General features: G+C 53.8%; 12 protein-coding genes and 1 pseudogene across 18 annotated transcripts; 5 read left to right on the top strand and 8 right to left on the bottom strand.

Annotated features, from left to right (window-relative positions):
- Nucleotides 1-34,366: 34,366 nt before the first annotated feature.
- Nucleotides 34,367-36,955, top strand: LOC101437314 (glutathione S-transferase P). The gene is made up of 7 exons (XM_004481613.2): nt 34,367-34,447; nt 34,629-34,664; nt 34,888-34,994; nt 35,094-35,181; nt 35,577-35,680; nt 36,456-36,563; nt 36,705-36,955. Coding segments are annotated over exons 1-7 (633 nt in total). The 5' UTR covers nt 34,367-34,446; the 3' UTR covers nt 36,894-36,955.
- Nucleotides 36,956-48,233: 11,278 nt separating this feature from the next.
- LOC101447463 (tectonic-3-like) lies at nt 48,234-50,397 on the bottom strand (annotated as a pseudogene).
- A 7,860-nt stretch (nt 50,398-58,257) lies between these two features.
- On the top strand, nt 58,258-63,713 carry NDUFV1 (NADH:ubiquinone oxidoreductase core subunit V1). Its single transcript, XM_004481614.3, has 10 exons — nt 58,258-58,438; nt 59,505-59,587; nt 59,661-59,831; nt 60,536-60,719; nt 61,505-61,694; nt 62,142-62,354; nt 62,465-62,631; nt 63,005-63,086; nt 63,311-63,456; nt 63,548-63,713. The coding sequence occupies exons 1-10, from the start codon at nt 58,367-58,369 to the stop codon at nt 63,632-63,634; spliced, it is 1,395 nt and encodes a 464-aa protein (XP_004481671.1). The 5' UTR covers nt 58,258-58,366; the 3' UTR covers nt 63,635-63,713.
- Nucleotides 63,714-64,031: 318 nt separating this feature from the next.
- LOC101447892 (double C2-like domain-containing protein gamma) lies at nt 64,032-67,622 on the bottom strand. The gene is given in 12 exon segments (XM_058305094.2): nt 64,032-64,358; nt 64,435-64,528; nt 64,602-64,683; nt 64,791-64,945; nt 66,048-66,098; nt 66,253-66,388; nt 66,462-66,541; nt 66,543-66,572; nt 66,710-66,781; nt 66,854-66,933; nt 67,062-67,382; nt 67,483-67,622. Coding segments are annotated over 11 exon segments (1,161 nt in total). The 5' UTR covers nt 67,312-67,382; nt 67,483-67,622; the 3' UTR covers nt 64,032-64,227.
- Nucleotides 67,623-69,257: 1,635 nt separating this feature from the next.
- On the bottom strand, nt 69,258-71,142 carry NUDT8 (nudix hydrolase 8). 2 transcript variants are annotated; one of them, XM_058305096.2, is made up of 4 exons: nt 70,904-71,142; nt 70,320-70,452; nt 69,787-69,864; nt 69,258-69,526 (listed from the first exon to the last, which is right to left on the bottom strand). In XM_058305096.2, exons 1-4 carry the CDS (start codon nt 71,095-71,097, stop codon nt 69,341-69,343), a joined length of 591 nt encoding a protein of 196 aa, XP_058161079.1. In that variant the 5' UTR covers nt 71,098-71,142; the 3' UTR covers nt 69,258-69,340. The 2 variants fall into 2 exon arrangements, with proteins under 2 accessions (XP_058161079.1, XP_058161078.1); XM_058305095.2 differs by having other exon boundaries at nt 69,258-69,568; nt 70,904-71,139.
- Nucleotides 71,143-72,887: 1,745 nt separating this feature from the next.
- Nucleotides 72,888-80,940, bottom strand: TBX10 (T-box transcription factor 10). The gene is made up of 8 exons (XM_058306178.1): nt 80,619-80,940; nt 76,495-76,762; nt 76,326-76,427; nt 75,721-75,892; nt 74,270-74,425; nt 73,925-73,992; nt 73,608-73,696; nt 72,888-73,162 (listed from the first exon to the last, which is right to left on the bottom strand). Exons 1-8 carry the CDS (start codon nt 80,938-80,940, stop codon nt 72,888-72,890), a joined length of 1,452 nt encoding a protein of 483 aa, XP_058162161.1.
- A 347-nt stretch (nt 80,941-81,287) lies between these two features.
- Nucleotides 81,288-88,109, bottom strand: ACY3 (aminoacylase 3). The gene is given in 9 exon segments (XM_058305093.2): nt 81,288-81,652; nt 84,005-84,114; nt 84,203-84,310; nt 84,624-84,717; nt 84,996-85,191; nt 85,974-86,133; nt 86,136-86,283; nt 86,658-86,731; nt 87,819-88,109. Coding segments are annotated over 7 exon segments (957 nt in total). The 5' UTR covers nt 86,209-86,283; nt 86,658-86,731; nt 87,819-88,109; the 3' UTR covers nt 81,288-81,436.
- A 6,212-nt stretch (nt 88,110-94,321) lies between these two features.
- ALDH3B2 (aldehyde dehydrogenase 3 family member B2) lies at nt 94,322-97,646 on the bottom strand. Its single transcript, XM_058305091.1, is given in 10 exon segments — nt 94,322-94,359; nt 94,362-94,397; nt 94,400-94,453; nt 94,456-94,503; nt 94,740-94,839; nt 95,719-95,885; nt 96,442-96,828; nt 97,087-97,168; nt 97,248-97,360; nt 97,529-97,646. Coding segments are annotated over 10 exon segments (1,143 nt in total).
- Nucleotides 97,647-115,350: 17,704 nt separating this feature from the next.
- On the bottom strand, nt 115,351-125,137 carry UNC93B1 (unc-93 homolog B1, TLR signaling regulator). 2 transcript variants are annotated; one of them, XM_058305089.2, is made up of 11 exons: nt 124,974-125,137; nt 124,548-124,689; nt 123,847-124,000; nt 121,800-121,961; nt 121,468-121,600; nt 121,036-121,129; nt 120,426-120,550; nt 119,257-119,439; nt 118,564-118,837; nt 117,039-117,157; nt 115,351-116,232 (listed from the first exon to the last, which is right to left on the bottom strand). In XM_058305089.2, exons 1-11 carry the CDS (start codon nt 125,067-125,069, stop codon nt 115,903-115,905), a joined length of 1,812 nt encoding a protein of 603 aa, XP_058161072.1. In that variant the 5' UTR covers nt 125,070-125,137; the 3' UTR covers nt 115,351-115,902. The 2 variants fall into 2 exon arrangements, with proteins under 2 accessions (XP_058161072.1, XP_058161073.1); XM_058305090.2 differs by lacking the exon at nt 124,548-124,689 and having other exon boundaries at nt 115,757-116,232; nt 124,974-125,089.
- A 5,049-nt stretch (nt 125,138-130,186) lies between these two features.
- On the top strand, nt 130,187-144,494 carry ALDH3B1 (aldehyde dehydrogenase 3 family member B1). Of its 2 annotated transcripts, XM_058305086.2 has the most exons (10): nt 130,192-130,334; nt 132,469-132,631; nt 134,721-134,831; nt 134,961-135,081; nt 135,304-135,389; nt 135,858-135,939; nt 139,124-139,510; nt 140,068-140,234; nt 142,340-142,439; nt 143,807-144,494. In XM_058305086.2, exons 2-10 carry the CDS (start codon nt 132,470-132,472, stop codon nt 143,989-143,991), a joined length of 1,401 nt encoding a protein of 466 aa, XP_058161069.1. In that variant the 5' UTR covers nt 130,192-130,334; nt 132,469; the 3' UTR covers nt 143,992-144,494. The 2 variants fall into 2 exon arrangements, with proteins under 2 accessions (XP_058161071.1, XP_058161069.1); XM_058305088.2 differs by lacking the exon at nt 135,304-135,389 and having other exon boundaries at nt 130,187-130,334.
- Nucleotides 144,495-145,814: 1,320 nt separating this feature from the next.
- NDUFS8 (NADH:ubiquinone oxidoreductase core subunit S8) lies at nt 145,815-148,863 on the top strand. 2 transcript variants are annotated; one of them, XM_004481617.5, is made up of 7 exons: nt 145,815-145,923; nt 146,963-147,020; nt 147,110-147,160; nt 147,515-147,604; nt 147,679-147,851; nt 148,458-148,586; nt 148,668-148,863. In XM_004481617.5, the coding sequence occupies exons 1-7, from the start codon at nt 145,849-145,851 to the stop codon at nt 148,797-148,799; spliced, it is 708 nt and encodes a 235-aa protein (XP_004481674.1). In that variant the 5' UTR covers nt 145,815-145,848; the 3' UTR covers nt 148,800-148,863. The 2 variants fall into 2 exon arrangements, with proteins under 2 accessions (XP_004481674.1, XP_004481675.1); XM_004481618.5 differs by lacking the exon at nt 145,815-145,923 and adding an exon at nt 146,042-146,186.
- A 2,749-nt stretch (nt 148,864-151,612) lies between these two features.
- TCIRG1 (T cell immune regulator 1, ATPase H+ transporting V0 subunit a3) lies at nt 151,613-161,719 on the top strand. The gene is made up of 20 exons (XM_058305082.2): nt 151,613-151,694; nt 153,937-154,056; nt 154,345-154,423; nt 154,891-155,111; nt 155,191-155,276; nt 155,588-155,714; nt 155,874-155,956; nt 156,062-156,155; nt 156,262-156,474; nt 157,127-157,271; nt 159,029-159,168; nt 159,258-159,415; nt 159,493-159,583; nt 159,805-159,923; nt 160,000-160,213; nt 160,473-160,601; nt 160,717-160,824; nt 160,902-161,019; nt 161,307-161,484; nt 161,564-161,719. The coding sequence occupies exons 2-20, from the start codon at nt 153,940-153,942 to the stop codon at nt 161,637-161,639; spliced, it is 2,496 nt and encodes an 831-aa protein (XP_058161065.1). The 5' UTR covers nt 151,613-151,694; nt 153,937-153,939; the 3' UTR covers nt 161,640-161,719.
- A 1,183-nt stretch (nt 161,720-162,902) lies between these two features.
- CHKA (choline kinase alpha) lies at nt 162,903-229,952 on the bottom strand. Of its 3 annotated transcripts, XR_011649852.1 has the most exons (13): nt 229,452-229,901; nt 202,536-202,647; nt 191,588-191,641; nt 179,200-179,313; nt 175,949-176,082; nt 175,395-175,499; nt 174,316-174,374; nt 172,723-172,810; nt 172,078-172,186; nt 168,641-168,747; nt 167,370-167,451; nt 166,199-166,413; nt 162,903-164,134 (listed from the first exon to the last, which is right to left on the bottom strand). XR_011649852.1 is itself a non-coding variant. In XM_058305083.2 (12 exons), exons 1-12 carry the CDS (start codon nt 229,769-229,771, stop codon nt 164,075-164,077), a joined length of 1,344 nt encoding a protein of 447 aa, XP_058161066.1. In that variant the 5' UTR covers nt 229,772-229,952; the 3' UTR covers nt 162,903-164,074. The 3 variants fall into 3 exon arrangements, 2 of the variants coding, with proteins under 2 accessions (XP_058161066.1, XP_058161067.1); XM_058305083.2 differs by lacking the exon at nt 166,199-166,413 and having other exon boundaries at nt 229,452-229,952; XM_058305084.2 differs by lacking the exons at nt 166,199-166,413; nt 191,588-191,641 and having other exon boundaries at nt 229,452-229,899.
- Nucleotides 229,953-265,834: the final 35,882 nt, after the last annotated feature.

The raw sequence follows: 265,834 nt of genomic DNA, 5'->3' as shown, positions 1-265,834 counted from the left end.
TGGAATGGCCTGACTATACCTTGAACCCAAAACTGGGAACAAGTAGTCCTGGCTGCTTGTCAGAGTAGAAACTCTGCACAGAAGTTGGTTGATTTGTGCTTGATGCTCATTGACAGGGCCCCTCTCCCTGGGGAGTGTAAAAACCACTGATTGGGGAGCGCAGGGTCCCTCATCTCTGACACAAAGCAGGGCATGGAGAGCCATGATCCAGTGAACATGACCTGAGAAGTTGGCCTCTCCAGGGTACCAGTCATTATTGGACCTGTTCCCCTTCTCTTTTGGACCTTTGGTGCAGTGTAGGTAATAAAGTGGTCATTTGTTAAGAAAAAAAGAAAGTGATAGAGAAGATTTGAAAAAGAACGAAAGAGAAGATCTAGAGCTGGAAAAGTTTATTCCTAAATTTAAAAATTAATATAGGCTTCTTGGAAAATGGAGGATTATAGACAGAGGGTTCACTTCTCTCCCAGAAAAATACCTAGAGGAAAGGCAGAAACAGCCCAGAAAAAAAAAAAATGTTCTAAGGCAGGGAGTGGTTGTAGCTCAGTGGTTTGAGTGCCTGCTTCCCATATATGAAGCAGTTCAATCCCTGGGTTCAATCCCTGATGCCTCCTAAAAAAAAATTAGAACTTAGGGCAAGAGGGGAAGGCTAGACACCACCCAGAAGAGAGAAGGGCAAAGGAAAAGAATTTCAAAGGGAAAATTCTGAGTAAAAGCTGCAGCTGCAGTTGCCAGTGCCCAAACCCCCACCCTCAGAGCAGACAGCTTTGAATTCTCTGGTATCAGGCTGGTCTATGGACAGAGGAGGCCACAGGGGTCCACCTTCCCAGGAAAGGGGGAGAAAGGGATGCAGCCTAAGGCTGATTCAGCTTTTGGCCAACAAATTTGGTCTGCTGTGTCCCATGAGCCCTTCCAGGCTGGGTGGGGCTGTACCATTTTTGCCCTGGAGTGGGCAGGGAACTAAAGAGATTGGACCCTCTCAATCACCCTCCCTAATGATCAGAACTGGTTATTGAGGATGCAGAAGGGAGTGGGAAAAGGGAGGGAGATGCCAGCAAATGCTGGAGAACAGCCTCTGAGAAATTTTGATTTGGCAGAGAAAGTGCATGAGAAGAAATTGACAGTAAATAAGGCTTTTTCAGACCTTTACAGCCTCCTTCCCCAAGGTGCTTGGAAGTGGGTCTGCAACCCATTACTGGGTCCATGGCCTAGATTTGAGCATCTAAACAGGATAATTCTAAAGATCTAGAACAGTTTGAACCAAGAATCAAAGAATGACAGTAACAGCCTCCTGCCACTAAATACTTATATGAGAGAGACATTGAGCATCAGAGTAAATGCATCATCATAATCAGATGCCTAGACATCAGCAAAACATTACAAGTCATACTAAGAAAATGGTAGATCCTGCCATAACCCACTGAACGAACTGGAGGAGAGTGTAAACTACAATGTAAACTATAATCCATGTGGTGCAGCAGTGCTCCAAAATGTATTCACCAAATGCAATGAATGTGCCACGATGATGAAAGAGGTTGTTGATATGGGAGGAGTGGGGTGGGATTGGGGGGTATATGGGAACCTCTTATATTTTTTGTGATCCATGTATCTTCAAAAAAATACCATAAAAAATATTTTTAAAATAATTAAGGAAAAAAAAAAAAGAAAATGGTAGATGTGGCCCAACCAAAGGAATATATTAAAGCCCTAGGGAAGCGGACTTGGCCCAGTGGTTAGGGTGTCCATCTACCACATGGGAGGTCCATGGTTCAAACTCCGGGTCTCCTTGACCTGTGTGGAGCTGGCCCATGCACAGTGCTGATGCGCGTAAGGAGTGCCCTGCCACGCAGGGGTGCCTCTGCGTAGGGGAACCCCACGTGCAAGGAGTGTGCCCCCTAAGGAGAAACGCCCAGTGTGAAGGAAAGTTCAGCCTGCCCAGGAATGGTGCCGCACACACGGAGAGCTGACACAGCAAGACGACGCAACAAAAAGAGACACAGATTCCCATTACGCTGACAACAGAAGTGGACAAAGAACATGCAGCAAATGGACACAGAGAACAGACAACTGGGGGGAGGGGGGGAAGGGGAATAAATAAAAATAAATCTTTAAAAAAAAAGATATATTAAATCCTTAGACAAGACACAGGATTTGAGACAACTAATCAATGAGGTTCATATAAAACTCTCAAATCAAATCAACAAGTTGAAAGACAATATGGCTAAAGAGATAGGGTCATCATGAGATCACTGGGTGAGCACAAAGAAGAATTTGGAAATCTGAACAAAAAAGTAGCAGAGCTTATGGGAATGAAAGATACAGTAGGTGAGATTTAAAAAAACACATTAGAAGCATACAACAGCAGTCTAGAGATGATAGAAGAAAAAAATAAGTGATGCAGAAGACAAAACAGCTAAATTGAAGAGAGAACAGAGAGAAAAAAGTATGGAAAAAATTGAGCAGGGGTTCAGGGAGTTGAATGATAACATGAAGCACAATAACAAACGTGTCATGGGAGTTTCAGAAGAAGAGAAGGGCAAGAGGGACAGAAAGAGTATTTGAGGAAATAATGACTGAAAATTTCCCAACTCTCATGAAAGAAATGGATTTCAATGTCCAAGAAGCACAGCATACCCCAAACAGAATAAATCCAAATTGACCTATTTCAAGACACATACTACACGGAATGTCAAACACTAAAGATAAAGAGAAAAATCTGAGAGTGGCAAAATAGAAGCAAACCATCATATACACGGGATGCCCGGTGAGGCTTACTGTGGATTTCTCATCGGAAACCACGGAGACAAGAAGACAGTGGTATGATATAATTAGGATACTGAAAGAGAAAAATTGCCAGCCAAAAATTCTTTATCCAGCAAAATTGTCCTTTGAATATGAAGGTGAGTTTAAGATATTCACAAATAAACAGAAACTAAGAGAGTTCGTAAAAAAGAATCTGCCTCATTTTAATGGAATGTATGCTTTATTAATGTGTATCAATAAAAGTGATTTTATAAAAATTAATATATAAGTTTAACAGCATTTTAGAAACAGAAATGAATAGGTAACTGGAAGCTTGGACAGAAGAAATCATCCATAATGCAAGAAAGAGGGACAAAAGGATGGATGTACAGAAGAGAAGGTAAGAGGATGTAGTGGGAAAGTCCAAAAGGAAAGGAGCAAGAGAAGACAGCAGAGACAATATTTGAACAAATAATGGCTGAGTATTTTCCAAAACAGATGGAATGCCAGACCACAGATTCAAGAATTCCAACAAATCCCTAGCAGAATAAATAAAAACAAATACATAACTAGAACCTTCATATTGAATTTGCAGAGAACTAAAGTCAAAGAGAAAAATTTTAATGCAGCCAGAGAAAAAGAACAGATTACATTCAAAGGACTAACATAATGATAGATGATTTCTCAACAGTGGAAAATAGAAACAGATTCCTCCACCAGCTGAGTTGATTTGCACTAAGGGGTTTTCTAAAGGAAATGCTATCAGTTGTTTGTTTTCTCTTTTTAAATCAAAGATTAAAAAAAAATTGATCTTCACAAGGCATGGATTTTCTGGAAAACCCTTACTAATTCTCCCATTTCATCAATTGGCTTTTGCTACCTAACAAACCACTCCAAAATTTAGAGGCTTAAAGCAACAAACATTTCTTAGTCCTCACTCTTCAGTGGGTCAGCTGGGTGGCTCTCTGGCCTGGGCCAGCCCAACGGGGCTTTAGGTCTAAATTGCTCTCACTTTCCTAAGGCTGGGACCTCATGTGATGACTGGGATCTCTCTTCACGTGGTTCCTCACTCCAGTAGGCTAGTACAAACTTTTTCATATGGTAGCAGAAGGTTTTCTAGCTGCAGGAGAGGGTAAGCCTCAATGCACCAGAGCTTTCCAAGGCCCTACTTGTGTCACTTTTCTTGATGTCTCATTGGTCAGGGCAAGTCACATGTCTGAGCTCAGATTCAGGAAGTAGAGCAATATTCTACCACTCGATAGGAGGGTCAGCAAAGTCACATTGCAAAGGGGCTTGTGTACAGGAAGGTGAAGAATTTGCAGGCATTTTGGTATCTGTCACTGATGCTCTTCAGGCAGAAGGTGAATGATTACAGGTGGAAAAATAAAGATGATTCAGGGAAGAAAGAAATCAAAGAAGAGACTATGTGGGTAATTTTTAGGGTAACCCTTAAAAAAATAGAAACAGGGAAGCAGACGTGGCTCAACTGATTGAGCATCCGCTTACCATATAGGAAGGTCCAGGGTTCGATCCCCAGGGCCTCCTGACCCATGTGCAGCTGGCCCACATGCAGTGCTGCAGCGTGCAAGGAGTGCCCTGCCACGCAGGGGTGTCACCGTGTAGGGGAGCCCAATGCGCAAGGAGTGCACCCCGCAAGGAGAGCTGCCCCACGTGAAAAAAGCACACCCCACCCAGGAGTGGTGCCGCACAGATGGAGAGCTGACACAGTAAGATGACACAACAAAAAAGAGATGCAGTTTCCCAGTGCTGCAGGATAATGCAATAGGATGCAGAAGAACACATAGCGAATGGACAAAGAGAGCAGACAATGGGGGGAAGGGGAGAGAAATAAATAAAAAATAAATCTTAAAAAAATAAAAAATAAAAAAAATAAAAAAATAGAAACAATATATGTCCTATAAACTAGTAGAAGAGAAAGATGGAATGATATACTCCACCAACCCAAAAGAAGGCAAGAAAGAAAGGAAAAAAACAGAAAAGGCAAGACGATAGCACAAAACAAGATAGATTGAAACACAAATATATTAGCAACAAAATTAAAAGTAAGTAGACTACCCAAACAAATATGCCCAACTGATTTCTTACAAAGATGCAAAAATGTTCTTTGGACGTCAATAGGCAAAATGAATATCAACCTAAACCTCACATATTAGCCCAGAATGGATCATGGACTCAAATGTAGAATGTAAAACTATAAAATTTTTAGGAAAAAAGTAGGAGAAAATGTTCAAGAGCTAGGACTAAGCAAAGTATTCTTTGATTTGACACCAACAACACATAAAAGGAAATGTTGATAAATCAGACCTCATCAAAATTAAAAACATTTGCTCTGCAAAAGACCATTAAGAGGATGAAAAGACAAGCTACAGAATGGGAGGAAATATTTGCAAGCCAAATATCTGACAAAGGTCTAGTGTCTAGAATATATAAAGAACACTCAAAATTCATCAGTGAAAAGCAACATAAACAAACAATTCAATTAGAAAGTAGGCAAAAGACATGAGCAGACATTTCACTGAAGAGGTTATACAGATGGCAAAATAGAACATAATAAAATGTTCAACATCAGTAGCCATTAGAGGATGTAAATTAAAACCACAATAAGATATCAATATACATCTGTCAGAATGGCTGACAAAATAGTGACAACACCAAATGCTGGCAAGGATGCCAAAAAACTAGATTGATCATTGTGATTGTTAGGTTCATGTGTCTAACTGGCCAAGTAAGGGTGCCCAGTTGTGAAGCAAGCACTGTCTAATTGTTACTTGAGGATATTTTATGGACTTAAGTCATTAGTGAGTTGATTGCATCTGTGGCTGATGACCTCTACAATCAACTGAGGAGACTGCCTTCAACAATGAGAGCTGCCTCATTCAATCAGTTGAAGGCTTTAGAAGAAGTGATGACTTCAGCAGCCAGAAGAGATTTCCATCTCTACTTCAGACAGCTTCTCCTGGGAATTCATCAAAAACTTCCATCCAGAGTTCCCATCTTGTAGCCTGCCTTATGGAAATTGGACTTGTGCATCACCAGAGCTGCATGAAACAGTTTTACAAAATCTCATGATATTTACAGATATATCTTGTTGGTTGTGTTTCCCTAGAGAACTCTGTCCAACATAATCATACATTGCTAGTGGGAATATAAAAAGGTACAGCCACTCTGGAAAACAGTTTGGCAGTTTCTTTTCAAAATAAGCATGCAGTTACCATACAACCCAGCAATCACAATCCTAGACTTTTATCCCAGAGAAACAGGAATGTATGCTCATGACTGTTCATGCAGCTTTATTTTTAATGGCAGAAACTGAAAACAATGCAGATGTCCTTCAATGGGTTAGTGGTTAAACATCTAACCATCCATACCATGGAATCCTACTCTGTAATAAAAAGGAACAAACGACTGATACACACAAAAACTTGGGCCAATCTCCAGAGAGTTATGTTAAGTAAAAAAAGATGACATACTGTATGATTCCATTTGTTATATATAACAGTCTTTTTCTTTCTGCCTGGACAGAGCTTTATTTCTGAGTGATTTATTTTTTCATCACATATCACACTGTTCTGTATCTCTATTATTCCTTGCCCAAAGGCTAGACTGTGAGTGCCTTGCAGGCCAGGACTGTGATTTCTTCAAGCCTGGGGACCCTGTGCCTTGCCCCATGCCTGATGCACAGTGGACCTTCGTTAACTGTATATCCATAGACTGTCTAAATGAAGAATGTCTCAGAGGTGAACAAGCCAATTTAGCCAGAATCAGAAAATTTGGGTTTGAGTTCAGGTTCTGCCACCCACCACCTGGGCCTCCTTGGGCAGGTCATGTAGCTGTGCTGTGCGTCTACTTTTCTCCTCTTTGTTCTTCCATTTGGGGTCAGCCACAGAGCCCAGCTACCAGGGACATTTCCTACTGAATTTGGCCATCAGGTTCCAGATCAGCAGGATGGCCTAGTCCAACTTCCCAATGTCCCAGCTGCCACTCTCGTGGTTCTTCACACAGAGGGCACACCGGCTCTGCCAGCGGTCCTTCTCACCCTTAAACCCTTTGTTGTAGAGAGTATGACCATCTTGAAATGACAAAATGATAGCAATGGAGAGCAGATTAGTAGTCGCCAGGGATTCAGGATGGTAGAGGGGGCATGGGACGGGAGTGGGTTACGAAAGGGAACCGTGAGGGATTCTTGCGGTGATGACACCATTCTGCCTTGACTACAACGGTGGTTACATCAACCCACACATGTGATGAGACTGCACGGAACTACACACACACACAGATGGGAGTTCTAGTAAAACGGGGGAAATCTGACCAAGATCAGTGCATTGTAATCATGTCAAAATCCTGGTGTGATATGGTATTATAGTTCTGCAAGCTATCATTGGAAAAAAGCTCTGGAAAGGGTACACAGGCTCTCTTTTTTCCTATGATTACAGGTAAACCTACAATTATGTCAAAATGAAAAGTTTAGTTTAAAAAAGTAAATAGACTAAATGCTCTAGTTAAAAGACAAAGGCTATCAGAATGATAAAAAAGAAAATCAAATTATATTCTATTTAAAAGAGAAAAGTTGAAAATATAAGGATATAGAAAGGCTAAAAGTAATAGGATGGAAAAGATATGTCATGTAGACACTAACCAAAAGAAAGCTAGAACACCTATATTAATATCAGACCAAAAGCACTTTAAAGCAAAAAAAAAAAAAAAAGCCTCAAAAATATAGAGAGAAACCTGCTAACTGGGTCAATACTTATCAGGAAATTACAAAAATTCTACATTTGTAAGCATCTATACAAACTATATAAAGGAAAGGATGGTGGAATTAAAAGGTGAAATAGTCCAAACTGCCAGTCTAGAGTGGGATATTTTAACACATTTCTCTCAGTATCGAACAGAACAAGTAGAGAAAAAAATCAAAATAATATAGAAGATTTGAACTGCTGAAAATACCTTCTGTATTAGTCAGCCAAAGGGGTGCTAATGCAAAATACCAGAAATCTGTTGGCTTTAATACAGGGTATTTATTTGGGGTAGGAGCTTACAGATACTAGGCCATAAAGCATAAGTTACTTCCCTCACCAAAGTCTGTTTCCACGAGTTGGAGCAAGATGGCTGCCGACGTCTGGGAGGGTTCAGGCTTCCTGGGTTCCTCTCTTCCAGGGGCTTGCTTCTCTCTGGGCTCAGCTGCTCTGCTTTCTCTACAAGGCCAGCTGTAGGCTTTCAGGCGGATACTTTGTCTGTCTCCCTGGTGCCTCTGCCAAGTCTAATGGAGTCCTCTCTCCCTCTTCACTCTCTGCTTCTCTGTGTGTTTACTTCCCGGGCTCCAGGATCAAAACTCCAATCTCCCTTCTCTGCAGTGCAGTTTCTCTCTGAGTCCCTGCCCACCAAGGGGGTGGGGGGCTCATCATTCTACTGATGTGGCCCAATCAAAGCCTTAATCATTATTTAATCAAGTAAAAGTGAAACCTCTGAATCCACTATAATCTAATATGCCAGTTTACAAACATAATCCAATGTTTATTTTTGGAATTCTTAAACAATATCAAATCGCTGCACCTTCTTTTCAAGCACACACAGAACATAAGGAAAACTGATCATATACAGGGCCAAAAATGTCAACATATTTGATAGGAGTGAAATCATAGAGTGTGTTTTCTGTCCACTATGCAAGTAAGCTAGAAAACAATTACAAAAAGATAACTCAAGTCTTTGTGATTAAAGGGCCATTTCCTAGGCTTTGCAGACCCCTTATACCATGTTCTAACACCATGAAATCATACCTACTGCAGAGAATCACGACTTTGCAGCAAACAAAGCAAACAACAACAACAAAACAGCGCACAAAAACTTATTTCAACTGCTGTTGTTGTTTTTCAAGGTTGGATTAAAAGAAAACTGTTGCAGAATTATATGTGCACCATAAAATGCACTGGTCTTCAATGAACATCTCAATGAATTTTTATATATGTATACACCTGTGCAACCACCACCCAGATAAAGATCCAAAACAAAAAGAAAGATCTAGAACATTCTAGTACCTCAGTTTCCCTTGTGCTCTCTTCTAATTAATGCCTTTCAAAATACACACTATTCTGATTTCTGACATCATAGATTAGACTATTTTTAAATTTTTTATAAATGGAATTATAGAGTGTGTGTTCTTCCTTGTGGCTTTTGCTTAGCATCACGTCTGGGGGATTCACCCTCATTGCCTGTAGCAGTAGTTCGTCCTCTTTCACTGCCGTGGAGCATTCCATTGCGTGATCATATCTCGGTTTAACCGTTCTCCTATTGCTTGACTTTTGGCTTGTGCACTTTGTGTTTACTATGAATGAAGCTTCTTTGAGCCTTCTGGTAAAAGTCTTTTAGTAGACATACACACTCATTTCTCTTGGGTATATGACTAGGATGAGCTTTAGCTGATAATGCAAAAGATTTTCCAAAGTGGTGAACCATTTTACACTCTGACCAGCAATGTTTGAAAGTTTCAGCTGGCCCACATTCTTGTTAACATTTGAAATTATTAGTGTTTTAAAAATTTTTCTAATGGGTGTGACAGCATATCTCATTGCAGTTATAATTTTCATTTCTTTGGTGACTATTGATGTTGAGCAACTTTTCATAGGCTTACTGGTTCAATGTTGTGTTTTTTTTTTAAGATTTATTTTTTATTTTATTTCTCTCCCCTGCGTGCCAGCTGTCTGTTCTCTGTGTCCATTTGCTGTGTGTTCTTCTGTGTCCGCTTGTATTCTTGTCAGCAGCACTGGGAATCTGTGTCTTTTTGTTGCGTCATCTTGCTGTGTCAGCTCTCTGTGTGTGCGGCACCACTCCTGGGCAGATTGTGCTTTTTTTGCGCTGGCCGGCTCGCCTTACAGGGTGCACTCCTTGTGCGTGGGGCTCCGCTACGCGGGAGACACCCCTGTGTGGCACGGCACTCCTTGTGCACATTGGCACTGCACGTAGGCCAGCTACCCCATGGGTCAGAAGGCCCCGGGTTTGAACCCTGAACCTCCCATGTGGTAGGCAGACGCTCTATCAGTTGAGCCAAATCCACTTCCCTCAATTGGCCTTTGAATAAAGTTTATATAATATTGACAAACAAACCATCTTACGACAGCAAGCATTTTTGTACGCTGAGAGCTAGACTGCGAGATACAGCTGCGGGCAGGCTGTGCTTTGCTCCTCCTTCAAACTGAAGTCTTTAAATATTCGCTCAACATGTGTTTGGTTTGTCTGTGTAGCAGTTGCTTTTCTTAAATTAAAAAAAAAAAAGATTGTTTACAGAAACAGATTTCCTTCTAGGGCTGAAAAAATCTTCCTAAGCAATTCCTACTTCTCTATAGTTCTTTTTGCTTGAGTTTGCATAATAATTAGATACAAGTTCAACTGAGATTATGAAGTCCTCAAACAACAGCAGCTGAAACAAAATAGAAGTTTTCTTTCTCACCAGCTCAAAGTCCAGCATCTTCTGGACGGGGCCGGTGTTGGTGTGGACTCTGTGGTCTTAGGGACCCTGGCTTCTTTCGGCCGTCACTGCCGTCCCTAGGTGCTGTCCCTATCTCAGCCCACGGGAGGGGGATTCTCCAAGTCCCACCTTTGGGAGGTGCAGTCTCGAGGTTACAATGTGCGTGAGAAAATAGTCACTCTTGTTACGACCCCGTGAGCCCGTGAGGTATCTAGTTTGGAATTTCTGACTTTCCATGGACAGTGCCGTCTAGTGAATATGCACTGCAAAAATACTCAACCAGAGGAAAAATTGCAAAACTACTCAGAGAGACCAATGTCATCAAGAGGACTTTTTTCTCCTTTCTTGAGTACTTCGATGGCGGTGGAGCCAATCCATATTTAACCAGTTACTTAAGGAATCACAGGGGAAGGGGGAGGAAGCAAACTGACCCCAATTACTGATTGAGTCCAGTGATGTCTCCTGTCCTGGCCGCTGGGGAGGTGCCCGGTGGTCTCGGCCTGGCCCCAGCTCCAGCCGTGTGATGATGCACTGCTGAGCCACCAGCCTAGATTGCCCTGCGCTCTGGCAAACGTCTCACATGGCCAGCAAATGTGTCACATGCCACGGGATGCCAGGGCTCCTTCCTATTACCCTCTCTTCTCTTTGTACGTCAGGACGCTTTTGATCGCAAGCAACAGAAACTCAGCTCAAACGGAAGTGCCCTTATGGGCTCAGTTAACCGGAAGATGCGGCAGCTGCTGACTTGAGGCATGGTGGACCCCGGAGTCCAGGCACCGACTCTGCTCCTTCTCCCTCTCTCTGTTCCCAGTTCACAGTCCCTTCCCTGTTCCTACAGGACAGCAAATATGGTCACATTGCTTTCCGGCTTTTTCAGATCCAGTGACAACAGAGAGCGACTCTTAACTGATGGTCCCAGCACTTTCGCTGGGGGTTGCCTTGGACAGGGGTGGGGGTGGGCTTGGCTGGCATCTCGCTCACTCCCGAGCAATCCCTATGTCCAGGAAGATGCGGTTCTAAGTGGCTGGCCTGGGCCATCGCATTGGGCCGAAGTGGTCAGTTTCACGCCAATCAATGCACTTGGTTCCCCCAGTAGAAAGAGGGATTCAGTTATCAAAGGAAGGAGCATGGGGTGCTTAGGCGACAGGGACCTCAGGGGGCCCTTGCACAGTCTTCTCAACCCACCAGGATGGTGAATTTGGCCCGCTTTTCCTTTCTCTATTACAGATTATGAAAACAATCAATAATGAGTTGGAGAAAATTTATTCATCAGATATTCCCAAGGGGAGGCTGGAAAAAGCCAAGAAGCTGATGAGTGCTTTGCCCAGAAAGGAGGCTTCCATGAGCCCTCCCAGGAGTCTTTTGGGGGGCCATGGATCACTCTTGGGGCTTGGGTCAGGCCTGCAGGGGTGGAGGGAGGCAGGCCGGGCTGTACCCCGTGTGGACCCCCTCTCTGCATCGCACCCTAATCTTCGGTGGGGCTGCCTCACCACAAGGCCAAGGGCAACTGGATTTCTCATGGCAGCAGAAAGTGGGGTCCTCATGATGGGGACCGATGAGGTGAGGGGAGCAGCGGGCCTGGTGGGCTGCGGGGCAGAGGAGGGAAGAGGGGCTCCGGCTGCCCAGGCCTGGGAATTGGGGTTCAGACTGAGTTTTCCCTAAATCTGCAAGGGGCAGGAGGAAGTTTTTCCACTTTTCTAGATGTAAAATGACATCGTAACATTGGGTAAATGTTTTAGAAACCGGTTCCTTTCTAACAGTGGCCTGGCTGGCTGGGGGCCTGTCCACCCTCATACCACCCTCCGCCGTGCCCACTTCATCAATGGGAGAAATGGGGTGGGGCGGCAGTGCAGGGGTCTTCTCCTACCCGGGGGACCCATGCAAGCCCCTTCCCTTCCCCCATGGGGCCTCCACCCCCACCCACCGGAGCCCCGGAGCCCTCTGGCCCTGGGCACTGGGGAGCTGGGGTTCCTGGACTCCTTCCCTGTCTGCCCAGGTGAGAGGGCAAGGCCCGAGGCGAGGGTCCAGGCCCTGCAGCAGGGCCAGCAGCCTCTCCGGGGCTGGGTTCCTGCCTCCCCCCGGGCAGCCTGCTGTGCACAGGGGGCAGGGAAAGCCACCCTGGAGGACGACACAGGCTAGGGCAGTTTCTGCGCTGAAGCCTGCCTGGCCTGGGATACCTGCGGGAACCCACCTGGTGGCATCGCAGGTGAGTCCTGGTAGAGCCGGGAGTCAGGGGCGACCCTTGACCAACAGGGCTGGGAGCCCATCTCCAGCCTCCCTCTCCTGCCCCGTGGGTAGGAACTGTTCTAAGGTGCCCTTAGCACGTGCCCTTGGAGGCGCCCGGCAGGCGCAGCCCCAGGAGCCCACAGGGGGGCCGCCTCGACGGCTGGTGCCCCTGCCTCACCCTCCCTGCCCCCCTGCTCCTGTACCCGGCCCCACCCCCTACAAGGAAGCCTCCTGCCCACAAACCTGGTCTTGGCCTCTGCCTTCTGGGGCGCCTGGCCTAAGACAGAAGGAGGTAATTCCAGCAAAAACTTGTGGCTATTTTTCCATCATCGGAAGGAAGAGCGTAACTGACACTTACTCCTCGATAAAAGCAAGCGCCCGAGCACGGGGACTTCCGCCTCGCCACTTGAGCTGGGCCTGGCACTTAGTAGGTGCCCAAGAAATATCTGCTGAAAGAGGAGGAAGATGAGGAAGAGGGAGAAGCAGGGAAGGAGGAGGGGAAAAAAGGAGGAGCAGAAGGAGAAGGGAGGCAGGAGGGGAAGGGAGAAGGGGGGCCTCTGGCTCTCAGCAGCGTCTCCCACCTGGAGGAGCCCAGGCCTTCCCGGGGCAGCGCCCAGGGCGCCGCAGCCTCTGCAGTCCTCAGGATGCTGCCAGAACCTCGGAGTCCGGGGCAGAGGGGCCTGGGTGGGAGACAGAAGATGCTTGGGGCCCCGCCCTGAAGGTGTCCCTGCACGTGGAGAGGGGAGTGCTCCCTGTCACGCCCCGGGAGCCGGCTCCCCCTCCGCCCCGTTAGGGAGGGAGCGCAGCCGCCTGCGTCCTGGCTGGCTGCTTTCTGCCTTCCCCCCGTCAGCTTTCAGGGAACCCCTGGGGAGGCCCTCCCGTTTGGAGCTATGGGGGCTTCTTTCAAGCCCAGGAGTTTCAAACGGGACTTGGTGACCCCGCGGCCTTGGCAGGCTTTTTGGCTGTAAGGGTTCCCAAGCAGCTGCCTCCCCTCGGGGGGTCTCCAGGCGGGGGTCTCATGGTTCCCTTCAGACAGGGGGGTGGGGGATGGGGGGTGGGGAGAGGCATCCCAGCCGCCTTCCCTCGTTCCCAAAATTAATCTGTTGTAGCAGTTTGATCTAATTGATGAATTCCGAAAGAGAATACTGGCTTATGCTTGTAGTCTGCTCTGTACCTGGGCATGACTGAGTTATGATTAGGGTGTTGAGTCCCCGCCCCTTGGTGGGTGGGGACTCACAGATAAAAGGCATGGCAAAGAACAGAGTTGAGGGTTTCTGATGTTGGAGTTTTGATGTTGGAGTTTGATGCTGAAGACTTAAGCTGGAGCCCCGGCAAGTAAGCTCACAGTGGAAAGAGAAGTCAGCCCCAGGAAGAAAGGAACCTTGAACCCAGAGAAAAGCAAGCCCAGGAACGTAGGAACCCAGGAAGCCTGAGCCCTCGCAGACGTCGGCAGCCATCTTGCTCCAAACAGACTTTGGTGAGGGAAGTAACTTATGCTTTATGGGCGGCTATCTGTAAGCTCCCACCCCAAATAAACACCCTTTATAAAAACCAACCAATTCCTGGTATTTTGCATCCGTGCCTCTTTGGCTGACTAACACACCTGCCTCACTGGGATGGGCCTTTGTCTGCAACTGCAGCAGCCGGTGCCCAGGCCAGCCTCGTGTGGTGGCCCTGGCTTAGTGTCCTGGTCCTCTGCTAGGACAGTCTGCAGTGAGGCCATGGGGCCCCCTCCCCCTGCCCCATCACAGGCTGCTGGGACCACCCCTCAGCAACTTGGGGTTCCCAAGGGCTTGGATGTGTGCCCCTGATTTGGGGGCTGCCACCCCCCTGGCCCTCCCCTGGGGCTCTGCCCCTGATTTGGAGGCAGCTCCCTGGTCCTGGGCAGATTCGGGATGAAGAGCCGAGAGGAGCAGGGGCCAACCCGGGGCTGGGGGGTCGAGGTGCTGATTCCAGGGAGGGCCCAGGGCCCCCAGTCAGTGCCGTCTCCACGGGACCGGCCTCTGGCTGCAGAGCTGCAGGAATCAGATGGACCAATGGGTGCTGGGCCAGGCGCCGGGTGCCCTGTACCTTGATCGTGGTCACAACTGGTGTGGCTGCGAGGGCACAGCGCCCCGACCCGGAGAGCAGGGGGACAACTGGTGAGAGAGGACTTGTGACCTCAGAGGAAAGTGCCACGGGGCAGTGGTGCCACCACCACCCACTCCACAATCAGCCTCCCGGGTCTTGGGGAGCAGCAAGTCCTGGGGAGTTAAGGATCAGAACCCCGGAAGGAGCTGGCCCACCATGTCCAGCCAGCGTCTGCAAGAGGCAGCCCCGGTGGGTCTGAGCTAAGGGAGAAATAGCTAACAGTAAGACATTGTAGCCGAGTGGTATTAGCCCTCACTTTTGAAAAATCCAATCAGAGGAGCTGATAAACATAAGTAATCTCCTGCCTGCGCCTTCCTCTCCCCACCCCACGTGAATTCCAAAAAGAAATATTATGTTTATAAACTGGTTTGTTCCTCTGCATGTGATACCCTTTGTTTTCTGTTTTGTTTTGTTTTGATCCCCATCTCCCCTTGCGGCTTTTTAAGTGCTGTCTGCTCTCTGTGTCCATTCGCTTTGTGTTCTTCTGTGTCTGTATTTATTTATTTTATTTCCCCTCCCCCCTTGCAGCTTGCTTGCTGTCTGCTCTCTGTGTCCATTCGCTACGCGCTCTTCTGTGTTTTTGCTTGTCTTCCTTTTTTTGTTGTGTCACCTTGCTGAGTCAGCTCTCGTGGCGCTTGTGGGCTGGGCGACACTCCATGGCATCTGGGCCAGGTGGCGCTCCGCAGGCGAGCCTGCCTTCACAAGGAGGCCCTGGGATGCGAACCCAGGTAGATGGGAGCCCAACTGATGGAGCCACAGCCGTTTCCCAATACCTTTGATTTTATCTCCACCTGGTACTGGATTGCAATTGCAATTACCAAAATGCTAAAATGGTTTTCTAAATGGGTAAGGGGTATTTTTTGGAGAAAGTGTGAGATGCTTGATGGAAAAGGCCTAGATTGCTTTTAAGAGACTGTGGGCAGTAATATGGAGTCTAAAGTTATTTTTTACAAGGAGTTAGATGGAAATAATTGTGAGGTGCTTGATAGAAAAGGCCTAGAGCGCTTTGAAGAGACTAATGTGGAGCCTAAGTTGTTTTTTTTTTAAGATTTATTTATTTCTCCCACCCAGTCATTGTTTGCACTTACTCTGTCAATTAGTCTTCCTTGTCTCCTTGGGAGGCACCAGAAACAGAACACGGGACTCTGATATGGGAGGGAGGCACCTAATAACTTAGCCACCTCTGCTTCCTGCTTTGTTGTGTCTCTCATTATGTTTTTCTTTGTGTCTCTTGTCACATTGTCTGTGTCAGCTTGCCATGCCTGCCTGTGGTGCCAGCTTGCTGTCTTTTTTAAGAGGCACTAGGAACCAAACCAGGGACTTCCCATGTGGTAGGCAGGAGCCCAATTGCTTGAGCCAAATCTGCTTCCCCTAAAGTTATTTTTTATAAGAACTTAGAAGGAAATAATTGTGAGAATCTCAATAGAAAAGGCCTAGAGTGCTTTGAAGAGCCTGTTGATAGCAATATGGATGCTAAAGAGACTTTTTATGATTCCTTAGAAGTAAATGATGAAACTATTATTGGAAACTGACGGAAAGATGATCCATGTTTTAAAGTCGCAGAGAACTTAGCAAGATTAACTCCTGATGTCTTATGGAAGGCAGAATTTGAAAATGGTGAGCCTGGGCATTTAGCTGAAGAACTTTGAAAAGTAAACTTGGAGAATGTGACTTGGCTTCTCCTTGCAGCTTTTAGTAAAATGATGGACGAGAGAGATAAGCCGAGAACTGAATTGTTGGGCACAACGAAACCAGAAATTGATTCCAGAAATGCCAAGTCTCTGGAAATCAAGCCCCCAGATGATAGTGCCCATTGGAGAACTTAACTAAACTTGGAACTTGTAAATCAGGATTGAAAATGCTGCTATCTAGGAAAGACTTGTAGAAAGTCTTACTGTCTGATGGCTTGGACCCTGGCTTCCTGCCTGCTAAACCAACAAGCTTTTTGAGAGAGCTGTACGAACAAACCATTATCAGCCTGGATTAAAAGGGACATGGAGGGAAATGGATGTGGCTCAACTGACAGAGCGTCCGCCTACCACATGGGAGGTCCAGGGTTCAAACCCAGGGCCTCCTGACCCATGTGGTGAGCTGGCCCACGTGCAGTGCTGATGTGTACAAGAAGTGCAGTGCCACAGAGGAGTGTCCCCCGCCTAGGGGAGCCCCATGCACAAGGAGTGCGCCCTGCAAGGAGAGCTGCCCTGTGCGAAAAAAGCGCAGCCTGCCCAGGAGTGGCACTGCACACATGGAGAAATGAAGCAGCAAGATGACGCAATAAAAAGAGACACAGAAAAGGGACATGGAGGGGACAGATGAAAGGGAAAATGGCTTTAAGAGGAAAACCATGGAAGCTGAAGTCTGGAATTAGGACATCTCCTTGGGCCAAGAGAGGAGCCCCACCTATGTGTGCAGGGAGGGTGAGTTTGCCCCAGCAGCTGAAGAGGGTGGATGCTCCTGCCACTGTTCAGGCAAAATTTTGCCACCCCAGGTTACAGAGAGGGTGGAACTCATTCCCCAGGGATTAGGAGGGTAAGGTCACCACCCCATCCGTCTGAGAGGGGTGAGCCTGTCCCCCATGATTAGGGAACACCAGGTCGCCAACTCATAGTTCTGAGAGGGTTGGGCCTGTAGGCCAGCGATTAGGGAGAATGTTGCCTCCCCCTCACTGGACTAAAAGGGTTGAGACTACCCCAGAGATTGGGTGAAGTGTGGCCATCACCCCAACATTCTTGGAGGGGGGGTCTGGAGCTCAGCTGCCACCCAGATGCTTGATGAGGGTGGAACCAAGAAAACGGCTGTTGGGCAAGCCTGTGGAAAGAGGGGACCCCATGAGGCCCCAAGGATAAGAAACCATCATCTTGAGAATGACTCTCAGACTTTGAAATCTATTGGGGTATGCCCTGCAGGTTTACAGAACTGTAAAGGACCCGTGACTCATGTTGTCATGCCAAACTCTCCTTACAGTAATTCAAATGTTTATCTTTTATCTGTCCTTTTGCATAATGGAAGTAGATAAATTGTTTTGTACATTTCAGAGGTCTATGGGCTGAGGGGACTTTGCCCCAAGACAAACTATTTCTGTAAACTGATTGTGAGGTGATTTTGTACTTAGCATTGCTACTGAAATAAGGTTTTCTGAACATTGTAATGTCTTTTTGGAATTCAGAGGCAGTGTGGCAGTTTGATATTAATGATGAATTCCAAAAAGAAATATTGATTATGGACTGTAAACTGGTCTGTTCCTCTGGGCGTGATACCCTTTGATCGTATTAACTTCAGAGGTTTCACTTTTACTTGATTAAATTAAGATTAGGGCTTTGATTCAGCCATGTCAGTAGGACATTGAGTCCCCGCCCCCTTGGTGGATGGACATTCACACAGAAAAGGACAAGGTGGAGGAGAGAGCTTGGTTAGTTTTGATACTGAAGCCCTGGGGAGAGAGCTGAGCAGAGCAGCTAATCCCAGAAACCACGAGCCCCAGGAAGAGAGACGAGCCTTCTGCCAGCCCACAGCTGAGATCAGAAGAAGCTGGGCCCACGGAGCCTTACCAGGAAGAGGAAGGCTGAACCCTCGCGGAGACCTGCAGCCGTCTTGTTCTAACACGTGGCAAAGACTGGTGAGGGAAATAACTCACTCTTTTTTTTTAGTTTTTTCCTTCTTTTTCTTTTTTTTAGTCTTTTTCTGTTTTTTATTTTTTTGCTTAGTAATTTACTCTTTATGGCCTTATGACTGTAAGCTTCTACCCCAAATAAATACCCTTTATAAAAGCCAGCAGAGTTCTGGCACTTTGCATCAGCGCCCCTTTGGCCGACCAATACAATGGGCTTACCTGGTTATTTCTTTGGGCATTACCTGTTCACTTCCTGCTTGACTGGTGTAAACAGTTTGCCCACGGGCTGTCCCCTCCTCCCAGGCAGCTCACTGCCTTTAGCTCCTCTCTGAGTTCCTGGGACTGAGACCCTGCGTCCCCTCCCTTCGTATTTAGGGTCCTTTCCTTTGGGACTTTAAAAAAGCATCGCTTTATTTCTTAGACGCCAACTACAGCCTTAGCTCTGTGGTAGAGTGAAAACACTGGGCTGCCCTCGGTCCTCAGCTCCTGGGGCAGCAACCTCTGAGCCTGGAATTTCTCCTCATGGAGTCTTTTGTCCTTCCTGGGGCCCAGGGCTACACCTGGGAGCGGACCACACACCTGCAGTCTTAGGGTGGGGGCTGACTCCCCGAAAGATCTATCATGTCTTTGGGGGTTGGGGCTCTGAGCCTCCGCCTATCAGCCCCCCGCCCCCAGACACACCTCTGGGAGAGGAGGGGGCTGCAGATTGAACACGACCACGACCACGTGGGCATTCATTCCTTCAGTCACACCTACCTGATGAGACCCCATATAATCTTGGGACCCTCGAGGCCATGATGAGCTTCCGTGATTGGGAAAATACGGGGCTGCCGTGCCTGGGGGTGACACGTCCCGACTCTATGAGGAGAGGACATGGGAGCTTGCGTTTGAGATCCTCCCAGTCCACACCTCCTGCGTCTCTTCTTTTGGTTTCTTATTTGTATCTTTTTCCTATAATAAAAGTATAATTATCAGTAGAGCCCTTTCAGGGTGTTCAGCAAATTATCGAACCCTGAGGGGCGAGTTTGTAGCCAGGTGGTGGGAAGTGTGGGTGGCCCGGGCCTCTGGACTTGCCACTAGCCCCTGGAGGGTTATGCTTGGCCTGAGGGGTTGGCCAACCCTGGGGAGTTAGAGCCAGAGTTGAACGGAATGACACTGTAGCTGGTGACAGAAGTTATTGCAGTATTTGCAGTTAGGGTCCAAAGTGATTTTTGGTAAACTAATTAAGGAAAAAGAAGATTTAAATTATTTCTGTATTTCACAAATTATTCCAGATAATGGAATAAAAAAGCAAGGACTTCCCAGAAAACTTTTTTTTTTTTTTTAAAGATTTATTTTTGTTTATTTAATTCCCCTCCCCTCCCCGGGTTGTCTGTTTTCTGTGTCTTTTTGCTGCGTCTTGTTTCTTGTTTCTTTGTCCGCTTCTGTTGTCGTCAGCGGCACGGGAAGTGTGGGCGGCGCCATTCCTGGGCAGGCTGCACTTTGTTTGGCGCTGGGCGGCTCTCCTTACGGGGCGCACTCCTTGGGCGTGGGGCTCCCCTACGCGGGGGACACCCCTGCGTGGCAGGGCACTCCTTGCGTGCATCAGCACTGCGCACGGGCCAGCTGCACACGGGTCAAGGAGGCCCGGGGCTTGAACCGCGGGCCTCCCATGTGGTAGACGGACGCCCCAACCACTGGGCCAAAGTCCGTTTCCCCCAGAAAACTTTTTGAGGCTAGTGCAAGTTTGATTCTTAAAATAGATAAAGCCTGGGAAGCGGCTGTGGCTCAATCAGATGGGCTCCCGTCAACCACATGGGAGGCCCTGGGTTCGCGTCCCGGGCCTCCTTGTGAAGGCGGGCTCGCCCGCATTCTGCAGAACACCGCCTGGCCCACAGGCGCTGTGGGGAGCCGACCAGCAAGATGACGCAACAAAAAAAAGGGAGACAAGCGAGAACACAGAAGAGCCTGCAGGAAATGGACACAGAGAGCAGACAGCAAGCAAGCTGCAAGGGGGGAGGGAAAATGAAGACATAAATAAAATACAGACACAGAAGAATGTACATCAAATGGACACAGAGAGCAGACAGCACCCAAGAAGCTGTGGGCGGGGGGTAGGGGGGTAAAAAAAAAAACCTTTGCAGATTAAAAAAAAAAACATTAAAAAATAGAGAAACACTGTTCAAAGAAATAAAACAAAATAGAGTTACTACGGCCAAGAGATTTAAAACGGAGTTGGGGAAGCGGATTTGGCCCAGTGGATAGGGCGTCCGCCTACCACATGGGAGGTCCAGTGTTCAAACCCAGGGCCTCCGGACCTGTGTGATGAGCTGGACCATGCGCAGTGCTGCCACGTGCAAGGAGTGCCCTGCCATGCAGGGGTGTCACCCGCATAGGGGAGCCCCACATGCAAGGAGTGCACCCTGTAAGGAGAGCTGCCCAGCGTGAAAAAAAAAGTGCAGCCTGTCCAGGAATGGCGCCACACACATGGAGAGCTGACACAGCAAGATGATGCAACAAAACGAGACACAGATTCTGGGTGCCACTGACAAGAATCCAAGCGGACACAGAAGAACACACAGCAAATGGACACTGAGTGCAGACAACTGGGGGAGGGGCGGGGAAGGGTGGAGAAATACAATAAAAAATAAATCTTTTAAAAAATTTTAAAAATTAAAAATAAATACAATGGAGTTGGGAAGTCATTCTGGAAGGTTACTCTTTTGGGGGCCTCAGCCAGATGCCACAAGCTGTGGAAGTACTCGAGCAACAATGTCCCTCAAAACCCCAAGGACATCCAGATGCCGTAAACAAACTGCAAGACAAAGAACCAGTAAACTAGTCACTGGAGGAACACCCCAAATAGCCACCCCCCCCAAACAACTTATCTAATCTACTTCTTTTCCTTTCAAAACCCTTGCCTGGAAATGCCAAGATGGGACACAATTTGAGTTGCTACCTGAATCTGTACTCCCCAAATTGCAATTCTAAGACCCCAAATAAAGGCCTTTGTTGCTTTGCAGCTTAGTTTGTTACTTCTTGGTTGACAAGACAAAATAAGAAAAGCAAATTAGATGCTTATTTCACTTGTCAACATGGATGCAAAAGTCTTAGAATATACAACATTGTAGTAAAAATAGCTCATCATGATCAAATGGGGTTTATTCCAGGAATTCATTAGAAAATTTATCAATATGTCCCTACATTAATAAAAATAAATGAGAAACAGTATATGATCATATCGATCAATGTAGAAAAAGCATTTTCTAAGATTTTTCGCCCATTTATTTTTTAATTTAAAAAATTTAACTTTATTTTGTACATTTAATAATTGAAAATATAAACAATAATTTAAAATAAAAAGATAACACAGGGGGATAAAATATACATTTCTCAATTAAATGTACTGGATACATATACATTTTTTTTTGAGTCATACAATATGTTACACAATATATTTGGTTCATAGTAACGCAATCATACAGTATTTGTCCTTTTGTGTCTGGCTTGGTTTGCTCAGCATAATGTCCTTCAGGTTCATCCATGTTGTCATATGCTTTATGATTAAATTTCTTCTTACAGCTGCATCACATTTCAACGTGTGAATACACCTCAGTTTATTTATCCATTCATGGGTTGATGGACACCTGGGTTATTTCCATCTTTTGGCAATTGTGAATAATGCTGCTGTGAACACCAGTATACAGATGTCTGTTCATGTCCCTGCTCTCAGTTCTTCCATACCCAGTAGTGGTATTGCAGGGTCACATGGCAAGTCTATATTCAGCTTCTTTAGGAACTGCCAAACAGTCCTCCTCACCCATTTATGGTACAAATTCCTACTAAATTAGGAGTAGAAGGGAACACCTGTGTGTTATATGTCAAAAATATATGGCAAATAATATACAAAATGGCCCTCAACCTCCAGCTCAGACCTCCTGACCAAGCAAGAACCCAGCCAGAGCCAAGACAGGATGGCAGTGAGGGCACAGGAACCCCCTTTCTTCATTCATGCCCACAGTGCTCCTTTGAGATAAAAATAAGATGCTACTATTTAATACAATTCTGCAGGTCATGACCATGCAATAAAGAAAGAAAAAGAAATAAAAGGTGTTAGAAGTGGAAGGGAGTTGATAAATTTCCCCTTATTTGCAGATGATACAGTCATTCACTTAGAAGAACCACTGCAATCAACAAACTATTAGAACCAGTAAGAGACTCCAACAGTGTTGCTGGATACAAGATTATCCTAAAAAACCACTAGATTTCTGGTATTTCTACTTATCTCCAAAAACCAACTAAAAACAAGACTCTATTCACAACAGCAAGATACAAAGAGTCTGGATTACATAAGAAGATGTAAGACCTCTATGTAGAAAATGTTCGTAATAAGGACATAGAAAAGGATCGCATAAACAGACATACCATGACCTAAGGCAGGATGACCATGTTATAAAGATGTTAATTCTCTCCAAATCAATCCATAGATGGAATGTAGCCCTAAGCAAAATTCCAGTTGCTTTTTTTGAGAACTCTCATAAATTTACTGTAAAATTAGTACAGATGAATAAAGATCTACAAATAACTAGGGGAAAAAAATCTTCAAGAAAAAAAAAAAAAGATGCATGGGGAACCCTGCAAGGCAGGCTCCAAGGTTCACAGGAAGAAGGTAGATCAAGAAGGAGGTGCCCACTGGGCAAGGTGATTTGCTGAACAAAACACGCTGAGTATGGATAAGAATTCTAAGGAAGCTGAGTTATCAGAGGGCTGATGAAGAGAAGAGTAACATTTGTATTTGTAGTGACCTAGAAATGCAAAGTTCCCATGAGAACCGCCGAATGGGCTGTTTCCACTTATGATATAAAATAAAGTGCGTGATCCAGCTGGGCACCCAAGGTAGCTACAAGCGCCTCACCGGCCACCTGGCCCCCGCTATTTTGTGTCTTTCATTTCTTCAGTTGTGCACCCCTTCCTCCTCAGGAACCTGTTCCACTGTGTGGGTCGCAGCAAGTGGCGCCCGAACAGGGACCTGAGGCACAGGGGAAGGCGCGTGCTCATTCCATGACGACGGACACACAGGAGCAACACTGGAGCAACACTAGAGCAACACAAGAGCAACAAGGGAGCAACACAGGTGACAGGTCCTCTCCTTGGGAAGGCTGTGGCCGCGGTGAAACCGGTAAGGGGGACAGGACCGCCAGGTGCCAAGCCTGGGGGATCGCACTTCTTCTCAACGCATCTGTAGGTTCAGACGTTGAAGGTGCGGTTGTTTGACCAAGGGTCCAAGGTCACCACCCAGCAGCCAGGACAGTTTTTAGATTTTGTCCAGCTGACTTGTCCTTGGTTTCCGGAGGAAGGTACTGTAGATTAGGAGACTTGGCAAACAGGGGGTCAGAGATTGAGAGACCGCTGTACCGCTGAAGGCCCGGGGGATATTCCAGGCACTGCTTTCACTTTCTGGGCCTTAATTGGTGATTCACCAGATCAGGTTCGTGAAAGTGAAAGAGGCGCTGCTGTTCCTCTTTCGGCTTCTCTGGCCACCACAATGCGTGGTTAGGAAACTGTTAAAACAGCCTCCTGCTCCTCCGGCAGACCCAGAGAGTGATGAGGAAGGCGAGGAAGACAACTGCGAGTCTTCCTCTGCCGCCATGCAAGGGCGGCTGTCACAGTTGTCTTCGGAGGATCGACAACCCTGTCGGTCAATAGCACCTTCCCCCAATGTGGGTTCATCTTCCCCAGTGTCTCCTGTAGCCGTGGCCCCCTCGTTCCAGCTCCTTTGCAAGCTGGTCTCCAGCCCACCTGGGTAGAAGGCGAGGATATTTCTGAATTTCCTCTTTTTCCTGTCATAAAACGCCCTGATTGCACCAATCCTGGCCAACCTGTACGTCTGCATGAACCCATTCCTTTAAAGCTGTTAAAAGAATTGAAATCTGCTTGTAGCAATATGGGCCCACTGCCCCGTTCACTTTATTCTTGGTGGAATCGGTAGGTCGAGATCCTCTGTGTCCCCAAGGGGAACGCAATCGGCCGCGGAGTACCTATCCCCTTAGACATGCCTACTGGAACTGGAGCTTATGAGCCTCTACAGCAGCAGTTGTATGGATTACAGGCAGAAGTGCTAACGAGGGCCCTTGCTGGTGAAATCACGCTTGGGAGAAAACTCTCTGTTAAAGTGTTGACTAAGATAAGGGAAATATTCTGGCAGCAACTGTGCTAACCTCCTGCTGCCTACGTGACAACGTGGCTTCGGGCTAGTGGGGGCTGTTAGAACTAAGCCGCTGGAAGAGGAGGATCACATGACAACACTGGGGTTCTGTTTTGTTTCCACGCTGATTCTGATTGGGCCTATTTAGCTAAATTAATAAAAATTAGTACACAATTTTTATCAAGGTGTTAAAAGGAATTTTCAGTTTTGAATCAATAGCTTACTCCTGAATTTCAAGTCTCAGTGTAGTCTTAAAGAGTAATAATTTTAAAAATGCGTTAAGTGTCTAAACTGCTAAATAAGAGTTTAACTACATTTATGCTGCTCAAGTGATCTTAACTGGTGGCTGATTACTAATAAAAATGTTTCCAAGAACAAGCTTGCATGTTACAGGCAACACGGAATCCAGAAGAAATCTTAAAAGCAGTAAAATCAAAGATGTGAAATGATGGAGGGCTTGGAGAGAGCTACACCAAAAGAGTAAGAATTATGAGTCAAATTGTAAACTTCATGTTTCTGTTGGTGTGCTGCAATTGGTTTTGTGTTTGTCTGTTTGTTCAATGTCAGTGTATATTTTGATACCTCCGGATGGTAATATAAATAGATAAATAAAAATTTCTAAAAGAGCTCTATTCAAATGGCCAAAAATTAAATAACCACATATATTAATACATACGTTTAAATGCTAATAAGATCTCTACAATGATAGAAATTGTAAGTCTTAATGAAATTACTATAAGTCCCTTCATAAAAAATAGTTCTTGCCTAAATTGAAATGAATAGTTTATTTTTCTTCACAGGATAAAATGAAAGATGTAAAACTTAAATGAATATTTTAAAAGGTAAAAAGTTTGTGAGTGCTGACTGAAATTTAATAAGTTTATTCAAAAAAGTATGTTTTGTCCTAAAACAAGATGGCTAGTTTTCATAAAATCTAAGTGGAAATATGCAGGACAAGACTTAAATGCGTATGGCAAGTTGTAGAAGGTATTGCTGTAACTTTAAGTAAGGCAATGTTTTGTGAAGGTGAAATTTGTCTTAAAGTAATTATAGTCTATATGGTTATAAATAATTATAAGAAGTGTGTGAAAGCATTGTTTGATTTAAAGTGTTTAATGGCTAATTCCAAAAAGTCCTTCTTAACAAAAAACTGAATTGATAATAATAACAATAAGTAATTTTATAACAGAAAAGCTTTTGTTGGCAGTCAGCCTCCCCTGCCAATTTGTTTCTAAAAGACTGTTTCTAGTATTGAATGCTACTAAGTGTTTAAAGTGAAGAAATTGAATCATTGAATCATTATTCTGATAAGTTTGTTTAGTGTTGTTGGTAATTGTATGTTGTAAGAGGTTTGCTTGGAGATAGTTTCCAAAATCATTTTGTCAACTTAGGTATGTAGAGTGTATAGAATGTGTTTTTATTATTATGGAAACAGAAAATAATTTTGTCCTAAGATAAAATGATTGGTTATTAAGAAAGAGTAAAATTTGAGACAAAAACTGAATGAATACAGAAAATGCAAAAGGTTCAAGGAAAAGGAATTTTTATGGTTACAGTTGAATAAGATTTGATCGGTCTATCTACAAAGTTTCAAAAGCTTTAGTATCAAATAGTATACTGATGCAAAGTTAAAATTTTGTTCTTTCTCAAAATTTCTCAAGTCATTAGTCTGCTTTAATAAAGTTTAGCTTCTTGTACTTTATTTTTATATGCTTTATTTTTATTTTTTTCTTATTTCTCACCCCTCCCCCCACCCTCCATTGTCTACTCTCTGTCCATTCGCTGTGTGTTCTTCCCTGTCCGTTGTATTCTTATTAGGAGGCTCCGGGAACCCATCCTGGGACCTTCCGGAGTCACCTCAGCTCCTGCGCCACCTCAGCTCCCTAGTTTGCTGCGTCTCATATTGTCTCTTCTCTGTGTTTCCTTTTTTGTTGCGTCATCTTGCTGTGTCAGCTATCCTGGTGGCTGGCACCGCTCCTGGGTGGTCTGCTCTCCTGTGCAGGGCTGTACTTCTTGTGCGGAGGGCATCCCCATGCGAGGTGACCCTCCTTGTGCGTGGCAGCACTCCACGTGGGCCAGGAGGCCCTGGGTATCAAACCCTGGACCTCCTATATGGTAGGTGGAAGCTCTATTCATTGAGCCATATCCTCTTCCCAGCTTCTTGTACTTTAACCTTATCATTTCCTTGGTTTTCTAAAAAAGCAGCAAGTCTTATCACTTTTATTTATTTATTTTTAAAGATTTATTTTTTATTTCTCTACCTTTCCCTGCCTACCCCCCCACCCCCAGCTGTCTGCTCTCTGTGTCCATTAGCTGTGTGTTCTTTTTTGTCCACTTGCATTCTTGTTAGGCAGCGCTGGGAACTGTGTCTCTTTTTGTTGCATCATCTTACTGTGTCAGCTCTGTGTGTGTGCGGCGCCACTCCTGGGCAGGCTGCACTTTTTTCACACTGGGTGGTTCTCCTTATGGGGCGCACTCCTTGCAGGCACACCTACACGGGGACACCCCTGCGTGGCACGCCACTCCTTGCGTGCATAAGCACTGCACATGGGCCAGCTCATCACATGGGTCAATAGGTCCTGGGTTTGGACCGCGGACCTCCCATGTGGTAGGCAGATGCTCTATCTATTGAGCCAAATGCACTTCCCTCTATCACTTTTAAAGGAACATATGTTCAAACCTGCTTTCTCAAAGCCAAATCCTGAAAAGTATCTTTTTATTTCCAACTATTGCAAAAGATTTATTCTTTTACCTTGAAAAAAATTGAAGTAATAAAATAATTAAGTTCCTTTAATATGTTATAAGTTGAATGTAAAGTGTTTAAAGTGTTATAAAATGAGGATTCTTTAACTCTCTGTTAATTAAAGTTGTAGAAGTAAAAATTGCATATGAATACTTAGAGTGTATGAAATTCCTAAAAATTTACCAGCTTCAGTATAATTTTTTTTTATTTAGTATATTTTATTCAGTATAATTTTAAACAAAAGTACAATGTGGTTAATCATGGTTTTACTTATTATTGAAAATAGTATGTGTCACAGAAACAACCTCTTATCATAAATTAAAGTAACACCTGCTGCATGCAGCAGTCCCAAATATTGCTAGTTTGTTGCAAGAAATTAATATCCAACTGTGTCACTATCACTTTGTTTTAAAACTTGCTAAGACTTTCTTTAGTGTATTCTTAGACAAGTCAAGCCTGCCTGCATTCGCTTATCTGTGAAAAACCCAACCATGGACTTCTGCAGTGCTTCCTCAAGGCTGTGTGCACAGTCCAGCCATCTTTCCTGGCCTGGTGACAAAGAATCTGGCTGCGTGGAAGAAATACGTGGCTGGAACCCTACTGATGACATTTCCTTAACCAGTAATCCTTTTTTCAGAATTAAAAGAAGCATCAAAGACAATAGTATCTTATCTTAAGAGCCTAAAATAGGCAAACATTTGCGGCAGGCTGCAAGCCCTACTAATAGTGAAAGACTTAACCCAATAGTGTCTTGTCACTCTGAAGACTGCCATCCCTATCCAGGGGTGGATTGCAGATACTAAAAGCAAGACACAAACAATGGACTGCTGTGAATCACCCTCCATGGGGGACAGATCCGTGGAAGAACCTCTGGGACGCCTGCCAGCGGTGACAGGGAACTGTCTGTCATGTCCCTGCCCACTCCTCTAACAGCCCTTTCAGCACTGTTGAGGCAGATGCCTTTGTGAAGATCCAGAGCCCTACAAGTACGCCCTGAGAAGCAGCGAGTGACTCCACCAGGAAGGCGAACATCGCGAGGACCCAACCTCGTGGTGCCTAGACCAGCAGTTCCGGTGCCTGTTCCTCGCCAGCAGCTCGTGCACATCCCCATAAGTTCCTTCTTGCTCACTCCAATGACGATGACATCAGATCCCTCCTACTCGTGGGAGGGATGAGCCCTCAGACACGCTACAAACCCTCCAGGGGGTAATACAACAAGAAACCGCCCAAGATTCATGACTTGGCACAAACCGAAAGCGGGAAGTGTGGAGCTATGGCCCGCGGGTAAAATACTTCAACAAGACCTATTAACTTTACAAATCCTGGAACAGTGGACTTGCAGCTGGTGCTTACCTGTGGAGCAGGGGCCTGCCTGCCCTCTCCCTATGCAACTGTTGCAGAAACTGTTAACATTACTAAGGCGAAAGGATATTTTTTATGTACATTGTTTGTCTTGTAGTTTAACTGTGCTACTACTGCTAATTGGGATGATGATCTTTCAATAGTTCATCAGCCTACTTTTGTTATGCTTCCCCAATGTTCAGATACCCCCTGGTATAGTGACACCGGAAGAGAGTGTTGCAAATTATCCAATAGCAATTAGCCCCTCGGCACCCTCGAGCCCTAGGTTTAATTGTGGCTGGCATTATAACACTTGTAACAGTCATTGTATCCTCCATTACTGCCAGACTTGCATGTTCTCAAAGTATTCACACTGCACGTTTTGTTAATTCTTTAGGACCAAATACTTCCTTGGCCCTTCAGGACCAAGAACAAATTGATTACAAATTGAAACATAAAGTAATTGCTTTGGAGGAAACTGTAATCTCCTTGGCTAATCAATTAGATGCTTTATAATATCAGATGCATCTACAGTGCCATCTTCAATATGTTTTTGTGTTACCCCCATATTATTCTATGATACAAAATGGAACAGGACTGCTGTCCAGCACCATTTACAAGGGATTTGGAATCATGAGAATATTAGTATAAATTTATGTAGCCTGCATGAGATCTTGGCCCTCCAATCAGCTCATCTCATTACCTTAAATCCTGAAGCTATTGCTCAGACTGTTAAACAGTTTGCAAAATTTCACCCCTTGGAACCTCCTCTATCACAACTTTTGGTATCTGTTGGCCCTGACCTGTCTCTTGCTACTTCTCTGGTGCATATTGCCCATAATCGGTACACATCTGCAACAGCAGATACACTGCATACAAACAGAAAACACCCAGTTACTTCTGACTCAAAAGGCCTTACAGCACAATAAGATGTGAACAGTCCCCTAGAAAAAGAGCTGCCTGGGACAAATTTATTGTCCTCGCTGGTTGGTAGTCAATGACGGGTAAGCGCCCCAGAGGGGGCCAACCTAAGACAGGCACAGTCATAGCTGGCAGCCTTTTTCTTATTAAAGAGAAAAGGGGGAGGTGTGGGGAACCCTGCAAAGCAGGCTCTAAGGTTCACAGGAAGAAGGTAAAGAAGGAGGTACCCACTGGGCAAGGTGATGTGCTGAACAAAACACACTGAATAGCTGACAGGGAGGTGAAGAAGGTCAACCACCACACCAGGGAGCCAAGAGTGCCTACAGCTGCAAGTAGGAGAATTGTATCCATCACCCATGTGGAATCTAAGTCCTCTCTTGATGTAGAGGTGGAGTGGATATCACCATCCCAGAGTCCACAGGGTAGAGGAATAGAGCATGGATTAGAGTGGACTGCTGGGGAGCTATTGTGATTAGTAACAGAAGAAATTTTAGTATTGATGTGGAGAAAGTGGCCATGGCAGCTGCTGAGGGTAGGGAAAGGGAAGAAGAGATATGATGTGGGGGCATTTTTAGGATTTGGAGTTGTCCTGAGTGGTACTGCAGGGACAGATGCTGGACATTGTGTGTCCTGCTGTGGCCCACTGGGTGGACTGGGGGAGAGTGTGGACTACAGTGTGGACCACTGTCCATGTAGTGCAGCAGTGCTCCAGAATGTATTCACCAGGTGCAGTGAATGTGCCATGACGATGCAAGAGGTTGTTGATGTGGGAGGAGTGGGGTGGAGGGAGTGGGGGGTATACGGGGACCTCATATTTTTTGAATGTAGCATTTAAAAAAAATAAAGAAGAAAAAACAAATAAATAAAAATTTTTTAAAAAGAAAAAAAAATAACATGCTGAGTATGGATGAGAATTCTAAGGAAGCTGTGTTATCAGAGGCCGATGGAAGAGAAGAGTAACGTTCGTATTTGTAGTGACCTAGAAACGCAAACTTCCTGTGAGAACCGCTGAATGGGCTGTTTCCACTTACGATATAAAATAAAGTGTGTGATCCAGCTGGGCACCCAAGGTAGCTACAAGTGCCTCACGGGCCACCTAGCTCCTGCTATTTTGTGTCTTTCATGTCTTCAGCCTCACACCCTTCCCTCCTCAGGAACCGGTTCAGCTGCGTGGGTCACAGCAAAGATGGATTGTGTGCTTTTCCCTGTTAAAAGAGCACTATACTGGGAAGTGGATTTGGCCCAATGGCTAGGGCGTCTGCCTACCACATGGGAGGTCCAGGGTTCAAGCCCAGGGCCTCCGGACCCATGTAATGAGCTGGCCCACATGCAGTGCTGATGTGCACAAGGAGTGCTGTGTCACGCAGGAGTGTCCCCCGTGTAGGGGAGCCCCACGCGCAAGGAGTGCGCCATGTAAGGAGAGTTGCCCAGTGTGAAAAAAACGCAGCCTGCCCAGGAGTGGCACACATGGAGAGCTGATGCAGCAAGATAATGCAACAAAAAGAAACACAGATTCCTGGTGCCGTTGACAAGAATACAAGCGACACAGAAGAACTCACAGTGAATGGACACAGAGAGCAGACAACCGGGGTGGGGGATAGGGAAGGGGAGAGAAATAAAAAATAATAAATCTTTAAAAAAAAAGAGCACGGTACTGACACAAGACAAATAAACCAATGGAAGAGAACAGGGAACTGACAGGCAAATCCAGCTTCCTGTAAGAACTTAACATGATAAATCAGATTGTTCAGTAGGTGGTACTGGGAAAAGTGGAGAGGTAAAACTATTCCTACCAAAGACTCTCTCCAAGAGTGGCCTCTAGATGGATTCATGGTATAAATGTGAAAGGTAAAATGGTAAAGTTAATAGAAGATGATGTAGGAGAATATTGCTTTGATCCAGGGTGGCAATAAAAGACTTAAAAATACGTATTTATTTAGTTAGTCTGCCCCCGCCCCATTGTTTGTACCTGCTCTCTGGGTCTGTTGTGTGCTCTCTGTATCTGCTCATCTTTTTAGGAGGCACTGGTAAATGAACCCAGGACTTCCTGTATGGGAGGGAGGCACCCAGTCGCTTGAGCCACATTTGCTTCCTGCTTATTGTATCTCTCGTTGTATCTCCTCATTGCATCAGCTTGCTGTCTTGCTTGTTTTTTTAGGAGGCACCTGGGAACCAAACCTGGGACCTCCCATGTGGGAGGCAGTTGCCCAACTGCTTGAGCCACATTTGCTTCCAATAAAAGACTTTTTTAAAAAGTATCAAAGGCACACACCATAAGCTACCACCCCACCCCTTAAAAAAAAAGCAGTTCAATGAAGGACACCTTGGACAAAGTTGAGAGAGTTGTATGCTGAGACCAGCTCAGCAACAGGTCTGCACAAAGGGAAGGTGAAGCAGAAATGAAGAAATAAAAGAACAGAAAGAAAGACACAAGAGAGGAAACAAAGATGGGACTGGGGGCTTGACAGTTTTTGAAAGTGAGCGCCTCAGCCCTAGCTTCCCCATCGTATTTATTTGAAAGCAAACGAGCAGATGTGGGCTACAAGAAGCAACTTGCAACCTCTACAATAAGGTAATTTACAGTAACAGGAGGCAACTCAGAACATCCTGTACAACAACAAGAAACAACTAATAGGTAAGCCAGCTTCACACAACAGTTGTAGACTAGTAAGTAGAAGGTGTCTGCAATGTGGAAGGCCAAACAATGACCGGGAAGTTGGCAAAAACCCAATAGAAAGGGAAGCAGATGTGGCTCAAGTGCTTGGGCTTCCCTCTACCATGTGGGAGGACCCAGGTTTGATCCCTGCAGCCTCCCGACAAAGGTGTGCCTGCGCGGCGAGCCAGTGTCCGCGCGGCGAGCCAGTACCCATGCAGTGAGCCACACAGCACGATGATGACACAACACAAGAGACGCAAGGGAGAGTCAAGGCCAGACGCAACAGACACCAGGAACTTATGTGGCACAAGTGACAGGAAACCTCTCTCCACATCAGAGATCCCCAGGATTGAATCCTGGAGAATCCTAGAGGAAAAGACAAGAAAAGAAGACAAAAAGAGAACTAGACGCAGAAGATCACACAGCAAATGGACACAGAGAGCAAAAACATCAGGGTGTGGTGGAGAGGAAGGAAAAAAAACCAAGAGAAAATGGCAAAGTGTATAAATAGGCAATTTCTAGGAAAGGAAAACAAAATCTGAGAAGCACGTAAAGAGCTGATCAAAATCTTTAGTAAGGAGAACGATGCAACTTAAACCATCGCCACGCCCTGCTCTACACCTACTGTAATGAGCCCACATTGGGAAGCTGCTACCGCCCCGCGCTGGAGCAGATGCCGGGCAGGCTGACTTCCGGGCACAGCTGCGGAGGGTGGGCCGGCACGGCCATTCTGGAAGCAGCCTGGCTTTACTGGTGCCAGACCAGTGCCTACCTGGGAGGCAGCAGTTCTGCTTCTGGGCGTGTGTCCAGAACACTCTTGCCCCAGGCCCTTGAAGGGACACTCGGGTTGTTACCGAGAGCTGGGTTTCCAGGTTCTTGGCCATGTTGCAAGAAAGAATTCAGAGACGTGCCAGAAAAATAAGGCTATTAAAAAAGAGTTTATTGGAAAATGAGAAAGTGAGAGCGCACACCTGAGACACAGGTGTGGGCGTGCTACCGGCCCCGGGGAGGCCTTTTTAAGGTTTTCCTCCTCCCCTTCGCCCCGTTAGGGAGGGAGCGCAGCCACCTGCCTTCTGCCTTCCCCAATCAGCTTTCAGGGAACCCCTGGGGAGGCCCTCCCGTTTGGAGCTATGGGGGCTTCTTTTGCGCCCAGGAATTTCAAACAGGACCTGGTGACTGCGGCCTTGGCGGGCTGTGCTGCTGTCAGGGTCTGGCTTCGTTCCCAAGCACAGCCTCCCTCGGGGGGCTCCAGGGGGGTCTTGGGGCTGGTGGGCTTTCCCTGTTTCTCATTCTAACCCGCCTCGGGGTGGTGGGTGCTGGGAGTGCCGGAGGGGGTCTGAGGTGGGGAAGGGCATAGGGGAGGGGCCTGGGGAGACAGCGGACCCCCTGCAGCTCCCCCCCCACCTCCAGTTCAGGCAGGAAGAGCCCAGGGCCACCCGCCCCTGCAGGAGAGAGGGGCCAGGGCACGGCGGCTCCCCAGGGCCTGGGAGCAAAGGGCAGGCTGTGAGGGAAGCAGCCGTGGGCACCCCGATTCAGTCACCCAGGCCTGGGCGCCAAATCCCAGGGGAAAGACCCCAAACAGAGAGGCGGTGGGAGAGGGAGGCGTTTCCCCGCAGCCTGCGGGGCAGTCAGGTGGGTGGTGGGGGTGGGGGCTGCCGGAGAGACAGAAGCAGACGTGAGCTCGAGCTCGGCTTTGCCAGTGAAAAGGCCACTGTTCCTCTGCTCTCTTGTTCTTTGAGCCTTTGTAGCTCATTGAGTATCAGGCATCCCGGACCCCCCGCAGGCAAGTTTGAGTTGCTTTCAGCTCAAGTCAGGTGAGCAAATTAAGTTCTTGAAAAAAAAAAAAAAAAAGAGGAGGCCAGATTCAAGACCTGGAATCTGGAATGTTCTAGGCTCAGGCCTTGCGTGGAGGGCGACTCCGCTCAGTCCGCCCGTGGGCTGAACTCTTGCCTGCCCCCAGCAGCACCTGTCCCTGCCCGCATCACCTCTGGCTGGGTGGCCCTAGGGGAGGAGCCCCGTGATGGCCCTTTGGGGTGCTCTGAGCTGGTGCAGGCCCCTGAGGCTGGGTCAGCTGGGCCTAGGGTGGCCGGCCTCCTCCCAACCCGCCCCCCCCCAGGCCCGCCCTGCATCGAGGGCCCCTGCCACCCTCCCGAGGGGGCAGCAAGAGAATGACCGACTCGTGGTCCCCGTAGAAAATTAATTTCTCTACGGGTGGTGTTTTCTCCCAGCTTCTCCCTGCCCAGAAGAATGCCGGTGTCTGGGAGGGTGCCAAACGCAGGAAGGTGCCGCCCCTTCCTGGGACCGCGCGGCTCCGGCTGGCCGGGCCCGGTGACGCAGCCCCGGGGGCGGGCCCACCCTTACGAGGCACGAGCCCGCCTGCGCGCCGCTGAGTCCGCCGCCCCTGCCCCGCGCCAGTGAGTCCGCGCGCCGCGGGGCTCCCCGGGCCGGGTCCCTCAGCGTCAGGTCGCGGCCCCAGAGGCTCCCGGGCTCCCGGGGGCCGGGCGCGCTGGCCGCGGTGGGGCCCAGGGGCAGGGGCGGGCGCTCCCCGGGACGGCCCCTGGCGAGCTCTAACCGGCCTCTCGTTGTCCGTCCTAGTGCCGCCCTACGCCATCGTCTACTTCCCGGTTCGAGGTAGGGGCCTGCGACTGGAAGGGAGGGTGGCGGGGGCTGGGGAGCTGGGGCCCTCGCCCACCCGGGAGGCAGGAAGCCCCGCTTAGCCCTTCGCCCTCCCCAGCCTCCTTTGCGATATCGCCGCCTCCAGGCTAAGGCGGGAGCCCCCAAACTCTTACCGCGCCCGCCCCGCCCCTCGCTGCTTGGGGCAGACTTTCCCCACAGCCCTGCGCCCCCTCCCCAGGGCGCTGCGAGGCCATGCGCATGCTGCTGGCTGACCAGGGCCAGAGCTGGAAGGAGGAGGTGGTGACCAAGGACACCTGGCTGCAGGGCGACCTCAAGGCCGCCTGCGTGAGCGCCCGGCCTGGGGGGAGGGCGGGGCCTTGGGGGGTAGGGAGTGGGGGGCGGCTGAACTCAGCGTCCCTCACCGAGCTGTGTCCCCCCCCCCAGCTGTACGGGCAGCTCCCCAAGTTCCAGGACGGAGACCTCACCCTGTACCAGTCCAACGCCATCCTGCGGCACCTGGGCCGCTCGCTCGGTGAGTCCCGAGGCCGCGGGGACACCTGCTCCCGGCAGGGGCCAGGGGCACAGAGGCCAGAGTCCTCCCAGGCCCTGACTCGGGGCCAGTGGTCCCAGCTGCTTCCAGCTTAAATCAGGGTGCCCAGCAGCCCTGCAGAGTGGATGCCACTCCCTTTCTGCGGCTGAGGAAAGGCATCCCATGGAGGTGATTTGTCTGGCTGAGGGTCAAGGCCAGGTCTGCCTGCGGCCCTTGCTCCCTGCCAGGCTGCCTCCCGCTGGCACCCACTGGGTGTGAGTCTCAATCTCTTCCTCCTGTGCCCTGGCCCGCAGTCAGCCCCGGAGCCTGTCGATGGCTCAGAGGGCGGGTCCCCTGCTGGCCAGGTGCCCAGTCATGCTGTCTACCCCACCGCCCAGGGCTATATGGCAAGGACCAGCGGGAGGCGGCCTTGGTGGACGTGGTGAACGACGGCGTGGAGGACCTCCGCTGCAAATACGCCAGCCTCATTTACACCAACTATGTGAGTGCGGCCAGGGCTGGGTGCTGGGGGACCAACCGAGGGCTTCCTGCACCCTCGGCCCTCAGACGGGGTGCCTGGGCTGCGGGGCGCTGCTCAGTGCCTGGGGGTGGCCCGCAGACGAGGAGCGGGTCGTGACAGGACGCATCCAGCAGGGGGTGCTGCTGAGCCCCCGGGCTGGGGCTGAGGGGGTCAGAAGGGTCCTCTCCGGGGTGGGGGGTGGGGCCTGGCACTTTCAGGTGCACAGAAGTGTACAGATGTGCAGAACATTAGGAGGCCTGGCGCTGGCTTAGTAGAGGTGGAGCCTGTGTGTGTGTGTGCACGCGTGTGTACATTGTGAAGGTGTGTGGGCACGCGTGAATGTGTGTGTGCATGTGAGTGTGCGAGTGCATGTGTGTGAGCACGTGTGGGCGCACGTGCTGGCACGTGTGTCTGGGTGAGGGCGTTTCGGGTGTGGAGCTGGAGGGGCAGCAGGCCAAGGTTGCTTGCACCCCAGCTGGCTGGGCCTTGCCCTGAGGTCGGGGGAGGGGGTAAAACACCCAGCTCCGGGGCTTTTGCGATAATCTGGTGAGATTAATAGCAGGGCGGGGAGAAGAGAGGAGTTCACAGCCAAAATGGATTTGTAGTGGCCTGGTGTGGGAAACGGGCATCTGGGCATTGGACCCGGGCCCTGCTGTGCATTCACTGAGACTGGGCGGATGGGGGGCGTTGGGGGCTGGAGCCAGGACCTGGGCTGGGCAGCTGTGGAGGCGGCTACACGGTAGCATCTTCTTGGCAGGAGGCGGGCAAGGAGGACTACGTGCGGGCGCTGCCCGGGCACCTGAAGCCTTTCGAGACGCTGCTGGCCCAGAACAAGGGCGGCCAGGCCTTCATCGTGGGCGACCAGGTGCGCGCTCGGCCAGGCCCCGCCCCTTTGTGGCTCCCTCAGATGCAGAAGCCACGTGAGCCAGCCGGCAGGGCAGAATGGGGCGCCCAGCTGGACCCTCCGCCTGCCCCACCCCTGAGTTGCGGACCCTCTTTCCTACAGATCTCCTTCGCCGACTACAACCTGCTGGACCTGCTGCTGATCCACCAGGTGCTGGCCCCCGGCTGCCTGGACGCCTTCCCCCTGCTCTCGGCCTACGTGGCGCGCCTCAGCGCCCGGCCCCAGCTCAAGGCCTTCCTGGCCTCCCCCGAGCACCTGAACCGCCCCATCAACGGCAACGGGAAACAGTGAGGGCGGGGGCACCCGGCCTGTGCCTTCCTTTCCCCAGGATCAGTAAAATTTCTGAACAAGAAGCTGTGCTGTGAGCATTGAGTTTCCTGGGGGGGGGGGCACTGAGGAACAGGGCGAGAGGGCTTGGATCTGGGGTCCTAAAACCCAGGTGGCACACCCTCCTGGAGCCCTCGACCACCCAGTCTGTGTTTACTGCACTCTGGAATCAGCAAGAGAAAAAGGTAAAATGGATGGAGAAAATAGCCTGGCTTCTGCCTGGAGGACCCGCCGTCCAGAGGGCGAGGAAGGGCTCACTTGTGAAAACAGGCTTTCCAGTCCAGGGCGGTCACGTGTAAGGGGCTCGCGCCCAGGTGGTTGGCAGCTGAAGGGACCCCTGACCTGAGGAGCAGTGTGGACAGGAGCTTCCTGAGATGTGGGGTTGGCCTGAGCAGCCCAGGCTGGGTGAGTGACAGGGACCCTGCTCAGGTGGGGCTCACCTGGTGGCCAGTGAGTGGGGGTGGGGAGCTCCTACCACCTCCTCTCGTCATCCAGGTCCCTAAAGGATGAAGTGGGGCAGGAGGGAACAACCGGCCTGGGAGAACTCGTGGCACCCAGGTGGTGAGAGGGGCCAGGCCACGCGGAGACATTGGAGGTGCCAGTGGGGCAGCTGGAGAGACCAGCGGGCCAGCCTGGGGGGAGCAGGCACTTCTTTGGGGTAACAGTAAGGGGAACCATCCAGAACCTCAACCTCCCACACCTCCATTTCTGAGAGGATTCATTATGGAAGGTTGAAATTTCCAGGGAATGTCATCTCAGGTCCCATTTGTGTGGCACGGGTGCCCTGCCCTGGGGTGCAGGGGTGTGGCAGCCGAGGCAGCAGCAGGTCGGCTGAGTTCACCTCTTAGAGGCTCCAGAGCAAACCTGGCTCAGGCACCTGGCTGGAATGCCTGCACGCTCCTGGGAGCCCTGGGCACACAGCAGCCGAGAGCATGCCAGGCTGCCCCGAGTGCCACCCAGGAGGCCGGGGCAGGAATGCTGGTGCACTGGCTGGGGCAAGAGGCTGGGATGTTCCCAGTGGGAGGACAGTGGATTCAGGGAGTGAAGATCAAAACTAAGAGTGCCCAGATCCCCCACCCCCTATTCCACCTCCAGCTGCACTTGGAAATGATGACAACAATCCTTGCTAACATTTATTGAGTACCTACTGCATGCCAAGCGCTACACTGAATGATGTGTTAGTCCACACCATCCTTGAGGCAGGTACTCTTATTCCTATTTATGAGCAAAGTAGGTCACAAAGTTTTAAAGTAACTTGCTCACATGTGAATTGAGGCATAAACAGTTTTCACGTATCGCGATCATGATAGATCAAAACAAGCATGGCTGACCATCGGGACTGGCTGGGTACGTTAAGGTGCACACACGTGTGTACATACACAGTGGAATATTATACTGCCTTAAAAAGAACAGGCTTGGAGCACAGGAAGACTGGAGCAACTCCGTGTGGGGCCCTCTTTGCTTTGAGACTTCTATTGCTCACCTGTGGCATATGGAAGAAAGACACTTTCCTGCCCCCTTGCAGTTGGGAAGGGCCAACTATTCTAATCAAAGGATTGTGGTCCGAGTGTATGTCATTCCCAGGCTGGAGCACTTAAGTGCCAGTGCGAAAAACTCCCCCCATCCATTGAAATTCTTCTCTCTATGCCAATGATCCTATTGTCAAGAAATAATGAGAGTCTGGTCTCTTCCTTCCTAATATCGGACACCTTATTCCTTTTTTTGTCTTATTGCACCAGCTAGGGGCATCAGAAAAAATGTTGGCTAATGGCAATAGTAGCAGGCTTCCTTATCTGTGTGTGACTTTCATGGGAGTGTGAAAAAGCATGCAATTAATATCCCCAGTCATGTTTGTTAAGGTGTTTTCTTTTTATTTCATAGGCCTTTAGGTTTCCTTAAGCCAGCAGCTTTCCACTGGATCCTTAGAGATGGAGTTCTTGTGAGTGGTTCTGATTATGTTCCCCTAATTAATAGTAGCTGCTTGGGAAAATAGAAATCTAGACAATCTACAGAAAAGAACTATTGATGCCGGTGCAAAAACTGATGAAATTCTAAACAACGATGCCTTAGCACTTTTTATGATAAAGTTACTGCTCACCTGCATCTCTACCCTCCTCCCTCCGTCATCCTTTACGGCCCTTTCCTACCCTGTGATGTCTTCCCCAACCCATCAAGGGCATCTTTCAGGACACCTGCTGCATTCTGCCTCCAAATGGCTCTTTTTACAAACAGAGTGTATTGGGAGTTCCAGGGAATAAAATGTGAACTGGCCTGTTCGTTAGAGGCTGGCTTATTTGGTTGCACAGGACTACCTTGGAAATACGCCTCTCCTTCTATCAGGCATGAAGGCAAAACAAGCTGAGGGTTCTGGCCTGTTCCTTATATTAAAACAATGCATCTGTGTGACAATTGTCATAGCAACCAGGAAGTACAAGTTTTGTTGAAGCTTTTAGTAGAGACCTTGATTGTTTTAAGGACTCTCCCTTCCACGAGTTCGTTGAACAGCTGCTTTTTCCACTTTTTTGGGGTGATCATATTTTCTTTCTTCATCCATTATTAATTGCATCTGTTGATTTTCTAATCTCTCTTTTGAACTAGTCTCAACCTAAAGGAGTGACTGAGCACAGATCTAAGCCTGCCTGGACTGACTCCTGGGTTCTGAAACTTACCAGCCAAGCAGTCTTGGGCCAGGTGCTTGGCCTTTTTGTGCCTCACATGGCCACTGTGCTGATTTAGAGGCACGGGCCCTGGCGCATAGTAGGTGCTTGCTATTCTCAGTTTTTCTTCTGGGGATAAACATCTTTTGGTCATGATGTAATAATGTTCTTTTATTGCACTGCTGGACTTGTTTTGCTAAGATTTTCTTTTTTACATCAATACTCATAAGTGAGGGTGGCCAAAAATTTTATTTTCTCCTGTGGATCTTGTCCAATTTTGATTTCAAGGTTGTTCTAGCCCCTTCCAATGAGGTAGACTACTTTCCACCTTTTTGTAAGCATTGGAAGAGTTTGCTGAGGGTAAAAATTACTGGTTTCCTGAAGCCTGACTACAACCATTAAATACTGTAGACTTCTAAAACTCAATAAAAAACACAAGTGGGAAGCAGATGTGGCTCAACTGGTGGAGCATCCGCCTACCACATGGGAGGTCCAGGGTTCAAACCCAGGGCCTCCTGACCCATGTGGTGAGCTGGCCCACTGCAGTGTTGATGTGCCACGCAGGGGTGTCCCCCGTGTAGGAGAGTCCCACGTGCAAGGAGTGTGCCCCACAAGGAGAGCTGCCCAATGCAAAAAAAGCGCAACTTGCCCAAGAGTGGCACTGCACACATGGAGAGCTGATGCAGCAAGATGACGCAGCAAAAAGAGACAGATTCCTGGTACTACTGACAAGAATGCAAGCGGACATAGAAGAACACACAGCGAATGGACACAGAGCCAACAACAGGGGAGGGGGGAGGAGAAGGGGAGAGAAATAAATAAAAATCTTAAAAGCAAAACAAAACACGAGTAACCCAATTAAAAATGGACAAAGTATCTGAATTGACATTTCTCTAAAGAACATATCCAGATGGCCAATAAGCACATGAAAAGATGTGCCACGTTGTTAGCCATTGTTGGAGACTGGATCATGCCCCCAGAAAGACATGGCAAGGAGCTGGGGCCTCTGCTTGGAGGTGATCTGGTCAAGGTTTCCATTTATTTTATTTTATGGTTGTCTGTTTCCTTGAGCCAATTTGGATCGCCTATACTTTTTAGATTTTCCTGATAGATTGTTACGTTTTCTATGCCTCTGTGTCTCCTGGGATGGTTTGGAGCTGTATGAGCCCCAGGAAAGCAGGTACTTGAAGAGTAACCGTTCTGTGTGTGAACCCATTGTGAGCAGGCGCTTTGGGTGCGGCTCCTTCAGGTAAGGTGTGGCCCACCCTGAACGCTGGAGTCCTTTATAAAGGGAATGAATACAGAAAGCAGGAGAGAAAGTCACAGAGGGAAAAAGCTGACGTCAACTACACCTGGAAGAGGCCGGCAGAGGCCACCATCCCCAGGTGCCTTGCCATTGCCAGAGCAGCCGGGGATTGCTAGCACCTGGTCTTGGGGAAGAAAGCATCACCTTGATTTGGGCATTTTTCCAGCCTCAAATCATGAGAGAATAAATTCCCATTGTTTAAGGAAGCCCATTTCATGGTCTTTGCTGGAGCACCTTGGAAATTAATACGTCTCTTTTAATGACTTTAGCCTTGAAGTCTATGTTCTCTGATACTAATGTTGCTACACAAGCTTTTGTTTTCTTGGTACATCTAATTTCTGTTGTAATGATTGCCCTTAGGTGTTTAACAGTCATACCTAGTAAAACATCTTTTATCCAGCAAAATATAATAACTATCTCGAGCCGCCTCCTGAGTATGGAAAAAAGAAAACACGGAAGCGGACGTGCTCAACTAATGGAGCGTCTGGACCCTATGGAGGGTTCAGAGTTCGATCCCCAGGGCCTCCTGGCCCGCGTGGTGAGCTGGCCCATGCGCAGTGCTGCTGCACACAAGGAGTGTCGTGCCACACAGGGGTGTCCCTGCATAGGGGAGCCCCACGCGCAAGGAGTGCACCCCGCAAGGAGCGCTGCCTGTGTGAGAAAAGCACAGCCCGCGCAGGAGTGGCACCGCACACACGGAGAGCTGACGCAGCAAGATGACGCAACAACAAATAAAAGAACAGTTTCCCAGTGCCGCCTGATAACATAAGAGGATGCAGAAGAATACACAGTGAATGGACAGAGCGCAGACCACGGCGGGGGTGGGGGAGAGGGGGAGAAATCTTTAAAAAAACAAAAACAAAAAAAAAACATACTGTACTACTTTCCTCTGCACTTCCCTCCCTCCCAAATTGTACCTGCTGATTTCTGTGTGGACCCTGTTGGGAACCCGGGGGCATTTCTGGGCCCCTGCTTCAAGCCACTGGTGGGGGCTGCCTCAGCCACAGGAGGCGCTCGGCCTTACCCTCCAGCCCTGGGTTCAAATCAAGGACCCGGCCCCAAGGCCCGTGTGCTCAGCCGGCTGTGTTCCTGCTCCCTGGCTAGGATCCGGGGCTTCAGCCTTGGGTGTCTGCCCAGCTCTTTCCTTCCCAGAGAGGCTTATTTTGAGTCTGCATAGAATTTCCTTTTACAGGGAAGTGGACTTGGCCCAGTGGTTAGGGCGTCCGCCTACCACATGGGAGGTCCGCGGTTCAAACCCTGGGCCTCCTTGACCCGTGTGCAGCTGGCCCATGCGCAGTGCTGATGCGCGCAAGGAGTACCCTGCCACTCAGGGTGTCCCCCACATAGGGGTGTCCCCCATGCAGGGGAGCCCCGCACACAAGGAGTGCGCCCCGCAAGGAGAGTTGTCCAGCACCAAAGAAAGTGCAGCCTGCCCAGGAGTGGCGCCGCACACACAGAGAGCTGACGCAGCAAGATGACGCAACAAAAAGAAACACTGATTCCTGGTGCCGCTGATAAGGATAAAAGCGGTCACAGAAGAACACACAGCGAATGGACAGAGAGAGCAGACAACTGGGGGGGGCGGGGAGAAGGGGAGAGAAATTTTTTAAAAAACTTTAAAAAAGAAAAGAATTCCCTTTTACATTTCTGTGAGGCTGAGATTTTATTATTAACTACTTTTTCTTCCCTGGCTTTTTAAAAATAATTTTAAAAAAGGATTTCAATTACATAAATGTTACATACAAAATATAGGGGATTCCCATCTGCCCTGCTCCTGCTACCCCATTAACATTAGCGTGGTATATTCACTGCGGTTGATGATCACATTTTGGAGCATTGCCACTGTGCATGGATTATAGTTTACACTTTTTTTTTTAAGATTTATTTTTTTAATTTATCCCTCCCCCCCATTGTCTGCTCTCTGTGTCCATTTGCTGTGTGTTCTTCTGTGTTCCCTTGTATTCTTGTCAGTGGCACCCAGAATCTGTGTCTCTTTTGGTTGTGTCATCTTTCTGCGTCAGCTCTCCGTGTGTGCGGCATCACTCCTGGGCAGGCTGCACTTTTTTCATGTGGGCGGCTCTCCTTACGGGGCGCACTCCTTGCGCGTGGGGCTCCCCTATGAGGGGGACACCCCTGCGTGGCTCGGCACCCTTGCGCGCATCAGCACTGCACGGGGGCCAGCTCCACACAGGTCAAGAAGCCCTGGGTTTGAACCCTGGACCTCCCATGTGGTAAGTGGACGCTCTATCAGTTGAGCCAAATCTGCTTCCCTATGCTTTTTTTTTAAGGTACCGGGGGCCAAGGATTGAACTGGGAATTCACGTGTGGGAAGGTGGCGTTCAGCCACTGAGCCACATCGGCTTCCCTGAGTTGGTGTTTTCATTTGTTTTGCTTGTTGTTGGGTTTTGTTTTTTCAGGAGGCACCCGGAACCAAACCCGGGACTTCCCATGTGAGAGGCAGGTGCTCGATGCCTGGCTCACACCATGTCCGTTCCCTCTTCCCTGACTTTGATGTGTTTGAGAAGGACAGGATGGATTTTGGGGTGTGCTCTACTGACTTGAACTGCAAATCTCCTTTTGTTCCCCCTATACATTTAAAAAATAATTTTTTTAAGGAGGCACTGGGGATTGACCTCATACATGGGAGCAGGTGCTCAACCACTGCCCCATAAGTTTAAACGCAAGAAAGTAAAGCCTGATCAGTCACAGTAGATGGGGCGCTCCTGGACAGGGTGAACGCATTTGGGGCAAGCAGCCCGGTTAGTGACACACGTGGCCTCCGTGTGCACGGGCCTCCCTGCTCGCCCGGCTCAGGTGCCCTAGGATGCATGGTGGGTTTTCTGCATCGTGTGTGAGAACCACTCCTGGCCATCCTGCCAGTGCGCGGGGTCCCTCTTTGGCTTATGCTGGTTCTGAAGCACCAGCCATTGTTTGCGTTTCCAGGACAAGCAAGGACTCGGTGGGGTTTAGGCCACAAGCACCTGGCAGGAGACCAACGGAGGTGGCTGACTCACGTACGTCAGACACACGGCCTCAACCCTGATCCCCGTCCCGTGCGTGTGAACCCATTGGAAAGAGAACCCTTTGGAGAGGCTATTTTTAGTTAAGGTGTGGCGAAGAGATGGGGGTGGGCCTTAATCTGGATTACAGAGGCTTTATAAAGATACCCCGGAAGTCACAGAAGCCAAAAGGAGAGGACATCCATGTGGCAGAGACCTCCAAGGCTTGCTGGCAGCCAGCGCTGGAACGCTGCCGGTTTCAGCGAGAATGCAAGCCTTGCTGATACTGTGATTCTCTAGCCTCAAAACTGTGAGTGGGTAGGTTCTGTTGCTTAAGCCAACCTGTTGTGCTCGCAGCCTGGCGAGCTTAGACACCACCGTGCAGAGACCAGAGGGCCAGGTCTGGGTGTGTGGTCTCCACGGTGATCCTCATCCACCCACAGTCCTGCCCACACTCCCTTTGTCCCTTAGCACAGCAGCTCTAGTTTCTTCCTCTGCCCCCAGCATAGCCCATGATGGCCATTTGGGATGAGGGACACCAGGAAGGGTTTACATACCCCTTTGACCTGTCCCAAGCCTTTGAGACATGAAGTCCGTCTTCCCCATTCCTCAAGGGGTGTGTATTTTAGAAATGCCAGGTTTCATCCTGTAAATCAGCAAAAAGGAAATGTAAGACCTGTTGATTTTTATTATTAGAAACAGGTGGAGCTATTTGTCTTCTGTTACGTTTTCTTCCTCCAGGGGCCGCTTCGTGTCTTGCAAAGACAATTTCCTCCCAATATACAGAGGATGTACGGATGAAGGCTCCGTGGTTGCAATCAGTCGTGACCCATCTCCAGAATTTATGGCTTCCTTCCTCCATCATCCCTCCACGTCCCCTCGCCCCCAGCCAGCATCTCGGCGGTCTTGACCAGGTGAGGGACAACATCATAAAGATGTCATGCCTCTCCAAATTAATCTATAAATTCCCAACAGGGCTCTTCCCAGAACTGGGCAAGCTGATTCTAAAATGTGATAGGAGAACAAAGGGCCAAGAAGAGCAAGCCAATTTTGAAGAAGAGAGTAGGGGGACCTTCCCTGCCAGATAATAAGACTAATTAGAAGGCTGTAGTAAGTGAGACGACAGACTGATGGTGCCGCTTCATGGTGTTTCTTTATCATCATTTGCTGGCCATCCTGCAATTTGGGTTTTGACTAGGTCCGTGGATAGTTTCAGGGGGTCTGCAAGCTCGAATTGAAAAAAATCAACTTATTATCTTTCTTTTCTCTGACCGCTAGCTGAAATGTAGCATTTCCTTCGCTTACGAATATTTGCAATAAATAAATTACAATAGTATTCATTTCACCTCACTGGCAAAGGGGTCTGTGGCACAAAAAAGATTAAGAACCCCTGCTTTAGTCATTTTAAAAGATTTATAAATGTACAGATGTTAGGATCTTCTTTATGACTGGTTTTATTATTAATTTCTAATTTTATGAAACTATAACGAGAATGATAGGTGTTCTTGCTCTCTCTCTTTAGAATGTTCCAAAACAATCTTTGTGGTATGATTTACGGTTATTACCGTAAATGTTCCAAGGGCAGTTTAAAGGACAGCAACTTCTCTGTTTTCAGTTTGCAGAGGTTGAAATATGTCTTAAAACTACCAGAGTTCTTGTCTCCCCAGCCACTTTTGCTTTAGGAATGTTGGGGTATGTCATTTGGGGCATAGATGTGCATACCTGTAATCAATTTAGATATCTCCTACTTTCATGAGAAATGGAGCTTTTTGTCTTTTCATGCTCTTTTTGGCTTTGTGGTGGTGGTGGTGGGAATTCTGAAAGTCTAGTGAGAAAACCAACTCAACCATTTTAACAATAAATCTTCCGTTAGAGGTTGCAAATATTTCCTCTGAGTTATCCATCTGTCTGATAATCTGATAAATGATGACACTCTTTGTACAACAGAAATTCTTAATTTTGATGTAGTGAAGTTCATTCATTTTGGGATCTTGTTTAAGAAATTCTTCCCCAAACCAAGGTCATAAAGACACTCTCCTATTTGTCTTTTTCCTTTTTAATATTATGCATTTCCTTTTCACATGTAGGTCCTTAATCTCCTGCAGGGGTTCTCAGCCTCAATGCTATTGACATTTTGGGATGGATAATTCCTTGTTGGGGGAGCTTTGCTGTGCACTGTAGGATGCTGAGCAGCATTCCTGCCTCTACACACCAGAGGCCGGAAGCACTGCCCAAGTTGTAACAACAAAAATCTCTCCGGATATTGCCACATTTGCCCTGGGGGACAAAATAGTGCCAAGTTGAGAACCACTCATTGACTTGGAGCTTATTGCTGTATATGGTACTTTTCTCCAATATGAGTCACATTTACTGATACTACTAGTTCTCTCTTCTAACTGGTTTGTGATGTACCAAGTCCTTGCATATGTGGGGGTACGCTGTGGCATGTCTTCCTGGGTGCAGAGATAAACCATATTTCCCAGCTCCCTTGTATCCAGGTGGGGCGGAAGTGAAGTATGTCACATACAGGCCTGGACATTTGAGAGCAGGCATGTCTTCTCTACATATTTTACCCCTCTACACACACATACTTTCCAAGGACTCCTCAGAGGCTCCAGGTTGCACATGGCTGTGCCACAAGATGTCAGGAGCCCAGATCCCTGAATCACTGTTTGGGGGAGAGTTGCCCAGGAGAGCTACCTGGCCAAAACATCTCCACTGGACTTTGTTGTGTTTTTCCCAGCCTATTTATTTGAGAAGTTGGTTTTTCATTGGACTTTTCATTAGTAAGAAATACAAATAATTGTGTTTAGTTGCTGTGATTTGAGGATTTTTTTTTTCCTGCAGCAGTTAGCTTATTATCCTAACTAATATTCTGTGTCTTTCACACTTTTTGTCACTTTAGCTTTGGAATATGTCTTAGTATCAGGAAGGATGGGCCCTATTTTTTTTTTCTCCTTTTTTAAAATTATCTTAGTAAATCTTAGACCTTCATTTTTTCATTACAATTTTTAGAATCAATTTTTCCAAGTACCCTTGCAATGTTCTGCTGGATTTATAATTGGAATTGAATTGAATTTATTTTTTTAAAGATTTATTTTATTATTTATTTCTCTCCCCGTTCCCCCCCCCGCCATTGTCTGCTCTCTGTGTTCACTCACTGTGTGTACTTCTTTTATTTTTTTTAAATGAAAGCAGTTTATTTTTTAATTAATTAATTTTAAAATTACATTCAGAAAATATGAGGTCCCCATATACTCCCCACCCCCCTCACCCCGCCCCTTCCCCCATAGCAACAATCTCTTCCATCATCATGAGACATTCATTGCATTTGGTGAATACATCTCTGAGCACCACTGCACCTCATGGTCAATGGTCCACATCATAGCCCATACTCTCCCTTGTTCCATCCACTGGGCCATGGGAGGACATATAGTGTCCGGCAATTGTCCTTGCAGCATCACCCATGACAACTCCAAGTCCTGAAAATGCCCCCACATCTCATCTCTTCCTCCCATTCCCCACACCCAGTTAGCCACCATGGCCACTTTCTCCACACCAATGCCACATTTTCTTCGATTACTAATCACAATAGTTCATGAACGGAATATCATTGAGTCCACTCTAATCCATATTCTATTCCTCCATCCTGTGGACCTTGGATTGGTTGTGTCCACTCCACATCTATATCAAGAGGGGGCTTTGATTCCACCTGGATGCTGGATGCAATCCTCCTGCTTTCAGTTGTAGCCACTCTTGGCTCCATGGTGTGGTGGTTGACTTTCTTCAACTCCATGTTGGCTGAGTGGGGTAAGTCCAATAAACCAGAGTGTAGGAGCTGAAGTCTGTTGAGGCTCAGGGCCTGGCTATCATATGGTCAGTCCAGAGATTCAGGTCCCCTGAATATATATTAAATCCCAGCACCAACTACAGTTCTGGTAAATGTAACAGGAGAGGCTGTGAAAAAAGATCACATCTGAGTCCAGCTCCATCACACAGATACACAAACTCCAAAGAAGGGCCAACTGACATGGCACCGAACTCCATCTGCCATGACTATAGAACCTGTAGCCCTCAGAAGAACCAATACCTGAGGTTGTATCTACTTTATCTGTCTCTGGGACTCTGCTGAGGTGTGCATAAGGGCAACCCCTCTGGTAACCTCCTGGCTCTTTTTTGGAGACTCATAGCCATATAAACTCATTTGTCCTTTCCATTTCCCCCTTGATTCAGGTCAAAAAGCATTTTTAACTCCTGGTATTCTATGTAGACTGAGATATTCTGCTGGTCCAAGTTGACCCTTGTATTCAAGGTCATTTTCTTTTTTTTTTTTAAAGTCATTTGTGAGTAGAAAGGGGGGGCTGGGATTCTACTCTGCATTTATTTGGGAAACCAAGTACAAAGTCTTGCTTTTCTCACTCATGCTTGGGCAAAAGGTGTGACCCAAGGGAGTGGGGAGGAGTCAGATGAAACACAGCTAACAGTCTTCTGAACAGTCAGCTCGGAACAGTCCAGAGGGAAGTTCTTCCTAAATTCACCCTGGGTGACAGTATGAGCAGGCTCCTTCTCCTGTGAACAGCCAGATGAAGACCTTCCAAACCTTTAATGAGGTATAGAATAACTGGAAGAGCTGGAGGAAGGGCTCTTTGCCTTCCCTGCTTAAGGAGATGTACTGCTGATTGATCCTTAAGCAAAGAGCTGTGATAAAATACTTTTGCTGCTTTTTGAAAATACCTTCTTTCACATACAAAGATTCCTTCACTTAGGTCCTCTCATATCCTACATGCTCTCCTCTGGTCATGAGCAGGTGAGGATCTGTTTAGCCAAGATCAGTAGGCTGCCTCAGAACTTCCCATGGGGAAAATTGAAATCTTTTACTTCTTTCTTCACCTAGTCTCTAGGTTGAAACTCCAAGTAGTAAGAGACACAGTGTAATGATGGAAGAGACTGAGCCTTTCTGAGAGTCTACACCTCTGTTGAATGCCACTTTGAAGGGAAAGAAGAAGTCAAATGGCAATTTCCAGTCCATTCTGGGCTGGCCCCTTGGAGGCTCTGGCTTCTGGGTTATGTCCACAAAGGTCACAACAGTTGTCAAAGGTACTTCTGTCATTAGTTGGGAATCCTGTATGGACTGGCACTGATACAGCAATCGGGCTCCTGAAACATGAGCTTGCAGGTTGGATTGGAGGCCTATATATGCCCACAATACCTGGATTTCCAGGGACATTGGTATCAGACAGCAGGAAGTACAATTAATAACCGAAACACTGCAATTCCTGCTGAAGATTGGGGCCCATTCTCCTTTCTGGGCTGGGACAGCATTACCAAAGATGGCGACATGCTCTGGTCTGGGATTTCCATGAAGAGTCTGATAAATTTCCTGCTGCAAGTGGCTACAGTTCCCCTTCTACGGCCTGAGCTTGCATCCAGATATTGCATTGACTCCAAATTGTACTTTATGTCTCTTCAAAGAGCAAGTTCCATCACCCTGTAATGAGGTCTATAAGAGGGTCATTGAGTGACTTACCCCATCAATTAAAGCCAACAGTGGTTTCCCAACAATATAGCCAGGATTTCCACTTCTAGGACCAGTCAGAGAAGCAGTTGTGCTCTGTTGAAAAGCCTTGAAGTGAATGATGAAGTGTTGCTCTAAGGGAGTTCCTGGCTCAACAGTCAGATTTTTTTGTCCAAAACTGACTGAGACTTTCTGGATTCCAAAAGTCCCATTGGTCTCTATCTCATAGATGACCTGGGAAACGACATTCTGACAAATGTTTCCAGACAACAGAGGTAAACCAACCTGTGAGGTAAGTGTCACAGGCACCTTCATATTCTGCAGATCAGTCATACCTCTTGGAACCTTCAAAACTGTGAAGTTAAAGTAAGAGGCAGCATCAAGGGCTGGATCTGAAGTACAGCTACTTGTCACGTTCTTAAAGAAACGAGTGCAGATTGTACTTTTACTCTGGAGGAAACCTGCAGGTTGCTCTCGGCACAGAGTCCCCCAGCTCCAACTCCAGCAGGCTGTCTCAGCAAACTGATTACAGACCATTTGGAGAAGTAAGTCAGAATGGGGTCCCCAGCCTCCAAACTGTGTAGCCAGGGTCTGGAAGTTGGTTGTATTGACCTTGTGGAGGTTCTGGAAATAGTTTAATTTTGCTTACACTGCCAGGGAGGCAGAAGGAGAAAACTGTCCTCGGATGGAGAAGATAGCAGTCCCTGTCACAGCAGCAATTTATATCACAGGCACCACGAGTCAAGTCACAGACACAGATCGGCAAGACTGGGAAGAGGTCCACGGTCCTATTCCCAGGCACCAAAGGGGTCACCACAGTAGGGCATACCGTGGAGATCTCAGGCATAATACGGGGCGTTTCAGTCCCCTTCGGGGAGGACTGGAGGGGCCCATCCTGCGTTCCTGATGGGGAGGCAGAGGTCTGAGGCCGGGCACCCTCGGGAAACACCAGGAAGAACACCTGCAGTAGCATGAGCTGCGGGGTGCACATGAGGCAGTGGAGAACCCAGCGGGTCCGACGTGGTTCTTCGCGGTCGTCAGACCCAAGGTCATTTTCTAGTTACATCATCAGCTGGTACTTGGTTGTAATCCCTCTGCGCCAGGGAGGCTCATCCCTGGGAGTCATGTCCCATGCTGGGGGGAAGGCAACGCATTTACATGCTGAATTTGGCTTCGAGGCTGGCCACATTTGAGCAACACGGAGGCTCTCAGGAGGTAAACTTAGGCACCCTGCAGCTCTAGGCCTTGTTCTTATTTCAGATGCACAGGCTTACAAGCATATTCGTTAGTATCAAGGGCTCATTGTTGGACCTTCATTCTTTTTTGGTCTTTGCCATTGCACTTGGGGGACTGCTACTATTCCTTTAGGGACTGTGATAGAGCTCCCCTGGCTAGGAACTCAACACTCCCTCAGTTGTTTTTAATTGTATCCACTATGAAAATATCCAAACATTTTTATGTAGCCTGGATATATGCCCTATAGAACTCCCTGCCAACCACGTGTCCCCTGTCAATAACATCCCACACCAGTATTCCTCCGCTGCCATTGTTGAACCTCTCAGTGATCCAAAACCTCCTGAAAAGTGAAGCCCAATATATTGCCAGGTTCCCTTATTAGTAAAATGCAATATAGCGATGAGTTTAAAGGTTAGATATAGAATACATATTAACTTGGAAAAATTAAGGTAAAAATAAATTGGGGTATCAAAAAATTTAAAAATGCAAAAGCTTTGTTTTTGATGTTTTGCCCTCCATCATTGCAATAAGTGTTGCCCTGTATACAAATTGGTAAGGCAACTTCTTCTGTCTTTTCCTCAGTGTCTACACCCCATCATTTTCCTTTCTTTTTTCTAATTATTAAGCTTATCTTCACAAGAGTTTTAGATCACAGTAATTCACATATACAATATACAGTACTCCCACATATCCAACATAAAACCTTTTCCCTTCCACAGCGATAATCTTTTTACATATTCATACCATATTTACTGAAACTGATGTACAGATATTGAGACAATAGCTTTCAAACAAGGCAACATTTGTGTTTACATTGTGGTTTATATTTTAGACTATACAATTTTCTAAATTTTTAGTTATCTTAGGTTTTACATTATGATTTACATTTTAGCCTATCAGCCCCTATATATTTTTGGTGTAATTTTACATGTCTTATATCCATTCTTGCGTACTCTTGTGAAACACTTCTATTGCCCACACAGTTACATTGGTTCCCTCTATTCAATACCTCTTTCCCTGTCCCCTCAGGGCCCACAGTGACAGTCAATCTTCATTGCTTGAAGGGCCATGTTCAGAGATACTTGCAACAGTGTTGAGGGCTTGATATGCTCAACTGCCCTAAGGCCCTGGGAGCCACCATTTCTCTTGAGAGATACATTCTCTCTATTTGATGGCATCAGTCCTCCCCAGGATGTGGGTCTACCTTCACTCTCATTATATGGGTCTCTATCCAATGATATAACCCACTATGGCAAAATGAGTATTCACATATTCCCTAGGAGCCTGTCCTGCATCAGATTATCTCCTTTAATCATCTTAAACATGTAACTTTCCTTATTATATTTTTGAAAAGGTTTTCTTAGCATTATACTCTCAACCAAATACCTGACAATCTCCTATGTTGGTGTGTTGCCCCACCCTCCCCCCAATTTCTTGGGCGGTATTACCCATCTTCCCATCCCCAGCCCCCCTCAAGCCCACAAAGCCCCACCCAAAGGTAACCCTATGCCCCCATTTTATCCCTTCCTTGTACAAATACCTCCAGCTTATCATAGATTTCACCCATGTAGGTGTCAGCTTGTGTGTACTTCTGTGTCTGCTTATGTTCTTGTCATGCAGCATCAGGAAACTGTGTTTTTTTTTTGTTGCATTATCTTGCTGCTTCAGCTCTCTGAGTGTGCAGTGCCACTCCTGGGCAGGCTGCACTTTTTTCATGTGGGGCAGCTCTCTTTGTGGGACACACTCCTTGCACGTGGGGCACCCCTACACAGGGGACACCCCTGCGTGGCAAGGCACTCTTTGCACGCAGCAGCACTGTGCATAGGCCAACTTACCACACTGGCCAGAGGCCCTGGGTATCGAACACTGGACCCTCCATATGGTAGGCAGATGCTCTATCAGTTGAGCCACAACCACTTCCCTGAATAGAATTTAAATATTAATTTGGAGGAATTCACTTTTTTAAAAAAGATTTATTTATTTATTTATTTCTCTCCCCTCCCTCCCCACCCCAGTTGTCTGTTCTCTGTGTCTATTTGCTGCGTCTTCTTTGTCCGCTTCTGTTGTTGTCAGTGGCATGGGAATCTGTTTCTTTTTTTGCTGCGTTATCTTGTTGTGTCATTTCTCCGTGTAGGCGGCGCCATTCTTAGGCAGGCTGCACTTTCTTTTGCGCTGGGCGCACTCCTTGCATGTGGCACTCCTTGCATGTGGGGCTCCCCTACGCAGGGGACACCCCTGCGTGGCAGGGCACTCCTTGCACGCATCAACACTGCACATGGGCCAGCTCCACATGGGCCAAGGAGGCCTGGGGTTTGAACCACAGACCTCCCATGTGGTAGACGGGCGCCCTAACCACTGGGCCAAGTCCGCTGCCGGAATTCACATTTTTATGATGCTAACTCTCCCGTTTACTTTCTCCATATATTCTTGTTCTCTTTTATGTCCTTTTACAGAGTTGTTCTTAAATTACTTTTTATTTTTATCAAAATAATCTACATGAAGGACTGTGGGAAGATGGCAGAGTAGGAAGCTCCAGGAATCAGTCTGTCCACCACAACAGCTATTAAACTGGCAGGAACTGTCTGAATCAACTCCTTTGAAACTCTGGAGTCTCGTGGAACAACCAGGAGAAAACTAGAGGAAGAGAGTGGTAAACTGCAGTAAACACTGGTGAATGTCACTGGTGGAGCAGCAGCTACCGGTGCCCATGCCCTACCTGCATGGCAGAGGCAGTGGGGCTGCACTGGGCTCCTGGCACAGCATGCTGGTGCCAGGAAGGGGTACAAAGACCTAGTCTCACAAGGGGTTCCCAATAATTTCTCATCAGAAACCTCGTCAGAAACCATGGAGGCCAGAAGACAGGGAGACTTAAAAAACCCATCAACCAAGAACATAACTGGCAAAGTTATATTTCAAAAATAAAGGAGAAATTAAGGTATTTACAAACCAAAGCTGAAAGAATCCACTTGCAGAAAACCTGCTCTATAGAAAATCTAAAGGGAATCCTTCCAACTGAAATAAAAGGTCACTAGACAGTAGCTCGAAGCCATATGAAAAAATAAATCATTGATAAAGATAACTTCACAGGTAAATATAAAATCCCGTGTTACTGTACTTTTTCTTCCTTATATGATTTAACAGGCACACGTGTAAAGTAATGTTGAAAATTTAAGTGAATGGGCATACGATGTCTATGGATGTAATCTGAGATGATATTATAAAGGGGAAGGGGCTGAGATATATAGGAGTAGAGAGTTTGTGCTTTACTGAAACTAAGTTGGTACTAGTCAAACTGGGTTGCTATTAGTTTTTTTGTTTTGTTTCTTTTTTGTTTGTATTTTTTTTCTTGCTATTAGTTTAAGATGGGAATTGTAATTACAAAGGTAACTGCTAAAAAAACAACTAAAAAATATAGAGAAAAGGGATTGTGGCAGTTTGGCATTTATGAACTCCAAAAATAGGTATTAGATTGTGTTTGTAAACTGGTCTGTTCCTCTGGGTGTATTAGATTGTATTAGATTCAGAGGTTTCGCTTTTACTTTATTCAGTCAAGATTAGGGGGAAACGGATGTGACTCAAGCTACTGAGCTCCCGTCTACCATATGGGAGATCCAGGTTTTGATTCCTGGGGCCTCCTAATAAAGGCAGGCTGGTCCTCACAGCAAGCTGGCCCAGGAGGAGTGCTGGCCTGCACAGGAGTGCTGGCCCACATGGAGTGCTGGCCCAAGCAGAGAGCTGGTGCAGCAAGATGACACAGCAAAGAAGACAAAGGAGAGACAGTGAGAGATAGAGCAGACCAGGGAGCTGAGATGGTGCAAGAGATTAGGCACCTCTCTCCCACTCCAGAAAGTCCCAGGATCGGTTCCCAGGGCCACCTAAAGAGAAGACAAGCAGACACAAGATTGCTCAGCAAATGGATACAGAGAGCAGACAATGGAGGGGGGTGTGTAAAAAAAATCAAGGTTAGGGCTTTTATTTGACCACGTCATTAAGGTGACTCAGTTTGAATTCCCTCCTCCTCCCACACACACACTTTGGGGGTCATGTAAATGGATGCTCAATCAAAGACAGGGGATTAAACACACAGAGAAGAACATAGAAGAAAAGAGACAGCATCCTTCAGCCCCAAGAAGATGAGCCTGACAGTCTACAGCTGACCTTGTGAAGAGATCAGAGAAGCTGAGCCCAGAAAGAAACAAACCCCAGGAAGAGAGATGAGCCTTCTGCCAGCCTACAGCTGAGGTGGGAAGAAGTTGGGACCACAGAACCTTAAGAGGAAGAGGGAAGGCTGAACCCTCGCAGATACCGCCCACCATCTTGCATCAACACGTGGCCAGTGACTGGGTGAGCAAGTACCTCTTATGGTACCTTGAATTGGACTATTGAAGGCTTTATAACTGTAAGTTTCTACCCTAAATAAATACCCTTTATAAAAGCCAACAGTTCTAGTACCTTGCATCAGCACCCCTTTAGCTGACTAATACTGTCACCAACTAGTATTGTAGAACTATCTGTTTTTCCCTTTGGTTCTGTCCATTTTTGCTTCATATATTTTAGAAGATTTTGTGAGATACATATCTGTTTATCATCATTATATCTTCTTGCTGGATTGAATCTTTTATCAATGTATAATATCCTTCTTTGTTACTTATAATCTTTTTGGACTTAAAGTCTATCTTTACTGACAATAATATAGCCACTGGTTTTCTTTTTTTTAAGGATTTATTTTATTTATTTCTCTTCCCTTCCTCCACCCTTCATTGTCTGCTCTCTGTGTCCGTTTGCTGTGTGTTCTTCTGCATCTGCTTGCATTATCCAGTGGCACTGGGAAACTGTGTCTTTTTTTTTGTTGCGTCATCTTGTTTCATCCACTCTCCATGTGTGCGGCGCCACTCCTGGGTGGGTTGCACTTTTTCACACAGGGTGGCTTTTCTTGTGGGGCATACCCCTTGCACATGGGGCAACCCTACGCAGGGGTGCCCCTGAGTAGTATGGCACTCCTTGCGCACGGCAGCACTGCACGCGGACCAGCTCACCACATGGGTCAGGAGGCCCTGGGTATCGAACCCTGGACCCTCCATATGGTAGGTGAATGCACTATCAGTTGAGCCACGTCTGCTTCCTGTGGTTTTCTTTTGATCACTGTTTTCCTGGAATATCTTTTCCCTCCCTTTTTTTTTTAAAGATTTATTTTATTTCTTTCTCTCCCCTCCCCTGCTCCACCCCTCCCCCCGGTTGTCTGTTCTCTGTGTTCATTTGCTGTGTGTTCTATTTGTCCGCTTCTGCTGTTGTCAGTGGCACGGGAATCTGTGTCTCTTTTTGTTACGTCATCTTGTTGTGTCAGCTCTCCGTGTGTGCAGCGCCATTTCTGGGCAGGCTGAAATTTCTTTCACGCTGGGCAGCTCTCCTTACGGGGCGCACTCCTTGTGCGTGGGGCTCCTCTATGCAGGGACAGCCCTGCGTGGCATGACACTCCTTGCGCGCATCAGCACTGCGCGTGGGCCAGCTCCACACGGGTCAAGGAGGCCCGGGGTTTGAACCGTGGACCTTCCATATGGTAGATGGATGCCCTATCCACTGGGCCAAGTCTGCTTCCCTTTTCCTACCCTTTTAACATCTTTGTATCTTGGTACCTAAAATGAGTCTGCTAGACAGCATACAGATGGGTCATGTTTTTCATCCAGTTGGCCAATACCTGTCTTTTAATAAGGAAATGTATTTCATTGCTATTTAAGGAAATAACTGAGAAGGCAGGAGAGGTTGGCAGGCACCAGGCCAAGTGGCTTGGGCTTTGTCCTGAGTGCAACGAAGAACCAAGGGAGGTTTTCAGCAAGGAGCCCACAAAACTGATCTGAAGTTACAACAATCCCTCTGTGTCCATGGTGCTCAGAAAGGACTGGGGGTGGGGGGGGCCCAAGAGGTGAGGCTGGGAGACCCCAAGGAGGCTTTGCAAAATTCTAGGGGAAAGAAAATGGGGACATGGCTGTCGGGGCCGGGGCTCAGAGCACAGAACAGGGAGTGCCCAGAAGGCAGAGGTGGCAGGACGCGGTGGGCTTGGGGGGGAGCCCTTCCCATCGCCCCAACACCCAGCCATCTCTTGTCCTGAGCCACCACCGGCTGCCTTGTGCCTGCAGCCTTGGGTTCCCCTGGCCCAGTTAGAGAGGGGTGTGGAAGGAAGCCGCCCTCCCGGGAGAAGGGGTCCGCGGGCCCGGGCCTAAGCCCTGGCTTAGCCGTGATCCCTCTTGCCTGGGAATCTCTCCCCATGCCCAGGGGCAGGGCCTGGGTCAGGGCCCAGCCCTCCCCTCCCATCTCCCTCAGGCAAGGTGCAGACTCCCCTGGGGCCTCCCGAGCACCACTGGCATATCGCCACGGCGTGTCCCACCCCAGGCAGTTGTTCCTGTGGGTTTGCTATGTGCAAGGCACTCTGGGAAGGAATAAATGGCTGGGTTTGGTCCAGCTCTACCCCTTAGCAGCTTCACACCCCTGGATAAGGGACCGAACCACCTGAGCCACAATTTTTTTTCACAATCCAGGGCTACTGTGGGGGGTGTCTGAGAAAATAGGTGCAAATAAGTCTTGTAAATAGCACATTTCTAGAGAGCTAAGAAAAGATGATGACTGCAAAAGAGGATAGAAGAGACAGTTCCTTCCTGTGAGGAGTGCAAGGCTGAGCTAGGGGGAAAAGACCAAAAAGGACGTGTGTGTGTGTGTGTGTGTGTGAGAGAGAGAGAGAGAGAGAGAGAGAGAGAGAGAGAGAGAGAGAGAGAGAGAGAGAGAATTGAAAAAGGGTTTCCAGGCTGCCCAGGCTTCATGAGAAGGCCTCTGATCAGGTCAGCCCCCCCGTGAGCCCTAAAGCCCAGTGAGGCCAAGGAGGAGTCTGGGGGGTGTGGCCACCGCAGTGCCGTGGGCAAGATGACCCTTAAAGGTCAGGCCTGGACCTGAGTTCGAAGGCAGTAGGGAGCCACTGCAGGATTTGGGCAGCACCTAGTGCTGGGCTCTCTTGATGAGGGCATAAGAGGGAGCGGCTGGGAGGGCTCAGCAGCGCCCACCCACAGACACCTCCTCCTGTCTGCCTTATCCCAATCTCGGAGCTCCTCTGGGAAGCGCTCCAGGAACAACCGCTACCTGTCTCTGGAGCTGTCCTGCTCGGGGCGGCTAACGAGCTATCCCTCCCTGAGCCCAGGGTTAAGGAAGGCCAGGCTCTGCTCCGGAGAAGCTCACAGTCTGGGATAATTCTAACGTAATCATGCGGATCGGGCTGTACACCTGGCCTAATTCTGTCCCCCCCACCCCACCCCTGTTTACACTCGTGCACACAGCAGGTGCTCTCTCAATGCCGAGACTATGCAAAGTGGAAATCGCCAGGACTCGGCAGAAGGCGAAATGCGAGGTTTGTCTACTAGGCGTCTGAACGGCTGGGGCCGAAGGCGAACGCCGAGGAGCCAAGGGGGACAGCGGTCGCGCCAGCAAGTAAGCCCCAGCCGGGCGCAGAGAGCAACGGGCCTGGGCGCGGCGGGACTACATCTCCCAGAAGCCTCCCCGACAGACAGGTCTCTCCGGCCTCTCGGCCCGCCCTTCTGGAGGCGGGGCCGAGGCTGGGCGCGCCGCGGGGGCCGGGGCGCGTGACGTCGTTCCCGTGCGCCGCCTCGCCTCTCCGTCGCGCTGGCTCCTCAGCCTCAGAACCGCGAAGGTGACAGCCGGAGGTGACCCGGCTGGCCTCGGCGATGCTGGCGGCACGGCGGCTGCTCGGCGGGTCGCTCCCCGCGCGGGTGTCCGTACGTTTCAGCGGCGACACGGTGAGGCCCGGCCTGGCGTCGAGCCAGGGGTGTTCGTGGGCCGGGGCTCGCTGCCGCGCCCGGGTGCGCGCCGTCGCGTAGGCCTGTAGTGGTCCCTCCTGGAGATCCGCCTCATCTCCCCAGGCCTGGTGGTAGACGGGAAACGGGAGGCTGACTCCCCCATCGCCTTCCCCGAGCTCTCCGTCTCTCCCACTTCCCTTGTTTTAACAGCCCCGCGGCCCAGCGGCAAGAAATTTTGCACGCTACTAAGTGTCCTTGGTCTCGTTCCTTTGCCAAAACCGAGTGAGTCGGTCATTGCCCCATTTACAGATATAGAACACAGCTTTGCAGAGGGATGTGCACCTGCCGACTCCCCGACCAGTGCTCTGCTCCCTGTAATGACTGAGAAGGGATTTTAAGAGGTTGGGGAGCTGGAAGCCAAGACCCCTCGCCCTTCAGCTGGGAGGGCTCTCCACTGGGTCATGTGGAATAACGGTCCCTACCATTTCTCAATTTTATCCCAAATGCTACACTCTCATTGTGTCTCAGCCCCTTTGAGGCCTTTATTTAACTTCTTCCGCAGAGTTAGTGATACCAAGCGGGTGGCTCAACCAAGTCTGTGGTCCAGCAAGAGAGCCCAGCATGTAAATGGACATGACAGCATTCTGGGTGCAGGGAGGCAGAGTGGTGCCATGGTTCAGGTGTGGGCTTTAGCTACAGGTAGACTTTGGCTTCGGATCCTCCTGCTGCTTTTGGCTGTGTGACCTTTCATAAGTTCCTTTTTCTCTGCTCTTCAGTTTACTCCTCTATAAAATGAAGGAAATGTTTTTTTTTTATCTCAGGGTTGCTGTAAGGATGAAATGGGGTTTTGAATGTAAAGTGGGTAGCTCAGAGTCTGTTAAACAGGAAGTACTTCCTAAGTGGCGGTGGTAGCTACTGTGGTAAGAAGAATTTTGCAACTTAAGCCTGTGTCCTCTCCCCAGCCCAGCCTCTCCTAAGTAAGGGAGTTCAAGAATTTTTAGTTTCTGGCCTGACCCTTTATGGCTTCAAAGCTCTGCTGAGCCTCCTGACCCTCTGTCTCCTCCAGACAGCACCCAAGAAAACCTCCTTTGGCTCTCTGAAGGATGAAGATCGAATTTTCACCAACTTGTATGGCCGCCATGACTGGAGGTGAGTGGGGGTCCTTAGCCTATTGAGTCCCACTGTCGGGATGCGCCTTCCTTATCCTTTCTCCTCCACCCAGGCTCAAAGGTGCCCAGAGTCGAGGTGACTGGTACAAGACAAAGGAGATCCTGCTGAAGGGACCTGACTGGATCCTGGGTGAGGTCAAGACCTCTGGCCTGCGGGGCCGTGGAGGTGCTGGCTTCCCTACTGGCCTCAAGTGGAGCTTCATGAATAAGCCCCCGGATGGCAGGTGTGTTGAGGGAGGCAGAGATGGGGTTGTGGGAGAAACTTTGGGGACAGCAGCAGCTTGCCTGAGCCTTTGGGATGTTTCCTTAAAAACTAGGAGGAAAGAGGTAGGAAAGCGTTCCTAGGACTTTAGTGGCTGAGACTCATAGTTCTGTCAAGTCTTCCTCAGGGGAGACTTGGGATATAGCAGAGTCAGCACAGGAGTTTGACTCAGGTAGACTTCGTTGTTCAAATCCTCGCTCTGTCTTTTCTAATCATACAGCCTTGGGCAATTTCCTAGCCTCTTGGACCTCAGTTTTTTGTGTTTTTTCCTACATGGGTATAATGATATTGTGCAGGGATTAAAGAGATAAATGTTCATGTAGCTTTTGGCCCATACATTGGTTGGCACACAAAAACTATAAGTGTCAGACAATAATAAGCACGAGTTACTTTATCTCCTTTTGACCCCCGCAATGTGGCAGAGGTTGAAGAAGGCCCTTTGTGACCAAGAGCAGAACTCAGGCTGTCAGGGGAAAGCACAGGGGATACATTTAGATTGAGCTGAGCAAGCAGAGACTCTGGAAATGTGTTAGGGAGGGAGTGGTAAAGAACGATGGGTGTTTGGAAGAGACATCTTTGAGGCCTCACTGGATGAAGTGAGGGCAGCATGGGGCCGCGGGCCTAGCCCTGGTGACCCCGTGGCCTGGCTGGCCTGCTGCCCCACAGGCCCAAGTACCTGGTGGTGAATGCGGATGAGGGGGAGCCGGGCACCTGCAAGGACCGTGAAATCATGCGCCACGATCCCCACAAGCTGGTGGAAGGCTGCCTCGTCGGAGGCCGGGCCATGGGTGCCCGGGCTGCCTACATCTACATCCGCGGCGAATTCTACAACGAGGCCTCCAACCTGCAGGTGGGCAGGGAAGGGCCCCGACAGAGGCACGGGCTCTCAGTATCGCAGCCACACAAGATGCACAGCGTGGCTTTCAGCACCTGGGCTGTCAGTGGTTGAAGCAGGAGTGTGGGGAGCACTCCTGTGTGCGTGGTCCTCCAGGCCCCAGAGCCTCGCCTGGAGTGGTCTTCAAGGCCCCCTGACTCCTGAGGTTGTCGGCAGAGGCCTGGGAGGAGGTGGGCTGGGGAGCTCCATTGGGCATTTCTCCTGCTGGTGGGTCAAGGTGTCATTTCAGTAATTCTTATCTTGGTGTTGCTCATGGTGATGGGTGCAGGGCCAGTGTCACCCACCTTTCTGTTAGACCACTGCACAGCAGCAGCGAGGGCTGTTGTTGCCCATGTATGTGCTTGGCATGTAGACAGCACGATACAAGCTTGTAATTAAAAAGCAAGCCTCTAGTCTTTCTCCTTTTGTGCTAGAAATACATACTTGTTAGGGGAATAGGAAACCACAGGAAAAAGAAGGGAAAAATTCATCTCTCACCGATCTACTACTAGAGAAACTACTTGTTAAGATTTTGGTTATTTCCTTCGTTTTATTTTTTAAATATTTACAGTTTGGGATTTGGTAAATGTCGTTGTTACAGAAGTAACCTACCTCTTGTAAAAATTTACTCTCTCCCAGAGTGCGCCTGCTTATATCCAAAGGGAGCCTTAATGATGGGCCTGCTGGGCCCGCACTTCTCCCCCCTCCCCCATGTGTCCTGGTGCTCTCAGGGTCGGGGCCCTCACACTCCTCGTCCGCAGGTGGCCATCCGAGAGGCCTACGAGGCTGGTCTGATCGGCAAGAACGCCTGCGGCTCCGGCTATGATTTCGACGTGTTTGTGGTGCGCGGGGCTGGGGCCTACATCTGTGGGGAGGAGACCGCGCTCATCGAGTCCATTGAGGGCAAGCAGGGCAAGCCCCGCCTGAAGCCCCCCTTCCCCGCTGATGTGGGTGAGTCCCTCCCCACCCCCAGGGCCTGTCTCTCCCATTTCCTCTGGAATTTGGGGTCTGGGTCTGTCTTGTGGCCTGAGTGCCTGCTGGACTGTGGGCCAGATGCAGAAGGTAGGGTAGTAACAGTGTGACAACACACAAGTACCCCTGCAGTCCTTCCTTCTGCCTTAGCCCCCACATCAGACACCCAAGTGCCCTCCAGCCCTCTAAGCCTGTCTGTGGCTCCGTTTCCACAGTACCTGTTTTGGGAACTGGGGTGTGGGTGGGTGAATTGGGCAGGTAACACTCCTGCAGGAGGCTGGGGTCCAGCAGGGGAAAAGAATGATGAGCATGAAAGGGAGGGCTTCTCTGCCACTGGAGCAGGACCTTGGGACAGACCCCACTGCTGGGAAACTTGCCCCAGTCTGCCCCCCCTGGCCTCGCTTCCCATTTCCCATTTCCCCGCAGGCGTGTTTGGCTGCCCTACCACAGTGGCCAACGTGGAGACTGTGGCTGTGTCCCCCACCATCTGCCGCCGTGGGGGTGCATGGTTTGCCAGCTTTGGGCGTGAGCGCAACTCAGGTACCAAACTCTTCAACATCTCTGGCCACGTCAACAACCCTTGCACCGTGGAGGAAGAGATGTCCGTGCCGCTGAAGGAGCTCATAGAGAAGCACGCTGGTGAGGCTGGGAGCAGGGCTGCTCAGGAGCTGGGTCTGGGGGCTGACAAAGGCCTGGCCCCAGCCCTGACCATGCATCCTTTTGGGGATTGACTGACTGTATGGCCCCAGGAGGTGTCAGGGGTGGCTGGGACAACCTCCTGGCTGTGATTCCCGGCGGCTCATCCACCCCACTGATCCCCAAGTCCGTGTGTGAGACGGTGCTGATGGACTTCGACGCACTGGTGCAGGCACAGACGGGCCTGGGCACGGCCGCCGTGATTGTCATGGACCGCTCGGTAAGGACTTGTCATCCTCCCCCCCAGCCCTGCCTCAGCCTACCCTGGCTGGTGTCCCCCGCCCAGAGCTGCTCTAAAAACCCCTTGCCAGCTCTTGGGCACCACTTCCTGCAACCTGAGATTCAAGTGAGGAGGCAGTGGAAGGGAGCAAAGGCTGCAAGGGCCACTCTGGGGAAGATGCCAGTTCCTGGCGCTGGTCTCTGACTCTGGGTGCGCCAGTGGTGTCTGGGCAGTGCAGGACACTCAGAGGGTGGAGGAGGTGGCCAGAGTACTGGACTCGTGGTAAGACCTGGAAGCTGGGGAGGGGGTTGCTGCGAGGGGCTCAGGCTCCTCTCTGGCTCAGTTGCCTGCCCCCTGCCCCTTGTCACCCCAGACAGACATTGTGAAAGCCATTGCCCGCCTCATTGAGTTCTACAAGCACGAGAGCTGTGGGCAGTGCACCCCATGCCGCGAAGGTGAGCAGCCCAGGCAGGGCTGGGTACAGCCCTTCAGCCCACCCTGGGCCCCACCTGGGCACAGGGCGAGGATGGGGTGGGCTCTGGGTCCTGGATAAACAGCTGCCTCCACCCAGTCTGCCATGGCTTTTCTTACCCCTACCACGTGGCCCGTGCCCCTTGAGTGCCATCTCCCCAACTCTGCCGGGGGAGAACAACGGGTCCCTCTTGCTGCCGTGGCGCAGGTGTGGATTGGATGAACAAGGTGATGGCGCGCTTCGTGAAGGGCGATGCCCAGCCAGCTGAGATCGACTCGCTGTGGGAGATCAGCAAGCAGATCGAGGGCCACACCATCTGCGCCCTGGGCGACGGGGCCGCCTGGCCCGTGCAGGTACGCACCCCCCAGTGTGGGGGAGCGCTGAGCACCCAGGGTGCTGGGGCCTTTTCAGGGCCCCCTTCACACAGTGTTCCCCACACCCCAGGGCCTGATCCGCCACTTCCGGCCTGAGCTTGAGGAGCGGATGCAGCGGTTTGCCCAGCAGCACCAGGTCCGGCAAGCTGCCTCCTGAGCCTGCTGCCCTGTCCTGACGTCCTGCATCCATCTGTCTGGACTGCTGGACAATAAAGCGAGTGTCACCCGCTCTCCCAGCGCAGCGTCTCTGTGGCTTTGCTCCTCGTCCTGCCGCTCTAGCCCTTTCAGTCAGGGAGGCCTCTTTCCCAGATAGGCTGAGGCTTGGGAAGGGCACGTCCACTCAGTCATGTTACGAATCCTCACTGGTTCTTCCTGCCCCACCTTGGTCTCTTGTGGGTCAGTGAGTTTATCCTAGACCATCCTCAGTGTCTGTCCCCCAGTGCAGGGGGCGGGGGGGCTGGGCCTGGCCCAGGTCACACCTTGGGGGCAGGGAAGGTAGTGGGCCCAGTCTGCCCTGCGAGGTGTGCCATGATGGCCAGAGAAAGGCTGTCTGGTCGGCCTGGAGGAGGTGTTTATTTTTGCTTTGTGCCTTGGCAGTGGGGTAAACTTGAAAGGAGGGGAGGGAGGAAACAGCCCCTTAGGGGACTGGGCATGGTGGGTGAGGCAGCCCTCAGGCTCCTCTCAGCTCCGTAGAGACGGGTGGTCGGTGTGGGGGGAGGGTTGGTGAGCACGGTCAGGCCCGGCGTCCATCTAGTCGCTGAGCTGGGGGGGCACGCCGTCCAGCGGGTGCCACAGCTCCAACCGGCGGTCACTGCGGCCCAGGCACTCACGCCAGTGCCAAAGGCGCTCCCCACCAGCATGGCTGCTCATCTGCACCCCGCCTGGGTTGGGGTCAGGGGTCAGGAGCCATCTGGAGCTCATCAGCCTCCGGCCCAGCTCCCTCATGCTTCCACTCACCAATGAAATCGTCGGCTGTGCCCAGGTCGTAGTCCCACACAGACACCAGGAGCGTCTTCTGGGCCAGCTCCTCCCGGGGGCCTGCGAAGAATTCCTGCAGGGGAAAAGGGGTCAGAGGGCAGGAAGGAAGGGGCCAGGCCCTGCCCCCTCCAGGGGGCCCGGCCTACCTCGTTGAACTCGGGGTTCAGGGTCTTCTTCCGAACACTGGTCTTGTGTTTAGATTTCTTTCCGGTGTTTGGATGCAGGAAACTGGCGAGGATGGGGGCAGGTTACATGTGTTCTGGAGAGGTGAGCCCCAGAGGGCTTTGAGGGACCCAGTGCCCTCCTGCCCACCTGGCCACCCAGTGCACACTCACAGGCGGACAAAGGGGTCCGAGTAGCCGTTGGCGTCCATGGGGGCCAAGTGGGCGCAGCGCAGCACGCCTACCAGCAGGCCCCCCCGCTGGGAGCTGTAGCACAGCGAGAGCAAGATGCGCCCGCGTTCTTCCCCCGCCACCTCCGCCTCCATCTCCTGCAAAGGCGGGCTGAGTCAGCCCCCCTCCCGCCCAAAGCCCACCCACCAGCGTCCAGGACCCAGATGTGAAAACTCAAACTGGCGGCAAAGAAACCAGGCACCAATGATTTCATTTCATGATTCGATTTCCAAAAGCAGTCACTGGCCTGGTGCCCTGGAAGGGACTTCAGGGGTCAGCTGTGCCCACTGGGGTCTGAGGGGCTTGCTTGGGTCCTGTGGCTGGTCAGTTCTGCCCATCTTTGTCAGTGGAGGGGAAGGGAACTGATGTGCCGGAGTGCCAGGAACGTGCCAGGAGCCTCCCAAGTGGCTCCCCACTAAGTCCCACATGGCACCACCACCCTGAGGGCAAGCCTCGTTTCACAGTGCTTTTGGAGAGGCTGCTTTCTCCCTAAGGCTATGCAGGTCTCCTCACCTCCCGATCCCATCTTCTTTGGCCCCTGCTGCCCTGGGTACCAGATTCTGGATCTCCAAAGGGCCCCAGGGGGTGCCTGGGAAGAACGTGTTTCCTCCCCAGCCCACAGCGCTGGGTTTGCAGAAAGCCCACCCTGCGCCCCCAGCCCAGTGCGAGTGCTCCGGGAGCCCTGCAGCGCTGGGCCCTGGGACAGGAAGTGGGTGTCGCAGGGTTCGTGTGGAGGAGGGGCCTGCTGGGCAGTGAGCTGCCCGCACCCCTCGGTGGAGGCTCACCCCTCCACCGAGTGCTAATCTGCAGCTGGAGCCCCACTTCCAGCCGGGCAGCAGCGCCCTTGGCTCTGACCTGCTCTCTGTTTTCCGGGGTCCGAGGTGGGCCCTGCAGCCACCCCTGCCTCCTTCAAGGGCCTGGCGTCCACAGCTAGCAGCCAGGGCCAACCCCTGCCATTCTCGCCTCCACCTTGCCCAGCCCTCCCAGCTCAGGCAGGCCAATACCACCAGTTCTAGTCTCTCGAGGGTCCCCGGGGTGTGCGCAGAGGCCCTGAGCTCTGCCCTGAGGGTCCTGCTCCTGCCTCCTTGCCCCTCTGGGGCAGGCGCAGGCTCCAACCCCACCCCGCTGGTCTGGGGCCTGCCTGTTCCCAGCTCTCAGGAACGGCCCGACCCCTCAGGCCTGCTCGCCGTGCTCGCCCACCTCGTAGAGCGCCATGCCGCGGGCTGTGTCCAGGCTCTTGGGCCTCTTGGTCTGAAGGAGCAGAGCGCGGGTCAGCCTGGTGGGACGCGGCCCTGGTCCCCTCCCCGGCCCTGCCCGCTCCAGCCCCCCACCCCCGGGCTCCTCCGGACCCTCTTCCTTCCCCAGGGCTCCCCCCTGGCCCCAAGGCCCTCCCCACCCCACTCACCAGCCTCCGCTTCTCCAGACAGACGTCGAAGCTGCGGGCTCGATTGGGCACGAGCTTCCTCAGAGGCACCCGCAGCTCCCCCAGGGGGGGCGCCCGCCGCCGGCGCCGCAGCCGGGGGTCCTCGCACACGCACAGCCTGGGGGCCGCCCAGTCAGACCCAGCCTGCTGTCCCTCACCCCCCACCCCCGCGGCCCGGGCCAGCTCCTCACCGCAGCGTCTTGCGCCCCGCGTCCTGGCGAGTGAAGCCGTGATAGGTGAGCGTCTCCTCCCAGACGGGCCCCCGTGTGCCCCCGCACGGTGCGCGTCCGCAGCTGGCTGGCCTGGGGGCAGGTGGCTCAGGTCAGGGGTCGCCTCGGGCCCCAGGGCTGCACCCTGGCCACCCTGAGCCCGCGGTGGGGGAGCTCCGTGTCCGGGCAGGCGGGGAGAGGGCGGCCCAGCTGGGCCACGCGGGGCTCACCTTGCTGGCCCCCGGCAGCAGATTGGCCTTGACATAGGTGTCCACGGAGCCCGAGGCCGGCGGCTTGAGGCCCTGGGAACAGAGGTGAGTGGGGGCAGGCTCGGGGCCCAGCCTGTGGCCCGGGGACCCCGCCGGCGTCCTCACCGTGGCACGATGGGCCGTGCAGTGCAGGGCGCTGTTGTCCGCGTCAAAGAGCAGCGTGAACTCAAGGGTGCCCAGGGCAGCTGGGGGTGGGGGGCAGGCAAGGTGAGCCCGCGGCACTGGGACTCTGGCCCTGCCCCTCCGCGGTCCCGTGCCAGGGTCGCCCCAGACCCCAGGGGTGTCCTCTCGTGCCCCCCCCACCCCCACTCACTGCTGTCGTCCGAGTCTCCCTCTGGCTCCGGGTCGGGCGGCAGCTGGGGTGCAGAACGCAGAGCGGGGGCCGCTGCGGGGCGCGGGTCGGGGGCACGCAGAACACACCCGGCGAAGGGGTAGAAGTGCGGGAAGTAGTCGGAAATGAGGTGGATGGGCCGGATGGGGCCCGGGCTCACGTCGATGGCCATGTGCTCCTGCATGCTCACGCGCTGCGGCCGCCGCCAGCCCGCCGCCGCCGAGCCCGCCATGGGGGCTGGGACATGGGCGGCGCCTCACAGGAAGGCCCGCGGGCTGCGGCTGGGGGGCATCGCCGGGGGACCTGGGGACAGTGCAGCGTCAGGGCGGGGAGGGGCCGGGGCGCGGCGCCAAGGTCCCGCCGGGAGGGCTTGGGCCGGGGCCCTGGCCGGACGGTCCCTTACCCTCACACGCGGCTCCGGGAGCTGCCTCCGCCCAGGTCTGCTCGCTGCTGACACTGAGGTGTGCTCGGGTGGCAGAGCTGGTGACGGAGGGGCCCCGTGGGCGCGAGAGTGTGACCAATGGGGCCTCCGGAACCCGTGTGGGGGGGCCCACGCCCAAGCCCAGGAGGCGAGGGCGCCTCCTCACACCCACAGCGCTGGGGGCTCGGCCCGCTGGCCCCCCCTCCACACGCCACCCCCACTCACATGCTTTGTCAAAGGGAGTTATTTTTACCAGTCAGGTGGCCCTGCTCCCAGGTGAGAAGGCTGGGGGGCCAGAGGTGACAAAGGGGGTGAGGGGACAATGGGCACAGTGTGAGGGAGGAGGGAAATCTGTGTGGGAAAGAGGGGAGGGGACAGGTGTGAAGGTGGGGAGGGGGCGCCAGAGGGGTTAGGGAGGGGAGGAAAGGGGTGTATAGAGGGGAGGGGCTGCGGGGGGAGGGAGGGTCGCCGCAGGGTGCGCCTGCCAGCTTGGAATAAAACCCTGTCGGGGGCCAGTCCCCACGTCCCCTCTCCTGCCCACGCCCCGTGGCCACAGCTCTCCTTGGGGTCCCTGAACACACCAAGTCCCATACACATGCCACTCCTGCCTGGACTCCCCTCCCCTGCTCTCTGACCTGGCCCACCCCTGTCACACTTCAGTTTCAAGGGCACTCCCCCTGGGGCCCGTGATGGCTTTACCCGCCCAGCCCTCCCTCCCCTCTTTTCACCTCCGTTGTCCTTTGGGGGCCACCCATTCCCTACTCAGTCCAGGGGTCCAGGCCCCCGCCCCCCTCCCCCTCCAGAAGATCTGGGCAAGGCCTGGAACAGCCAATCAATGTGTTCCAGATTCGGGGGGCCATGTGAGGGGCTCAGGGGAGCACATCAAGCAGGCCAATGCAGGGCAGCTCTGGGTGAGCCTGGCAGGAAAGAGCAGCTGTTTTCTGTGGATGGGAAGCGGGTGCTGGGCTGTCCTAGAGCCACGGCCCTCTTCTCACCTCTCACCCTGCTGGAGCAGCGCCAAGCCCCTGGGAGGGAGGCCAGCAGGATGGAAAGCACAGCAAGGGCAAAACACAAGCCCCTGGATCCAGCCAGGCCTGAAGCTACCTTATCTCTGGAACCACCCTTCCTCTTCTTGCAAAGCCAGCTGGCAGGGGGTCGGGGATACCCTGCCCTGCCTGATGCAGCCCAAGAAGTCTTCCCTGGCCACCATGTCGAAGTCGGACCACTCAGCCCCTCGACCCTCTCTTGGAACCCTGCTCTGCACTACTTACACGTGACCTGGCCCAAGGTCTCCCCCAGGCGGTGATGCCCCCTCTCCCCAGCCCGAGGGCAGCCCTGGCACATGGAGGGCTTGATGGGCTCCAGCTTTACAATAAAACCCAGGGAGTGGGTCCACCTTCCTCCTGTCTGGATCCCTGGACCGGGCTCAGGCTCGGCCAGGCTCAGAAGAGGGAAGAGGCGGGAACGGAGGGGCAGACAGTGCAGCAGCTGAGAGCCTGGACTCTGGAGTCAAAGGGCCGTTCAAATCCTGGCCTGGGGTGACCTCGGGCATGGTGCTCAGACTCTCTGAGCCTGGGTATCGCTGGCCAGGAGTGCGTTGGCACCATCTTGACAGGCTGCCATGAGCGTGAAACGAGAGAGATAAAGCCAAGCGTAAGCATTCCTGGACTGCCCTTGCCGTGGGTCAGAGGGTGGCTGACCCAAGGTGCCAGCCAGGAGGCCAGCTGCCTGATGGGTACAGAAGGAGCAGGGGCCGCTGAGTTGGCAAAGGCCCTTTATTCAGTCCTGGCAGGGCCAAGGCGGGGGCTGCGGGGCAGGGGCAGCAGGGAGGGCCAGGCCTTCAGCCCGCAGGCAGCTTGGCGCTGGCCAGACGGGGCTGGTAGGCGCCAGGTGCCAGCAGCTGCAGGGCGAGCTCGGTGATGGTGGCCGTGAGCCCCCAGACGCGGTGCGGCCCGTGCAGGAAGACGGGCAGCGTGTAGCTGAAGTGGCCGTCCTGGCAGAAGTTGGTGTAGCCCTGGTTCTGCACCTGCAGCAGGTGGGCCAGGGGCAGCGCAAACACCTCGTCTACCTGCAGGCAGGAGGCGGCGGGAGGTGGGGTGGGCAAGGATGGGCTGCTGCAGCCTACCGACTGGGACAGCCGGGCCCCAGCCTCCCCTGCTCACCCCCAGCCCTCCCCCCTGCTCACCCTCAGCCTCTCCCACTCACCCCGAGTGTCCCACCCCGCTCACCTCCAGTCTCCCCCTGCTCACCCCCAGCCTCCCCCACTCAACCCCCCTCCCCACTCACCTCCTCGGGGTTGGGCCTGAGGCTCGGGGGATCCAGCGGGCCCACACCGGCCAGCACTGGCACCACAGTGGCCTTTTGCTGGGACAGGAGGACAGGAGGCGGTCAGAACAAGGCAGCGCCAGGCAGCGGCCCTGGGACTGACTTAACTAGGACCCTCCAAAACATGGGACCATTTCAAGCCTCTCTTCTCCCCATTTAGAACAACTTTCTCTTCCCTTTCACTGCCCTAAAGCCTCCCCCCTGCCACTCAAGCCCTACCTACCTGTGACCCTTCTCCACCCTCACCCAGCTGAGCAGAGCTGGCGGCCCCTCCACCGTGGGGACCACCCTCCGCAGACCTGAGCCTCAGTGTCCACATCTAGGAAGGGGATGAGAACACCTGCGCCCTTCCCCCAAAGGGGCAGTAAACAGGCAGGTGCCTGGTGGCACTCCAGCCCCAGAGCCCGTGGTGGTTCTGTCCCTGCGGTCCTGCCAGCCCTCTGACGGTGGATGGCAGGGAGAGTGCGTGAAGGGCTCGTGCTGGAGGGGCTCACCCGGTCATGCAGGGGCCGCAGGATGCCCCACACCTGCTCCTCCTGCACGGCCAGACCCAGCTCCTCCTGGGTCTCCCGCAGGGCTGTGTCCACCACGTCCCGGTCTTCGGGGTCACACTTGCCACCTGGGAAGCTGAAGGGCGGGGGGCAGAGGAGAGTGTACAGGGAAGGAAGATGCTCCGGGGGCTGCTGGGGACCTGCGGTGGTGGTGGCAGCAAGAGCCAGTGACGCCTCTGTCTCTAGGTGCTGTGAGGCCTTGAGCAAGTCACATGACCTCTGGGAGCCGGGGGAGGGGGCCCTGTCAGGCCCTGGGCAGCCCAGGGTGGAATGTGGGGGAACCTAGCAGCTGGGGCAAAAAAGACCCGGCTCATAAACCCAAATGCTGCCGCTGTGGCCCCAGGGGCCGGACCCCTGCCCTCGACTCGCGTGCCCTGGGCCCGCACCTCCCCACGGTCGCCGGCAGGGGGCGCGGTCGGGCCTTTTAAGAGCAGGAGCCGCAGCTCGGGGAGGCGTCCCGGGCCCCAGCGCTTCGCCACGCGCTTCGGGGGACCCCGCGCCGCCCCGCGGCCTCCCGGGCGCGGTACCTGACGTCGCCCCTGTGCTTCCCGGCCAGGCGGCTTGACCGCAGCGTGTAGAGCAGCGCCGGCGCCCCGCGCACCAGGCAGAGCGGCACGAGCACCGCGGCCGCCGCGGGCCGTGCGCGGTACCGGGCCGTGGCGCCCGCCAGCAGCCGCCGGCAGCGCTGCTCGTCCTCCGCGGACAGGCCGTCGGGCAGCATGTCCGCCCCGGACACCAAGGGCGCGACGCGGGGCGACCCAGGGCGGGCCGTGGGCGGAGTCGGCCGCGGATGCTCCTCCCCGCCCCAAACGCTGGCCGGCGTGGGCGGGGCCTCCAGGGGGCGGGGCCAAGTTGGGGGCGGGGCCGAGGGCGGAATGGGATGGGCCGCCGGGCGGGGGGCCTGTAACCCGGCCTCAGAGTGGGACGGCGGCGGGGCGGGGCCTGGCCTGGAAGGGGTCGGGGGCGTGACCGGGGCGGGTCTGGTGGAGCAGGGCCTCGTGGGGACACCAGGGGGTGGCCGGAAGGGGCGTGGCCCGAGGCAGTGGGGCGGGACTGGGCCTCCGTTGAGGGGGTGGCCCGATCCGGGGGCGTGGCCTGCGCTAAGGCCCGAGAAGCGGCGCGGGGCGGGGCGAGGCTGAGCCGGGCTGGGCGGGCCTGGGGGGGCGGGGGGGGGGCGAGGCCGAGCGAGTCTGGCAGGGTCTGAGCTCAGCGGGGCCGGGCTCAGCGGGGCCGGGCTCAGCGGGGCGGGACTGAGCCGGGCTGGGCGGGTCTGAGCGCGGCGGGGCGGGGCTCGGCAGGGCGGGGCGGGGCCGAGCGAGTCTGGGAGGGCCTGACTCAGCGGGGCGGGGCTCGGCGGGGCGGAGCTGAGCCGGGCTGGGCGGGTCTGAGCGGGGCGGGGCTCGGCGGGGCGGAGCTGAGCCGGGCTGGGCGGGTCTGAGCGGGGCGGGGCTCGGCGGGGCGGGGCTGAGCGAGTCTGGGCGGGGCTGGCAGGTGCGCGGGTCCCCGAGCCTGAGACGGCTCGGCGGCACACAGCCGGGAAGCCAATCGGGGTGCCTGTGGAGGCCCCGGCGGACCCCGCGTCCCCGCGCCCCTCGTGTGTCTGCCCCCCGAAGAGCACACATATGCCGCGAGCTGTGCAGTGTCGGCTCCCAGAGGCCCACGGGTCTCGCCGTCCAGGAGGCCCCGCGGGCAGGGTTCACACCCTCCGTCCCTCCCTCCCGACTCCGCTGGGTGGCGCGGTCGCCCTGACCCGGCCTCCGGCCTCCCCGGCCTTTGCCCTGCCCCTCCCAGCGCCTGGTGTCCTTCTCCCTGCCCCCCTCACCTTCCCTGGGAAGTTTCTAGACCGAGTCTTGATCGGATTCCCAAACCCCGCCTCCCGCCCCCGATCGGTCTCTGCCCGTAGGGTTCTGCCTCTTTCCCCGACGCCGGACCCCTGGAGGGGGCTTTGCGCGTGGGACGGCGGGCACTGGTGGCGCTGGGCTGCGTGGCTCCGAGCAGGTCCCGCCCTTCCGAGCCGCAGTTTTGGCCTCCTCTCGCACCCTAGGCGCGAGGCCGGCCTCCCCGCAGGGTTCCACCTGACTTGCAGCCCCGCGCCTCGTCGGTGCCCTCCCTTTACCATCACCAAGTGGCTCCGGGGGTGCGGTGGGCAGCGCGCAGAGCTTAGGGGCACCTAAGGGCAGATGCGGGACAGTCACGGGCCTGGGTGCCCCGAGCTCTCCCACCCCAAGCCCAGAAGACAGAATGTTCTGTCCACCCATGCCAAACCATTTAATGTTGGGGGGGGGAGAGGTGGGACAGGGTTGGGGAGTTTCCCCCACAATGCAGTGGGGCAGGGTTCTTGATGGCTGGGGTTGGGAGGCAGGAGGCCTGGATACTGTGTGACTCTGGGCAGGTGGCCTCCCTCTCTGTGCTTCCTTGGGAGAGGAGTCTGAGGGCAGATGCCAGTAGGGTCTCTCCAGAGGCTGCTTCCCACACGGTTGCTGTGGCTCCAGGGCAGATGGGCTTCCCCCATCACTCAGGGTCCCTGCCAGGCCGCAAGCACCCAGTAGGTGGGGACAGGAGGCCCAGCCCGGGCATGGGAAGGAGCAGGCCCCCCTGCTCCCTGCCAGCCTCGATGTTGGGGAGGGGGTACGGTGCTGGTCGGGTCTTTGGGACCCCAGGGTACAGGCCCTGGTAGGTGAGGGGCCCGTATGCAGATGGAGCTGGCAGGGCCTCCGGGGGACCCAGCAGCTGATGGTGGAGCCGGGCAGGGGCCCTGGAGGTGGTGCCTGGTCCTTTGTTGGGGTCTGTGGGAGGAGATTGTCTGAGAGGACCCCTCCCCACCCCCACCCACATCCTCAGCCCCCTGACCCCTTCCCTGTACCTCCCATTCCCAGTTTCCAGCTCTTAGCCTTTGCCTTTGGTTTTTCCTCTGCCTGGAATTTCCTCCCCACTTTCTCCCTGGTTCAAACCCTTCCCAGGTGTCACGGCCGCTCCAGGCCCAGCTCAGGAACCACCTCCTCCAGGAAGCCCCCCTCACCCCCATCTCTGCTCCCAGCGCTTCATCCCTGCCCTGCCCCCCCCCTTGCCTTAGGAGTCTCTGCACCCTCCTTGGTGTCCATACGGGGCGCCCAGCAGGTTTGCTGAGCCCGGGGAAGCCTTTCCCGTGGCCCCGCGGCCCTGCCCCTCGCCCGCTGCACCCCAGGCTCTGGCCTGGCTGTGTCTGCTGGTGGGCTCGGGCCTGGGGCTCACCTGTCTGCTGCTCTGTGGAGCCCTTCAGCAGGCAGGGACTGAGGCTGCTGCGGCTCCGGGCGCTGAGCAGGGGCCGTGGGGGCACCGGCCTGAAGATGGGGCAGGCAAGAATGGAGGGGAGGGTCAAGGTAAGGACCCCCAGGGCACGGGATCACAGTCAGAGTTGGACGGTGGGACCCCAGGGCAGGTGGGAAGGGCATGGCCCTGAAATAAGGGTCAGGAGCTGGGGGTGGGGTCTAGGGGGCTGGGGTGGGGCTGAGGGGCTGGCGTCAGGGTGGGGGCTGCTGCTGGGCAGAACTGTCAGGGCCACACTGTACCACGAGTCTGGGTCACTCTCCCTAAAGCCCTTGGCGAAAGGGTTGCTGGCGATTTTCAGCTGGGTGATCTGCAGGTGGAAAGTGCCGTTACGAGCAGTCCCCAGCCGGGGACCTCCCGGGCCAGCCACCCTGTCCTCCCCAGACCCCAAACTGAGCGCCCAGGAACGCTGGAGCCAGTGGGTGTGAAGGCAGGAGATGACTGTGGGCAGAGGCCAGCTGAGGCCCCGGGAGGGGGGCCAGGGCGGGGGCCCATTTTGGGGGCTGAGAGCCCCAGGCCGCAGTCTCTGCCCCGCCCCCCCAGCAAGGCGCCGGCGGCCAGCGCGGCGCTGCCGTGGCCCCACGCACCCGATGGTTCTGGTAAGCCGTCACGGCCGTGAACTGGGTCTCGGCGAAGACGAAGGACTTGAAGTTCTCCTGGGCGTAGCGCTCGCTGTCCTTGCGGGGGTCCACGAAGACCACGTGGAAGCGGGGCTGGTAGCGGTGCATGGAGTTGAGGATGATCTGGGGGGCAGGGGGGCAGGCTTGGGGTGGGGAGGGGGCAGCAGGCTGAAGCCCTTCTCCCCAGGGCAGAGGGGCGCGCTGCCCCCCACCGCACTCTGTGTCTGGGGGCCGGGGGGGAGGATCAGCCGAGCCTAGGTGTTCCTGTTTTCCCGTCCTTTCTTTCAGTGGCTGTGCAGGGTCTGAACTTGACTCTTCTTTGCTTCTCTTGCCCCCCCCCCCATCGCAACTGTCAGCCTTACCTCCGGCTCTATCTGGAATCTGACCCCCTCTTCCACCCCACGGCTTCCACCCCAGCCCAGGTACCACCTCTCTCCAGGATTTCTTCGCCCATTTGGTGGCTGGGCTGCCCGCCTCCTGCGTGCCCCCTGGCCATTCTCCACGCGGCAGCCCCCGCCGGCCACCTCCTGCTGCTGGCCCTGCTCAGAACCTTCTGGGGCCTCCCACCTCGTGTGTACCAGAGGCCCCTCGAGGACACCTGGCCCTGCAGTCAGGCCCTGGCTGCCTCTGGGTTCTTCTCCTCCCACCTTCCTTCCTCGCTCCTCTCCAACCACTTCGGGGAGCCTCCTCGGCCCCCTCCTCGAGCTTGCCCCGCCTTCTTTGTCCCAGGGCCTTTGCCCTGGCTGCTCCCTGCCTGGAAGAGCTCCCCCTTGGTACTTGCCCCTCCCCGACCCCCTCTGCCTCAGTTCAAACATTGCCTCATGAGCTTCCTGAGCCCCATGAACGACGCAGCCTCCCTCCGTCTCTGTCCCTCTCCGGCTCCTTTTGCTCTTTGTCGTTTCTCACTGTCTGAGACGCGGCACAGTGTCTTCTCGGGTCTTTTGTTTACTATCTGCTACCGCCTCCCTCCTCAGCCCTAGGATGTAAGCCACGTGAGGGCAGGGGTCTTAGTTTAACAAAGTGGGGTCAGTGAGGTGTCCCGTCACCCCCGTCACCTGGCACCTACGATGGCCTTGGCCAGTGGGAGGAGTTCCGGAAACACTGCTGGTGGAACGGATTCCTCTCTCTACGCATGTCTATGAAACTTGGGGGCAGTGTGGCCCTGGGGTCTCACTGGGTCGGTGTAGAGCTGTGAGACGGGGTGGTGGGGGCCCCACATGGCCACGCACTGAGTTGTTGCATGGTCCAGAACGTTCTCCTGTCCCCACCCACTTCCCCACCTGCATGGACAGTCCAGTCTGCGTTCGTCCCCAAGCCAGGCGGCCCGGCCTCCCCTGCCGGTCACCAGCGGTGGGCGGGCGCCAAAGGCCTTCTTGGCCGTCAGCCCCTGCCCCTGCCCGCGGGGGCCCGGGTCTCACGTGGCCATTGTCGTCCAGCAGGTTGTTGGTCAGCTTGAGCTTGTCGAAGGACACGATCTGGCGCATCCACTGTGCGCCCTTGGCCGGCGAGTCGGGGTGGAAGTGCACGCGGCCGGGCGTGGCAGGGTCCGCCTTGCCCGCCACCAGCCAGGCCGAGCTGTGGAAGGCATACCTGGGGAACAGAGGGAGGTGGCAGGGGCGCCCCGTCCCCACCCACGCCCCTCAGCCGCTGCCCCCCCACCCGGAGCCCAGCCTGACCAGGGCTGGGGGTGTGAGGTGTCGTCACTGCCCCCGCCGCCCTCACGCCCCAGCCTCAGCCTCACAGAGGAAGAGACCGAGGCTCAGAGAAGACTGCTGGACCCTGAGTTCCCTGAGCCTACCCCTGGCCGGGGTCAGGAGAGCCCCTGCTGTCCCAGGCTAGACCACTCTGCCTGCCCCAGGCTAGGCCTCTGCCCTGGTGAGATGGTCGGCTCCCTGAGCCAGGCGCCCCCCTGCCGGTGGGCTTGCCCCCCGCTGGACCTCCCCGGCATGGCTCAGACCAGCCTCACCCCGGAGTGGGCGTGGGGGTCTAATTCCCACGTCCCCGCCCCCACTCGCCCCCAGACCTGTATCTCTTGTCGTCCAGGGGGACAAAGTCCATGAGCAGGGCGTAGTCGGCCAGCCGGTCCATGCCCAGGATCTTCACCTGGAAGGTGGGGAACATGCGCCTGCGGGGGGGAGGCGCTCGGCGGCTGCCCGAGGCACGACCCGGCCCCGCCCCGCCCCGCCCCGCACCTGCCCGCCTTGGTGACGATCATCTCCGTGCCCAGCTGGTTGAATTCCTCCCACAGCGTCTTCATCTCCAGCTGGACCGTCACGCCGGACACATGCGGGTTCTTGGGGCCCTGCCTGGCGGGCTCGGCCGCGGCCTGGGCCCCTGTGGGACAGGCGCCAGGGCCTGGTGGGAACGGCGTCCGTAGCGGGGTCTCCCAGCCGGAGCTGGTTCCCGGCGGGGTGTAGGGCTCCGAAGCCGCGAGGACACCGAGACCGGCAGAGAGGAAGGCTGGGGAGAGGGGAAGAAATGTGGGTCCGCTCATCACGTGGCCAGCCGCATCCGCAGGCTGCACCCCGATCCCTCTTCCTCCAGGAAGCCCTCCCTGACTGCCAGGCCTCTGTGTTCCCCACAGTGCCCCCCACTCAGTGTCACTTTGTGGGTAGGGAAGCGGATTTGCCTCAATGGAGAGAGCATCTGCCTACCACATGGGAGGTCCAGGGTTCAAACCCAGGGCCTCCTGGCCCATGTGGTGAGCTGGCCCACGCCCAGTGCTGATGTGCGAAAGGAGTGCCGTGTCATGCAGGGGTGCCCCCACATAGAGGAGCCCCAAGCACAAGGAGTGCGCCCTGCAAGGAGAGCTGCCCTGCACGATAAAAGCACAGCCTGCCCGGGAGTGGCGCCGCACACACGGAGAACTGACGCAGCAAGATGACGCAACGAAAAAAGAGACACAGATTCCCAGGCCGCTGACAAGAATGCAAGCAGACACACAAGAACACACAGCGAATGGACACAGAGAGCAGACCACTGGGGCAGGGAGGGGGGGAAGGAGAGAGAAATAAAAATATATAAATCTTTTAAAAATAAATAAATAAAGGCCCCTTTTTCTCAGCGAGCTCCAAAGGGCGCCTGTGTGGCCCTGTGGCCTAGGGCAAATTGTTCCACCTCCCAGAGCCTCAGTTTCCACATTTGTCTGGGGATCCTTGATGCCTGCCTCACAGGGCTGACGTGAGGATTAGTGGCTGCGGGCTCAGGAAATCAGCTGTTACTGATGAGTTCTGGCCAAGAGAGCTGGTGGCCCATGTGAGATTGGGGGTGGGGGTCTCCCCGAGCTCCGTGGGCTGGGAGGAGACCCCGTAACCGTGGTTCTCAGTCCCTGACCTTGAACCCGCCTGCAGCCGCCTCTGGAAGCCCTTTCTTACACCTTTCTGCGTCGGTCTCCTCTCTAGGTTCTGACGCGCCCATCCTTTGAGCTGCACTCTGGCCACCGGCCTTGGCCAAAAGCTTTGCCACCCCCGCCCCTCCAATTTCTAAAATAATCCCGAAAACCAGCTCTGTAAGGTTACCGCAGTGCCGAAAGGGGCGGAGGGCCAGGTGGGGCTGCAGGCAGCAATGGCAGGGACAGGGGCAGGGCTGGAGCCGGCCCCTGGCTGAGTGGCCCTGGGGCATTTATACAACCGCAGAAGGGTGCCACCCCCTGAAGAGAGGGGACTGCTGGAGGCTGGAGAGATGGATGGACAGACAGATAGAGAGGGGCGGAGGGGGATTCCTGGAAGACAGGGCATCTAGAGAGGGAACAGGTGGGCAGATCCGGGCCGGGGCCGGCTCCCCTGGGTGCTTTGCCAGCATGTCCCTGTCCTCGGCACCTCGAGAGCCACGTAGAAGGGGTGCCCGGGGACGGTCTCTCCTGGAGCCACTGAGAGGGACGGGCCACCTCGGATCTGTGGCCCCCGGAGGCCCCTGGGGCACAGGGATGGGTGGGCTGATGTCCCCACCACCTGGGGCCAGGCCGTCAGCGGACAACTGATTGTCACCCGGCTCCCCTGCTGGACAAGGGCCGTCGTCCAGGGAACCGATGCCAGCTCCCAGGGTCCACGGTGATGGGTCCCGAGAGGAGGGGCTCATGGCCCCTGGCTCCCGAGTCTGCTGGGAGCCTTCCCCCAACCCCCCGGTCCGCGTGCTGCCCCTCGGCACTCTTAGCACCCCCCCGGGGAGGGCTGCCCCTGCCCGCCTTGGGACAGGAGCTGACAGTTTCCCAGAGGATCGAGTGTCAGGTCTGGGGGGAGCTTGAGACCTTTGCTCCAGCCCCCCACCCTACCCTGAGGGGCCCGAGGCCCGGGGAGGCGCTCTGCACCCAGCCCCCTGCCGCCAGCACCTGCCCTCGGGGGGCCCGTCAGCCCCGCCCTGGCAGGAGCGAAGACCGCAGCCTGGGTGCCCCTGCCCCTCTCACGCACCCGTCCCCTCGCCCACTCCCTGCCCTGCCCTGGGGCCTCAGCCCCGGCGCTGTACCTGCCATGGGGACAGCCCGGCTGTCCGGCTCCCGGAGCAGCCCCGGTCAGCCGCAGCCACCGCCCGAGGGGACCCCGGCCTGCCGGGACGGGGACGCCAGCCGCTCCCGGTGTCCACGTCCACTCAGCGGCCGCAGCTCCGAAGTCAGGTGCTCCCTCCGTCCCCCGCTCCTCGGGAGGACTGTCCTTCCCTCTCGGTCGCTCTCCGGCCGCGCCTCCGGGTCTCCTGCCCTGAGCTGGGCACTTGGTGTCTGCAGGCGGGACCCCGGCGCCGGGCTTTGCGGGCTCCTCCCCGCACGCCCCCCCAGCCGGAGCCGTCCGGGGCCGGGCAGGGGCTGCGCTGCGGGGACGGGCTGCGGGGCGAGGGCAGGTGGGAGGGCTCTGACGTCGCCCGGCCTCCCTCCCCTCCCCCGCCGGGAGCCCCCAGCCACTCCGGATCGATGGGCCCCACCTTGAGCACAGGCTGGGGGGTCGGCAGGGACCCAGGCCTGGCCGACGGGCGGAGCCGGGGGGGGGCTGCCGGGGCCTTGGGGCAGTGGGGGAGGCGGCGGTGGTGGCAGCAGCCTGAGGGGCTCAATGGCACCAGCCGATGCCCTGCCACGGGTCCCGGCCCCCTGCCCTGCTGGTGTCGACTCGCCCGGGGTCACTTGGGACAACACGTAAGGGGACAGCAGTAAGAGCTGTCAGTGGCAGAGCCCCGGCTGGGCGGGAGGACGCTGGCTCTCCCAGGGGGCTGGGCCCTGGCTGCTGTGCAGCCCTGGCAGGGCTCTGGCGGGCTCCGTGTCCGTCAGCTTTACCCACTGAGCTGGGCACGAGCCCCTTCTGCCTGGGGTCTCCCCAGCCTGACCGAGCACCTTCTCCCGGCTGCCCCCCGCCTGTCAGGGGCTGGGCGTTCAGGTGCCAAGGACCACTGGCCAGGCAGGCAGCGGCGGGCAGGGGTAGTCCCGCGGTGGGGAGGGCTCTTTGGCCATTTGATCCCTGCCAGAGGGTCCACAGATGGGCAGTGGGTGCTGCGGGCCCACACCTAGCACCCCAGGCTGGAGGCTGGCCAGAGCAGCCCACACCTCTGCTAGACTCGGTGCTGGAGTCTGGGGGCTGGTGAAGGCCCCGACGCCCGAGAAGGGAGCATCAGGGCTCGAGGACAGAGGGACTGCTTCTCCGTGACGTGGTGCCCTGCCCCTCCCGGAGCCTCACCAGGCCAGACCCCTGCTCCCCCCAGCTCAGGGACCCCGTACCCCAGGCATGGAGGGGCATGCGAGGGGAAGAGGGCGTGGACCCACACCCAGCTGGGGAGAGGAAGGTGCTGCCAGCCCTGGCATCTGCCGCCAGGCAAGATGGGGGTGCTCTGTCTTATGATGGGGGGTCCCAGCAGCTCCCGGAGGGGTGAGGAGACGGGAGAGATGGGGGCACTTGGGGAGCCCGCCCCAGCCCTGGGGCAGGCCAGGCTGGGCTCTGCGGGCTCCTGCTGAGTGTGTGTGTGCACACGCAGCCTGGGGTGTCAGCAGGATGGGAAACACACTTCCCACTCGCGTGCACATGAGCACACTGGCACGCCAACCCACGCACGTGCACACGGCATGCCAAAAGGTACCCACACTGGCCCCCCGGCCCGCCACCCCCGCACACCCCTCCCTGCCGCCTGCGCTCCCTGCCGGAGGCACTGGCCGGCCCCTCATCCATCTTGCCTGCCAGCCCGTCCCTGGTGCCCCCAGATCCTTCACACCTTCTCATCTCGCTGCTCAATACCAGGAGGCGGCGTGGCAGCCGTGGCCGCGGGGAGATGGATGGGCCAGGCGGGGGGTGGCGAGGGGCTGGGAGTGAGGCTTTGGCGGGGAGGGGGGAGCTCCGGGCCCCACCAGCCCCAGCTGTCCAGCCGGGCTCGGTGACCTGTCGGGACCAGGCGGGGTGCGCCCTGCCCAGCTCGGCCCCTGAGCCGGTGATGGTGGACGTGGCCCAGATGCGGCTCGGCCGCCCTATTCTGACGTGCCCTGTCCCCCCCACCCAGGGCACCTCCGCCCTGGTGTCCGAGGACAGCCTGTGCTGGGTGGGCAGATCCTTGTCGGGCCGCACCCCTTCCTCGGATGCTGCACCCTGGGGCTCGTTCACGTGCCTACCTGTGGCTCGGAAACGTGTGCACACACACACGCCGGGGCGCACGCGGGGCAGGCACACCCGCATGGGCGTGCACGTATGTGTGCCACCCATGGGCACGCGCCCCCACTCCCTGCAGACTGAGTCTCTCGCCCCAGGATGGCAGGGGGCCGAGGCCCCCCTGCGCCGTGGCCTCCCTGAAGCCCCTCCACCAACCCCAGGACAGTCCTCCAAGCCCTCCACTACGGGGTCTGCCCCCCCAGCACCTGTGGATAACCGCGGGCCCAGAGACCGCCACCGGCCCCCCAGGACACACAGCGTGTCCAAGGCCACACCGGGCCAGACCTGCCCCAGACAGCGCTGTCAGGCCACCCTTCCTCCACCTGCCTCCCCAGCCAGAGCAGAGCCAGGTCGGACAGAGGACACAAGCCGTGGACCCCTGGGCGTTTTCCGTTTTATAAAGCGGGCCGCTGAGGCCGGGGCGGGGAGAGCGGCGAGGGCGCCATGCACAGCGGGTGGCACCTGGCCTCGGGGCTTGGCCGCAGGACCCGGGAAGGCTGAGGCCGGGCAGGTGCAGCCCAGGCTAGGGGCTGGGGGCAGGGCCGGGGGTCAGCGCAGGCAGGGCCGGCACGGAGACCGCAAGCTTCTCGCTCTGGACGAAGGCGATGCCCTTCTCGTAGTAGGCGGCCTCGTTGATGAACACGGGGTACACGGTGGAGCCCCCCTCAAACAGCACGTCCTCGCCGCTGAACAGCTGGAAGATGGGTGCCCCAGGCTGCAGGGGCTCGAAGTCTCTGTCCTGAGAGGAGACCCAAGGGCCGAGGTTGCTGGGGCCAACCTCCGCCGGGCCCGCAGGCAAAGTCCCTCCCCAGCCACCCGCCCACTCCTTCAAGTCGTGAGATGCCAACATGCTCTGTGTCTAGAAACGAAGACACTGTGGAAAGACTTGTCATCATGCAAGTGTATCCCAGTGGTTGCAGGCGCAGATAGTAAAGCCTGGGCTCACAGTGTTACCAACTGCGTGACCTTGGACAAGTCACTTAACCTCTCTGTTCCTCAGCCTCCTCATCTGTAAAATGGGGGTTACAGTGACTCCTCCGATCATTCTGAGGTTTAAATTTAAATGAGGAAATAGTGCTCGGCGCACAGTGCCAGTGTCTGGCACACAGCAAATGCAAAATAGAAGTTTATTAAACACATTTTAAAACTGTGGGAGAGAAATTGTCAAAGAGGACTTATCACTTAACATGTGCCAGGCAGGTGGGTGGGGTTGGCATAAGACCCTCTGCTCTAACGCTGGAAGGACGGTGCTCCTTCCATCATAATGTCACGACGGTAAGATAATGCCTCAACAAGGAGTGCCGTGCCATGCAGGGGTGTCCCCCGCGTAGGGGAGCCCCACGCGCAAGGAGTGCGCCCGTAAGGAGAGCCGCCCAGAGCGAAAGAAAGTGCAGCCTGCCCAGGAATGGCGCCGCACACACGGAGAGCTGACACAACAAGATGACGCAAGAAAAAGAGACACAGATTCCAGTGCCACTGACAACAACAGAAGCGGACAAAGAAGATGCAGCAGGGAAGCGAACTTGGCCCAGTGGTTAGGGCGTCCGTCTACCACATGGGAGGTCCACAGTTCAAACCCCAGGCTTCCTTGACCCGTGTGGAGCTGGCCCATGCGCAGTGCTGATGTGCGCAAGGAGTGCCCTGCCATGCAGGGGTGTGTGTCCCCTGCGTAGGGGAGCCCCACGCGCAAGGAGCGCGCCCCAAAAAGAGAGCTGCCCAGCGCGAAACAAAGTGCAGCCTACCCAGGAATGGCGCCGCACACGGAGAGCTGACACAAGAAAACAACAGAAAGAGACACAGATTCCCGCACCACTGACAACAGAAGTGAACAAAGAAACAAGACGCAGCAAATATACACAGAGAACAGACCCCCCGGGGTGGGGGTGGGAGGGGAGAGAAACAAATAAACAAAATCTTTTTTAAAAAAAAGAAGGCGCAGCAAATAGACACAGAGAACAGACAACCGGGGTGGTGGGGTTGGGGGAGAGAAATAAATAAATAAATAGATCTTTAAAAAAAAAAAAAAGATAACACCTCAAAATGAAACATGAAGCCAAAACCAACAAGTAAGAAGTTTCTACAATTGCCTCTTTTGTGCCCAGGCTCTGCCGTCCATCCGCTGGGTCCCTGCACCAGCCGGGGGGTCCTGCTGGCCTTGGGAGCCAGACCAGGGCAGCCCCTTAGGGGTGGGCTGGGACGGTGGGGGGAGGAGGAAGGACTTTTGCTTAGGGGCACGGAGGCCCTGAGACAGACACCCGTCCCCGCGAGGTTCGCCATCCCTGGGTCACCTCCGACACTGCGGGGTTCCCCTCTGAGCTCCGTTGGCAGGACAGGACCCCGCTGGCCCCCAGAGGTCCCTCAAGAAGGAAGGCCTCTGGCTGGCCCTTGCCCTTGGTGGCAGAATTGTGTGGTGGGTGGGGAGGGCCAGTACCAATGGAGCAGGTGGCCATCTCTGAAGCCCTTCTGAATCCCCCTGCCCGGGCCGGCTGGGGGGCTGGGGGGACAGTTACCAAGGAGGTCAGGCCTTCCCTGACCCATGGGCACCGGCGAGGAAACGAAGACCGCGGGGCTCCACCGACCCGACTCAACAGCGACCCCGTGTGGCAGCGTTAGAGCAGCACAGTGGACCGCCTGTCCCTCCCTGCAAGCCCCTGGGCCAGGGGTCCGAGCAGCTCTGCTCAGAAAGGGGCGGCCTGGAGAGGGGGATCCCCGGCTCTCTAAGGGGCAGGGGCAGGCTCCAAGAATTCGCTGGAAAATAAAAGGCTCCCTCATTTGTGCCTCTAGCCGGGGAAGGCACCCCCTCCCTCCCTGTGCTTCCTCTGGCCTGGGGCAGGGGGCTCAGGCTGTCCCAGCCCCCTCCCCACCAACGCCGGAGCCGTCCACAGGCGCTGAGAAGCCCCGTGACCCCAAGTGCCAGGCCTGAGTGGTGGGGGGGCGCTCCGGGGAAGCAGCAGGGGCTGGGGGAGAGCCAAGGCCAGCTCCTGGTTCTGGGGTGCTGGTGGGCCCGAGGGCAGCTTGGTCCCCGCTCTGGGCATCAGTTTCCCCTGACGCCCCTCTGAAGTGTGGCCCCAGGAATCTCACACGCACACACCTGCAGCTGAGGGTGCACAGTGCCCGCCAGGTCCCCGTCCTCGGTGCGAGGGAAGTCCACGCGGCTCACGGTCCTGTAGGCTTCCATCTCGAAAGCAGGAAAGGCCGTGCCTGTGCGGGAGGACGCGGGCTGTGAGGGCCCCGGGGGCGGCGTGGGCCCTGGGGGACCTCGGGTGCCCCGCCAGTCCTGGGGCCTCACCCTGGTTGAAGAGCTCGATGAAGTCCAGGGCTGCGGCCACCAGGGCCCTCATCCGGGAGAAGAGGTCGGCCCGCAGCACGCCCTGAGGCTGGGGGCCCAGCTCCAGGGCTGGGGGCCGGGAGCCGAGGGTCAGCCTGCGCCCCGGGTCGGGGGGCCTGCCCAAGTCCCGCCCCAGCCCCGCCCCACCTGGAGGCCCCGCCCCTCCCTAGGCCCTGCCGTCCCTGGAGGCCCCGCCCCTAACCCCGCCCCGTCTGGAGGCCCCTCCCTCCGGAGCCCCGTCTCCTCCCGAGGCCCCGCCCCAGCCTGGAGGCCCCTCCCCCGGAGGCCCCACCCTCCGGAGACCCCGCCCCGCCTGGAGGCCCCTCCGGAGGCCCCGCCCCTCCCGGAGGCCCCGCCCCCTCCGCCGCAGCCCGCGGCCCACCCATGCCGTTCTTGGCCACCGAGTTCACGGTGAAGCTCTCCTCCCCGGGCATCTGGTACAGGAAGACCCGGCAGGTCAGCTCGGGGCTCTGCAGCTGCGGGCAGGAGGGGTGGGCTCAGGGCCCCACTCCGCCTCGTTGGGAAACTGAGGCGGGAGCCGCAGAGGAAGCGCCGGGCACCGCCCGCTCTGGGACCACCCCGCTCTGCCCTCCCCCGGGAGGGTGCGAGCACCGGAGGGCAGGGGACCCAGGCGGGTGGCAGGCTCCGGGGGAGGGACAGCAAAGGTCCAGCGAAGAGGGGCCCGCAGGGGGCGGCCGGGGAACCGCCCTCCGCCCCGCCCCCGCTTCCAGGGGCGGCGCCGCGGGCGGGCCACCTGCAGGTGGCGGCGCAGGTGCATGGCGAAGACGTTGTCGGGCGCGGCGGCGATGAGGCAGGTGCCCACGTTGGCCGTGGTGTTGTGCAGGTCCAGCACGAAGTCCAAGGCCCGGCCCGAGGCCTTGCGCCCCAGCAGCTGGTTCAGCTCCCGGGCCCCCGTCACCTCATAGGGGTCACCCGGGGCGGCCCTGGCACTGCAGGGGCAGGAATGGGGGCGCCGGTCCCCCCGCACTCATCAGCGGTTTAAAGGGGCAAATGGGGGAGAGAGGGGACAGCAGGGGCAGCCGGGCGGACAGGAGGCCAGCTCCCCAGGCCCCGTGGCTCAAGGCCGTTCCTGCCCTGCCAGCCTGGCAGTGCCCTGCCCCTGCCCCCACTGCCTGCCCGGCCTAGCCCTGCCCGCCACCCACCTCCTCACACTCCAGCTCCAGCCATCGCCCAAGCACCTCACTGGTCTCCCTCCAGGCCTTTGTGCTGGTCCCACCGCTGGATCCTCCTCTCCTCTCTTACCTGGTTAGCTTCCACTTGCTATCTGGGGCTTGACTGAGACACCACCTCCTCCAGGAAGCCTTCCCTGCCTGCCCTTTGTGTAGCCCCCACCCCTGCCTTTAGCCTCCTGGGTTGCGCCCCTCCCCTCTGCCTCCCCCAGTAGGTTGAGGGCAACACCTCGGGCCTCTCCCTCATTCCTCCACCCAAGCTGGCCAGAGTCTGGCCCAGAGAGGGGACTCAGTGACTATCCACGGAAGAAAGGCATGCCAGGGAGCTGGGAGCACCGGACAGGTAAACGCGGCCCGTGGAGCTGAGCTGAAGGAAGCCCTGACTCAATCTGGGGTCAGAAAGGGCTTCCTGGAGGAGGCGGTGCCCGTCTTGATTTCTTTGAGGAGGGAGGCCTGCGCCTCGCAGGCAGAGGGGAGAGTGGGAGCCTGAGGGCGTCCCTGCGGGGGCCGGGGGAGCTCCAGCTGGCGGCGCGGGCACTCACGCGAGGAAGGCGCGGGTGAAGGTGTGGTTGAGGTCGCGGCCCACGTAGCGGCGGCAGGCGGCGGCGGCGCGGGGGTTGGCCAGCACGGGCACCGCCGCGAAGCTGGGCCGCCGCAGCTCCCCGGGCGCGCGCAGCCAGTGCCGGGCCAGGTAGACCCCGACATCTCGTTGCCGTGGGTGCCCCCCGTCACGGCCACGCGGCGCAGGGGCTCCCGGGGCACAGGCGGCGAGCACATCCCGGGTGGGGCGACCCTCGCGGGCGGGCGGCCGGGGGGAGCCCGAGGAGTCCACGCCGGGGCGGGGGCGGCCGCCTGTCAGGAGGGGTGCTGGATGGTGGTGCCAGGCCCCCTCCGCAGGGTCCTGCCGGAGGTGTCCCTGCTGCACCCTGCGGCCCGCTCGGGGGGCTCCCTCAGCTCGGCAGCCCTCCTTCAGCCCTGCCCTCCTCTGTGGACTCAGTGTCTCTGCTCCCCTTTGGAAAGAAGGAGCCCCCCTACGTGGAGAAAAGGGTCTGCATGCCCCATCTCCCCCACAGGAAGAGGATTAGGCTCCCAGTGTAGAGATGGGGAAACTGAGGCGCAGCGTGGGAGTGGCCGCGGCGTCTCTGGTTCCAGGTGGCCGTCCACTCATCCCTACCCTTTCCGCTTGCTCCTCTGAGCAGGGGCCTTGTGGGGCAAGGGCTGGTTACCTGGTCGACGTAGCCCTGGGGTTCCCGGATGTGGGTGTCACTCCGCTGGCCGGTATTTATGGGCCTGGAGCGCCCTGGCAGGAAGACTGTCTGCTGAGCTGGCCGACAGCAGGGGTGGGTGGGGTGGACTGAGCCACCCGCCCCCACCCTGCCCAGCCGCGCCGCCGCTGCCGTGGCCTTGCTAGCCCTGCCCTCGTGTCCTCTGGGGCGCCACTTCCCCTGGGGTGAAGACGACTCCCCGGAGGGGGCTTGGGGACAGGCTGCTGCCCGCAGAGGCCCAGAGGGGGCACCTTTCCTGAACTCTGCTAAGGGGGTGCAGGTGGGGGGCCACCTCGGCTCTTGCCACCACCAGGCCAGGCCCCTGTAAGTCACGGTCAGGTGTGTGCCGGGGTGGCCCCCCGGGTGAGTCTCCCTGCCTCTGTCCCCTTCTGTCCAGGCGGCCCCAGGGGCCATGCCACCCTTCTGCTCGGGGCCCAGGTGACAGGTTTTTGACACCTTAGACATTTCCAAACATTTTGTCCAGTATTTGCAGCTGTTTTCAGGGACAGGTTGGCCCAGGTGACTCGGCCTGGCCTGGTTTGAGCACAACCCTCAGCTCCATTTTACAAATAGGGAAACTGAGGCTGAGATGGAGTGAGTAGTCCCCCCAAGGGCATGTAGGGCCATAGAAGGGGAGGTGGATCTCAAATCTCGGGGCGTCCAAGCTGAGCCCTCCCTCTGCTGCCGCTCCAGGCACGAGGCAGGGGGGGACAAAGGAGGCCCCCGCACCTGGTCCCAGGCCTGTTTCTCCCACTGCCCCCCGCTGTGCCCTGGGAGGGCCGAGGACGGGCCGGAGGCGCTGCGGAGAGGCGCTGCGGCCACTCAGCGCCTACTGTGTGCAGCATCAGTCCCCGGCCCATGCCTGACAAGAGCAGGGCTATTGTGCCCTGCTCCAGTCCCCAGCCCCGCAGCCTTGGGGGACGCCCCTTGTAGCCGCTCAGAGCGTGGGGATCATGGGTACTGTGGCTACTGGCAGCCCGATGGGGTGGCCAGAAAGGTGGGTGCAGCATGAGGCTGGGCCACCGAGAGGGTCCCTGGGAGCCCACTGCAAGGGTCACGCCCTCCTGGGATCTGGAGCCTCAGCAGAGGGAGGGCCAGAGACCCCCACCAGCCGCCACGTACGAGAGTCGTTCCTCCTTCGTTGGGCCCACTGCCCACCAGGGCGGCTGTCCTTCACGCCGTTCGGCAGGTAGGGACTGGTGGTGGCAGTGGAGGGCTCCAAGTAAGAGTTCTGCCGCTGGGGTAGGGGCGTCCGGGCCTTGAGCGTCCCCGTTCCAAAGGCCCCCAGGCCGTGGGCATCCTGCTGACTCTGTGCCGGGCCTCTTGGGAAGGAAGGAAGGGCCGGCTCAGCCGACCTGGCTATTTTGGGGGCTGCCGGGGGCCAGGACACTTCCTGCCAGGAGGTGCTGGGTGCCCAAGTCTGGGGAGGACGGGGAAGGGGCGGTGCCGGAAGGTTTCACTTCCTTCGGTTGGGGTGCAGCTTCCCTGTTTCAGTGAGTGTTACAGAAGGGAAGGGGTGGCTGGGGCAGAAGCCTCCAGAAAAAGCAGCCCCCAAATCAGACTCAGCATGCGTGTGCATGACTGTATGTGCGGCGTTCATGGGCATGTCGGGGTGCTGTGTTTGCACGTACCCATGTGCGTCCGTGTCACAAATGGGGGGGCAGGGGGCAGTGTGAAGCCGCCCCAGCCACAGGCCTCTACCCCGACGGGCAGCGAAACCTGGGCCCTCTCCGGGCAGTAGGGAGAGCCTCTCCCCAGCCCGTGGAGCTGTGAAAGGTGAAGGGGCAAACAGGCAGGCACAAGCTTTGTGGGGCCCTGGGATGGCATCGTGGGGATCAACGGCACACAGTTAGGGAAACTGAGGCCCAGAGAGAGGCCTGGACCTGAACCTATCTGCAGAATTGTAGAACCTGCCACGGGAGCGCGTCCAGGCCTGGGAGCCCCTGCCTGAGCGCCCGGGCCCCTGACGAGGTCCCCCTGGCCTCTGCTGGCCCCTCCTCTCAGCTTCCCGTCACCTGACCGAGGGCGGGCCTGACCCTGACCACGTGACCAGACCCGACCTCAGGCCGCTCCGCTCCACGCTCTCACTGGTCTGCTCTCTTCCTCTCTCTGAATCTCCCCACCTCTCCCCTCCCTCCCTGTCCCTGCCCTTGCCCTCTTTCTTTCCCTCTCCCTTCTTGTGACAGTTTTGAAGCTGGGTCGATCCTGGACAATTCTGTTCTTAAAGCTAATCCAGGCCTGTGCATATAAGCCTATTGTAGGTGGGACCTTTGATTAGAGTCCGTTAAGGGGCCTTACTTTTGGTTAGATCACTTCAGCGGTGGGCCCCAGGGTAGGTCTTAATCCTCTTACTGGCGTCCCTTATAAATAAAGGAATACAGAGCTGCAGACATGCAGGGAAAAGCCCCAGAGACAGAGGAGAACCCAGAGTCCTGAGAGAGACGGCTCCGGCGACCGGAAGCTGGAAGCAGTGGAACACAGAGCCTGAGATGAAGCCATTTAGCCAGAAGCTGAAAGAGACGAGGCCCGGAGGACGGTGAGAGACGAGTGGCTGCCACCGTGTGCCTGACGGCCCAAGCTGCACCTCGGTGAGACGGCAGCTCTGGGAGATGCCTTGGACACTTTCACAGCCTCAGAACTGTCCGCTTTGAACCTGATGAGTCCCGATTGTGAAAGCCAGCCCCTTTCAGGCATATTGCTTTGGCAGCCTTTAGCAAACTAAAACACTTCCCTCCCCTCTCCTCTCCCTGTCTCTCCTGTCTCTCTCTCTCTCTCACACACACACACACACACAGTCACACTCCAGTCATTCCTCTGCAGGTATCTGGGCGTTGTGTCTAGCCCTGCCTGGAAACTATGGACATATCAGTGAACTCGACTCACCACCCAGGCGTGGAGGGCACAGGTTTTACTGCACCACACCTGGTCATCTAAGTTCGCAGTTAATTATCCAAGTTACATTTAATTCCTCCCAGCTCTACCTGCAGTGGTGGCAGGAGATGAAGTCTCAGTCGTTGGAGGGCCCCCCTCCCCCGCATGCCATCCTGCCAGAATCTGGGGTTTCTGGAGTGCCCGAAATCAGGAGGTGGGGGGGAGTCCTAGGCCACGGGTCTCATCATTATAACAGTGGCACCAGCTCCACGGTGGGTGCCACCATGGAGGGTATAGCAGAGGGATGTTGTTATGAATTCCAAAAATAGATACTGGATTATGTTTGTAAGTTTCTGTCTGTCTGAAGTTTCACTTTTACTTAAGTTATGATTAGGGTTTTGTGTGGGCCACCTCAATAGGACGTTGACTCTCCACCCACCAAGGAGGTAGGGATGCACAGATAAAACTACGCTGCGAAGCAGAGGAGTTAGTTGGAGTTTTGATATTGGAGTTTTGAGCTGAAGCCCGGGAAGTAAGCACACAGAGGAGCAGAGCAGCTGAGCCCAGAGAGAACTGAGCCCCAGGAAGCCTGAACCCTGGCAGATGTCAGCAGCCGTCTTGCTCCAAGTAGACTTTGGTGAGGGAAGTAACTTCTGCTTTATGGCCTGGTATCTGTAAGCGCCTACCCCAAATAAACACCCTTTATGAAAGCCAAGAGATCTCGGGTATTTTGCATCAGCACCCCTTTGGCTGACTAATGCAGGGACCTGCCACTGCCGACCACACCAATGACCCATCCACGCAGATGTCCCATCCACAGCCCACTCACATCCAGGCCGTAGGGTCCACCTGCACCCTCTGGGGGGCCCCACCTGCTTCTCCCGCCAGCCTGATTTCCTGGGGTGGGGGTGGGAGGGTGACACCCATATTGCCACTTTTCCTAATGGCCCACTCGATGGTGGCCGATGGCCACCAAGGAACCATATCACCTCTGCTGAGGCTGACCCTGAGCCCCCCTGGGACCCCTACCCGTCCTGGCAGAAGGACACTGTGATGCCAGTCCAGGAGAGGAAGCAGTCACAAACCTTGAGGTCACGAGGTGGCCAGGGACTCTGCCCAGCGCTGCCTCAACTTACGTGAGATCTGTAGTCCACCATGTCCCCAGAGCAGGGCCCTGCGCCCAGACACATGACCCCGCTGGATGCTCCCGCCGACTCTGTGAGGTAGGTGGGCACCCCGTCCTTCGAGGTAAGGACGCTGAGGCCCAGGGAGGCTAAAGGCCTTTCCCCCAGGCCCACAGGATCTGTGCGGCAGAGCTTTCTCTTTCTAGATGGATAGCCCTTCCGCAGGGTGCGCGGGCAGTGCCGTGCCAGCCGGACGAGGGGCCCAGCTACTGTCTGGACTTGGGAGATGGGTTCCTAGAGGGGGTAGGGCCTGAGCGGCCTGGGGGGGGAGTGGAGGAGATGATGGCTGGAGCTAAGGCCCGGGGTCCGAGGCTCTCTGACCAGCGCAGTGTTGCTGGATCAGAAAACGCCAGGTGAAGATGTCACCTGGTGTCTTGATGACACCGTCTCCAGAACTGGGCCTGGTCAGCCATGGCCAAGAGAGCCATGGGCAGGGGTGGCAGAGGGACACTTGTCACATTTGGTGTCCTCTTGGCCTCCCTTGATCAGCCTTCCCAGGGTGGAAGGAGAACCTGCTTTTTCAGCTTCCCTCTCGCAGCTGGGATGCCGTCTTGTGGCCGCTCCCATCGCCAATCGGGAAGGGAGCAGGCGGGGTTTGAATTCACCTGAAGCCCCAGACTGAGAGCCTTAGGGCTTCGGGCTCAGCCTCAGTTTCTCCACCGTCCACTGGGCTAAGAGCCCCCACTGGAGAGACCGTGGTCCTCCAGCGATCGGGTCCCTCTCTCCCAAGCCCCCGCTGCTGGCGCCTTTTTGCTCCATTTTGCCTGAAGCTTTGGCTGTTGCATGAAAGCCCCCTGCTGTAGACAGACAGGTAGGAGAGGCAGGGGCTCAACCCTGGTCAGGAGCCCAGCAGGGATTCTGGGAAGGGGGTGAAGAGATGGCACCGAAAGCACAGCAAGACAGGAGAGAGGCCATGGCAAGGCGGGGCGATTGCACCCGATGGCATCGGGGCTCCGGGCTTGCTGCCCGCCGCACAGGGTCGCGTGTGAAGATGCCAGGGCCGTGGCCAGGCTGCCTGAGAGCCATTCTCGCACCCTGGGCTGCTCCGGCGCCGCTCACGGGCCGCCTCCCCAGAAACAGTAGGGACCCCGTGCCCCCCGCCAGGCGCCCCACCAGGGCTGCTGCTGTGCCCACCAGCTCGGCCTCTCTGGGCTTCAGAAACAGATTCTGCTGCTCAAAAGACTCAGACCCCTGGCGAGCAAGGACAAAATGCTCCTGGGAAAAACTCCGAGCTGGCGCAGGCGGGAGGGGTGGGTGCCAGGAAGAACGCCCGTGGCCCCTGCGGGGTTCGCCACCCAAGAGCTCCTCCAGCCCTCCGCCGAGGCCTGTGACTGACCCTGCCCGTGTCCTGACCCCAGCTGGCGCTCGGAGCTGACCCTTGGCCGCCTGCTCAGGCCTCCGGGCAGCAGGGCCAGGATGGAAACCAGTCCGCTGGGCCCAGAAGCCTGCCTCGGGGCCGGGGAGGGGTGGCGGGGGTGGGCCCCTCTGAGCGGCAGAGAAGCCGTGCTGACTGTGGGCACTGACGAGGGTCTCCTAGAGCGTGTGTGTCCCACCCCCACACACACCCCCCGTGGCCTCCAGGACCCACAGCTGTCCCAGAGGCTTTGTTCCTCATCGAACCAAAGATGTTCCCTGCCTGGCCAAGAGGGCAGAGGGAAGGTGACAAGTGGGGTAGGGGAGCAATTACCCAGAGCGTTTGGTCAGCGGCTCCCTGGGCCCACAGCTCAGATTGGACTGCAGAGACCAGATTCTTTTTCAAACCCTCTCTCTCACTCTCTCGCTCTTTTCAATCCAATGGTTATATTGAGGAAACAACTTCTCAGTGGAGGGTGAGGGGATCCCTTAGACCCAGGCCCACTGATCACTCAGCTTCTACCTCGGCCACCTACTAACCCATCCATCAACCCATCCATCCCTCCACCCAATCATCCATTCACCCACCCATCTATACATACATGCATCTACCCATCCACCCACCACCCAGCCATCCATCCATCCACCCACCCAGCCATCCACCCAGCCATCCATTCTATACATACATGCATCTACCCACCCATTCATCCATCGACCCACCCAGTCATCCATTCACCCTTCCATCTATACATACATACATCCACCCACCCACCCATCCATCCATCCACCCACCCAGCCATCCACTCTATACATACATGCATCTACCCACCCATCCATTCATCGACCCACCCAGTCATCCATTCACCCTTCCATCTATACATACATACATCCACCCACCCACCCAGCCATCCACTCTATACATACATGCATCTACCCACCCATCCATCCATCGATCCACCCAGTCATCCATTCACCCTTCCATCTATACATACATACATCCACCCACCCACCCAGCCATCCACTCTATACATACATGCATCTACCCACCCATCCATCCATCGATCCACCCAGTCATCCATTCACCCTTCCATCTATACATACATACATCCACCCACCCACCCACCCATCCACCTACCCATCCACCTACCCATCCATCCACCCATCCATGCACTCATCCATCCTCTCACTTCTAGATTTATTCTCTTCCTCACTCATTAACAAACCCCTGCTAAATACCTGCTGTGGCCCGCCTCATATCCTTTTGGAGCCATCAATACCCAACAATTCCCCGGGGACCAGGAGGGCCATACTCCCTCTTCTCCCCTCAACCTCAGGCTACCAGCCCAGTGTTTTCATGGCTCTGAGCGGGTGAAGAACCCTCTGAAGCAAGAGCAGGGGGATCGGAAGCGGCTCCCAGGTGAGGATGAGGGAAAGAGCAAGGGCTGCTCTTGTCTACTGACCCCCACGTTTCTCAGTAAAGCCCACCATTGTTCAACTATGCCCCTGCTTTGCTGCGTAAACTTGGTTCACCCTGCCTGTCTCTAGACCTCAGTTTCCCCATCTGTCAGCCAAGGTGGCCAAACTTAGATTCTGGTAGCCTTGATCCCCTTCTGGGTGTCTGGAGCAAGAATGACAGATATGGCCAGCATGTGCTACCCCCACCCCACCCCTGTGCCCCCAGCAGACATCACTAATCAGCCGCATACTCCTTCCTATTGATTCCACACGTGGCATCAGAATTCTTGCCAGCGAGGCACTTGAGGCAGACACCACCAATTGGCCAGATCTGGGATGAAGGTCAAATCACTTGAGGTCAGACACCCTCCAATCTTCCAAACCAGGTGTGAATGGAGCTGTGGGGCAGAAATGCCTCTGTCTTTGGGGGGTCCTTTTTATTGAGCTGACACAGGACAGTCCTTTCTAACCACAGGTGCGGCCTGGCCTTGTGTAGGGTGAGCTCCCCATCCCCAGACGTATCCAAGCAGGGATCAATGAATCTGTCAGTAGACAGCAGAGGGGACTTTGGCCCTGAGAGGGGCTGACCAGCCACCCAGAGGTCTTGCCCAGTGGGGGGTCAGCTCAGCCAAAGCCACAGCAACGAGATGTTTAGAGAACCAGGCAGGAGCCCATCTACTGGGGACCCGGGCAGCAGCTGGCAGCCCAGGGCAGGGCAGGGGCCAGGTGGCCTCGGGCAGCAGGACGGAGTGGGTAGGGTTCTCACAGAAGGGTGCAGCTGTGGGGGCGCAAGGCCCAGGAATCAGCCTCTGCGTCCAGTCACTGTAGGGGGGTAGAGGAGTTCGTTGCGTTTTTCCAGGCCCGAGTGCGCCGGCAGGCAGGCGCGGGGGTCAGGAAGGTGTGGAAGGAGACCTTGCCGCGGTCCCTCCCCGTCCCGCTGTAGCCTGCATGGGCACAGCTAGTGAGGGCCCGGGGAGGCTGGGGGGATGGCCCCTGTCCCCACGCCCCAGCCTCAGCAGCTGCCCGCAGCAGGCAGGGAGCCCGGGGAGGGCCGGAACATTCTAAGAGCTACGAGAGGCCCAGCCCCGGGGATGAAGGCTGGACAGTGAGTGAAGGCAAAATGGGAATTCCTGGGCGGGGGGCGGGGGCTGGGCGGGGTGGAGGAGGGGCAGGGACTCACTGACGCCTCCCAGTGGCAGGGACAGCAGGGACAGGTGGAGGAAGCCCTGGTTGCCCACAAAGCTGCTGCTGCTTGTCCGCTCCAGCATCTGGCTCACCACCTGGGGGCCCGGGGTGGCAGGGTCCGAGAACAAGGTGGACTTGGGTCTGCCGGCCCCCCCACATGGCGGCAGAGGGGCCAACACATCAGAGGGGCCACCCACCTCCATCGTCCCCCCAGCAGCGGTCCCCTTCTGAACACCTTCTCAGCTCTTATTAAGACCAAAGATGGGGAAGCGGACTTGGCCCAACAGATAGGGCATCCGCCTACCACGTGGGAGGTCCAGGGTTCAAACCCAGGGCCTCCTGACCCGTGTGGAGCTGGCCCATGCGCAGTGCTGGTGTGCGCAAGGAGTGTCCTGCCATGCAGGGGCGACCCCCCCATAGGAGCCCCATGAGCAAGGAGTGCACCTTGTAAGGAGAGCCACCCTGCAAGGAGAGCCACCCTGCATGAAAAAAGCTCAGCCTGCCCAGGAGTGGTGCTGCACACACGGAGAGATGACGCAGCAAGATGACACAACAAAAAGAAACACAGATTCCCAGTGCCACCGACAAGAATGCAAGCAGACACAGAAGATCATGCAGCGAATGGACACAGAGAGCAGACAACGGGGGGGAGGGGAGAAATAAATTAAAATAAATCTTTAAAAAAAAAAGAAGACCAAAGATGGAAGCCCCTGCTGCCTCAAACTTGGGCCGTGACCCCGAGATGCGGCCAGAAGCTTAGCAGCTCCGGGCGCTGCGCCCTCCGGCCTCCAGCAGGCCTGGCCCCGTCTTTCCAGGCTGAGTCCCCGAGCGCCCCCTCGGGTCAGGAAGGGGCACCTAGCCTCGGGGCAGGAGCGCAGGGGTGCTAGGTGGCCGGACTGTGGTCCTGAGTGGGCAGGGCCAGGGGAGTCCTGCACCCCCTCTGCCCCCCTGTCCTCCCCCGCCCCGGCGCCCACCTGGCAGCTGTTGGAGAAGGCGTAGAGGACCAGGGGCTTCTCCCGCCGGGCGATGACATCGATGGCCTCCTCCAGGCCCCGCACGGGCACGATGGGCAGGACGGGCCCGAAGATCTCCTCCTGCATCACCGCCTCTGCCTCCCGCACGTCTGCCAGCACCGTGGGCGCTGCCGGGCCAGGCGCGCCTCAGTGCGGGGGCCGCCGGGGGGCGGGGGCCGGGGACCCGGGGCTCCAGGCCAAGGGGGGCCCGGGAGGAAAGTCCCCCCGCCGCCCCCAGCCGTGCCGGGAGGGGCTGCCCAGCCTGGCGGGGCCTGTGGGTGCAGAGGAGCCCCGGCCTGGGTCCCGCAGTCAGGGGCTGGGGTGGCGCCCCCCGGGGGGCCCGGGGGCCCGAGACAAGGGCCTGCTCCCCGCTCGGGACAGGACGCCGCGGGCTCCCAGAGGCCAGGGGTCCCCACCTCAGGGCAGCAGCCGTGGGCTGGAGGCCCAGACTCTCAGCAGGGGGAGCCCCAGGACCCCCCAAGCTGCGGGGCCCGAGCGTGGGATCGCCACACCCCGGCTCCGAGCCCAGGGACACGGGGCTCAGGGACACGGACTCGGGGCTGCCAGCCTGGGCTCGAGGTCGGACTCTTGGGAACGGTGGGGGGGCCTGGCCTGAGGTCCCCAGCCCCGGCCGTGGCCCCCTGCGTGGAAGGGCGGTGGCGCCCAGGGCCCCGCGGGGCTCACCGATGTAGCGCTCGCTCGCGTCGCTCTGGCCGCCGATGGCCACGCGGCCGCAGCCCAGCAGGCCCCGGAGCCTCTGGAACTGCTTCTCGCTGATGATGCGGCCGAAGTCCGGGGAGCTGCGGGGGTCGTCGCCGTAGAAGCGCGTGATGGCGCTCTGCAGGGCGGGCAGCAGGCGCTCCTGCGTTTCGGGGCTGCACAGCACGTAGTCGGGGGCCACGCAGGTCTGGCCGGCGCTGAAGTAGCGGAAGAAGGCCACGCGGTTGGCCACGGTCTGGGGGTCGCAGTCGTCGTCCACGTAGCAGGGGTTCTTGCCCCCTAGCTCCAGCGTGACAGGCGTCAGGTGCTTGGCTGCCGCCGCCATGACAACCTTGCCCACGCGGGGGCTCCCTGGGCACCCGGGAGGAGACCCCTGTCCACACTGGCCGCGACATGGTCTTCCCAGCTGACTTTGCTTCCTTTCTTCCCACAGGGACCTGCCACTCCAGGACGCCCGGGCTCCGGCCCCCTGCCCGGCCTGGCTGCCTCGGGGGACGCCTTGCCTTCTCCCCCACTCCCCATGGCTGCCCGCCCTCCTCCCCCGTAACCCCCGACACTCTACCTCACTGTCCCTCCCTCCGCCTCACGGCCCTGCTGGGGACCCCTCACCCGTGAAAAAGACGTAGTCAAACTTGTTCTCCAGCAGCCGCCCCGTCCCCTCGGGTTCCCCCAGCGCCAGGGCGAAGCGGCTCTGAAGGCAGGACAGCGGTTCCGAAGGGGCGGCCCAGAGGACAGGGCTCCCCAGCTGGCCGGCGTGGGGATGGAGACACCCGGCGCAGGTGGGCAGGGCCCCCTCACCTGGTCCAGGTTTGAGGCAGCACCTCGGCCAGCGCCTTCTCTGTGCCTTTGCTTATTTCGGATGACTTCAGCACCACACGGTCCCCTGCAGGGCGGGGGGTGAGGAGAGGGGAGCTGGCTGCCCCCCGCCCCGGGGGGTCACCCGGCAGCAGCGAGGAGAGGCTGGGGAATGCTCCAGGGCTAAGGCGCCGCCCAGCAGGGGTCTGGAAGCCTCTCTGGGCTGGGCTGCCAGGGGGCAAAAGACTCTTTTTACCTGCAGCGAGGGCACCCACCAGGGGTATGAGTGTCAAGGTCACAGGGTAGTTCCAGGGGGCGATCATGAGAACCAGCCTGAAGGGCTCCTTCCGGATGAACGTTGAGTCCAGCTTCATGACCTGGGGTGCCGGGCGATAAGAAGTTTCACCCCAAGAGCCAGCCTCTCCCCCCAGGCACGCCCTCAGGATGCCTGTGAAACAGTCCCAGATGAAGAGACAGAGAGTCTGAGAAGGCCAGTGAGTCTCCGGGTCCCAGTGGGTGGGAGGAGACCTGGGCTGGAGTGGCCCCTGAGCACCCTGCAGGGATGCCACAGAAAATGCAGCCACTCCCTGGAGGAGCACAGCCTGGCCCTGGGGGGACGAGCCCGGCTGTCCCCGGCCCCCTCCCCATGCCCCCTGCCTGGTGCACCGAACCCCCAGGGCGCCCCCCCCCCCCGCCCGCCGGCCCACCTTGTGCAGGTCCTGCGCCAGCGCGTCCAGCAGAAGCTGCTCGTTGTCCCACAGGAAGCGGCCCAGGCCCTCCAGCTGCGCCACCCGGAACTCGGCCGGCCACGTCCTGCCCGCGCGGAAGGCCTCCCGCAGCCGCCGCAGAGGGTCCCCAGCCGGCTCCATCCTGCAGGCGGGGACGTGTGGGCCTGCGGCCGGGGCTGCCCCTCCCCGCCCGGCTCCCGGCCCCGGCCTGTGCCCGGGCTCAGCCACCTTCAAGGGACTCCCGTGTGGCCCACGAGGGCCAGGGTGCCCTCGCCCCCCACGCTCTCACGTGTGCACGCACGGGACTCCTTCCCCCACACACGCGTGCACCCCATGCACACAACCCCCTGGGGATCCGTTTCCCCATCACACACGTGCACACACACTCTGGGGACTCGCCCTCCCCTGCACACTCCCCGTGGCACTGTGGGGGAGGGCGTGCCCCGCAAAGCCGCAGACCTGCAGGTGGACTAAAGGGACGGGGTGGCCAGGGCGGCGTGGGGGCTCGCACGCTGGAGGGGCAGCACGCCCCACCCCACACGGCCCACGCGGCCCCGCACGGACCCTCACCTACTCACGCACACACACACACGCGCACCCACGCCCCTGCCCACCTTCACACCTACTGGCCACCCCACTGCCCACCCGCAAAATCGCACGACAGGGGGTTTACCCGGCTCAGGCACGTCTGTCCCGCAAGTCTCCGTCCCCTGGGGCCTCAGCCAGGGCCTCGGGGACTGCACCCCACAGAGCCTTCCCAGGTGCCTGTGGGGAAACCGAGGCTCGGGGGTGCCACGAGGGAGAGCGCGGGAGGGTTTGGCGTCTGCACTGGGGAAGTGGCAGCGCAAGGCTGGGCCCGGGGGGCAGCTCTCAAACCCGGGGGGCAGGGGAGGGGCTCAGAGGGTGGGGCCTCCGTGGGCAGGGGTGGGGCCTTGTGGGTCCAAGGAGCCCACCGTGGGGTGGGGAGGGGACGAGGGCCGGGGCGCCCAGGCGGGCAGAGCACAAGGCCTGGCAGGGGCGGGGCCTCGTCTCCAGCTGTGTCGGCGTGTGTGCCGCTGTGTGTGTCCATTGCTCTGAGTGTGTCAGTGTGTCTGTGTGTGTCCATGAGCGTGTTCATGTGTGTCTGTGTGCTCGTAGATGTCCGTGCGTGTGTGTCTGTGTGTCTGTGACTGTGTCTTTGTGTGTCTGTGTGTGCTTGTAGGTGTCTGTGTGTGCACGTGTGTCTGCGTGTCTATCTGTGTCTGTGTGCACATGTAGCCGTGGGAACTTGACTTGCCCTCAGCTTCGAGTGTCTCCCAGGACCTCTGCTTTAGTCCCTGATCAGTCCCCGCCGTGGGCACCTGAGACCCCCCCCGAGGCCCCTCGGGCAGGCCCCGCCCCCTCTGGGAGCCCCACTCTCCTCCTCTGTAAAGAGGGGTGCAGCACAGGCCACCCCTCTGCCCTCAGCGGTGTCGCCTGCCACGGTGCCTGCTCAGAGAGGTGATGACAAGGAAGCAGCAGGCGCCCCGTTCCCGGGCCCAGCTGGCCCCCCGCGGGCACACCCACCTCCCCGCGGCAGCACGGCCACTGCTCCTGGCACGGGGCCTCCAGTCTCGCTGCCCAGCCCCGTGCAGGAGGGCAGGGGGGCCGGACGTGGCACCTGGAGGAGGCGCAGCCCGGAGCTGTGGCCCAGGCCGGGCTTGTCGACCCACCACGCAGACCCCAGCCGGCCGCAAGGACCCGGGGCCGCGCCCTACCCGGCCAGGCCTGGGGCTCCCTCTAGATCCCACCCCAGAAGCTGCGCGTGAAATCCACCGCAGGCCAGGCGGAGGCCCGAGCCGGACGTGGGGCTGTCCCAACCCGAGGCCCTGCAGGAGGGCCAGACCAGCCGGGCCGGGGGGTGGGGGGTGGCTCAGAGCCCCCTGGCCACCAGCACTGTCTGCCCTCAGCCCCAGAGCTGGCCGGAAGCCCTTCCAGACCTTCAGGGAAAGCTCTGTCTGGAATGCCAACGTGACCCCGTCACCCAGCTTTCCCTGTCTGGGGTTTAAATAGCGTTTAGTCACATCAGTCCTGCTCTGACTTCTTCCATGGCTCCCCAGTGCCTGGAATACCAGCACCGAAGGCTGAGGCTCTATCCCAGGACCCTGCCCCCAGCTCAATCACACCTTTCCCAGGTGAGAGGGACAGGGCAGGGAATGCTGGCTCTTTCTCAACATCATTGCCTGCCAGCGATGGAGTGGCTGGGGACGGCCTCGGGCACAGCCTGCTCGTGCCCCTTCCCAGGCCAGCCCCACCATTGCTCAAGGAAGCCCTTGAGGACGCGAGTGCTTGACAGGCAGGAGAGAGGGCTGGGGCGGGGCCTGCCGGGGGGGGGGGCACGCGGCGTCCCCCAAGGATGCCCGGCTCCCGCTCCTCACCGGGGCGCCTTCTGCCTCGCCTGCCCACAGCAGGGGTGCGGGGACACAGGGCTGCTTCTCCTGCAGGCCCCGGATTACCAGGGAGCTCGGTCCCGCCGAGGAGACAGGTGTGTGGGCAGTAAGGACCTGGAGCGTGGTACCCTAACACGACCGTGCAGCGTCCACTCCAGCGGAGGCCGACGGGGGCTCCTGGGGGTCGGAGCAGAGTGGGGGGAGGGGAGCCGTCAGCCAGGCAGAGTGGAGGGCAGGCGATCCGGACAGAGGGATGGCACGTGCAAAGGCCCTGTGGGGACAGCTTTTGAGAAATGAGAGGCAGCCGGGCAGGTCAGTGGCCTGCTGGGGTCCCCTGCCCATGGGGTGTCAGGATTTATTCCGTGAGCAGTGAGCACGTGCTCGAACAAAGGCTGGGGGGACACAGGGCGGGCTTTGGAGCCGGGCACTTTGCAGGCGTCGTTATCGTTGCTCCGTAGTAAGGAGGAGGAAACCGAGGCGGCCGGCGGGGCCCTGGCATGCCTTCCTCACGGCAGGTGATGACGCGGGAAAGCCCCCTCCGCTACCGACGCTGTATGCGCTTTTTATTGTCATCTCAGTATCGTTCTGAGGTTTCCAAATTTTCTCCAATGAGAAGGGAATGTTTCCAGAATCAGAAATAAATAGCAAGTCTTGCTTTTAAGACATACAACCGAAGACTCAACTTGGGCCTCACCTCCTGATGCGCTCGCCGCCCCTGCCCCCACGCGGTCCCCCTGCCATTGTCCTTAGCGTCTCCTGGTCCCCGGGACTTACACCGGGTCCCTGTCCTTCTGCACAGCTGCCTCCCCCAGTGCAGAGCTCCTCAAGGGAGGACGTGGTCTGCTCCCACCCTCAGGGCCAGGCCAGCCCAGGGCCGGCCCACGGAGGGGTCCCGGGGACACGCCTCACCTGCCTGCCCCAGGTGGGGACAGCGCAGCTGAGGGAGGAGAGCCAGCCCGAGGCCACACTGCGCAGCTGCGGACCCCAGCCAGAAGCAGGGCCCCGCCCTGAGCTGGCCCCTCGCCCGTGGCCGTCTCGCCCCCGGCCCCCCGTGCCATGGCCCCTTGCCTGGGACACTGTGCCCTGGGGTCCCACACCTCGTGTTCCCACACCTCTGGCCCCATGTAACCCAGCGTGGACTCCGACCCTGGGTCCTCCACGGCGTCTTTGCCCGCCTGCCCCAACTTCCGGCCTCCAGGTGCACAGCTGCGCCGTGTGCCCGCGTCCAGCGCGGCCCTGGCCCGGCTGCCGGTCCTTGCGGGAGCTGGAGCAGCCTGGCCAGCGCCCCTGGGCTCTCCGGGCCCACGCCTGGCAGTGGGGTGACTCCGGGCCCTCCCAGCTTCTCAGCCCCCCCCCCGCCCCTCCCACCAGGACGGCTCCTGGCACAGCTGGCCTGGGAACAGGTCTGGCAACTCAAGGACGTCTGAAGCCGCTTCCGTTATTTCGCTGGATGGCGTCGGCAGGGGCTGCCGATCAGGAAGAAAACCGCCGGGAGGGCTCAGGGGACGAAAACATTAGGGGGCCCCTGCCGGGCAGCACATGCTGCGCCTCCGCGGGGACGCCGGCCAGCTGTGCTCCAGGCCCCTGCCCAGCGCCTGGCGCAAGTCCCCGTCTCCCCGACGCCCCCCGTTACAGGGGGAGCCACTCGACGGTCACTTCCGCCTTTCCTAAGGTGACCACAGCAGGGTTGTCGAGAGCCGCAGAGTGCAGAGCCTGTGATGCAGGGTGGCGTGTCACCACGCGCTCGCCGTTTCCTCTCTCTACTGTATGACCCAGGGCAAGAAGTGGCGCGGCCTCACCGAGCCTCGCTGGGGTAACACTCGCACTGACTCGGCATGGTTCCTTGCGAGACCCACGTGGGAAGATGCAAGAACAGACAAGCAGGATCGGCGGGAGGACTGTGGGCAGATATGGAGGCAGAAGCTTCTGGAGACAAACGGAGAAGCAACGGGGCATGTCCATACAGAGGAATATTATTCAGCCATGAAAGAAGCCACGGGCTGGCGCGTGCTACTCCATGGACGAGGCTTGAAGACGGCATGTTGAGGGAAGCGGACGTGGCTCAACTGATAGAGCGTCCGTCTACCATATGGAGGGTCCAGGGTTCAAACCCAGGGCCCCCTGACCCATGGGGTGAGCTGGCCCACGTGCAGTGCTGCTGTGCACAAGGAGTGCTGTGCCATGCAGGGGTGCCCCACACGCAAGGAGTGTGCCCCGCAAGGAGAGCTGCCCATGTGAAAAAAAGCACAGCCTGCCCAGGAGTGGCGCTGCACACACAGAGAGCTGATGAAGCAAGATGGTGCAACAAAAAGAGACACAGTTTCCCAGTGCTGCCGGATAATGCAAGTGGACACAGAAGAACACACAGCGAATGCACACAGAGAACAGACAACGAGGGGGAAGGGGAGAGAAATAAAATTAAATTAAAAAAAAAAAAAGACAGCATGTTGAGTGGACCCAGCCAGGCCCCAAAGGACAAACACTGCGTGGTTTCTTTATTTTATTTTACTTTTTTATTTCTCTCCCTTTCTCCGCTCCTCCCAGTTGTCTGTTCTCTGTGTCCATTTGCTGTGTGTTCTTCTGTGTCTGCTTGCATTCTTGTCAGCGGCACCTGGAATCCGTGTCTCTTTTTGTAGTGTCATCTTGCTGCGTCAGCTCTCCGTGTGTGTGGTGCCATTCCTGGGCAGGCTGTACATTTTTCGTGCTAGGTGGCTCTCCTTACAGGGCGCACTCCTTGCACGTGGGACTCCCCTACGCGGGGGAAACCCCCTGGCAGGGCACTCCTTGTGTGCATCAGCACTGCGCATGGGCCAGCTCCACACGGGTCAGGAGGCCCTGGGTTTGAACCCTGGACCTCCCATGTGGTAGGCGGACGCCCTATCCATTGGGCCAGATCCGCTTCCCTGTGCGGTTTCTTTTAGATGAAATACTTAGAATCAGCAAAACTCATAGAGACAGAGAGCAGAACAGCGGTGCCCAGGCCTGGGAGGAGGGGAGGAGGGGGTTACTGCCAAATGCGTCCGAGTTTTGGTTTGGGGCGATGAAGAGAGCCTGGAGTTGCATAGTGGTGAACGTGACCCAAGGTACTTAACTCGGAAGCAGTGCCCGCTTAAAAGCAGTAAAGTGATTTTTACATTATGTCTATTTTACAATCAAAAATAAATATTTTTTAAAAATAGTTAAAAGGCTTACAGGTCCTGCACAGTCAGTGCTCCCAAATGTTGGCTGTTATTATTCTAACAAGCATTGATTGAGCACCTACTGTATATATTCACAAATAGTGCTGGCTCTGCTTCTCTGGAGAAGCTGCCCTGCCGTACGTGTCCAGGCCCACCGACCAGCAGGAAAAATTCTCCATTGAGGCTGCGAGATGCCCTGGCAGGGGGTCCCCCAGGGGTCCTGGACCGGGCAGAGTTTGCTCTTTGTCCCCTCGTCCCCAGCCTCCCCCTGGGCTCTCAGCCACAGCCCACCAGCCTCCTGCATGCCGCCGCCCCAGCCGCTGGCTGGCCACCGGGTCCTCGCTTGCCCACTGACCTCCCAATGCTGGGGCACCGGGCCTGCTCTTCCTGCACCCAGGAAAGCCTCCCCCACCCCTCCCTCAGCAGACGCCCTCCTCCCTGAGGCTGTCCCTGGACACTAGCCCTCCGAGCCCTAGACTTGGCCCCAGGTGAGCCTCCGCAGGCTCTCGGTCCCCGGGCCTCACGCCGGGGCCGCCTGGTGCCACGGCTCTGCCTCTCCTCTCCAGCTCTGCTGCGGCCTCTGTCCTTGCCCCGTCCCCAGGACCCTCCCAGCCTCCTAAACCTCTGCTAAGCCTCCCCTTCCGGGCAGGCTCCTTGTTGGCCGTCCCTCCCCTGGGACTTTCCACCCCCAGAAACATGAGGATTAAAGCTCCTGGGGCTCCCGGACAACCAGGCGGCCCGCACCCAAGGGCCCCTGGGTGGGGACGTGCTGGAAGATGCGTCTCCTCTCCCACTGCCTCTCCTATCGGGACCCTTATCATTGGATTTAGGGCCCACCCAGATCATCTTGAGCATCTCCTCAAGGACTTAACTTAATTGGCAGAGGCTCTTTATCCAAGTCAAGTCACCTTTGCAGGTTCCGGGGCCCGGGACGCACACATCTCGCTGGAAGCCATCGCCAGGCCCGCGCTGCCCGTGCCTGCGGCGTGCTGGACCAGACGTGCAGACGATACGTGCAAACAGGTGCCCAAGGCCTGCTGGGCGCTTGCTCAGCGGCAGGCCCCGTGCCACACGCGGCCCCTGCCTCGGGGAGCCCACTGAACCTGCCACTGAGTCACGAAGAGTGTCGGCTCCGGCAGAAGGACAGGGAGCACCAAGGCGGGGATGGGCGGGGAGGCGGCCCACGTGGCTGCACTGCGAGGAGCCACGGGAAAGGGCGGGAGACCAAGCCGGAGCTCATGGGTGCAGCGAGGAGCTTGGGTGCATCCCGAGCACAAGGGGAACCACGCAGGGTTTCCGCAAGTGGCCTCATCAGTCGGGGCCTGAGCTTCCGTGGTCTCAGGGGGACACAGGGACACAGGGAGAGAGGACGGAGGTGGGGGCATCACGTCCGCCGGCCGGAGGGTGTGCGAAGGCCCAGTAAGGGACCCTTGACCGGCAGAACTTCAAGGACTTGGGCTGGGTCTTGGGGTGGGGGCAGGGAAAGGGGGTGCCAGGGAGGTCGTGCAGGTCTGAGCTGCTTCCTGGCAGGGCCCTGGGGAAGGAGCCGGCCCGCGGGGTGCAGGGGTCTCCGGTCCTATCTGGCCAGAGGCATCCGCCCTGGGGGGGCCCTTGGGAATGTGTCCCGGGGGCTCAGGGACAGGCCAGCCTGGGGCGTGACTTGGGGGCCCTCTTGCCGTGGGTCACCCAGGGGACCGGATGAGATCACCGGGCGCCCAGGAAGGAGTTGGGGGGAGCAGCATCTTTAGGGTGGGGAGAGGGGGCGGAGGCGGCACCACAAGGACAGGGCCTAAAATGGGCCCCGTGCCAATGGCCTTGACCAGTGTCAAGTTGAAGTGGAAGGAGGGCCGAGCCTCGTGGGAGCGAGTGGGAAGCGGGGCGCGGCAGCGACATGGCCTTTCCCCTGCAAGTGCCTGCGGGACGCCGGGCGCGCGGGCCCATTCGGCGGGGGGCTGGGGGCTGCGTTTTCAACCCACTCCCTGGCCATGCTGCTGGGCGGGGACCTGCCCTCCAAGGAAGACAGCCTAGAGCAGGGGCTCCCCACCTCAACGCCGCCGTCATTTGGGGGGCGTCCTCCTCTGCGGGGAGGGGGTGGGCTGTGCGTTGTAGGGTGCTTAGCAGCCGCCCTGCCTCTGCCCGCGGGATGCGGGGAGCAATCTCCCCCCAGTTGTGACAACCAAGAATGTCTCCCAACGCTGCCCAAGGTCCCTGGGGGTGTCACCCGCCCAGTGAGGACCTCCGAGCCAAGTGGTTCTGTCGAGGAGTTCTGTTGCTAGAAGGAAGCAGAAAAAGGGGGTGCTGGCTGGAAGGGGGGGTTAAGCGTGGGGGGTCCAGGGCACGCACGGTAAGTCGGTGTGCTCCAGGGGAAGGGGAGGGAGGCAGGGTGGTGGACTCAGGGCGAGGGTTTGCAGATTTGGGGGTACAATGGTGGGGGATGGTTTGTTCTGGGGGCTCACGGGGCGGTCGGTCCGAGGAGGGAGCAGGTGAGAAGCAGCTCCTGGGAGGGCAAAGAGGGGTCCCCGGTCAAGGCCCCCTGAGGCTTAGCCCCGACTCCCCAGTGAGCCCTGCCAGACCTGGGCTAACTCCCCAGGGGGCCACCACGGGCTGGGAGGCCTGGAAGAAGGGACCCCCCCACCCAGGTCCCCCAGGGTGGAAGGGGAGGGGGGGAGGGGCTGAGTGTGGTGGTGAACAGACGCCTTCTCAGATAACAAAATAGGTCCATCCAACCTTCCCCCAACCCCCACTCAACAGTTTAACTCGGGGCCCCCCAAACCTCCCACACCTCCCCTAGGGAGCTAGTTAAGCTGCAGACTCCAGGGCCCTGCCCTGAGCTTCTGCCCCCAGCAGGTCTGGGATGGGCTCAGGCACCAGCATTTTTTAACCACATGCCCGGATGACGTGAGCCTCGGACTGCCCCTGAGGTCCGCTGCGGGACCCCTGGACTCCTCTGGGAACAGGGCTCGTGGCAGGTCTCGGGGCCCCTTGCAGCCTCGCTCCAGGCCTTCTCCGTGCAGAAGGCTCCCAGCTGCCCAGAAGGCCTAGCGCCTCCGTCTCCATGTCTGTAAAATGGGGGGATAAGAGGTAAAATACGAATCTGATCTCAGGAGGTTTCTGGGAGGTCAGTGATGGGCGCAGGTGGGATGATTCCAGAAACATCAAAGCATCACAGGATGTGAGAGGCCCGAGAGGCACGCAGGCAGGAGCCACGAGTCCAGGAGGTGAGGGTGAGGCAGGCCAGGAGGCCGCCTCAGGTCCGGGGACCCCCGGACACCTCATCTCTGAGCCCCCGAAGCTGTGGGGCAGGGGCTCTGGAAGAGTAACGTGAAAATCTCAGAACCGCTAAATTTTAGAATCATGGACCCACGTCAGAGCCACTCTAAATTACAGAAAATGGAGAACCCTGGGAGGTGGAATCTTCTTTCTTTATGCCCTATGAAATATTTCAGGCATACAAAAAAAAATGAAGAAGAGCATACAAACATCCAAGTATACACCACCCGCTTTGTCGGATCTTAACATTCGCCTTATTTGCATCAGATTTTGAAAAGGTCTAAAATATTAAATTACACTCGGCATTGTTCCCGTCCGCAAGGCTATTTCCAGTGGAAGGGCCTCCCCGATACGGCACCGCAAAGGAGAAAAGTGTCCCTCAGTGGGAAGGTGATTTATCGCGAATCCACAAGCAAGGAACTGGGGGACTCTTCCCCAAACCAGTTCAAAGTGGGGAGGGGAGCTAGGGTGTTACAGGCCAAGAAGAGGGGTTGGGGAGAAGAGAAGCAACGCCACCAGGCTGGTGGGGAGGTGCCTGCAAGTCCTCGGTCCTGCAATGTCTCATGCACGTCAGACGTGTCCTTGCTGTCAGCGGCTGGTTAACCGCTGCTGAGCGGGGTCCTCGTGGCTCCTCTCTCAGCCAGCCGCTCAGGGTTGTCAGGCTTCTCGTCTCTGAGAAAACTTAGAGATTTCCTGGGTCCTAAGGTGCTCCTGACACGGTCTGTTGGGTTTTGCTTTGAGACATCATCTTACACCTGGAAGCAAACCTGAGAATTCTGCTTACTATCCTTCCTGGAACTAAGGGCAAAGAGTAAACTTCCAAAGTTAGATTAACAAAAACCAGCTCCATTAGATCCCTAAGATCCAGAGCTGCCTAAATGAAGGAATTTTTAGTGAGTGCATCGTCCAGTTGCCAGCACGCCCGTGAACCTTGCTCCACGTCCATCCTCTCCCTCTCTTGGCTCATTCCCTTCTCTACAATGTGATGTCGATCTCCCAGGCATGCCCTTGGGACATGACTGCATATTATTAGGACATATGTGCATATCATTATATGGATTATCTTCTCTTGTTATACACAAATAATATTATACAGGATTGTTTTATGTATCTTTCAACAATTATTGGGTTCTCTTCTACTTACCTTTCTGCAACTTGCTCTGTTTCTTAACTTCATGGTTCTGAGATTTACCAGCACTGACACCTACTTGTTCACATTGAATACATGCACCACAGTTTACTTACCTGTTCCCTGCCAGGAGATTTCTCTCTTTGGTGCTGAAAAAAGTGCTGCAAGGAACACTGTGTTCAGGTCTCTTTTGCACAGGTGTGAGGATTTCTCTAGGGTGCATGGGGAGTGGAACAGGTAGGTTTTAGGGTGTGTGCAGCTTCACCTTTCCCAGATCGTGCTACCTATTGCCTAGACTTGGCCTCCAAAGAGGTTGACCAATGCAAACACCTTCTAATGTTGTGAAAGCCCCTCTTGCTTCACATTTTCCCAAAGCTCACTGTTGTCAGACTTTTTGACAGTTCAGTGGGTATGAAAGACACCTTACACTTTGTTATTTTTTTAACAATAGTTTTGTTTTACATTTTACCAATTACTTTTGAGGTTACACATAATTTCATTTACACACAGGTTATTCAGGCTTCTTGTTGGTATATGTTTTTGCTCAATTTTCTATTGTGTTGCTTTTCTTTGGTTGACTGATTTGTAGGAGCTCTTTTTTTTTTAAGAATTTTTTTTTACACCCCCCCACACATAGCTCTCTCACCTGTCTGCTTGTTGTGTCTGCTCTCTGTGTCTGCTCGTCTTCTCTAGGAGGCACAGGGAACCAAACCCAGGACCTTTGCCTCTCTCCACAAAGCCAGCTGGAGACTATCATGGGAATGGCTCTGTGTCTCTCCCTGGGGTTTCTGCTGTGTCTAAGGAGCCATCTCCATTCTTCTGTGCTCTTCTCCTGGCTCAAGTTCTCTCCTCCTGGGGCTGGCTTCTCTTTCCTCTGCATGCTGACTTCCTGGGGCTCCAGCTTAAGTCTTCAGCATCAAACCCCAACATCAGAAACCCTCAACTCTGTCCTTCGCCAGCCTTTCATCTGTGAGTCCTCACGCACCAAGGAGTGGGGACTCAACGCCCTAATGACATGGCCCAATCAAAGCCCTAATCATAACTTAATGACACCTAGGTACAGAGCAGTTTACAAACATAATCCAAGTACCTATTTTTGGAATTCATAACCATACAAACTGCTACATAGTGGGAGCTTCTTTCAATTAGTTTAACTTACTATTGAGGTAGATAAAAGTAGCCAATGCAATTGCACACCTCACCAAGCTCAAACAAGGCCACTCTGTAGCCAGGACGGATTAAGACAAAAAACTAGACTGTTCTATAAGCATGAATGAACACAAACATGAACATTGTTCAGACCACAAAAATAACCAGAGATCCCTCTCACCTGACGCATGTGAGTGACTGCAGCTTCTTTACCAATTGCAGTCCCAGCCTGCCTTATAGATAATGTTTATTAAGATCACAGACATATCTCCACTTCTGATAGCACCCAATCCAGAGCAAAGCTCAATTTCCTTAAATCCTCCCCAAAATCACTTAATGCGAGCCCACATCCCCTAAGTCTTTCTAACACTCTGAGGTGCCTCACCGTGCCCATAACCGGCATTCTTCCTCGATGCAAAAAGCAATAAGCCCCAGGAGCTGACAGCTTTCAAGTCCCCGCCCCTTTCCTTTCGCCCTTTGCCCCTGCCACACCTGGCCATCTTACAAGCAAGTCTGTGCACACCCTCCATCCCTGGGTGCAGTGGAAGCTCCAAGCCTGACAGGTCCCAGTTCGAATGTGGGCACTGCCACCCTTGCCCCACCCCCTGCTCTGAGGTCTTGCCCGGGGGCAACATCAGCTTTTAAGCCCACTCGAATGGCCTGTCCTCAAGATTCTGCTCGATGGAGGACCTTCCGTGTCGCTGCTGTGGGTCGGGAGCCGCCTCTCGGTTCCTTGCTGGGTGGGCCTCTCCACAGGGAGCTCACAACGTGGCATCTGGCTTCATAGGATGAGAAGAGCCAGAGCGTGGCAGCCACAGCCCTTTATAACCCAATCTCAGAAGAGCCCTCGCCCGGCATTCACCATTGTACGCGTTTTCTCTCCTTGCATAACAAATTACCGCACATTTAGCAGCTTAAAGCCACACCCATCTTGCTGTTTCTTTTTTTTTTTAAAGATTTATTTTTTATTTATTTCTCTCCCCTTCCCTGTCCCCCCCACCCCCTGTTGTCTGCTCTCTGTGTCCATTTGCTGTGTGTTCTTCTGTGTACGCTTGCATTCTCATCAGCAGCACTGGGAATCTGTGTCTCTTTTTGTTGCGGCATCTCCCTGCGTCAGCTCTCCATGTGTGCAGCCCCACTCCTGGGCAGGCTGCACTTTTTTCGTGCTGGGTGGCTCTCCTTATGAGGCACACTCCTTGCATGTGGGGCTCCCCTACCACGGGGACACCCCTGCGTGGCCTGGCACTCCTTGCGTGCATCAGCACTGTGTGTGGGCCAGCCCACCCATGGTTTGAACCCTGGACCTCCCATGTGGCAGGCAGACGCTCTATCCATTGAACCACGTCCGCTTCCCATCTTGCAGTTTCGATAGGTCAGGACTCTGGTGTGGAGACGCGGGGTCCTCTCAGGGACTCACGAGGCTGAAGCCGCGTGGGCCAGGCCGCGTTCCCTCTGGGAGCTCCGGGTCCCCTTGAGGCTCATTCAGGCTGGCGGCAGAATTCCGCTCCTCGCGGTTGCAGGGCTGGAGTCCCCATTTTCTGGCTGGCTGTTAGCTGGGGGTCACTGTCAGCTCCCAGGGGTCTCCTTGCTGCTCACAACACAGCTGTTTGTTTTCCTCCAGGCCAGCAGGAAAGAGCCTCACTGAGGCTTCACGTGCTTCGCTAGGGCTCAGCCCAGGACTCTCCTGGTTAGCTTGAAGGCAACTGATGGGTAACTAGTCACTGGAGTGCTATCCCATCATACCCTCCGGCCCTACCCACACTCGAGGAGAGGTCGCTGTACGGTGTGTGTACCCCAGGGCGTGGGAATCTAGGGGCCTGTCTTAGAATTCTGCCTCCCACCACCGTATTCCATTTGCTAGAAGATAACCACCAGGTCTAGTCTGCAATCGGGCAGGATTCTTCCAGGCCTTGGAGCTCCCTGGGAGCCCTCCCAGCAGCTGCATACCACGAAGACATCTCTGCTGTTGGGAGGCACGTGGAGGGGGCGTCACAGGCTGCCCCTTGTGTTGTCGTCTTTCACTCATGGTGGTTTGTTTCCTTGTGTGTTCTGTAATTTGGGATTGTGAGCTCAGCTTCAGTGGGAATTTCTCTGGGGGGGAGTTTTGGGTGTTCAGGCTTACGAGACCCACCCAGAGAGGTTTCTGCTTGTCTTGGCCAGGAGCCCAGGAGCCTCGCCACACCAACACAACTTTTTCCGGTGAATTTCTCCACCTGGAGGCTCCTAGATCATATGGATGTTGTTATTCCTTTGTAGGAATTCCAAACCTATATAAAGGAAGCCTGGGGGGGAGGGAAGGAAGCCTAAAAAGGCAAAAATTTCATGGGAATCTTTTTCTCTAGCCAGAACTCAACGTTCCTTCATCTTTCAGTGCTTCTGGGTGGAATTTTTTCTAATCTACTCTTTCCCTAAAAGTGTTGCTTTTCTACAGTCCCAATATTATGTAGGGTTTTAATACCAATTCCCTGTCTCAGCTTTCCCCCATATGGCCATTAAAATTCAAGCCCTTGGTTTCGGTCCACAGAGCCTCCTCCCTTCTCAGGCACCTGCAGCAACAGCTCATACCTGGTTTTCAGTCCCCTCTTCACTGCTGGCCCTGGAGAACTTAGCTTATTTTCTTGAGAGCTCAGCTAGATATTTAGAAGGAAGTTTGTTATATTTTAGCCAGTATTTCTAGGTATGTTAAAAAAGATGTTTCAAGTTATCAAGTCTGCTATGAGTGATATCCTTTTAAATCTGCGCATTGTAGATTGATGAAATCAGAGTTGTTTTGAAGGAGCAATGATGGGGTCCAGGGGCAGAGGCCATGACAATGACTCTGATCGTCCACTCGGGCCCATAGCCTCCATCCGGTCACCTAATCTAAAGGTGACAGAGGCAGGGGAGATGACACCAACGCCGATGTCATACCTTCCAACAAGACCTGGAGCAAGGGACCTGGCTCAGTTTCTCCTGACCAGAAAAGGAGCCGCTAGCCTGCTGGGCTGGTGGATCAGCTCGGTTAGTTACACAGCATGTCTGTGTGAGTGCATGTGTATGCGTGTCAGGCATGTTGCCAGGTGTGGGCATTGCTTGTAACCTGTGTGACCTGCTATGTGGCTGTGTGTTGCCTGTTTTGTGTGCATGTTGCCTCTCATGTGTGTTTACATGTGTTGCCTGCCACATTGTTGTTTGTTGTGTGTGCACAAGTGTATTCCTATCACGTGTTGCCTTCCTGTGTTTGCATGCCATGTACACGTATGCTGCCTACCATTTTGCACGTGTTGCCTACCGTGTGTTGCCTTCACCTGTGCATGCGTGTTGCCTGATGTGGGTGTTGTGCGCGCGTGCCCCTTGCTGTGTGTGTGGGTGCGTGTGCACCTGTGTGTGCTTCCTGTCTTGTGAGCATATGTAGGACACGAGGAGCAGCGAGGTGGCATAGGAAGCCTTCACACACGATCACCACCAGAGTCCTTGCCACTAGTGTATTAGACATTAGAAATGACTTTTCCCAGGAAGCGGATTTGGCTCAACAGATAGAGGGTCCGCCTACCCCAAGGGAGGTCCAGGGTTCAAACCCAGGGCCTCCTGATCTGTGTGATGAGCTGGCCCATGCGCAGTGCTGATGCACGCAAGGAGTGCCGTGCCACGCAAGGGTGTCCTCCACGTAGGGGAGCCCCACACGCAAGGAGTGCACCCCGTAAGGAGAGCCGCCCAACATGAAAAAAGTGCAACCTGCCCAGGAATGGCACCGCACACACAGAGAGCTGACGCAGCAAGATGACGCAGCAAAAAGAAACACAGATTCCTGGTGCTGCTGACAAGAATACGAGGGGACACAGGAGAACACTCAGTGAATGGACGCAGAGAACAGACAAGGGGGGGGGGAATAAATGTTAAATAAATAAATAAATAAGTAAAAATGACTTTTCCTTGTCCAGGCGTGCACCCACTCCTCACCCTCGCCTGGTGCCCAGGGGTCCTTCCAAACAGCACTGTGTCCAGATACTTATTTCCTGGGTCTGTGCCTGCCCAATTCCGACTGGAAGTTTAGCCAGAACCCCGTCTCTGGGGTATTGCCACATCTGCCTCTGGTGAACTCTCCCTGCCATGCCAGAGGCTGATGGGGAACTGGGCGGCCAGAGCTGGGCTTCACTGAGCCTCCTGGTCGTGCCACATGACCATTTCCGGGTCTGCTTATCATGGACACTCTTTGTGTGGGGTGGCGTCTGGCCCACGCACTGCCAGGCTGACCAGTGGAGGCTGCAGACAGCCTGTGCCCCTCGCTGTAGCTGCAGCCCTCACAGCCTGTGACACCCGTGAGGCTGCCAAACCTGCCAAAGACAACCTGGCAATTGGCTTCCGCAGCCCTGGCTTCCGCAACCTGGCAATTGGCTTCCGCGCTCCCTTCCCAGAGGCCCCAGGCACAGGCTTCTTCACTCCCCTTAGAAGTGGACCCAGAAAGGACACACGGTGCATCCACAGAGCAAGGACAGAGGCGGGTAAATAAGTGAGGGGCCTCAGTATACATAAGTCCCATTCACAGCTAACTCTTTTGAGCTTTACTCTGTGCCAGCCCTGGACTGATGCAGCTGGCAAAAATTCCTCAATTCACATCACCCTTAGTGTCTCGGTTATTATTTTTTTCCATGGTGTCCCAGGTCAAAACAAATACCTGATGTTGCTGTTTATTACATATTTTATGTTCAAACAACTCAATATGTATTTATGGCCTAACAACTTAGTAGGCATTTGGAAAAAAAATATACTAGGAGAGCAGATGTGGCTCAGTGGTTGAGTGCTGGCTTCCCATATACAAGTCCAGGGCTCATTCCCGAGCCCAGTACCATAGGAAAACAAAAACAAAAACAAAACAACAAAAAAACCTACACATCTGGGGAAAAATGATGCCTTCATCTCATACTTAATGACCACCACTTTATTTTCTAAAGAGCTGTGGGCATTGCTCAGATTCTCAAACCTGGGAATTGGAGACTGCCACCCTCATTTCCTGCCCCAATACTGATTTTTGCTTTTTCTTACAGCAACTACCGGAAACCCAGCTTCTTAAAGATATGCTAGTAAAGGAATGAAGTGTGATCTAATTGGTAGACATAGTTTGCCTGGGGAGGAGGAAAGTAGAGTATCACTGTGCTTCCTTCAAAATACAGAAAATTTGGGGAGCAGATGTAGCTCAGTGGTTGAGCTCCTGCTTTGCATGTACGAGGTCCCGGGTTGACTTTTTAAAAAAAAAAAATTTTTCTAGAAAATTTTAAGTGCCCTGCTGTGCCCTGGTGGGGAGCCTTGGGGTCCGGTGCTGAGGCATTTCGTCTGCGTTCCAGTTTTCACCTGCCCTGCTGGAGCTGAGACACTACAGAGCGGGGGCTCACACTGGCTCCTGGCCAAGGTCACCGCCCACCTCCAGGCCAGCAGAGGCTGCTAGCGCCGAGAGAGGCGGGACGGCTTACAGGTGGGAGGCGTGTGTGGAGCCATGAGGGCTGGACAACGGCCACTGACACTAGAGAAGAGTGGGGCAGGAGGGCCTTTTGGGGTGCAGTGGGGTTCTGTGACCCCCCCCATGGGCACCCTCACCTGTCCAAATCTGTTCACGGTGGGGGCTCTTGGCGCTGCTCTCACCATGAGGAGGAAAGGGGACCCCCTCAGGCCTTTCGGGGTCTGCCCCCTCCCATCAGCGCGTCTTTCGTGCGAATCGAGACTGAGGCTGCGCAGTGAGGGCCGGGGCCAAGCACAACTGGGCACAGGCAACCACCCCCCCAAGCCCGTGCTGGACGCGGGGAGAACCCGGGAAGGCTCAGAGCGCACCCAGCTCGGGAGAATACACAGTAAAAGACTGGGGGAAAACCCGAGGGCTGGGGACGCCCGGGGAGGATCCCCGGGGGCGGGGGGCGGCGGGGCCAGGCCTTTGGCATCTGTCTCGTCCTCCAGACCCACCAGGCCCTGGCGGCCCCGGGCCACGTTCCCCGGCGCGGAGCGCGCGGCAGCCCGACCCCCGCTGCTTCTCGCTCCGGGGCTGGCAGGCGGGCGGGACCGGGGAGGCCAGGTGGGCGGGGCGAGGGGCGGGGCGAGGGGCGGAGCGAGGGGCGGGGCCTCCGGGCAGGCCGGCCGGGGGCGGGGCCAGGCCTCCCCTCGCGCAGCAGCGTGGGCGCCCCGCCGCCCCCCGGGCCCGCACTCCGCGGGCGCAAACGCGTCCCTCCCCGCGCGGCGCGAGGCTCCCAGGCAGGACAAGACGAAGTCTCTTTATTGTTCCTTTTCTGTAAAAAAAGTCGCGCCTCTTGGCGGCCCAAAGGGAGAGGAAGCGGAAAGCGCGCCGGGCCTGCGGCCTCGAGCTGGGCGGGGCCGGGGGCGGGGCCGGGGGCGGGGCCGCGGGAAGGTCCCGCCCGGCTCCGGAGGGCCGAGGGGCTGGGGTGCTGGGGGTCCCGCGGCGCAGGGGGCGGGCAGCGTGTGGGGCAGCAGTCCGGCACCTCCGCGGCCGCGGGACCTTGGACCGCGAGGGGCCGCACGCCCGGGCCGGTCCAGCGGGAGGCGCAGCCGCAGGGCCCGGGCCCAGGGCAAGGGTCGTGGGCGACCCCGGGCCCCACCCTCCTGCCCCGACCCCAAGTTCCAGGCGACCCCGGCTCTGGAAGGACTTTCCTGAGTCGGGGGAGGGGGTGGCCAGCAGGCCCATCCTGAAGATGGAGCAGGAGTCAGAGAGGGGCCCTGGAGGGCCCTGACCTGAGACGGGGTAAACCGAGGGCGGCGAGCAGGGAGGCCAGGCCGCCCCGGGGGCCTCACTGCTCGGGCCCGTCGCCTTCCTGCGCCTGTTCGTAGGGACAGGGCCGGCGGTGGGGGCCGGCAGGCTCGGCGCCGACCGCAGGCCCCGCAGGCGGCGCCTCCTCCTCCGCGCCGTCCCCCCGGCCGCCGCCCCCGCCGCCGTCCCCGCCCTCCGCGTCGCTCTCATCCGAGTTGTCCTCCTCCAGGTAGCGGTAGCCGCGCACCTTGTGCTGGGGCCGCGGGATGCGGGGCAGGCGCGGGCACACCCCCTGCTGCAGTTTATGCTCCATCCACAGGTACAAGGCGGCGGCCGCCACCAGGGTCACCAGCAGCACCCCGAGCTTCACCTGGGCGGTCGGGGAGGGAGGCTGAGGACCCGGGGCCACCCCACCGCCTCGCCCCCAGTCCCAGCTCCCACCCCACAGCAGCCGGCCCCTTCTGTGCTGTCCTGCCCGCCCTCCAGGGAGCCGCACCCACCCACCCACCCAGCCCCTCCAGCCCACTCCACACGGCCTCCTGGCCAAGACCCAAGTCCCAGCACTGCCCCTCAAGTCACCATCCAGCCCAGTGCCCGTCCCCCTAACTGTACTGAGGCATGATAATACCCTTGGCCTGATAGGGTAGAAGTTAGGAACCCATAGGAAGCTGGTAAAGCGCGGGCACGGCCTGGCTCTCCTTACGCAGGCTTAGACGCCTGGGATTCTCACATGGCCAGGTGACAAGTGACGCCTTTCTGTAACCCACCCGTGGAAACACTTGGACATCACACGTGACCGCACGCCTATGCCCAATTCCAGCTCATTAAAAATAACACGGTGGCCGGGACCTGCTCAACTAACCGCGCTCCCTGGGCTGCCAGGGGACACCCTTGGCATCCAGCTCAGAGCCGACACCTGGTGGACAGGTCACCAAACAGCCCACACTAAGGCGGCTGGGATGCATCCCCAGGAAACAGTAGCTGTGGACCCAGAGTCCACGGGGGGTGGGGGTGGGAAGAGTAAGTGACGCTGTCCATTGGGCTGGGGGAATGGGTCCTGGGCCCAGAGGCAGCCAGGATGGGTGCTCAGAAAGTATCTGTTGCTTGGCAGGGGAGTGTGGGGTGCCAGCGCCCAGTGCTCACCTCCCCTTGTCCCCAGCCCCAGCCCAGCCTCACCTTCATGGGCAGGCTCGAGCCCACGTACACGGCGAAGATGGCCACGGCCTGCCACCAGTGGTAGATGGTGAAAATGAAGTCCTGCCTCTCCTTGTCCTCGTACAGGATTCCCAGGAGCGCTGGGGGTCGGGCGGGACAGAGCAGGCGGGGGAGAGGCGTCACCCGGGCTGATCTGCCCCTGTCCCCAAGCCACTGGCTCCCCAGCTCCCAGGAAGTCACTGTAAGCTGGTCCTGGCCCACCCCCTACTGGAGAGGCTCAGTATTGCAGCCAGGAGGGAGAGAGCATGGCTGCAGGTGGCCTCGCAAGTGGCCTCAAAAGCAGGAAGCTCTGTGTGTGGTTTCTTTGGGTCCCTGACCCCCCAAGCGCAGTGCCAGGCACATAGGGGTTGTTCCTTCCCACCAGGAGCTCCGAGGGCAAGCTGCCTGCAGCAACAGGCTTTCTGCAAATCCTCTCTGGGGTTAAGTGTGTGTGGAGGGAGCTAGTTTTCCAAAGAATCCTTCCCAAGGTGGGCAGAAAGAGGGACGGGGTCAGCAGACTCGGGTTCTAGTTCTCAGGACTGTGAGGTGGGGAGAGGAGGGGGTTGGGGTACAGAGACTGCATCAGAGCGTGGCCCAGAGTGTGCGGCTCCATCCCTACTAGGGACGAGATGCCCAGCTCTTGGACAGTGGGTACAAGGTCATCTGAGCCAGCCCCCGCCTGCCCACAGCAGGTACGAGCTCAGCCGCTCCCCATCCCCAGCAGTGATGTTCAAAACAGTGAACAATCGGTGCAGCCCGGGCCCTGGCCAGCGGAACGCATGCTGCTGTGCACAAGCCACATGGCAGCACCTGTGGGGGGCCTGTGTGCCGTGGCCATGCCCACCTGCCAGGCAAGGGCATCACGCAGGCAAACGCTGACCTGCCTCTGCCTTCTGCAAACAGGGCTATAGGTTCCCCAGATCCCCACGCCAACAGCCCAGACTTGGGGCCTGGCCTCAGCCACACTGCAGGCTGGTGCTGGGGCTTCAGGCCCGCTTCTGGCTCCTCTCTAAAAAGGCCCCTAGCCTCACCTTCTGGCTGGGACGTGGACAGGGCCTGCTGCTACCCAAGGCCCTGACATATGCTCCCAGAAAAGTGCCAAGGTGGCCCCTGTGCCCTGGTATGAAAGGGAAGCATCTGTCGTTTTTCACACTGTCCCTCTGGGTTATCCACAGAGCCCCCAACCCACCCCATGTATCCACAAACCCTCACACTGACGCCAGGATCCACAGGGCCCTAGGCCCGCCCTAGGGTGTCCACACGGTGTCCATAGGACTACCATGCCTGCTTCTAGGGTGTCCACAGGTCCCCCATCTGTCCCTCCAGTGTCCATAAGACTTCCACCCCTGGAGTGTCCACAGGAATCCCCAACAATCTCCCCAATGTCAACAGGACCCCCATGTCCAGGGAACCCCATGCCCACCCCTGGAATGTCTATGGCTCCAACCCCCCCCCACCCCGAGGTTGCCATGGGGCTACCCATCCTGGTGCTTAGGATTATACTCACTGCTGAGCCCGATCTTGTTGAGGGCGCTGCCCACACCCCAGAGGGCAGTTACCGTGTACAGGACCCAGGTGTGTTGCAGGACCCGAGGCTTGGGCGCCCAGAAAAAGAGGCTGACAGTGAGCACCAGGTGGAGCCCGGCCCCAGCCACCAGGGGCACGTGTCGCGGCAGCCACAGCCCCATCAGGCCCAGGAGTGAGGCGGCCGACGCCCCCAAGCCGTAAGCCACGAGGAGGTAAGCCAGACGTTCCAGGCCCACGGAGCACACGCCGTAACCCTGGGGGGACAGGGGTGGCCGCAGGAGGTCAGCCAGGTGTGACTTTTGCCTAACCCACCTCTCTGGACTACCTCCTTGGAGGCTAGCAGGGCGGTTCCAGGGGGGACAGACACCAAAGGCTGTACCCGCATGGAGCCTAACGCTTTATGGGCATTATCCCATTTCAACATCATAACCCATCTGAGAGTGAGCATCGTTATAAGCCTCGCTTCACAAATGAGGGAACTGAGGCTCAGACAGGTTAAAAGAACTTGTCCAAGGTACGGAAGGGGCTGGGGAGAGGACAAGGAGAAGAGGAAGGGGGACTGGGGGACATAGTTGTATTAGACTTATATACAAATCACCCGTTTTGATCTGAAATTCCAATTTAGCCGGACCTCCTGTATTTTATGTGGTAACCCTAGGCAAGCCGGACTTACCAGGGCAAGGCCAGTGCAGGCAAAGAGCACCTCGAAGCCGCTGTAGATGAAGAAGGGCACGAGGTGGCGCAGGCGGAAGTCGCGCACGTGCTTGAAGGGCAGCTGGAAGATGTTCCCCCAGCCCACGCTGCGCAGGTCGATCTCCTCCGTGGGCCGGTACGCGGCGCCGCACAAGCCCAGCACCTGCGGACCCGCGCCGTGAGGGGGCGGGCACCGCCTCTCACCCAGAGGCCCCGCCCCTTCGGGACACTCGGGCTGGGGCCTTGCCTGCCAGCCACGCCCCCAGGCGCCAGCCACGCCCCCAAGCCGTAGTTCTGTCTCCCGGGACCGCCCCCGGGTACGAGCCGCACCGTCCAGCCCCGGGCTGTGGGTCCCACTCTCAGCCTCCGCACACGCCTCCGTCCCCAGGTGTCAGCCCGACCTCCCGGGCGCCGTCTCTAGCTCGACCCGTACCAGTCTCAGCCCCCTCTCCCTGGCCTCTGGGAGTCCAACTCCAGTCTCAGTCCGCAAGCATCACCTACGTCCCCGAGCCTCAAGCCGCCTTCCCAGACTCCGGCCGCCCGCTCCGACCCAGGGCCCGCCCCAACGCAGCCGGCCCCGCCCACCCGGCGCGCCCGGTCTCCCCACCCGGGTCCACAGCCTCGCCCACTCAGCGCTCCTGGTCTTCCGGCCGGGGCTCGCAGGCCCCGCCCCCATACCGCCAGCCCCGCCCACCCAGCGGGCCGGTCTCCCCGCCCGGGTCCGCAGGCCCCGCCCACTCAGCGCTCCAGGTCTCCCGGCCAGGGCTCGCAGGCCCCGCCCCCATACCGCCAGCCCCGCCCACCCAGCGTGCCGGTCTCCCCGCCCGGGTCCGCAGGCCCCGCCCACTCAGCGCTCCTGGTCTTCCGGCCGGGGCTCGCAGGCCCCGCCCCCATACCGCCAGCCCCGCCCACCCAGCGTGCCGGTCTCCCCACCCGGGTCCACAGCCTCGCCCACTCAGCGCTCCTGGTCTTCCGGCCGGGGCTCGCAGGCCCCGCCCCCATACCGCCAGCCCCGCCCACCCAGCGTGCCGGTCTCCCCGCCCGGGCCACAGGCCCCGCCCACCCAGTGCTCCTGTCTCCCCGCCCGGGCCACAGGCCCCGCCCCCACACCGCCGGCCCCGCCCACCCAGCTCGCCGCCCGGGCCGCACCAGCAGCATGGCCAGGAAGGCCACGGCCATGAGCACGCTCTCCACCACGATGAGGTTGCGGCTCCGCGGCAGCGTCCGCAGAACCGTCTTGTTGAAGCCGGTGAGGATGCCGTGGCTGTTGGTGCCTGGGGAGGGGGCCATCGTGAGGCGGGGAGTAGGGCACAGTCACCCTCGCCACGAATAAGCCCGCAAAGCGAGCAACTGGGGGGACAGCACGTACTCAGGCGGGGTTTCTTTGGGGAGCAGTTTGAAGGTTAGGGCGGCTGGGGCTGGAGGTGCCCAAGGAGAAGAGGGGCCGCGGCACCCTCTCCCCACACTGCCCTCCCTCTCGCTCCCTTACCCCGGGGCCAGGGAGGCGCCAAGGCCACCTCCGACCTCCGTTCCTCCACCCCGCACCGACTGGGCTCCCACTGCCTGCCTGGCCCTGAGGGAGATCCACCGGCCACCGCACCCAGATGGCACTGCTTCTAGGCAGCCGCCCTCATGCCCCAGGCCGGCTCAGATGTCCCAATGCCGCCTTGCCCACCAGACCCCAGTCCTGAATCCCAAGAGCAAGGCCGCCTGAAGGCCGGCAGTGAGGAGCCCTTGTGGGAGCACCCCCAGGACTAACCGCAGGACCGCACGTTGGACAGCGTGTGGTTCAGATCATACAGGTAGTAGTTCAGGAAGTAGACCATGGGCAGCTGGGCGCAGGCGAAGCTCAGCTGTGGGCGGGAGGGCAGCTGGGAACAGGCTCGGGGCTAGAGCCAGGCAGGGGCACAGGCCTGGGCTGGGGCAGGGACCGGGCACAGCCTTGGGGGAAAGGAGCCCTCCCACCTCTGCAGGGCAGCTTGGGGTGGGGTAGTGGTGGGGTGCCCAGTGGAGAATTTCTTCCTGGTCAGTTCTGTGGCCAGAGATGAGCAGGCAGGGGTTGGCTCAAGAGAGAAGCTGGGACAAGAGGGCCGAGGGGTCTGTGGAATGGGCCCCGACATTTGGGTTCTGGGCTGGATCAGCTTCCCCCACTTCCCCAACACCCCCAGAAAAGACCCCACATGGCACTCACATGGAAGAAGCTATAGAAGATGACTTGGAAGACCAGGAGATAGGGCGCGTGGGAGCCCCGTGGCGGGCGCTGCTTTGGCGCCTGCTCATCCTGCTCCTTGTAGTGGGAGTACTCATAGTACTTCTGAGCCATCCTAGATCACAAAGGAGAGACAGCTCTGCCAGAGGCCTCTGCTTCCTGCACAGGGAGCTACAGACTGGCCAGCCCCTCTGCCTTCTGGTTGGGGAAACTGAGGCCAGAGGGTGGAAGGGGCTTGCCCCAGGACCCCCAGCCAAGGTTGGTAATGCGGCAGTGGCTTGCCCAGGTCTCTAGTCTCGCACCCTGCTGCTCACCTGGTGATGTAGTTGCCCATGGAGGCCCAAAGAGGCACAATGGCCACGCCCAAGGCGATGGCAGAGGGCACGAGTGTGTAGTAGCGCTCCCAGTAGTTGGTGGAGACAAAGAGGGCATAGATGCCCGTGGCCAAGAACATCATCCACTTGGTGCCAAAAAACCTGCAGGCAGAGGAGGGTGGCTGGCACCGCGGGCCTCGCGGGGCTGCTGTGGCCTGACATGGCCACAACTCCAGGTCCCAGCTCTCGATCCCACGTGGAGACAAAGGCCCTAAAAGGGAGTCTTAGCAGCCTTGCTGTGTGGCCTCAGGCGAGCCCCGTGGGGTCCACACCTCAGTTTTTCTGGCTGTGGTCTGGGCACAGAACCCATACCAGGGACTCTTGTCCACTGATCGTGAGACCCTCGGGGGTCATAGGGAAGCTTCTTCCTCCCTGGCCTCCGGGGCAACAGCCTGGCTGGCCCAGGGTTCAAAAGGGGGCGAGGAGTGAACGGGATAAGGGCCCGAGCAACGCAGGGAGGTGGACACACTAAAAATCCAACAAAAGCCATGACCCTGGGCCCTTCGGGGTTGGCTGCAGCATTTGTGCTCGTTAGTTCCTATATTTGTCTTGGTTTCCAGGAAGCAAAACCTAAATGACCCTGGTTTTCTGGCCCGATGGCCTGCTTATCTATTTTTTGTCCGTTCTGCTCTAGCATAGATGGGCAGCTCCCTCCTACACCTTGCGGGGGAGGCGGGTCCTGAACGAATGCACTGTAGAACAAATGCACTGTGCCTTTTGATGAATTAAAACAGTAAAGAGTACAAATCCTGGAGTTCGCTGCTGGTGAGGATGTGGTTTTTGAAAATGACACATCCAGCTGTAAACCTGATTTTACAGTTGTTAAATGCAGTTTTACAACCTCTGCCTGCTGTATCTGCCCGTCAGCCCGCGGCCATGCAAATCAGCGCTACCGTTTAGAAAAATCAGTCTGAAAGTTTCCACAGGGTTAAACGCAGTGCATTTAGGAGTCACTCCACTAGTCTGCCAGTTACTGCCGCTGGGACTTGGACAAGTGATTTAATCTCTTGGTTTTCTTCGTGTAGAAGATTAGAGCACCTACCTCAGAGATGCACGGACAAAGCATCCCTACTCCACAAAGGAAAAAAACAAGGAGTGACACTTGTTGTCACTCAACAAGTGATAGTGATGGGTCTTGAGACCCCTAAAAAGCCTTTCCTATGACTTCAACCTAGAGCATGCTGGGAATTTATCCTAGAAAAATAATAAAATGTTTGGACGGGGAGGGAGCTGCAATGTTGTATCCTGAGCCATAGTTAAGTGCCGCATCTCTGTGAAAGCCATGCCTGTGAGGCCTGGGGAGAAGGCTAAGGTGTGTTCAGTGAAAAGAGGAAAGCAGCCTTGGCCATGGCACATGCACGGAGCTCCAGGGACAAGGAGCCAACCGAGCCACTGCGGCCTTGGGAGGGGTTTTCCCTCGTCCAATTTCAGTCATTATGATTCTAGTGCTGTTTGTGCAATGGTGCTAAAGGAGGGGGTTTTTTGTTGTTTGTTGTTTGTTTGTTGTTTTTTTAAGATGGGAAAAAAGCCCATGGGAATTCAACCACTGGTCTCTGGGTCACATCCAAGCAGAGACCCCCTGCCAGCCGGGAGGGCGCTGTGGAAGGGTGCTGGCATTTTCGGGGAGACTGGGCAGATGCCCCCCCAGCCCAGGCCCCTTTCTGGGAGAAACTCCACACAGCTGGCTGTGCCAGGGCTAGGTGCCCATCTGAGACCCCGTGCCCCGACGCCAGACGGCCATGGGAGGAGAGCGCAGGGACAGGCCCGCCCGGGGGGTAGGAGTCGGAGTGAATTTCTGTTCCTTGAAACCAAAATAAATGTGCTCTGGAGCAAAGCTCGCGTTTCCTTCCCCAAACCCCGGTCCCGCCCCTTCACTCCCGCGCCCTGGCAGGAGGCAAGGCCCCTCCCGGCGCCCTCGGTGCAGGAGGAGCGCGGAGAGGGCGTGGAGGAGCGCGGAGAGGGCAGGGCTGGGGCTGGGCCGGGCCACCTGATGAGCACCGGCGTGTAGAGCAGCGCGGCGGCGGGCGTCACGTTGATGCCTATGAGCATCTTGCTGTCGATGTCGGGCAGCCCCATGTTGCCGTACTTCACCTCCCGGTAGGTCTCGTCGTAGTGCAGGATCAGCTGCATCTGCAGGAGGCCTGGGGGCAGGAGGCACCGGTGGAGGGAGCCTCCCGGCTGGGGCGGCAACCAAGCCGAGGCCGGCATGCAAGCCTCACACCCAAGGGATGCTCGACCCCAAGCCCGTGAGGCCGGCGGGAGAAGCGCAGGGTGGGCCCAGCGCCCGGCGGCCCCCTCCCCACCCGGGCTCCTCCCACTGGGGGCTGCAGAGCCCGCCCGGGACGCCGCCCCGCCGGCCCAGCCCCCATGGAAGGCTCCGCCCGGGGCCCGGGGGTCACGGCCTCGCTCCCGCCCCCCGCCCCGACGCGGGGCGGCCGCAGCTGCAGCTGCGAGGGCTGCGGGGCGGGAAGTGAAAGAGGAAGGCCGGGCGCGGGCCCGTCCAGTTTCTTCTTCCCAGCCCCGGGGAGGCGGGGGGTGCAGCCCGGGGTTCAGGCGCGGGGCCCCGCGGGGCGCCCTCCGGCCTCGGCGGGGCGGGGAGGTCCCCGCACCGCGCGCCCCCGCAGCAAGCCCCGGCCCCCAGGCCCCCGGGAGCCCGCGGGCCGGGCGGGGCCGCCGAGCGCCGCGTACCCAGGTAGACGGCGTAGGTGAGCATGCCGCCCGCGCTGGCCGCCACCACGTTCTTGAGCACGCAGAGGCGCTTGCGGCGGTAGTAGCGGCGCTCCTCCTCCTCCTCGTCGTAGTTGGGGTACGCGCCCACCAGCTCGTCCAGCTGCGCGGCACAGCGCTCGCACCCGGCTCCGCGCTCCCGCCGATCCGCCCCGGGGCCGCCCCGAGCCCCCCCAGGAGACCGTCTCCCCTAGTCCCCCCACTCCCAAGAGACCGTCTCCCCGAGTCCCCCCACTCCCAGGAGACCGTCTCCCCGAGTCTCCTCACTCCGCGCCCCCCAAGCTCCTCGCGCACCCTCCACTGAGCACCGGTCAAACCTGGGGGCCACCTCTCAGCCCCCCCGCTCCCCAGGGAGCCCTGGGTCCCCGGGTCCCCATCCCCGCTCACCGGGGCTTCGGGCCCGTCGGGCAGCCCGAGCCGGTGCTGGTCACCCTGTGGGCCCGCGGCCCCCGCCACGGGGTAGAGCGGCGGCTCTGCGTCCATGGTCCGACGCTGACGGCCCGAGGGGCTGGCGGCGGCGGTGGCGTCCCTGCAGCAGGGCCGGGTACTTCCTCCTGGCGCTGGGACCGTCCCGGCTCCGCCCCCCCCCCCCCCCCCCCGCGGCCTCCCGCCCAGAGGGTGTGCGCGCGGGTGGGAGTGTGCAGCCAGGGCTGTGCGCGCCCAGGGAAGCTCCACGCAGCCACTTCCTGGCTTGGTGACTGTTCAGTCGGCTTCCCTTCTCCGTGCCTCAGTTTCCTCACCTGTAAGACAGCGATCCTCACAGCCCCACCTCCAAGGTTCTTGGGGATTACAGCGTTAATGCAAAGCTTCGGAGGGTGTCAGGCCACCCTAAGCTCCCCTCCCCAGCTCCCCCTCAGTGTGTGCAGGTCGGCAGGGAGCAGGGTGGGCTCCCACCACAGGGCTTGGCAGCCTGTGCCCACCTCCCACTCCCCTTCCTGCTTCAGTTGTGGCCCCAGACAGGGCCCCTGGGAGTCTGACAGCCAGGTGGCGACCCTACCACCACCCCACAGCCGAGCAGCTGCTCAGCTGGGCACTGGGGCTGGGGTCTAAGTAGCCGGAGACCCCCCTCCTGCCCCAGCTGACACTGCAGCGCCGTCTCTCTGCTCTGGGTAGAACCACCTGGGAAGCTTCCCCCAGACCTTTGCCCTCCCCCCCTCCCCAGCTGTCAGGACTGTGGGCACTTAGCTCAGGACAGGCTGGCACTGGATGGACGGGGGAGGGAATGGGTGGCAGAAGCCCACCCCCAGCAGGTTGCTGGGAGGGCCTGGAGCTGGGCGTGTGAGTTTGCAGCAGCCTCAGGCCGCCAGGTGGCGTGGCACTTTCTCCAGACGCCCAGGTGCATACCTGGAGAAGGTAGGCAGGTAGAAGCATGCAGGTGAGCATGGCAGAGAATGGGATGCCCTGAAGTGGGAGCTAGAGAAGGAGCAGGAGCGAGGGCAGGGCCTAAGACAGGGGGTGGGAGGGGGAGGGCACAGAGGAGGCTGCGAGCAGGGCTGCAGTGGGAGGCCAGGAGGTTGTGGTCGGAGTGGACATGGGGGCCCCCCCTCCCCACGTGTGGGTGATGACAAAGTCCAAGATGTGGCCGTGGGAGCGGGTGAGATTATGAAGGCGCGTGGCCAGGGGCTTACCGATGTCCCCAGGAGGATTCAGTCCTGTGGAATTCAGAGGGCAGGGGACGTGGCCAGGAGGCAGGGAGAGAGGGCTGCCACAGGCCGGTGTGTGGCTGCAGGGAGTGGTCTCAGTGGGAGGCCACAGGGAGAGTGAGGGAGGCACCCAGAACGAGCCCTCGAGCCTGCCGGGAGTGCACCCATCTACACCATTTGGAAACGGGCCCTCATGCCTCGGGGAGAGTGACAACTTCTGCGGTCAAGCCCGCGCCCGCCAACCCCACGTCACGGCTTGAGGACGCTAAAGGAAAGAAGAGCTCTGGCGCGTGCCCGCCTGGCAGCAGTGCCCTCCTCTGCGCAGAGGACAGACCAGCGAGCACGTGCAGGGGGAGACCTTCGCCATGGAGCTGGGTCCCCCAGCTGGCTGCCTGGTCCTCTCTGGGCATTACTAGATGAAGCCCCCTCGTCTCCCCTGACACACACCCCACGCTTTCCTCGCCTTCGAGCTGGGGGTAAGCGGGAAAACACTTCTGCAAAATGCAACCAGGCTCGAGGAGGATGGACTGGTGGCTGCAGAAACGGAAGCACCTGGGGTCTTGGTAGAGGCCAGAGCAGGCCTGGAGGAGCGGGGGTTTCCACGGGCGACCTCCCTGGAAAGAGAAGTGGGGTGCCCTGGGCCTAACCGCTTTGCCGAGGGTCGCGGTGCACGGTTCTAAATGAGATTACTCTCCAGTGAGTCCCAGAATCATTAAACATAGGGTGCTTGTTACACATAGACTTCTGTCTGTCTCTTTGAATTTTAAATGGGTGTATTGTATTCGTTGTTTAAAAGCATGCCACCAGCGGCGGACTTGGCCCGGGGGTTAGGGAGTCTGTCTACCACACGAGAGGTCCGCGGTTCAAATCCGGGGCCTCCTTGACCCGTGTGGAGCTGGCCCATGCGCAGCGCTGATGCGCGCAAGGAGTGCCGTGCCACACAGGGGTGTCCCCTGTAGAGGAGCCCCACGCGCAAGGAGTGCACCCCGTAAGGAGAGCCGCCCAGCGTGAAAGAAAGTGCAGCCTGCCCAGGAATGGTGCCGCACACACGGAGAGCTGACACAACAAGATGACGCAACAAAAAGAGACATGGATTCCCAGGCCACTGACAAGAATGCAAGCAGGCACAGAAGAACACACAGCGAATGGACACGGAGAGCAGACAACGGGGAGCAGGGGAGGGAAGGGGAGAGAAATAAATAAAAAGAAATCTTTAAAAAACAAAAAAACCTCCATTTTGCAGGTGAGGAAACTGAGGCCCAGAGAGGGGGCAGCCTTAGCAAGTACCCGGTTTGAACCGAGGGCTGAGCTGGTGTCTGAGGGAACAAGGAGGGAGGGAGGGAAGGAGGGGCTAAATGAATGAATAAGCGAATGAAGGAGTGAGGGAATGAATCCCCCTGATGCCACCGTCCTGCCCGGCCCACCTTCCTGCTCCTGAGGGGGGGGGAGGTGACGAGGGCCTCTCCGTCCAGTCCTCCGGGTTGACAGCAGAGGCCTTGCTGAAGCCGAGGCCCCTGCCCGGGGGAGGAGTCCAGGGGCAAAGTCCCCGACCCAGGAAGAGGAGGGGGCAGGTTGGGCAGCCAGGGGCCCTGGCAGAGGACGCTGGGAGCCGAGGGGGTCGAGAGGGCAGGCGGTGGGAGCATCAGGGGCCTGAGTCTGGGGGTGGCCCCCAACCTCCTTCAGAGGGGACAGGGACTCCAGGCCCACGAATACTGCATGACAGGGGTGACTCATTTCCTCCTCAGTCACCTGGGTACGTGTGACTCTTGTCCCATTTTATCGACAGGAGAGCAGAGGCACAGAGAGGTTAAGACACCAGTCGGACGCCACATAGATAAGTGCCAGGCCAAGGCTTGAACCCAGACCACGCACCTGGGCACCGCGCGGGCGCTGTCAGGCCTCCCTGCATCGTCTCACTGACTCCTCACAGCAGCTCTTGGTGTCAGACCCATCCCCAACGTTCACACAAGGACCCCCAGGCCCAAAGAGGGGACGTGAGTTGTCCAGGGTTGCCCAGCCAGAAGAGGCAGGGCCGGGAAGACCATGAACTTGGCCACGTCAAGAATCTTGGGGGAAGCGGATGTGGCTCAACCGGTAGAGCACCCGCCTACCACATGGGAGGTCCAGGGTTCAAACCCAGGGCCTCCTGACCTGTGTGGTGAGCTGGCCCACGCGCAGTGCTGATGCGCACAAGGAGTGCCCTGACATGCAGGGGTGTCCCCTATGTAGGGGAGCCCCACGCACAAGGAGTGCACCCCTCAAGGAGAGCCGCCCCATGTGAAAAAAGCACAGCCCGCCCAGGAGTGGTGCTGCACACACAGAGAGCTGATGCAACAAGATGACACAACAAAAAAAGAGACGCAGTTTCCCAGGGCTGCTTGATGATACAAGCAGTCGCAGAAGAACACACAACAAATGGACACAGAGAGCAGACAACGGGGGGAATGGGGAGAGAAATAAACAAAATAAATCTTATTAAAAAAAAAAGAATCTCGGAACTTCTGTGTCACCCTCACTCCGTGCCCCTCTCCAACCTCTGTACCCCCACATCAACTTCTGTGCCCCTCCCCCAACACCCGAGTCCCCGCTGGCCCCACCCAGAGATCCTCCTCTTTGTCCTGGGCTCTCCTGGGCAGGGACAGAATTCCCAGGCCCCCCTGAGCCCCTGGAGCTTTCAGGGGCAACAAGAGGCATCGATCCAGATAGGGGAGGGGCCTGCTCTTGTTCCTCCTGAAACCCTGTCCCAAGAGGACAGGCCTCTCTGGGGGCCTCCTCCCAGACTGTTCCTGAATCCATGACAAGCTCGGGACTCTGTAACCTCCTCTGTAACCACCACTACTCCCCATCCACAGGTGGGTCCCTGATTTGCTGTGTGGCCTTAGACCAGTGGCTGCCCCTCTCTGGGCCCTTTTCCTGGTCCAGGGCTGGCAGGCTCAGGCTCAGCCCAGCCCCGCCCGGCACCTGCTCTGCCTCTGCCTGGCTCAGCTCCAGACACAGGGCTGGGCTGTCACATGCTGAGCCACGTGACAGATGGCAGCTGGGGGCTCTATCCCACGCAAAGGATGGGGCCCCCCGCAGCCCCCGACCCGCAACCCAACTGGCTGAAGCCTCCGGGGCCCACCAGAGCAGGCGTGGGCCGCGAGCCCTCTCCTGGCCCCCCAGGTAGGCCGAGGGAGCCGCGGGGGGGGGGCAGTGCTGAGCGCCTCCCAGTGCTGGGGCGGCCCCGAGGCCCCGGCCGGGATTCCGGGCAGACCCAGGGCACCAGGGCGGCTGACACGGATGATGACACAAAGGATGTGCCGCCCTCCACCCCGTAACCTAATCGCCTGCCTGCCTGTCACCGCAACTGCTCGGGGATCGTCCTCCTTTGTGCTGGCTCCAACAGGTGTGCCCAGGTGGGGGCCGGGGAGGGCAGGAGACGGCTCGGGCCCACCGGCACCCCTACGGCGCATCCCACGCCGAAGGCGGAGGGCGGAGGGCGGCGCTCGTTCCGGGAGACGGAGGGCACATCTGGACCAGCTCTGGGGCAAGTAGCCTCCGTGGGGCTGAGACCCTCCCGTGTGTGGGCCTGCATTTCCTCGTGTGTAGAACGACATGTTGTTGGGGTGACGGCTCCGTGGGGGTGGAGGGTGGGAGGTGTTGCCGGCGCAGGTACGTGGGAGGGTTGGGAAGCGGGCCGGCCGTGGCATCAGCCTGAGATTTTTACTTCTGGACTCCAGCCATCTTTGGGTACGCTTTTCATTTTGCAGGTGGGGAAACTGAGGTTCAAGGAGAGGCTGTAGGGGTGGGGGATGGGGCCTGCTCTGTTGTGATCCCGGGCTCCAGTGTCCTGGGTGATCCCCCTCGGCTGTCCCCCAGCTCAGAGCTCACTGGAGGCCTGCTGTGTGGCCCGGGCTCCTTCTCCGTGGGCTGCCCAGAGAGGGCTGGAGGCCCTTGAGGGAGGCGGTGGAGCAATCTCGGCCGGTAGCTGGCCGGGAGCCAAGGTCAGGCACGGGGCCAGGGCAGCCCCACCCCAGGGGCCAGCCCAGACTTGGCCATTTCATAACCGTCGGGCAGCCGGGCAGAGCGGGGCACCCGGAGGAAGGGCAGCCGGGCGGCACCTCAGGTAGGCGCACTCGGAGGGGCTGGAGCTCGGGCCGCTGCGGCAGGGGGCAGTGGAGGCAGGGGCCCGCGGGCCGGCAGGCGGGGTGGGTCCCTGGGGGTGCTGGGCTGCCCAGGCAGGCCTGGCCCCGGCAGCCACACACAGCCTCGCCTTGTCCTCGCAGAGCTCATCCAACTGCCGGGGGAGAAAGAGGAAGGGGGGAGGGAGCCCCCTGGGTCCCCGGAAGGGAGCTGGGAGGGAGGGGCTGAGGGAAGGCCTGGCCTGGCCGGGCTGCCGTGCCCTTCTCTTCCTGGGCGTCCTTTCAGGGGACGGAGGGACCCTCTCTGGCCCTGCTGCTTCCTTGCCTGAAGGCCTCAAGCATCCATTCAGGCATCGGCTATCCACACACCCCCCCCAGCAGATGGGGCGCCGGCTTGCGGTGGTCCTGGGAAGTGTGCAGGGTCCTGGAGATGGGTGTGGCCCTGGAAGTGGGCCCCAGATGTGGGTGTGGTCCTGGAGATGGGCATGCGCATAGTCCTGGAGATGGGTGTGGTTCCGGGAGGTACCCATGGTCCTGGAGATGGGCGTGGCCCTGGGTGGGCGTGGCCCTGGAGGTGGGCATGGCCCTGGGAGGGCTCTTCTCCCCGGGCCCTGCATGGCTGGTGCCCCTTCAGGAGGGTCGGGCGGGAGAGGCTGTGACCAAGAGGCGCTCTGAGAATGACTCCTTGCCCACCACACTGCCCACCTCTCTGGGGCCACGGTGGTCGTCCTGGGCCCCGAAGCAATTGCCCACTTGACCCCAACCAGAACGGGAGGCCCATGGGGTCCGTGTGGGTCTCCAGCCACGCCGGCTGGGGGCTGCCTCGGGCACAGTCAGCCTCTCCAAGGACCCGGTGGTCCAGGCCAAACTTGGCCAGAGCAGGCTCGGGCTCAGGGCCTCGGAGCCCTCCAGAAACCCAAGGTCCGTGACAGCAGTGACAGGGGCTCACAGCCTTGGGGCGCGGATGCCAGTTCCCGCGAGCCGCGAACGGGGAGGTGTGGTCTCGTCCTTGACAAACTGGTGGGAACTAGGTGCCGTCACTATCCCCCTAACAGACCAGGAAATGGGGCACTAAGCCCTAAAGGATGGGACAGCAGGCGATGGGGGGCAGGCAGAGAGGAACCAGGTGCGTCCCAGTGCTGTGAGGGACAGAGCCAAGGGGGCAGGGTACTCTGGGCGTGTGGGCGTGTGAGGGCGTAATCAGGGCAGGCTGCTTGGAGGAGGTAGCTGCCGAGCTGAGACCTGAAGGGAAGGGAGGGGACGAGGAAAGGAGAAGGCCGTTCCCATGGGTCCCTGCACTAGGCCAAGGACTGAGTACACTGCAGCTCCGACAGGCCTCAAGTAAACGCGCGGGGTCCTGAGGGAATGTCGGGGGGCCCCTGTCCCGCCTGCCAGCCCTGGCAGGTGACAGCATGGAGACCCCTGCCCCTCCCCCCACCAGCTGGGGCAGGCAGCAGCGCCTCTGGGAGGCTGGAGTTATCCCTCAGGTTTTCCTGCCAGGGAAGCTGAGGCACGGGGGAGGAGGCCACAGAGGGGCAGGGAGGACAGAACATTCTGTGCCTGGAATGTCCCCAGTGGCGGCCAGAGCGGCAGTTGGTGAGCACCCACTCCCTGCCCTCTGTTTCTCAAAGGTCCCCTGTTTGCCTTGGACGCGGGCCTGGCAGGGGTGAGGAGGGCCGAGTCTCCAGGAGGGGCAGGCCCCGGGTCAGGAGGGGCCTGGCCGGGTGGCCGGGGCTGCCTCCCACTGTCAGGAAGAAGTGCAGCCCCTGTCTGTGCCACACTGGGGGCCACAGTGGAGCTGTCCCCGAGCCTCGGCCACCGGAAGTCCAGGGCCTGCCTGCCGGCCAAAGGGACCGTCCATGGGTCTGTCAGGTGGAGGTCGTCCTGAGTATAAGAGGGGGCGCCCCCCTGCCCCTCCCGATGGAGCTGGGGTTCAGTTTCCCTCTGACCCCACAACCCAGAGGCCTCGCTGCCCGCCCGGGGACAGATGTGAGCTCAGCCACCGGGTCACGCTGCCGTGCCCTCCCGGTGGGGGACCGAGCCCAGGCGCAGGCCGGGGCCGGGAGCCGGGCAGGGAGGGGCAGCCCCGGCCGCAGGCCCACGCGTCCCCGCCCGCAGGATGGAGCCCGCCGGGGACCCTCTGCGGCGGCTGCGGGAGGCCTTCCGCGCGGGCAGGACGCGGCCGGCCGAGTTCCGGGCGGCGCAGCTGGAGGGCCTGGGCCGCTTCCTGCAGGACAACAAGCAGCTTCTGCTGGACGCGCTGGCGCAGGACCTGCACAAGGTGGGCCGGCGGGCTTGGGGGGCGGCACAGACTGGGGGACCTGGGGCGGTGGGCGGGAGCATGGGGAGGGGGCTGGGGTGGGGTCATGGGGCTGGGTCACTGGGCAGGGGCGGCAGTGGACCAGCAGGGGTGGCAGGGCAGGAACAAAGGGGTGGGGCCGGCCGATCCCCCATGAAGGGGACCTAAGGCCCCCCCCAGACCCACCCCCTTGCCCACGCCAGACCCGCCCTTCTGCATTCACCGCCCGTCGCCCACTCCTTCAGTCCCTGTTCCTGGGGCACCTGCTGTGTGCCCGGCCCTGGGGGGCGGGGCAGTGAGTAACACCGTCCCCGTGCCCGTGGAGCTGGCCTCCTCGGAGGCGACATAATGCGACAGTAGAGAAATAATTCCCTGGTCTGTTGATGGTAAGAGGCACCGTGGAGAGGCGCTCCTGGTGGGGGAGTGTGGAGAGCCAGGACAGGGCGCTGTTTCACGCAGGGGGTCAGGAACGGCCTTTCTGAGAGGTGGCATTTGAGCAGAGGCATGAAGAAGAGGGAGGGAGCCAGGTGGACCCAGGGAAACAGAGGGTGCAGCATGTGCCAAGGCCCTAGGGCAGGAGACGCTGGCCAGACAACCCACGTGGTTAGACGGAAGTAGGCGGGAGACAGAGAGATAAAGGTGAGGCCGGGGGACAGGGGCCACCCAAGGAGGCCTCAGGCTGTGGCTCTCTCTGGCCACTGTGACCAGCCCCCCACCCCTTCAGTGACAGGGCCCGCCTGCCTGCCATTTCTGGAATCTGTTTTCCCACTTGTGAAAAGCCCCCTCCTTGCCTCGCCCCCCCAGACTGCGCCTCCGCGCCTCCCCCGGCACCCCCCCGCCCCTGGGCGACCTGGCCTGATATTTATCTGGTCCTGTTCCTCCTTTCTGCTCAGATTTCACCTCTCACTCCACAAAAGGAGCAGCCACCCAGAAAATTCAATCCCGCCAGCCCGCTGGCCTGGGCCGGCCCGCCGCCCCCACCCCTCCCGGTCGGTGGCATCTGCCAGCACCCGGCACATCGGTCTCATTTAAGCCCCAGCAGCCTAGTGGTCACCTCTCCCGTAAGGCCCCAGAGGCCCCAAGAGGGTGCCATGCTTGCCCGGGGTGCACAGCCAGGCAGGGCGCAGGCAGGGCCTGAGGAGCCTCGTGTCCATCTGGGTCCCCCCTCCCCGTTCCGGGGGCTCTGCCCACACCACTCAGGTGGCGGCAGCTTCTGAGGCGCCGTGGCTCCCGGAGCCCTGGGGGACGTGGCCGCTGCCGCTGGCTGCAGAGTGCCCCAGGCAGGGCCTCCCTGCTCTGGCCTCCGTTCCCTCCCGGGCCCTCCCCCACCCCGGGGCCCCTCGCCTCTGGCGGGGCAGCTTGCGCTGTCCTGGTGGGTCTCGGGCAGAGCCAGCCCGGCTCCTGCGTCCTGGCTCCAGGCCTCGGGTGCCTGTGCCCGCACGCCCACCCCAGGGCCTTTGCACGTGTGGGCTCCTCTGCCTGGACTACTCTGCCTCCAGGGATGCGGGCTCCCTCCCTTCTCCCTCCAGATCTTCACCCAAGGTCCTCTCCTCCCAGAGGCCTGCACTGACACTGTCCACGGAGCCATGCACACACTCACTCACACTCACCCTCACGTTCCCACACTCACATGTACTCAGCTGCACACTCGTGCACATTCACACACATGCACGCACTCTTACATTCATTTGCTCACTCTTGCACAATCACATGCTCACACACCCTCGTGCCCTCACACACTCATTTCCACCCATTGTCATTCACGCACATGCACACACAGATGCACACGTGCACACTCACACACTCATGCACTTACCCGGGCGCACACACACGTAGACACACGACAGCGGTCTCTGTCCCCCTGACCGGTTTGATTGCATTAGCTCTTACCTCGCTTCCTGCTGGCTGTTTCCGGGCCCCCCATCAGCTCCCCGGGGCAGGCGTGTCTGCCTTCGTGTGTCACAGGAGTCACCCGTGCCCAGCAGGCGCTCGCTGAGCTGCCCAGAGCGGGCTGGCTGCAGGTGGCAGCGCCCGCGGGCCACCCGGGCTGACCCCGGTGCCCTCCCCGCAGTCGGCCTTCGAGTCGGAGCTGTCGGAGATCAGCATCAGCCAGGGCGAGGTGAACTTGGCCCTCAGGAATCTGCGAGCCTGGATGAAGGACGAGAAAGTGCCCAAGAACCTGGTGAGCCCGCGGGGGCCGGGCGGGCAGCCCGCTTCGGGGGCCCTGTGCGCCCCGCTGCGCAGCCCCCGGGGGGGCCGGGGTCTCGGCTGACCGACCGCTCATCCTGCCTCCCTCCGGCCCCCCGTCCAGGCCACGCAGCTGGACTCGGCCTTCATCCGGAAGGAGCCCTTCGGGCTGGTGCTCATCATCGCCCCCTGGAACTACCCCCTGAACCTGACGCTCGTGCCCCTGGTGGGCGCCCTGGCTGCGGGTGAGCAGCTGGGCCTCCGCCGCCCGCCGCCCTCCCCTCCCCGTGGCCGCCCACGGAGCGGCTGGAAGAGGGGGAGCTGGAGCGGGTGGGAGGCAGGCCTGGTCCCACTCCCCACGCTGTGTGGCCTCGGGCCCAGCCCTGGCCTCTCTGTGCCCACGTCATCTGAAGGAAGGTGTGGCCGCGTGGGACCCCTGACCCCTCCCTCCCCCCACTGCCCCGCAGGGAACTGTGTGGTGCTGAAGCCGTCAGAGATTAGCAAGAGCACCGAGAAGGTCCTGGCCGAGGTGCTGCCCCGGTACCTGGACCAGGTGGGCAGGGCTGTGGGGCAGACCGAGCAGATGCGGGGCGGCCCCCAGCAGGCCAACAGGCCTGTCCTGTCCCGTGGTCTCGCAGCCCCTGGCACGGAAGGCTCAGCCCCGAGGTCCACCCTCGATTCTGTCTCTCCCAAGCTGTGTGGCCTTGGACAAGTCACTGCCCCTCTCTGCCTCAGTTTCCCTCTGAGTAAAAGAGAAGGTGGCGACCATAACTGTGCTCCAAGGAGTGGGCCAGGGCAGCCTGTCCCCTGGGGCTGCCTCTCACGGCCAGGCCCAGGCCATAGCCCCCGCCCGGCCTGCCCTGAGCCCGGGCAGTGGGGCTGGGCAGCGGGGCGCCCGTGGGGCTGGGCAGCGGGGCTGGGCAGCGGGGCTCCCGCGGGTCTGGACAGCGGGGCTGGGCAGCGGGGTGCCCACGGGGCTGCCCACTGGCCTCAGGAAGGCTTCGCCCCGTCCGCCCTGCAGAGCTGCTTCGCTGTGGTGCTGGGGGGACCCGAGGAGACGGGGCGGCTGCTGGAGAACAAGTTCGACTACATCTTCTTCACCGGTGAGGCCGGAGAGCGGCCTGGGGGTGGCAGGAAGGGAGGTGGGGGGCCTGCACGCCTCCTCGGGGGTCTTGTCCCCAAACCTGAGGACGGCTGGAGGAGCAAGGCAACCAGAAAGCTGGGGGGACCCCGACTGGGCAGGCGCCGAGGGGGTGGGCATCCTCGGGGTCCACGACGCGCCAGTCCCCTCTCTCTGACACAGGCTGGGGCTGCCGTGGAAGCTCCAGGAGGGGCTGCGCCCCATCCCCAAGGCCACGGGCCCCTCCACCAACCCCAGCCTCGGAGTCAGCAGCGCCTCCTGCTGCGCTCACACCAGGCCAGGCACTTCCGCGGGGTACCCCAGGCACTTACATGTGGCACCCCAGGCACTGCCACAGGGTACCCCAGGCCCTTCCACGTGGCACCCCAGCCACTTCCACAGGGTACCCCAGGCACTTCCACAGGGTACCCCAGGCACTTCCACGTGGCACCCCAGGCACTTCCACATGGCACCCCAGGCACTTCCACGTGGCACCCCAGGCACTTCCACATGGCACCCCAGGCACTTCCACGTGGCACCCCAGGCACTTCCACAGGGCACCCCAGGCACTTCCACGTGGCACCCCAGGCACTTCCACGTGGCACCCCAGCCACTTCCACAGGGCACCCCAGGCACTTCCACATGGCACCCCAGGCACTTCCACGTGGCACCCCAGGCACTTCCACAGGGTACCCCAGGCACTTCCACGTGGCACCCCAGGCACTTCCATGTGGCACCCCAGGCACTTCCACAGGGTACCCCAGGCACTTCCACGTGGCACCCCAGGCACTTCCACGTGGCACCCCAGGCACTTCCACGTGGCACCCCAGGCACTGCCACAGGGTACCCCAGGCCCTTCCACGTGGCACCCCAGGCACTTCCACAGGGTACCCCAGGCACTTCCACAGGGTACCCCAGGCACTTCCACGTGGCACCCCAGGCACTTCCACATGGCACCCCAGGCACTTCCACGTGGCACCCCAGGCACTTCCACAGGGTACCCCAGGCACTTCCATGTGGCACCCCAGGCACTTCCACAGGGTACCCCAGGCACTTCCACGTGGCACCCCAGCCACTTCCACAGGGTACCCCAGGCACTTCCACGTGGCACCCCAGCCACTTCCGCATGGTACCTTGCTGCTCCCACAGCTTCCCAGAACTCAGCAGGGAGAGGGGCACAGGGACTTGCCAGGGCTGCCGCTGGCCGAGATGGACAAGCTGGGATTTGCACCCAGGTCCTTGGCAAGTGCCCTGGAACCAATCCCAGGGGGCCACCTGCCCTTACACTGCCATGTGCCCCCTGCACCACTGGGTTCAAGCGACCAAGACAGAGTTTCTAGAAGAGATGAAAAGGCCGAGGCAGGAGGCAGCCCTGAGCCCTCGGCGTCACCCGGCAGGCCCTGCCAGGCAGCTGCGGCCCAACAGTCCTTGGGAGGAGAGAGCAGGCAGAGCTCGGTTCATGGACGCGCCTCCTACGGGGCACCCGTTGTCCAGCTCGGAGCAGGGCCAGATGCCGGCCTGGCCTTCCTCCCCCCAGACCCCACTCGCGCCCAGGGAAAGCGCCGCTTGCCCCCACTCCCCCTCGGCTAGCGGGAAGGGCAACACCAGAGTGAGGGGCGTGGGGGTCCTCCGCTGGGGGCAAAGGGCAATACCCCATGCAGATTGCTGGGGGGTGGTGCTGGAGGGGACACCCAGGAGGGCTGCAGCCGCCTTCCACCACCCCTCCCGGCAGCTCAGGGTGGGCACTGGGCCGGAAGAGCAGGCACATGCCGCCCACCTGGACAAGGCCAGATCCCAGAGGCTCCCAGGCCGGTTACCAGGGGCAGCTTGGGTGGAGGCGGGTGGACCCGGCCAAGCCCGCTCTTCCACCACACCCTCCCCCTCTCCAGGCCTCAGTTTCCTCATCTGTAAACTGGGACAACCTCTCATTTTCACCTGGCCCTTGGGAAGCATCCACCCATCCGCCACTTCTCACTCATTCAGTCACTCACTCACGCATTCATTCATTGTTCATTCATTCACTGACCTGTTCACCCATTCACTCATTCATTCACCCATTCATTCATTCAATGACTCTTTACTGGGCTTATCTGCTGTATGCCAGACACTGCTGGGATCTTGGGCTAAAACCAGGACCAGAAAGACAAAATCATGCCCTTATGGAACTCACATAACAGTGCAGGAGACAGATGGCAAATAAAGAATGTACCAGAAGTTACCCAGCACGTCAGAAGGTGAAGAGTGCTCTCAGGCTGCGGGTCCGGGCAGAGCTGGGGAGGTGGGGGGTGGGATGAGCGGGGGCCAGGAAGGCCTCACTGAAGGATGGGGAGCAAAGAAGGAGGAGCGGGGGACAGAGCCCAGGTCCCCAGGCAGAGCCCTCCAGGCCCAGGGAACGGGGGCCAAGGAGGAGCGAGTGGGGGGGGGGGGCAGAGGACGGAAGGGCCGGGCCGCTGGGCTGTTGGCCTTGGCTCCCACAGCCAGCAGTTGCAGGGCCAGAGAGCAGGGCTGTCCCAACAGAGATGGCAGCACAGGACTCCAGGACCCGGCAGGGGGACAAGCGTCCTGAGAGCCAGGGGGCTTTGAGGGCAGGGAAGGTCGAGTGGAGGAGGGGAGACCGTTAGCCCCCAGAAGTCAAGACCAACCCGGGGAGAGAGGTGCCCCCAAGCCAGCGGGCCGTGGAGGGCCGTGGTCTCTGCAGGGTCCAGCTTGGATCGATGGGCTTGAGCCAGGCTGCCGAAGGGGACGGGGGGAAGTGGGTGGTGGGGGTGGCAGAGGGAAGTGGGGCTGAGCTGGATTCTGCTCTTGGGCAATAGGGGGCCACTGAAGGTTCCGGAAGAGAATGGAGGGGTGGGGAGGGTGCAATGCAGCATTTTGCAAAAAGGCTCCTGCAAAGATGTGCCCAGGGTCGGAAACAGAGATGGGAGAGGAGCAGAGGGGCCTGGATTTCTAACAAGAGAGCCTTAGAGGAAAGCCAGGGCCTGGGGTCCGGCCCTGCTGCGGCTCGGCGGAGTGGGGCTGGGGGCGGGGTGGGCAAGGGCCTGAGCTTCAGGGAGGCCAGGCGAGGGCCCAGGGCGGAGGGAAGCCCCCTGAGGTCCCGGGCCCCCAGGCCAAGGCCTTCGCCTGGTCCAAGTCACCCAAGGGCCACTCCAGCTTCTTTCCACGCCCAGGGAGCCCCCGCGTGGGCAAGATCGTCATGGAGGCGGCGGCCAAGCACCTGACGCCCGTCACGCTGGAGCTGGGGGGCAAGAACCCCTGCTACGTGGACGACGACTGCGACCCCCAGACCGTGGCCAACCGCGTGGCCTTCTTCCGCTACTTCAACGCCGGCCAGACCTGCGTGGCCCCCGACTATGTGCTGTGCAGCCCCGAAACGCAGGAGCGCCTGCTGCCCGCCCTGCAGAGCGCCATCACGCGCTTCTACGGCGACGACCCCCGCAGCTCCCCGGACTTCGGCCGCATCATCAGCGAGAAGCAGTTCCAGAGGCTCCGGGGCCTGCTGGGCTGTGGCCGCGTGGCCATCGGCGGCCAGAGCGACGCGAGCGAGTGCTACATCGGTGAGCCCCGCGGGGCCCTGGGCGCCACCCGCCCTTCCACGCAGGGGGCCACGGCCGGGGCTGGGGACCTCAGGCCAGGCCCCCCCACCGTTGCCAAGAGTCCGACCTCGAGCCCAGGCTGGCAGCCCCGAGTCCGTGTCCCTGAGCCCCGTGTCCCTGGGCTCGGAGCCGGGGTGTGGCGATCCCACGCTTGGGCCCCGCAGCTTGGGGGGTCCTGGGGCTCCCCCTGCTGAGAGTCTGGGCCTCCAGCCCACGGCTGCTGCCCTGAGGTAGGGACCCCTGGCCTCTGGGAGCCCGCGGCGACCTGTCCCGAGCGGGGAGCAGGCCCTCGTCTCAGGACCCCGGGCCCCCTGGGGGGCGCCACCCCAGCCCCTGACTGCGGGACCCAGGCCGGGGCTCCTCTGCACCCACAGGCCCCGCCAGGCTGGGTAGCCCCTCCCGGCACGGCTGGGGGCGGCGGGGGGACTTTCCTCCCGTGCCCCCCTTGGCCTGGAGCCCCGGGTCCCCGGCCCCTGCCCCCCGGCGGCCCCCGCACTGAGGCGCGCCTGGCCTGGCAGCCCCCACGGTGCTGGCGGACGTGCGGGAGGCGGAGGCGGTGATGCAGGAGGAGATCTTCGGGCCCATCCTGCCCATTGTGCCCGTGCGGGGCCTGGAGGAGGCCATCGAAGTCATTGCCCGGCGGGAGAAGCCCCTGGCCCTCTACGCCTTCTCCAACAGCTGCCAGGTGGGCGCCGGGGGCGGGGGGGGGGGAGGCCCGTGTGCACGAGGGGCCTGGAGGGGGCCCCCATGGCAGGGCCAGGAGTTCAGGGGTGGTGGTCTTCTGGGGTGCAGTTCCCCGCCGCCTCCCTCGTGGCCCAAGGCCCCTCAGGCTCAGGCCTGCCCTGGTCACACACCGGACCCTCGAGCCCCCCTCCTCCCAGTATGCACCGAGCAGGCAGGGCCCACCCCAGTGCGCCCCGCTCCAGCGTGGAGCGTATATCCCCAGCTCAGGACACACCTAGAGGCACCCTGTTCCCCCAGCACCCTCCCGTCACCCGCAATCCCTCCCTGTCCAGGTAATGCCTTTTGAGAAACTTTATTATTTTATTTCTTTCCCCTTCCCTGCCCCGCCCCCCACCCCGAGTTGTCTGCTCTCTGCGTCCATTCGCTGTGTGTTTTTCTGTGCCCACTTGCATTCTTGTCAGCAGGCACCGGGAATCTGTGTCTCTGTTGTTGCGTCATCTTGTTGTGTCAGCTGTGTGTGTGTGGCGCCACTCCTGGGCAGGCTGCACTTTCTTTCGCGCTGGGCGGCTCTCCTTACGGGGCGCACTCCTTGCATGTGGGGCTCCCCTACACGGGGGACACCCCTGCATGGCAGGGCACTCCTTGTGCGCATCAGCACTGTGCATGGGCCAGCTCCACACGGGTCAAGGAGGCCCGGGGTTTGAACCACAGACCTCCCAGGTGGTAGACGGACGCCCTATCAGTTGAGCCCAATTCATTTCCCAACACTTTTTATTTTGGAATCATTTTAAATTTACAGAAAGTTTCAGAGTTAGGAGGGGACTCCCCCCAGCCCCCTCACCCACTCTCCCCCATTTACGGGCCTTACACCACCTGGTGCCTTTGTTGATGGGAAGACAAGGACACTGGGTGCCACTGTGAGGCGAACCCCCATCCTTATCTGGATCTCCCGGTCCTCCCCCAGGCCCCCTGTCTGTCTGGGTCGTGACCTGGCCCCAGGTCTCCCCAGCGGTCTCCTCCAGCCTGAGATGCTTTCTCAGCCTCGCCCTGCTTTTCACCACCTGAGCAGGACTCCCCCCCCTCTTCCCCCCTCCCCATCCCCATTCTGGGGTTTTCCTTTCCTGCCGTTCCTCCTGGTTCTATAGGATGTTCCAGGCTCAACTTGTGGTCTCCTTGCCCCGGCCTTAGAACCGGCCAGCTCTCCAGGTTCGCGTGGACAACTTTAGAACCCTCCTGGGCTTTCTGCAGCAGGGTCGCCTGACGAGGGGCACACACACACACACACACACACCTGACGGGGGGCACACCCGCACACACACACACCTGACGGGGGGCACACACACGCCCTGCCCTGGCGCCGCGCGCACCGCCCTGCCGCTCTCTGAGCCGTCTTATGCTGCCGTTTCCTCCGCGCTGGGTCTCCACGAGATCAAGGGAGTCCAAGCCCACGGCTGGGGGTCTGCTCCATCCGCAGCCCTTGCCAGAGGGTCCCTCGGACTCTGGCCAAAGAGACGTTTTTGTGCCACGAGTGTGCTTGACCCACTAATCCTTGATGCAGGAGGTCCTCTGTTAAGTCAAGCCCACTTTTCTGTTTTTATGGGATTGGTGGTGGGGAATGAGCCGGGCCTCGTAGGTGGGAAGCCGGCACTCAACGGCGTGAGCCACACCCGCTCCCCAGTCTGTGTTTCCAAAATACAAGTCCCGGAGCCCCCCCCCTCCGGCCACTCCCATCCCCCCGCCTGCTCTCCTGCCCTCGCCGCCACTCTGCCAGGGGCCTCTCTCTTCCCGCTGTGGCCTGAGTGACTCTTGCCCCTCCCTGGAGCCTCGGCAGACACGCCGCCCCTGGGGTGCTGCCCTGACAACATGGCACTCACCGTGTCCCCAGGCGAAGCCTCCCGCCTGCCCCTCGGGCCTGAGAGGCCGTGTCCCCAGCACCCAGCCACACGCCTGCACCTGTCCCTTCACGGCCCCTTCAGCTGGCATGCTGGCCTCCAACCCTTCCTGGGGGGCGTTAGCTGGGTTGACCCCAGGGAGCTCGGGGGGCCTCCGGGGCCGGGTGCCCAGAGGGTGGGGGTCCCAGCGCCCTGCTCGCCTCTTCTCTCCCAGGTGGTGAAGCGGGTGCTGGCCTGCACCAGCAGCGGGGGCTTCTGCGGGAACGACGGCTTCATGCACATGACCTTGGCCTCGCTGCCCTTCGGAGGAGTGGGTAGGTGCCGGCAGGGCGCCCCTGGTCACGCAGGGACCCCTGAACACGCTCTGCCCTAAAAGGCTCAGGGTCCGCCTCGGGTGCAGCGACAGGCAGGGAGGACCCTCGCTGACCAGGTCCCGCCGCGGCGCCCCGTGCTGCTCCCTGCCCTGGCCAGCGCCTGTGCGCCCAGAGAGCCACACGGTGCCACAGGAACGCGCCGCAGGGTGCGTTTTTTTCAACACAGACGCGACATCCCCGCCCAGCACCTGTCAGCGCCCGCGCAGCCCCGAGTGGCTTTTATCCTGTGGTGCGCCTGGGGAGCAGCCCCTTAGCCCCCTCCCGTCTCCCTCAGCCCAGCCCTGCTGGAAACGGGGCTGCGGCGTGGGGGGCGCCACCCCACCCCTGCGGGGGGCTCGGTGAGCGCACACCCCCTCCCCAGAGCAGCTGGCACCACGGCCAAGACCCAGCCTCTGCCTCATCCCGGCAACTCCCCGGCCACACTGTGGGGTCCCCGAGCCAGCTGCCCCCCTCGGCAGCAAGGCAGGGCTGGCGCAGGCACCCAGGGTGAAGGCCGAGCAGGGCCTGCAGGCTGCGCCCTGGGGCCCGGGCTCTCCCTGGAGAGCAGCCAGTGCCACCAGAGCCCCCACCAGGCTGGGAGCAGACGCCGTGGATGTCGTGCAGTGCAGGGAGCATCGGGGCTGGCATTGCTGTCCCCAGCCACAGCCTCGCCGGGTCACTGCCAAAGACTGCCCCCCCACCCCGGCTGTGGCCCCAGCCCCTGCTCAGCTCACCTCCTCCTCCTCAGAGCAGAGTGGGGTCTGCCGGGGGGCACAACTGAGCTGCCACTCCCGTGAGGAAATCCTTCCAGGGCCACGGAGTCCGTCACAGCTTCCCGAGGCCGCCCTTCCCGACCTGGTCCCCACTGCCAGCCACCCAGAACCCCTCCCAGGTCCCCGTCCTCGCCCACCTCCAAGCCTCCAAGTCAGCCCCCAGCCCAGGACCCCCAGCCCCCACTGTGCCCTCCTCATCTGGTGAATACCCCACGTCCTTCGGGCTTCACTGGCGCTGGAAAGCCCTCCCGACGCCCCCCGCCCCAGCCGGCAGTGCCCCTGGATGTCCCAGAGCAGAAACTGCCCAGGGCCCTGTCTGCCCCCACCGAGCCTCCGAGGACTCAAACAGTGGAGAGCCTCGCCCTGGGCCTGCCTCGCCTGCCCCGGCACGTGGGCACTGACTGAGCTAAGCTCTCCACCCACGGTCAGCCCCACCGTGCAGGTGGGGAACCCGAGGCTCAGGGGGGCGCGGTGGCCCACCCCCCCCCCCAGGGTCACTCAGAGCCTGGGTTGGCCCCCCAGGGCCTGACTGCCCATGCCCGGTGTTCCATGCAGGTGCCAGCGGGATGGGGAGGTACCACGGCAAGTTCTCCTTCGACACCTTCTCCCACCACCGCGCCTGCCTGCTGCGGCCCCCGGGGATGGAGAAGGTCTACGCGCTCCGCTACCCACCCTACTCGCCACGCAACCTGAGGCTGCTGCTGACGGCCATGGAGGCCCACAGCTGCACCCTGCTCTGAGGCCGCCCCGGGCGCCTGGGTGCTGAGTGCCCACCCCCGGGCTCGCTGCCCCCCCCCCCCAGTGGCGGGAGAGGTGGGCCTGGAGATCAGCGCCCAGGAGGAAGAGCTGTCAAGGCTGAGAGCCACCTGCCCGGCCAGGACCGGTGCCTGCCCTCAGCCTCCCCCGCTCAGCTGCCCTCCAGCGAGGATGGGCCACGGTCGGGGTGCTCAGGAAGCAGTGCACTCACCTGCCTCCCTCCCCCCACACCAACCACGGGTTCTGGGAGAAGCAGGCAAAGGTGGGCACTCAGAGTTACCCACTTTCTTGTGAGGGGTACAGCTGAGGGGCCCTGGGATCTAGTCCCGGTCACTCCGGGAAACTGCTGTGACCCTGGCTGCTCCTGCCCTCTCTGAGCCTCAGTTTCCCCATTAGTACAGGGATAAAGAACCGCTACATCCTGATGTTGTTATGAGGACTAAATTAGGGGGCTACCATCAGGCTTAATAAACATGAGTTGCCAGGCTCCAGGTATCCTGTTGTTCCTCCAGTTTGGGGGGGGGGGTGAGGCCACCGCCCTCTCGCTCGCCCCCTCTCCTGCCAGGTCGGGCGGATGCCAGGCTGCAGCCTGGGCCCCTCAGGAGCTCCGAACACATTCCCCTCTCACCCCACTCTGCCCCTCGCCATGGCCCGCACACTGGGCTCATCCCCCTCCCCATCCTGGTCACCCCCCTGGAATGGTCCCCCACCCACCCACTGGAAAAGGCCAAATCCCAGGTCTCCTCCAGGGCCTCATCTTTGAGCAAGTCCGGATAATTCTGACTGCAGAACTTTCCTGACCCACTCACTAATGTATGCAGGCCACCAGCCCCCTCCAGCACGGGCCTGTCACGCCCAGGGTCCCCAGGTCAACCCTTTGCAGCCACTGATCTCTCCACCGGCTCCTGGGGCCCACAGGATCAGGTGCCGGTCCTCAGCTGACCTGAGGAGGCTCTGCTCACCTCTTGGGCCACGTGGGTCACCAAGCCACCCGCCCTCGCCTCCACTCCAGCCTCCCACTGTCCTCTCCAGGCCTACTTGGTCCAGCGTCTTGCCAGGACCTCCACACAAACGTGCGGGATGCCTCCTCTGCCAGCACCTCCTCCAGGAAGCCACTGAGCCACCACCCCGCAACCCACAGGCAGACTCTTAGGGCCTTCCTGCGCCTGCAGCTTCTGGGGTACCTCCACCGCAGACGTCCCTGGGAGAAAATTCAGATTTGGGGGCTGGTGGGGCTACGGGGCCCTCAAGGCCTAGAGGCCCAGATGCCCATCAGGAGGCAGCGCTTCGCCGCTCTACGACTGGGCGGCAGCTACTGAACAGCTCGCTGACTCGGTTTCCTCTTTTGCACAGTGAGAACAATGGTTCCTCCATGCAGCGCTGTCGGGAGGAAACGAAGGCTCCCACGCTTGGCACAGATTCGCGCGGAATCGCTGCTGCCGCCGTCACCCGCCCTTTGGTCACCCACTCCCGCCGCGCCTGCCCCGCCCGACCGCTGGCCTCGGGGTCTGGGGCGGGGAGGAGGCGGCCCAGGCCTTGTCTCGGTCCCTGGAGGCCTCCTCCCCTCCTCCCGCCAAGGCCAAGGTCCCCGAGCTCAGCCGGGGCTCGACCCGCCCCCCGAAGCCACGCCCCGGATGTCCCGCCTCCAGCTGCCCGCGAGTCCTCGCTTATTGGCTTCTCCAAAGCAATATGGCGGCGCCCGGCAGGACTTCAAGCACCTTCTCTGACCTAGCCAACCAGAGAAAAGATGTTTCCGGATCCCGCCTCCTTCGGCGGCGCCACTGGCCAATCAGATCACACCATGGAGGGTCAGCGCGAAAAGGGTGAAGCCAGCCGGCCCAATGACAGCGTCCCAGCATGTGGGCTCCGCCTCTCGACTGCCCGGCCCGCAAGGGAAGGACCGGCAGCGAGTCAAGGTGGGTGTTGAGAGCTCGGCCGTCCCGCCAGGCCTGGGCAGCGCGAATGTGGGGCCCCCGTTGGCCCCGCCGGCTCCGCTCCCAGGTTTCCCCTCGACCGGTTCAGGGCCTGCGGCCTCTGTGCCCTTCAGCGTGTAGCGGGCGCGCCGGAGGCCGGCACCCTCAGAGCGCATGCGCTGCCCTCTGCCTGGCGAGGGGTCAGAGGTCACGAGGGAAGGTCGCAGAAGGTGCTAGTTTGGGGGTGCGTAGGACTAAAGTCATAGGTCAGTAGTGGGCTCGTTAGCGGTCACAAGGGATGGAAGGGACACATAAGGGCTCTGGCTGCGGACCAGGCCAAGCCCTTGGCATGTATAAGCTCCTTTCATTCTCATGTCCCCCGCATGGGAAAACTGAGGTCCAGGTCACCCACCCGAGGTCAGCCGGCAGGCTGGAAGCCGGTTCCAGAAGGGCCTGGAACACCAGGGAAAGGAGTTCTATGCTGATGAGTGTTTGAGCCTTTAGAGGGTGTCCAGCTGGGGCGGGCTTGCCCTGGCCCCACCCCTAGTGTTAACCTGCCGGGTCACTTGCTGTGACTGGCCTGTGGCTTCTTACCTGTTAAACTGGGGCAACACCAGTGCCTCCCTCAAAAGATCCTTGTAGGGATGCGACAAGGGCGCTTGGGAAAGCCTTAGCACAGCGTCTGGCCGGAGTTAGCTCACGAGCCGTGCTGGTGGCCCGTGGGCAGGCTATCTGGTTTGGGGAGGATGAAAGGCGGAGGGGAGAGGTGGGAGGCAGGAGCACCAGTCAGGGAGGAGGGACGGGTTGAAGAGACTTCTTAGGAAGTGACGTTGGTAGAATTTGGGGTCCACAGATGCTCCCCAAATCAGTCCCACTGGGCTGGGCCAGGTGGGAGGGATGGGAGGCACCAGACCTGGGGACGGGGAGGCGTTTGTGCCTCTGAAGCCAAACGTGGGATAAGTCAGGGAAGGTGGCACACTGGCAGCCGGGTGGGGGCCGAGTTCCAGACGCCCCCCCACGCCGCCTGCACTTCCCCCTGCAGATGCGCTGCCTGACCACTCCCGTGCTGCTGTGGGCCCTGGCCCGGGCTGCTCGCACAGGTAGGGTGGCGGCGCCTTTCCTGGGGGTGGGGGAGTCCAGCCCCCTGGCATGAGGTCGCAGCTGCAAAGCGTCATCCCTGTCCCCATAGGACGTCCTGGTGGCCGGAGCCTCCACTGCAGCTCTGCGGCAGCCACCTACAGTGAGTATCGTGCTGTGACTGGTGGGGCCCTCTCTAGGCTGCGGTCTCGGCTCAGCAACCCTGGACGTGTGTGCAGGAGTTGCCGGGGTGTGAGCTGTGGGTGCCCAGGCCACCTCACCCACTCCCCTCAGCTCTTCCTTCAAAGCCCTGTCAGGGGCGGTGGCCCTGGGCTCGGGGGCCACCCCTCTCAGGGACAGGCCAGTCTCCCAGAGCCTGCTCCAGGTGGAGGAGCAAGCCCCTGCGACGCCACCCGGGGTACCCAGAGGCGAAGGCCGGGCCACATTCCCTGAGGAGGGGGCACGGGAGGGGGTGGGAGGCCTCCCGCCACGGCTGCTCTGCCCACCTCCCCTGCAGAGTACGTGAACATGAAGGAGGAAAAGCTGGACATGAAGTTGGCAACTGACCAGGCCGCTCAGACCCTGATGTGGACCGAGCTCATCCGAGGTGGGCCTCGGGGGTGGGGACACAGCGATGTTAGGGAGGAAGGGACCCCACCCACATGCCCACGCTGTCCCCAGGCCTGGGCATGACCCTGAGCTACCTGTTCCGGGAACCGGCCACCATCAACTACCCGTTCGAGAAGGGCCCGCTGAGCCCGCGCTTCCGTGGGGAGCACGCCCTGCGCCGGTACCCATCCGGGGAGGAGCGCTGCATCGCCTGCAAGCTCTGCGAGGCCGTCTGCCCCGCCCAGGTGAGCCCCTGGGCCCAAACTCCAGCCCCCCTGCTTGGGTCCCCGGGAAAGTCCCTTCGTCACCGAGCCACTCCTCCCACCTGGCAGTGGAAACACTGAGGCTGGGTGCCCAGGAGTCAGGGTGTCGTGTGCGGCCGCCTTCGGGGGTCTGGTCCGGGATGCGAGGCCAAACCTGGGAGCTGCAGCGTGCCCCGAGGCAGCAGCGGTTTCAGGAGTCCTCCCTTTGTGCCTGTCCCCAGGGACACACATGCCAAAGCCCTCCCTGTCGCAGGGGGCCTTTGAGCCCCCAGCATTTGGTTCTGGTGGGTGGTTCTTGCACAGACCATCTGAGTCAGGGCACCTTAGTGCAGGGACAGAACGAGCAGTGACACAATAGGCGCATATAGAGGTGACGGTGGGAACGGCGGCCGAGAAGGTGCCTGGGAGTTGAGGGTCAGGAGGTTGGAGGGACGAGCCCCCAGGCCGGGCCTGGGGCAGGGGGAAGGACGCCACGAGGCTGGAGCTCAGGGGCCATGAGGCTGAGCCGGGCAGTGAGGCCTGGAGCCCGGGGCCCGGGGCCGGGCAGCAGCCGGGCAGTGTGGCAGCAGCCTGTGCCGCCCCTTCCAGGCCATCACCATTGAGGCAGAGCCGCGGGCAGACGGCAGCCGCCGGACTACCCGCTACGACATCGACATGACCAAGTGCATCTACTGCGGCTTTTGCCAGGAGGCCTGCCCCGTGGATGCCATCGTCGAGGTGAGCGGGCCCCTCTGGGGGGGGCGCACACAGGCTCTTCCGGGGGGTCTCCTGCAGCTGCACCCTACTCCCTCCTGGCAGGGGCCCAACTTTGAGTACTCCACGGAGACGCACGAGGAGCTGCTGTACAACAAGGAGAAGCTGCTCAACAACGGGGACAAGTGGGAGGCCGAGATCGCCGCCAACATCCAGGCTGATTACCTGTACCGGTGACGCGCCCCCCGTGCCTGCCGCCCGCAGCCCCTGCTGCCCAAATAAATCAGCTCTGAGCCCTCCACGCCCGCTTCCTGCCATGGGTCCCCAGCCTCGAGGAGTCATCCATCGGGACCAGGTCCCGCCCCACCTCCCTTTGCCTTCACGGGTCCCTGCTGGGTCACAGCCCTTGGGTGAGCCCAGCAGAGCTGGCCCAGCCTTCCCGTGTGACTCGGTGGTCCCTTCGGGCATTCTCCCTGGCTGGGCCCCAGCCCACAGCAGCCCTGCTTCCCATGTCTTCTTGGGCATCCCCCCAAGGGGGCTGAGGCCTGCCCTCTCTGGAGGGCCACCCACAGCTGAGCTGTCCAAGGCCTTGCCCTGAAATACGTCAAGTGGCAGAATCTCAGGGAGGCCAGGCCATCCTCCTTGGGGAGCAGGGGGAAGCCTGCCCCAGGGGTGACAGTCACGAGGGGGTGACACAGGCCCTGCTGCTGCTGAGCTGGCTTCGTCTCCAGCCACGCCCCTGTTCCTTCCTCCCCCGGTTGCCCCAGGCAGGCTGCTGGGTGCCTCTGCTCAGACTTCCCACTTTGAAATCCTGGAAGGAAATTCTGGCTCGTTGGGGGTCACGCACACGCTCAGTGCTGACGGGCTCAGGGTAGAGGTGACACGCCCCGGTCTCCAAACACAGCCTGTCAGGCGAGTCCACTCACTCCCCGTCCAGAGCCCCCTTCTCTGTGGCTTCCAATCTTTTTACAAAACACTCATCTCCTAAGTTCCTTCTTGGCAAGAGTGGGTGGGTTTTCTTAGGACCGGCAGTGTGGCAAATGGCCCAAGGGCCATCTCCCCCTGGGGCAGTCACTGCGCTGGCATATCCAAGGTTCAGAGAAGGCCCAAGACAAACACAGCTGCTCCCCAGGTGCCCCTCTTCTCACATCCACTGGCAGCTGGGCACCCCTCCCTGGGTACGATTTGCCACCTCCCTGACACTGAAGTGGCCCGGGCTCTCCTTGGGCCCCAGCTGCGGCCAAGGTTCGGGGCATCCAGTGCCCAGAACAGGGCACAGGTGTGGAGACTTAACTGCAGGAACCGAAGGGAAGGTGAGCCAGAGTGCCCCGGCGTCCATCCCACTGCTAGTCGTGGGGTGCTGGACACAGGAGCACCGAGTGGGGGCCATGGGTGGCAGTAGGCCTCCAAAAGCTGGAGACAGAAAGAGGCAAGCTTAAAAGTCCTAATCACCTCTAAGTTAACTTCATTCCCAGGCAGAACCATCACTAAGTAATGGCATAGAGTTTTATATTTGTACACAGATAAAATAGTTGTATTGGAAAATAGGGGAGCAGGTGTATCTGAGTGGTTGAGCGCGTGCTTCCCACATATGAGGTCCTGGCTTCAATCCTGGTGTCCCCTAAAATAAAAAGGGTCATTGCCAGTAGTCCCTCAAGAAGTTCAATGTAGAATTATCCTGTTGATAAGTGGACGTGGGTGCGGGAGCACCCGCTGGTACAGGCCGCTCCAGCAGCTCTGATCACCTGGACCTGGGACAGCCCACGTGCCCAGCCGTGGGTGACGGGCAGTGTGGCCTGTCCACCCAGTGGCCTGCCGCTTGGCCACCAAAAGGTCACGCCTTGATCGGGCTACAACCTGCTCAGACAAAGAAGCCCAACCACACGTTACACATGGTGTGACCCCGTTCCTACGAAGCATCCCGAGGAAGCAAATCAGAGACAAAGTCGCCTGGTGGTGGCCACGCTGGGGGGCGGGTGGGGCGGAGAGCAACTGCTTATTGCTTCATGAGGATGGCGTTTCCTCCTGGGTGATGGGGAAATCGTGGAACTAGAGAGAAATAGTGGTTCACAGCATTGCGAGTGCACTGCATGTCAGTGGAACGTTCACTGTAAAAGATTGATTTTATGTGAAAGTAAAAAATTTTTAAGGGCGGAGAGTCAACTACAGCCAGATTGTAGCTTGAGACTGCGTTACTGATAGTCACCAAGTGTGGCCACTAACACTACTTTTTTGTAACCACAGAAGAATTGCGGGTTTCCACCTGCACGGCAGGTATTGAGCTGAGGCCCACTGGTGCTCAGCTTGCCGGGGCCATGGGGGCCCACGGGAAGCCGCTCGGTGATGTCTGAGCACGTGTCTCGCCGTCTGACAACAGCAGCCTTTGGCTGTGACTCACAGGTTCCAGCCCTGGCTCTGGGCTCCATTTGCCCACCGCCTTCCCCCACCCACCACAGGCCCCTGCCTGCCATGGCGGGTGCAAGGATCCCCGGAGCTCAAGGGCACCTGGCCCTGGGGGTCCCTGGTGGGTACAGTCCCAGCCTGTAGTGCGGGCAGCTGGTCAGACGTGAGCCCCTGTGCTGGGACCCGACAGAGCACGAGGGGCCGGTCAGGGCGCTCTAGGGCACTTCTTCAGCGCCTGCTGGGTGCGGGGCCCTGAGCAGGACAAATCACTGCCCGCCAGGGAGACTCGGCGGTCTGCGCATTGAAGAGATGGCCCAGGGGTGGGCCGCCGGGGTCCCTGTCCTGGCTGGCCAGAAGCAGGAAGGTCCTTTCGGCCACCGGCCCGGCGAGCCCGGCTGGGAGGGTCCCATGCCCCAGCCCCGGAGCCGGGCCTGATCGTCTCCGCTCCCGCCCCACGGCCCCGCGCGCGGGCTTCCCGGCCTCGGGCCGAGGTCCCGGGGCTGCCCCCCGCCCCCGGCCACGCACGCGGCGCGCGGGCTCGGCTTCCCCCGCCGCTCCGCTCCCGCCGACCCCAAGGCGGGGTACGGCCTCAGGCCGGGGGGGCGGGGCGTCCCAGGGCCCCGCCCGCCGGGCCCGAGCTAGTGGCGCGCGCGCCGCGGCGGGATCGCAGAACCCGCAGCCCGGAGTCGAGCCACGCGGAGCGGGGCGACGCCGCTCGAGCCCCCCGGGGTGAGTGACCCGCGGGCTCACGGGGCCCTGCAGCTCCTCCTGCCTTCCCTGCTGCCCTCTGCCCTGGGAGGAGTCCTGGCACCCCCGCCCGCCCCGCCCCGGGTGCCCGGCCTTGCGGGGTCCACGGAGGTGAGGAGGAGGAGGAGCAGCAGGAGTTCGCCGCCCCCTGCTGCGGAGCCCCCTCTGCGGGCCTTGGAGCGGTCCCGGCGTTGCCCTCGGAGAGGGACCCATTCTGCAGCTGGGGAAACTGAGGTCCACCGTAGTAGGAGGTGGCGGGCGGAGGGAAGCCCGGTCTTTCGGACTCCGGAACCACCAGTCTGAAAGGGAGGAGGCGGCTCGGGCTGGGAGGAGCCATGCTAGGGTTGGGGGCTTCCTGGAGGAGGAGAGGTGCCAGGGGGACTGGAGACAGCACCCAGCAGGCCCCGGGAGAGAGGCACCTTCACTTGCTCAGGAGCCGGGGCTGGGTGGCCCCTGGCTGCTACAGGGGAGACAAGAAGTAGGGGCGAGCCAGCAGGGGCCTCGAATGCCAGGGGGCAGAGTGCCGGGCCCCAGAGTCACCAGCCCCGAGGCAGAGGGGCCTGACGTGGCCCCAAACCCCGAGAGTCAGTGGAACCAGGCCAGAGTTGTCACGGTCTCCACCAGGCCTGCTGCTGCCCTGTATCCCCAAACCTGATTTCCCAGAACCCCACATTTGGCCGGCCCAGCTCACGGGGCGCCCCAGTCAGGAACAGCCCTCTCTGAGACCCTACTTTGTACTGGGGCTTCCAGACCCAGCAGGCGCCCCCCCCAGCCTGGCTTGGCCACCTGATCATGTGACCCCAACCTCACCCCCCCCCATAGAAAACGGGCTTGCAGTGCCCACTCCCACCCCCCCAGCAGGATGGCAGTGAGGGTTGAATGAGGCAGTCACCTCCCACCCACACCCTGCCCCTGCCCGGTAGCTGGTTCCCCATGCACCCTGACAGGAAGTGGAGGCCAGAGAGGGCAAAACACTAGCCTAAGGTCGCAGAGCAGTCCCAGCCCGCCAGCTCCATTCTCCCTCTCCTGGGGCGGGGAGGGAGCGGGAGCTGCCACTAAATGAATCCAGCCCAAGGAAGGAAGTAACCAGCTGGGCCAGCCCGCCCGACCGGGCAGGGCAGCCCGCGGGGCCCCTGGCCGCCGGGCCCTCCCCTGCCTGTCCCCGCAGTGAGAGCAAAGGAAACTGCGCCCCACAGAGGGAAGTGGCTGGCCTGGGGCCCCAGGGCAGGGCGGCCCGAGCCTGGCCCGTGGGGGCATCCGCAGGCCCTCCCGGGCCCGGCTCCCGCTTTCAGTTTCCTCCGTGGCGCAACCGGGAAGGCCCTGGTGCAACGCGCTCCCCGGCCGCCGGCCTCAGGGAAGGCCTGGCTGTCGCTCCCCCTCCGCTCCTCCCAGCCCTCCTAGAGGCCCCGGGGCCTGGAGGAGACCCCTCCCGCTCAGCTCCGAAACCGCGGGGAGGAGGGAGGGTCCGGGTTCCACTGGGGACAGGCTGCGCCCTGCCCTGGGAGTCCACAGTTGTCCCTGTGGCTTGCTGGGGTAGGAAGGCGAGAGCACCTGCAGGGGGTCTGGGGGGGGAGCTGTCGGTGATGGAAGGAGGCCTGAGGGGGAGGCTGTCTGGGGGGGAGAGTGGTGGGGGAGGCTATCTGGGGGGGGAGCTGTCGGTGGTGGAAGGAGGTCTGAGGGGGCGGGTGTCTGGGGGGGAGGCCATCCTGGGGGAAGTCCTTGGCCTGGGGGTGGCTGTGGGGGGAGGTGGTCTGCTGGGGGTGCAGGCTGTCTGTGGGGGAGGCCCTTGGTTTGGGGAGGCGTCTGTGGGGAGAGGCCGCGGGTGAGGGAGGCCGTCCGTGGGGGGAAGCTGTCTGGGCGGGGGGAGATGTCTGTGGGGGGAGGCCATCCACAGAGGGGGCCCAAAGGATGAGCAGCTCTCGGCAAGTTGGAGGGGGAGCAGCTGGGAGAAGAGCCAGTGGTTCCAGGAGCTGCCAGGAGTGGGGGCCGGGGGGCCCGGGCAGGGCAGATCGAGCTGAGAATGAGCCAAGGGTTGGGCTGGGGGTCAGCTCGTGGCGTCCTTGGAGCTGTGTGTCTCAGCACCTAGCATGCCTTCCTGGGCCTCAGTTTCCCCATCTGTCAGTGGGGGTGGCAGCAGGGAGCTGAGCCGTCCCACATTCCTGGCTGGCCGGAAGCAGTCTGTACCCCCCCCCCCACCGAGCCCCCATTCCTGTGCGCGCTGCAGGATATGGGTGCCATGTTCCGGAGCGAGGAGGTGGTGCTGGCGCAGCTCTTCCTGCCCACGGCCGCCGCCTACACGTGCGTGAGCCAGCTGGGCGAGCTGGGCCTCGTGGAGTTCCGAGACGTGAGTGGCGCGGGGGCTGGTCCTTAGGCCTTGCTGCTGGGACAGGCCGAGAATCCCGTCCCAGCTGGGGAACACCCCTCCCCCGAGAAGGGCTCCAGCCCTGCTTGAACCTGGGCAGCCCCCGGCGTAGACACTCTGCCCTCAGGGGTCCAGCCAGACCTTCCAGGCGCCTGCCCACGCCCTCCTGGGCACTTGGGGTACGGTCTCTCCTCCCGGACTTGGCACCTTTTTGCAGGAGGTGGCCAAGTTCCCTCCCTGGGCACTGACCCCTTCCTGTGGCATCCCCAGCTCAATGCGTCAGTGAGCGCCTTCCAGAGACGCTTTGTGGTGGACATCAGGCGCTGCGAAGAGCTGGAGAAGACCTTCAGTGAGTTGGCTTTAGGCCTGCATCCCAGGGAGGCTTCCTGGAGGCGGTGCCGTCGAGCTCGGTCCAAAAGGAAGACTCTGGGTTAGCCAGGTGGAAGGCAGGGATGGCACGTCCAGGCCTGGGCCCTCCCGACCCAAGACAGGGCGGCAGGGACCTGTGGGATGTCCTGGGAAGAAGGCAGCCCTGGACGTGTGAACAGGGGTCCATACCTGGGGTGGCTCAGAAGAGGCTTGAGGTCCCCGTGAGTGCCAGTGCCAGGGACTCAGGGCCGGGGCTGGGACAGTCCCCAAGAAACTGGGGAGTGGGCCAGAGGGACGGAGGTTTGGCCTGAGGCTCTCCCGGGGGTCTTTGAGAAGGTGAGTTCGCTAGCTGGTGGCTGCTGGAGGTGTGGGGTGGCACTTGCGGGGTCCCCTCAACATTAGCATTGGCCGAGGGCTGCCCCGAAACCCCCGTCCCTCTGCCCGCAGCGTTCCTGCAGGAGGAGGTGCGGCGGGCTGGCCTGGCCCTGCCCCCGCCCGAGGGGCTGCTGCGGGCGCCCCCGCCCCGCGACCTGCTGCGCATCGAGGAGGAGACCGACCGCCTGGCGCAGGAGCTGCGGGACGTGCGTGGCAACCAGCAGGCCCTGCGGGCCCAGCTGCACCAGCTGCAGCTCCACGCGGCCGTGCTGGGCCAGGGCCACGGCCCCCGGGTCAGCTGCGGCCCGGGGGGTGGGGAGGGGGCGCCCGGCCCCGGCAGGGCTGAGGCTCACGGTGCCTCTCGGCCCCTAGCTCCCGGCCACCCCCGCGGAAGGGACCTCGGAGAGGACGCCCCTGCTCCAGGCCCCCGGGGGGCCGCACCAGGACCTGAGGGTCAAGTGAGTAGGGGGGGGGGCTTCCCACTCTCCCCTGGCCTACATGGGGTGGGGCCAGGCCGTGCTCCGGGCCCCTAGGCCAGTGCTCCCTCGCTCACTTCCGCCTCCCTGCGCAGGCCCGGATTTCCCTGTGCTCCTTGGCCCTTAACCGGGGGGCGGGCGGGGGGGTGTCTCTCTGCCCACCCTGCCCGGTGGGCTCCGGCTTCAACCCCAGGGTGCTTGGGGGACTGGCCCCGGCAGGCCTCAGCCAGGGGCCCCGGGTGGGCGGGTGGAGGCGGGAGGGGAGGCTGAGCGCCCCCCGCCCCGGCCTGCAGCTTCGTGGCGGGGGCCGTGGAGCCCCCGAAGGCCGCCGCCCTGGAGCGCCTGCTCTGGCGGGCCTGCCGCGGCTTCCTCATCGCCAGCTTCCTGGAGACGGAGCAGCCGCTGGAGGACCCGGTGACGGTGAGCGGGCAGGGGCCAGGCTGGGGGCAGAGACCCGGGGATGCGAGCTAGGTGGGGGGGGCGAGGCTGGTGGGACCGGCAGGGCGCTCAGGCTGGGGTGTCGGGGCCGCGTCCTAGGGCAGAGGGAGGGCTCCAGGGTAAACTGATCCCGGCCCGCAGGGCGAGCCGGCCACGTGGATGACCTTCCTCATTTCCTACTGGGGCGAGCAGATCGGGCAGAAGATCCGCAAGATCACCGACTGGTGAGCCGCCCCCGGGCGGGGAAGGGGGCGCCCTCGGCCCCTGGGATCCCAAGCGTCCGCAGACCCTCCCTGCCCCCGGCCTGACGCCTCCCGCCTCCCCCGCAGCTTCCACTGCCACGTCTTCCCGTTCCCGGAGCCGGAGGAGGCCCGCCGCGGAGTCCTGCAGCAGCTGCAGCGGCAGGGCCAGGAGCTGCGGGAGGTGGGCACCCTCCCGCCCTGCCCCTGCTGGCGCCCACTCTGGCCCCGCCCCCGGCCCTGCCCCCCCCCTCGGCCCGCCCCCCGCTGACGCCCGCTCTGGCCCCCAGGTGCTGGGCGAGACCGAGCGCTTCCTGAACCAGGTGCTGGGCCGGGTGCAGCGGCTGCTGCCGCCCTGGCAGGTGCAGGTCCGCAAGATGAAGGCCGTGTACCTGGCGCTCAACCAGTGCAGCGTGAGCGCCACCCACAAGTGCCTCGTCGCCGAGGTCTGGTGCCCCTCGCGGGACCTGCCGGCGCTGCAGCAGGCCCTGCAGGGCAGCTCGGTGAGCAGCGCCCAGGGCCCCGGCCAGGCCTCGCCCAACCCCTGCCGGGGCCTGGGGCCACCGCCACGGGTCTTGAAGTCCCTGGGCCCCGCTTTGGCATGTGGGGTCCCCTCCTCTTAGCCTCAGGCCCCGCACGGCCACCTCCTCTGGAGAGTCCACCCTGATTGCCCTTGCCCAGGCAGCGCTCCCTCCTCGGCTGGCCCAGAGCCCCAGGGACTGGGCCCGGGGTACCCCGGAGACCACACGGGGCACTCAGACACTGGGTTCAAATCTAGGCTCCCCTGTCCGCTGGCCGCACACCCTTGGGCCTGCCGGGGCCTCTGGCTCCTCGGCTGTGAAATGGGGGAGATAACCGCCCCGGGGTGGCTGTGGGTGCACAGCTGGGCCACGTGAGAAGAGGGGGCTCCCTCTTCTGGGCGACCCAGCCAGTAAGTAGCACGCTCCCATCCCCCAAGCCGCTTCCTGTCCAGGCGTCCTCCTGGCCTTCCCCAGGGCCCCCGCATGGGGCCGGGAGGCGCTTTTGATCCCATTTCTCAGGTGAGAGCCGAGGCCAGGAGTGGGCAGGGCTGGCCCGGGTCCCTGGGCTGCGGGGGGGGGGGGGCCGGGGAGGCCCGAGGGTCCCTGAACGTCTCTCTGCCTCCCCGGGGCCCAGAGCGAGGCGGGCGTGAGCGCCGTGGCCCACCGCGTGCCCTGCCGGGATGTGCCCCCCACCCTCGTCCGCACCAACCGCTTCACGGCCAGCTTCCAGGGCATCGTGGACGCCTACGGCGTGGGCCGCTACCAGGAGGTCAACCCCGGTGAGAGCCCGCGGTGCCCGGGCCCCCGCCTCGGGAGATGGGCCGCTGCAGCGCTAGGCGGCGCCTGGCACGTTCCCCCTCCCGCGCCTGTTGAGCGGCTTGGCAGAACGTCAAGTCTGACTGCTTTGCCTTGATGAGTTTCTTCGCTTCCCTGAGCCTCGGTTTCCTCATCTGTACAATGGGAATCAGGGTCCAAAACTCAGAGGGGTGTCGGGAAAGCTAGCGACTGTCTGAGGTGGCCCACCAGCCCCCGGGAGGCCAGGGTCAGCCTGTGTTGTAAGGGAGGTTTGAGTTGGGTGCAGCCCTAGGTCAGGTTTTTCTGGAAGCAGAAAGCAGTGTGTGGGGGGGCGGGCAGGGAGGGGAGGAAACTGATAATAGTGGGGGGTGGGGCGGGGTCCTGCCTGGTCCTGCACATTACACCTCAGGGATCCCCTCCTGCCCCCCGCCAGGCCGCCTTGGGGGTGGGGACGAGGCGAGACAGACCCAGGTGCACCTGCCCAGGTGCTGGCTGGCGAGGCCCCTCCCAGCCCGGGTAATCCCCCGAAAAACGCCCCCTCCAGGCTGTCAGCACTGTGCGCGGCTGGGGGTGGCGCACAGAGCAGGTGGCAGGGAGTGGGGGGCGGGGGGAAGAGAGCCTGGAGGTGCCAACGCTTAAAATTCGAGTCTTTGCTAAAGTCTGCATTTCCCAAGTCTTGTGCCGACGGCCAGAGCTGGCCGTGTGGCGCCCAGTGGCAGCCCCGGGGGGAAATCGGGCACCTCCTGCCGGCCCCCAGGGGCGCGGCCCCTGCCCCCCCTCCATCCTTCTGCACCCTGGAGGCCCTTTGATTCCTGCTCCTGTCACTGCCTGGCCCCTCTCCCTCCAGGCCCCGCGGGGGGCTGGCTGCAGGGTGGCCAGTAGCCCTGGAGGGCTGGAGAGGCCAGTGTCCCTAGGGTCTCCGGTGGGGCTTCCCTCAGGGACACATCCTAAGGCGCAGCTGGCGTCCGTGCAAGCCGCGAGCCGGATCCGCGTGGCACTGTGGCGGGAGCCTTCTCGGGTCAGGGAGGGGTCGGGAGGCCGGGTGCCCGGGCCCCTCGGCCTCACCTGCCCCATAATCCTCTGCGTTCCCAATGCCCGTGGGTGACGGTTCTGCACTGCCAGCTCTCGGGGCAACAGTTCTGGGGAGCTGCATGGGCCCCTCTTACTACCCTGTGAGGAATTGTCCCCATTTTACTTTGGGACACGGAGACTTCCACGGGCTAGCGACCACCTCGGCCTTCTGGAACTTGCCATGGCCAGCCAGGACCGCCTCTGGGCTCCCTGGGTGCCGTCTCTTATCAGAGTGCTTGTGGGTTTATAGAAAAAGCACGCAGACAGCAGAGTTCCCATACACTCCACTCACGTCAACATTTCTCTGTTAACATTTTGTGATAGCGCCATTTACTGCTTAGTTTTTTTTTTTTGCGAATAGCAAGTTAGCTTTGCTACCTCTCTAACGAGGGCATGCCAGGTACTACCCAGAGTTAAGCTCCTTTCTAACCCCACGAGGTGGTGCATTGTTATCTGCATTTTACAGATGGGGAAAAGGAGGCTCAGAGAAGTTAAGTCACTACCCCGCGGTGGGGAGGCTCTTGAACGCGGGGAGCTGTGTGGCCCCCCTGCCTCGCATACGCCACCTTGGCCTTTGCCGGGCTCGCAGGGGCCTGGGGTCCGGGGGCTCACGTCTCGCGCAGGGAGGCAGGGCCCCGGCTGACCCGGCCCGGCCCCCCCCTGCCCACAGCACCCTACACCATCATCACCTTCCCCTTCCTCTTCGCCGTCATGTTCGGGGACGTGGGCCACGGGCTGCTCATGGCCCTCTTCGCGCTGGCCATGGTGCTGGCTGAGGACCGGCCGGCCGTGAAGTCGGCGCAGAACGAGGTGAGGGGCCCGGGGGGCCGGAGGGGGCCCCGGCAGGGCGGGCCGGTGGGAGCCCGGGCAGCCCTCACAAAGCCCGGCCCCCGCCCCAGATTTGGCAGACCTTCTTTGGGGGCCGCTACCTGCTCCTGCTCATGGGGCTGTTCTCCGTCTACACCGGCTTCATCTACAACGAGTGCTTCAGCCGTGCCACCGTCATCTTCGACTCGGGCTGGAGCGTGGCCGCCATGGTCAACCAGTCGGGCTGGAGGTGAGGCCCAGGGCCCGGGGTCCCCGGGGCCCCCGCAGAGCTGCACCAGCCCTGACCCCTGCCCGCTGTCGCTGCAGTGACACCTTCCTGGCCCAGCACCCGGTGCTCACCCTGGACCCCAACGTCCCCAACGTCTTCCAGCGGCCCTACCCCTTCGGCATCGACCCCGTGAGTCCAGGACCCTCGCCCGCGGGTGGCGGCGGCAGGGTGCCCACCTGCAACCCAGTTTGTGGAGCAGCTCCCGGGTGCCCGGCCCCAGGCCTGCGGGGGGGCAGAGCTGGAGCCGGAGCCCTCGGCCCGCCGCGGCCCAAACACGGTGACGAGAGAGGGGCCGGGGGCCCCGGGTCTGGCCGTGCGGGCCCCGGAGTGACCGCTGTCCCGGCCCCCAGATCTGGAGCCTGGCCACCAACCACCTGAGCTTCCTCAACTCCTTCAAGATGAAGATGTCCGTCATTGTGGGGGTCGTGCACATGGCCTTCGGGGTGTGCCTCGGTGTCTTCAACCACGTGTGAGGGCGGCGGCCGCGGGGCGGGAGGCGGGGGCGGCGGCCCGGCAGTGCGGTGACCTTGACCTCCGCGGCCCAGGCACTTCGGCCAGTACCACCGGCTGCCGCTGGAGTTCCTGCCCGAGCTGACCTTCCTGCTGGGCCTCTTCGGCTACCTCGTCTTCATGATCGCCTACAAGTGGCTGCTCTTCTCGGCCGCGGGCGCCGCCTCGGCCCCCAGCATCCTCATCCACTTCATCAACATGTTCCTCTTCTCCCAGAGCGCCACCAACCAGGCGCTCTACGGCGGGCAGGTGGGCGGTGGGCAGGTGGGCTGCGGGCAGGTGGGCGGCGGCCTCCGGGGAGGGGCGGGCGGGAAGGGTGGGGCGCACAGAAGGTGCCACAAGAAGCCGGAGGTCCCCTCTCTGCACACGGGACCCCTTACGGGGTGACTGGGGACCGCTGGGGGGTTGAGGGGCTGCGCCTCCCTCGGTGGGCCCCAGTGACCCCACGTGCACGAGCGCGGGGTGGGCGGTCGTGGGGGGCTCCCTGATGCTCCCCTCCTGCCCGCAGAGAGTGGTGCAGTCCACGCTGGTGGCCCTGGCCCTGGCCATGGTGCCCGTCCTCCTCCTGGGCACACCCCTGTACCTGCGCTGGCAGCACCACCGGCCCCGGCCGAGGAGGCCCGCAGGCCGAGCACCGGTAAGAGGCCGGGGCGAGCCGGGGCGCGGGGCACCCCGTGACTCTGAGTGGGCGGCAGGACCCCGCCCAGAGCCCCGGAGCTGGGGGTGCTGAGGAGCCTGCTGCGCACCCACAGGAGGAGGACAAGGCCGGGATGGTGGAGTCGCAGGAGAGCAGCGCCTCGGGGCTGGGCTGGGGAGCCGATGAGGAGAGGGCGGCCCCGGGGCCCGGCGAGGAGGCCGAGGTGAGCGCAGGCCCCCTGGGGGCGGGGACGTGGCGGGTGCCCCTGCCCAGGCCTCACCTGCCCTGCCCTGCCCGCAGTTCGTCTTCTCTGAGGTGCTCATGCACCAGGCCATCCACACCATCGAGTTCTGCCTCGGCTGCATCTCCAACACCGCCTCCTACCTGCGCCTCTGGGCCCTCAGCCTGGCCCACGCCCGTGAGTCGGGGAGGCCAGGGCCTGGGGGGTGGCTGGGGGCCTGAGGGGTGGCTGGGGCCTGGGGGCCGCCTGTGGGGGGCAGCCCGGGGACCTGAGGGGCGACTGGGAGCAGCCCAGGACCTGGGGGGCTGCCTAGGGGCCTGGGGGGCAGTCGGGGCCTGGGGGGCTGCCTGGGGGCCTGGGGGCGGGTCGCTGCTCTCGGAGCCGCAGCGGGGGCCCCGGGCGCCGCCGCCTTGCCGGGCCCCGCGGGCGGAGGCCTCAGTGTCCCCGTGCGCGCCTGGCCGCAGAGCTGTCCGAGGTCCTCTGGGCCATGGTGATGCGCCTGGGCCTGCGCCTGGGCCGCGACGTGGGCGTGACGGCCCTGGCGCTGGTGCCCGTCTTCGCCGCCTTCGCCGTGCTGACCGTGGCCATCCTGCTGGTGATGGAGGGGCTCTCGGCCTTCCTGCACGCGCTGCGGCTGCACTGGTGGGCGCCCCGGGCCGGGGCGGGACGGTGGGGCGCGGTGGGGCGTGGCTGCGCCTCACGCCCGCCCCTGCCCCCCCAGGGTGGAGTTCCAGAACAAGTTCTACTCGGGCACTGGCTACAAGCTGAGCCCCTTCACCTTCGCCCTGGAGGACTAGCGTGCGGCTGTGGCCGGTGCCCGCGACCCCTGCCTGAACCTCGATGCTCTAGAAAAGAAATAAAGAGAGAAGGCCCGGGGCCTGCGCCTTGGCTTGCCCTGGGGGGGCGGCAGAGGGCCGGACGCCCGGGACAGCAGGGCCCCAGGCTCTGGGCAGCCCCCTGCCCTGCTCGAGCCTCAGAACCCGGCTCCCATGTCCCCTCCTTTCCATACGAGGCTGGTATGAGGCTGGGGGAGAGGGGCACAGGATCTGGGGCCTCGGAGTTGGGGAGACGTCCCGTGAGCACCCACAATGATCCGGTCCTCAGGGTGGAGGTGGGCAGAGCCAGGACTGAGGGGGGCATTCCTGGCACTTTGTAGCTCAGGGTGCTGGCCCAAGGGGAGTGGGCGCCCCTTCTTTGGGTATATCCAGGTGGGCTGGGGGAGAATGGGGTGCTCTGGGAGGGGAGAGGGGTGCTCATCACCAATCCAGCCAGGGCCCCAGGGCCCCAAGCGCCTCAGGTCACCCGAGCCTGCCAAGCCGTCTGTACCGCCCCCCGGCACCCGGGACAGGGGTCACACACCAAAGGCCACAGGCCTGTGCAGAGAGGGGCCCTGCGGGCCGCAGGAGAGCAGAGCTGGCCACCAGCCCTAGATCATCGGCCCTCCTGTCCTGCCCCGGGTGGCAGGTCCTGCTCCCTGAGGCCATCCTTTGGGACAGGGGTGGCATCCTGCAGTTCCCTGGGGCGCAGGCCCCATTGGAAGGCCTCACACTCGCTAGCCAAGGCGCTGAAAGGTGGCTCTTCCAGCCAAAGGCCCGAGAACAAGGGCTGCTCCTCGAGGCTCGACCCCCTGGTCCCCAGCTGTCAGGGAAGCCTGTCCCTCAGGTCCGGTGCCCGCGGTGGCTCAGGCGATTCCACGCGCCCGGCAGACTCGGCTGGGAGGCCCCGCAGGCACGCTGCTGACGGCCCCACTGGGAGCAGAGCCCACCGCAGGGGCTCACAAGGCTTTGGTCAGCAGTGGACGCCTCCCACATGGGGCAGCGCTGGGCAGGGCCTAGGAGGGGGCTGGAGGCCTGGCAGCCTGGCTGGAGGGTGGACACCGTGGGAGCAGACGGGACAGGGGCTGGCATGGAGGGCGTTGGGTAGTGGGGGGCGGGGGGTCACCTGCTCCAGCGACTGGCCAGGGCTGGCCCCAGGACGCGTGAGCAGTCTGGTCACACCCCTGGCGGCAACGCAGAACCCTTCCTGACGTTCAGGACACATTCAAAGGTGACAGCTTGAGGCTGGGTTAATTTTTTTTATTCTTTATACAGTACAGTCTCTGTGGTAGCAGAAATGTATGCACACACACAAAACAATTCAAATAAAAGTTCAGAGTAAAAAAAAAAAAATCTAAGAATTTATCCCCAAAGGGCACTGAATATATATGGATTTCACAGCTACATCCTATCCACGTCTCCACATTTCACATACAGGCTGCCGCTTCCAACCATATCTGGGGCACGTCAGGGAGAAGTGAGGCCATGAAGGACGGAGAGCCAGGGCCCAGGGCTGCCGTGACCCCGTCCCCACCAAGCCTCAGGCCGAGGAGCGATGGGGCAAAGCCGCCCCCTTGGGGAGCCAGTCCAGGCCACAGGATCCCAGGCTCCAGGCTGAGCAGAAGTGGGTGTGCCCGCACGGCCCCCACCCAGCCTGGCCCTCCGTGCCCACGGCATCACTGTCTGCCCTGAAGTGGGAGCTAATAAAGCACATTCAGTTAAGAGGAGGGCACGGCAAAGGTTACATCCAGTTAAAGGAAAAATCCTGTGTGACAAAAACAAGTTCAGCAGGTGCAGGGGCACCTGCCCACGGCCGGCGCGATCTGCCTCCCACATCAGCCGCCTGGACCAAGAGGGCAGAAGAGCAGCTTCCCGCAAAGGCTGGCCGGGCAGGCCGCGGCAGGACCGCCACGCCTCAGGTTAAGGCCTTCGAGCAACTTCACAGTATGTCTCTGCTCACCCTCTGTCCCTCGAGGAGTGAGTAGTGTCTGCAACACATTGTCACCTACAGAGAGCTTGGTCACAATGTTCCCAGCCCATTAACTAAACCTCTAAAAAACCAACATCAACCCCCAAAAAAGTACCCGCAGTAACACTGTTTTGCTGTTCACCAAATTTGACAGAAAGCTTTATGCCTCCAATATAAAATGCCTTCTTCAGATAAAAGGATTTTGAGATATTGCACTATTGAACTATATTCCTGCTTCCCAATCTCAGTTCAAAGAGTCCTAGTGAAATCGTAAACAAGATATGAAAGAAATGTTACTCAATTTTAATACAGTCTGTACTATCATACACATCTGTGTTCTGTAGCGAGACAGCCCAGCCTTCTTGCCGCAGGTACAGGAGCCAGAGCGCAGAGGGGCCGCTCCGCCGCCTCCCACGCAGTCCAGTGACGACGCACGGAGGCCTCCCAGTCACACGCCGAGCTTCCTCTTCTGGTCAAAATAGGCCTCAAACCTGGCTTGGGCATAGTCCTAGGGGAAGCCAGACAAAAAGGAAGCCTCACCCAAAGGGCTCCTGCCAGCCCAAACCTGCCCACCCATGCCCCCAGGCTGGGAGGGGCGGGGCAGGGCACCCGCCCAGGCTGCAGGGTCCAGACCACTCTGAAGACAACCTCTGCACACACCGTCCACACAGTGCACCTTCACCCCTTTACTCGACGTATTGTTAGCTGTGCTCACTGCTCTCTGGGCTCCCAGTCCTGCCAGCTCAGCCAGGACTTCCTCCAATGCTTGCCCGAACGCTGTCAGTACTGCCGGACCTCATAATAAAGCCTCTTCCACAGCCAAAAAAAAAACCCCTGCTGCGATGTGAGCACTCGTGGAACCAAGGGCAGGGATGCACGACCTGCTTCTGGGGTCACCTGGGGCAGTACATATGAAACGGGCACTTCTCTTTCTGGTATAGCCATCAAGCCACTATCATTTTCTGGATGTCTTTCCTCAACCTGTCCATCAGCTGGACAACACAATCTCTTAAGAACCTATTCCAAGTATAAATTCTTCAGGTTTGCAATTCTACATGTAGGAAAATGTCACTTTTAAAACATTAACTTTGAGGTGTAATTTATATACCATAAAGATTAACCTTGACTTTAGGGGAGCAGCTGTAGCTCGGTGGTTGAATGCCTGATTCCCATGTATGAGGACCCGGGTTCAATCCCTGGTACCTCCTAAAATTAAAAAAAAAAAAAAAAAAAAAAAAAAAGACTAAACTATTTTAAATGTACAGTTTGAAATTTTGGCAAATGCAAAATTTTGGCAAATCGGTGGTTTACCACCGATACCAAGATACCAAGATAAAAAGTATTGCCAAGAGCAGATGTGGCTCAAGAGGTTAAGCGTTTCCACGTGGGAGGTCCTGGGTCTGGTTCCCAGTGCCTCCTAAGAAAAAGAAAAAAAAAAACCAGCAAGCCAACAGGGAAGCAGATGTGGCTCAAGCAACTGGGTTCCCATCTACCATATATGAGGTCCAGGGTTCAATTCTCAGGGCCTCCTGGTGAAGGCAAGCTGGCCCACACAGGAATGCAGGCCTGCACGGTTAGGCAAGATGACACAAAAAAGAGACACACAGGAGACAATAAGAGATGCAGCAGACCAGGGAGGTGAAGTGGCGCAAGCAATTGAGGCCCTCTCTCCCACTCCAGAAGGTCCCAGGATTGGTTCCCGGAGCCGCCTAATGAGAACACAGGCAGATGCAGAAGAACACCTAGCGAATGGACACAGAGAGCAGAGACTGAGCACAGAACAACAGAGGGTAGGGAGATAGATAAATCTAAAAAAAAAAAAAAAAACCAAACACACACACACACAAAAACAGAAAAAAGCAAGCAATCAAAAACCAACCAACTCAGGGGAACTGTCGTGGCTCAGTGGTTGAGCCCTGGCTTCCCACACACGAGATCCCGTGCTCAGGCCCCGGCCCTGGTACCATCAAGCTCCCCAGGCCTCTCTGTGGTCTACTCCCTTTCCCACCCACCAATCTGGCTGCTATCACTAGAGACTGAACTCCGCTCTCTGGAATTTTACATCAGAAGGATCACACACTGTTCTCTCTCGTCTGGCTTCTATCAGTTCATAAGTCTCTTATTCTTTTAAGGTAAATAGGATCTGTTACGATTTCCTTTGATTTCTGGTGTTGTAATTTGTCTTTTTTTCCCCTTAATATAGCCAGAAATTTATAAATTTTATCGATTCTTTTCAAAGAACCAACTTTTGGTTTTACTAGTCTTCTCTGTTATTTGTCCACCTGCTATTTAAATGATTTTTACTCTTACCTTTATGATTTCAATCCTTCTATTTACTTTGGGCTTAAAGATCACTGGCTTGAGAACTTTCTTATCTAATATAAACATTTAAAGCTAAGTATTTCTTTTTACACATGAAACTAGCTACAACCCCACAAGTTCTGATATGCTGTGTTTTCATTATAATTCAGTTTAAAATATTCTCTATTTTCCTTTTAATTTCTTCCTTGAGCCAGGGTTTATTTATAAGTGTAGAGTTTAATTTCCAAATAATTGGGGATTTTCTAAATACCTCTGTTGTTGAGTCCAATTAAATTCCATTATGGGTGAAGGACACAGTCTGTATCGTTCCATCCTTGCAAGTCTGAGACCTGCTCTATGGCCTGCATGTGGTCTGCCTGGATGAGAAGAGCTGAGTTGCTGCGTGGAGTATCCATAAGTGGTCCTTAGGTCAAGCTGGCTGGCCGCGCTGCTCAGGTCTTCTATTATTGTGTCTACTTGTCAGTGCTGTTACAGACATCCACACAGGGTATGGAAATCTACTATAATGATGGTTTGTCCATCTCTCCTTTTAGTGTCGTCAGTTTTTACTTCGTATCTTTTATACTCAGGACTTTTTATGTCCTCTTGATGAACGACCCCCTTTACTACTAGGAAACATCCTTCTTTGTCTCTGGCAGTATTCTTTGTTCTGAAGTCTACTTTGTATTACAGTATCATTTGACCTTTTCTCCAAATCTGGTTTAAAAAATCCCACATTTCCCCTTTTCTTTGCCTAATAGCATTTTTTCTGCTTAGAAGTAGAAATTATGCTATTGTAGGGTTGAGGAGGATAAAGGAACTAACTAGGTATTACCTCTCACCTGTCCCAAAGAAAGGGAGATTAGACTATAGAATTTTGTGCCCCTTCCCCCCATCAACACTAATTATGGAATGACAGAGGGTAGAGTTTCGATGTACAGGAACGTTCTGAAAATCAGGATAAAATTATAGCTTAGCTTGATTACAAACTTGCCTGCAGCCAACAGGAAGTCTAATTAGAGGTTGGGGACGGGAGTGGTAATAGGTGAGTAGGGCCCTTTGAAGTGGGATAGGGGCCACCTGCACTCCTCCATGCATTGTCCCTTGCACCAGAAGGGACTGCAGCCAGGGGCTGGGTCCCTCCAGAACCAGAGAAATAACACTTCCAGAAGCAGGCAGGGAAGGAAGGTCCTGCTGACTCTGGGGGTGAGGCCACCTCTAAGGGAGCACGGGAGCAGGAGGCACTGCTCAACATCAGGCGGCTTCCCCCCCTTGGCTTCCCAGGGATGGTTCTGGGGCCTGGCGCCATCAGCCCACCATGGCCAGGCGCTTGGGGGTAACAAGGAAGCCTCTGGAAGGAAGCTATTCACTGCCAAGCATTTACATGCACTGTAGCATTTTTTCCTGGAAGTAAGAAGGGAAAAACTACTCCCCAAACATACCATGTATCCAAACTCGATAGAGGAAATCTTGGCCTGTACAATGGACCAAAGTCCCCAGAAGAAATGGGATGCAAGGGCAAACCTGTAATTACAAAACCAAGAAACGCACATGAGACATACGCACACGCTCAGGGACTGATGAGGTAATTTTGGGCTAGATGGACATTTTAACTCATTTAGATGCAAAATCAGGCTCCCCTGGTGAATGCAATGGGACTCTGCGGCAACTAAGAATGCAGGAGCACTACCGCCCCACCCCGCCAGCCAGTGAGAGGTGCAGATAGCTTTCTGTCTGTGGGACACACCATCACACACACAGGGCTGAGAGGAAGGACCAAGGCCGTGCTGGAGAAGCCCTGGGCTGCGTGCTGAGGTAGAGATGGCCTCTGCCAGAGTGCAGGCAGCAGCAGCAACCCTCGCCACACAGGAAGGAGCCAGCAGGAACGGGGACAGCAGCCTCTGAAGAGCCCGCAACCTTCCCTAAGGGGGCGGGGCGGGGGGGGGGAGAGGAGGCAGGCCAGAGCGAGAGACACCGCCTGGGGGCCCAGCCTCATGCCACCCCCAGGTCCCCTCACACATAAGTGAAGCAGAGAGGACCCAAAGGGCGTAAGCCAGGCCACTTCCTAGGCTGCGCCGACGCCTCGGGCACCATGAGCCCAGGTTCTCCTGGAAGCCATGCCTTTGGCACTCATCCTAAGAAGACGAGGCTCCGATTAGGCATGCCTGCTCCAGGGTCCCCACAGACCCTCCTCTCACTTTCTCTTGCTGTTGCTGGGACTTCAGGCTGCTGGCCCGTCAACAGTCCCTGGGTGCTACTCTTTCCATCTGGCTCTCTTCCAGCTCCATTTTTCTAGCACCACCATTCCAAAAACAGAAAAGGAAGGTCTGTGCTGAAGGGTGGGCCCTAGGGAGCAGCTCAGTGAGAGGGGGCTGGCACCTCTGGATACCAGGAAAAGAGAGTCTGTGTTAAGTGGGACTAACTGGAGTGCACACCCTTTTTAATCATTTCCTAGGAGGAACTCAGGAATCACAGCTCGGCAACTGGTACCCTGCCCCGGAGGAGCACCAAAGGCCTCGGGGGCGTGTGCAGGCCCTGGGGCAGCCGCCTTACATGCCTGAGCCCTTATCTATAGATTATACTTTGGAACTTGATCTCAGCAGCATAACCTTCATGACACAAACTCCCTGTAAACTGTTATAAGCTAGATCAGAAAGAGCTGAACAACCTCGGCCTCAACTGTCTTCACATGTCAAAAACAGAAAAGAATTACCTATTCACTTCAAGCAACAACTCTTCTTCTATGACGGACTTTTCTTCATGACTGAGGTTTTCAAATCCATTTTGGAATGTAGCCAAGTAACTGGAAATAAAATGGAGCTTAAAAAAAAACAAAACCAGTAATTGCGTTAGGCTCAGTGGTGGTTAAGGGCAGACGGCATCAAGAGCCGTCAGGAAGCAGGTGCATCCACTGGGACTTCACATCATCTCAGCGAAAGTAGGGAAAGGCTGGAGGAGGCGATCACTGCAATCCTCTGGGGCAGGAATTTTGGAAGCTCCCCTTGCATAGCAGTAATTACCACCTCTGCTCTCCATTACAGTCAATTTACAGTCAGAAATTCTAATGGACTTGCTGCAGCATGGTTGACAGAGTTATAGGAAACTAGCTACAAATTCTGTAGAGGGAGTAATTTCGGTAGAACCATTTTTTTAACAAGTCCACACTCACTTCACTGTCTGCTCTCAAAGCAAGCATCAGCCCTCTTTCCAGACTAGCTGTGCTCCACTCGGGGCTACCACGCCCAAAGCCCTCTCCTCACTTCCTAGGAGAACCTTGAGTACTCTGATGTCTACTGGCAGATGTGCCCTCGGAGCGGGAGCTGGACTGGACAAAGCACTAAGGTGTAATAATCATTTACACATTCATTGATTTTAAGCTAATATATTTATTTGCGAAGTTTAATTCTGGTTTGGAGTATAGATGATTTATCTATGGTTTTACCAGGTTCCACGTTCAGTCTACATATGAATTGGTATGTAGATTTCCCATTCTTGAATATTACATATTGCATCCACAGACATTAACACAGTAAACACAGATTGCTTTCATTTGTGAATAAACACAGAAGTGGATGTGCCTCAAGTGGTTGAGTGCCTGCCTTCCCCATGGGAGTTCCCAAGTTCGTTTCCCAGCCCTAGTCACCTAGTTGGAATGCCAACACCTCTTCCTTTCCTCCTTTCCCTATATCCCCTCTTCCATCTTTCCAGCTGCACCCCCTGCACCACCAGAAGCATCCTTCAAGTTCAAGCAGTGTCCCAGGGCAGGAGGTCCTGGAAGGGGCCTTGTATTCTCAAGAAAACTTGGCATAGAAGCAATGACTGCTAATACTTATTAAGTCCTATGTTACCAGCATTATGTTTGGAATTTGTTGAGCATTGGCTTTTTGTATGCTAACTAATTCTCAAGAAAACAACATAAATGTTGCAGAGAGGGAAAGTGAAGCACAGACATGCCCAGTAGGTTTACACAGCTAGCAGTAGACTGGGGTCCAAACCCACGCTGATTCTTTCAGGGCCCAAGCTCTGCACACACACTACAGAGGCTGATTTCAGGGAAACACTAAATGCCCAAATTGGCAAATGAAGAGATAGAAAATTTGAGTAGCTCAATGACTTCAGAATGCTTTAGGCCCAGACCTTGTTTTATAGGCAAGGTCTACCGAACTTTCAGAGAACAGATAATCATCTTATATAAATTTGTTTCAAGAAATAAAAAAAGGACAAAGTGCCCAAATTTTAAGAGATTAGTATAATTTTTATTCCAAAAGCAAATATGAATAATATAAAAATGGACATCATAAGCCCATTTCACATATGAACATAAAAGAGATGTAGAACTCCTAATTAAGGGAAACGGACTTTGGCCCAGTGGTTAGGGCGTCCGTCTACCATATGGGAGGTCCGCGGTTCAAACCCCGGGCCTCCTTGACCTGTGTGGAGCTGGCCATGCGCAGTGCTGATGCGCGCAAGGAGTGCCGTGCCACGCAAGGGTGTTCCCTGCGTAGGGGAGCCCCACGCGCAAGGAGTGAGGAGAGCCGCCCAGCGTGAAAAGAAAGAGCAGCCTGCCCAGGAATGGCGCCGCCCACACTTCCCGTGCCGCTGACGACAACAGAAGCGGACAAAGAAACAAGACGCAGCAAATAGACACCAAGAACAGACAACCAGGGAAGGGGGGGAAATTAAATAAATAAATAAATCTTTAAAAAAAAAAACAAAAACTCCTAATTAATAACAAAAGGTATATCTTAAAATACAACTTATTCAAAAAGAGCTTATCTCAAGAATTCAAGGATGGTTGAACATTTAGATGCAACTCAGTAATGGACTGAAAAAGAAAAACGTGAGATGACTTCAAGAGCTGAAGAAAGGTTCTGTGATGAAGATCAACATCTACGTATGGCTCTCTGCCTAAGGGAGCCCGCATAAATCTTACTGGCCTAACTAAAAAAAATAAAATTAAAAAAAACTAAAAAAAAAAAAAAAGATCAACACCTATGTATGACTTTAAAAACCTCTCAAAAAACAGAAATAGTAGGGGACCCCTTTAAATTTACACTGTTGTACCACTTTAGCGGTTACACAGCTCTGCCTCTCATCAAAATAAAATCGTTCTTCTTACTGACAATCTCCCCTTACTGGGTAGAGACTTCTCAGCCCTCTACAACCACCCAGCTTTCATCCAAGTCTAATTTCTCTTCAGCACGACAGTAATTCAAATCCTGGAAGTCTGCTCTTGTCTTGCTCCTCCCCAGGTTCCACAGCCCTGCTGTCTCCCACGCTTTCCTCTCCTATGACCCTGAGGCCCAGAACCATAGTGGCTGCTTTGCTTTGGATACACTCAAGGTCAGAGTCAGCCTGAAAATGTGTCAGAAGAAAGCAAACACAGCTTCTGACCTCCCCATGGCAATGCTTCACTCGAGCAGTTGCTCCTAGAAGGGGCTCCTTAGTGGAGACTCCTGGCCGGGCCCTGAGGGGCTGGGCGAGAGAAGCACCATCTGCTGAGGGAATTACAGTAGCACTACATGTACCCTGCCCATCCTTGACCTCTGTGAAAAAGGCTTCTGGTCTTCAGGGCAGGGTTCCAGGATGCAGGGCTATAACATAGTAGGGGGACTCCCACAGGCAAGTGGCACTGGCCCAGAGAGCCAGGCTCGATGCACGTGCCCAGCCCTGCCGAGGGCAGCATGAGGGGTGTCCCGTGACAGAGCTCCCACAAGGGCCGAGTCTGCCCACAGCACAAGGGCACCGTCACTGGGGTTTCCTCCAGGCATGACAGCTCAGTGCCCGACTACGACTTCTCTCTGCACAGCATGAAGGTAAACAGAGAAAGCCAGAGATCCCAAAAGAAGGCCAGAAAGCAGAACAGAGCCTGGGCTTTTTGAGGAAAAAACAAACAAAAAACTCAAGGAACTATAAAGGAGGCTCTGCTCCTCTCTGACTGGAAATACAAGAATCGCTGGTGTTGTAAAAAGCTGGGCTCAAATGATCAAATCTGCTTCTACATTTAACAGAAAAAAATAACATTTAAAACAAAAGATGTTTTAATGCCCACATTAAAAAGGGGCATCTTTAAAGTTAAGGTATGATTCTAACTGCATGAAACTGACTTATGTAATTCACCTATCAAATATATAAAAACTAAAAGCTCACCTGCTGTTTCCTGGAGGGATACTTCAGGATGTTTGCTCTGAAAAAAGGGTACTTTTCATAATTATAGTCATACATCCATTCACAGAAATGATTCCCAATGTCGAAGCCCCTGAAATAAGAGGAACAGAGAATGAGGCAAACTACAATGCCAGGGGGCAATCTGCTTACCGAAAAGGGAAAAACAAGGTGGAGTCACAGAGTCATGAGCTGACTTCCGGAGCTGGCAAGAGTCTGGCTGCTTGAATGACAAGGAGAGCCAGTGAGGTGATTATCAGCAGCACGTCTGATGGAAGCTATGAAAGCACCACAGGAACCTGCCATGCAAGACGTAATTGTTGGCTTAAGAGCCAACTCCTGCCATCAGCACTTAGATGACAGGGAAATGGTCTCTGAAGTCAAGAGGAAGTATCAGATTCTGTTTCAGTTACTCGCACCACGAGTCCCGTGCACACAGGACAAGGAGGGCTGTGCCGTCCTCCCTACGCACATCAGGGGCCCCAAGGACAAATCACTTCAGCTGCCAGGTGAGAATCTCAACTCAGAAGGGTGTCTTCACCCACTTTCTCCTGTGATTGTTTCATAATTAAAACAAGAAAATAATCAAAATAAACAATATTAAAACAGCATTTTACTTTAACACATTACCTGTAATTATAACTGCTGTATTCAAAGTCAATGAGCATCAGTTTTTGTTTTTCAGAATTCTCTCTGCCTTCCAGCAATAAGATATTACCTGCAAAAAGGTATGTATCATACAACTTTTACTTTGTGTGATTTAACTTTTTTTTAAAGATTTTTTATTTCTCTCCCCCCACCAACCGTTGTCTGCTTTGTGTGTTCACTCGCTGTGTGTTCTTCTGTGTCCGCTTGTATTCTTGTCAGCGGCACCAGGGATCTGTGTCTCTTTTTGTTGTGTCATCTTGCTGCGTCAGCTCTCTGTTTGTGCGGCACCATTCCTGGGCAGGCTGCGCTTTTTTCATGCCCTACGTAGGGGACACCCCTGCGTGGCAGAGCACTCCTTGTGCGCATCAGCACTGCGTGTGGGCCACCTCATCGTGCTACACGTCACTTGCGCCTGTCTCCGTGCCTGAAGTAAGCAGGCTAACAGAAACATCCCAGAGGAGGCAGAGAGAGGGGCTGGCTGCCTGCTAACACTGGTGAGCCAGCCCTTGCTAGTTTTCTGGCCACTCTCCCTCTCTCAGGTTTGCTGGTGGGAGGTATGGTTTCTAGGCTTTTCATACTTATTTCCCAGTAGCAACTAAAAGAACTGGAGTCAGGTGCCCAAAGACACAGAACAAAATAAATGTACAACTCATATCTCCTCTGGCCTTTCTACACTTTTCCAACACTTGGGCCAACAGAACTCTTTCCAAACCTCTCTCAGGTGATGCCTGTTCAATTTTTTACTCCCTACTGGCATGGGTAACACATGCAACTATGGCGGAAATTTCTATACCAGACTCACTGGAGAATTTTGCCTTCAAGTCAGCCAGTGATGATCAGATAATTAGAAAAAGGTGTTCTGGCTCCAACTAATAACCTTTTTTTTTTTTAAACTGCCAAGAATCTTTTTTCATTAGAGAAGTTGTATATTTACAGAAAAATCATGCAGAAAATAGAGTTCATAAAGACCTGCCCTATTATTAACATTTTGCATTAGTGTGGACTTTTTCATGGTTGCTCTTCACAGGGACTAGTCTCAAAATGGTAAGCCTGGCAAAGAAGGGTCTGAGGGTGTACCTCAGCTGTGAGCGGGGGTGGGCAAGGAAAACAACAAAGAGGAGCCGCCCTGGTAAGCTGCAAGGGGTGGCAGGGGGTGGGAGATGATTTCTTAGCGTCTTTCAGATTTAGAAGTCCTATGTTCACCATAAAGATTTGAACATGGAAAATCATGTGACTAGAAAGTTCAACTGTGTTCCTTATCTCAGCCCCATTTGCGAATATATTCCTTCAGATTTTTCCTATGAATATATTTTTTATAGAAATGGGATAACACCCTACGTGTCTTTCTGAAACTTGCTTTTTTGGTTTCCTTATTGTAACCTGAAGATTTTTCTGTTGGTATGTAGAAAACCTTTACTCTTTTTAACAATTTAGTGGACTTCATTTTATGGCAATCCCATAATTTAATTAGCCTAATCCCCTCTTGATGGGTATCTGACATCATAAACACTAAAGGAAACCTTTTAAATGGGGGCACAGGCCAGTTTGTTTTTAGAATTATCTAGCAATTCTTACCTTCTTGACAGTCATTATGACAAAATACAACTGGAGATGGTGTGGATTCAAGCAGCGCTCTGGAAAGGAAGGTTTCACTATTATATATCAAACTTTCAATGAACATGCAAAGAGTCATGCTGAGCAGAGTGCCATGGGACTCTTCCAGACCAAAACCCACAAGGGCCCTGCATGACACTTTCTGCATAAATTCTGAACCGTGCCGTTATGTGCAACAGTTCTATGCAGCTCAAAGCAGAAAGATGTACAGACCCCTGAGCACACAGGCTTTCCCGCCACAGGACCTCTGCACAAGCTGTTCCCTGCTCAGCACACCTCCTCCCTCCTCAGCCTACAGCTCTCAGCTGGCCCGGCCCCTCCTCGGAGAGCCCTTGTCCTGACCACCTCATCCAAAGCAGGCCCCTCTCTGCTGGCCTCCGTTTCAGCCTCTGGTTTCCTTCACCTCACTCATCACAACGTGACACTACTTGTTGGTTTTGTTTCGCCTAACAAAATATAAGGTCCTTGGGGAATGCCTTGGTCACCACTTCCTCAATGCCCAGCATGATGCGCAGTGCAGCACCCTTACTTCTGTCTGAGAAACTAAAGGTGCAAGCACGCGCCACAGGTGTACCCAGGACCCTGCACCTACCCTCGCACACACACAATCTGCCCCGAGGAGACCAGCACCAAGGTCTGTAAGCGACTCCCTCACCCCGCCCAAGCTCAGCCTGCTCGCTGCCCTGCTTGCACACCCCAGCCGGCCTCCATGTTTTTCTCAGGAAAAAATCTGCTCTAGATACTTGACTGCCCTTGTCACCAAGCCGTTCCTCTGACTGAAAATCATCCTGGAAGTTTACCTCTAGGAAACCTCGCATACTGACTAGAGGAAAAGTGATGGCATTTCTTTAACATTGTAATTGCAGATGACAAAATTCATCTGTTTAAATACATCCTGCAAGAGCAATGCGGAACCACCAGACATGAGGCAACGCTTAATAAATGTTTCCTGATGACAATGTCAGTCTAAGAATATTTAATATTTTAGTATTTCTGGACAAATGTATTTACTATGTCAGAAATCAGAAGCAAATACTCACCTCAAGTTTTCCATTTCCAAAGGCAAATCGTAACTGAGGAGTTTTTGTAGTTGTTTAACTTTGGATTCCCCGGTGAATTTAATTCTCAGCACTTGATTTAGATATCTTTGGGGAGAAAAAGCGGGGGGGAGACAAAGGCTCACTATTGCGTTCATCTTGGCTTTCCTCAGGGCTCCAGTTCAACACTCAGTACCCCCAACAGTCAAGTCACAGTGGTCATCCCTCATAGCTTCATGGCAGGGGGGGGAAGCGTGTGTGGGGTTCCCAGCATTCCACAGCATTCCAGAAGTTGACTGACTGCCCTTCCGCCCACTGCAGAGCATTTACACACAAGCGCGCACACACGCACACACGCACAGCCTTCTTTCTTGATTCAGGAATTTATTTTTACACCCAAGAAAGATTTTTTCACCAGACAAAACCAACTAACAGCCTGCATATCAGTGGATGAAAGCAAGACCTTTGCCTGCCACAGTAAGAGGTCATTTCTGGCACTTCTCTCAGCCTGAATATAAAGTAAACCCAAGGTAGAGCCAAGTGATTTGACCACTTACTTCTCCATTGTCCCAAAAAGCCATTTTGGTTCCTTATTGAATGGCATTTTCATACCATGAAATGTGGCCATTTTCTCAGCTATTTCTGCAGAAATTTCAGGCAAACTTAATTCTTCAGTGTCTAATCGCCGGCTCTGGAATAAAAGCCGGAGTTAGAAAACTACAATGACCCAGGCAACCTAAAAAGTATGCAATAACACAATCTGAAGAACTGGAAGCTAGCTTTCATAGGGCATCTAAATCCTATCCAATGTTGAAAATTCCTTATGAACTGATGCTGTACACAACAGACTGTGAACCATCCCCACAAACCAGGAGTGGGCACTGCCATGGCTGGGCAGCCTCTTCCAGCTGAGCCCTTTCTAACTGAAACAAAGTCCTGCCTTGAATCATACCGCAGGTTACCAGGGGCTGGGGCAGGTGTAAGGAATAGGGAATGAATATGTAATTGGTATAGAAATTCTACTTGGGGTTACGGACAAGTTTTGGTATTGGATGATGAGGACGGTAGCACAAAATTGTAAATGTAATTAACAGCATTAAATTATATATTTGAGTGTGGTTATAAGGAGAAATTTTCAGCAGTATGTTACTAGAATAAAAATATTTCTGTATAACATCAACAGTAAACCCTAATGTAAACTATGAACTATATTTAATAGTATAATAATATTGTTTTATCAATTGTAACAAATGTACCACAGTAATGCAAAGTGTTAGTAATGGGGAAAACTGTGTGTGCAAAGAGGGATATATGGGAACTCCATATTTTCTGCATGATTTATATGTAAGCCTACAATTTCTCTAGTAAAGAAATTTCAAGAAAATGAAAATAAATCATATTGAACTAAAAACTAATTTCCTGTTATTTATGATTCCACCCTCTAAACCCACACAAGCTACCCTCTACTCTAGGCTAAAAATTTCAAGTGTTCAGCAGCTTATTATATGACCCAGCTTCTAGACCCTTCATTGGCTCCGACACTCTACTCTGACGTACTGCAGAGATGTGGTGCTCAGAACAGGGGCTGGGGAGAGGTCTCATCAGCAGAAGCGCATGATGAGGTCCAGGGGAGCCGTTTCCAGCATGTTGATGGTGGTGCTCCTGGCACACTGTCCGTTTGATGGACCAGGCTCTCAAAGGACAGAGGTCAACAAGGAGACCGTCAAGTCCCTATGGACTCCGCAGTTCTTCTCGCACAGTAGTGAAGGAAGTCACCTCCACTTCACTACTGCAGTAGTTAAGAGTAAATCGAGAAATAACACACCGCTTCAGGTTGAACCAAGTGAAACTGCCATTTTTGTGGGTCAAAAACAGTTGAACATTCATAGTTTCATAAGGTTCAATTAAGCATTCTAGCTTTTTTTTTTTAAAACTTAGCTGTTGTACACAACATACACAAAAGAGCACAGAACTTAAATTAAGAACTAGAATAATATCAGTTCCACAGATGCCACAACTTCTGCGCCCTCATCCCAGCCTAGGACATTATCGTTATTCTGAACTGTGCTACTCCTAAGTTTCTGTTTTTGTTTTTGCTTTGAGGTACCAGAGCTGGGGACTGAACCCAGGACCTTGCATGTGGGAAGCCGGCGCTCAACCTCTGAGCTACAATCGGCTCCCTATTCCTAACTTTTACCACGCGTTGTTAAACATTTTTTGTTTTGCTGTTACTAGGCTTTATAAAAATGGTATGCTATTTGTAATCCTCTGCAATTTGGTTTTATCACTCAATATCTTGTTTTTAAGATTCACCCATGGGGAGACGGACTTTGGCCCAGTGGTTGGGGCGTCCGTCTACCATATGGGAGGTCCGCGGTTCGAACCCCGGGCCTCCTTGACCCGTGTGGAGCTGGCCATGTGCAGTGCTGATGCGCGCAAGGAGTGCCGTGCCACGCAGGGGTGTCCCCCGCGTGGGGGAGCCCCACGCGCAGGGAGTGCGCCCGTGGGGAGAGCCGCCCAGCGTGAAATGAAAGAGCAGCCTGCCCAGGAATGGCGCCGCCCACACTTCCCGTGCCGCTGACGACAACAGAAGCGGACAAAGAAACAAGACGCAGCAAATAGACACCAAGAACAGACAACCAGGGGGGGGGGAAATTAAATAAATAAATAAATCTTTAAAAAAAAAAAAAAAAAAAAAAAAAGATTCACCCATATTGCCACTTGCAACCCTATGAAGTGTTTTATGTTTTAGACTTGCAAATTCATTTCAAATACATTATCAACTCATTTGATTCTCATGCCAGACAGGCGTTACTATCTTTATGGGGAAAATTATAAATAAACACAAAGACAGGTAATAGGGAGTGAGCGATGGTTAAATCTGACATAAATGCACATGCAGGGTACCACGTGTGACCGAGAGGCAGCGCTGTTCCTGGCCAGAGACCACAAGACAGCTCTGTCTCAGGGCCATGGAGGCATGCCGTGCCCTGGTGAGCAGAGCCCCCTCAGCCAGGTATCCTTGTGCTGCTCGCCGGCTGCACAACTGTACGGGGTGGCCTGCGCACACGAGATCTCTCGTGTGGGACACCACATGAGGTGGGAGACAAAAAGGCCAAGGCCCGGTGCTCGAGGCTGCTCTGTTAGCAGGGGATCCTTCATCAGGTTTCCAGTCTGGCTGCGAGTGAGAAAACAGGCCAGCAGGAGCAGCATCACCAACCAATCAAGCTGTGCCCCAAGTCACCCCCGACATGTTTCACAAGGACTCTGAGGTCCAGCAGGCTGCGCAGGGCACGTGGTGGGGGGTGCGCAGCCGTCAAACAAGGCACTCTGCCAGGTGCAAAAAGTCACAGGGTGACAAGAACAGGAAAATAATGGTGCCTTCTTGGAAGGAGGACTTGAGCTAGATCTGAAAACATGAGAGGAATGTGAGAGGCACATGGGGGCAGGGGAGAGTCTGACTAGAGGGGAGGTGTAAACAGACAGAGGAAGGACAGCAGAAGACAGGTGCAAAGCACAGTGATGGCCCCGGCAGGGTTAAGGCCTGAGATGTGGTAGGTGGCATCAGGGTTGGCCCAGGGTGCTCCTGGAGGGCCCCAGAGGTCAAGAGGAACAAGGTAAAAGGGGAGAGTTTCAGGGTGAGCAGCCATAGTGAACAATGGAATGTTACACTGCACATATATTTTTAATTTTGAATGAACAGGTTTTCGCAGGAAAGATAAGAGGTTCTGATGTAAATGCAAAATAAATTTTGTCCAAGAATCCATCTTCTGGACATGTCAACAGACCAATTATGAACGAATCTTACCGGAATGAACTGCTCCAGTCGGCCTTGGGGGAAGATTCCATACAGTTTTGGACCAAGCGACCTCTCTGCAAGGATGGCAAACATAACGCTCTCCAGCACCGTGGCCTCAGCACCCTGGAACAGAGAGCCATAGCCAAAGGTTGCCTGGGCACTCACTGTGTGCCAGGCACCGTAAGTGCTTCCAGGTCAGCAGTTTCATTCGGCCTCTGGACAACTCTTTGATGTCAGTATGATTATCATCATCCCCATTTTAAATATGAAGAAACAGAGGCTCCAAAGTCACAGATCTTATCATTTGCAGGATCCAGGCTTACAAACATTATACTGGTCTAACGAGATTTAAAATTCAAGTTTCATTTAGGCCACTGGTTCTACAAGTAGAATAGTGTCAATCGGTTCTTTTTTTTTTTTTAGGAGGCTCTGGGGATTGAACCAGGACCTCGTACATGGGAAGCAGGCACTCAACCACTGAGCTACACCCGCTTTTCAAGCTTATACTTATACCTGAGTCTCTTTGGCATCTTACCAAAGGTCACAGTACCACACACTCTGCTGAGAACCAATCTGTTTTGCAGTCACCAGTGCCGAGTGCAGGCTGACGGTCCAAAGGCCCTTGTGCCCAGCTCAATAGGTCTGTGGGGCCACTAAGTTTAAGAACTGCTGCTTTAGATCAAGAGTCTATGGCTTTTTGGTCCAAGAGTTTCTATTTTTTACTTTATACTCAACCTTCTACTCTGTTTAATATTTGTCTTCTTGCCAAAATCCCTATGATGCTCAGATGTTCTCTCTTCAATCCTAGTAACTAATGCAGACCCTATAACCACTCTGCCTTCGAATCCATCCTCCAGTCTCAACTCACATTAATTGGTTTCTTTTCCCGTAAGTGACATTGTAGTTTAAGAATTGCCATATGCTGGGGGAAGGAGTGCAAAGGAGTCCTTCTTAACCAGAAGGTGCACCTGGGTCCCCTAAAGAGCTTTTACAAATGACCATTCCCAGGTCTTAACCCCAGTGTTTCTAATTAACCCCATGTTAAGAAATATACTGTAGGGGAATATGAGCATATTACTAAATTCCAATTTTGTGTGTATAAATACGGATATAGCATTGATCTCTCACATTAATGCATTTTAGAACAGAACTCTATAGCACAGGTATTTCTTACACCCTCAAAAGAGAATGATGGGAGCTGATGTGGCTCAAGCAAGTGAGCGCCTGCTTCCCACATGTGAGATTCCAGGTTTGATTCCCAGTGTCCCCTAAAAAACAAGCAAAACAAAAAAGAAAACCAACTCAGGGAAGCAGATGTGTCTCAGTGGTTAAGCACCAGATTCCCACATACAAGATCCTGGGTTCAATCTCCGGAACCCCGTACTTTAAAAAAAAAAAAGAGAGAGAGAATGACAAGATACCAATATATCTGTTTAGTTGGCAAACCTGTTTAAGTTGCTCATTTGATCCTTACAGCAAACCTGTCAAGGTCACAGTCACTGCTGACCTCGTTTCACCGAGAGCCCAGCATCATAAAAACCCTACAGGGGGTGGTCTGCAAAGCATCTCTCAAATTCTCTACTTCAACACAAACACCATCACTACACTCGAGCAGCACACCTTGGGTTATCTGGAGGTTGAAGCTATACCCTACACACCCCCAAATGCAAAAGCCAACAGAGGCCAGGCATCAGGGCTGGAGGGGGCTGAAGACAGCTCAGGTGCCCAACTCGGCTCCTACACCAGGGAACCTGCCTTTGTGTGGGTCTTCGCAGTCCTTTGTAAACTGTAGAAATTCCAACCCACTCCCCAATCGTTTCTAAAGAGTAAGATTTCTGTTTGGGTATTCAAAATGTTGAAGGAATTAAAATTTGTTTTTCACTCCACACCCCATAGTAGTCCTTCCCAAGCCCTATATAACCACTGATCTAATTTCATCCTTATATATTGATTTACATGTACATTTTATAAACATGGAATCATACAATATGTAGTACTTTGGTTTCTTTCACAGAATATTTTGTATGCTATTAACATCTTGAATAGTCTTGTATGTGATCTTACCCATATTCATATTTCAGTGCAGTTTGATGATGCTACACAATTCCATGTTAACTTTTTTAGCTTTCCTTTTAGAAATATACATGACTTTAGATTTCCCTTTCAAACATTTTCATACCCACATAATAGTACTGCTAGTTACAAACATCATGTTGGGCTTTCTTCCTTTCTATTCATTTCCAAAGATTAATACACATCCTTTTTTACCAATTCTACTCAAGTTAACCCTCAGCTTTCTATTCTCTAACCTCGATGTTATTTTCTGGTGACCCATATTCCAGTTATTAATGCCACATTACACAATTACTTAGTTCATAGTAGCAGAGTCATATAGTGTTTGTCCTTTTATGTCTGACTTGCTTTGTTCAACATGATGTCCTCCAGGTTCATCCATGTTATGCTTTACGACTTCATTTCTTCTTCTTACAGCTGCATTACATTCCATCACGTGATGGATTACATGGGTAAAAGAGGTACTGATGCTGTTGTACTTTTGGTTTGTGGCTGCACTTTTTGCTTCTTGCAGAGGCCAGGGTGCAGGTACACAGAGAGTGCAGATGGATCCATGGTACTTGGCACACCGTGTATGAAGATGTAATTTGTGACACGAACATGAGTGGGTGTAGAGAAGAGGACAGAGTTATGGGAACACAGTTTGAAAACCAAATAGATAAGTGTGTTTATTCATCAGGTGATGAACACCTGGGTTGTTTCCAACTTTTGGCAAATAACGCCACTATGAACATCAGTGTGCAGATGTCTGTTCGTATCACTGCTCTCAGTTCTTCTGGGTACACACCTACAGTGATATTGCTGGGTCACATGGCAAATCTATATTCTACTTCTTTAGGAACCGCCAAACATTCCTCCACAGTGGGTTTTTTTTTTAATTAAGATTTATTATTTTATATTTCTCTCCCCTTCCCCCCTGCCCCCAAGTTGTCTGCTCTCTGTGTGCTCTTCTGTGACCGCTTCTATCCTCATCAGTGGCACTGGGAATCTGTGTTTCTTTTTGTTGCGTCATCTTGTGTCAGCTCTCCGTGTGTGTGGTGCCATTCCTGGGCAGGCTGCATTTTCTTTCATGCTGGGCGGCTCTCCTTATGGGGCGCACTCCTTGCGTGTGGGGCTCCCCTACGCGGGCGACACCCCTGCGTGGCAGGGCACTCCTTGCGCGCAACAGCACTGCGCATGGGCCAGCTCCACACGGGTCAAGGAGGCCCAGGGTTTGAACTGCAGACCTCCCATGTGGTAGGGGGATGCCCTATCCATTGGGCCAAGTCCGCTTCATGACAGTGGTGTTTTGATCTTCTATCTAAGGTCAGCAACAATGTCACAAGTTTTTCCTTTTTTTTTTTTTAAATGGCCTTTTTCTTGATTTGAAACTCACCTAGTTGCTGCAGCCCTTTTAACTGGTTTTCCCAGAGCTCTGAGAAAATTGATTCTGCAAGTTTTTGCTTGTTAAAAAAATATTTGGGAAGATGGAACCCACCATATTGATGATGTCACTAATGACTTGCTTTGGCTGGCACTTGGAGCTGGCTGTCACCTGGGAGCTAAGTTTGGGATGATGACTGGAAGGAGCATCTTACTTCTCTTGCCATAGGGCCTCTTCATATGGCTTGAAACCTAGGACGGCAACTGGATTCCAAGTGGGTGAAAGCAGATCTTAAAAGTTAGTGTCTCTTCTGTAGTCTCTTAATCAGAGACCTCCGAGATACAAGAAGGAAGACAGATTATACCATTTGATGAGAGGAGTGGCAAAGAATTCGGCCATCTTTAATTCACCACACATGTGTATATATACACACAAACATGTGAATGCTTGTATGTGTATAGAAAATCCTTATAATACACAAGAAACAGTTGATAGTTACTGAATTTATATAAGAGAATTGTTCTAGTTTCCTAGGCTGCTCTAGCAAATACCATGAAAAGGCTTGGCTTACACCACAGTAATTTATGAGCTTACAGTTTTGATGCCAAGAAAATACCCAAATCAAGGCATCCTCAAGGCTATGTTTTCTTATTGAGGGTGGGCTGCTAGAGATCCTTGGCTCCTCTGCCATGTGGCAAGGCACAATGCAGCATATGCTCATCTCTCCCTTCTCTTCCAGGTTTTATAGATTTCAGTTTCTTGCTTTCATGGCTGTCTCAATTTCATTCTTATATAAAGGATTCTAGCAATAGGATTAAGACCAATTCTGAATGAGGTGGGTCACACCTTAACTGAAGTAATTTCATCAAAAGGTCCTACTTAAAATGGGTTCACACCCACAGGAATGGATTAGATTTACAAACATGGTTTTCTAGGGGTACACAGAGCTTTAAACCACCACAGGGAGTGTATTCAAAAACTCTTTTTTAGCACCCCTACCCGACCCTACTTGGCCAGGTTCTGAAAGAATTACTGCCTAACAGTTTCCTATGTTTTTTTTTTTTTAATTTTTTTCTATGTTTTTATACAGACTGGGTCTAGCCTAAATCATTTTTAATAGATTAACTCTGTTAAAAAAATAACGAAGATGATGGATTCCCAGGAGATTCTGAGATGACAGTGCTACTGGAGGCAGGATAACCAAATGCTCAAAAGCTCTGGTTTTAGATTGATACAGAAGTTCCAGGTAATTCCAGCCTAACCTTAGGCAACTTTCTGAATCTCACATAAAACAGGGATAATACCCTCAAGCTTATCCTAATTAAAATGTACTAACTGCTTAGTATAGTACATAAATAGTGGTCAACTCTACTAGACTCCTGAGCTCCATGGGAGTCAGACCCTTCATCTTGTTTATTACTGTGTAATGGCAAGTGCTTGGCACATAGTAGGCTCTCACATAGTAGCTGCTGAATGTTAAATGATAGCTTCAAAGGTATGAATCCTGTTTTGCAGCTGAATACTAAGCCTTGCACCTTGGTCAAATGTAATTCCTTTATTCTCCCCAGAAAAGAAACTTTAAAAATATATTATCAATGGCATGGCTTCCATATTCACATAATGAATCTGTTTTAATGGATGGGGTGGTATAAAAATATAAAAGGTCCCCATTATCAGATTAAAGCTATATTATCCTAGCATTTAAAGCCTTCTCAACCATCTAGCACTACCTAGTATGTTACCAAAGTCTCAACAGCAATTCTTGCTTGTCATCTCTGGTACATCTCACACTCATTCTCAAGACACCAAAAAGTAAGTAGAGCTCTTGATCAGTCTCAGCTCACACTTCGGGGCCCCCTCGAGGCCAGACTTTGTTTCCTTGTCCATCTACCTCAGACCAAGATTCTCAATGGCTTGTTTTGTATAGAAGAAATATTTGATGGATGAATGAAATCTTGTATTATTACCTTGATTTCTCATGTCCATTCAGAGATGAACCTCTAAGCACCTGTAATTATTTCCTTTGAATCCCCTGCAACATGACTAAGCAGACCCTCAATAAATAATTTATTGGAAAAAAAAAATTGTTTTTCAATTTTTCCCTGTGTAGAATGACTAAGTTGAAGGCACCGCATAAAACATATACACATATCTAGAAGCGGACTTGGCCAAGCAGTTAGGGCATTTGTCTACTACATGGGAGGTCCACGGTTCAAACCCCGGGCCTCCCTGACCCGTGTGGAGCTGGCCCATGCACAGTGCTGATGCGTGCAAGGAGTGCCCTGCCATGCAGGGGTGTCCCCCACATAGGGGAGCCCCACGCGCAAGGAGTGCGCCCCATAAGGAGAGCTGCCCACCGCGAAAGTAAGTGCAGCCTGCCCAGGAATGGCGCCGCACACACGGAGAGCTGACACAACAAGATGACGCAACAAAAAGAAACACAGATTCCCATGCCACTGACAACAACAGAAGCGGACAAAGGAAAACACGCAGCAAATAGACACAGAGAACAGACAACTGGGGTGAGGGGGAGGGGAGGGGAGATAAATAAATAAATCTCTAAAAAAATAAAATAAAATAAAACACAACATATACACATATCTGAGCCTAAATATCCCCCAGCGTTTGATATTTTAAATTTTATATCCAGATTTGAACCTCCCTTTACTACATCACCTGTTTACCATTTTGCACAGCACACCCATCAGAACCACAGATGGGGAGTTGACTCATTGTGGCACTGTCCCTGGTCCTTGGAGTGAACACATCACCAGCGCCTCTGGAGCTCAAACAATCCCTTCCCAGAAGTGAGAAAGGAGATGAAAAGAGACTCAAGAACCTTCCGGTTCTGTTTAACATCGTTCTGAGCACTGTAAACAAAAGATACCTATGTTCTTAGGTAATGCTCCAGTTCAATATTCAATAGTGGGGAGAAGGGCAGGAATGGGCGTGTGGGGGTTAGAATTTGGAGAGGAAGGAAACACGAGTGGAACACCAAAGCACATGTAAGAAAAATGGCCAGGTTAAGAAGAATTTTAGAAGGAAGACATCAACCACCGTCTCTCAACACCGTCCTGTGTGCTCCTTAAGGAAACTGAGCAGGTAAAAAATGGGTCAGACAAGCATGGCTGTGGTGGGCCGCCCCACTCTGTGCCTGGTTCAGCCTGGTTTGTCTACAGACTAGCATACTTAATCTGCCTTCGGAAATAAAGATGGATTCATCCATTCACCCAAAAAGACAATGAGTAACTGTCTACTGCCTACCTGACTCTATGCTCCAAGAATGAAATACTTTGAGGCCCTGCCTTCATGGAGCTGCCAATCTACTGAAGAGACAGACCTGGGACAGCTGCAACAGAGGAAACAGAAGAGGACACGGCAGTGCAACTAGGTGGCCTCTCCCAAGGCCACGCTGACCTAAGAGCAATGACAAGGAGCCAGAAAAAGACCTGAGGAAGGGAGGAACAGGGTTGGCTCGTCCGAGGAACTGGGAGGCCGAGGTACAGCTGGAGCAGGGTAGTCAAGAAAAGAGAAGGGTGCAAGACCAGTCTGGCAAAGCCAGTGAGCCTGCAGAGGGTGCTGTCGAGCCACAACATGAGTAGAGGGCTGAGCCTATGGAAAGGTCTGGGGCAATGTTTAAAGCTGATGAACTGGATGCGGTCACCTGAGGATAGAGTGTTGATGAAGAGGAAGAAGCAGGAAAGGCCAAAGAACTCGCGACACTTCCAGCAACGGCTTCCAGTAAGAGCTGCACATGACAACACCTTCCCTCACACCTGTGCAGTGCTCAATAAAGGCAACAAAAACGCTGGCATTTCATGCCCCATTACAAGGTTTACAAACCACCACTTGGAAAACAGATTTATCTGGGGCAGGAGGAAAGGAGGCTGAGCAAGAGAAGCAAGGGGCAGCAGGGCACTGGCTGCGTCGTGGAGGGGGCTTCTGGCCCATGGAGGCGTGCTGCGGCTGCCCAGGGTGGAGGAGGAGGAGAGGAAAGCGCCTGTGGCGTCTGACCACATGGAAGCTGCTGGCAACGGAATCGAGGCGTGACAGCAGGAGGTGCCAGACTGGGGCTAAGAGTGTGCAGAGGTCAAAAGTGGGCAAAAGGGACTGTACAGGGAAGGGGCGACTGACCCCTTGCTTTATCTGTAAAGTTTTACCTTCTGGAAAAAAGATTAAAACCCCACAATAGGAACACTGATATCATGAACCTTGAGAAAAAACATAATACTATGGGTATTCTTGCCAAAAATGTAAAACCATCATCCCAAATAATCAGAGAAAACATGAGACAAACCTAAATTGAGGGGACAGTCTACAAAATGATCAGAACCTGTACTCTTCCTAAGCCGTAAGACAGCAAATACGAAAAAGAGGAACTGTGATGGACTGGAGGAGAGCAAGTGCACACAGCTGAGACTGAACCTGAGCAACACAAAATCACAGTCACCAAGTTGGGGTGGTGGGAATAAAGGTGTTTGTTACACATTCTTTATACTTCCCAATACTCTGAAAACTTTTTTTCTGATAAAGAGGGGTTGGGAAGTGAGAAAGCAGAGACTATGTGTGCAAATACCCTCTCCAGAAATCTGCTCTGAAAGCAGAGGGTGGGCTGGGAGCCAAGGGGGCCCATGGAGCCCAGGGAATGGCGGCTCCGTAAAGAGGGCAGACGGGCAGACCTGGGGAGGCAAGGGGCGAGCCAGGAAGCCTGGTCCTTAAGGTGGCAGATAGCACTGCTGGAGCGTGGCATGTGGGACAGGTGGTCCTCCACAGGGAGCCATTGGGAAGATGTGTGCGGAGGCGGAGGAGATGACGGGCGACTCTAAGGAGAAAACAGGTAGCCAAACAATGAGGGTATGTCACATGCTTACAGAGTGAGGCGGGAGGTCTGAAGAGAAAGGAGAAGGTGTGAAATAAACATCTCCAGCCAGGAAAGCAGGCTCCCAAGCAGTGGGAAGCGCCCATCTGAGGCTCAGTGCCTCGGGTGTAAAAGGGCACCAGAGAGCCCAAGAGGGTCGTTGCTCCCTTATGCACAACTGAGCAGAGTCAGAGAGACAGATAAAGCAGATACAACCCCCAGATATTGGTTCCTTTGAGGGCTAAAGAGACCCATGGGAGTTATGGTCATGGCCGATGGGGTTAACTACCAGGTCAGATGGCCCCTCTTTGGAAATGGTGTTTATGTGTGATGAATCTGGACTCAGATGGGATCTCCCTTCATAAGACTTTCATGCTAATGTGCTGGAGGTGCAGTTAATGTTGGGGTTTAAGATATATTTAGGGGATTTGAATCTCTGGACTGGCAAAGTGATAGCCAGGTCCTGAGCCTCAACAGACTCCAGCACCTACAATCTGTTTTATTGGACTTACCACACTCAGCTAAGATGGAGTTGAAGAAGGACAACCACCACACCATGGAGCCTAGAGTGATTACAACTGAAAGTGGGAGGATTGCATCCAGCATCCATGTGGAATCTGAGCTTCCTCTTGACATAGAGGTGCAATGGACACAACCAATCCAATGTCCACATAGAAGAGGTGGCATTGGATTGGGAAAAGTGGACATGGTGGCTGATGGGTATGGGGAAAGGCAGGAAGAGATGAGAGGTGGAGGCGTCTTTGGGACATGGAGCTGCCCTGGATGGTGCTTCAGAGGCAATCACCGGACATTGTATATCCTCACAGGGCCCACTGGATGGAATGGGGGAGAGTATGGGCCATGATGCGGACCACTGACTATGAGGTGCAGAGGTGCCCAAAGATGTACTTACCAAATCCAATGGATGTGTCATGATGATGGGAGGGAGTGTTGCTGGGGGGGGAGAGGTGGGGTGGGGGGGGTGGGGTTGAATGGGACCTCACATATATATTTTTAATGTAATATTATTACAAAGTCAATAAAATAAAATAAAAAATATCTACATCCAAAAAAAAAAAAAAAAAAAGAGGGTCGTTGCTCTTTGGCAGTGTTTAGTTGCCTGGGTGCAGGCACAGATAAGGCAAGCACGCAGCTGGGTTCAGCAGGGGCTGGGGCTTCCTACGAGAGCACGAGTGCAGAGTGGGGAGAGGCTCTGAGAACGTGGGCAAGGGCTGGATAGCGAGCTCAGCTCCTCTCAGAGGAGAGGCGGGAGGGGGCGGAGGGCAGGAGGCAGGTATGCGGGATCGGAGGCCTCCACAGGAGTCCTAGCACGGTAGTGGTGGGCATACCAAAGTGAGAGGGAAGTTTAGGAGGTGGCGGAATTGCTAAAAGTGGATGTCCCATGTCGAAGTTTCTGGTGCTTCCATGGGAATGGATGCCAGGGGGAGGATGGAAGGAAAAGATGGTTAGGGGATGAGGAGGTCATGATACAGAGGACAGAGAATGCCAGCAGGGACAGGAATGGACTCAAGGCCAAGCCAGGTGCTGAATTTGTCACAGTGCTTGAGGGTAAACTGCAGGGCAGCCATCAGGAGGGGTGTGGGTGGCAGAGCCTCAAAGGAACGGGTGTTTTCAGGGGAGGATAAATGGTTTGGAAGCAGGAAAAAGGAAGGGACAAGGAAGGCATCAACCCCAATAGTGGCCCCAAAGTATGTGGGAGGTGATGGGAAAAAACTGTCCTCCTCTGGAGAGGGTGGCAGTGGAGTTGGGGTCCTGTGGGGCAGCGGGGCTTCAGACGAGGGCAGGAGGTGGAGGAAACAGTCAGGGGAGGAGCTGCAGACCCAAGCCTGGAGAGTCACAGGGGCTCAAAGGAGATGAGACCGACTTCTCCACTCTGACATTTGGCTGCCTGCCTTTTGATCCAAAACTGGATTACCCACTGCTTTCTGTTAGGCCCTGAGCTGAAATCCAGCAGGCAGAGGTGAACGGAGAGGTATACAGTGGTCGATGGCTCCCGTGAGGGGAGGGCATGTCAGGATGATGAGAGGAGAGGACAGGGAGAGTGTGCGCCCCAGCAGACAAGGGCAGGCTGGACCGGAGACATCCACCGCACCCCTCAGGGCTTCTCAGCTTCCCCTGCTGCAGAAGCCTGGCCAGGCAGTGGCCCCTGCCTGAAGAGCAGCCACTGGCCCCAAGGCCACCACCTTGAAGGCAGGGCCCCTGTGTAAACACAAGCTGGGCCGCTACGCTGTGCCCTGGAGAAGGCTGAAGCAGCCAGCAGAAACCAGAGGAAACCCACCGAAGTCAGGAGGAAGCCTGGGGATCATCAAAACAGCATGTTCAAGAAGGAAAATCAATGGAGAGAAAAAACAGTCTGAAGTAGCCCAGCGGGAGTGAGCCCACCCTGCCCAGCCAGGGGGATGCAGGGGCCAGGAGCCTCCAGAGGCCGTGGAGGTCCAGGCCACTGCCAGTCTTGCCTCGGCCCCACCAGCCTCGAGGGCACAGCTGCCCTTCCGCCTCTGCTGAAGAAAACAAGTTCTCTGTTTAAGTTGGCAGCAAAGCTCCTCCCCTCTAGGAATGGGGGTCAAATCCAGTTTTGGCAAAACTAATACTATGCTCAATTGATCAGATCACAACAATTTTTTTTTTAAACAAATTAATTGGGGAGTGGGTGTAGCTCAGTGGCTGAGCGCCTGTTTCCCTTGTACAAGGTCTGGTCTCAACCCCTGATACCTTCTAAAAAAACACAAAAACACAAATTAATGTCCAAGAGGGAAGGTAACCAGGTTGTTGGCCCTGGGCCCTGAGGCAGCCTTCGCTGGTCCTCTCCTCACTCTTACACATCTCACCTTCTTTACTCACTACAAGTCCCTCCCTAGACAAGAATGCCCGGGACAGACTCCCATGAAAGTAACCTTTGAGCTGAGATCCTAAGTAGGTGTGCATGTGCGTGTGCATGCGCGTGAGAGAGAGACAGACAGACAGACAGAGAGAGACAAAGAGAGACAGCATGGAGCATTCCAGCCAGAAGAACAGTATCTGCAACAGCCCTGTGGCAGGATGAGCTCAGGACGACGTGGCTGGAGAACAGGGAACGAGGCGGGGTGTGCTGTGAGAGGAGGCCAGAAAGGTCGGCAGGGGTCAGGCCATGAGGATCTGGGAGGACAAAGCCCACCTGGCTCAAACCAAAGAGTAAGCCACTGCAGAGTTTTAAGCAAGAGGGTGACACAATCATATCGTAACTCAAAAGGATCACGCTGGCAACGCAGAAGGGAATGGTTTGTGGGAAACCAGAGAGGAGACGATGGTACAGATGGAGAGAAGGAGAAAGATCGAAGAGGTGACTCAAAGGGAAACAGCAGCAGAACTCATGGTTTGGACATGGGCGTGAGGGAGAGGGTGGCTGTGGAGACGACACGTGCTTCCTGGCCTGCCTAACGAGCTGAGTGACTGAGCCCCACTCCTTGGGAAAGAGAACACCTGAAGGACCAGAGCTCATCTTGTGGGGGGAGACCACGTGTTCAGGCTTGGACATGTGACTTTGAAGGGCCTGTGAGACATCCAGACCCTCCACCTCTGCACCTCACACTGGGGATGAGGTGACTTGTCAGTGGTCTCAACCTCAAGCTCTTCTCAACACATGCATTGCAGAGAAAGGGGCAATTTCAGCCACTATTCTAGTCTAGAAAAAGCAGATTCCACCTGGGGAGCATGTGTCAGAAAAAACACTACCACCTCCCCCATGGAAGGAGGAGGCTATCAACACAACCGGACAGGGCCCCACTGCCTAATGGGAGTACGAGCCCCAGGGCAGCAGCGTCAGCCGGGACGCCTCCATGTCAGGACATCACACACATCAGCCGACACTTCTGCCTCCTAGCGCCCAAGTGCTGTTCCACTGTCTACACACTCAGAAGGAATAAGGATACTCAAAGCTCTCACTGCATTTTCCTAAGGCTCTGTTATACCAACAGCCCTTCCTCTAAGAAAGACAGGGACTTTCCAAGGGCAGATACGAGGCCCTGCCAAACCATGGACCAGTCAAGTTTTGCTAACAACAGTTTACATCTCATATAAGATGCAGAATGGGCTTCATTACTTACTTGAAATTCATTTTCTTTCTCAGCTTGTTCGGATCCCTCTTTATTACAGGACCTCTATGAATGAGAAAAAGCAAACACTTCCGGTGAGATGGGGAACACTAACGCAGACACTAACTCTGCAACCACCAGAACAGTCAGAGTTTACCAAACCATCAGGTTACTTTAATGGAGGTTTACCAGCCCACTGACACGATCAGGAGCAGTCTAAAGTAGACCACCAGTCTCCACACCAGACCAACACTTTAGAATAAGCTTCATTTCTTTATAAGAAAATGGGTGTGTCACTGAGACCGAGTAGCTTCAAGTGTCAAGAACCATCCCCAAATACTTTTAACAATTTCATTGTTAGAGGAAAGTAAATAGAGCACATTCTTCCAATTAAGATTTCTAAAGAAAAGTGGTCAAGCTATAGCTCTCACCAATTTAGCTAACAGGTTCTTTCAAGTCAACACTGTCCCCAGGAAGGTTTTCTTCCTGCAAGAACAGGCTGTGGAAACACGCCTGTGGAAAGCCAGGGTCAGCACAGAACTCGGACAGAGATGAAAGCACTGTGCAGGCAGGAAACCTTGACGTGCCCTCGACCAAACTCTCCACTTTCACAGACAATGACCCTTCTAGTTCAGTCAGTCATTAGCTAAATCTGAATTCTTCCTCCACCAAAAATAGGAGTACGTGAGTTTAATAAAATCCCTAAGCTTATTTTATATATTAATATGTTAAGGGAGACTTTTACATCACTTTCCTCAATGAAATTGAGAATTCTAGAATAACAACATATTGGATCATTAACCACCATAAGCAACTCTTTGACTGCATTCTTCATGACAGAGACCATATATTTTAAAAGCAACCCCCCACCCCAAGTGCTTTAAAAACCTTTATACTATCTTTAATAAGGCAATGGGAAAGTGTCAGAAACTTAAGTGCCATGTCAAAATTTTATATTCAAGCATTGCTTCTAAAAGTATGTATTATTTGTTACAATTAAACTAAGTCTGCTTAAGCCAGACACAAAAGGAAACCCATAAGGTAGCCTCTTTAAAAAACTTAAACTTTAAAGGTAATAGATTCTTTGAACATCCCATGAAAAACATACCTTTCCATTCCACAGCTTTATCAAAAATACCTGTACCAAGGGTGAAAAGTGTGGACAGGAAAAAAAATGCCACGTTAAGCAACACCAGCTACTCTAGCACCATTAAAAAATCCTAGTGATTTTAAAGCAACCACTCTCATCCATCAGACACTGAAATAACATTCCACAGACGTAATAATGCATGTTTTGTATAAACAATACATAATCTATCTTACTCAATATAAAAATAAACAAAATAAATATCCATGTTCATGAACCTAACTGAAAAAGGCTCTCAATGCTTCCATTTATACATTTTCTATAATATCTTCAACATACAGTTAAGTATATTTTATAAAAAGTACAGAAAGTACAAATGGGGATATATGATATTTTCATTCATGTAAACTGAGTTTCTCTGATGAAAGATGTTACAGGTTAAATCCCGTTACAAAGAAAGCTAGAATCATTAAAATATCACGGAAGCACGTTTAGACCTTGCTCCCTACAGAGGAGGAGCAGCTAGGCACCATGACAGCTGAATCCTCCTTCGCTCTCAACACTCTCCTGGTTGTACTGCTTCCTTGGACTTACTCTCTAGTTGACTCCTTTCCCAAGTACCATAAGCTCTCAGGGAAGAGGAAGGGACCAAGTGTTTTACTTACGGAGTCTTCAGCCAAAGTACCAAGCAAATCCTGAGGCTTACTACACTTTTTTGGACTGCGTGAATAAATGATCACTCTTGCACTGAGAGCACAGGCAAGCAAACCTGCGGAGCAATATACAGCAGGGGAGCTGACTAGCTGCTGAAAATGTACAGCCCTGGTCCCAGCAGTAGGCAGACTGGCTAAGGGACTAACAGAATATTGAATCCCTAGGACTAAACTATCCCCAAAACATTAAGTCCTTATGCTTTTTTCCTCAAGGAAGACTAAAGAAGGAGGGAAAAAAAAGTTTCTACAATCTGATACATTAAATATTTATACTTTCTAGGAAAAGCTTTAAGACAAAGAAGGAATTTGGATACCCTCCTGAAATTTGTTGTAACGGGATTTGACCTGTACAAAACTCTAAATGACTATGGTTATTCCTACACTGTTATTACTCTAACTGTATCTTCTTAGGGAGATACAGTTAATGGGTTATTTAGCCAACAGAAGTCCCTTTCCCTTATCTAATGGTGCTCTCAAAAGCAAGTTATTTCATCCAAATTACAGACTGGCTTAGTTCCCAAGGCCATTCCTTTTTAAAATACTAGCACTGTAAGTGGAAGTAAACTCCATTAATAAACGTCCCCAACCCACGCCACTGCTCCCGCCAATGATGCATTACCACCACAGGAGCACCATCGGGAGGGAAGACGGACTTCTGTAACCCCAGCCCTCTGTTCTGTTTCCTCAGTACAGAATGTTCAGGTTCCCTAAATCCCATAAAGAAAAGAACCAGGAAATCATGACCCAAGTAGATGCCCACGAGAAGAGAAGCCCTTCCTGAGGTATGCCAGGAAGTGGCAGACTCAGTACCAAAGAGAGGTCAGAGAACTTGTGTGTCCAGAAAGACGGGAAGTAAAATATACTTTGGAATCTGTGGGATTTTACTTAAGAGACACAAATTTACTAAAAGCAGATATTCAAATATTATACAAACTTTTTTCCAACTTGGAAGCTAAAATTTATCTTTCCCAAATTATAAAACTAAAATTTTTTTACATTTATTTGAAATCTGAACAGACTAGCTATTTAATATTTAATAAATTAAATTTTTGATGTGACGATCATCGTAATTTTCTTTTTGAGGTATCAGGATTGAACCTGGGACTCATTTATGTGGGAAGCCGGCGCTCAACCACTGAGCGACATCGGCTTCCCTGAGTTGGTTTTTTCGTTTGTTCTCAGGAGACACTGAGAACTGAACCTGGGACCTCCTATGTGGGAGGCAGGAGCTCAACTGCTTGAGCCACATCCACTCCCAATGCTTGTTTTAAAATCATTTTCTAAATATATTTATGGATGAATGGTGCAATATCTGGAATTCGCTTCAAAACTACTCTGGCCATGGTGGGAGGACAATGGGTGTGGGGGATGTGGCACACCCTTAGGCTTTTGTATATATCTGAAATTCCCCAGAAAAGCTTTAAAAAAAAAAAAAAGGGCACTGAAATTTCAATACCTAAAGAATCAGAATGCATCAAATATATTTACGATGACATCCAACTCTGTGAATATGTTAAAAAACCATCAAACTCTACACTTTAAATGGGTGAATTACACTGTATGAAGCTTAAAAAAACAACAACAGCCTAATGATAATTAAATGTATACTGCCATTGGCTTCCTCCCACCTTCCTTCTTTCCTTTCTTCCCCTTTTTGGCTTGGTTTTCAAAAAAAAACCACATTAACCTGTAATGGAGGAAATAAAACAGCTAAGGTTGACAGCAGTAATAAAGAATGTATAATTTTTTTTTTAATTGATAGGGAAGATTTTAAAAGATGGAAGAGATTTTTTAGGGGGTACCAGAAATTGAACCCAGGACCTTGTATATGGAGGCAGGTGCTCAAACATCAAGCTACAGCCATCCCAAAACAGATTTTGATTGGCCAAGAATTTTTAAATTAAAAGTCTAAATTCCTAAATATCTAAATTATATGAACTAGGAAATAAGAAGGGAGAGTAGAGGACTTCTCTTTTACTTTCCTTATTTCTATATTTTTAGTATTACAGGCTAGCAGTTTTCAAAATGTTCTATTTCATGCTTTGAAAAGAAAATGAAAATCTATAGGTAATCATTTTGGGGCTAGAATGAGGAAATATCATTTGATTAAATTTTTGACTTATACAATTTTAGGATTTGAAAATTTTCTACTTTTAATTACCTAATGTTCCATAATATAACAAGTTTATTTCTTCAAATTTGTTTAAACCATCAGGTAGAAAAAACTCTATTTGACTAGTTCTTAAAAAACAATTCCTCTAATAATGAAAAGCGGTTTTCTGACTAAAATTTTCGATAAAGTCATAACATTTATGAGATGAGCGAAGCAGTTCCTCAGTCTTCCCTAGTTTGTGTGTGTGTGTAAATTAAGTTAGTGGAAGTGGCATAAAGACTGTGCTTCTAGATAGCTATTTAAATGTCATCTATAACAGGTGTAATACCCAAATGGGTACCTGAATGGGCTACCTTTTAAGATCCACTACTGCATGATCTGCACGTGGGGCAGGGTGGAAACAGCGATGAATTAGCTACAAAGATGACATGTCCATCAGCAGTATAATAAATCAGAAGTGATATTTAAGTAATCAAAACCACACTGATTATAGATAATGTTATAATTAAGGAAAGAGATGCTATGTAAAATATAATGATGGCTACACAAAACTGAGGTATTGCAAGTAAGAATGTATGCACAATCATGGACAACATTCTCATCTTCCCAACAAAAAAAGAACTGAATGGATCGTTCAATTGTCTCTTTTAAACAAAAGTGAAGATTAAGAATGACTAATCCAGATGCTAATTAAGCTCGGCTCTGAGGACATCGAAGCTGTGGTCCATCTCCCTCCACTAACCCATGACAAGCCCCATGAGTTGCGTCACAAGCAAGGCCCAGACAAGGGGCACCTGGGAAGGACAGGATGGGGTACTCTTCTGGCTGCTGAAGAGTTCTAACATCCACCTGGCCATGTGCCTGTGCTGCCTGACCAGGAGAGGAACCATTCTCAGCGTGGAGCGGCACCTATGGTGAGCCCCAGCCTGCTGGGTCCCTGCTCAGAGGACTATGCTCCATCTCTCAAGGGAGCTGGGGCAGGAAAGAGTACGAATTGTGACTCCACAGAATGGTCAGGAGTTGTATGACTCTTTTGATGATTAACATTTTGCAGTGTGTTTTCTCTTCAGTGTTATCATAGACACTAACTTTCCTTCTCCCTGATTTCTAATTTTAAAAAAGAAAGAAAACATCCCATTTTTATTATAGCTTTCAGTTTCCATTTATGGCATGCTCTGAAAATATTTTAGAGAAGACATTAAAAGTGAGGTCACAAAGCGATGGCTGAAAGTATAGCTTAGGTGATTATTTAATGAGCACATAATCAATTACAAGAGTTTAGTGATTTCTAACATTTTTTTCAGTTATCCCAAGAACATTCGAAATTAATGTATTCCTTCTGAACTTTGAAAAATTGACTGACTTGATGAAAGTAAACAGGAGATTAGAGCTTCTAAAAGGCTCTAGGCAGACATAAGCCAGTAAAACATGAACACGGATAGGTGAGACAAAGTCCAGTAAAGAAGAGTCCTTTCTGGACCTTCTCAAAATTTATCCCTCATCATGGCAACCTACTGACCTCCTGAGAGTTCTGGGGCTAAAATACTTAAGCAAAAGTGCCCCCAGGACTGACTCTCAGGCAACCTTTCTGGGACGTCTGCCCTTTCTTCTCCAGCCTGTACATGCTGCCATACTGCCATGTCGGATCACCAGTTCTGAACGCCATCAAGGTATCCGCACTCAGCTGAGACACGCGGACCATTTTATAAGGACAAAGGAAAGGTTGTTTCTAACTCTGACCAAACTATCAGTATGTACATATGTGAATATAGTGTTCCTTTAATGATGAAAGTTGTTATGAAGGAAGAACCTAAATATTTCAAGTGAATTCTCAAGTTGTGGCCCATAAACTTCTAGAATTATTAAATGTTTGTCATTTTCTACTGAGGAAACAGAAGAAAGGGATCTGACTTGCCCTGGACAAAAACAAAACAAAAAACAAAAAGTAATATATTCAATACATAACATTTTGAAATCGTAATCACTGTACCTTCTATAAGCACAGCACAAACAGTAGCTGGTGCTACTTAACAAGCATTACAACTTCTTTTAAAAAAGCATTTCTTGTAACCCAGAACTAAAAGAAAGAAATTAAAGCTGTAGAGAATGCTCCAGCTTCAGAGGTCTCATACTATACCGTGAATCGTGTCTGTCACCTGGAAACCAGAGTGCGCTAGGCACGATCGCATGGACAAGCCTGCAGCAGAGAACACATGCACATACAGCTAAAGTGGTACATTACCCCAAACCCTTCACGCCACCCAACACAAATACATTCCTTCCCAAAGAGGGCTTGGCTGCGTTCAAAACCATCGTTCCAGGGGCCAGAGATCTGGATTGGCTTCATGCTATAAAACCCAAACATTTAAGACCAGCAAGACAAAGACACTTTGAATATGTCAAAATTAGACACAGTAGTCTGTGATTTAGTTGTCAGAAGAAGGCACCAAAGCAGGTACAGAAGAACTATAGGTAGTAATTTGGCAACTATCTTTGGAGAGTATTAGCTAAAGAAATCCTAGGTTAGATCAAATGGGAAAATGCAACACTAGGAAAAACGTTTTGCTCACTTTTGAGAAGGGAAGTTCTGAGTACCTTAGAAATAAAAATGTTACACTATATTCAAGTACAAGGGGATATAAGAGGTTTTTTAAAAAGCAGAGTAAACAAAACAACTCATAATGACCCTACTACCAATGAGTAAAAGCCATTACTGACAGTATTCAGTTCCCTCAGCTGCTTAGACCAAGTAGGCTCTTCTTTAAGCTGAACAGTCAGGCTGACTGCACCCTAAGTGTGACTGCAGCTCCACAGGGAAATGGTTTTAAGCAGTCACTTAATATTTCACTTGTGAAGCATTTAATATTAACTATCTATGGGCTATTTCATATTTTACTGTGGTTTAATTTCTAATTAAACCAGGATTAAGAGAGAATAAGGAAAATATTTTGTTTTCTGAATTCAAAAAGGACAATATCTCAAATTTTACTCTTTTGAATTACTAATACATATCTGCATTGTGCCTTGATGCCTTTAATTTTATTATGGTTAGTACTCAAACAAGCACTAATATTAGCCTTCTATTTTTTAAAAAACAAAACAAAAACGTTTTTCCAGACAACACTCAGGAGAGATCTTTGAGTGGTACAATAAGCATTCATGCCTGTGAGACCGCTGGAAACGGTGAGGCCAAATCTCTCCATTCATGCACAGAAGGACTTGGCTTAACACAGTCACTGTTCTGACAGAGGAAGGGACAAAGCAATCCCCTGAGACTTCAGCCAACTGGCACGGGTTACAATGAATGAACAATACGTACTGACATTTGTGTCTTCCACAATTCATGATAAATAAGCAAACTGGTTATTTGTAATCAGCCAAACTTGCTCCTGTGAAAAGGCTGCTACTGGACGTTGCAGGGCTCATGTTCCTTCCCAATATTAGAAAGGAAAAAAATCAAGTTACATTTATAGCTAATTTTATAATTATATCTCTTTCCATAATGGCAAAACCTGAATTATTTTCTTCTCAAAACTTCTATAAAACTAACCTAGTTTTTTATTTGGGGTAATTTTACAATTGAGGGTTGTTTTTTTTCATTTTTCATCATTTATGCAGCTAATGAAAATAACCTCCTCCCCATGAAAAATTAAAGCTATTCATGTGACACAGATAATGAATTGTATTGGTATCTATTATTTTAAGATCACAGCAATAATTCTATGATTAATAATGTCCTACAAGTAACACCATATAGTTGTTTTTCAAAGCTGTATGTATTTTATCTTACTCATGTTTCCAAATGATCCTTTCCTCCCCTTGCTAAAATGCAGGACTTTTCATAAGCCCTTGAAAATTAACACAATTCCTAAACAAAGCCTCCAGGACACAGTTACAAAGTCTGCTTATGTCTCATCTTATAGAAACAGGGGCTGGAAGAGACAGATGTTTGTGGGACAGAAACTGTAACCCTTAACCCAACCAGAAGGTTTTACCTTGACTTTCTGCTACTTAACCCTTAGTGAACTGCACCAAAGAGCAGTCATTTCATTGCCACTACGGAAATAAAGGAAGTTAGACATTGCACAACATCACAATGAAGAAAAATGAGAAAGTTGAAAAGCATATAATTACTTTAAAACTGAGTCACTTGTACAGCTCATTTGCTAATCAAAACACGAGAGCTATTTCTACTTTAATGTGATTCTCAGAGAGATAAAAATATTCAAAAGTTCAAAACAATTGGAAAAGGGAAAGGGACATGCTAAACTGTACCAACCTATAGTATAATTAAGCAAAACCACCAAATATTCTGAGAAAATACATAGGCCCATCATTATGTGCAATCTTCAATTAAAATTTTAAGGAAGGAGCAAATTCTAACCGATCTTAAAGAATGCTACAACTGTATTTATATGGCTGATTTAGGTTATACCAGTTATGGAGGTCTAAATACACATACATGTACACAGATGTATGTGCGCTTTCCTACAGAATGAAAAAAGGAAAGCATAACATTTGATTCAAGCTATATTTAATTTTGCCTTAAACCCATTAATTTATGAAAGTAACGTGACTTATTATTTGGGGTTCTGGATCTACCCAGCCCTATCTCTTAACTAATACTATAATCCTGACAACTTACTACTAAGGCCTGGTAATTTTGTTGTTGTTACGGAAACAAAAGCCTTCTAGAAAACTATAAATATTCCCCTTACCATTAAAGGCCAGATTCACTCCAAATAATATGATTTCACCCTCACTCCAGAAAAAAAATTATAAAATTTTTAAAACTCGTTGAAAGTATTTAAAGGGAATTTAAATTTGTGGTAAGATGCCTGGCACATGGCAGGATGGGCCTGGCTGACATCTTAGGAGCTCCTTGGTCTCCTTCTCTCTCTTCCTTCTCTTCCCTACAGTCATTTTCCAGAGTACCTGAATCTGGTTCTTCCCTCCTCTTATTGTCAGAGTACTCATTAATGACCATCAGTCTACAATGGCCATTAATCTAAAATTCTAACTGGCAACAAATGCCCTACTAAACCTTGCAGAACTCAGGGGCCAAAAATATTTATATTTGCTTAAAAAAAAGAAAATTGGTGTGATCTATGTATTTTTTTAAAAAAGACTTAAAAAATAATATTTACATTTTAGGCTTTAGGTTCCAGAGTTTAAGTTTGAAATTAGACAAAAGGAGTGCACTTGAACCAAGGACTCAACCAAGTGATTTATACTGAAAATACAGATTTTCACCTACGAGATCAAGGAAGAACTTTTTTCCCAACAAAAATGAGTCTATTGTCTAAAAGTCAATTGTGAGACTGTTAGACATTTTCATATTATCCATTTAGCAAACTAATCATGCCCCCTTCCTATCCAGGATGCTTTCAAGCACGGTTTCCATTCTTCAATGGAAGACAAAGCTTTGGGAATGGAATCAAGTTAACATGTGCCTAAAAAAAATTGAGAAACTAGATGTGGAGTGACCACTCCAAAATTAGACTGTATGTAAAACATATTCTATTCTATTATTTGCAAAGAGTTAACTCCATTTTAATTGGCTTCAATTATTCTATTTATTTTTGGTTGCCCAAGTCTCTCTTTCTGTTTTGTTTTTTTTTTAATTAAAATAAGAATATAGTCAGTTAAAATTCTATTTCCAGATATTTCTCTTATATTTAAGTACTGTAAGGGAATACTTCTAGATTGCTAAAATTTCAAAAGGGACAAAAGATTAGCAACTGATAGTGAATTTCCATTAGGGAAAAAGATAACTACCAAGACATGGGCGAAGTTACTTATATAGTAACACAGCACAATCTAGAGCAGTGATGGCCAATACAGGAGCCACTGGCTAAATGGGACTATTTAAATTTAAATTAGTTAGAATTAAGTAAAATTTAAATTCATTTCCTCAGTTGCAAGCACAATAGTCCAAGTATTCAACAGCCAGGTGACTAAGTAAGTCCTAGACCACAGAGATCCAGAACATTCTCATCACTGCAGTCAGGTCTGGCAGCGCTGCTCCAGAGGGTAGGACTTGACTCCTACTCTTGTCTAGTTCATGGAGGAGCAAACTGCATATTTCAAAAGTTTCTATTTAAGTTACAAATAGAAACCAAAAGTCTCATATCAGAATTAAATAATATTCTTATATCACATGCAATTTTAGCAGCTGGTTATTAAAAGTATTTTAAAAGTACTGCTTAAATACAAAGCACACAAAACAAATGTGAACAAATGGAACTTAATTGTTACAGACATAAACAGTCCTCAAAAGAAAATGGCTAAAATGATTAAAAAGACTAAAATCACTGAAAGTGCCAAAATGACTCGGAGTATTTCAAAGACTGTGCTTTTGAAACTGCAACTCGAGTAAACAAAGGAAAGGTACAGTGCGCCGTGTCTTCCGCCTGCCTGTCAGTCAGCCCTGAGGGGCAGTGTCCTGCCTCCACGGCCCTGACTCTGTGCCTAAATCTAACAGCAGAGGGACTTCAGATTTCCTTAGCAAAATACATGCATCTACGAAAAGCTAGGAACCTCCAAACATTTAAATTTTCCCAACATTTTCAGATCTTAACCACTTTCACAGCTTGATACCGTCAAGGAAAAATTATACAATGAAAGGGTTCATTCACATCATCACACATTTTTAATGAGTTAACATCTAGAATGCTAATTTGAACTTCAAAATTTTAAAACCTATAATTAAAAACCTATGTTTTCGATTAAGCTCAGACTCCCCTTTTAAAAAAATTAACTCATCATCAAAAACAACTAAAGATGTTACAAACATCCCTTCTCTGGATAAGAAACTGGGAATATCTGTACTAGTTGACTAATATAAATAATTGGTAAAAGCAGAAACGAACTTAGAATATAAACAATAGACCATGTTTGTGCAGCCCAATTCAAATAAAAGCAATATATTTAAATACTTTTAGTAACATCACTAAATTATTTAAAATCTTTCCAGGCATTTTGGGAAAGAGAATGAAAACAATTTTAAAGTTCCCCTCCCACTCCCAAAGTAGCACATGAACTCACCATTTTTAAAATGGCTCCATAGAGCCGGAGAAGCACTTTCCGTGGTTCATCGGCAGTGGTTGCTACAGTGTCAGGTAAGGAGCACTGGAACAGCATGTTACTGAGGCCACCTCTGTCAGGAAAAAGAGGAAGGTCAGTATTTCTCTGTACTTTCAAGGCCAAATCAATCACTCTTCTGGGGAAATGCAGAGAAGCCAGGAACATGCAAGATTTGTTCTCATCTTTGTCTTACATTTATTCTCTCAGAAAACTTGGAACATAAATAATTCCAAAAGGCACATTAAAACAAATTCCCAATCTGCTTTTCTAGATTGGAGTTGGGAGAGAGTTTTTAAAAAACAAACTGCACATGTACATCTACACACACCAGGTACCTGTGGGGAACGACAGGGACAGAGAAGCGACCTCTTCAGGGCGAGTACAGGAAAACCCCAGTTGCCGTTCTTCAAGTCCATGTTCTTGCACATTCCAAAATTTCCATCACATTCCCATAACTACCAGGTTAAAATCTTGGGGGGTATACTTAACCTTCTTCTCCAGGGCTTTCTACTCTAAGTGTAGTTTCCAACGATTTTGACTAATAGCCTTTTCAAAACCACTTCCAACATTAACTGGCTATTGGAGCTGGGAGATGAAAAGGGTCTGAAACTTCTTTCATCTCAACCCTGAACCAAGGACAAGAAATAAATTGCAAGAGCCATTTAAACAGACAAGGAATGGCTTTGGAGGCAAACGACCCACCTGGGTTAGAAAATGACCAGGTCTAATGTAAGGTTATAAATCAGGGGATAGGAGGTAAATGAAGGAAGAAAAAACACTGCACAGTTAGCAATTACAGACAAGTACTTAACTGTAGTAGATGCAAAGTCCCCAAATTCTATCCTTATCTAGTCAATAAATCTTATGCAGCTATTCATTAGCAAAGCACCATGTTGGAACCCAGGATAAAAGACAAAACCCTCATACCTGCCCTCAAGAAATATTCTAACATAGAAAGCAGACATAAAGCTACAAAGTAGAAACTCAAAAATCAGGGGACTGTGTTTGAGGCTATTACATGCTTTAGCAAATCCTTCATGTATATACCTGCCTGCCAAAAAAACATCATTAGTATCATACGGCAGTATACACACAACTTTTGGAGAGAAAATTATCAGCAAATCGGATGACTGCTTTCTAGACGGACACAGCTCAGTCATGGGAAAGCGCCAGCCTCCACCTGGTTCCATCCGTGAACATGCCAGTCAGCTCAACCTCTTCGCCTCCAAAAGTGAGGTTAAAACGCACAGCTAGCATGCATCATGACCTCAACGATATGGTTACAGGGTTATGGGCAGATACTGACCAGCACCACCAAGAACTGAGAGACCAATGAAATAGCTTAATTTGTTGATGTGGAAGATGATGGGGGAATCTTTTTCCTCTGGAGGTTTGTTAATGTTGCTATATGAACACTGCAGGCTGCACTTTCTTTCGCTTTGGGTAGCTCTCCTTACGGGGCGCAATCCTTGTACGTGGGGCTTCCCTTCGCGGGGGACACTCCTGCGTGGCACAGCACTCCTTGCACACATCAGCACTGCGCATGGGCCAGCTCCACACGGGTCAAGGAGGCCTGGGGTTTGAACTGCGGACCTCCCATTTTTAAAGTTCTACTCCGATGACAGGCATTCTCTTCCTTTTCCTTGGTGAGAGAATCCAGAGTTCGTGTGCCTCAAGACAAGGCTACCTGCCAGCTGCCTTCCCAGGCAGGTGTGCCCACGCTGCCCAGCGCTAGTCAAGCCAATGGAAGAGGCACGGTTTGTGACCTTGCGGAAATTAAAGACCTATGGTTCCTGCACTTTGTCTCCTTTATCCCTTTCTTCCCCATTCCTCCACCCTGCCAGGAGGAACAAGGATGTGATGGTGTGCCAGTTTTCTTTTTTTTTAAGATTTATTTCTGTCCCCTTCCCACACTCCCCCGCCCCCAGCCCCAGTTGTCTGTTCTCTGTGTCTATTTGCTTTGAACCACAGAACTCCCATGTGGTAGACGGACGCCCTAACTACCGGGCCAAGTCCGCTTCCCTGTGCCAGTTATTAAGCTGCTGTGTCTCCACTCCAAACCCACCAGTCAGTGCTCTACCTGTGATGCAGGGAACCGGCTTCACACTTGTCCTTCCTGGGTTGGCTTTCCGCTGTGCTGTGCCAGAGGGGCACTGAGGATGGGGAAGAGGGTAGAGGAAGCAGGGCCAGTGTATTGCAGTAAGGTCCAGCAGCTGCTCCAGCCTCCCCCCTGCCTTGGGCCCTCCAAAACCAGCCTGGTGGTGCCCTCTCAGAGCCCCAGCTCCCAGCTCCCTCTTCTGAGCATGCAGGTCCTGGGGGCGGGGGGGGGGGGGGGGGCGCCTACTTCCTGCAGTTACTTCAGTCACCTGTGTTCCTTTTGTGCTTTTCAGTTCTCCAACCCATTTGACCAACTCTACACTAAGTTCTCCACTTTAACATGTCATTTTCTCGCCAAGGTCTTGACTGGTACATGTGGCAAGAATTCGAGCAGCATCTTAGATTTGAGAATAGGAGCTGTGTCCTACGAATGGCAGAGCACTGGGCCAGAAGCCTGGCTCCCCATCAAACCCAGGGAGCTGCCACTGCCTGGCAGCTTCCAGGCTTATTTTACATGAGTAGGAAAGAAATTCCTATGCTGTTTAAGCCACTGTTCCGTGGGGGTTTTCTGTTACGGGCAGTTAACTTAATCCTGACAGTTTATCAGCGTGTCTACTTACTCTAAACCTGAAAACTCCTCACTCCCTGCTGTCCAAAAACTATCTACCCTTTAAGGGCAGGTAAAAGTCCAAGCTCCTAAGTGAAGCTCTGGCCATCTTCACTGTTAGCTCCTTAGAGGTCTGGGTAATATCTAACTTTCAATTCTCAAGACTCAAGAAAAATATTCTGAAAACAATAACCACCACCACTCTGGCCCACCCTGCCCCTTTCCAACTCCCAATTCCACATAATAAAAGACTTGTGTTATTCTCAAATAGGCTTGGTGGACTAGTGCTGGCTCCCTACGTGGACTGTAAGCTCCTAAGGGACAGCCCATTCTGCCGGCGGGAAGGCATCAGGCTAGGATAAAGAACACAGGCTTTAGAAGCAGCAAGCCATGGTTCTGAAGATTTAAGGAGCGAAACTATGAAATTCTTGGAAAATATAGAGGGAAATCTTGACCTTGGATTTTGCAACGGTTTCTTAAATATGACAGCAAAACATAGGCAATAAAAGAAAAAACTGATGAGCTGGATTTCATCAAAATTAAAAATTTTTGTGCAAAGGACACTATCGGGACAGTAAAGAATTCACAGAATGGGAGAAAATATATATCTGGTGTAATCACTGACTACAGAGGATTTCCTTGTAATTTTAGCTTATTTCTTTTACTTGTTCTTGTAGTTACCTTATATTAACTGAGCAAATTGATTTCTAACATTGCTGTAACCCAGAGGCTTTCCTTGCCCCTCATTTACAGCTCATCTCCATTCCTTTACTTGTGAACTGTAGTTGTTCCCTTATAATCCTATAATCATCCTTCTGGCACACCACTTCTTTCCAGGCCATATCTGCACAGCTGCTCTGTTCTCTTCAGCTGCAAACTATCAAGCCAATGACTCATCTCTCCCCCGGCCCTAGGATCAAATGTGACAGAGCTATCTCTTCTTCCCTGTCTACAGAGCTGTCTCTCCTCCTCTATCTTCTGTACCTGTTTATATCAGCTCACCAAGGGGGCCGGGACTCAATCCCAAGTGAAATTAGGGTCAAATCAAAGCCCTAATCTTTTTATCAAGTAAATTTAAAATGTTTGAATTTAATACAATCAAAGGGTATCACACTCCAAGTAACAGATCAGTTTATAAACATAACTTTAATCTCAAACTGCCACTATGGCTAAAGAGATAAATGACAGAAGACATAAAAAAGAAAAGTAACAGAGCTCATGGGAATGAAAGATAGGTGAGATCAAAAACATATGAGAGGGAAGCAGATTTGGCTCAACTGATAGAGGATCTGCCTACCACATGGGAGGTCCAGGGTTCAAACCCAGAGCCTCCTGGCCCATGTGCAGTGCTGATGCGCACAAGGAGGCCCTGCCATGCAGGGCTTTCCCCACACAGGGGAGTCCCACGCACATGGAGTACGCCCCATAAGGAGAGCTGCCCCGGGCAAAAAAAGTGCAGCCTGCCCAGGAGTGGTGCTGCACACATGGAGAGCTGACACAGCAAGATGACAAAATAAAGCAAGACAGAGATTTCCAGTTCCGCTGACAAGAATACAAGCGGACACAGAAGAACACACAGTGAATGAACACAGACAGCAGACAACTGGGGAAGGGGGGAAGGGGAGAGAAATAAATTTTTAAAAAATAAATAAATCTAAAAAAAAACCACACACACAAGAGTGGAGGCGGATGTAGCTCATGCAATTGGCTCCCTGTCTACTATATGGGTGGTCCGGGTTAAGTTCCCAGGGCCTCCTGGTGAAGCAAGCTGGCCTGCAGCACAAACTGACGAAACAAAATGATGCCATGAAAAAGAGACACTGCTTTTCGTGCTGATAGCACTCATGTAGATGGTAAACGTTCCTAAAACCTGCCAGACTTTCTGTAAGAAATGCAGCAAGCACCAACCCCAGAAAGTGACACAGTACAAGGGCAAGGATTCTCTATTTGCCCAGGAAAAGTGTCATTATGACAGGAAGCAGAATGGTTATGGTGGGCAGGCTAAGCCAATGTTCCAGAAAAAGAAGATTGTGCTGAGGCTTGAATGCATTGAGCCCAATTGCAGATCTAAGAGGATGCTGGCCATTAAGAGATGCAAACACTTTGAACTAGGAGGTGACAAGAAGAAAAAGGGCCACATGATCCAGTTCTAAGCTTTGTCTTTTGTTTAGACAATAAAATCTTGAGATTATGGTAAACAAACAAAAAGAGACACAGAGGTAAGACAATGAGAGACACAACAAACCAGGGAGCTGAGGTGGCTCAAGCAATAGAGTGCCTCTCTCCCACATTGGAGATCTCAGGATTGATTCCCGGTGCCTCCTAAAGAGAAGACAAGAAGAGAAGAGAAGCAGACAGAGGAACACACAGTGGATGAACACAGAGAGCAGACAGCAAGTGCAGGTAGCAAGGGGGAGGGGGAATAAAATAAATCTTTTAAAAAAATGCATTAGAGGTATACAACAGCAAACTCGAAATGACAGAAGAAAGAATAAGTGATACAGAAGACAGAATAGCTGAAAGTGACGAGAGAAAAGAATGGGAAAAATTGAGCAGGGGCTCAAGGAGTTGAACAACAAAACAAAACACAACATATGTGTCAAGGAAGTTTCAGAAGGAGAAGAGTGGGAAGTCTGTTTTGTCCGATATTTAGCAGCATGGATCATCTCTCCTAAACTCTTCACTTACAAATACATTTTTCCTGCATATTAATTTTACTCTACAAGCAGGAGTGCTGGCCTGCATGGTAAGCTGGTCAGCAGAGAGCTGGTGCAGCAAGATAGCTCAGGAAAGAAATACACAGAGGAGAGACAAGAGACCCAAAGACCAGGGAGCTGCGGTGGTCAAAGAGATTGAGCACCTTTCTCACACTCCGGAGGGTCCCAGATCAGTTCCTGGTGCTGCCTAAAGAAAAGACAAGCAGACAGAAGAACACACAGCAAATGGACACAGAGAGCAAATGGGGGGGGGGGGGGGCGGAGAATAAGTAAAAATAAATAAATTTTTTTAGAAAACACATTAGAGGCATACAAGAGCAGACTCAAAATGACAAAAGAATAATAAAGGCTTTAAGAAAAGTGAAAAAAAAGAAAGAATAAGTGATAGAAAAGACAGAACAGCTGAAACTGAACAGAGAAAAGAGCAGAGAAAAGAATGGAAAAAATTGAGCAGGGGCTTAGAGAGTTGAATGACAACACAAAACACAACATACATGCCATGCGAGTTCCAGAAGGAGAAGGGAAAAGGGGCAGACGGAGTATTTGAGGAAATAATAGCTGAAAACTTACCAACTCTCATGGAAGAAGTAAATTTACATTTCCAAGAAACATACCATACTCCAATCAGAATAAATCCAAACAGACCTAGTCCAAGACATATACTACTCAGAATGTCAAATGTCAAAGATAAAGAGAAAATTTTCGGAGCAGCAAACCACCACATACATGGGACGCCCAGTAAGACTCAGCACAGATTTCTCTTCAGAAACCATGGAGGCAAAAGACAGTGATACAAATAGGATGCTGAGAGAAAAACTGCCAGCCAGGAATTCCTCATCCAGCAAAACTGACCTTCAAACATGAAGATGAGTATAAAATATTCTCAAACAAACAGAAACTAATAGAGTTTGCAAAAAAGAATCCACCTTTGCAGGATATATTAAAGGAATCCTTAGAACTTGAAATAAAAAGCCAGGAGAGGCCTGGAGGAGTAGAAGAAACAATTAGAGAAAGGATAACCAAAAGAGTGAAAAAAAAAAAAAAACAGATAAAAATATGATATGGCATATGAAAACCAAAGAACAAAATGGTAGAAGTAAATAATGCATTTACGGAAATGTAATTGAATGTGAATGGATTAAAAAAACATGAACCATCCATATGCTGCTTACAAGAAACTCACCTTAGACCCAGGGATACAAAACAGCTAAACATGAAAGGCTGGATTAGACCCAGGGATACAAAACAGCTGAACATGAAAGGCTGGAAAAAGATACTCCATGCAAATAGTAACCAAAAAAGAGCAGGGGTAGCTATACCAAAAACAGACAAAACAGACTTTAAATGCAAAAAAGTTATAAGAGGTACAGAAGGCCAGTATATATTAAGAAAGGGACAATCCAACCAGGAAGATATAACAGTCAAAAATATATATATACCTAACTAGGGTACCCAACAAACCCTGGCAAAACTGAAAGGAGAAATAGATATCTCTACAATAATAGTTGGAGACATCAACACACCATTCACAGCATTAGGTAGAACTAGACAAAAGATCAACAAGGAAACAGAGACTTGAACAATATGATAAGCTAGATCTAACAGACATATAGAACTTTGCCCTCAAACTCAGCAGGTTATACATTCTACTCAGGTGCCCATCGAACTTCCTCCAGGATAGACCACATGTTAGGGCAAAATGCAGCTCTCAATAAATATAAAAAGATTCTGAGAACGTAGCAGAATGTGGAAATCAGTAATAGACAGGGAAGAGGTAAATTTGCAAATATATGGAGGCTGAACAACACACTCCTAAATAATCGGTGGATCAAAGAAGAAATTGCAAGTCCAATCAGTAACTATACTGAGACAAATTAAAACAAAAACACAACTTATCAAAACTTATGACAAAGAAACAAGACGCAGTAAATAGACACCAAGAACAGACAACCAGGGGAGGGGGGGGAATTAAATAAATAAATAAATCTTTAAAAAAAAAAACACAACTTATGGGATATGGAGAAGGCAGTCTTGAGACGGAAATTTATAGCCCTAAAACACCTATATTAAAAAAGGAGAGAGCTAAAACCAAAGATCTAACTGAACAACAACTGGAAAAACTAGGAAAAGAACAGGAAACCATTCCCAAAGCAAGCAGAAGGAAAGAAAAAATAAAGATGAAAGAAGAAATAAATGAAATTGAGAACAAAAAAAGAAAAAAGAAAAATCAACAAAACGAAAGAACAATAAAAGTGACAAACCCCTTACTGGGTATATACCCAAGAGAATGAGAGCAGTGACATGAACAATCATCTGCACACCAATGTTCATAGCAGCATAATCACAAATGCCAAAAGCTGGAAACAATCCAGGTGTCCATCAACCGATGGATAAACAAACTGTTGTATATACACACAAAGGAACATAATGCAGCTGTAAGAAGAAATGAAGTCACAATGCATGTGGCAACATGGATGACCCTGGAGGACGTTATGATGAGTGACACAAGGCAAACACAAAAGGACAAATACTGTGTTGACTTCACTATTACAAACTAAATATACTGTATAATCTCATGGAGTTACTAACTTGAATATCAGTCACCAGAAACTAGAATGAGTTTAGAGAATGGAAAGCTGGGGGTTAACTTGTGCACAACTGGTAAAAAAAGAGGTGTGTTAATCTTTGGAAATTATTAGAAAAGGTGAAAGCACAACATAATGTTTTTAACTAGCAGTGCTATCATATGGGCATGACAGTGGTTTAAAGGGGAGGGCCAATACTAAAAGGAAAGCTAAAAATGCAACATGGGACTGTAGAGCCTGGTGAAACCTCATGTGAAACATGAACATGGGTAATACAGCCTATTAAGACTGTTTGCCTTTGGAACTGAACAAACATGTATGGTGCCGTTAAAAGATGTTAATATCAAGCAAAAAAAACAATGCTAAGTGAAAGAAACCAGACACGAAGTACAATATATTGTATGATTTAATTTATATAAAATGTAAATATAAATCAATTTGTAAAGATGGAATTAGATTAGTAGTTATGTAAGGTGGGGGAAGGATAGAGGAATTGAGTGATGACTGCTAAGGGGTATAGAGGTTTTCTTTCTGGAATAATGAAATTGTTCAAAAAATTTTTGGTGATGAATGCACAGCACTGTGATTATACTAAAAGCCACGGGTTATACACTTTGAACAGACTGTATGGTATGTGAATATATATTGATAAAACTGCTTTATTTTTTTTAAAAAAGGGTGGAACAATGACTAGTGTCCATTGATGGCCCTTGATATTTACAACTATCCCTATGAACCTTTGTTCTTGAAGGTGCAATGTAGCCTAGTACTGTAGGGTGCCTAAGAGTTACCGCCTGAGAGCCTCCATGTTGCTCAAATGTGGCCTCTCTCTGAGCCAAACTCAGCATATAAATGCACTACTTTCCCCCCAGTGTGGGACAATACCAGGGATGGGCCTCCCTGGCACCAAGGGATTACTACCAAATGCCAACAAGCAATGCAACTGGAAAAAGACTTTGAATAAAAGGGGGAAAAGGTAAAATGAGTTTATATGGCTGAGACTTCAAAGTGAGTTGGGAGGTCTTCCCAGAGGCAATGCTTAAGTACTTCTCAGCAGGTTCTCATATCGCCAAAGTGGATACTACCCCAAATAGTGGGACTCCTGAAGGCTCTGGAGACACCCAGGTCCCACAGTCATGGCAGATAGCTCTGGAGGCTGGTGCTTTGCCAGTAGGCCCTACTTTGGAGTTTGTGCTCCCGAGTGTGACAGAGTTGGACTCTACACATGCCTCTTTTGTCCCTTTTATTTGATCCTATAATTGGTGCTGGAGTTGGTAGGTATACATCCAAGAGACTTGAATCTCTGGGCTGTCCATGTGCCAGCTGGGCCCTGAGCCTCAGTGGAGTTGCAACACCTACTCTCCAGTTCATTGGACTCACCCAGGACAACTAACAAGGAGGTGAGGATGGACAACCACCATACCAAGGAACCGAGAGAGTCTACAACTGCAAGCAAGAGAGTCCCATCTATCAGTCATATGGGATTGAAGCCCCCTCTCAATTAGAGGTAGAGTGGGCCTCACCATCCCAGAATTCTCAGGATTGGGGAATAAAATATGGACTAGAGTGGACTTACTGGTATTCTATTTAGACTTATTGTGATTCTAACAATGGAAGAAATTATATCGTTGATGTAGAGACAATGGTCACTGGAAGTGCTGAAGTCAGGGAGAGGAACAAAGAGGTGTAATACCGGGGCATTTTCAGGACTTGGAAATATCCTGAGTGACACTGCAACGACAGATATGGGTCATTATATATACAGCTATAACCTACAGAACTGAGTAGGAGAGAGTGTTTAACTACAATGTAAACTATAATCCATGCTTAGTGGCAATGTTCCAAAGTGTGTTCATCAATTGCAATGAATGTACCACACTAATGAAAGAAGTTGTTAATGTGGGGGTAAGTGGAAGATAAGGGGAGTGGGGCGTATGGGAATCCCTTACATTTTTTTTATGTAACATTTTATGAAATCTAAGTATCTTTTAAAAATAATAAAATATATATTTATAAAAAGCATTACCATATGGCCTGGCAATTCCTCTCTTAGGTATATACCAAAAATAATTAAAAGCAAAAACTCAGAAACTTTTGGACCAATGTCAACAGGAACTATTCACAATAGCCAGAAGGTAGAAGCAACCCAAGCGTCCATCACCAGATGAATGGATAAACAAAATGTGCTATATACAAAGGAAAATGATTCAGCCATAAACAGGAATGAAGTGTTGATGCAGGCTACGACATGGAGCATCCTTGAAAACATTATGCTAAGTGAACTAAGCCAACCACAGAAGGACAAATGTAGGATTCCACTTACATGAGGTACCTAAAACAGGCAAATATATAGAGACAGAAAAGTAGAAAGGTTACCACAGGCTGCAATGAGTGGGAAACAAGGATTTATTACTTAATAGGCACAGGGTTTCTGTTTGGGTTTGATGAAAAAATTCTGAGAATAGTGGTGATGGTTGCACAATATTGTGAATGTGCAGCACGTTTGTGGCTCAAGCAATTGGGTGCCCGCCTCCCACATGGAAGGTCCCAGGTTCAGTTCCCAGTGCCTCCTAAGGATGACAAGCAAGGGAAGCAGACTTGGCCCAATGGATAGGACGTCCGCGGTTCAAAGCCTGGGCCTCGACTTGTGTGGAGTTGGCCGATGCACAGTGCTGATGCCACGCAGGGGTGTCCCCCGCGTAGGGGAGCCCCACGCGCAAGGAGTGCTGTGCCACGCAGGGGTGTCGTTGGTGTAGGGGAGCCCCACGTGCAAGGAGTGCACCCTGTAAGGAGAGCTGCCCAGAGCAAAAGAAAGTGTTGCCTGCCCAAGAATGGCGCTGCACACACAGAGAGCTGACACAACAAGATAACGCAACAAAAAGAAAGATTCCTGGTGCCACTGATAAGGATAGAAGTGGTCACAGAAGAACACACAGCGAGTGGACAGAGAGAGCAGACAACTGGTGGGGGAGGGGATGAGAAATAAATAAATCTTTAAAAAAAAAAGAAGATAAGCAAGACAAGGAGTTGATATGAAGGGCTGACACAACAAATGATGCAATGAGATGTCACAACGCAGTGATTCAACAAGGAAACACAAGGAGAGACACAAGCAGGAAGTGGATGTGGCTCAACCAATTGGGCACCTCCCTCCCATATGGGAGGTGATCCTGGATTCAGTTCCAGTGCCTCCTAAAAGATGATGAGCAGACAAGAGGGCACACAATGAACAGACACAGAGTACACAGCGAGCGCAAACAGTAAGTGGGGGGGTAGATAATTTTTAAAAATATATAATTTGAATGTACCTAGTTGTCAGTGAGTTGTACGCTTAAGGCTAAAATGGTAAATTTTCTATTTTTACATTTTACCACAATAAAAAAAGAAAAAAGAAGGAATGCATCCCAATTCTGGCACTTACTAGATCTTGGACAAGTTACCAAACCTCTCTGACCCTATCTGTACTTGAGAAACTCATTTAGCCATCGTAAGAGCTTATAGTTATTGAGTCCTGGTGCTGAATGTTCCATACATCCAACATGAATTAACTCATTTCATCCTCCCAACAATCCACCAGGGTATATGCTAGTATTATCTCCATTTTACGGTTGAGGAACTTAAGGCACAGACCAGAATCACACAACAATTAAGTGGCTAAACCAGGATTCTAACTGAGGTGTACAGCTCCATTACAAGCTGTACTGCCTTGGACATAAGAGACCAATCTGGAGGGCACCAGGCACCATGTTTAACATGCAGAGGGTACTATGTCAGCTGCACAGGGCTGCCTCTACATAACTTGTGTAAAAAACTATGTTTCCTCTTGCTGCTGGAACCAATTACCACAAACTCAGTGGCTTACGGCAACACATACTTGTCGTCTTACAGTTCTGGAGGCTGGAAGTCTGAAAATAGATCTTACCAGCCAGAAATCAAGGTGTCAAGAGGACTGTGTTCCTTCTGAAGACTCTAGGAGAGAACCTGTTTCTTGATCTTTTCCAGATGCTAGAAACTGCCCACGTTCCTTGGCTGGTAGCTGCACCTGTATCTTTGCCCGTATCACATTTCCTGCTCAGCTGACCCTTCTACTTTGGCTTGTTAGCCCCTTGTGATTATACTGGGCCCACCCAGATAATCCAGAGTAATCTCTCCATTTCAAGATCCTTAACTTTATCCTAGCTGCAAAGTACCTTTTGCCATGCAAGGTAATACAGTCAAAGGTTCTAGGGATTAAGACGTTGACATCTGGGAGGCAAGCATTATTCAGCAGACCACAACAATCAAAATTTGGATTAAAATTCCACCTTTCACTTACAAGCTTTTCTTTCCTTAATTTTCTCACTATTGGGCAGGCTCAATGTTTTCCATATCTCCTGTATCATTGTTCAGGAAAACATTTAATTAGATGATTTCTAATGTCTCTTGCATTTCTAAAATTCAACCAAAGGTGTGAAGTGTTAGCCTCTCAACAGCATTTGTAGATTTAATTAGGCCAGTGCTATAAATCAGGAGAACAGGGGAACTTGTCCCTTATCTCTTTTATCTTAGAACTGAATTAAACCATGAACAGAGAATTTCAAACATCAAAGTTATATGATTTGGAAGCAGGAGGCCCTTCCCAGACTTGAAATCATCACCATAGGTGGCTGCATATTCTGTAAAAAATGTTTCATCTTTCAGCATCACTGGCGCTCCATCTGCACACTCCTGTCTTATTGACTAAAACAGCCTGATTCTTAGTTGTGTAACTTTTAGCTCTGATTATAGTCCAAATCACACACTGGCCAGGGCATAGATAAATATAAATAAATCTGGGCTATAATTTAGGCTAATTACCTGTCTTCTGCATATACCCTTGCTATTTAATGCTGGTAACTACTGGTAGAAACTTCTGGATAAAAATGAAATAAGATCACACTACCTAACTCCCTCCCCAAACCTATCAAAACAGAAAAGCAGTAAAAATCAGCTAAAAATTACCATACCCTGATCATTAAGGAAAGGGTTATGACTTCATGATTTCAAAAAATGGTGGCAAAGGAAAGAAAGAAAATTCTGGAATGGCCTGGTATACTACTAACTTTACCTCTACCTTCCAGAAGCCATATTAGGAAAAGAAGATAAATACACAAAATTCAAACAGTTCTTAAAATCAACAGAGAGAGACAGAGACTAGACCGCAGGGCAAGTGCCTCGTTACAGGGAAAACCAAGAAAATGAGAAGAGAAAGCCCCTACTTATCATTGCCAGATCTCTGGATCTTAAGGGCAGGAAACACACCAGAAGCACCGTTTCCCAGGGTTCTGTACTGGACTGGAGGATGAACCAAAAAACCCAAAGGCTGGGAACCCATCAGGAAGAGGCCGCATCTCCAGTAAGACAGTGCCCTGAAAAAAATCATTCTTTCAAAACTCTCCCAAGAGATCTGGACTTGGGAAATCCAATAAAGGCTGCGAACAGCTCCAGTGGAACTTCCTCCCTACTACCCTGCTTGGTATCCTAAGGGGGAAATGGTCTCAGACAATGGCAATGGAAGCAAGGATAATTCACTGAAGTTGACTTATGTGAAAAGACAAAATCTGGACATAGCTATGTACCTACTAAGCACAAGCAAAAAGAAATGGCTAAAAAATAACAGTCTACCTTTTCATAGTATGTGCCAGACACTATCCTGTTTTACATATATTAATTCAATGAATCCTGACAACAACTCTGTAAATTAAGTATTGCTATCATTCCAGCTCTACAGATGAGGTAAATGCAGAACAGAAAGGAACAGAAAGGTTAAATGTGCAGCTAAAATACAATCATAAACAACAATGCTTTAACTTTGAAAACACGTTACAGGCATAAAAAGGGAGAAGGGAGCAGAATAGAATATGCAAAAAACAAAACAAAACAAAAAATCCACCCAGTCTGAGAGAACACAATCAAAAGAAGAAGAAAATTCTCCAAATAAGAGCTCAAAAACAAGATAATACAACAGAATGAGATAGTTAGGTCTTCTTTGATTTCTTTTAGCAATGTTTTGTAGTTTTCTCTGTATACCTTTACATCCTTGGTAAGAGTTACTCCTAGATATTTGATTCTTTTAATTGCTAGTGTAAATGGAATATTTTCCTTTATTTCTTCTCCAGAGTGTTTTGGGTTTTTGTGTTTTGTTTTTTTTTAAGATCTTTATTTCTCTCCCCTTCCCCGCCCCCCGTTGTCTGCTCTCTGTGTCCATTTGTATTCTTGTCAGGCGGCACCAGGAATCTGTCTCTTCTTTGTTGTGTCATGTTGTTATAGCAGCTCTCTGTGTGTGTGGTACCACTCCTGAGTGAGGCTGTGCTTTTTTTTGTGTGGGGTGGCTCTCCTTGTAGGGTATACTCCTTGTGCATGGGGTACCCCTACACAGGGGACACCCTGCGTGGCACAGCACTCCTTGTGCGCAGCAGCACTGCACATGGGCCAGCTGCACACGGGTCAAGGAGGCCATGGGGATTGAATCCTGGATCTCCTATATGGTAGGCAGATGCTCTATCTGTTGAGGCATATCCACTTCCCCAGAGCATTCATTACTGGTATATAAAAACACTACTGATTTTTCTACATGGATCTTGAACCCCAGCACTTTGAATTCATTTATTAGTTCTAGTAGCTTTTCTGTGTATTTCTCAGGATTATTTGTATAGAGTATCATGTCATCTGCAAATAGGGAGAGTTTTACTTCTTCCTTTCCAATTTGGATGCCTTTTCTTTCCTTCTCTTGCCTAACAGCTCTAGCTAGAACTTCCAGTTCCAGTACAATGTAGAACAGTGGTGACAGTAGGCATCTTTGTCTTGTTCCTGATTTTATCTTCGTTTTGGTTTTGTTTTGTTTTTTTTTGTCTTTTTTCCTTTTTGTTGTTCCTGATTTTAGAGGGAAAGCTTTCAGTCTTTCACCACTGAGTATAACTGTTAGCAGCAACGAGTATAAAATGCCCTTTATTATGCTGGGGAAGTTTCATTCTATTCCTAGTTTTCTATGTGTTTTTATCAAGGAGTACTGGATATAGTCAAAAGCCTTTTCTGTATCAATTGGGATGACTATGTGGATTTTTGCCCCTTTGTTCTATTAAGAAAACTAATGTAATACCTTACACATTATGTTGAACCACCAACATTTTTTGAAAAACAGCTTTGCCAGATATAGAACTCTTGGATGGTAATTTTTGCTTACAGCACTTTACATGTGTTCCCACTGCCTTCTTGCCTCCATGGTTTCCGATGAGAAATCAATGATCAATCTTTTTTTTGGGGGGAGGGGGTATTTGAAAGTATATTCACATTTATTATTTTTTGCATTTTTTAAACTTCATTTTGTACATTTAATAATTGAAAATATAAACAAAAACTAAAAAGAAAAGAGTTGAATAAAAACATACATTTCTCAATTAGATGTATAAAACTTTTTAATCATGTATTTTTACACGATTCAATGCTTAATCTTACTGAGGTTTTGTGTGATCTATGTACCTTAAAAAAATCAAAATCAAAATACAAAATAATTTACACATAGATTTTTTTAAAAACTTACGGAGGCTCCCTTGTGCATGACACATTGCACCTCTCTTGCAGCTTTCAGAACTTTGTTTTTGGCATTTGACAGTTTGATTATAACTTGGTTGTGGTATGGCTCTACTTGGGTTTTTCCTGTTTGAAGTTTGTTGAGCAGTATATTCATCTCTGTTATCAAATTTGGGAAATTTTCTGCCATTAGTACTTTCAATATTCTCTCCGTCCCTTTCTTTCTTCTCCTTCTCCTTTCCCCAATGTGTATATTGGTACACCTGATAGTATCCTAAAGATTCCTCAGGGTCTGCCTACTTTTCTTCATTCTTTCTTTTTTTGGCTCCTCAGACTAAAAGATTTCAACTGCCTTATCTGCAAGTTCACTGATTTCTTCTGCCAGCTCCAATCTGCTGCTGAATCCCCTCCTAGGGAATTTTAAATTTCTGTTACTGTGGTCTTCAGCTCTGTTTGATTCCTTTTCATCATTTCCATTTCTCTATTGGTATTCTCCTTGTGGCCATCTAGTTTTCCTGACTTCCTTTAGTTCTCTGTCTATGTATTCCTTTAGTTCTTTGGGCATATTTAGGGCCATTTAAAAATATATATATCTGTTTGGAATGTTCCAGATCTAGTCCTCCATATTGATGGCTTCTAATGCTTTAATCTTCTCCTTTGTCTGGTCCATCACTTCATGTTTCTTTGTGCATTTTGTAATATTTTGTTAAAACCTGGACATTTTGATGTTTCAATGTGTTAGTCACCACTGGAACTGAAGACTCTGAGACATCTGTTTCTTAAGCTGTATCCAACTAGTGTTATGATAGGACTTTCCTTGAATTCCATGAGCTAACAAAAAGAAGGGAAAAAAGAGAACACCTTTCCAGTCTGCAGATTGACCAGTGCTAGACCTCTCTCTCCTTCAGAGCTTATCCACACACAGGATCTAAGGCAGGGGTTCTTAACCTTTTTTGTTCCATGGACCCCTTTGCCAGTCAGATGATAATCATGGACCCCTTACTAAGTCCACACTATTCTGTATATTGTTTAATAAATATATCACACCTGCACGAACATATCCCAACAAGAATATTGGCTTTTTTTTGAATTTCAATTCAAGCTCACAGACCCCTGGTTAAGAACCCTTGGTTTAGGGAATAGCTCCAGGCCCAAGTGCAGAGGCCTCCCTGGTCTTTCCTGAAATTTAACAACTGGCTCTCTGAGTTGATGTGATAAGCTTCAGCACCACTGAGTATGTCGAAAAAGGTACTTTAAAGAGAAAAATGATTGTTTCCTATGTAATGAGTTTTTCCTTGACCAATTAAAAAACCTAAATGTGCTTCTACACAGTTTTTCCCAGATTGAAATAAAAATTATATTTAATAAATTTTCCATAGTTTATTTACAAGAAAAACAACCATGAATATGTAGGAGCTACAGCCAAAAGGAAGGATCTATTTTCCTACTAAAAAGCAAAGTAATTGTCTCCCCTAGTGAAGAAAGAAGAGAAAGAAAAGGGAACCCAAGGTTTCTGATCTTCCCAAAGGAAGCCATGGGTGAAGCAGATGGAAGAAGCGTAGAGAGGCAAAGCAGTCTTAACTTTTCTCCTGAACTCAGAGCAGCACTCCTTCCTCACAATTAGCAGAATCCAGTTACAGCCTCCAGGGCTTCTGGCTACTAAGCAACAGGTCAGGCATTATATAAGAATTAAAAGCCCTAGTTTTTCTTCCTGTCACATACTCTTGAAAGCTCAGTTAAATGCATGAGCAAACAGACAGACTACTGTTCTAAATTGTGCAACTTGATTCAAAGTTTATTCCCGTACTCTTAAAGAAGGAAGGCAGGCTAGCTTGGCCAGAAACCAGCTGACGACCTGGAAACCCTGTGCCCGTTGTATGGTCTGTAGCCTGTGTTGCCCAATAGGCTTTGGTGACAGGAAGTAAACTGTCAATTGGTTTTTAATGACAGTCAAAATAAATGAAACAAGGTTATTAACATAGATGGCCCAAATGATGACAAGCTACCTAGGAAAAAAAGCAGTTATCGATGAGTCAAATAATATGACTTGAAACAGGAAGATACCGTGGAAAGAAAATACAACAGAAATGGCAGTAAAAATACAACAGTACAATTTACGATATAATTTGGAAAGAATATCCTCCAAAGTAAAACCCCTGGAGCACAAGGATTTCCAAGACCTTGGAAACTACACACTCACCACATTTCAGCAATCCATGGTAGGCAGGCAACTGAAAGAGCCGGAAGTCGCTGCCTGCTGGTAGGAGCACCCACCCCTCATCCTCCAAATCTAGCTGTGCGTTCACTACTAACTTCCAACCCATGGTGCTTTAAAACAATAGTAATGGAATAAAAAACAGCATAAAGAGCTTTTTATACAGGCTGTTAATCTGAAATAACCATTTTTTCAATTTCTCTTGTCAGACAGCTCATCAAGAATTAGCTTACAATTTATCTATCTTGAAAATATCTAGACTCATCAAATGATAGACAGCACACATAGAATATAAAGGATATCTGAGAAAAACATGCAAAAACAAACAAATCCAAAATTGAAGAACCCAAAGGCTAACTGGTTAACAAGCTAATGACGAGTTTGTGAAAATACTAAATCAACAAAGCAATCTCTTAGTTGTGTCCTGCTTCGGTCCTATTGGAGGCTACTTAAAAGCTACAAGTAACAAACAACTTAGGTGACCCGGGCTTTAAAACACTCAACCAGGTTTTATCAGCTTTTGTCTAAACTCTTTAAAGTAGGCTATCTCATAGCATATTTGATTTTCTGATTTTAAAATTCATGCTCTCCAAAAATCATGTACAGATGTATCTAGAAGGCCCACAAAATAAAAAAAGATAACTACAGTTTCCCAAATTCTATCAAAGAAAACCACTGAAAACACTTTGGTAAATTTTGTCATTTTCCAAAACTACATTCAAGAGTTACTTAACCTCTCTGGACCCCTGGAGTTAAGAATACTTCTCTCTGAAGCTGCTTGCATGGATCAACTGGGATGAGTTTTATTAAGATGGCATTTGACAATAGTGGGTATTCGATGAATGCAGTCTTCTATTGTAGTGATCATCTTAAAATAGAGAATCTAATGAATTCATATTATTTTGATCAAAATAATATTTAAATCCCTTTTAAAATAAAACACTATGTAGCCATTAGAAAGAATAAAGCGGCTCAATAGTCCCAATATAAAACAATCTTTTTTTTTTTTTTGAGTTAGGCCAATAATTTATTCAGATAGGGAGGGAAGAGAAATGGAAGAAAATAACAGCAGGGGTTCTAGAAAGAGAGAAGGGGGAAGAAAAGTAATAAAGCAAGCTGATTTATAGGCTACAATTTCCCATTATAGGCTATAAATGCCCAGGTTTTACTTGTGTGATGATCCAAGTGGGGGAGAAGGCAGCTAGAGTCTGGGTCCAGAGGCAAGAAAGCGCAAGAGCAAAACAATCTCTCCTTGCAAAAAAGTGATTTATTTTAAGTATGAAAGGCAAAGAGCTACATACATAGCCTATCCTTAGCCCCTTGCACAGTGCCTGGCACACAGGAGGCACTCGGTATTTGATGAAGGAATGAAGATGTCCATATAAACCTATATTAATCTCTCCAGAAGAATATTTAAGAAAATATTAATAGTAACCATGCTTGCTTGGGGACTGGGGGTAAGAGGTGAAAACTTATTTTTATATACCCTTTTACAACGTCTGAAACATTTTTAAGCTAATACACATATTATCCAAAAAATTTTAAAACAAAATGAACATGGAAGCGGATGTGGCTCAAGTGATTGAGGCTTCTGCCTACCACATGGGGGGTCCTGGGTTTGGTTCCCAGGGCATACTGGAGAAGGGGAGCTGGCATAACAAGATGACACAAGAGACACAAAGAGGAAAAACAATGACACAACAAACCAGGGCGGTGAGGTGGCTCAGGTGATTGAGTGCCTCTCTTCTACATGGGAGGTCCCTGGTTCAGTTCCCAGTGCCTCTTAAAGAGAAGACAAGCAGACACAGAGAGCACACAGTGAATGGACAGAGAGGGGAGACAGCCTCCGCAAACAATGGAGAGAGATGGATAAAAAAATAAAATTAATCTAAAAAAACAAAAAAAAAGAAATGAACTAAAGTAACCCTTTTTTCACAGTGTCTTCTGTTACCACTTTACAAATAAGGGGAATACTCAGGAAAGGAGCCAATCTATTTGGTTGAATTTCTTGGCTAATCAGTGAATTAGGTATTATTCAGTTCCATCCTCACTGAAGAGAGTTAAATATTAACAAAATATCTTGTTGAAAATCTAAAATTGTGTTGTACCTCCTTCCATTCCTACCTTAATATAATTTGACAAACATATAATATGCAAGGTACTTTTCAGGACTTTTATGCCCAGGTCTCCTTTTCAGCCTGAATTTCCTGATCTAAACCTTTAAGAGCCAAAATGTTTTTTTCTTATTACATATATGTAACAATAAGGACTAGGTACTTTTGGGTGGCTTTCCACCCTTCGACTTGGAGTGTTCCAGCCGGAGCGCCCTCTGCCCAGCTGTCTTTCTCTGCAGGACTGCTGTTCCGAGCCTTTCCAACAGAAGCCAGCCATCTCAGATGACAGAGCCCTTTGGAGACATTTACAGCACCAACGCCAATGGTGAACCCACAAGCACAGAAAGCTGACACGGCACAAAAACCATAAATTCCTCCTAATCTGCTATTAGGTCAACTAAGTTACTCTAACATCTAGCCATAAAGCAAAATTAATTTCCAGGTTCAATGGCAGTCCCGAGATTTTCAAGGAGGAAATGGCCACTTCCCTGTCTCTGAAGTAAGGAAATGCCTTAACTTCAAAGGCCCAGCAGCCTTTTACCCACAGTAACTGCACTTCCCCTGGAGACCAGTGGGAGCAGGGCTGCTCCCTGCTGCAACAATAAAAACCAAGCCGATGAGGAAGCAAAAGGCCCAGGCACGTGTAAAAACCACACTTGCCCCTGAACAAGGGGCAGGGCTCTCAGGCTCCCAGGCCCCTCTCCAGTCATGGGAGGTGGAGGCAGAAGCCTTATGGCCACCTTAATTCCAAAGCAAACAAAGGCAGCACATAAATCCTCCCACTACTTGCCCACCTTCCTGAGCAGTGAGTACTATCATGGGGTGCTGGCTCTGATAACTGTTATTCAAGTTTGGTGGTCCTGAAAAACTCCCACAGGTTGCAAATATATGCCATGTACAAAAGGAAGTCAAATCTAAGTCAACGATGTCATGAAAACCTTCTCAGTTCCAAGAATAAAGCAAAATAGTCTAGCAGAGGTAATTTATTCAAACTGTACCAAGTAACCCACATAAAAACATACAACACAGGATCTGCAAGCTAGTGTGTGAGTATACAGTGCTACTCCTGGACATGTGAAGGGCACAGCCAGGGTTTCTGTTTGTGAAAGGAAGGGATCTGGAATTCCGCTGAAGACCTTGTTTTGTTTTGTTTGTTCCCCCACCCCTGATGGCTCCCTCCTCTGTTTGCTCGTTTTTGCTTGTTGTCTGTTTGTTTCTTCCATAGGAGATACCAGGAATTGAACCTGGGACCTCCTATATGGGAGGTGAACACCCAACTGCCTGAGCCACATCTCTTCCCTGAAGACCCAGTTTTAACTCCAAGTCTCCCTGCAGGAGGCACCTCGGGGCTCCTGTGCATCAGGACCTAGGAATGGCGTCAAGGTTGTCAACTCTATCCCACAGAAAACTTTTTTTAAGTTTTGGGATAAAACTACTTTACAAGATAGTGATTTACCAGAGAATATAGTTTACTTTAGGAACATTTATGTAAATAGCTTTACAAGTAGCTTACATTCTATATTTATAGACTCAATCTAAAGAGGCTAAGTTGTTATAATCTATGGCATTCAAGAAGAGAAAAAACCCATGCTACAGTGACAAGGCAACTCTGGATTCCTGAAGGTTTTGCGAGAGCCATTTCTAACATCAAAGGTGTACTATACATAATCATCTGGATTCATTTATAGGTGAGTCAGCACAGTACTCAGACAGATGATAAATCTGAGAACCTGAAGGCTCCAGAGAAACCGTTAACACAAAAGCTTTTCATCTGCTACACTACGAATGTTATCTGGTCTACACATAAGCACTGGTATTTGCTGAAAGCAAAAAGGCCCTTGAAACCTCTGAAAAGCTGTCCATGAGTAGCACAGCCATGAAGCTCTCAAGCAAAGGACCCCAGAACTCAGCCACCCAACAGCTGGACCCAGGAGAAAAGAAATACACAGGCAGTTTCAGAGCATCATCTGCAAATCGTTAATAATGACTGGAAAGAAGAAAATAATTCACAAACAACCAATGTGTCCACGGAAAAATGATCCTTAAGTCCTCAGGTTTGGGCATATGAACAATGGAACACAGCTGCTGAATTTAGAACACAAGCAGAATATAAAGTGGATTTTTAAGAAATTTCTTCTAATCATCCAAAATTCAACTAGAAACAACTATGGCAAGTGAAAAACACCCACAGTAAAATGACAATGTCAATCTGCAGGCATCAGGGACAGGGAACCTTAACCCCAGCTCTAGGAACAGTGACCCTGAAGGGTGTATTGAAGAGAATGGGCCTGAAGACAGAGCTGGGTTTAGGGTGCTGGCTCTGCCAGACTAGCTGCGGCCCTGGGGCAAGAAAGTCAATTCTTTTAAGCCTGTTTTCTTACCAATAATGTTGTAGTATCTATTTAGCTAATAGAGGTTTTTGTGACAATGACATAAAGTCACCTCTTCATTATCACCACTAATTACAAATCAAAGGTTAACCTTTAAGACTACGCCTGCTGGGAAGAGTACAGCTCAATCTTTAAATCTTTAGTCCTCTACCCCAGGTAGAGGACTAACATTTGGGACCAGATAATTCCTGGGGGGTGGAAGGGGGAGCAGCGTACCTAGCCTCCACACACCAGATGCCAACAGAAACCTCCCACAAGCTGTGACAAGGTCTCCTCCAGACATTACCAAATGTCTGGGTAACAGCCCCCCGCCCACCCATCCCCCCCACAGAATCCCCCCCCCCCCCCCCCCCCCGGCAAGAACCACTGCTCTACTCTTTTGATGACTCGCTCCAGATTTTATCTAATTTCCCCTCAAAAAAACAGAACATCAATTTATTCTCTAGCCAAACTTTCGACTCATGATCTCCTTCCTCTCTCAAAAATACTATCTTCCTCTTCCTCTTGGTGTGCCTACTTCAGTTAGTGGTCATGCCCTTTTCCCACTGATCCAGGCTCAAAATCATCATCTCCAACAACCTGGAATTCTCATCCCCAAAATTTTTCCTTTCTATTCTTACTGCTCCTGTCCAAACAGAAGTCCTCCTCTCCGCTCTCCTCCTCCCCAGGCCACCCCAGGAAGTAAGTGAAAAGCAAATCTCAAGCCAATCTCTTTAGCACCCTGGGCCTCTATGTTTCTATCTCTCAGGTCCTTTCTCCTTTCAGAGCCCAGGAGTACTCCCCTTCTCCTTTGAGAGCCCAGGAATATTTCCCCTTTCTCTGTAAAGAGCTCCGTCCCTTCTAACCCACAGTGACCTTCCAGGTCTTATTTTTTTTAGTCTTTCATCACCAGCCCCTGGGCTACTGCTTCACTCAACAAAAGGAGTATGAGGTCCACTGAGATGTATAAATCTGTTAAGAACTGGAGATTACAGTATCATGAAAAGCTAGACACAAGCTGTTCCAGGGCAGGGCAAGGTTCTTTGCCAGCTGTAAGAGATGGCAGAGTCTGGAGAGGAAGGCAAGGCTCACTGACAAGGCTTCACTGGAGAGGAAAACTAGGGAGTAATCTGTTCTCCTGGGTAAGTCAAGGGACAGGGCTGAAAGCAACAGTACAAAGATGGAAGAGAATGACGGAGGCACGTATTACCCGTGGATAAGTGATAGTGAAAGAAGGCCACCCAAGGGATCAAGTCCTCACAGTAAATAAAAACAAAGTTTAAAAGAAATTTCATCTTGAAAAGGAAACTAAAAATTGTTTTTCTTGTATTTAATAAAAGATGCAACTATATACTTAGTAATGCTTAAAATGCAAATCAAGTAGATTTTTGGTATAAATTTTGCAATAAACACTATGAAGCCACCATGAGAGTTCACTCCCTATGACTTACTGCCTACTTCCGGAAAACTATCTGAGGACTTAACCTATGTTTTCAAAGGCTCTCTCCCCCTTTGATATTTAAGTCATTCTACTTTTAAGGGACCACGGTATCACCCTCATTATCAATTTTCTTTTCAACTATATGTGTGGGATACAGTTGGTCAACAGATTTGAGAGAAACTTAGTTCTCAAAAATTTCCTTCATCAAACTTCATGAAATCTTGCATCTTTTCCAAGATGCGCAATTTCATTTTACAACTGACTGCGACCTGTATCAATCAGCAAGGAAAGATAATAACAAGCATTTGACTTGGTGGACAGGGACTAAGGTTAGTATTAGGCTGCGACATCTGAGGAAGGACAAAATTTTTTTTGAGTGGTTAGTTAGTAACAATTATGTTATGGAAATTTTTATTTTTCTCTCTCCACTCACTCCCAACTGGAAAGAACAGAAAACGAAGAGTCTGATAACAAGGAAACTCTATTTTATAGATGGTGAATCTATAAACCCTTGGCCAGTGTTTACTGCACGCCAGGCCCCAGGCCAGTGGTAGGGACACAGAGATGAGCATGAAACACCCTCAAGGAATTCAATCTAACACAAGGGTCAGGCGCATCAACTGTGGTGAGGCTCATAATAAAAAGGTGTGTATTTTTGGTTACAGAAGAAACATGGGGATGAACAGAAAATTCTGTCTGATAGAATCAAGAGAAAGTCCTCCATGAGTTAGGCCTTGCAGGAAGAGTCAGAATTTAAAAAGGAGACAAGAGGGCATAGGCTGCCAAGCAGAGGGGAGCTAGCGACTGCAAGCTCAGACCTCCTCAGAGAAATACGGAGTCCAGCGGTACTAGCGGGATGTTGGCTGCTGCAGAGTAGGAGGAATGACTTTAAAACGGAACCACTCTAGAAAGGCAAGGTGGCATCCAAGTTTAAATCACACAAAAAAGTTTGGATTTTATTCTCCAGCCACAGGAAGTCACAGTAAACGGTTAAACAAAGGAGTAATGATAACTGAGAAATACCTGTCTATGGGGTATAAAATGGACCAGAAGGGGCCTCCAAGCAGTGTTCACCAAGCAAGTTGGGAGCAGCAATGGGGGCAAGCAGAAGATAAGGGTGCAAAAGCAGTCTGCCCCTACATGTGGAAGGGGGGCTTCTGGGGGAATAAAGAGTCAGAAACGATCCTGGGAGGCTTCAGCCAGGCTGCCCGTTAGTAACTTAAAGGGAGAAAACAGGAGCAGCATATTCCGGGATGAGGAGGAGCCAAAGGGTTGGGTTGAGCTGCAGTCTAATAGCAGCAGAGGGACCTACACTCAGTGAAAAACTGGGCCTTGAGACACGGATCAGAAGTGTCTGCAATACATGACAGACAAAGTAATAGTAAACGTAACTGCTTCTGGAAGGGCACGGAATTTTAAACAAGCGAATCCTTTTTCCTCCCTTGAATTGCCTCTTTTGCCTTTTTTTAAACCAGACAACCCTCCCACCTCATTCCTACATCACCTTTCTTCTTATTAAACTCACTCCATAACTGCATTTCTATTCCAAAAAAAGCAGAGAGAAAGGATGCAAACCATGCAACATTATTCAAGAAGGTCCTCCAGTCCAAAAGGTAAGCTGTAGGAGCAAGTGTAGCTCAGTGGCTGTGCACGTGCTTTGCACGTAGGAAGTCCTGGGTTCAATCCCTGGTACCTCCTTAAAAAAAAAAAAAAGAAAGGAAAGCTGTGTCTTCCAGGACTACCAATTCCTGGAAAAGAGAAAAGATATTCTTAATGTTGTTATAATATCTCCTCTGAACAAAACACAAAGGTCCAACTGATGAGCACCACTCCCAGGAAAAGGGCCAGGAGAACATCTCAAGCCTGAATCAAGGGTGTCCTAAGGTTTTCACAAGCAAAGCCTCAGGCAAGTCATTTCTCCTGGAGGCTTTCACCCATTCCAGAGGATGACTACATACCTTTCCAGGTGAGAGTCTTCAAGCCTAACTCAACTGGGATTAAGGTTTTGAAAAGAGACTTTCATTAAAAAAATTAAAAATTACTGGGCAATTCAAGGAATCTAAACATCTTTGGCGTTCTTTTCTGTTTCCTCCCAACTGCCTTTTGACTCTCCCTGCTTTTCAGCACATCTGTTAAGATAGGCCTGTGAGGGCACAAAGGGGAAGTGAAGACCAAACACCTCATTCTCTGCATTAGCAGCTCTGGTGAAAGGTTGTGGGCACAGAAAAGGCATCAAAGGACAAAAACTGGATTTGGGGGTTATCTGTAGGATGAAGTCAGCCAGTTTCTAGATAGCCAGTTAAAAGAAAATTAGCAGAGAAGGACTGAACACATTTTTAAGGTCTATCTAGAAAGACGCACACCAAATGTTATCAGTTACAGGGATCTTCATATCTTTCTTTCATGGCTATGTATACATACTTAGTTTCTGTAATTTAATATTAAGTTAAAATTTTTAAGCTTAAAAAGCTGAAAAAACCCCTACCTTACTTTTGGTTGTCTTTTGGAGCCACATCTCTTAACTGTGGCTCTTAAATGGGGAATTAGCAAATGTTACTCCTTGTCCACTCACGGTTTCAGAAGGATAAAAATCGAACTGTGGCCTCGATGGACTAGAAGCCAAGGTTACCCACGGGATTTTTAAAAGCCAGCCAACGGCAAGCCTCCTCCATTCACTGAAGGCCCAAAGTCGCCAAGGGACTTTCTAGGCATATTTTTAGCGGCAGGAAAAAACGTACTTTGTGACAGAACGTATTGTCTTCCAAGGAGAGACCCGTTTCCCCTCCGAAACCGACGGTGTCACCAATGCGGGCCTTGCGGGGGAAGGCACCGTGGGGGCCGCGAGGCCTGGTTCGCGGGATTCGGCTTCCGTCTCCCAAGCGCTCGGGGAGAGACCAAGCGGAACGCCCCCGCGGCGGAGCCCAGCGCAGCGGGGAAGGCCCGGCCCCGGCCCCCGGTCCCCGGCCCCCGGCCCCCGGCCCGGGCCACCACCTCAGTGCCGCCCGGACGCCGCCCGCCCGAGCCCCCCGCCCGGCCCCGCCCCCGGCCCCCAGGCCCCGCCCCCGGCCCCCGGCCCCGCCCGCGGGGGCATCACCTGACCGCCCCGCCGGCCGCCCCTGCCCGCCCCGCCCCCCGCGAGCGTCACCCACCCGCCCCCGGACCCCCGCCCGGCGCCGCCACCGACCTGATGACACTGATGTGGAACTGGTCCTCGCGGAGGCCCCTCCAGGCGCCGGGCAGGAACTCCTTGCACCACACATAGGCCTTGCGCCGCGTCCGCGCCTCGGGCTGCTCGTCGGCCGCCGGCTGGGGCAGCGGCAGCGGCGGCGGCGGCAGCGCGAGCGGGGACTGCCGGCCGCCCAGCGGCTTGGGCTCGAGGTCGCTGGCGGCGCCGCGCGGCTGCCCCACGCCGGGCGCCGGCGCCGCGCTGCCGCCGCCGCAGCTCAGGAGCAGCCCGAGCGGCGAGGACTCGGCCTCACTCCCGTTGCAGAACTTGGTCTTCATGCCGGCGGCCGGGCCGACGCGGCGGCGCAAGAGGACGCGGCTCCGGGCGGGCCGCCTCAGGGGACTGTGGGGGAGCCGCGCCCGCCGGTGCGCTGCCGGGACAGCCGGAGGGTGGACGGGGGCGCGGGGCGGCGGTTGGCGGCGCGGGGCGGCGGGCGCGGGCGGCGGCGGCGCGGAGCTGGTCCTGCTCGCCGCGGAGCTGGTGCTGCTCGCCGCGGCGCGCGCTCCTATACCGCCGCCGCACGAGGAGCGCCGGCCGCGCGTCACAGCCCGCCCTCGCGCTCGCCGCTGATTGGCCGCGCCCGGGCCGCTGCGCGCATCACAACCGCCGCCGCCCTCGCCTCGCCGCCTCCCATTGGCCGCCGCGCCGCCCCCCCTCACCCCGGGCACTGCGGCCGCCGGGCGGGGCGGGGCCGCGCTCGAGGGGGTGGGGCGTGGAGGCCGGGCAGGCGCCGCGCGCTGAGGGGGCCCGGCGGGGCGGGAGCGGCGGGAGCGGCGGGGCGGAGCTGGGGGGCCCTCGACTGAGGCCCGGAGGACCCCGGGCTGGTTTCGGGGGTTAGAACTTTCCATGGGGCCCTCGGAAACCCCGTGACCTGCGAGGCTGGGGGCCTGGAAGGGGGCAGGCGGGAAACTGGTGGCTGGAGGCTGCTTCCCTGTCAGCGTGACCTTGGGGCAAGGCGCCTCCTGGAGCCCCGAGGGTGTTTTTATAGCTTTTCCCCGCGCCGGCCGTCCCCAGCGTCCCACCCGGGGCCGGAGGAATGATGTCGGGCCACGCAGCCGGACAAGGCCTGGCGGGGAGGCATCACCTGGACCCCACGTCGGTGGGCAGCCTTCCCGCAACCTCAGTTTCCCTGTCCGTGGTGCTGAGGACGCGCGGGACCGAGGTGCGAGGGCAGGCGGGGCATTATTTCCGCAGCGTGGAACCTGGGCCAGCGGTGCGTGTCAAGGGGTGCTGGCATGTGTGGGCGCTGCCGCCACCCCGCCCCCATCCCGGGCAGGTGACCGCCGCGTGGCCGTGACTAATGCACCTTTGCCCGGGTTTGCCACGCTGTGCCCGGTGTCCCTCACTCCTCTTTGGCGTCTCCGCCTCTGTCCTTTCAGGAAGCAAGTGGGGGTACAGTTGAACATAAAAATTGCGGATCTTATTTGGTGGCGCATAAGCCAGGTCAGGAGGCTTACCTGGCTGCCAACGGCTGAGGCAATCCAGCGCCTGGTACACAAGAGATGGCTTTCTGCATGGGGACGCACACAAATCTGCCGGAAGCAAAAAGCTCTTCTTAGACACTGTGTACTCGGCTGAACTTGCTCCAAGAACAACTCTTTCTGAACAAAGGATAAAAATGAAAGGGGCTTTGACAGGCTGCTGCTGGAGGGAGGCCTGAAAGCTGAGCTGGGGGGAGCTGGGTCCTGGTGTTTAGGAGGGAGTCCCACAGGAAATTAGAAAGGCTGCAAAGTCAAGGTCTCCAGTCGGGGCAGCCATTTAGATAAGGGAGCCAAGGACTTGTCTAAAAATACCAGCCCACAGGGAAGTGGGGCCTGGGCCCATGGCCCACCCAGGTGGCCAGCCCTTTGTCCCACTGTCCCCTGGCACCAGTCTAGTAATCTCAGAGGAATGCCGGAAATCAGGCAGGAGAGAGGGGTACTAGAGCTAAGGGATGGGCCTCTGTTATCTGAAATCACCCTTTCTGGTTCTGCTAGTTTGGGTGATTTAAACCCATTGGCCGGAAGCCAATTTGGCTCAATGAATAGAGCGTCCGCCTCACATGGGAGGCCCAGGGTTCAAACCCAGGGCCTCCTGACCTGTGTGATGAGCAGGCCCCACACAGTGCTGATGCGCGCAAGGAGTGCCATGCCACGCAGGGGTGTCCCCCGCGTAGGGGAGCCCCACAAGCAAGGAGTGCGCCCTGTAAGGAGAGCCGCCCAGCGCAAAAAAAGCACAGCCTGCGCAGGAGTGGCTCCCCACACAGGGAGAGCTGATGCAGCAAGATGTTGTGCCGCACACACGGAGAGCTGACACAGCAAGATGACACAACCAAAGGGGACACAGATTCCCAGTGCTGCTAACAAGAATACAAGCAGACACAGAAGACCGCACAACAAATGGACACAGAGAGCAGACAACGGCGGGTGGGGGGGGGGGGGGACAGGGAAGGGGAGATAAATTTAAAACTTTTTAAAAAATTAAATAAAAAACCCATGGGTCCCTTTATGGGATTGCAGTTCCCTGTGGGAGTAAAAGGTTGCCTCCAAAAAGGTGTTAGACAAGTTCCCCTAGGCCAAAACCTTGAAAGAAATGTGGGATGTGGGCTGGGCTACCTGTGGTTCTACTCAAAGCTTTATTTAGCCATTAAGGACCTTGAGTCCTGAAGTTTTAAATGGGGGGATGGTGGAATTCAGTTAGAGTATAACTCTATCCCTGGGCTGTGAGGATGTGGGAACTTGGCAGTGGAGGCAGTTTCCCACCTCTGCTTATCTTTTCCTTCAAAAGTCATAGTTCTAAATAAAAAATAAATTTTTAAAAAGTCATAGTTCTGCTCACCCATTCAACAGAGAATGGTTCTTAGGCACTTGGGGAAACTCCTACTTTGCAGGATGGGGTGATTTTTTTCCATCAAATGATTTGAGTATTTGGAGAAAGCTGATATCCTGGGATACAGGATGAAAAATATTTTTTTTTGAGGCACTAGGTCCAGGGATTGAATCCAGGACCTTGTATGTAGGAAGCCGGTGCTCAACCACTGAGCTACACCTGCTCCCCAGGATGAATTTTAAGGATATGACTTTGAGCTCATCAGTCATGTGTCTGGGAGGGGCTTGGCCTTACAGGTGCTTTGTCACATGTTGGCGTCTTGTGACAGTTTGAAGCTTTTTTTGTGGACCCCAGAAAAGATCATGTTCTTGGAGTTAACCCATCCCTGTGGGTGTGGGACCCTCTGATTGGACTGGATTCAGTTAGGGGCCTGTGATCAGAGTACAGTGACCCAGGGTGGGTCCTAACCCTCTCACTGGGGCCCTGTATAAGGAGGAGTGACAAGCAGAGCTGCCATTTTTTTACCCGCCATGTGGCAGAAGACTCCAGGATCACCTTCAGCTGCAGAAAGAGAGAGAGGCCGGAGGCTGGGATCAGCAGAGCAGCCCAAAGCTGAAGAGGCCTGGGAGAGACGAGGCGTGCCTGGTGGCCCCACCTGAGCTCGGGCGGTAGGGAGCCTGGAGGGGGACAAAGAGCCCAGGACGGCCAGCAGCTGGCCTTTGGTGAGGCAGCCGCTGGGGCTGCTGCTGCTTGATTTGGACGTTTTCACAGTCTTAGCACTAAGATTTTACCCTAATAAATTCCCATGGTGCGCTGCAGGGAAAGGTGCACAGGAGGGCCTCCCCTGGTGACTCTCTGGGAAGCATCCTCGTGTCCCCGCCTCTCCAGAGAGGCGAAGATGCTCACGGGCTGGGACCTAGCAGCTTTGCTCTTGGGAATGGTCCCAAGGAAATTGCTCCAGAGGGAAACTGCTCAGGGGGTCTGAGCTGGGCTCTCCCTGTGGCCAGCTTATCTGTCCTGCATCCCTCATGCCTTGAGGTGAGCCCAGCTGAGAGTTCTCAACTGAGATTTGATTAAACCATGGGAAACCAGGAAGCTGGGTCTCTTTCACCACGGGCTTAGCTCGGTCGGCAGCGGTTCTTCAACCCGTGGGCCCTGCGCTGGCCTGGGTTCCACGCTGGGATGGAGGTCTGAAGGTCTTTGGGGGTGCCCCACTCATTGGAAGTGAACCTTTTTGAAACCCCAAACAGCAAATGTCCATGGTTTTTTAAAGTGCCATTAAAACCAGATAAAATTTTAAAAATAAATTCCGGTCAAAAAGCCACCCTATTTCTGGTATTTTGCATTGGCGGCCTTTAGCACCCTGAGGCCATCTCCTCACCCTTAGCACCCAAAGGTTGTCCTCCCTCAGCCAGCAGGGAGGTGCATGAAGCATGCAGGCCAAAGCCCCTTCTCAGACCAGAAAGGCTGGCCACCAACGTCCCTGTCATCCCCAGAAGTAGGAGGCTCAGTTCTATTACCTCCTTTTAGCAGAGAAGGACACTGAGCTTCAGAGGGGCTAAATAAGTCACCTGAGGACAGAGCTACTAAAGGAGCCGCCCACAGCTTGCCCTGACCACCTGCTGCCTCCTCTGATCCTGGCCCGAGAAGAGAAGCTGATTGGTCCAGCTCAGCTCGGAGGCACCGTCCTTAGGCAGTGACTGGCCGGTGAACTGGTGCCTGAAATCAGGGGCCTGGGTCAGTGAGCTGTGGCCAGGTTGCCAGGATCAGACACGCCTGCCTGAGCCCTGGGGACGGGCCAGGGGCCTTGGAAGGTGCGGCTCAGGCAGGAATGCTGAGGGGAGGCCTGGTTCCTGTGACACACCTGCGCATGTTACACGTGAGCATATGCACACGGTAATGTATTTAGCAAAACACAGGACTTCGGGGACCAGAGTCAAGGACTTCTAACCCACGGCCCAGCTCAGGCAGGGGGCTCCAGCCCTCAGGGTCCCCTGTTGACTCCCCACTCCCGTGCAGGCTGCAGGCTTCCAAAGGTCACCCAGACTCACCAGCACTGCCACGCCCAAGGCCCCGCGTGCACATCCTTTGCTTGTGCCACCAGTGCGCCCTGCACACACTGCCCCGGCCTCCTCCCGAGCCTGCGTGGGTAGTGGGAGGAGCCCTGGCTGGAGTCCTGCCTGGGTCTGCGCCCTGCCCCCACCGCTGCCTCAGTGGTGCTTCCAGGTCTGTGAAAATGGGATAATAGTCACTGCAGAGCGGGTGGAGAGGATTAGTGGGCTGCAGCATGAAAGCTTTGCACACAGTGCCTAGCAGGCACTCTGCTGCGTGCACACACACACACACTTCTCGCTGATGTGCACAGTGACTGCGAGAGAGGCAGCGCTCCCCTCTGCTGTTTCTATGTAATACACAGGCGGAGGCCGGGGTCTGCAGAGGCCCTTGGCTGCGGCGGCCCGGGTCTCCTAGCTCCTCTGCCCCAAGGCACCCCAGAAGGCTCTATACCCGTGTGGCAGCAAATTCCAAACTTCCCTCCCCTACGGTCCAGCTCAAGCCCTGGACTTGGCTCTCAGTGGCCAATCCTTGGTTTAGCCAGTCAGGACCCACCCTGGCACCGAGGTGGTCAACTCCACCCAAAACCCACCCAGGCAGGCTTGGGGAACGTAGCTTATACTGAGTACTAAATCGGTTTGAAATGAAAGAAGACAACCTAATTCTCTCCATAGCCGTGGGGAGAGCGGCCGGAGGTGGCGTTTGAGCAGGGCTTTGGGAAGCTGGGAAGGCATTCACAGGGCAGCCTCAAGCTGCTTACCTCTGCAATGGGCATAATTGTACCATCTTGCCAGAATTATCACTGAGGATGTAATGCAGGCGGCTTGGCACACTGGAGGTGTCCAAGAGAAGTGTCTGACACATCCTTATCAGGAGGAGAGACCGAGAATATAATTTTGATTATGATCCTACCCCAGAACTTTCTCCCAAGAAAATAAATCTCCCAAAGCAAAAAGCCCCATGCCTGGAAGTGCCCGTTGCTAAGTCATCTGTAACTGGAGAAAGCTGGAAAGAACCTAAACATTTGACCAGTTCCTGCACTGGGCCAGTAAAGGAAGCGAGTCCACATGGTGGGAAAATGGACAAGAATTCAATACGACCAGGTTGGAGTTGACAGGAACATGATAAGTCTTTGTTTCCTGAGCACGTTCCATGTACCAGGCTAGGTGCTACGCAGCACCGAGCAGGGTCTGCCGGGCTCCTGCTCCACCGCCACCTGCCCCGCGCCCCCTGAGCGTGGTTACACCAAATACCATTCATTGTCCACTTTTTATAAAGTGATGGTTAAAATATCCCGCAAATCCTTGAGAGAGAAAAAAAATCCCTAAGCTCTGCGACAGGTCGAATTGTGAGAGGGGCCGCACAGAGGGTGGGTGCTGGGCCTCCGGAGGGATGCAGGGAGATTGGGAGGGTCTTATCCATGATGAGCCGTGGCCGGAGGGGCCTGCCTGGGGGGTTCCCAGGCCCGCAGGGGCCTCACCCACAGCTGCAGCAGCCCCAGGGGACTTGGACCCTGGACCCCTGCCTATGCAACCCGGGGGCTCACCCTTCACACCCAAAGCACCTGTGGCCCAAGGAGCACCTAAGCATGTTGCACGGTGAGGGGTCCTTGGAGGGGGAGAGAAGCAAAGCCTGTGCAGCCCCTGCCCCCCACCCACCTGCACCCAGAACCAGGTGCCCCCTCTCCTGCGCTTAGCCGTAAAATATTGATGTGGTACGGATCGGCCAGCAGCTGAAATCCGACATGCCGAGCTTGGGTTACCACCGGGCCCCTTCCCTGAGAGCTGAGTTTGGCCCCCACCCAGCAAGCGCTGTCCCCAGGCCAGCCCTGCGCGGAGGTCTCTAAACCCAAGTGTGGGCTTCAGCACCCATTCGGGTGCCAAACCTTCTCCCATGTGCTGGTGACAGCACCCACAGCAGGGGAGGGAGGTGACCTTGGACAAAGCACCCACCTCTCTAAGCCAGACTCTCTTCATCACCAGATGGAGACAGTTCCCACCCCCAGGGCAAGGAAAGGGCTGTGCACTAGGTTGGGGCCCCTCCAAGGGAAGCTGGGCCTTCTACTGATTGTAAGTTGCTGGGGTGTAGCCTTCACCCACCTTTGGAAGGGTGGCGCCATGCCAGTGGGAAAGCAAAGCCCACAGGAGCACTGGCCATTCACGAGGGGCAACCCGGAGGCCCAGTGGGGCCTGGACCTTTTCCATTCTTTGAGGCTCCCAGCACCTTCAAACATGGAGAAATGCCCCAATAGGGCATATTTGAAACACATGGAACAAATCAGTGCTTTGACGCACATGCAGAAGTCCCAGCTAAGATGTTTGCTGTTGACAAGCTCTCGGCAGGATTAATAAAAGTTTCTGGAGCTCCATAAGTGGGGGTGGGGGAGGGGGGGAGACCATCCTTGAAACCTGACCACACATCTCCGTGACAATCTGATTATCTGGTTTTAGAGATGACACCAGAAGCCTCAGTCTGGGGCCCTTGGGACACAGAGGTCAGCTCCCCGGCCTGCCCCGCAGGAACCCTGAGCAATGGTAGTGCTCCATCTGGAGGCAATTCCTCGAGCACGCCACAGTGCATTTCCTGTGACCGTATACCTCTGTTTTAAGTCAGACTGTCCCAAACTCACTTTCCAATTTGGAAATGTCCTGCAGCGAGATGCCCTAAGCATGCATTATTTTTTTTTTTAAGGAGGTACCCGGGATTGAACCTGAGACCTTGTACATGGGAAGCAGGCACTCAGCCACTTGAGCTACATCCGCTCCCCTGCATGCATTATTCTTGTAACACAAACAATAAATGGAATTTTTAAAAAGTCTTCAGTTATGAAGGAAGTCATGTTTTGGGAAATAGATTTCCGGGCTGGGAGCTGGGTTAGACTCTGGACCCCACTAAGCCCGTCTCCCCTCAGTCGTCCCTGGGCCCTGGGGCTGGACCTCTGCCCCTGGCCTTGGACGGCCCACCCTTCTGCAGAGGACAGCTAGCAGGACCCAAGGACGCCTTGAACAGATGGGTAAGCTGAGGCCCAGGACACTGGCAGGAGGCCCGCAGCTGGCCTATCCTCTCCCCATCGTCCTGGCGTAGGGGCTGGCTGGCAGCTGTCTCCCCGCCCGGGTCCCCAGCTTTGTCCCCATCCGGTTAGTGACTGACACTGAAGCCCCCCAGAGGCCAGATGGGCCCCACTGGCGACCCTCTTTGTGCCCTGGGCTGTGCCCCCGATTCTCACGTGCCATCTAAGAGGGCAGAGGGCAGCGTCCCGGGTGGCTGGGGGGAGGGGAAGAAAGAAGGGGGAGGGGAGACCCGGCAAGGACCCTTGGTGGATCCGCTGGGTCCCGGGAAGCTGCGGCCAGACACCCCTCCCCCCACCAAGGCCGGGGCCATATTCCAAGGCCAGCGGCTGCCTCCGGGGCTAAGAATGTGGTCCGACCGGATTCCAGCGGCTGCCGCCGGGGGCCTGCGCGGGGCCGCGGGGCCTGCGCGGGGGAGGCGGGGCCTGCGCGGGGGAGGCGGGGCCTGCGCGGGGCGGGGGCGGGGCCTGTGCGGGGCCTGTGCGGGGGCGGGGCCGGCGCCCATCCCCTGCCGGCGTCCCAGCCCGCCCGCCCAGTCCCCCGCTTTGGGGCGCGGGGAGGAGCCGCTCCCCGAGGTGTTCGGGGCTGACGGTGGGCTTTGCCTTTCCTCCCTCCGGGGCTGCAAGGCCGCCTGGCCTGAGGGCGCTGCTCCCGTGGCCAGAAACTCTCCTCCCAGGACGGTAACGGTGCTCGCCCGAGGCGGCGGCCCCGCGGGGTGGGGGGCCCGGGGCTGGGGGCGCGAGCCGGGGCCAGGGTCCGGGACGCGCCCGAGGGGCCTCCCCGGGGCTGCCCGCGGAGGGGCTCACGGCGCCGGCCGCGCTGTTACCTCCTGCTCCGCAAACGCCCCGGGCCGAGCAAGACCCCCGCCCCGGCCGAGCACCCGCGGCTGCGCCTGCTGCGCCCGCCCTCCCCCAAAGCCCGCGCCGTCGGGGCTTGGGCCCGGGACCCCACCCTCTCCTGCCCTTTTCCCTGGACAGCTGTCGGGCGCATGGGTATTTCCATGACTCAGTGAATCAATGAACGAATGAACTGAAGGTTCCCGAGCTGGCGCGGTTGAGCTGGCTGCCGGAGTTCGAATCCCAGAGGCACCTCTTGGCTCTTTGGCCTTGGGCAGGGGCTCTTCTCTCTGCGCCTCGGTACCTCACCTGGACGTGCGGACTGTTAGCACCGCCTCCGGGGTCGTTAGCAGGATTAAATGAGTTCAGAGCTACCAGCAGCTTAGACCCGAGCAAGCAAGCGCTTCCTAAGCCCTAAAAGAGAAAAGCCCTTTCGCTCCCGCTTCGGCCATCTCTCAGTGACCGCAGCATACACCGCGCCTCTTTCTTCCTTGACCCTCTTGCCTGTACACCCTCCTCTCTACCGCTCCCCTCTGTCACCGTGCCCTGTGCTTTCACACCACCAGAACTAGCACCAGCCCGGAAATCTGGGTTCCACTTTGGGTCCACCGGCTCCTAACCTTTGAACTTACGATCGTCTCTGGCTAGAATTTTCCAACCTCTTTCCTGCCTCCATTCGTGGCCGCGGAATCCCTTCTCCCCACTGGCTGTCACTTCTCCTTGCCCCCAGGGGAGGTTCCATCCCTGCACTCTTGCCCCTCCTGGCAGACACGCTCGGACTACTTTCAGGGCACCCAGGAAAATGACATTTCCCAGCCCCTGCGTTGGGCTAGGCCGTGGGCTTGTTAAGGAGGTAATTTCTTCCTCCCGCCACCTAGAGGGGAAGGATGCAAGGGAAGACGCTGGGGCAGAATCGCTAGTTCCAAGCAGCCCGCGTCCCTGAAGCACCACCCAGAAGGCTACCTGCCTTCACCCGAATGAACTAACACATTAACCAAAGTCACTTGTGTCCCGTTAGGGCCAAGGAGGTTAAATATGGGTGGGCCTTGCCCACAGGCTCATCCCCTTCCGTGGTAACCTTGGAAGCTGCAAGGTGAAGAGAGCAGCATCCCAAGGAGGTGGGAGCCTGGGTCCCTGTGCTGCCACATGGAGGCGAGATGCCGGGCCAGGGACATCTGCAAGGATTTTGTGGGAGCCAGAAGCAAAGCGTTGCGGCGTTCAGCTGCCGAGCTCTTGGGGCTATTTGTTCTAGCAGCTGACCTGTCCTAACATAGCACTCTCTTTCTCCGCTGCATTCACCTGGCAAACCCCAGCCCTGGATGAACCCAGTGGCTGCTTCTCCCCTGCCCTTCTCAACTGCCCCCAAAAAGTGGAATGTCCTTGAGCAACATCCTTCAACTGGGCCAACTGATTTTCCTTTAAATTCATGACCATTAGCCACATGCAGTCCTCACACTGTCCTGCTGCCTTACCCCCAGGAAGTTGGTCTTTCTCCTCTGAGCTGGCCATCTCATACCATCTTGTCTCTGGTCAAACACCCTACTTCCCGCTGCCCTACCCTTCCAGACTCCACTGAAGAGAGAGAGCAGCAGAGAACTGCCTTGTTCGCGTCTCATCAGGAAACAGACCCACTTGCATCTGCTTCTTCCTTTTCCAGTTCCCTTCCTGTCACATCCGAAGAAAGAACCCTCGTCCTCTCAAAGGCCTTTGCACTTGCTGTTTCTCCTTCCTGACTTATACATAGCTGGCGTTTCTTCAGGGAAAGCTCGGCGTCCCTGTCCCCAAGCACTCTCTCCTGATTAGCCTACCAGGAGGAGGCGCCCCTTTTAGTTCCTTTTGCAGCACTGTTTCGCCTTCTTCATAAAACTCATCCCACACTAGAATTATTTTGTGTGGAGGGTTGATTTTTGAGCTAGTAAGGAACTTGGGACCCTCCCCACCTGCCATGTAGACCCCGCAGCACCTTTTGCCTCAGGAACAGAGGAGAACAGGGTTTTGAGCCTCAAAAACCAAGGGCCTGAGGAGTTCAGGGCCTGGACAACCCGTGATGACTAAGGGCCAAGCTTCAATAACTTCTAGACAAAATAATTTTCCCCACACTGGGAGGGAGGAATGGCACTCAAGGGGAAGCTGGAAGGGAGTAGAAGTTGTGGCTTCCTGAGAAAGACAGGCTGTGTGACCTGTGCCTCCTCAGGCCGAGTCCAGGTGACCACAGGAAGGACCTCAAGTAGGCTGTGAAGACTGCAAGCATCTTGTGAGAAACCGGTAATGGCTGCCCATGAGGATGAGGCTGAGGAAGATTCTAAGCTCTGTGAAAAAAAGTGTGGTGATTGATTAGCAATGCCTGCACTGGTCTGGGATTGCGGGGAGGGGTAAGAATGCCAAGTATTTCCATTCTATCATTCTGTGTCTGCACAGACTGCCACCACAGCAACTTGGGGTAGCATTAGGAACCCAGGATTGGAAAGCAGGCCCATGTGGTGTGAAGTCTTGCTGCCTTCTAGATGTCCTTTGTGGTCCTGTTGGCAGAAAGCTCTGGGTTCTGGGCTTCTACGTTCTTGTCTTATGTTGCATAAAATAATTTATGGACACTTCATAGAGTAGGTAAGGCAGTGAATAGTTTATTAAGAAACAAGAGGGAAGCGGATTTGGCTCAACTGATAGAGCGTCCGTCTACCACATGGGAGATCCAGAGTTCAAACCCAGGGCTTCCTGACCCATGTGGTGAAGCTGGCCCATGCACAGTGCTGATGAGCGCAAGGAATGCCGTGCCATGCAGGGGTATCTCCCACATAGGGGAGCCCCACGCACAAGGAGTGCACCCCTCAAGGAGAGCCGCCCTGCACGAAAAAAGCGTAGCCTGCCCAGGAGTGGTGCTGCACACATGGAGCGCTGTCGCGGCAAGATGACGCAACAAAAAAAGAGACACAGTTTCCCAGTGCCACTGACAAGAATACAAGCAGACACGAACATGCAGCGAGTGGACACAGAGAGTAGAGAACTGTTGGGGGGTGGGGAGAGAAATAAATAAATAAATCATTGAAAAAAAAAAAGAAACAGGAAAAGAGTATGCTGTCCTAGACACAGATGTGGGCACATACGAGTGGCTCATGGGGGGCGCAGGTTAGACCTTTTTTATTTTTTAATTTCTATTTATATATTTTGTTTATTTCCTGCCTCCTTCCCCGTTGTCTGCTCTCTGTGTCCATCTGCTGTGTGTTCTTCTGCGTCAGTTTGCATTATCCTGCGGCACTAGGAAACTGCGTCTCTTTTTTGTTGTGTCATCTTGCTGCGTCTGCTCTCCATGTGCGGCGCCACTCCTGGGCGGGCTGCGCTTTTTTCACGTGGGCGGCTCTCCTTGCTCCTTCACCAGGCAGCGCTGTGCGTGGGCCAGCTCACCACACGGGTGAGGAGGCCCTGGGTACCGAGCCCTGCACCCTCCATATGGTAGGAGGACCCTCTAGCAGTTGAGCCACGCCTGCCTCCCCCTTGTCTAAAGCCTCTCCTCCTCCCCCTTCCTGATGTTGGGAGGGGCCCCAGGAGTCTGCTTTTCTGGTTGGTTGCTTTAGGATCCCCACCTGTTAGCTCTCAGGGGCCCAATGAGGAGGCCTATTTGCGTTTATCGGAGCTTCTCTTTGACCTCGGGAAGAGTGCCAAGTGGCCAGGGTCGTGCGGATCCCTCAGGAGGTTTCCGGGGTGGGGGTCTCGGGGCCATGCGTTCTGCCGGGTCTGCTGGGTCGTCCCTCTTTTTCCTACACTCAACGGCCTCAGTCCCTTCCTTTTGTCCTGAATGGTGCATTGCTTCATTCACTTTTTTTTTCTCATTCACTTTTTAAAATTTAACATTTAAATTTAAATTTAAATTTAAAATTTAAAAATTTAATTTAAAAAGCTGAGCCCAGTTAATACCAGCAAATTCCACGAATTCCATAAAAAGAAACATCTAGGCATAACACAGTACGTTTGTCTCTTACATTTGACTCTTCCACCATAATTTCACCCCAGATCCCGTCTCGGGGTCTCCCATTTACCTATCACCTCATTCCCGCCGGGGTGGAGGCCGCTGCTGAGCCCTCAGCCTTCCTGGGCCCCTGGGACCCGCGCCGCTGTCCTGCTTGCTCCGGTCGCTCCTTTTCTCCTCTCCCTGGAGCTCCTTTTCCTGGACTGCGCTCTGGGGTCCACACCACAAAAGGCCCCAGTGGGCTCTTAACCAGCAGCCGCCAGGCCGCTGACCCGGGGCCCAATGCCCCTGTGCCCGGGCGGCCCTGCAGCGCAGCGCTGCCCACCCCCGCCCCCCGCTGCCCCTCCTTTCCCACCAGGGACTTGCTCTTCCCGGGGCTCCTTCTCAGAAGGGGCGCTGCTCAGCCCCACCCCACGCCCATCCCCCCACCTCACCAGTGTCTCCCTTCCCCAAAGAAAGAAACCCCAATCCTATAAAAGACAAAGCCGCCTTTTCTTTTTCTTGTTCTTGTTCTTGTTCAAAAAATTAATAGAAGTTCACTGCCGAAAATTTGGGAAACAGTCCAAAGAAAAATAAAATTTATATTCTCCCTGTCATCCCACCATCACTGGGTGTGTGCTTCATTCCCTCCCAGTCCCTCTGTATCTGTTTTGTTTTGTTTTTGTGTTTGTAATTTTGTATCCCACATCTTTTTTCCCCCTTTAAATATAAATATAAATAAATAAATATATGTATATTTATATGTATGTTTCTTAAGAGGTGCCGGGGATTGAACCTGGGACTTCATACAGGGGAAGCAGGTGCTCAACTGCCGAGCCACATCTGCTCCCCAGTGAGAGCTGGATCTTTCATTTGTTGGTTGGTCGGTTTGTTTTTCAGAGGGGCCAGGATTGAACCTGGGACCTTGTACATGGGAAGCAGGCGCTCAGTCACTTGAGCTACATCCACTCCCAAAATTACATCACTGCATCAACAAAAGTAGGTGACTAATGGACGCATCGAGGGCTGGTGACTGGAGATAAGCAAGCATGGTAGAATGCTGACTGTAGCACCCAGATGGAGGGTATATGGAGGTCACTGAAGAATTCTTTCAGATTTTCTGTATGTTTGAAAATTTTCCTAAACAAGTGTTGCGAAACCACTGCGTTGTAAACACACACCTACCTGATGGGCGTCCACCCAACGGGAGCGCGTGTCGGTGCCCCTTGCCTCACTATTCGTGAGAGCCCCAAATCAGAAAGAACCCCCCGTGGCACAGCACGAGCAAACGCACCGACACAGTGTGGCGTGAAAGAAGCTGGCAGGAAGAGGACGCGGTGTGACTCCGCTAATATGAAGATCTAGAACAGGCAAAAACCATCTGCGAGGTTAGAGGTCAGGATCGTGGTTTCCTTTCGGAGAGAATTGTTTGGGAGAAGGCACTCTGGAGCTCTGGGGGCTGGAAATGTTCCACATGTTGAGTTCGGTGGTGGTTACACAGCTGTTTATCATCCCGTGTCACCGAGCTGTGTATTAAGATTTGAGGACAATAAAGTAGGTATATTATACTTCAACTCAAAAATTTATTGTGGGAAACGGATGTGGTTCAGGCAACTGGACTCCCGCCTATCACATGGGAGGTTGCAGGTTCGGATCATGGTGCCTCCCATCATGGTGCCTTCCAAAGAAGACAGCGAGGTGGTGCAACGGGCAGATGTGGCAAGCTGACACAACAAGAGACATAGGGAGAAAAAACATAAAGCGAAACACAACAAAGCAGGGAACGGAGGTGACTTAAGCAATTAGACATTTCCTTCCCACATCAGAGATCCTGGTGTCAGCTCCTGGTGCCTCCTAAAGAAACAAGGAAGATGAACAGACACAGCAAGTACAGACCAGGAGGGGGAGGGGAGAAATAAATAAAATAAATCTTTTTAAAAAACGATCATGAGAAACAGATGTGGCTTAACCAATTGTGCTCCTGTCTACCAATTGGTAGGTCCAGGGTTTGATGCCCAGGGCCTCCTGGTGAGGGCAAGCTGGCCCACGTGGAGTGCCGGCCCCATGCAGGAGTGCGGCCCCGTGCAGGAGTGCGGCCCCGTGCAGGAGTGCCGCGCTGCGTGGGAATGTCACCCAATGCGGGAAAGCCGCCCCGCACATGCCGGTCAATGCGGGGAGCTGGCGCAGTAAGGACACAACAAGAGACACAGAGGAGCGAAAATAAGAAGACGTAGCAGAACAGGGAGTTGAGGTGGCACGAGAGAGTCATTACCTCTCTCCCATTCTGGAAGGTGTCAGGATCGGTTCCCGGAGCCACCTAATGAGAACACAAGCAGACACAGAAGAACACACAGCAAATGGACACAGAGCAGATAATGGGGGAATGAGGGGCAGAAATAAATAAAAATAAAATCTTTAAAAACAAAAAAAATAAATTATTGTGATGTGACTCAAGCAATTGGGCACCTGCCTCCCACACTGGAGGTTCCGGGTTCGGTTCCCATGCATCCTAAAGGAGATGAGCAGATGCCATAGCCAGCAGGGAGTGGAAGTGGTTCAAGCAGTTGGGCACTTGCCTCCCATGTGGGAGGTCCCGGGTTCAGTTTCTGGTGCCTCCTAAAGAAAGATAAGCAGACTGAGCAGACAGATGAGGGAGCCACCTTGCAGCAGGGGGGCATAAAATAAAAAATAAAAAAAAAATTATCATGAGCATCTTCCCAAGTCATTGTAAATTCTCTGTTTTTTTTTTTTAAGATTTATTATTTTTATTTATTTCTCTTACCACCCCCCACCCCCTATTGTCTGTTCTGTGTCCACTCGCTGTGTGTTCTTCTGTGTCCACTTGCATTCTTGTCAGGCAGCACCGGGAATCTGTGTCTCTTTTTGTTTTGTCATCTTGCTGCGTCGGCTCTCCGTGTGTGCGGCGCTGCTCCTGGATGGGCTGTGTTTTTCGTGTGGGGCAGATCTCCTTGTGGGGTGCACTCCTTGAGCATGGGGCTCGCCTACGCGGGGGACTCCCCTGCGTGGCAGGACACTCCTTGCGCGCATCAGCACTGCGTGTGGGCCAGCTCCACACGGGTCAGGAGGCTGTGGGTTTGAACCCTGGACCTCCTATATGGTAGGTGGATGCTCTCTCAATTGAGCCACATCCATTCCCTGTAAATTCTCTTTGAGAATACCACGTTCAGTGGCTACGTCTTCCTCCAGCTGTGGACATGGCGTGCTTCACTCTCACTCGTCCTCACATCTCCTTCCAGAATTGTCATTAGAGCCAGATCCCAGGTCCTCCCGACTGCACTGGGCAGCCCCAGAGCAGCCACCAAAAGACACAGACTCAGGTTACCTTAAGAAGCAAAACAATTGACCGGAAGACTCTTCCCAGGCCCGCTGGGAAGGCTAAGAACCTGTTTTGGAAAGGAGGCAGGTGGCTGGCTCCATAGCCTGCGTCTCCCCAGGAACAGGCTGGTCCTGGCATTGACACCTCCAGGGACAGTGCCACCATGGGATGCCACAGCCACGGCCACCCGGGCCCCTGATTCTTTGCTGAGCAACGCGCAGGCCTGAGCAGGAGGCTGGGGGATAGGGACCCAGGCTCCTGTCCCCAGGTCCACCAAGACGCCCGTGGCGGGGAGCTCCACCCTGCAGACGGGGCCTCAGGCGTGGGGCAGCAACACCGAGGCGCCAAGGGCTCCCCCCAAACAAACGGCGGCGCCTAGTGACCTCGGCGGCTGGAGGTGGCCGTGCGCTCCCTGGGTGCGGGCCCCTGTGCTGAGCTTTCTCTGTGGATTGCAGTGCAGACCCCTCTCCTTACTCCTGGGGGTGGGCATCTCCCCATTGTGTGGACAAGGACGCGGGGACGGAGACGCTTGGCCGTGGCCCGGGACCACACGGGCGCCGAACGGCATGCCCCGCTGTAGGAGGGACACCCGTGTGCCAGGGCGCTTTGCAGATCTTGTCGTCCCCCACTCCATGGCTGCCCCGTGTTCTGGGGTCTGGAAGCCCGAGAATGACATTTCCCAGAATGCCCTGCAGCAGGACTTCTGGTTAATCCTGCTGGTGGCAGGCGTTTGCATGAGATTTGGAAGGCTGAAGGGAGGCAGGGCCAGGTGGGACCCCGCCAGTGCCCCCCGTGCTCTTCCTGTGACTCACCCCTTCAGTGCGCAAGGCCCAGCACTTTCTGAGCCTCCTAATTTCTTGACGTCAGTGCCTTTTTTTGTTGTTGTTCCGCCTCTAACTCCCTGTATTCAATCCCTTTCTGCTCGAAACCCTGTTTCCCTGCCTGAACCTTAACGGAGGCAGAACCTGCGGAGGAAGAGATGAAAGTGGCTGAGGACACTGGCTTTAGGACAGCTGAGAAGGAGTCTTCTCTTGAAGAGGGATGTGGATGGCGGCCTGGCACCCCTCCCCTGCAAGAAGTGCCCTCACCAGCCTGTCCCCAGGTGCCCCCTCCAACAGCTGAGCTCTGACGGAGAGCTTAGGAAAGCCAGGCGCTGCGCTCGGCCCGTTAAACGAGTCGCCTCGTTATTCCTCACCGGTGCTCCACGGCCCCCATTTTACAGTGGAGAAAACGTAGGCTCAGAAAGGCCAAGCCACAGTCAGGAATGTGGGAAAGGGTCAAGTTTAATTTCCACCAAGGGAAGCCAGAGCCGTCTCTGCTGCTCGAGGAGGGAGCGTAGGGGATCCAGCGGCTTTGGTGCACCAAGAATTTGAAAAGTGATGCTGAAATGAGGGGGGACCAGTGGTGACTGCTGGGAGCAGGGCCAGGGGTGAAAGCGGCGCTGAGGCTGCTCAGCCCGCAGGGGTGTAGGGAACGCGGGAGCGGGGACTCAGAGCGGGAACCGGGAAAGTTACTTAGACCTCTGGGATAGACTGTAACCCCTGACGTACCCAATCAGTGGGGAACAGGGAGGGCCCCGTGTGTTAGGTTTAGGTTGTAAATGTCACTGCTTCTTGTTGTTGGGCGCACCTGCCATTTTGCCCAGGTTGGGTGCCCGTTCTTGCAAGATCGTTAATAAAATTCTCTTCACAATCAGGTGAGCTTTGGTTTTCTTACAGGTGCAGCGTTCTTTCTAACAGGAAGCAGCGGCGTCTGGGCTCAGTCCCGGGCTGGTCTGTTCCCAGGGCCTAAGTGTTCAACAGCACGCCCCTCTCGATTTCCTTTTCTTTTCTTTTTTAAAGATTTATTTATTTATTTAGTTCTCTCCCCTCCCCCCCACCCCGGTTGTCTGTTCTCTGTGTCTATTTGCTGCATCTTCTTTGTCCGCTTCTGTTGTCAGTGGCATGGGAATCTGTGTTTCTTTTTGTTGCATCATCTTGTTGTGTCATCTCTCTGTGTGGGCGGCGCCATTCCTGGGCAGGCTGCACTTTCTTTCACGCTGGGCGGCTCTCCTTATGGGGTGCACTCCTTGGGCGTGGGCTCCCCTATGCGGGGGACACCCCTGCGTGGCAGGGCACTCCTTGCGCTCATCAGCACTGCGCATGGGCCAGCTCCACACGTGTCAAGGAGGCCCGGGGTTTGAACCGCGGACCTCCCATGTGGTTGGTGGACGCTCTAACCACTGGGCTGAGTCCACTGCCATCGATTTTCTTTTCTAAATGTCATCCGTGTGTTGTTAAGGCCCGCACTGTTTCAGCTGCACGATGCAGAGAGGGGAGGCCCAGCGGGCCAGCCCAGGGAGAAGGCTGCGTGAGTACCTGAGTGAGAGCAGCAGGAGGGCAGGGCCTTTGCAGCCGAGGGGCAGGGCCTCCCCTTCAAAGCCCAGTTGGAAGGACACTTCCTCCGAGAAGCCTGCCCTGCTACGCCCCCACCCCCACCCCCACTGCTTCCTCTGGGCTCCCTGACTCCTGGGCTTGCCCTCATCAGGGTCCCAACCAAATTGTGCGTGTGTAGGTGTGTGTCTCCCCTGGCCCCCCATCAGACTGCGGATGACCTGAGAGCAGGGAGGGGCTTCCCTGGTGTCCAGTGGGTGCCAACTGGGCCTGGAGAGAGTGCTCAGCAGATGTCCCGAATGAATGAATGAATGAATGAATGAATGAATGAATGAATGAGGGAGCGAGCAAGTGAATGAGTGCGTTAATGACACAGGGAGGGGCTCTCAGGGCCCTGGGTGCCCTCCAGTGCCTCGGTCGGGAGGGGGCTGAAGGTGGGGGCGGGAGAGCGTCCAGTCCCGCACAGCTCCCGGGGGCCGGGGTCCAAGGCCCCTCTCAACCCCACCGACCCCGCGGCCTTGGCGGCCACCTGGGGAACCGCACGCTGTGCATGCCGGGACGCGTTCACCTGCCACCGTCTGCTCACGCCCGGCTGCCCCCAGGGCCGTCCGCCTCTGCATTGACCCAGGAGCCCGAGCCGCCCGGCTGTCCATCCTGCGTCCTCGCTGTCGGGGGCGCGGTGGCAGGGCGGGCAGTGCTGGCTTCGGGCCCCGCGCGGGCCAAAGGCTGGCAGGGCATGGAGGGGCAGGTGCTGCCCCCGGAGCTCCCGCCCCCCGGCCGCCCAGGGCGCCAGCCCCTCTTCCTTCTCTCTGGGGCAGCCGAGAGAGCCTGGGTGGCTGGCACCCACAGCCCCCCTCTCCACCTCCAGTCCTTGGATCCCTCGCGCGGCGTCCACTTTCCCCTCTTGTCACCTGCAGGGAAAGGAGTCAGCAGAGGCGCTCAGCCTGGTCCTCAGTTTCTCCCTCCGTGTTTCCCGGCTGGGCAGGGCGGGGACCCTGACGTTTCCCTGAGGCTGCGAGAGGCTGGCTTGGAGAGCTCAGTGCTCCGGGGACCCACCTGGGAACCCCTCAGAAGGGTGCGGCTTCCGTGCCCGGATCTGGGCTGGAGGCAGTGTGTCCCCTGCCGTCCCACCGGCCCCGCCTGCTGCCCCTACCTGCGTCCCCCCGTTGGCCAAGAGATCATCAGGTGAAGGGGAGCGGCCGGCCCAGGGGCTCCCAAAGTGGGTGGCAGCTTGAGGCTTTGGCTTCTTGGGGCAAACTGAACCCTGCCCAGTTCCCCGAACTCCAGAGGGGCCCCTTCCCCCGGCCCCCCGCAGCCCCCCCAGGCCTCCCTGGTCGCACGCCCTAGGGCCCCAAGGACCGGGGCTGGCAGGAGCCGTCAGGGCTGAGTGGCGGGAAGGGGGTGGGCTGGAGGTCCAGGGGAGCTGCGAGTTGCAGGGAGATGAGTGACAAGTGCGGGGGCAGTGGCTCAGGCGGGGGGCTGGGCAGCGGGGCCCCAGGCAGAGGGAGACAGCGTGAAGATGCTCGTAACCAGGGAAGCCCCAGGTCCACCAAGCAGTGTCCCCCAACATACTCCCGGTCACAACCCGCCAGGCCTTCCCAGGGGACCCCAGACCCCGGCCCAGCCAGAGTGGTGGGCCCCCGAGGCTGCGGGGCACTGGCTGTTCCCGCCCTCCGAAGCTCCTGGGCCTTGGGCGTCCCCCCATCACGAGGGGCCCCCCGAGCCTTCGGCCAGGTCACTCTCCGAGGGTGGATGGACACACAGGCCGTGAACACCGGGGCTGCCCGCCCCGCGCCCCGCTCCTGGTTGCACATTAATGCCTTGGCCGAGTGGCCCCAGCTAAGCAAACACCCGTTTTGTCACGTGCCCGCAGCAGCTGCCTGGCTGGCCTGAGCCTCAGCGCCCCAGCAGCCCGCGGGGCACCCCTGGCCCCGCGGCACAGGGGGCTTCGGCTGCCCAGGGCCCGCCCTGGGTTCGAGTCCTGTCACCTCTGCCTCGCTCGTGCAGTGACACATCTCTCCCCCTTCCTGGGCTTCTGCTTTCCTCTTTGATCAGTGAGAGGCCTGGCCCCTTGTGGTCGTGCCTCCGGGATGGCAGGCCCGCAGCAGTCAGAAAAAAGCCCTGCCTTTGGAATGAAGCTCCAGGAAAGAGTAAAAGCCACCGACAGGGAACACCGACCTGCGCAGGGCATAGTGACCGACAGTCAGCTTTGCTCTGTCCCATTTAGTCTTCAACAAGCTGGATTCTACTGTGACCTCGATGTTATAGAAGAAGAAACTGAGGTTCAGGCAGGCCAATCTGTCAAGTTAGGAAATGGCCAGAGAGAGGATCTGCCCAGAGGGCTCCTGATCAGGGCCCTCACCCCTCCCCCAATGCCCCCTGTCCTTCCCCATCCCACCCTCACCCCTCCCCCAGTGTCCCCCTGCCTGCCCCCATGCCACCCTTTTCCTTAGGGTGACAGGCTCTGCCCACCCATCATCCTTCATACCTTTTCTGATTTTTGTTTTTTTGTTTTTTGTTTTATTTCTTCGTGCCTTTTCGATCTGTCACATAGAACTCCTCATCCTTCTTCCCAGAAGATGCCTTCAGGACTTGGCATTGTGTGTCCTGCTGCCCTGCCTTTTGTGTTTATCAACTCCTATTCATACCGGAGGACTTTTGAGAGCTCACGTCTTGACGAAGCCTGCCTTGGTTGCCCAGCAGAAGCAGAGGCCTCCCTGGGACCCCCTCAGTACTCCTCACGCACATCGCCTGGGCATTTGTCCCACTTTCTAGGTATTTGTGCATCTCCCTCCCCTGGGCATGATCTCCTTGAGGGTCAGGCTGGGATGAAATCCTTCCCCTTTGTAGGGGAGGGTACTGAAGGAGCAAGGGAGCCTGTGGAAGTGGAGAGGAGCTGGGACGGAGCAGCGTCCTTGGGGAGAGGAGGGAGGTGGGCTCCCTGACCGTGCCAGAGCGGGAAGAACCGGGTTGTTGTGTCCACGGCCACTGTCTAGTCCAGTTCCAGCAGGCCTGGTGGAGGAATTTGGGGTGGAGCAGGGAGGCTGTGAGTAGGGCAGATGGGGAGGCCCTTGAGGGTGAGAGCGAGGTACCTGGGTGCTGGGCACAGACCTGAGGACAGCTGACTCCAACTGAGACTTGGGGGCCAGGCCTCACAACGAGACTAAACAGCCACCAGTCCTTGTACTCTCCTACCAGTCCCCAAAGTTAAGTGCTGTGATGATCCCCCTTTCAGATTAGGAAACTGAGACTCAGAGTGGGGATGTATTTTGTCCCCACTTACATGGCTAGTAAAGGACAAAAGTGGGGTACTGGAGGCCTGGCTTGAGGCCCAAGGGGTCAGCTTAGCCTGGGGGAGGGTCAGGCCCCAATGGCTGAGCCCTTTCCTGGTCAGCTCTGGTCCACTTGGCCCTTTACTCCAGGAGGCTGGAGAGGCTGAGACCTCCGGCTCACCCTTTTACCCCCAGAAGAAAAATGTGGTTTGACTGGCCACAGGAGGAAATCAATATAGTCCTGATTTGTAGGAGAGTCACCCTGGAGAAGGGACCCCTCCAACCTGCTAGAGGCTGCTCAGTGCACAGCTTGACCATTCCTAGTTACCTCTGACCAGCATCCACCTGCCATCTCCAGGAAGGCTGCTGGGATGAAATATCCAAATGGCTCCACCTGCTGGCCAGGTGTGCAGACAGCGATGGTGGCAAAGCAAAACTTCAGTAACAGATGTGCTTCCAAGATGTCAACCAGCTTTCTGCAAATAGATCCCTGGTTCCTGTTCATGTCATCGCAGCTTCCAGAATCAGTCTCAAGAGAAAAAACAATTGCCCCGAGGGAAATCCACAGTTATTTTAGAGAGTAACACAAGAAACTGTTTCCTGATCAAACACAGTTATTGTTTTGCCCTCAGATTCCATTTGTCATTTTTTTAAGCAAATCAATTTTATTCATATACATTAATAAAGTAAATCATTAATCTTAAGTGTCCAATCAATGGTATTTGGTATAATCACATTGTTGTGCATTCATTACTTCAATCATTATTAGAACCTTTTCATTATTTCAATAATAATAATCATAAACAAAAAACAGACCAACAAACAAGAAAATTCTTCACCTCTCAAACTCTGTTTCCCCTGCTGTACTTAGCTGCGGTTTTTGGCTATTCTTGCACAATTATTTATTTATTAAGCAGTTTTACTGAGATATATTCACATACCATATGATCTAGCCAAAGTGTATAATCAATAGCTTTTAGTATAATCAAAATGTTGGGCATTCATCACCACAAAAAATTTTAGAGCCATTTTATTACTTCAAAAAGGGAAAACTCCACACTGCTTAGCAGTCATTCCCCAGCTCTACATAATCACTAATCTAGTTTCATCTTTATAAATGGACTTATATTTATATTTTATATAAATGGAATCATACAATATGTTACACGATATCTTTACTTCATAGTAGCACAATTATACAGCATTTGTCCTTTCGGGTCTGGCTTGCTTCATTCAACATAATGTCCTCCAGGTTCATCCATGTCATCATATGCCTCACAACTTCATTTCTTCCTACAGATGTATATTATTCCATTGTGTGAATAAACCACAGTTTGTTTATCCATTCATCAGTTGATGGACACCTGGGTTGTTTCCACCTTTTGGCAATCATGAATAATGCCACTATGATCATCAGTGTACAGATATCTGTTCGTGAAACTGCTCTCAGTTCTTCCGGGTATACACACGGTGGTGGTATTGCAGGGTCACATGGCAAATCCAGATTCAACTTTAGGAACTGACAAACAGTCCTCCACAGTGGCTGTACCATTCTAAATTCCCGCCTCAGTGCATAAATATTCCTATCGCTCCACATCCTCTCCAACACTTGTAGTTCTCTGTCTTTTTAATAGTGGCCATTCTGATAGGTGTGAAATGATATCTCTTTGTAGTTTTGATTTCCATTTCCCTAATCCTTAATGATGTTGAACATTTTCTCATGTGTTTGTTGTGGGGTTCTTTTTGCCATTTGTATTTCTTCTTTGGACAAATGTCTATTCATTTGTCTTTTGCCCATTTTTTATTTGAGTCACTTGTCTTTTTTTAATGTTGAGTTGTAACATCTCTTTACATATAGTAAACCCTTATCGGATATGTGATTTCCATGTATTTTCTCCTATTGAGTTGGCTGCCTTTTTACCCTTTTGCCAGAGTCCTTTGAGGTACAAAAGTGTTTAATTTTGAGGAGGGCCCATTTATCTATTTTTTCTTTTGTTGCTTGTGTTGTGGGTATAAGGTCCAAGAAACCACCACCTACCACAAAGTCTTTAAGATGTTTCCCTACAGTTTCTTCTAGAGGTTTTATGGTCCTGGCTTTTATATTTAGGTTTTTGGTCCATTTTGACTTGATTCTTGTAAAAGGAGTGAGATAGGGGTCCTCTAATTTTAGCACCATTTGTTGAAGAAATTGTTTTGTCCCATTAACATGGACTTGGTAGGTTTGTCAGAAACCAGTTGACTAAAGAGATGAGGATTTATTTCTGGACTCTCAATTCTATTCCACTGATTGATGTATCTATCTTTATGCCAATACTATGCTATTTTGACCACTGTAGCCTTTATAATATGTTTTAAGTTCAGGCAGTGAAATTCTTCTCATGTCACTCTTTCATTTTAGAATGCTTTTGGCTATGTGGGTGTACTTGTTAAAAAATTTTTAAAAAGATTTTACTATTTATTAATTTATTTATCTCCCCTTCCCCCCATTGTCTGCTCTCTGTGTCTATTTGCTGTGTTTTCTTCTGCTTCCACTTACATTATCTGGTGGTGCTGGGAAACTGCATCTCTTTTTGTTGCATCATCTTGCTGCATCAGCTCTCCACATGTGTGGCGCCTCTCCCGGGGCGGGCTGTGCTTTTTTTACGTGGGGCGGCTCTACTTGTGGGACGTACTCCTTGTGCGTGGGGCACCCATACACAGGGATGCCCCTGCATGGCATGGCACTCCTTGCACGCTGCAGCACTGCATGTGGGCCAGCTTACCACATGGGTCAGGAGGCCCTGGGGATCAAACCCTGGACCCTCCATATGGCAGATAGACGCTCTATCAGTTGAGCCATGTCCAATTCCCCTGGGTGTACTTTTGGTGCACTTTCCCTTCCAAGTGAATTTGGTACTTGCCTTTTCTATTAATACTTCTGTAAAGTAGGCTGTTGGAATTTTGATTGGGATTGCTTTGAATCTATAAATCAGTTTGGGTAGGATCGACATCTTCATGATTTTTAGTCTTCCAGTCTATGAACATGGGATGTCTTTCCATTTGTTTAGGTATTCATTGATTTCTTCTGGCATTGCTTTGTAGTTTTCTGCATAAATGTCCTGTACTTCTTTGGTTAAATTGATTCCTAGGTATTAAAGTCTTTCTGTTGCTATTGTAAAAGGAATTTTCCCAATTTCCTCCTCAGATTGTTCAGTACTAATGTACAAAAACACCACTGATTTTTGCATGTTGATATTGTATCCTGCCACCTTGCTGAACTCATTTATTAGCTCAACAAGCTTTGTCATAGACAGTTCAGAATTTTCTAAATATACGATCATGTAATCTGCAAATAGTGACTTTTACTTCCTCTTTTCCTATTTGGATGCCTTAAAATTTTTTTTTTCTTGTTTAATTGCCCTAGCTAGAACTTATAGCACAATGTTGAATAACAATGATGACATGAGTATCTTTGTCTTGTTCCCAATCTTGGATAGAAAGCTTTCAACATTTCCCCCTTGAGTACGACATTGGCTGTGGGTTTCATATATGCCTTTTATCATATTGAGGAATTTTCCTTCTTTTCCTATCTTTTGAAGGGTTTGTATCAAGAAAGGATGCTGGATCTTGCCAAATGCCTTTTCTCCATCCATCTAGATGATCATGTGTTTTTTTCCTTCAGTTAGTTAATATGAAGGAAATATGTTAATATGTTATGTTGACTGATTTTATTGTGTTGAACCAGCCTTGCATACCAGGAATAAATCCCGCTTGGTTGTAATGTATAAGTCTTTTGATATGCTGTTGGATTCTATTTGCAGGTATTTTGTTGAGAAGTTTTGCATCTATGTTCATTAGAGAGATTGGTCTGTAATTTTCTTTTCTTGTAGTGTCTTTTTCTGGCTTTGGTATTAGGGTAATGTTGGCTTCATAAAATATATTGGGTAATTTTCCCTCCTCTTCAAATTTTTGGAAGAGTTTAAATAGGATTGGTGTTATTTCTTCTTGAAATGCTTGGTAGAATTCACCTGTGAAACCATCTGGTCCTGTACTTTTCTTTGTTGCAAGATTTATTTTTACTTTTTAAAAATTTATTGAAACATATCACTTGTACATGAATATACATAAACAATAAGTGGGAAGCGAACTTGGCCCAATGGATAGGGCATCTGCCTACCACATGGGAGGTCTGCGGTTCAAATCCCGGGCCTCCTTGATCCGTGTGGAGCTGGCCCGTGCACAGTGCTGATGCGTGCAAGGAGGGCCGTGCCATGCAGGGGTATCCCCCACGTAGGGGAGCCCCATGTGCAAGAAGTGTGCCCATGCAGGGGTGTCCCCCATGTAGGGGAGCCCCATGTGCAAGAAGTGTGCCCTGTAAGGAGAGCTGCCCAGCGTGAAAGAAAGTGCAGCCTGTCCAAGAGTGGCACCGCACACAGAGAGCTGACACAACAAGATGACACAGCAAAAAGAAACACAGATTCCCAGTGCCGCTGATACGGATAGAAGCGGTTACAGAAGAACACACAGAGAATGGACACAGAGAGCAGACAACTGCGGGGGCGGGGAAGGGGAGAGAAATAAATAAAAAATAAAAATTAATTAAAACAAAACAAAACAATAAGTGTGTAGTAATAGTTGTGAACTTCCCAAACAAACATATAACATCACACAGGGCTCTCATATCTCACCCTACCACCAATACTTTACATTGTTAAACATTGTTAAACATTTTTAACTAATGATTAAGAAATATTTTCCCCCACCCACCCTATTATTATTATTATTTTTATATCATTTATGTACAAACATACATAAACGATAAGTGTATAGTAAAAGTTGTGAACTTACAAAGCAAACACGTATAACATCATACAGGGACCCCATACATCAACCCTCCACCAACACCTTGCATTGTCATGAGACATTTGTTACAAATTATAAAAGAATATTTTCAAACTTTTGATACTAATTATAGCCCTTATCTTACATTTAGTATATTTTCTCCCGACACACCCTATTATTATTTTTTAAATATATTTTTGTGACAAAAGTTGTAAGCGTACAAAACAATCATGCACATGTGAAGAATTCCCAAAAAAACACCCCTCAATCAACACACCACACTGTGGTAGAACATTTGTTACAGATAATGAGATAATATCATCCAAATATTACCAGGTCCATAGCATACATTTGACACACATTTTCCTTACTCTCCCATTATCAATACAGTACATCTTTGGCATAGATGCAAGAATGTTACATTGTCACTGGTAATCACAGTCCATAGATCACTCCAGTTGTATTTTTCCCATGCTTCTCCACATTCTCACTACTCTGCAATAGTGATGTACATTTGCTCTAGCTCACAAAGGACACTCTTGCATCTGTACCATCAACCACAATTCTCATCCACCTCTGGGTTTAGTGTGCTATTTAGTCCCTAGATTATTCTCTAGCATTCTGTCAATTGGTATTTATATCCTTAGACTACCATTTCCAGCAATATCCCCACTTATAAACCAGCTGTAACTCACTTTAATGTGTTACCATCAACTCTGTACATTTCCACACTTTTATAGTGAAGCTAATTAAAACTTCTACATACATTACACATCAGTAGTCCATCTGAGTCCTCCTCTTATCTCCTTTACGAATCCACCACCTACCACCAGGTCTTGAAGATATTTTACTACATACTACATTTTCTTCTAGAAGTTTTATGGTTCTTGCTTTTTTTACTCATTTTGAGTTAATTTTTGGATATGGTGCGAGATGGGGTCCTCTTTCCTTCTTTTGGCTATGGATATCCTGTTCTCAGCACCGTTTGTTGAATGGACTATTCTGCCCGAGCTGGGTAGGTTTGACTATAGATGTGAGGGTCTGTTTCTGAACTATCAATTAGGTTCCTTTGGTCTATGTGTCTGTCTTTGTGTCAGTACCACTGTAGCTAGGTAACATGATTTTAAAGCCTGGAAATGAGAGTCCTCCAACTTTATTTTTCCTTTTTAAGATGTTTCTGGCTATTCAGGACCCCTTACCCTTCCAAATAAATTTTTTTAAAAAAGATTTATGTATGTATGTATGTATGTATGTATTTATTTATTTCTCTCCCCACTCCCTGCCCCAGTTGTCTGTTCTCTGTGTTTGCTGCGTGTTCTTCCTTGTCTGCTTCTGTTGTTGTCAGCGGCACAGGAATCTGTGTTTCTTTTTGTTGCGTCATCTTGTTGTGTCAGCTCTCCATGTGTGCGGCGCCATTCCTGGGCAGGCTGCACTTTCTTTTGTGCTGGGTGGCTCTCCTTACGGGGTGCACTCCTTGTGCATGGGGCTCTCCTACGCGGGGGACACCCCTGTGGGGCACGGCACTCTTTGCACACATCAGCACTGCGTGTAGACCAGCTCCACACGGGTCAAGGAGGCCCGGGGTTTGAACCATGGACCTCCCATGTGGTAGACGGATGCCTTGACCACTGGGCCAAGTCCAAAATAAATTTGATAATCATGTTTTCAATTTTTAAAAAATGCTGGTGGAATTTTTGTAGGAATTGCATTGAATCTGTATATCAATTTGAAAAGAATTCACATCTTCATGATATTTAGCATTCCAATCAGTGAGCATGGAATGTTCTTCCAGTTACATAGGTCTTTTTTTATTTCTTTTAACACTGAATTGTAGTTTTCTGAATACAATTGCTTTACATCATTGGTTAAGTTTATTCCTGAATATTTGGGTTTTATCTGCCATATTTTATTCTCACCACTCTTTTGATACTTTTAGTTACTTTTAGTGATATAATCTTCATTCCTAGACTCTCTATTAGGTCTCTCCTTCCTGTCTTTTCTCTTCAGGCTGTAGCACACCCTTTAGTATTTCCTGCAAAGTTGGTCTCTTGGTTACAAACTCTCTCAGTTTCTGTTTATCTGTGAATATTCTAAACTTGCCCTCATTTTTGAAAGACAGTCTTTCCAGATATAAGATTCTTGGCTGGGAGTTTGTCTCTTGCATTATCTTAAATATTTCAGACCACTGTCTTCTTGCATCCATCATTTCTGGTGAGAAATCAGCACTTAATCTTATTGAGTATCCCTTATATGTTATGCATTACTTTTCTCTTGCTGTTCTCAGAATTCTTTGTCTTTGGCATTTGACATTCTGATTAGTATGTGTCTCGGAGTTGGTCGATTCAGATATTTTCTGATGAGAGTGCATTGTGTTTCTTGGACATGGATTTCTATGTCCTTCAATAGGGTTGGGGAATTTTCTACCATTATTTCTTCAAATATTCCTTTTGCCCCTATTCCCTTCTCTTCTCCTTCTGGGACACCCATGACGCACATGTTTGCGTGTCTCTTGCTGTTGTTTATTTCCCTGAGACCTTGTTCAATTTTTTCCATTCTTTTCTTCATCTGTTCTTTTGTATGTTCATATTCAGAGGCCATCTCTTCAAGTTCACCAATCCTTTCTTCTGTATCCTTAAATCTGCTATTATATGATTCCAGGTGTTTTTTCTTTTTTTTTTTACCCCCCCTCCATGGCTTTTTGCGTGCTGTCTATTCTCTGTGTCCATTCATTGTGCATTCTTCTGTGTCTGTATTTATTTATTTATATTTCCTCCCCCCTTGTGGCTTGCTTGCTGTCTGCTCTCGGTGTCCATTCACTGCATGCTCTTCTGTGTTTTTGCTTGTCTCCCTTTTTTTGTTGCATCACCTTGCTGAGTTGGTTCTCCATGGTGCTTGCAGGCTGAGCGGCACTCTGTGGTGTCTGTGGCACTCTGCGGCATCTGTGGGTGAGCCTGCCTTCACAAGGAGGCCCCAGGATTCGAACCCAGGGCCTCCCATATGGCAGACGGGAGCCCAACTGATTGAGCCACAACTGCTTCCAGAGTGTTTTTAATTTCATTTATTGCACCATTCATTCCCATAAGATGTGCTATTTTTCTATGCATGCTTTCAAATTCTTCTTTGTGTTCATCCAATGTCTTCTTAATATCCTTAATCTCTTTAGCCATTTCACTGAGTATATTAAGGAGATTTGTTTGAACATCTATGATTAAGTGTCACGACTCCTTTTTGTCATCTGGAGGCTTATCTTGTTCCTTTAACTGGGCCATATCTTCCTGTTTCTTGGTGTGGATTGTAATTTTTTGTTGGTGTCTTGGCATCTGGCTTACTAGAATATTTATTCTGGGTGCAGTTTTTCTCTTTAGTTTAGGGCTTCCTGACCTTTCTTCTTGCTGATTGTGCAGTAGGAGTCAAGCGTATAGTTGGTGCTGTAAGCTGTGGAGGCTCAAGCTCTCCTTATCGTCCCAGGGACCGATGAAGCATCTGCCAACTTTCTTCTTTGCCAGGGGTAGGGACAGAGCCACAGCTGTGTGGAATAATCCAAGTTGTTCAGTCCTAAGCTGTAGTTGCCCAGAGAGACTGATGGAGCTTCCTGCCCCCTTCCGCCTTGCCTGGGGCAGGGATGGAGCTGCAGGTGTGGGCAGCAATCTATGCAGTGCGGGTCCAAGATGACCACAGTTCCCTTGGTAGACTTCCAATTATTCAGTCTGTGCCAGCAGTTGTACCTGCAGTTACCTGGATAAACTGGTTCAGGGCACGCCAGCTTCCTCCCCACCAGAGGTGGGGCTGAAGCTTAGGCTAGGGCTGCAGGCTAACCTGGGTGAAAGAAATGGGTCTCTACCATCACTGTGATTTTCCCTCAGCCCAGTTTCCCCTCATGCTGGGGGCAGAGTAAAAATGGTAGCTACCTGCCTCTTTCCAACTTGGACAGTTTCAAACTTTAGCTGTTCTTAGGATTATACTTTAGCCTGCTGAATTTACTAATCACTAGCTGAACTCAGTAGGTAATTGCCTCTTCCTCCCCTGTTTTGGAGAAATGGAGCTTCTAACTGCAGCCACAGAATAGTTCCTGGGGAATCTTTCACTGCCAAAGTAGGATCATCACTGGCCTCAGCTTGGCCTGTAATTTCCTGGAGAGGCTGGTGCAGGTGCCCCCAGCTTCCTCCCTGCCAGAGGTGGGGCTGGGATTTAGGCTAGAGCTGCCATCTGACCTGAATGGAAAGAAGCCGGTCTCCACCAGCACTGGGATTTTCAGTCGCCCCACTTCCCCTCAAGCTAGGGGTGGAGTTAAGGTGGCGGCTACTGCCTCTTTCTGACTTGGACAGGTTCAAACTTAGCTGTTCTTAGGATTATACTTCAGCCTGCCGAATTTACTAATTAGTAGCTAAAGTTGGCACTCAACCGTTTCTTCCTCCCCTGTTTTTGGGTAGTGGAGCTTCCAATTCTAGCTGCAGAATAGCTCCTGAAGCAGCTTGTGCCTCCAACAGAGGATGGGCACTGGCCTCCATGGCATGGAGTGCTCTACTCACAGATTTTCTCTGCAGATGGGCATTCTTTCAAGGATGTTGCAGGAGGCTCTTCTGGTCTCCTGGAGCCCCCAAACAGGTGCTTCAGATAGCTCTGGGTGATTACTAACTGCCCTGTAGCAGGAGCTGACTCTAGGAGTGCCTTGCTCTGCTGCCATCTTGCTGGTTATCCCTTTTGGGACATTTTCGATGACTGATTCAATCTCTTTAAATGTGATTGGTTTGTTAAGTTCTTGTATTTCTTGTAGCATCAGGGTAGGTTGTTTGCACATTTCTAGGAATTTGTCCATTTCATCTAGGTCGTCTAGTTTTTTGGCATACAGTTACTCCTAATATCCTCTTATAATCCTTTTTATTTATGTGGGGTCAGTTGTAACTTACCCCCTTTCATTTCTGATTTTATTTATTTGCATCTTCTCACTTTCATTCTTTGTCTGGCTAGGGGCTTGTCAATTTCATTGATCTTGTCAAAGAACCAGCTTTTGGTTTTGTTGATTTTCTGTTTTTTTTTTCTTCTTCTCCATTTCATTTATTTCTTCTCTCATCTTTATTATTTCTTTCCTTCTGCTTGCTTTGGGAATGGTTTCCTGGTCTTTTTCTAGTTTCTCCAATTGTTCAGTTAGATCTTTGAGTTTAGCTCTTCTTTTTTAATATAGGCATTTAGGGCTATAAATTTCCCTCTCAAGACTGCCTTCACTGTATCCCATAAGTTTTGATAAGTTGTGTTCTCGTTTTCATTTGTCTCAGTATATATACTGATTTCACTTTTAATTTCTTCTTTGATCCACTGATTATTTAGGAGTGTGTTGTTCAGCCTCCACATATTTGCAAATTTACCTCTTCCCTGTTATTGATTTCCAGTTTCAATCCATTCTGATCTGAGAAGGTGCTTTGTATAATTTCCATCTTTTTATATTTATTGAGATCTGCATTGTGACCTAACATGTAATCTCTCCTGGAGAAAGATCCATGGGAACCTGAGAAGAATGTATAACCTGCTGAGTTTGGATGCAATGTTCTGTATATGTTTGTTAGGTCTAACTCGTTTATCATATTGTTCAAGATCTCTGTTTCCTTGTTGATCTTACGTCTAGTTGTTCTATTTAATGATGTGAGTGGTGTGTTGAACTCTCCAATGATTATTGTAGATGTCTATTTCTCCTTCAGTTTTGCCTGTTTGTCTCATGTATTTTGGGGCACCCTGGTTAGGTGCAAAGATATTTATGACAGTTATTTCTTCCTGGTGGATTGTCCCCTTTATTAATATAATGTCCTTCTGTATGTCTTATAATGTTCATGTTTTTTCATCCATTCTGTCAGCCTGTATCTTTTGATTGGGGAGTTTAATCCACTCACATTCAATGATATTACTGTAAATGCACTATTTACTTCCACCATTTTATTCTTTGGATTTCATATGCCATATTATATTCTTATCTTTTACTCTTTTGATTATCCTTTCTGCTATTCTTTCTTCTATACTCTCCTCCAGGCCTCTCTCTCATATCTTTTTATTTCAGGTTCTAAGTCTTCCTTTAATATTTCCTTCAAAGATGGATTCTTTTTCAAACTCTCCAGGTTTCTGTTTGTTTGTGAATATTTTATACTTACTTTGATATTTGAAGGACAATTTTGCTGGATAATGAGTTCTCAGCTGGCAGTTTTTCTCTTTCAGTATCCTAACTGTATCATACCATTGTCTTCTCAACTGGGTGTCCCTTGTATTTGGTGGTTTGCCTCTCCCTTACTGCTCTCCGAATTTTCTCTATCTTTGACATTTGACATTCTGAGTAGTATATGTCTTTTTTTAAAGATTCATTTTATTTATTTATTTCTCCCCACTCCCTTGTTGCTTGCACTTGCTATGTGTTGTGTCTTTATGAGGCACCAGGAACTGAACCCAGGACCTCCCAGTGTGAGAGGGAGGTGCCTAATCACTTGAGCCACTTCCATTCCCTGCTTTGTTGTGTCTCTCATGTTTTTTCTTCTTGTGTCTCTTGTGGCATCATCTTGCTGCATCAGCTTGCAGGGCCTGCCATCGTGTCAGCTTGCTGTCTTGTTCATTTTCTTTAGGAAGCACTGGGACCCTCTGCTCTCTGCTTTTTTTTTGTCTCTCATTATGTTTTCCTTCTTGTGTCTCTTGTTGCATCAGCTTGCTATGCCTGCCCATCATGCCAGCTTGCTTTCTTCTTTAGGAAGCACTGGGAACTGAACCACAGACCTCCCACATGGGAGCTACATCCACTTCCCATATGCATCTTGGAGTAGGCCTATTCAGATTTATTCTGATTGGGATACAACATGTTTCTTGGACATGTAAGTTCATTTCTGCATAGGAGTTGGGAAATTTTCAGCTATTATTTCCTCAAATACTCTTTCTGCCCCTTTGCCCTTCTCGTTCTCCTTCTGGAACTCCCATGACAGATATTGTTGCATTTTGTGTTGTCATTCAACTTTCTGAGCCCCTGCTTAATTTTTCATTCTTTTCTCTCTTGTTCTTTTCTCTCTTCAATTTCACCTGTTCTGTCTTATGTATCATTTATTCTTCTGTCATTTTCTATCTGCTGTTGTATGCGTCTAATGTGTTTCTTATCTCACCTATTGAGTCTTTCATTCTACATTTCTGTTCAGGATTTCAAATACTTCTTTGTGCTCACTCAATTTTTTGCATCATTTATCTCTTTAGCCATATTGTCTTTCAGCTCATTATTTGATTTTTAAAATGTGTGCGCATCTCACTGATTAGTTCTCTCAAATTCTGCATCTCTTCTGCGGCTTTGTTATATTCCTTTTCTTAGGCCATGTAGTCCATTTTCTTAGTATGGCTCATAATTTTTTACTGATGTCTAGGTATCTGATTAGGACTTAGTTTACTCAGATGTTCAATTTACTTTTCTTTGTAGGGATTTAGTGGTGGGAGACTGTGTGTTACTGCTGCTCTTTGATTTTTGGTTCAACCTGCATCGTTAGGATTGTCCCTGCTAGTGGCTCAAAAATGGGCTCTGGACCCAGTGATGGGTTGCAGACGCACTTCCTAGGATCTTGGGGAGGGAGGATACAAAGTCCAGAAAAAGCCTCTCTTACTTATTTACTTTTAATTTTCTCACATGCACTTCCTTGGTTCGCCAGCAAATGGCGCTCTTTGGCAGCTCTCAGTTCAATGCCTGGTGGGAGTGTATTTGTTGCAACATAGACTGAATCAGTGTGATAGAGCTTCTAGTCTAGAGGCTAAGAGCCTTGTAATTCAGGGGGAAAACATGAGAGACACAACAAAGCAGGGAGAGGAGGTGGCTCAAGTGATTAGGTACCTCCCTCCAACATGGGAGGTCCCAGGTTTGGTTCCAGGTGCCTCCTAAAAATAAAAGGAAAACAGGCACACAATGATCAGACACAGCAAATGCAAACAATCAGGGTGGGGGGAGAAATAAATAAAATACATCTTTGTTTAAAAAAAGAAGCCTTGTAATTCAAACTTTCTCAGAGACAGTTCTCCAGCCTTCTCTGGCAGCCTCCCCCTCCCCAACATTTTCCTCGGTAGGAAATATTTCCACTCCCCTCTGAGTCCTCATCAGTCAGCCCACGTTAGTAAAGAAGGAAAGTGGGAAGGTTGTATATCTTTAGCCCCTTGCAGGCTCCCAAGGCAAACAAGGTGTGGCCCCATCCAGACTGGAAGAGGTCCTGGGACACAGCAGACCAAATCTGTGAGTCGAAAGCTGAGTCAGCCTTAGGCTGTGTCCCTCTTTCTCTCTTTCCTGGGGTGGTGGATTCCTGGAGCCCCCTTTGTCTGTAGTTGTAGGCCCAGCAGTTTGAGAATTCCTTTTTAAAAAAAAAAAGATTTAATTTATTTATTTCTCCCCACTTCCTCATTGTTTGCACTTGCTGTTTCTGTTTGTCTTCCTTTTTTCTTTAGAAGGCACTGGGAATCAAACCTGGGACCTCTGATGTGGGAGGGAGGCACCTAATCACTTGAGCCACCTCTGTTCCCTGCTTTGTTATGTTGAGAGACACACGTTTTTCTTCTTGTGTCTCTTGTTGCATCAGTTGGCCACACCTGCCCGTCATGCCAGTTTGCTGTCTTCTTTAGGAGGTACTGGGAACCGAACCAGGGAACTCCCATATGGTAGGCGGGAACCCAATTGCTTGAACCACATCTGCTTCCCTGGGAATTTTAAAATGTCTTTAGTGTCAGGGGAGGGGGAGATACCGGCAGCAGCAGCCACTGGTTTGAACTCACAATTCTGTCATTGTGATTCCCCTTTTCGTTCGTCTCTCCTCTGGGCAGTGTCCAGCCTTCTCCTGGTGTCCTAAATCCTAGAAGACCTTTTTCCAGGCTGTTTCAGCCTGTCCTCTAGCAATTTTTCTGGGAGAGAAAAGAGTCCCATGTCTTTCTAGTCCACCATCTTCCTGAAAGACCCCCCAAAACAGAATTCTTGATTGGCATTTTTTCTTTCACTAAATATGTCATCCCATCGCCTTCTTGCGTTCATGGTCTATGATGAGAAATTGGTGCTTAACCTTACTGAGGCTCCCTTGTACATTACACTTGCTTCTCTCTTGCTTTCAGTATTCTCTTTGTCTTAGGCAATCAACAATTTGATTAAAAAACATCTTGGTGTGGATCTCTTTATCACTTTTGAATTCATTGAGCTTATAGGATTTGTGAATTTTCATGTCTTTCATTAAATTTGGTAAATTTCTGGCCATTATTTCATTGGACATTATTACTTCCCCTTTCTCTCTTTCTTCGCCTTCTGTGGAGTAAGTTTCTATATGGTGCATCGTGAGAACACAGGCTCAGGCACAACAGACTCCCAGCAAGTAGCTGCTTTACTGCTTACATAGCTCAAATGGTCCAAAAAAGCAGGGGGTAAAGATCCCACCTTGGCTGGTCCCCCAGGGAAGCCAAATGCTCAAGTGAGCATTATACATTATACATTATATTCATATGCTTATACATATTATACATATATTCATATGCTTAATGTTGTCCCACAGATCTCTTAGGCTTTGCTCACTTCTATTATTTTTTTCTCTTCCTCAAACTCAATAATTTCAATTGTCTTATATGCAAGTTCAATGATACTTTCTTGTCCAGGTCCAAAGTGCTGCTGAACCCCTCTAGGGAATTTTTGTGTCAGTTATTGTCATCCTCAGCTCTGTTTATTCCTTTTTGTTTCCAATTCTTAAATTTTTTTTACCATTTTTTAAAAATTAGGGCAGTTGTAGGTTTACAGAAAAATCATGGATACAGTTCCCATGTACCTCTATTATTAATACCTTGCCTTAATGTGGTATATTTGTTTCAATTC

The sequence above is a fragment of the Dasypus novemcinctus genome, chromosome 10 (assembly GCF_030445035.2).
Source record: "Dasypus novemcinctus isolate mDasNov1 chromosome 10, mDasNov1.1.hap2, whole genome shotgun sequence".
Classification (NCBI taxonomy): domain Eukaryota; kingdom Metazoa; phylum Chordata; class Mammalia; order Cingulata; family Dasypodidae; genus Dasypus; species Dasypus novemcinctus.
The sequence above is the reverse complement of the archived record's forward strand: the minus strand, read 5'-3'. Positions and strand labels throughout refer to the sequence as shown.

Coding starts and splice junctions, on each gene's coding strand:
- LOC101437314 (XM_004481613.2), top strand. Junction 35,182..35,576: donor GCACCTGGGCCGCTCGCTCG/GTGAGTCCCGAG, acceptor CCCACCGCCCAG/GGCTATATGGCAAGGACCAG. Junction 35,681..36,455: donor GCCTCATTTACACCAACTAT/GTGAGTGCGGCC, acceptor TCTTCTTGGCAG/GAGGCGGGCAAGGAGGACTA.
- NDUFV1 (XM_004481614.3), top strand. CDS start 58,367: ATGCTGGCGGCACGGCGGCTGCTCGGCGGGTCGCTCCCCGCGCGGGTG. Junction 62,632..63,004: donor TGATTGTCATGGACCGCTCG/GTAAGGACTTGT, acceptor TTGTCACCCCAG/ACAGACATTGTGAAAGCCAT. Junction 63,087..63,310: donor GTGCACCCCATGCCGCGAAG/GTGAGCAGCCCA, acceptor GCCGTGGCGCAG/GTGTGGATTGGATGAACAAG.
- NUDT8 (XM_058305095.2), bottom strand. CDS start 71,097: ATGCTGCCCGACGGCCTGTCCGCGGAGGACGAGCAGCGCTGCCGGCGG. Junction 70,453..70,903: donor AAGCACAGGGGCGACGTCAG/GTACCGCGCCCG, acceptor CCCGCCCTTCAG/CTTCCCAGGTGGCAAGTGTG. Junction 69,569..69,786: donor TCAGGCCCAACCCCGAGGAG/GTGAGTGGGGAG, acceptor TCCTGCCTGCAG/GTAGACGAGGTGTTTGCGCT.
- TBX10 (XM_058306178.1), bottom strand. CDS start 80,940: ATGCGGGTGTGCCTGCCCCGCGTGCGCCCCGGCGTGTGTGTGTGCACA. Junction 76,428..76,494: donor ATCGTCACCAAGGCGGGCAG/GTGCGGGGCGGG, acceptor TCCCCCCCGCAG/GCGCATGTTCCCCACCTTCC. Junction 73,163..73,607: donor CTCCACAGAGCAGCAGACAG/GTGAGCCCCAGG, acceptor CTCCTCCCACAG/ACCCCAACAAAGGACCAGGC.
- UNC93B1 (XM_058305089.2), bottom strand. CDS start 125,069: ATGGACGCAGAGCCGCCGCTCTACCCCGTGGCGGGGGCCGCGGGCCCA. Junction 124,001..124,547: donor CACCTACGCCGTCTACCTGG/GTACGCGGCGCT, acceptor TCCTGCCCCCAG/GCCTCCTGCAGATGCAGCTG. Junction 117,158..118,563: donor CAACAAGATCGGGCTCAGCA/GTGAGTATAATC, acceptor CCCGACCCCCAG/CGCTCCTGGGAATCCTGTAC.
- ALDH3B1 (XM_058305086.2), top strand. CDS start 132,470: ATGGAGCCCGCCGGGGACCCTCTGCGGCGGCTGCGGGAGGCCTTCCGC. Junction 132,632..134,720: donor TGGCGCAGGACCTGCACAAG/GTGGGCCGGCGG, acceptor CCCTCCCCGCAG/TCGGCCTTCGAGTCGGAGCT. Junction 135,082..135,303: donor GGTGGGCGCCCTGGCTGCGG/GTGAGCAGCTGG, acceptor ACTGCCCCGCAG/GGAACTGTGTGGTGCTGAAG.
- NDUFS8 (XM_004481617.5), top strand. CDS start 145,849: ATGACAGCGTCCCAGCATGTGGGCTCCGCCTCTCGACTGCCCGGCCCG. Junction 147,852..148,457: donor AGGCCGTCTGCCCCGCCCAG/GTGAGCCCCTGG, acceptor CGCCCCTTCCAG/GCCATCACCATTGAGGCAGA. Junction 148,587..148,667: donor CCGTGGATGCCATCGTCGAG/GTGAGCGGGCCC, acceptor CCCTCCTGGCAG/GGGCCCAACTTTGAGTACTC.
- TCIRG1 (XM_058305082.2), top strand. CDS start 153,940: ATGGGTGCCATGTTCCGGAGCGAGGAGGTGGTGCTGGCGCAGCTCTTC. Junction 156,475..157,126: donor AGGCCCTGCAGGGCAGCTCG/GTGAGCAGCGCC, acceptor CCCGGGGCCCAG/AGCGAGGCGGGCGTGAGCGC. Junction 160,602..160,716: donor GGCCCGCAGGCCGAGCACCG/GTAAGAGGCCGG, acceptor GCGCACCCACAG/GAGGAGGACAAGGCCGGGAT.
- CHKA (XM_058305083.2), bottom strand. CDS start 229,771: ATGAAGACCAAGTTCTGCAACGGGAGTGAGGCCGAGTCCTCGCCGCTC. Junction 175,500..175,948: donor CTTTTTGGGACAATGGAGAA/GTAAGTGGTCAA, acceptor TTCTCCCCAAAG/ATATCTAAATCAAGTGCTGA. Junction 172,811..174,315: donor TCATAATGACTGTCAAGAAG/GTAAGAATTGCT, acceptor ACCTTTTTGCAG/GTAATATCTTATTGCTGGAA.